This window comes from Coregonus clupeaformis, unplaced genomic scaffold, assembly GCF_020615455.1.
Source record: "Coregonus clupeaformis isolate EN_2021a unplaced genomic scaffold, ASM2061545v1 scaf0025, whole genome shotgun sequence".
NCBI classification, from domain to species: Eukaryota; Metazoa; Chordata; class Actinopteri; order Salmoniformes; family Salmonidae; genus Coregonus; species Coregonus clupeaformis.
In genome coordinates, this window is record NW_025533480.1 from 371,857 (window position 1) to 660,214 (window position 288,358).

General features: G+C 44.5%; 11 protein-coding genes and 1 long non-coding RNA gene across 17 annotated transcripts in view; 5 read left to right on the forward strand and 7 right to left on the reverse strand.

Annotated features, from left to right (window-relative positions):
* Positions 1-22,324, reverse strand: part of LOC121543659 (metabotropic glutamate receptor 8) — a 239,230-nt gene extending 216,906 nt beyond the window's left edge. For 2 of the 3 annotated variants that reach the window (XM_041853701.2, XM_041853702.2), the window contains exons 1-2: positions 22,182-22,324; positions 16,878-17,698 (exon numbers count right to left, since the gene is read on the reverse strand). In XM_041853701.2, the coding sequence (XP_041709635.1) occupies positions 16,878-17,432 (555 nt within the window). In that variant the 5' untranslated portion in view covers positions 17,433-17,698; positions 22,182-22,324. The remainder of the gene's footprint in view (positions 1-16,877; positions 17,699-22,181) is intronic. The other variant, XM_041853703.2, reaches the window with a different exon arrangement.
* Positions 22,325-28,188: 5,864 nt separating this feature from the next.
* LOC121543975 (zinc finger protein 800-like) lies at positions 28,189-46,760 on the reverse strand. Its single transcript, XM_045212571.1, has 9 exons — positions 46,504-46,760; positions 40,919-40,999; positions 39,280-39,466; positions 36,536-36,631; positions 36,082-36,225; positions 34,895-35,154; positions 34,808-34,852; positions 32,983-34,718; positions 28,189-30,804 (listed from the first exon to the last, which is right to left on the reverse strand). Coding segments are annotated over exons 2-9 (2,520 nt in total). The 5' UTR covers positions 40,970-40,999; positions 46,504-46,760; the 3' UTR covers positions 28,189-30,803.
* A 6,991-nt stretch (positions 46,761-53,751) lies between these two features.
* LOC121543660 lies at positions 53,752-55,942 on the reverse strand. Its single transcript, XR_005996040.1, has 2 exons — positions 55,774-55,942; positions 53,752-55,519 (listed from the first exon to the last, which is right to left on the reverse strand). It is a non-coding gene; the product is annotated as an uncharacterized LOC121543660 (long non-coding RNA).
* A 30,096-nt stretch (positions 55,943-86,038) lies between these two features.
* On the reverse strand, positions 86,039-97,083 carry LOC121543661 (synaptophysin-like protein 1). Its single transcript, XM_041853704.1, has 5 exons — positions 96,557-97,083; positions 94,738-94,856; positions 92,845-93,049; positions 87,791-87,982; positions 86,039-87,554 (listed from the first exon to the last, which is right to left on the reverse strand). The coding sequence occupies exons 1-5, from the start codon at positions 96,626-96,628 to the stop codon at positions 87,414-87,416; spliced, it is 729 nt and encodes a 242-aa protein (XP_041709638.1). The 5' UTR covers positions 96,629-97,083; the 3' UTR covers positions 86,039-87,413.
* Positions 97,084-100,553: 3,470 nt separating this feature from the next.
* Positions 100,554-116,505, reverse strand: LOC121543662 (nicotinamide phosphoribosyltransferase). Its single transcript, XM_041853706.2, has 11 exons — positions 116,337-116,505; positions 112,407-112,563; positions 110,470-110,573; positions 107,605-107,733; positions 104,645-104,803; positions 104,421-104,557; positions 103,403-103,628; positions 102,786-102,905; positions 102,567-102,707; positions 100,968-101,102; positions 100,554-100,763 (listed from the first exon to the last, which is right to left on the reverse strand). Exons 1-11 carry the CDS (start codon positions 116,388-116,390, stop codon positions 100,650-100,652), a joined length of 1,476 nt encoding a protein of 491 aa, XP_041709640.1. The 5' UTR covers positions 116,391-116,505; the 3' UTR covers positions 100,554-100,649.
* An 8,440-nt stretch (positions 116,506-124,945) lies between these two features.
* LOC121543663 (phosphatidylinositol 4,5-bisphosphate 3-kinase catalytic subunit gamma isoform-like) lies at positions 124,946-133,738 on the forward strand. Its single transcript, XM_041853707.1, has 16 exons — positions 124,946-125,108; positions 125,734-126,133; positions 126,242-126,504; positions 126,693-127,050; positions 127,257-127,552; positions 127,758-128,284; positions 128,479-128,713; positions 129,474-129,683; positions 130,733-130,814; positions 130,912-131,015; positions 131,180-131,326; positions 131,417-131,507; positions 131,717-131,847; positions 132,414-132,525; positions 132,747-132,904; positions 133,020-133,738. The coding sequence occupies exons 2-16, from the start codon at positions 125,746-125,748 to the stop codon at positions 133,299-133,301; spliced, it is 3,384 nt and encodes a 1,127-aa protein (XP_041709641.1). The 5' UTR covers positions 124,946-125,108; positions 125,734-125,745; the 3' UTR covers positions 133,302-133,738.
* A 49-nt stretch (positions 133,739-133,787) lies between these two features.
* Positions 133,788-137,378, forward strand: LOC121543664 (Bardet-Biedl syndrome 10 protein homolog). 2 transcript variants are annotated; one of them, XM_041853708.1, is made up of 4 exons: positions 133,788-133,860; positions 134,115-134,345; positions 135,347-136,225; positions 136,308-137,378. In XM_041853708.1, the coding sequence occupies exons 2-4, from the start codon at positions 134,146-134,148 to the stop codon at positions 137,059-137,061; spliced, it is 1,833 nt and encodes a 610-aa protein (XP_041709642.1). In that variant the 5' UTR covers positions 133,788-133,860; positions 134,115-134,145; the 3' UTR covers positions 137,062-137,378. The 2 variants fall into 2 exon arrangements, with proteins under 2 accessions (XP_041709642.1, XP_041709643.1); XM_041853709.2 differs by having other exon boundaries at positions 133,810-133,860; positions 134,119-134,345.
* Positions 137,379-137,668: 290 nt separating this feature from the next.
* On the forward strand, positions 137,669-149,151 carry LOC121543665 (cAMP-dependent protein kinase type II-beta regulatory subunit-like). The gene is made up of 11 exons (XM_041853710.2): positions 137,669-138,268; positions 138,869-138,904; positions 139,414-139,463; positions 139,778-139,861; positions 142,763-142,869; positions 143,185-143,338; positions 145,904-146,005; positions 146,434-146,508; positions 146,603-146,671; positions 146,873-147,017; positions 147,305-149,151. Exons 1-11 carry the CDS (start codon positions 137,986-137,988, stop codon positions 147,442-147,444), a joined length of 1,245 nt encoding a protein of 414 aa, XP_041709644.1. The 5' UTR covers positions 137,669-137,985; the 3' UTR covers positions 147,445-149,151.
* A 375-nt stretch (positions 149,152-149,526) lies between these two features.
* LOC121542516 (HMG box-containing protein 1-like) lies at positions 149,527-155,024 on the forward strand. The gene is made up of 11 exons (XM_041851910.1): positions 149,527-149,584; positions 150,614-150,804; positions 151,096-151,303; positions 151,455-151,590; positions 151,824-151,935; positions 152,958-153,070; positions 153,247-153,403; positions 153,521-153,665; positions 153,991-154,254; positions 154,383-154,524; positions 154,637-155,024. Exons 2-11 carry the CDS (start codon positions 150,681-150,683, stop codon positions 154,652-154,654), a joined length of 1,419 nt encoding a protein of 472 aa, XP_041707844.1. The 5' UTR covers positions 149,527-149,584; positions 150,614-150,680; the 3' UTR covers positions 154,655-155,024.
* Positions 155,025-157,581: 2,557 nt separating this feature from the next.
* On the reverse strand, positions 157,582-213,701 carry LOC121543666 (receptor-type tyrosine-protein phosphatase zeta). 3 transcript variants are annotated; one of them, XM_041853711.2, is made up of 29 exons: positions 213,444-213,701; positions 186,229-186,297; positions 179,454-179,633; positions 178,056-178,207; positions 177,752-177,847; positions 177,573-177,639; positions 177,258-177,415; positions 176,239-176,389; positions 174,832-175,016; positions 174,181-174,307; positions 172,935-173,861; positions 170,861-171,008; positions 168,542-168,633; positions 168,273-168,358; positions 167,466-167,486; positions 166,719-166,815; positions 166,575-166,645; positions 166,334-166,468; positions 165,991-166,122; positions 165,731-165,894; positions 165,400-165,535; positions 164,706-164,852; positions 164,355-164,448; positions 164,020-164,096; positions 163,208-163,339; positions 162,938-163,090; positions 161,213-161,355; positions 160,835-160,970; positions 157,582-158,585 (listed from the first exon to the last, which is right to left on the reverse strand). In XM_041853711.2, the coding sequence occupies exons 1-29, from the start codon at positions 213,505-213,507 to the stop codon at positions 158,442-158,444; spliced, it is 4,284 nt and encodes a 1,427-aa protein (XP_041709645.2). In that variant the 5' UTR covers positions 213,508-213,701; the 3' UTR covers positions 157,582-158,441. The 3 variants fall into 3 exon arrangements, with proteins under 3 accessions (XP_041709645.2, XP_041709646.2, XP_041709647.1); XM_041853712.2 differs by lacking the exon at positions 167,466-167,486; XM_041853713.1 differs by lacking the exons at positions 157,582-158,585; positions 160,835-160,970; positions 161,213-161,355 and having other exon boundaries at positions 162,954-163,090; positions 163,204-163,339.
* Positions 213,702-236,194: 22,493 nt separating this feature from the next.
* Positions 236,195-245,632, forward strand: LOC121543667 (cytochrome c oxidase assembly factor 6 homolog). Its single transcript, XM_041853715.1, has 3 exons — positions 236,195-236,332; positions 244,519-244,683; positions 244,929-245,632. Exons 2-3 carry the CDS (start codon positions 244,540-244,542, stop codon positions 245,028-245,030), a joined length of 246 nt encoding a protein of 81 aa, XP_041709649.1. The 5' UTR covers positions 236,195-236,332; positions 244,519-244,539; the 3' UTR covers positions 245,031-245,632.
* Positions 245,633-256,323: 10,691 nt separating this feature from the next.
* Positions 256,324-283,622, reverse strand: LOC121542517 (solute carrier family 13 member 4-like). Its single transcript, XM_041851911.1, has 15 exons — positions 283,006-283,622; positions 279,978-280,106; positions 275,540-275,676; positions 275,281-275,462; positions 273,486-273,540; positions 273,332-273,365; positions 273,139-273,234; positions 269,391-269,575; positions 259,603-259,722; positions 259,376-259,477; positions 259,146-259,247; positions 258,753-258,987; positions 257,949-258,110; positions 257,378-257,515; positions 256,324-256,741 (listed from the first exon to the last, which is right to left on the reverse strand). Exons 1-15 carry the CDS (start codon positions 283,126-283,128, stop codon positions 256,604-256,606), a joined length of 1,938 nt encoding a protein of 645 aa, XP_041707845.1. The 5' UTR covers positions 283,129-283,622; the 3' UTR covers positions 256,324-256,603.
* Between the last annotated feature and the right edge of the window lie 4,736 nt (positions 283,623-288,358).

Here is a 288,358-nt window from a genome sequence, read left to right on the forward strand (position 1 = left end):
GAAATCGTCTCTGTCCTTGGGAGTGTGTCAGGGTGTTGGGGCATGACAAATAATACTAGTCGACTAAGGCATCTCGAGACCCTAAGGGTCTGCATACTTGCAACAGCTTTCCCTCTTAAAACACCATCACAACATTAAAAACACTAATCATATTCATCACTGTCTACAGGGAGGAACCGCTGCAAAGACAAGCCCTTGGTTTTCTCAGAGATCTTTCCAAGAGTAATTGGAGACAGTCCAGATTTTCAGCACAAGATATTTCAATGTATTGTTTTTTTTATTGGGGTGAGAACACATCTTATTGAGAACAAGCTGTGTTATACTCTTGGTGCGGTTCCAAGCCTCTCCAAAACCACATTCTCACGAAACCAATCTGGGCTTAAACCTCTCATATACAGTGGGGTCCGAAATTATTGACACACTTGATAAAGATGAGCAATAATGACTAATTAGAATAAATCATTCAAATATTGAGATATATTGTGAATAATGATGAGTGAGAAAGTTACAGAGGGTCAAAGATCATACCCCCAAGACATGCTAACCTCTCAACATTACCAATAACAGGGGAGGTTGGCATGTCTTGGAGGTATGGTCGTTGACCCTCCTTAACTTTGTCACTCATCATTATTCACAATTCATTCAGGATTATCCGTAATCATGGTAACATCCATGTAACATCTACATTAATGTAGAAGTGTTTAGAAACATGTTCTATCCTTATTTACAATAAAAGTGACTCCAAAATTAAACAATACATTATTTACCATGAATTTCTATTAGGCACAAAATAATTGGAAACATTATTACAGTATGCTAAAAGATAATATAGTATAGGAGCCTGAGTGCCAGTCTGCTTGTGATATCATGCCAACTCCTTGTCAATCATCGTCATTGGGGAATCATGAGGGCCTTCTAGGCCTTCAGAGGTAATAAAAAATACAATTTTGTTTTAATTTCTATTTTATCGTTGAAATAATTTTAATGATCTTCTGATTTCATCTCTTCAGTTGTGTTGGAAAGAGAAGGGTTAATACTGAAGAGAAAAAAATATCCAATCAGGATTTTAGTTGGTAGAAAAATCTAGCTAGCTCAGCCTGCCAGCCATTGGCTAGGCCTTCAGAAGCTGGAAAGAAGGCCTCTGCCACTCAACCATATTAGAGCAGAATTTTTTAGTGACAGTGGAATGAACCAATCACATTTTGACTTGCAACGGCTGGGACCGTTTTTGTTTTTAAAGTGATGGTTCCACACCTCCCTACTGAGAGCGCAAGAGAAAATAATCAGTAGCGCAAGCAGTAGTTTTCCCACGCTAATGCCTCGATCACACCTACAGCATCATTGCGCAAAATGGTACGCAGCATCATCTGAATAATTCACCTCCTGCTACCATTTCTGTCAAGCCATCTACATATACAATTTGATGAATACATTCGATAAATCCAACCTATGCACCACAGAGAACGCACTGCAACTGCCTCTGCAACGCAATGCTGCAAGGCAAACGCAGCATTCCATTGGAAATGAATGTACATCTGGTGTACCAAAACACAATGATGCTGTCGGTGTGATCGAGGCGCTACGCTAGTAAAGTTAGCTAGTGTGTGTTATAGTAATGTGACAATGTTAGCTAGCTTGTGTTGTAGTAGTGTGACAATGGCGACAGCGGCAGCAGAAGCTTTTATCAATTTCAAGGTTGATGTTGTTGCTAATTTGTTAGCATCACCCTTTTCAAGATTAACTTTCAAACTTCTTTCAAACTTTGTTTACATCTGGTGTGGCACTGTTTTTTGTTGCAGATAGCTACAGTGCATTCAAAAAGTATTCAGACCCCTTGACTTTTTCCAAATTTTGTTACGTTACAGCCTTATGCAAAAATGGATTACATATTTAATTTACCCCATAATGACAAAGCAAAAACTGTTTGTTTTATATTTTTGCACACAAAACCCCCCGGAAATATTACATTTACATAAGTATTCAGACCCTTTACTCAGTACTTTGTTGAAGCACCTTTGGCAGTGATTACAGCCTCAAGTATTGCTGGGTATGACGCTACAAGCTTGGCACACCTGTATTTGGGGAGTTTCTCCCATTCTTCTCCCATTCTTCTCTGCAGATCCTCTGAAGTCCGTGCTCTGGCTGGGCCACTCAAGGACATTCAGAGGACTCCTGCGCTGTCTTGGCTGTGTGCTTAGGGTCGTTGTCCTGTTGGATGGTGAACCATCGTCCCAGTCTGAATACTTTCCGATGCACTGTATCTCTTTGAAAATAATGACAGTGAAACATTGTTGCATTTAAACTTTCAATCACATGTTATTGTGATGAACATTTTGGAAATGAAATGGTTGTGCTTTTGTATTGTTATGATTTCATGGGGCCTACTGGAGTGAATGGGCAGCTTATTCTTTAACATTATTTTATGCTGTGTGTGACTGCTGTCTTCTGCCTATCAGCCGTGTCTATGTGTTTGACCAAAATTGGCTCTCCTTCAGAGCCATGGAGTGCACAGGTATTATGGTCGCTGATTACACTGTTGTTGTCGCTATTGGTGATAGTGGTGTTAGGCTACCATAGGTTGTGTAAACAGTGTGCTTTTGTTTTGCTGGTCTCATTATTTTATGCTGTGTGTCCATGCCGGTTCTGTCTATGTGTGTGCTGCAGCCCGAAGCGCAGCCAGGCTTGTTTGATTCATTCATAATGTCATCAAAATTTTCTTGATTTTTTTGTTTGATACAATGTATTGGAAGATTTGTGGTCTCTCTGAAGGCCTAGGTCCTATAGTCACGGTTCAGCACTGATCATTGTCATGTTTGGCTTATCAATGAGCAATAGAGTTGGCAAGAGCAGAAACAGATCTGGGACCAGGCTAAAAGTATGGTACTGTATGTAGGTAATGAGATGGGCATTTTGTGGTGGTATGTAGTTAATTACATGGGCGTGGTGTTGGTTGTACTAACAAGATTTGTCTGCCTCTCCGCTAGACCCTCCCGCTGTATATGTGTTTAATTGAGCGTGTTTAATATTGTTATGGATCTCAGTCTTTCCATTTACTCAGGATTAATAGCTAGAGTCCCTCTCCACTCAGAGTGAAAGGCTTCATCCCAAATGGCACCCTATTCCCTATATAGTAAACTACATTTGACCACGGCCCACAGGGCTCTTGTCAAAAGTAGTGCACTATGTAGGGAATACGGTGCCATTTGGGACTCACCCAAATAATTTACAGCCACAAACAGAAAACCCAAAGTCTATAATATTATTTACATTTTAGTCATTTAGCAGACGCTCTTATCCAGAGCAACTTACAGTTAGTTCATTAAAAAAATTATGTCATACTGGTCCCCCGTGGGAATCAAACCCACAACCCTGGCGTTGCAAATGCCATTCTCTACCATCTGAGCTACATCCCTGCCGGCCATTCCCTCCCCTACCCTGGACAAATTGTGCACCACCCCATGGGTCTCCCGGTCGCGGCCGGCTACAACAGAGCCTGGATTCGAACCAGGATCTCTAATGGCACAGCTTGCACTGCGATACAGTGCCTTAGACCACTGCGCCACTCGGGAGAGATTATATTTCCATATTTACCCCCTGGCTGAAATGATGTAGATTTAGCGCCGGCCTGATTTATGAACAGTTGACTTTTTCAACTAAATAAATTGCTAATGCAGTGCTGCAGGTAATTATATATGACACCTAAAGTAGCCTATTAAAAATAATTCCATCGTTGAAGTGGCACTTGGCAGAGGCAGGGGAGCTGGGAGAGGATGCAGAAAGGGATGCTTTCTGCCCTCTGATGAGTGTGTGAGTGTGTGTGTTTGGTTCAATTAAGGCCACACAGATAATAATGAATGAGTTTTAGCTCTCCTCCGTACATACCTGTGTGTGTGTGTGTGTGTGTGTGTGTGTGTGTGTGTGTGTGTGTGTGTGTGTGTGTGTGTGTGTGTGTGTGTGTGTGTGTGTGTGTGTGTGTGTGTGTGTGTGTGTGTGTGTGTGTGTGTGTGTGTGTGTGGACACTATTTGATTATTTGACATTGCTATGGTACTGGTACTCCCTGCATATGGCTTCATTCTTGTGTATTTTATTCCTCTTGTGTTACATTTTTGTTTTTTTACTCTGCATCGTTGGGAAGGGCTCGTAAGCAAGCATTTCACAGTAAAGTATTCAACCGTTGTTGTCAGCGCATGTGACAAATACGATTTGTTTTGATTTGATATGATTCACGCTTAATAACTTTCACAAACCTTTAAATAATGCTGCTATACTGATATCCAAACTATCAGTATGCATTTTAACATTCAATCAAATCAACTTAAATCATTCACAACAGGAACTGCAGGGTATGACCCAGATATTTAACTAGTTTCTGAAAGCCATAGGGAATAGTGTCCCATTTCTGACACAATGAATGAAATGATTGGAACAGTTGGCTCCCATGTGTAGCCTAATTCCTGAGAGGTGCTGTTGAATTTTAGGGTTTGCGCCCACAGCTCCTCTCTCCTCCTGCTCTACGACATGAGAGAGATGAAGGGATGGAGATTAGAGAGAGAAAAGAGAGGAGAGATGTCACCTCTCTGCTACCCATCAGGCCCTCTGCTGGAGAGATCAAAGGGCCATGATGTCATACCTCTGGGCTCCTGTTGGGGGGGTGTACATTTGGGGGGGGTGTACATTTATTCCATTTGAGATGTGAATATACAATACTGTTTGTGGCCAAAACCGCATGAAAATGGTCCCACATGCAGACCAAGTGTTCTGTATTTCATCAGCAAACAAGTTAAGATCTAGACCTTGATGTCAGAGCAATTTCTACCTGGAGACTTATTCAAGTCTGTGAAAAAGTGGGAAACTTCAGAGGCTGGAGAGGCACAGCACCAATTATTCAGGCAAATACACACCTTCCCCACGGGGGAGAGGGGAGGAGAGGAGAGAGGGGAGCGAGGGAGGGCTGAGAGCAGCTATTGATTAGCACTGCAGTGCCACACACTTTTTCTTATACGCACATACTCTCTCTCTCTCTCTCCCTCTCTCTCTCTTTCTCCTCTCTCACTTTATAATGAAAATCAGAGGGTGGCCGTCACGCTACATAACAAATTATAGAGATTTGAGACCAGTAAACTCCTTCCTTTCCTTTCCTCTCTCTCTACCTATTTCTCTCTACCTCTCCCTCCAAACCTCCCTCCCTTCCTGAGGGTACCCTGGTCTTTGGTAATGTCATCCTTAGTCACACACAGTTTAGAGGCTTTCTCACGTTTTACCATTCTGCTCTCTGGGTCTCACCAGTCTCTCTCTACAGCTACACACACTCAGCCCTGCTCTTAAAGATTGGGTTCTTCATAACTAGCTTTTGTCTCAAAGTAGGTTGAGTAAAGAATGTCAGATTTCTTGTAGTAGATACACCTGCCTGTTACACATTCACTCAGTCTCTGCATATAAATCAGTAAATCCATCCATTGACAGAGGGATACATGATAGAGAGATCATAGAGAAGAAGAAAACAGACATACTCCCTCCGTCTAAACCATCTAAACTGGAACATCCATTTCAGTAATGGGTGCAATAAGTCCAAATAACAGATTGGTATAGTTTTGAAAAATGTATGTTGTTTATATTTGAGTAGCATAAGATTAATTACTCAATCAATGTACATAGATATTGAAACAAACAATTCAAAAAAATCTACCTGCAATACAGCATGCTGGGAAATATGATAATGATGGGCGTTGTTTTGGGTTAACACCGGTTATTATCACCAACACTGGGGTTCTTTTTCACCAATGAGTGTTAATTTAACACATAATTAATTTAACACCTGTATCAACACTAGGTAACAGTGGCCAATTTGCTGTGCTCGCACATACACAAACTCTCTCTCTCTCTCTCTCCCGCTCTCTGTCACATTATAATGGAAATCAGAGGGTGGCCGTCACACTACAAGACAAATTATAGAGATCTGAGACCAGTAAACTCATTCCCTTCCCCCCTCTCTCCCTCCATCCCCCTGTCTCTCCCTCCCTGCCTCATATGGGGATGATTTCTGTATTTTGAAAGCTACATATCTTGAAAACTTGATTGGTGACAAGCAAAACATTTTGGGACTATGTCAACAATGGACTAATGAAACAAATACCAAAATATAGTTTTTGGATGGACTTTTACTTTAAGGGAGTATGCGAACACACTCATTTGGTTCGCCTAGTCGACTTCGGCTAGCCGCCAGCCGAACTGAAGCTTGCTGATGCCTTTAGTCACACACAGGTCCCTAGGTAGCCTGTGGAGGAGGGAGGGATGGAGAGATCAGGGATGGAGGGAGGGATGGAGAGATAGATGAAAGAGGGGTTGCCCCTGAGGCGCAGTGGGGCCCTGCTCTGCCACAAAGGCTATTAAACTCCAACACTTTGTGGCTATTCCTCCTCTCCCTCTATGCATTATTCACACAGATCCAAAAGGACAGCCAGTTAAAAATACATAGACATGGCCAACACAGTTTAGAGGCTTTCTCACCTTTTACCATTCTGCTCTCTGGGTCTCACCAGTCTTTCTCTACAGCTACACACACTCAGCCCTGCTCTTAAAGATTGGGTTCTTCATAACTAGCTTTTGTCTCAAAGTAGGTTGAGTAAAGAATGTCAGATTTCTTGTAGTAGATACACCTGTCTGTTACACATTCACTCAGTCTCTGCATATAAATCAGTAAATCCATCCATTGACAGAGGGATACATGATAGAGAGATCATAGAGAGGAAGAAAATACATATACATCCCGATGACGTCATTCCTGTATTAGTCTGGAAATGGGTTCTGAGAGAACAGGAGAGTGCCGTGCTGCCGACCACCATTTAACCTCTATTTAAGTATTCATAGCCTCCAGAAAATACGTGTTTCCAGCCTATTTTCAGCTCTCTCTCCTCCTCCACTAATGTTGTTTCCATGTTTTCCCACAACCCTTTTATAAATAATGCTGGGGTGCTAATAAAACATAGAAACAGCTCCCTCTGGACAGGAGGCTGGGAAAAGAGAGGAGAGTTCATCTTTCTTCCCTTCTTTTCCCTTCGTTCTCTTCCAACCCTCTTGTTCCCCTCTTTCCCTGTATTCCCGCTTTCTAACAGAGCTCCAGGAGCTAGTGCACAAAACCTGGGTCAAATACAGAATTGGAATATTTTCAAATACTTGTAAAGGACAGAGGTGAGGGTGATTTAGCTTGGGGTTTGCCCTTTGGGACTATTTCATCACTCATCACAACCAAGTGAACCAACCACTGAGTTCCAAACTCCCATTAGTCTCCTTATGTTGTTCAACAACAAAAACAAAGCTGTTGTTCATGCCATGGAACCATCTTGCTTTGACTACCCATAGAGATATACTGCATAATAATAACCAGCCAGTGTCTCTCTCAGGCAAAAGCCATGCATGGGGAGCTGTTTTGCAGTGTGTCACTCTGACAGGCGGTTATAAGAGGCAGCCTTGAGTCATTTTCAGTCAGGCACTAGATTTCACACATCTCCTCCTCAACCCTGGGGGCTTCCTTAGAGGCAAGTCTCAGAGAACAGCCCAAACACACTTCTAACACAAGCAGACCAAGAACAATGCTAAAACACACTTCTTACACAAGCAGACCAAGAACACTGCTAACAGACACTTCTTACACAAGCAGACCAAGAACACTGCTAACACACACTTCTAATACAAGCAGACCAAGAACACTGCTAACGCACACTTCTTACACAAGCAGACCAAGAACACTGCTAACGCACACTTCTTACACAAGCAGACCAAGAACACTGCTAACAGACTGCTACCTAACTGTAAGTCGCTCTGGATAAGAGAGTCTGCTAAATGACTAAAATGTAAAATGTAAATGTAACAGACACTTTTGAAACTCACACATCTTACACACTCAGCCCAAGTACAATCTTCAAACACACTTCCTACTTCCATATACACACTAACACAGACAAACACACCAACCTAACACATACACCCCAAATACACTCCTGACAATCACACACATATTTCATTCACATCCATTACACAATCTCCTCACACACACTCGTTACACACACTCGTGAGTCGTGACACACATAGCCCAAACACACCACTCTCACACCTTATACAACTTCCTTACAGACCTGACCCAAAAACACTTGTTACCCCCATTCTCTTAAAGGGATAGTTGCCCCAAACACACATTCTACCCCCAGGCTCTTCCAGAAGCAGGTTGATTATAAAAAACAAACTCTGATGACCTCGACTCACTCTCAAAGAGCTTGAGGAGGAACTGCTAGACACATCATAACTCACCAAGTAAACAAACTTCACTCAAAAACCTGTGTGTGTGTGTGTGTGTGTGTGTGTGTGTGTGTGTGTGTGTTCATCAGTGTGATGTGTATTGAATGAGTGTGTTGCCAGTGGGGCTTGTTTGATTAATCATCAGTACGTTGCCCTGGCTGAAAATCATTTGAGACGGACAATTAGAGCTCTCCTCGTTAGTGAGGGCCTGGTCTTCGCTCTCTGTGGTGTGGCAGCCATCTTGATTGAGACAGGCAGAGAGAGTCTACGTCTGTGTCCTCCCTGTTCCCTAAGCAGTCCACTACTTTTGACCAGAGCCCTATGGACCCTTGTCCAAAGTAGTGCACTACATAGGGAATAGGGTGCCATTTGGGAAGCAGTCAGTCTCTCCTCTCTAATGAGATCTCCTGGTTGTTGTTGTTGTTGTTGTTGTTGTGATGTGAAGAACGCCTGGCTTCATTATCAGCCGCTTAATTCTCTCATCATTAAGGAAATCAACAGCACAATCATTAGACTCCTGAGAGAGACACTCTCACTATTTCTTGCTGTTGATCTCAATCTCGCTTTCTGTCTCTCTCTTCTGTCAGTCTCTGACTCACTCTCTTCCTGTCTCTCCCTCCTCTCACTCAGTTCACAGTAAAACAGACACATATTAGCACACTTTCTGTCTGGACCTGTCGTCCAATCATATTCTCAGAAGTCTTGCCTTCTGGCCTTCTGGCCGTCTGTAACTCTGCCCTTTAAACTTTTCAATGCAGAGGGCAAAATCATCCTGATGACTTCTATGTGTCATGTATGACTCATGAGTATGTATTTGTTAATTCCATTCCAATCTAATTGTTGTCTTCGGAGTGTAATGGAGCAACACAATTGATTAATAATTCGCTGAGCAGTCCTTGAAATGATCCTCTTTTATCAACGTGTTCTTAGTTCAACTACAGAGTGCATCACGTTCCGCGGGCCTGAAAACATTTGCTCTCGCCAATTTGGTTCTCAGAAAGACTCTGAAATAATACTTTCTTTACACCCCCTCAATCCTCCATCCCTCTTGGCCTGTTGAGGGATCCATGGACAGACTAGGAAATCCAGCTCAGACAACAGAGCAGCGAACTTCTTCTCATCTTCTTTTCTTCTCATCTACTAATCCAAGATGGCGTAGCAGTGCGGTCGCTTTTATTTCATCGTCCTTGTGTAAATATCCCGTTTCTTTTTTTTTTTTTGTCTATTTTGTATACATCTCTCAATTTTTACTTTTCATTCTTTAACTAAATATACTTTCCTGCAACCCGCCTCACCCAACGTGGAAAGGATTCTATTATTTCTTTATAACTTTCATCAAGAACCGTAAGCTGATACTAGTGTAGCCGCAACTAAATGGCTACCTGCTATTAGTCACCGTTAGCGTCTTCACCACTGTCCGTGGCCTACACTATCCACCAGCCAGCTCTAGCTCTAGCCTGGACAATTCGTCGGCCAGTCTGCACAGCGTGCTATCGACCCAGCGTGCTATCGACCCAGAGCTTACTGGACTTTCTGCCGGAATCACTGGACCCTAGCGCCGGATCATCACAACCAGCTAGCTAGCTGCAACCTGTTGTTGGCTGATTACCATTGCCCTATAGCAAGCACCAGTTAGCCTTGAGCTAGCCTCAGGCCCATCTCCCGGCTATCTACCTTTCTGTCAACCGGACGGGACCTCCTAGTGTTGACACTGAGCCCCGCCGATCCAACACGACTGGTTTGCCGACGAAATTGTCTGATGTGGTTTCATCAGGCTTCCAGTTGCGACGACCACGAAGATCCATCTGCCAGCCCCGGCCCGCTAGCACACGCAAACTACAACTGTGCTCCCTGCTAGCTGTGCTGAAGCACCAATTTGAACTGCTCTCGGACTCACATATTGCTGTTCACTGGACCTTACGATCACTCAGCTGCACAGCTGATGCCTGCTGGACTGTTCCTTTACACGGTACCCTGTCCTGTTTATTCTGTTTAGTCTTAGCCCAAACGTTATCGCTATTTCCAGTTGTTGTCTTAGCTCTCTCTAATAACACCTGTGACTGCTTTATGCCTCTCTCCCATGTCAATTATGCCTTGCCTATTACTGTTTGGGTTAGTTCTTATTATACAATTTCACTGTAGAACCCCTAGTCCCTCTCAAACTGCCTCATATAGTTCCTTTGTTCCACCCCCCATACACGCCGAGACCGGCTCAATCGGTGCCTCCAATGACGCTATCTCTTTCATTGTTACCCAACGCTTAGGGTTACCTGAACTGTACTCATATCCTTCCATATCCTTTTCTGTACATAATGCCCTGAATCTTTTCTACAACGCCCGGAGAACTGCCCCCCTTTATTCTATGTACCCAACGCACTAGAAGACCAGTTCTTAAAGCCTTTAGTCGTATCCTTATTCTAGTCCTCCTCTGTTCCTCTGGTGATGTAGAGGCTAACCCAGGCCCTGCAGCCCCCAGTATCACTCCTACTCCCCAGGAGCTATCATTTGTTGACTTCTGTAACCGTAAAAGTCTTGGTTTTCTGCACATAAATATCAGAAGCCTCCTTCCTAAGTTTGAGTTATTCACTGCGTTAGCACACTCCGCCAACCCTGATGTTCTAGCAGTGTCTGAATCCTGGCTTAGGAAGGCCACCAAAAATTCTGAAATTTCCATCCCCAACTATAACATTTTCCGTCTAGATAGAACTGCCAAAGGGGGTGGAGTTGCAATCTACTGTAGAGATAGCCTGCAGAGCTCTATCATACTATCCAGGTCTGTGCCCAAACAGTTTGAGCTTCTACTTCTAAAAATCCACCTTTCCAGAAATAAATCTCTCACTGTTGCCGCTTGCTACAGACCCCCCTCAGCCCCCAGCTGTGCCCTGGACACCATATGTGAATTGATTGCCCCCATCTATCCTCAGAGTTCGTACTGCTTGGTGACCTAAATTGGGATATGCTTAACACCCCGGCCATCCTACAATCTAAACTAGATGCCCTCAATCTCACACAAATTATCAACGAACCTACCAGGTACAACCCTAAATCCGTAAACATGGGTACCCTCATAGATATCATCCTGACTAACTTACCCTCTAAATACACCTCCGCTGTCTTCAACCAGGATCTCAGTGATCACTGCCTTATTGCCTGCGTCCGTAACGGGTCCGCGGTCAAACGACCACCCCTCATCTCTGTCAAACGCTCCCAAAAACACTTCAGCGAGCAGGCCTTCCTAATTGACCTGGCCCAGGTATCCTGGATGGATATAGATCTCATTCCGTCAGTAGAGGATGCCTGGTTGTTCTTTAAAAGTAATTTCCTCTCAATCTTAAATAGACATGCCCCATTCAAAAAATACAGAACTAAGAACAGATATAGCCCCTGGTTCTCCTCAGACTTGACTGCCCTTGACCAGCACAAAAACATCCTGTGGCGTACTGCATTAGCATCAAATAGCCCCCGCGATATGCAACTTTTCAGGGAAGTTAGGAACCAATATACACAAGCAGTTAGGAAAGCAAAGGCTAACTTTTTCAAACAGAAATTTGCATCCTGTAGCACTAACTCCAAAAAGTTTTGGGACACTGTAAAGTCCATGGAAAATAAGAGCACTTCCTCCCAGCTGCCCACTGCACTGAGGCTAGGAAACACTATCACCACCGATAAATCTACAATAATCGAGAATTTCAACAAGCATTTTGCTACGGCTGGCCATGCTTTCCACCTGGCTACCACTACCCCGGCCACCAGCTCTGCACCCTCCGCTGCAACTTGCCCATGCCCCCCCCGCTTCTCCTTCACACAAATCCAGACAGCTGATGTTCTAAAAGAGCTGCAAAATCTGGACCCCTACAAATCATCTGGGCTAGACAATCTGGACCCTTTCTTTCTAAAACTAGCCGCCGAAATTGTCGCAACCCCCTATTACTAGCCTGTTCAACCTCTCTTTCGTAACGTCTGAGATCCCCAGAGATTGGAAAGCTGCCGCGGTCATCCCCCTCTTCAAAGGGGGTGACACTCTAGATCCAAACTGTTACAGACCCATATCCATCCTGCCCTGCCTTTCAAAAGTTTTTGAAAGCCAAGTCAACAAACAGATCACCGACCATTTCGAATCCCACCGTACCTTCTCCGCTATGCAATCCGGTTTCCGAGCTGGTCATGGGTGCACTTCAGCCACGCTCAAGGTCCTAAACGATATTATAACCGCGATCGATAATAGACAGTACTGTGCAGCCGTTTTCATTGACCTGGCCAAGGCTTTCGACTCTGTCAACCACCGCATTCTTATTGGCAGACTAAATAGCCTTGGTTTCTCAAATGACTGCCTCGCCTGGTTCACCAACTACTCAGATAGAGTTCAATGTGTCAAATCGGAGGGCCTGTTGTCTGGACCTATGGCAGTCTCTATGGGGGTGCCACAGGGTTCAATTCTTGGGCCGACTCTTTTCTCTGTGTATATCAATGACGTCGCTCTTGCTGCTGGTGACTCTCAGATCCACCTCTACGCAGACGACACCATTTTGTATACATCTGGCCCTTCATTGGACGCTGTGTTAACAAACCTCCAAACGAGCTTCAATTCCATACAACACTCCTTCAGTAGCCTCCAACTGCTCTTAAACACTAGTAAAACTAAATGCATGCTCTTCAACCGAACGCTGCTTGCACCCGCCCACCCGACTAGAATCACTAGTCTCGACGGGTCTGACCTAGAGTATGTGGACAACTACAAATATCTAGGTGTCTGGTTAGACTGTAAACTCTCCTTCCAGACTCACATTAAGAATCTCCAATCCAAAGTTAAATCTAGAATCGGTTTCCTATTTCGCAACAAAGCCTCCTTCACTCATGCTGCCAAACATGCCCTCGTAAAACTGACTATCCTACCGATCCTTGACTTCGGCGATGTCATTTACAAAATAGCCTCCGACACTCTACTCAGCAAATTGGATGTAGTCTATCACAGTGCCATCCGTTTTGTCTCCAAAGCCCCATATAATACCCACCACTGTGACCTGTACGCTCTTGTTGGCTGGTCCTCACTACATATTCGTCGCCAAACCCACTGGCTCCAGGCCATCTATAAATCACTGCTAGGCAAATCCCCGCCTTATCTTAGCTCATTGGTCACCATAGCAACACCCACCCGTAGTCTGCGCTCCAGCGGGTATATCTCACTGGTCATCCCCAAAGCCAACACCTCCTTTGGCCGCAATTCCTTCCAGTTCTCTGCTGCCAATGACTGGAACAAATTGCAAAAATCTCTGAAGCTGGAGACACTTATCTCCCTCACTAACTTTAAGCATCAGTTGTCAGAGCACCTTACCGATCACTGCACCTGTACACAGCCCATCTGAAATTAGCCCGCCCAACTACCTCATCCCTATATTGTTATTTATTTTGCTCATTTGTACCCCAGTATCTCTATTTGCACATCATCTCTTGCACATCTATCATTCCAGTGTTAATACTAATTGTAATTATTTTGCACTATAGCCTATTTTATTGCCTTACCTCCATAACTTGCTAAATTTGCACACACTGTATATATATGTATTTCTGTTGTATTTTTTTGACTTTGTTTTGTTTTACCCCATATGTAACTCTGTGTTGTTGTTTTTTATCGCACTGCTTTGCTTTATCTTGGCCAGGTCGCGGTTGTAAATGAGAACTTGTTCTCAACTGGTTTACCTGGTTAAATAAAGGTTAAATAAAAAAAAAAAAATTAAAATCCTATCAAACAATAGTAACACAGTAATACAGAGTCTATGGGTAATATCACACATCGCAGCAGATTTTACTCCTCCAGACGCTGCATTGTTGGAGTGTTGCATTATCTATTAAATCTACATGCACTCGCGCACAAACGCACGCATGCACACACAGACACCCTTTATTCCTCCCCAACACAAATGGATTTTGAATAGCATGGTAAATGATGGGAAAGACATCACTAACGTTCCCTTTCTATCTGACCTTCCTTCAATTGAAATGGTTGAAATAGAATGGACCCCGAACCTGTCTACTGGCCACACGTCTCAGTGATCCAGAGTGACCTAGAGTGATCCCATAGTTCTATAATCAACAGTATAATTACCAACCTGGCCCCTCTGGAGCTTCTCAATCAATACCCAAGCAGCCAGGCAGGCAGGACAGTTGTAGGCCTGGTTAACCTGCCTTACAGGGGGCAACGGAGGGAGGAGGTACCCACAGTCTGTGTCCACTACCAGCCCTGCTCTTTAGAGACAGGGGGTGAAACATGGAGCAGCAAGGAGGAAGGGTTACTGGAGGGAAACTGTTGTGTCTGGTTGGGGTATCCAGGGCTGGAAGGTCCATACATCCATCCTCCATCTAATTTCTCCCAGTTTCCACCACCACCATGCTGGTAGTGTCTGCTCAGTGCATCTGGGTTCTCCTCTTGTTTGAGACTATGTCTGTGTCCCCCTATTCCCTAAGCACTACATAGGGAATAGGTCGCCATTTGGGAAGCAGTCAGTCTCTCCTCTCTAATGAGATCTTCTGGTTGCTGTTGTGATGTGAAGAACTCCTGGCTGAGTGGGAGAGTATGTTGTGTCTGAAATATCCAGGGCAGGAACCTCCATCCATCCGACCTCCATCTTGGATCTAATTCCTCACAGTTTCCACCATCACTGGGCTTCCCCATTTGGGTTTACCATGCTGGTGGTGTCTGCTCAGTGCATCTGGGTTCTCCTCTGTGCTGACTAAGGGAGTCTTGGTGCTCCAGTGGGGAGATTAGCTGGCCCATGCCACCCAGTATGTTTATGACATCTTCTCCAACATGCTATTTCCAGACTGCAACACACACTGCATTATTCATGAGACATGAAGCAGCAGATAAAGCATCTACATAGTAATGTGATACAGAGCACAATCCATCCTTCCAGACATACACACACAAACACAAACACACACAGATATGCTACAATGCACACACACATACATACATTGAGTGTACAAAACATTAAGAACACCTGGTCTTTCCATGACATACACTGACCAGGGGAATCCAGGTGAAAGATCCACTTTAACCAGAATCGATGATGGATTGTGTATGTGTGCCATTCAGAGGGAGAATGAGCAAGACAAAAGATCTAAGTGCCTTTGAACTGGATATGGTAGTAGGTGCCAGGCGCAGCGGTTTGTGTCAAGAACTGCAATGCTGCTGGGTTTTTCACGCTCAACAGTTTCCCGTGTGTATCAAGAATGGTCCACCACCCAAAGGACATCCAGCCAACTTGACACAACTGTGGGAAGCATTGGAGTCAACATGGGCCAGCATCCCTGTGGGAGGGAAAACACACACAGATATGCTACAATGCAAACACACACACACCTACCAATCACCTGCTCTAAATCCTATCAGAAAAATGAGAGTGAGGCGCTGCGACCTAAAATCAAGGCCCTGTGTGTGCTGTTTCAATGACAGATTCCTCCCTAAATCATGTTTTGTATTATTATCCACAGGTTAAGAATACAGCACCGCCGCTCACACAGAGCCAGGGCAGTGATATGGGAGAAAAATGATAAATATGAGAGAGAGAGAGAGAGAGAGAGAGAGAGAGAGAGAGAGAGAGAGAGAGAGAGAGAGAGAGAGAGAGAGAGAGAGAGAGAGAGAGAGAACAAAGGTGTATGGTTGAGAATGTCACATGGCTCATTAGGAGATACATATTTCCACATTGTGCTCGCATCAATCAACCTTGTTTGACTAATGACGGCGGCAACACACACACTCTTATACACTCCTCCATTACATCCACTCTACCATTAATTGGCTTTTGTACCCTAGACAGTAATTGATTTCATTGTTTCTCCATGTTCTAGAAAGACCAGTCTAGACCAGTAGCGTAGATCTAATTTTAACAGCAGACTCCCATGCCCAAAGCCCAATACACACACACACACACACACACAAAGTCTCCGGGGCTAGGGGCAGAGTGAAGTGGAGTATTCTTTAATAAGATTGACTGCATTTTAATTGGTTGTCACAATTGAACTTTATCTGCCTGCAGTAGCGAGCAAGCACGTCTGGCTGAAGTAGCGTCTCTGTATGTAATACCAGAGAACCAATGTCAGAAGCAAGGCTGCTTCTAGAACACAATAATTGCTCTGACTGACTGACTGACTGACACAGACACACACACACAGGGTTTAGCACAGGCCAGGGTAATATCCTGCTGGAAGAATAAGCATCCCTCTGAGGAGGAGGAGGAGGAGGAGGAGGAGGAGGAGGAGGAGGAGGATGGGAGATAGACATGATGAAGCCCAGGCCCTGGCAGCCAGCAATATACTCAATTTACTGTAAAGAGACCCACTACACCCAACACACAGTGGCTGGTGTTCAACACCTACACACACAGTGCCATAGTATCAACACAAACACAACACAAAGATCCATGACTCTAACATCAAGGTAAACACAAACCATGACATCACCCACACTGAAACCAGCAGGGTTCTTAACCCAGACCCAGCCTGTCTTACCAAGACCCAACCAAACTCAAGTCAAAATAAACCAGACCCACCCAAACCCAACCCAAACCCGTTCCAGTGTCCTTACCTTGAACAGCCTCAATATATTGGCAACCATGATGGACACGGAGCTGGCCGCTGCCCCGATCACCCCCACGATCTTATCAGGCTTGGCGAAGATGGGCGGGTCGCCGTTAGCACAGCGTACGTCCGAGCCATCCTTCTCGATGAGGGCCTGGACAAAGGTCAGCGACTGCTCCAGGGCGTAGGTGTCTCTGGAGCAGGTGTCTAGGATCCGTGCCCCCAGGGTGATGTTGGGGAGCAGCTCCGTGTCCTTGTTGATCAGGTCGATGGCGAACATCATGGCCTCAAGACGATGGATCCCTTTCTCCTTCTTTAGTTCCCCGCAGGGCACGCCGCCGCCCCCCCGGGAGTGCACCGGGAACAGGCCGCCCAGTATGATGTCGCCTTCCAATCGGATGGAGTGGGCATACTCCTGATTGGGCGCAGTGCCGATGGCGGGGTCCGTGATTCGCTGAGGGGAGGCCAGGGGTAGGAGCCAGGAACATGTGGCAAGGAAGTGGAAAAGGAAATGGCGTGTGGCGAGGAGAAAAGGAGGGCATTGGGGTTCTGACAACGCCATGGTAACAGTTGGGTGGCGGTGGCGATTGTGGGAGGAGTTACTGAGGAGATACCTTGGAGATTGTAGGCGGGATCATGGGTGAAAGGGGGTCAGTCCCCCGGGGAAGGAGTTGGGGGAGGAGTTAGCAGGCCGCTCTAAGATGTCCCAGCCCCATGAGGCATGCATGTCCCAGTAGAGGAGAGACAGAGAGAGAGAGAGAGAGACTCGTAGAGGAGGCGAGTGCCGCTGCAGCGATGGTAATCCTGAACTCACATCTTCAGGAGACCCTGCAAGATACACACACAGAGAACACGAAGCAGTCAGTGCCTCAGTCAGCCATCTACTGGGTAGCACACACAGTCTCTCCCTCCCTCCCTCCCTCCCTCCCTCCCTCACACACACACATAAATCACTGTTCATGCTGCAATGCCTGTCTTCCAGATTCAAGAGCAAGAGACAGATTAGCATTTGCAACACACACAGTACAGCCCCCTCCCCCCTTACACACACACACACCCCCACACACAACCGCCAATCCTATCCCACTGACAAGACCATCCTACCCGCCAGTGCCAAGCCTGTTAAACACAAAGTGCCAAACCTGTCAAACACATCAACAATGCTCCAGAATGCATTATTCATGTGGACATGATGAGCGTTACTCAGTGTGTAATCATTCAGTATGAACTTCTACTGGTTCTACACCTGTTTGACTGACAGCTGCATGGGAATCAACACCTGGAAGGTGTCACCTCCGCTACCTAATAGTTATTATCAGAAACAGTACAGTAATAATGTAGCAAGCCATCCTAGTATGTGAGTCAGTGAGAAGAGGCTTTCGTGGAGCAGGTTTGGTTTAACTTTCATCGTTTTCTTACTGGTCTCGTTCCGCTTTGAATGTCCTTCACGAATTTAAGTGATGTCATTGCTGGCCAATCAGATTAGGCTACTGGGTGCCCTCTTTACCTCAAAATATAATATCCATTGGCGGCCTAGATTATCTGTAGCCCACTAAATAGCTTTTATAATTAATATCATATCACCACTCAATATTCCTCAGACAAAACAAAGGCATGAAGAAAAGACGATCATTGAGACAGATGAAGAGGGCCTTCCTAATAGTGTATTTGATCTGTTATGGATTGACCACACCCACTTCACCAAAATAGTAAAATGTGTGGATATTCTTCTGAGTTAGATAGAAGAGCATATTAATAACATTATAATGTGAAAAAATCAATGAAATTCATTAACATTATAGCTATACTGTACATACGGCAGTATTGGCTAAATAAGTCTAAACTTCCCGCTGCGCGCCATAACCACTTTTGCGTGCGTCTGTGTGCTTTCCAAAAGGCACAGATGCTGCACAGTATGCTTGTGTGGGCTGAACCGGCTGAGCATTTCTGGGATGCTGAGATGCTAGGGGACTTCTGTATCGTTGCATACAAATAGCCTAATGTATATTCTGACATCGTGGCAATATTTCTCCCTCCCCCTCCATGTACCCATATTTGAAAGACGCTCACCTTTCCACACATCCAGCACTTTCACATATATTGAGTGTACAAAACATCAAGAACACCTTCCTAATATTGAGTTGCACCCCCACCCCCCCTTTTAGCCCTCAGAACAGCCTCAATTCAACAGGGCATAGACTTTACAAGATGTCGAAAGCGTTCCACAGGGATGCTAGCCCATGTTGACTCCAATGCTTCCCACAGTTGTCAAGTTGGCTGGATGTCCTTTGGGTGGTGGACCATTCCTAAGGCATTGCGGCTCTTAACACAAACCGGTGCGCCTGGCACCTACTACCATACCCCGTTCAAAGGCATTTAAATGTTTTGTCTTGCCCATTCCCCCTCTAATGACACACATACACATTCCATGTCTCAATTTTCTCAAGGCTTAAAAATCCTTCTTTAACCTGTCTCCTCCACTTCATTTACACTGATTGAAGTGGATTTAACAAGTGACATCAATAAGGGATCATAGCTTTCACCTCGATTCACTTGGTCAGTCTGTCATGGAAAGAGCAGGTGTTCATAATGTTTTGTACACTTAGTGTATAGTGTAACTATACTCTAAAGAAATATATGAATAATTTACCTTGAAAGGATAATGTTACTATAGCACTTTAACAATTTAAAAAATGTTCTAATGCAATTGGGTAACAGTGCACCTTTATGGTTAGGTTATATTCCTAATTGGCTATTCAGGATGTATTCATGCGTATACTCTAAACCCCAATTTGCTGTCATTACTCAAAACTTTTGAGGAAATCTGTTGCGCTTAATATATTTGAGTACAGTTACTTAATGTGATTTTGTAGTCTTAACTCAAAACGATAGTCACTGTGAGCCTGTAGGGGTTCCAGATTTGAGTTGTATCAGCTTTAACATTTTGAGTAATGCACCCACTAAGTCACGCATCCAATATAATTTCCCAGTGTTCCTTGCCTTTCGAGTGAATTGTAGAGTTACCACCCATGACTGTATTGTTAGTGACAGAGACATGGTTGTTGAATTAATTCATTTTCAGTCCTGTGGCCTTCACCAAGTGAATTCCTAGGTGAATATTATAATTATAATTACACTTTTTATGACTATACATTACATAAGGCCTTATTTTGAGGTCAAACTAAATTCCAGTAACTTTTCCAGATTTTCAAAAAATCCTGGTTGAAGGATTTCCAGGAATCTTCCAACTGCAATTTCTGGAAAAACTGGGATTTTTACAAGAACTTTGCAACCCTAACTGTAAGTCACATTATGCTGGCTTGCAAAGTGATGTGTAATTCCTATTGGAATCCAGCCAGAGATAGGATATCCAACAGTTGGAATTCTTATTCACCAACAACCTGCATTCACAATGACTGCAAGGGTTAGGAAAAGTATGTGGAGACTACCTAAGCCATTTAAACTGGAACAACCATTTCAGTAAGGGGTGCAAAAAATCAAACTAAATGATTAGATTAGTTTAGAAAAAAATATGTTATTTATCTTTGTGTAGCATAAGATTTGTCAATCAATCCCTCAATGTACATGCAAAAACACAGATATTAAAAACAATTCCAAAAAATCTACCTGCAGTAGAGCATGTTGGGAAAAAGTTAATTTGTTGTTTTTGTTATAATACCTTTTAAAAATAGAGTTGATGTAACTTCTCATTTAGTTTTGAGTCAGTACCACATAAACATTTTAAGTAATATGACTTTTCATTGACTTTGAGTTCAACTTACTAGAAGTATTTGAGTTAAAAATGCCTTGGGGTTTACAGTGTAAGAATGGATCTTTTAACATATTGTTTTCTTTTACACAATAGTATTTAACTTCTGCAATAAAACGTTATCACTTTCGATCCTGCTCGGGTTGGAACGTTTGAGTCACTAATAAGAGAGAATTGACAGAATGGTAGAAATTCCAGCAGTGTGATCGTTTTTGTTGGCAGTAAGATGAAGGGAGTATTACCCTGCAAGGCAGCGGCTGGGTCATTTCACTTTTTAATTTACACCAATCGCTAGGTGTCATGCTGCACCATCCTCTCTACTGGTCATTATATTAGAAGGTTTCCTCGTGTATAGAGACGTTCTCTGGGGAGCGCAGTGCTCTTTTCACAAAGTGATAGCTTTTCTCTCTTTTTCGCCTCTTTCTTCCTCTGCTATTTTCTCTCACTCCCTCTGCTCGTTTCTCTCCCCCCTCTCCCCGCCCGTTCCTCTCCCTCCTCCTCCTCCTTCGTTTCCCCTCTCTCACCGCACCCGTTTAATATGATATTGTTTTTTTGCTTTCAGATCACAGGCAGGTAAAGCCACCAACCAACGGGAACGAATCAAACACATCCCAAATCCCTCCAACGGTTCCCCCCTAAATTGACTTGTGATCCTCCAATTCCCTTGACCCGTTACAGAATACCTGGTGGAAGTGGTGTGTTAGTATGATTGTGTGGGTTTGTTGCGGGGATAGATAGGGATTAATGCGGGATACACCACCACCACCACCCTCTGATACGCACGACTGATTAAAGCAGTGACATGAAGCAGGCAGCTGCGCTATACAAACCTTGTTTGTGCTCCAAAGAGAAATAACGACCTAATGATATCTTCAAGGTAGTCTACATATAATTAGATAAAAACATTATCAAGCATAATGTTTTTCATTCAAGTTCAATATAACATTTTGCGTCTATAGATTGAGACAGCGTTATGTGTGTGAAATAATGCGTCCCTTTTCAGTGAGCTCTGAAAATCACACTATTGACATCCCAATTATTTTCATCGAATTTTCCAATATTAATTATAATTAATCATATCACAAAATTCGACATTTGGGCTACGGATAAGATCAGATTTATGGATCATTCCTAAATGCCATCAGAGGGGATGCCGTTCCCTGGCGCGCGGAACAGAGCAGAGAGCGCATTCCTTTGGGTCAATATCGGAACTTCATTGCGGAGCTCAGCAGTTTCCTTTCCCAAACCTGAACCCTCTCATTTAGCTACAGGTCACGATTCTGATTAACGATACAGTGGACTGTCAACATCAACTATGCATGTCAATAATGAAAGGATAAATAGTTATTTAAAGGCTAATTTGCAGAACCATCGAGGGTAATTAATTTAACAATGAGGGAGAAAAAAGGCAGATGGATGAAGAGCGATGGATTCTTCAGATAGAGGGAGAGAGAGGGGGAATATGGAAGAATTATGTTTGATGGGACCATCTCAAACATACGAAAACTATTAAACGAAATATGTAATTTTCAAAAATGCTACCTGCTTTTCCGTGACTTGATTGAGGGTTCCTCGCGCCTTCGCAGCCCACTCACAGATGCACGCGCCTCGGGTTTTCGGTGCTGAAAGGGACAGCGCATGCAGCCATCCAGCCAAGCAGCGAGCGCGCGTCTCCGCCAAATGAATCACACAAAAACACCCACCGGCAGCGATTGGTCTCCCAACTCTCTCTCTCTCTCTTTCTCTCTTACTCTCTCTCCGCATATCCCCTTCTCCCTTTTTCAGCATCGACACCATTTATCTGTAGCATAAATTACACAAAAACTGTTTGGAATGCAACATTTAAGCAGTCACATTCTGATGCATCTGCCCAGACAGAGTCCCATTAAATTAATCCGTTATGATTGATATCAATGTCTTAAAACAAGACATCTGACGACATCAATAGGCCTACATCTGCTATCTGCATAATAGCCAACAAAAAACGCAGGCATTGATTCCTCTCTGACGCTCACACCAATATACATGTGTAAATAGGCTATTTCTAATCTAATTGTATTGGTCAGATACATGTGTTTAGCAGACGTTATTGCGGGTGTAGCGCAATGCTTGTGCTTCTAGCTCCGACAGTGCAGTAATATCTAACAAGTACATTTACATTTTAGTCATTTAGCAGAGCGACTTACAGTTAGTGAGTGCATACATTTTTCATACTGGCCCCCCGTGGGAATTGAACCCACAACCCTGGCGTTGCAAACACCATGCTCTACCAACTGAGCTACACGGGGTAATATCTAACAATTAATAATATCTAACAATTAATAAGTAATATCTAACAATTTCACAACATATACCCAATACACACAAATCTAAGTAAGGAATGAATTAAGAATATATACATATATGGACGAGCGATGTCAGAGCGGCATGGACTAAGATACAATAGAATACTATAGAATACAGTATATACATATGAGATGAGTAATGCAATATATGTAAACATTATGTAAATATTAATGGGCTTATTGGTTGCAATGATCAATTTATAACTTGACTTATGCAGATATATTGCAGATAGGCCGATGCTATATATTGGTAATTAACAACGAAAATGAATATGGACGGGGGTACGATCAAATGTCAGGCAGCTGATTCATCAAGAAGAAAGGCTTTCACGTTCAATGATGATGATGTGCGAGACGTGATAAAATTATATCAAGACTTTAGGAGCGAGCGAATCACTAGATAGAGCACTACCGCCATCTAGCGTTACGTAGGCTACAGTAGGTCTATTAACGAAACATTGGTCATGTAAATTCTTGGAAACTATTGATTATAGCTCTTCAGAATTTTTTTTTTAAAGCCCATAGGTTGAATCAACCAAAGTATAATTTTTCAGGGATAGACTATCAATCCGCAAAAACACTTCAAATACACCAAAATTAGGCCTACTTAAATCCGAGCCTCAAGATCCACAGTAGACTAGCCCAGTGGTTCTTAAATAGGGTCCGCGGACGCCTGGGGGTCAGCGTAGGTACTGCAAGGGGTCCGCGACCTGATAGCAAAATACTGTATATATACACCGCCTTTCTTGCCTTCTTTGTATAGCAAGCCACGGCCACGTGACTCACTGTCCGAACGAGCGAACCATTTTCGTCAACGGGGTGGTGTACCTAATAAACTAAAAGGCTAAATAAAAGCCTTAAAAATCCTTCTTCAAATACCCTTAAATCACTGTAGATGAAGGGGAGGCGACAGGTTAAAAAGTGACATCAATAAGGGATCATAGCTTTCACCTTGTCAGTCCACGTCTTGGAAAGAGCAGTTGTTCCTAATGTTCTGTACACTCGGTGTGTATAAAACATTCACATTTCAGTTTTTTATGAATATGGCTAGATTGAACGAATTTTGGGCAAGGGATCAGTGGGAAAAGTTTAGAGGGTGCAACATAACACAATGTAATATTATTCATCCAAATTCAATCTTTACCCTTAGATGCACAGCATGGGCCTGGTTTACACAGATATTGGTAGCCACATTAAAGAAGAGGCTGTTGGGAGGAGCTATAGGAGGACGTGCTCATTGTAATGGCTGCAATAGAATAAATGGAACTGTATCAAACACATCAAACATATGGAAACCACATGTTTGACTCTGTTCCATTAATTCCATTCCAGCCATTACAATGAGCACGTCCTCCTATAGCTCCTCCCACCAGCCTCCTCTGACACCAATGATCAACTCAATTCTTGTATTACCTAAGAATGTTGTTTTGAACATAAATGCACTGCACTGTATTCTCTCTGCCCCATGTAAAGATGTGTAGAATTGCGAAAAATTAGTTTTAAAACTGGCAAATGTTATTTTTGGCCCAAGTCATAACGTGTAGAATTGCATGAAATTAGCTTTAAAACTGCAAAAATGTCTCTATGATGCCAAGTGGGGAGGCCTTTAAAATATTTTCCCCCCAGGGCTCAAGACTTGATTAATCCGGCCATGCACTGCAGAAGTCATAGTAAAACTGCTTGTGTGCTATTTGTATTGCATTCTAAAGCAGGGATTGGAACCAAAATTATTTTCCAATCGTTCCTTTCCGAGCGGGACTCCCTAAAAGCAGTCCACTTCGATACAGCTACGAGTGAAAGTTACTTTTTGTAGCAGGTTAGGAGAGCATTTTTGCTAACCCTAACCCTTTTCCTAACCTTAACCTTAGTCTCCTAACCCGCTACATTAATTATCCTAACGTGCTGAGTAAGTTCTCCTAACCTGCTACATTAATTATCCTAACCTGCTGCGTAAGTTCTTCTAAACTGCTACATTAATTATCCTAACGTGCTGCGTAAGTTCTCCTAACCTGCTACATTAATTATCCTAACGTGCTGTGTAAGTTCTCCTAACCTGCTACATTAATTATCCTAACGTGCTGAGTAAGTTCTCCTAACCTGCTACATTAATTATCCTAACGTGATGAGTAAGTTGTCCTAACCTGCTACATTAGTTCTCCTAACCTGCTACATTAGTTATCCTAACCTGCTACATTCGTTTTCCTAACCTGCTACATTAGTTATCCTAACCTGCTACATTAGTTATCCTAACCTGCTACATTAGTTATCCTAACCTGCTACATTAGTTCTCCTAACCTGCTACATTAGTTATCCTAACCTGCTACATTAGTTATTCTAACCTGCTACATTAGTTCTCCTAACCTGCTACATTAGTTCTCCTAACCTGCTAGGAAAAAGTCACTTCCAGTAGTAGCTGTATCGAAGTGGCGTGTTTTTAGGGATTTAGGGTTTTTATTTCCGGTGTTCTGACCAGAAAATAAAGTTCTGAACCAGCTCAAACCCCCAAAAAGTTACGTGAAAGATCTCCCAAATCAGGTTAGCCATATTCTGTTTAGACAAGTGATGTAATATACTAGCCTAAACAATATACACTCACCAGCCAGTTTATTAGGTACATCACCCCTTTCACGAAAATTGATCGCTCCTACTGACAGTGAGTCACATGGCCGTGGCCTGCTATATAAAGCAGGCAGACAGGCATCAAAGCATTCAGTTACTGTTCGATTGAACCTTAGAATGGGCAAAACGAGTGACCTAAGCGACTTTGAGCATGGTATGATCATCGGTGCCAGGCACGCCGGATCCAGTGTCTCAGAAACAGCCACCCTCCTGGGCTTTTCACGCACGACAGTGTCTAGGGTTTCCCAAGAATGGTGTGATAAACAAAAAACATCCAGTCAGCGACAGTCCTGTGGGCGAAAACAGCTTGTTGATGAGAGGTCAAAGGATCATGGCAAGAATCGTGCAAGCTAACAGGCAAGCTACAAACAGACAAATAATGGCGCAGTACAACAGTGGTGTGCAGAACGGTGTCTCGGAACACACAACTCACCTATCCTTGTTACAGATGGGCTATTGCAGCAGACGACCACAACGGGTTCCACTCCTCATCACCTGGTCCGACAAATCCCGGTTCCTGTTGCATCATGCTGATGGCAGAGTTAGGATTTGAGTCCATGGACCCATCCTGCCTGGTGTCAAAGGTACAGGCTGGTGGCGGTGGTGTACCGCCATCCAATCTGCAGCATCTGCATGATGTCATCGTGTCAGCATGGACCAACATCCCTGTGGAACTTTTCCTACTTGTAGAATCAATTCCCCGAAGAAGATGTTCTGGAGGCAAAGGGGGATCCGACCCGGTACTAGATGGGTGTACCTATTAAACTGGCCAGTGATTGTATACTGACAAAAGGACATACTGTATCACAGCATACTAGGTCTACAGGTCATGGAGAAACCTAAACTTTTGGGGGGGAGAATGAATGTGAAAAGGTAATTTCTGGTGACTTTTTAAAGGACATTCTACTCTAAAAGGAATGAAAATAAAATAATTTCCCCCACCAGAAATTAGTCCAGTAACAGATTGGTCCATATTATCAGGCAGGTGTGCTATTCAGCAATAAGCATTATCACCTGCTGTAGCCCAACTGATGCAGCATAGTGGCTATAAATAAATAGTCTGAGGATTGCACATCTGCATTTACCCCATCAGCTAGATCACAAACTCTAAACATTAGGCTATCTTGTTCCTAGCAACATATTGATGACTTGAATGTCCCCAAAAAACGTTCCACTGGCACTCAGACAAGGATCATGTACTGTGAATATAATGTAGGCCTGTTGCATCTGACTCGTGTTACATTTAGCCCCGGTCTCATTTTACATTTTAGTCATTTAGCAGACGCTCTTATCCAGAGCGATTTACAGTTAGTGAATGCATACGTTTTTTGTGTGTGTTTTTTTTCATACTGGCCCCCCGTGGGAAACGAACCCACATCCCTGCCGGCCAAACCCTCCCCTACCTTGGACGACGCTGGACCAATTGTGCGCCGCCCATGAGTCTCCCGGTTGCGGCCGGCTGCGACAGAGTCTGGTCTCCCCTATGCATCCATGGTTAGTGCTATACGGGATCCTTGGGATGTCCCTACCCTAAACCCTAATCTAACCGTAACTAACGATAACCCTAACCTTAACCCATATCTTAACCATTTAAAATGTCAAGTTCAATGGGTAGGAACATCCCAAGGATCCCAGATTGCATGGACCCATAAACCATGCCACTGCTAAAAACGTCTTAAATGGTGCAGTTCACCATTTTGGGGGATTTGAGAAATAAGTGTAACACTAGAAAGCTGTGTGATCTTCGTCTTTTAAGAGTGGCCATCAAAACTGCTTTCAAAGGAGTGTTTTCCCGCGACTGAATTAAGAATGTTGTAGGCTACAATGACTGGGCATGCATGTTTCTCTCCCTGTTGTGCACCTGCAATTTGAAAGTGCCTCGAGAGGAATATTACTTTTTCGCATAGAATGCGAAAAGCTGACCAATTGAATAGGTAAACTATTCTAATATGGGGTTGTCTGATTTTGCTGTTGTTTACCTGTGTTGTTGGCTGAGGAAAATTAAATGTGGACACAACATTTTCATTAGATAATAACAAATTCCCCATAACCAAAGGTACCGCATCTCAGCTCAGCCTGGCTCTCATTTGGATCATAGGTCCTGGGGAGACCCGTACCAATTTAGCCCCTGGTGGTGACAGCCTACTGATGGTTTCTCAGGAACTGATGGCTTCTACGATTGTGGCTAGATGGAGTTCCGCTATGGACAGAAGTGACATAACCCAATTCTCCTAACCTATGTAAAGTCACTTCTGTCCATAGCTGAACTCCATCTAGCCACAATCGTAGAAGCCATCAGTTCTGAGAAACCATCAGTATCATAACACCAGCATAATTAATGAGGTGTGTGTCTGTGTGTGTAAACCCTGTGACAAGCAATGCTGCATAATAAGGCCTGGGTTTGACAGGGGGAGGCAGGGCTATAACTAGTTCAGATGGAATAACCATAAACAGAATAGTTCATTCACAGCTCTCCTGACAAATGTTGAGGGTTTGATTAACTCGATTCTAGCTGAAATAGTTGGGGAAATATACATTTCACAACAGAATAAAATACAAATACAAGAACACATTTTCCTTTTGGGTTGTTTATTATTGGGGTAACAGTTGATTTCTTCAGGATGGATGTATGGGATACATTATTTTCAAAAGAAAACCTTACTGATCTACTCTTCTCCTTATCCTATGGAGGTGCTTTAGGTTAGCTCTTTTATATCTGAATGTAGACGACAAATAAGGAAAATCAGTCTTGTAACGGAAAATCACTTCATTTCCCTTCTGCTCTGTCACAGATGTTTTAAAGAAAGAAAGAAAACTCTACTTCATTTCACCATCTGGTTTTGACACAGTCATATGAGTGAGAGTCTGAACATAACAGATTCTTCGGTGCATTGAACAAATAGAGAAAAACGAAATATCTCTCTATTTAGAGATATTGGAGATTATGTAACCAACAGTAGGCTATATAATATCTCTACTTTTCAGGGAGATTCAAACAAAAACTATACATCACCTATACATCTGCCAATATATCCCACAGGGGGCCAGTATGAAAAATTTATGCACTCACTAACTGTAAGTCGCTCTGGATAAGAGCGTCTGCTAAATGACTAAAATGTAAATATCTATCGTTTATACCATCTGTATGATGGTTAATATGTACATCAGTCCGAGACTTTGTTGAACAAGCTTTTCAGTTATAAAAATAAAAATTGGTCTGATCCTTTTCTCTTGTGCCATGGCTTTCTGACTGAACAAGACATTGTACATTTGGTCTGTCACTATGGCTGCGTTTATACAGGCAGACAAATTCTGTTTGTTTTTTCTTCACTAGTTGGTCTTTTGACCAATCGCATCTTTTCACATCATGATTTTCATGAAACCATTTTTTAAATGTCTGTAGCAAATTGAGTTACAAAACCATGATGCATCTGCAAAAAGCAACTATCATTCTGAGGACTAAGATGTCTAGTTTTTGGGAAAGTTTCTTATTTTAAATAAATGTTACATTTTCACCTGAATTTTGTACATTTTCACTCCAAATTCTCATTACCGAAATGCGTCCCGATGAAATTCTCGGGTCATTATGAAATGTATTATTTAGAAAACCTAACTTATTTGAATAAAACAAAATATGTTGCTGTCCATAAATCATAAAAATGGTATACTAGTTGAAGTTTACATTAAACTATAATATTTATTACATACAAAATTGTCTGAGGACGTGTCTTATTATCGTAATTACTGAATCGGCTAAAGAGCTCAAATTGGGATGTCTGATTTAATTTTATAATAATTGTATAATTTAGTTTGAAATATTTTAATTTTCAGTGTTATGTTTAACTCAGGCCTTTTCATTAGGGGAGCAATATTAACAAATATTATAAATATTGATTTGTTTATAACTTTTTTAGGCTTCGAAAACTGTTACATAATGAGAGTTTTGTGAAAATGTTGGTAAAATGCATAATATCTGATAAATAAAATAAATAATATTTATGAAATAGATCAATTCAGATCCTAATCTCAGTGATTCAAGAGGAAATTTCGGGGAAAATGACACTTGAAATTATTAGAGCTTTTTCAGAGCTGATCTGATTGGTCAAAAGACCAATTAGTGAAAAAAATATCAGAATTGGGCTGCCTGTTTAAACACAGCCATAGTCACTCATCAATCAACCGTCACCATCTCTTCAATGTGCCAGACAGAGCATCGCTGGTCATCTACCTACACATCTTTCTCCGTCAGTTAACAACCCAAACCATTTCTCTTGGAATGACAGAAAAACTAAAGCCCATCTGGATGAACTGAGTTATTAGTATGGAGTCCTTCCCAGTGGATGGATAGCTTACTATGAGTTTATTGAATCCCAATGGTTACTAAAAGGTCATGGAGTCCCCAGTGGGAAAAGCCTACTACGAGTTGGGGAAATAAACCACTAGTATCACTAGTGCTGGCTCTGGCTGGGCCAACTTCACAGGGGAGGCTCAATCCTTAAAGCAGGTCTCTCCAACCCTGTTCCTGGAGAGCTACCGTCCTTGTAGGTTTTCACACCAACCCTAATCTAGTACACCTGATTCTAATAATTAGCTAGTTGATAAGATTAATCAGGTTAGATACAACTTGGGTTGGAGTGAAAACCTACAGGAGGGTAGCTCTCCAGGAACAGGGTTGGAGAGCCCTGCCTTAAAGTCTGATCCTATAAAGCAGAACTGGAGCATCCTCTACTGGTCAGATATGGGATATATATGGTGTGCTAAGAGCGCTCCCAACCCTGCCCTCTTCTCTCCCCACCCCTAAGATTTATACAGGCTCAGGTCTAGACCAGATCCAGGTGTGTGTGTGTATATATATATATATATATTATATATATGGATCTACATGTACATACAGTGATTGTAACCTACACACAGTAGTGTGATAGCATCAGTGGCTCCTTGAGTGTCCACTGACCCCACTCCTCTGGCGTCACGCTGGCTCCCATCCCTCCTTCTAGTGTTGGATTCCAACAATACTTTTGGTCCCTTAGATGTGAACTCTTCCCTTCTTTCACCGCTTCCTCTCTCTCTCAGTTTCGCTTCCACCACTTTTCCAGTCCAGCCGCTTTCTTCATCATCGTTAGCGGTGCTCTTTCATCCGTTAAGTCTCTCCTCTCAGGATGGAGGCTCCTAAGAACCAGGCGTGAGACGAGACTGGAGATCTGAGAGAGACAGAGAGCGAGACCAACAGCAGTTGTTAGAAGGTGCTCGGCAGTCAATTAGAGCCGGTTTAAACACTGTTACTGTTTTCTCTCCTCTGCTCTGCTGTAACATCACTACCCCAAGGACTAGCCTCCTCCCAGACATAAACACACTTTAATCAGTTGTCTGTCTGGACCTGGATGAGAAAAACACACACTCACTAATCAACTGTCTGTCTGGACACTCTCACACACACAGACACACTTTAATCAGGTGTCTGTGCTCGCTCCCTATGATTGAAACCTCCAGTCGTCCAGGGGAGAAAATAAGTTAAACTCTCTGGAGGAGTAGCGACACCTGAATCAGCCTGTGTGTGTGTGTGTTGAAGCAGACTGAGACCAAAGGGTTTCAATGATGTGTGTGTGTTAAAAGGGAATGTTCTTCCCCTCTCTGTGGTCTCCTGATACTCCACTGTGACTAACACTGTGGACAGAGCTACACACACACAAAACACATAGTGGTGGGGTTAGTTTAATCACAGCTAAAGAGGCTCGTCCTGAGCGGAGACAGACAGACCACACAGAGCCCGGGGGAGAGGAGTAAACCTGGAGGAGCAGGGATTCAGCCTTATTTCCGGGCCTGGCTACAGGATCCATATTTTATTAGACAGAGTGAGTGAAGAGAGGATGAAGCTTGAGGACATCTGTACTCATATGTGATATACGATGGTATCGCCCCCTATAGCCAACCCCCCCCCCCCTCCTCCCTCCCCCTCCTCCCTCCCCCAAAGAATGCTAAAAACCACCGTTGGGCTATAGCGGGAAATCGCATGCTACAACTGGACGAATCATGACGAAAGATAATGTTGTTGAATGCCTGGGCAGAGGCTAAGTGCAGGCAAATATTTTCTAATATAATTTTCTGGTGGAGCTTTTGGCATGGAACAGGTTTGTGTTTGTCTGTGTGGGGCGCACATGACGGAGCAAAGTGACAGTCGACTGATGAGGAACGGGCTGTCTTGCCGTAGGTTAGGTTATAAATCATGAGCTGGATAGAAGCAAAGTCTAGCATCTTCAGAACTGGATAATAATAGCTTTATTTTCCTCACTCTCCTCTCTTAATATTGTTTGTTCTATCTGTCATTAAGCTGTGATTGACAATAGCCTTTGCCTAGGCCTACAGACTACCACTTTCATTCTTGTTCTTTTTGAAACGCGGCAACTTCAACTAACCTTCTTAGGTTATTAGAATATTTGGGAAATAGGCTACGGTTCATAACTTTAACAGTAGGAGGACTGGCCACTTCGCATGGAGTTTTCACATGGAGTGATTTCTCTGCATCACACGGATCATTTCTTTCTTAATAAGCTTAAACTTGATTCAACTTGTCATTCGATTTTTCTATAGGCTATTGCTTGTTCTCTCTCATTATTACCCTGGCTACCTTACGTTTTTAGGCTGTTCAAATATTCATAGCCTATCGAAATGGAGAAGGGAATATAGCAAGATAAGGAGAACCCTGCTCTTTCCCTGACATAGACTGACCAGGTGAATCCATGTGAAAGCTATGATCCCTTATTGATGTCACCTGTTAAATCCACTTCAATCAGTGTAGATTAAGGGGAGGAGACAGGTTAAATAAGTATTTTTAAGCCTTGAGACAAAGGGAGGGGGGAGGTGCAACTCAATATTAAGAAGGTGTTCTTCATGTTTTGTACACTCAGTGTATATATATCAAATGAATAGGTTTAGGTTATAAGGCCCATGCATTTGACAGAGACAGAGCGAGAGAGAGAAACAAACAACATTTTCTGACAGGACATTTTGCGATGCTTTGGTAGAATTCTCTGCTCTATATAACAAATGTATTGAACTAGGCTATAGCAAGAATAGGCTAATTACTCTGAATATCACTGTGCTGCCCTGCTGCGCGCTGCCCAGTCAAGTTCAAATAGTCTAAACCAAGTTCAAATAGGCTGTCAATCATTGTCAATAGACGATACTATCGTAATATCGCCCAATCCTGCTCTCCTGGCTCCATCTCTCTCAGTCCCCCCCCCCCACCCCTCCCTCCCTCTCTCATAACAACCCATTTCACATGTCACTTCCTCTTTCTATCTCTCCCTCTCTTACTTCTCTCTCTCCCTCTTGACAACAAGATATCAACAAAAGATAACCATATGTGTAGTGAGGCTCACCAGAGCAGTGCCTTGGACCGAGTGCTGACTCCCTTAGCCCGGGCGTCGCTGGGCGGTGTGCTGACCGGTGGCGTGATGTTCCGGTGGATCCTCTTGTGGGACTCCAGGTAAAGTTTCTTGGCGAATGCCCGGCCGCACACGTCACACGCGTGGAGGGAGAAGTTCTTGGTGACACGCACCTCTGTGCTACTGCTGCTGCTCTCCTGGTGGGCGTCATGGCGACGGGTGTGGGGGGGCGTCGGGGCGGTGGTGTCGGGTTGTTGTTTGTCGTTCTTACGGGTGACAGGTGACCTGGTTTGAGCCTCCTGCTGCCTCTCCTGGTTACGAGTGACCGGAGTGGAGGAGAGGAGGTCCTGTTTACGTGTGACTGGGTAGGAGGAGGTGGAGATGTTGGAGGAGTTGTTGAGGAGCTCCTGTTTGCGTGTGACGGGGGGCGTAGGGGGAGAGGGGGGCGAGTGGCACCCGTTCACCTCCTCTGTTGTTCCTCCTCTCTTGTTGTTGTTGGAATTGGGGGGAGAGTTGAGGACCACCTCAGCCGGCCGCTTGACCGCACGCGACTCCAGCTTGGGCACGATCTTGGCCAGGTAGCCCGTCGACTTCTTGTGCACCACCGTCACGTGGCGCAGGACGTCGCGCTTGCGGCGGGACTCGTAGCGGCAGAGTGGGCAGCGGTAGAACTTGATGAAGATGTCCGTGCCGTCCGTGTGCAGCTCGATGTGCTTGGTGAGGTTCTGGCGCGAGCTGAACTGACGTTTGCACAGCTTGCAGAACAGCTGCTTGAAGTCGAATCCCACCGAGAGCTTCTGTGGGGTTCTCCCAAGAGTACTACTACCACTACTAGTACCACCGGTACTGTTGATGGAAGTGGAACGAGTCGAGGTCTTGGGGCTGCTGCCACCCTCTTCCTCTTTGATCTTTTGACCTGACTTGGATGCCACGGCGACGCCCTTCCTGTCCGTGTCCTTCCTGTCCGTATCGCCAGGCGACGAGGCGGGGCTGGAGTCAGGGTCGTCACAGGGTTCCACCGCCTTCTCCTTCACACTCAGGTTGTTGCTAGGGGTGCTGTTGCTAGGGGTGCTGTCAGTGTTGGTCGTTGTTTTGCTGGTCGCCGTGGTTGCGGTCGAGGTCGCGGAGACGGAGCTAACGTTCTTGAGATTGTAGATCTTGTGGACGATGCGCATGTGTCTCTTGAGCATCACCTGGGAACTGTACTTCCTCTTGCAGAGCAGACAGCGGCAGGAGGCCAGGTTGTACAGGGCCGACGCCAGGAGAGAAGGGGCGGGTGGCACCGCGGTAGAGGCATTGGGCGGCTGAGGGGTGGTAACACCCGCGGCTCGTCCGCTCTTCGGGGTGTGATCTCTCGTGGGGGAGGAGTTGGCGCTCTTGCGGGGCGGCGTGGCCTCCAGGGACAGCGGCTGGCCGGGGCGCGTGGCGATGTCCGGCGTGATGGTGTCCCGGCGCAGGCCGCGGTGCACCTCGTCAAAATGGCGCCGCACGTTGGCCTTGGTGGCGAAGGACTTGAAGCAGACTGGGCAGGACTTGCCGCTGGGCGTGTGCAAGGTGCGGGGCCGACCTTTGACCATGGAGAGGAGGCTGATGGGAACGGTGCGCGTTTCGGTGAACTTCCGGAGCTCCTCCAGCTTGGTCTGGTGCATCTTGCGACAGTGGCGGCGGATGCTGCGGCGAGAGTTGAAGTCCTTACCACACAGGCAGCATGAGATGGTAACGTCCTCCACCTAGGGAGAGAGAGAGAGACAGAGAGAGTATTATAGTGGGAGTTGGTGAGCATGTGTCTGCTTGCACGCTTTCTTTTGTGTGTACCTACCCCACTCGTAGACCCCTCCTCCTCGGGCTGCGCCACCACCTCTCCTCCCTCCTCCTCCTGGTCACTCCTCCTCCTCTCTTCCCCCTCTCCTGTCTGTCCATTTTCCGGCGTCCCTCCCTGCTCCTCCCAGGGCTCAGGGCTGTGTGTGTGGGTCCCTCCAGGGGTGTGTGGAGCCCGGGGGAAGTGGGCCAGCTCCTCCTCTGAGGACAGGAACTGGAATACAGCATTGTTGGAGGTCTGGATTGGCTCCAGGCGCATCACGTAGTCTGGCCGGTCCTTCCTGGGGTAGATGGACTCCAGGAGGTCCTTCATAGCCACGCTCTGCTTATCACCATTGCCCGCTGGATCTAAGGGGACAGGGAGGAGGAAGAGCGAGGCTTTAGAAAAGGGACATTTTCAATCAGACACCAATATTTGCTCGTAAATGTGATGTGTACTGAGTCTAGTGATGTCACAACACTAAGGAACATTCCGAGAGAAGGACCGTTTTGAAACTTGCCAAAGGGAGAAACAAAAACACACTATTCTTTTCTGTTTCCAAATAAGATATGTAATGAGCACAGTGTGGCAACAGCAACCACGTTTCAACCATATCATTAAATAGCAATTGAACGTATCTTTGTGGTTTTACAGACATTGTCTTCGTTCGGCTGTATGATCACTAGCTTCAATACACATCAGATGAGAGAACAGAGGATTTCCTAGATGACTTGTCTTTCTAGATATAGACAGAAGTCCTAGAGAATGGAAGAGTAGTGGCTAATGAGGCTGGATCAAAGACAGAGGCTGGAGCATGAAAGATAATTCAGTTAGAGTATAGGAGGAGAGGAGAAAAGGGGACAAACTACATTAGAGAGAGAGCGACATGGAGAGAGAGAGAGAGACATGGAGAGAGAGAGAGAGACATGTAGAGAGAGAGAGAGAGAGATATATAGAGAGAGAGAGAGAGAGAGAGAGAGAGACATGTAGAGAGAGAGAGAGAGAGACATGGAGAGAGAGAGAGACATGGAGAGAGAGAGAGACATGGAGCGAGAGAGAGACATGGAGAGAGAGAGAGAGAGAGAGATACATGGAGAGAGAGAGAGACATGGAGAGAGACAGAGAGTGAGTGAGTGTAGACCAACAAAGACTATGAGTGAGTGAGCGAGTGAGTAAAGTGAGTGATAGAAAAAAAGAGACAAGGATAGGCATTACGTGGGCAGAGTGGGAGAAACATCGACAAAGAGAGACAGACAGAGAGAACAAGAGAGTCTTAGAGAGGTGTAGCCACGTACCGTCGGGCTTGGGCAGTCTGGTAAGGCAGTAGTGCTCTTTGTGGGTGATGAGGTTGGGCAGGCCCCGGAACAAGCTGCGACACATCTTACACTCAAAGATGGTGTCCGCCTCATTCAGCAGCATGTGCTTCAGCTGGGCAGTACCTACACAGAGACAACACCAGGGGGCAGTGTTAGTGAGCACTAGCTGATACAGACAGACAGGACCAATAGGACTGGTCCATCAAACTCCTAGAGCCTATACCTCTTTGATGTTTGCAGATCTGAAGGAATATGATAGGTGTAATTAAATATGGTTTGGTGGAGGAGCGATCACCATTTTCCTTCAGATCTGCAAACACTGAAAGAGTAGAGGCTAGGCGTTGCACTTTAATCATGTTTCATAACAAATGTATGTCGTGATACCTAATTAAAAATACATTCTTGCTATCTGAGCAGCCTGACTATACGTTACCTGAGCGGAAGCACTCTATGATCTGCTGGATGCCAGACTTGGAGGTCTGGAGCTGCTGCTGCAACAGAGGAGGGTCCCCTGGCTCCACACAGTACCCTGTAGAGGTCACACACTTCAATACAACACTTCACTCTGTCCCCAGCCATGTAGTGTGTGTGTGTAGAGGGGCTATTTCCTACAGGAAGTGACTGGGATGGGTTTGCTGCCAGAGCCTGGGCATATAAGAATAGAAGTGGTAGCAGCCCCTACACAATGACTGGTGTGTGCAACGTGTGTGTCAATGAGAGTCACTGTGTGTGTGTGTGTGTGTGTGTGTGCAGGCCCCTCCCCCGCCCCTCAGGTTGTGCTGGTCTAATCCGAGGGGCATGTCCCTGACCCCCCCCACAGCCTGGGGTCAGATGGTGACCAATCAGTCACGCCGACACAGCCAGCACCAAACACAGGGGAGTAATCACTACGCCCATTTTGTTGCATTTACATTTACATCATTTAGCAGACGCTCTTATCCAGAGCGACTGACAAATTGTTGCAAAACGTTTTGTCTGTTGCAAACGGAAAACGTAAACGAGACTTTCTATTGGAATAATTAAGGTAGGTTCCTCCCCGTTTTGTTCCGTTTGCATTTGTTTGGTTCTTAACGGTTTCCGTAATGAATACACCCCAGTTCACCCCTTCCTCCCCGCTAGAGCCTGACCACAGGAAATATGTGTGTGTGTGTGTGTGTGACAGGTTTATGCAACAGATATTTCACGTGCGCTACAGTTATTGAGGCCTATATTAAGAGAGTAGGGCCCAATCCCAAATGGACCCCTAAGCAACATGGTGAAACTTCCACCTAACCTATCAGAGGGCAAGGTGGGAGCTATTACCATATTGCTTACACCTGTCAAATCCTCTCAGATCTCCATAAGTGCATAGGGTGTAGGGGTCATTTGGGATTGGGCCCTTGACTGAGGCTTCCCTCTGTCTCCGGCTGCATTTCAATACTCCAGCATGTCTTCCTTTCCTCCTCCCCTTCATCTGCACTGACGTGAAAGATCTGGACAGGCTTCAGCCATATTGCTTTAGGGCATTTCCATGTAAAAGGAGCCATGAGCAACAACGTGAAGTTCATAGGAGCATGTCAAATCTGGTGTCAAATTAAAGCTAAGAGTAAATTAAGGTATATATTTTCTATGCTAAATATTAGGAATAAGCAAGGCTTTGATTTCTGGTCAAACAGAGGGAAAAGGGGTCTTACTAGAAAGTCTTAAAAGGTATTAGAAATATATCAAAACACAATAATGTTACGTCATATGCTCACATGGCCTCTCCTATCATTGCTACGCAGATTAATTCAGTTTCAGATTTTTCTGTAATTCTGGTAACAGACAAATCTGAAACGGAATTACTGTAATTTAATTGGCTACAATGGGAAATCATAGAAGTCACAAACCACAGTTGGGTCACCTGCTACTGTCCTCCCTTCCACTGGCATACTGTTATGTTCAGCTCATAATGGTTTTCTTTCTCTTTCTGTCGTCTGGTGGTCAAGCAAGTGTGAAAACAGTCTGGACAACCCCTCCATCTCTCTCTCTCTCTCTATGCCTCTCTCTCTCCCTCTCTGCCTCTCTCTCTCCAGTTAATGTCACCTCTCCCGGCTCTTACAGGCACCTACCCATGAATCCCTTTCTTTCCATTTACTGTAACCAGCATCCTTAACCACTGAGCACCGACCAACACCGGACATCCATGGACATTGAAAAGTAGTTGAAATTTGGTCAGTCCGCCCTGACCTTGATTTCAATGTCCACAGATGTCATTTTTTGATATAGTCCGGACTGGCCTTGATTCAGCCCAATATACGTCCATGATTGTTCAGATTTGGTCCAGTCCGGACCAAATCTGAACTAATCATAGACGTCCATGTTTCACAAGTTTGGAGAGCACAGTAAAGTTTTAAAAAGTTGAGTATAGTTCAGAACTGTACAGTAGAGAATTCAGTCCAGTGCACAGTAGACCACACTAGAGTTGAGCACACTAATGTACTGTACTGTACTCTACTGAACTATACTCTACGGTACTGAACTCTATTGTACTGTACTGAACTATCCTCTACAGTACTGAACTCTACTGTACTGTCCTCTACTGTTCTGTACTCTAATGTGTTGTACTTTGATGTCCAAACTTGTGAAACATAGTCTATTGGTTCATATTTGGTCCGGTCCAACCAAATTTGACCTTCTTTGGGGCGGAGCTCATTAAAATAATAGCCAGTGTACCCAAATATGCAAAGGAGGATATTGTGTACTTAGGATAAAGGACCATGAAGCATAATTAATAATAATAATAATAATAATAATATGCATAATTGTGTTTTTCTGTGTAGTACAGATCAGGGACCCATGATGAAATTCCGTTACCGCAATTCTGTTACCGGGTGTAAATCTACTTAATTTACTGTAGTTCAATAACCAAAATATATTTCTTAAAAGTCAAGGTGTCATGTCATAGCTGAACCCCATTCTTTCTGCAGACACCTCTCCTCTCCTCAGCCACTCTCCTCTCTGAACTAGTATGTTTGAAGGACTTCCTCAGCCGCTCTCCTCTCCTCAGCCCCTCTTCTCAGTCAGGACAGACTGGCCAACAATGAATTAATAAATACATTGTATCTATTTGCGCCTTTCACTAGTGCTCCACAGTATGTTTGAAGGACTTCAATCAAACTAACGGTAAGTTGGTGTAGACAAGTGTGGCAGTCTTACCTGGTGTCCTGGGGGCTGTGTCAGGGCCAGGGTTAAGGTCAGTCATTGGGTTAGGGCTGCTGGGCTGTGGCTCGTCTGTCTGGCAGCACTGGTCTCTGGTAGCATGGCTCTCAGGCTCAGGTTGGGGCTCGTCCTGGGGTTCAGACTGGAGGATCTCCTCCATCTCCACTTCCATCCTGCTGGAATTCTGATACACAGACAGACAGACACAGAGAGAGACACAGATAGAGAGAGACAGAGAGAGAGAGAGAGAGAGAGAGAGAGACACAGAGAGAGAGAGACAGAGAGAGAGAGAGTGGTGAGGTTTACCTTTTAAACCTCACAGAGGTTATACGATGGACAGGGAAACACTGAGAGAGGGTGTGGGGTGTGGATTTGGGGAAAAAGACACAGGTAACTGCCAGAATAAAGGAAACACTTGAGTAAAGGAGGGATACAAAGTATATTGAAAGCAGATGCTTCAACACAGGTGTGGTTCCTGAGTTAATTAAGCAATTAACATCACATCTTGCTTATGGTCATGTATAAAAATGCCCAGTTGCCCATTATTGTGGCTACCATGGCTAGAAAAAGAGATCTCGTTGACTTTGAAAGAGGGGTCTCAAAGGAGCATAGGGGGTTTAAAGGGTGTGTGTGTGTGTGTCTCAGTCACCAGATCTCAACCTAATTGAACACTTATGGGAGATTCTGGAGTTATAGGAGAACCATATGTATATAGGAGAGCCACAGAAATACTGTATATGGCACTACGGAACCGCTTCTATAGCTGCATAATTGGTCTGAGTAAAGATACCTAATGACTCATTATGCCAAGCACTATATGAGCAGCGGTGCTGTTGCTGATCTAGACACCTGCTGTGTCGTGTGGCATTGTTTGGCTGGGTCTGATAAGGGTGGTTGGTGGTTACACTCCTGGCTGGGTAAGACTCTCTCCTGTCTGTCTGTTTCTCTCTCCAGGGTGATGGAGATGTTTCCCAGCACACCCAGCCAGCCAGCTAACACACCTTCTCTCACACACACACACACACACTAGGCTGTCAGAGATAAGGGACTCTACACTGACCCTTGGCTTCTCTCACTCTTGCCCTCCTCTCGCTCTCTCTCCCACTTGCTTGCTCTTTCCACCTGCCTCTCTTCTCTCCCTCCCCCTCTCCACCCCTCACTCTGTCTCTATCTCTCCACCTCACTCTCTCGCGTCTCCCCATTGCCTTCGGAGAGGGGAAAAAATACCTGAGCCATGGCTCCTCCTACCCTAACCACAGACACACACCTGACAAACTAATGCAGAAGGTCTCTGATGACCTCAGAGGAAATAAGAAATGTGTTTTTTTTGTACCAATCAGTCTCTTGATGATCCAGTGAGAGATTGGCTTCCTGTATGTACAGTGCCTTGAGAAAGTATTGAAACCCCTTTTTGTTGTGTTACTGCCTGAATTTTTTATTGATTAAATTTAGATTTTGTGTATACACTAGAAGCAGGTGTGTGTAGATTGGGAGTTAGGATATAAACATAGTACACTGGGAGTGAGGGGCTATTGTTTAGGAGAGGTGGGTATAGTATATCTTTGGGGTTCTATTGGGACTGTGTACTGGTAGGATATATACTGGGGTTGAGGGAGGAAACTGGTCTTGTCTCTACCTTAGTGTGTTGCTGAGAGGTCTTCCTTGGAGCGGATTTGGCCTTCACCATGCTGCTCTCTCTCTACCCACCTGCAACACACTGGAATGAGCTCATGTTTCAGTGTGTGTGTGTGTTTTCCACCATCACCGAACCATGTTTAGATACTGTCACAGAGGTGAAAATAGAGGTAAACCCCCCCCCCCTCTAGTGGTGGTCCCAGGCTAATGCAGTTTCATCCATCACATTCACCTGCCTGACTGTCAGCACACTTCCAAGTCTTCATGTATTATTCCAAGAAACGAGAGATTGCGTGTGCCTCTATCAGAGAGTGCCCAAACCATATACCCCCCCCACACACACACACAAATTATATTTTCTATACACTGTGAAGTTGAGTAATGGTACTATCTCTGACTGTACCACATATTGACCACCAGATGGTGACAAAGTCCATGTTTTGGAAGTAATGTCAAAGAAGATGCCACAGTACCTATTTTATTCTAGTGCTACCGCCTGAAGAGTCAAACCCCATCCTGACTCAGGTTCCTCTCAAAGTTTCTTCCTTCCAGGTAGTTTTTCCTGGTCACTGTGCTAGTACTTGCTGACTCACTTTAGGTTACTGTAGGGCACTTTGCATACTGTAGGGCACTTTCATATTTCTATTCTTCCAAACCTAGCCTAATTCATTGGGAGGAAGATGGTCATCACAGTTTCAGAGCTGGGAGAAATACAAGAACATGTTCAATGAAGAGTTCAGTGGTAATGCTCTCTGTGTGCATCAGATAGAATGGCCGGGTATAAATGGAGTCAATCCAAAGTCGCGAGGCTCAATCAGAAAACTTGTAGCTATCATCAGATGATGAAGACTTGGCAACACGCTCAGGTGTTTCCATGGAGACAGAGACAGCTGTAGTTGTTCTTACTCAGGTAATATGATGAAGTGTGTATTTATCAGCGGGCCTGTAGAGACAGACACTGCTACCAGAACAAACTCACCAGAGAGTCATTTAAAGGGGAAATCTGTGATTGCTACATCAATTCTTTTAAACTTTTAAATTCATGACATACAACCGTCCCATTGATTCTTGAAGAATATAACTCATAAATGCCTCATGCACATAAGTTAGTTGAATTGTCTTACCCCATCAGAATCCCAAATATAAGCTTGTTTTACTCCTTTGCTAGTAAACAATATTTTGTAGACAAACACTGTATAGCCTCAAAACATGGTTAAAACTTTTTTAAATGTTGTTCTCATGGATGGTCAGTCCTTGCACCCATAGCTCTGTCTATTATTTTAAGAGTGGTTACATTTCTCCAGCCCCATCCCTAAGCTATTTACCAAATCAGTGGCGGGGACGATTGTTATTATTTGAACTGCAGATTGCCCCTTTAACGTCGCCTGATAAGATGTACACTGCTGTGAAAGTACTGAACCCACACCTGCACAAGACTCCTGCTAGGCAGTAGGCAGTGAAAATAATTGAATGAAGAAATGACAGAAAAGTTCACAGCAATTATTTCTGTGTGAAAGGGATGAGTGTATAAGTGCGGGAATAAAGATGTTGTAACCAGTGTGAGACACCATAACCTCACATGAAGACTGGCTGCTGCCCCCATAAACACACCCACAAACACACCCACTAGACAGTCCACAAGCACATCATTAAGCAGGTCTGCCCTTATAGTGAGTGATTCTCAGCTTAATCAATCTAAACCCTATCTAACCATAACAATAGGCTGGGCTTGGATGTTTACATTCAGTTGTTATGCAACCCTCTCCTGGTCATTTTAATTAATCTGAAGAAGAATTAGACCTAAAATATACATAATAATAGCATTATATAGAAATACTTTATCTTGCCCTCCGCTAGTCTTCTTAAAATGGGCTAGAAATCTGTTTCTAAAGTGGGCACTGCTTAGGCCTATACTTTAAAATCATAAACCAACATAACCCAAATATATCACTCATCTCCACATGCTAAATACTGTCAAATTAAAATGCATTCCATATTTATTTTTCATTCAAGTCAATGAGAAAAGAAAAGAAAACGTTTTGTTTGAAAGCAGAAAATCACCCGAGACAAGTGTAACTAACATGCGCAGTGCCCAACAGGGCGCAATAACAAAACCAAGCGTTCAGTTGGATAATAAGCCCCACTCGGGATGAAACCAGAAATGGCACAGCGTTTCCCCCGCTTTAATCAGAAAGGATGCCTTATTTTTATGATTAATTATCTAGTATTTATTGTGTGCGCTATTCGTAAGGGCTTTACGGTCGAACAAAATGTATTGGTACGTTTACCATACAGTGGAAAGATATATCCATATTTTGAGAAGTCGCGAGATATCGACACCAGCGACTCCACAATGGCCACAATGTGTCTCGTCAAACATGAAGGACAACGTGAACTGCCCTCGCTGACAAACAAAAGTCCCTATGAGCCAGCCAGCTACCATCCCCTTACGCATTCCACGCAAGGGAGAAGAAATCTCGCCATTCCGTAAAAGAAAATACCATAAAACGATGCCTACACTGTTCCATAACATCTCCAACTCGTCTCCACTAGCGAGCGCGCATTGATTGTTGGCGTTTGGGTTTATAGTTATCTTTCAACCGGTAGCAGTCTCCATTAGCAACTCCATATCCCATGGGCGTGCGAGGGCCGCGGGCTGTGACGCAAATGCCACTGGTGATTTGCAAATTTGACAATATCTAATTCAGTGTGGCTGGATGACTATTAAACCCGCATTTAAAACTATAACATTCCCCTCCGTGCTGGGAGATGTGACGATGCCAGTAGCCAGCATATTCTGTTAGGATTCGTTGCATAACTCGCCAGCCCAACTTAATAAATTGTGCACCGAGAGCGAACGGGTGCAGTAGCCAGTGTGGATATTGTTACGTTTTGAATATGATGGCCCAATCAACACAATACATTCCCTTCGGCGCGAAATGACACAGCGACTTATACGATGTGTACACAAGACATGGGAAGCGAGTGACCTCGCTAAACATGGATATATGGTAGCCAGCACTTGGCTACGTTCTGCTAGGACGCATGCAGCTTATGATAGAGAGGAGGGCAGGGCAGGGCAGCCAGCGAGTGGAACTTGGGACTGCATTCATACATAGACCATACGGGCGCCCGGATAAAGGGCCGCATGAATACTGTATTGTGTGCTCTTTTCTCCAAGAGTCCCCAAGTATTTACAAAAGGTTCGCCATAAAATATTGTGGCGAAACACAGGTGGTTTCAGCAGCTGCCAATATGTATGGAAGCCCATTCAGGCGACCACATTTTTTAAAAACGTCTACTATCTCCAAATTTCGAGATAGACCTACCTACATCAACATTTTGAGATAGTAGATCATACATATATAGGAAATGTCTCTTCATTTGTAGCATTGTGGCGATTTCCATCTATCCACATTGCAGAGATCAGCACAGCAGGGCCACCAGCAAATGAATGGTGAGCTGGCATTGCCCCACCACTTTTGATTTGGTTTAATAAAAAATATTGAACCAAAAGCATTGAAAAGATCAGACAATGTAGCCTACTGTTGTTTAAACTGATTTGCCTAATGACTTGTCAACTCGTGCACAATTCATCTGTGCTTCAGTCTGATCAACAGTAGCCTACCCACTGGGCACACACTGGTTGAATCCACGTTGTTCCTGTGTCACTTCAATGAAATTAAGTTGAACCAACATGGAATAGACGTTGAATTGACGTCTGTGCCCTGTGGGTACTGATAACAACCACAGCTAACAACCACCACTACAGCACAAATTTGGTTTATATTCAAACTTTGTCTGGCTAGGCTACCTAGACATTTTCAATTCAAAATTATTGACTGGAATTAATCAAATCAACACAGTAGTGATGACATACTGTCTGATTAACTTTTCAATTACAAATGCAAAGGCCTACATGGAACCCTGAATAACGCAAGCTCAGCTCTGTTCATTTTATTGTCCAATTGCAGTTGTTGTCTCTTTGTCTGTGTAAAGGCCTTCCCATTAGTTTATTTTAAAAATATAATTAATATGAACAAGTACAAGGTTGTTGCAGTTTGACAGGGTTTTAATGGTTTCATCCTCCCTAGGGCCAGAGTAAAAAAACAACAACTTATGACAAGATTAGAAAACATCTGGTCCCATCATAGCCCATATAAAACTGTTTTACAGTTGATTTATTGCTATGTCATACCCTACAACTAGGGTCCGGAGTTTTACCTAGTTAGGTTTGCCTACCAGATCAGGAGAAACTCTGTGCTCCTCACTCTGGTGCAGCACATAGCCTAGCGGTTAGAGCATTGGGCCAGTAACTGAAAGGTCGCTGGTTTGAATACCCAAGCCGACAAGGTGAAGAATCTATGTGCCCTTGAGCAAGGCACTTAACCCTAATTGGCTCCAGGGGTGCTGTACTACTATGGCTGACCCTGTAAAACAACACATTTCACTGCACCTATGTGACAGTAAAACTTTTTTTGTTGAAGAAACATATCCTATATAGGTCTAGGGATCTATATCGAAATTTCAATTTAGTATCTCAAAATATTGACTTATGTAGGCCTATCTCAAAATTTCGAATTAGTATCTGAACATTGAGATAACATCTAAAAAATTTGACTTCAATATCTCCATTTAAAAAAATAGTATCTCGAAATGTTGAGATAGTAGGTCTGTTGACATTGTCGGAATGGACTTCCATAGATATGCGCAAAGCAGCACATCGTTGCGCAGCACTGGACTTCTCCAGTTTTGTGCTAACTACGTGATTGTCCAAAGGACCATTTTATTCAGGCTGTCCTCATTGGCAATCTGGGAGCCAGAGCGCAGGGCAGTTTACCGTTCTCATGGCACGATTTGCATTACCCCATTATCCCCGAAAATCTCCTTTACACGGTTATATTGTCAGCCTCAAAACGCCAGTATTTTGAGCAACAAAAGACCAGCTTAACTTGATCAAAGCAGAAGCCAAGTACAAAATGCACCTTTCAAGCCGTAAAAGAGAGGCCCCTTCTACATATTGCAGCATGGCAGGGGAGTGCGGCGTAAAAACGAGCTAACCCAGACAAAATAAATACAAAGAGAACGTACAACACTCCCATAAACACATCCATCACCATCATAGGGATATCCCTAAACCACTCTCAGATACTTGGCTTTGTAAAGACTCTCCCGAGGGGACGATATTACGAATGTAAAACGCTGCGCTTTGCGGCTCTGTGCCACCTTTTCCAAGAAGCAGCTTGGCGCACAGACCGGTGACCCTTCCGGCTTTGCGCGTCTTTATAACGACTAGATTTTACCAACAAATCTAATTTTAACAATGAAATATGAATAAATACATCTAGTTGTAACTATCATCGTATTTGAGGCCCTGGACATATTATTTAAGGGCGAGTTTGAGTCGCCGAAACCAATTCCTCTCCCCTCCATGGACAGGCAGAACAAGAGAACGATGACGCCATTTTCTGCAAAAACAACCACGTTCGGGGAGCCAAGGCGAGGGCTTTTACGCTTCCATAACGCGTTCCAGGTCTTCGATTAGACATTTAGGACGAATATAAATGTGTTAAGAATAGTTCTTACCTGTATAAGTCTTAACCTGACGATGGAATCCGGTTTCACGGAGTAAAACTACGGGCTTGGGCCGGGGAGCTACTTCGAGTCCGCGTCCCTGTCTGTAGCTAGCCGGAGATTGTTTATTACGCCTCTCAGCGCTCGGCTCGCTCTCTCGCGCTGAACAGTTCCTCCAGCAGCTGCCTTTGTGCACTCAGAGGGGACCTTTCAGCTAAAGGCGGCCGCTGCGCAAAGGTGCAGCACTTCTACTTTTCTTTATAAATGCCTGTGTCGTTGGCACTTTGGGGGGTAGTAGAGGAATAGTTGACCCCCCGTGATCGAGGAACACTGTTGCCAAATTCAGGCCGTTTAGTGCTCCATTTACTAAGCGCGCGCACAGGCTTTCCAGAATCCAGGACACACAAATTAAACCGAAACGTTAGCTCGTTTTGTTCTCTTCTGCGCATACTTATCGTGGATACAAGTGCATTATTCCTTGGGAAAGTCGTAAAACGCTAAAGCAGAATGTAAAGAATAAACTGGCGATTTGGAACTGTTGGAAATGTTGCACAATGGCCATTTATAATTTATGTGTTTGGAGTTTATTTAATAATAGGCCAAACACAACATTGCCAACATTTTGGGAAAAAATATATTTATTTCAATAAATCTAAATTATTTATCTTGCCATTAAAACGCAACCTGCAATTGTTCACCTGCGGGTTGAAGTGAACGAGTTGCCTATCGAATGATTAGTTTGTTTCATTAAGGATCAAATAATTTATTAACCGTAACTTTACTTTAATATGTGATAAGATAGGCCTATATTATAATAATGATACATTTCTATATTTCAACATTTCCCTTGATACACAGGAAGACCGCAATCAAATTTCCCCTAAAGAACGCCCTCTTGATAATCATTTTTTTCTTTTTTAAAGTTTAGTCTAGAACATTCCAGTAGCCTATTAGATAAGCCTACATTTTCATATTGCATAAGTAGTCCTATAGCATAGCTACAATTATTCAGTGCAGATTATGAATTGTAGTGATATGTTAATATTGGTTGCAATAATGCATGTCCAACAGCGGCACCAGCCTGGTCTCATAGACTAGACATAACATAGTACATCTAAATCTGGGACACTCAAATTAGTATGACATTTTATGGGATGGTATGGTTACATAAAACAGAAGGTTACTTAAGGCAAAAACAATAGGGTGGTTGGTCGGTCGGGTGGGTGGATGGATGGATGGATGGATGGATGGATGGATGGATGGATGGATGGATGGATGGATGGATGGATGGGTGGGGTTATAACTTGCGTGTTTGAATCTCATCAAGGACAACTTTAGCATTTTAGCTAATTAGCAACTTTGCAACTACTTACTACTTTTTAGGTACTTTTCTACTACTTAGCACATTAGCTAACCCTTCCCCTAACCTTAACCCCTAGCCTAGCTAACATTAGTCGCCTAGCTAACGTTAGCATTAGCTACCTAGCTAATGTTAGCAACAACAAATTGGAATTCGTAACATATCATAAGTTTGCAAATTCGTAACATATTGTATGAATTGCAATTAGTAACATGTTGTACGAAATTGCAATTTGTAACATATCATACAAAAGGGATGATGGACATCCACAAATTATTACTACATACCATATGAAATGCAGTGGAGGCTGGTGGGAGGAGCTATAGGAGGACGGGCTCATTGTAATGGCTGGAATGGAACAGTACCACGTTTGACTCCGTTCCATTGATTCCATTCCAGCCATTACAATGAGCCCGTCCTCCTATAGCTCCTCCCACCAACCTCCACATTTTCACTGATGAAAGGGAACATATCATACTAATTGGAGTGTTTTGGATTTACTTTTACTATGTTATGTCTACCCCTGTGTCCAGGTTGGCACCACACATTCTGTGAATGTTTGTTTTCATGGATAGCCAAGTTTAATTTTGGCATAAAAGCAACCTTGCCAAATAGCTTACCCATATGGATTGATAAAATGTTGCTCAAATTTAATAACGTTTCTACAACAGTTGTGAATTAATTTACGACAATTTAATGAAATGTTCTAGTGTGCTAAATAGTGAAGAGCTAGGATAGGTGGAGATGGGGCTACCCACAGGTTCCATGGAATGCCATGATGATGGCGCCTTCCAATAACTTTATGGTCCTCGCTCGCAAGTGCTGCTTCATTTTGTTGCTATGATACAGCAATCTGGTTTGAGCGCCGAAAGTGTCGCTTAGCTAATCACGTGCTGAATAGAAATGTGGACATGGCAAACAGTGAACTCTAGGCCGAATGTCACGAAGATTGGCGCAAAGATAGTTATTGAATAATAGACTCATAAATATAAATAATATTAGGCTAATCATTCAAACATAGGCCTACAAGTTATGGCTGTAGGCCTGCAATATCTCACCATGTGATGTGTTTTAGACTTTATTTTAGATTCAGTAGAACAGGTATTATAGCCCTACATATTGTTTAGCCTATGTCCACATAATATAGTATTTTTAACCAGTCTAAAAGTAGTTGGAACCAACTTCTTGCATAGCCTACAAATTGGGGTTTCTGACAAATATGGTTGTTGTGGTATTTGAGTAGATCTCGAGTTATAATCCCCTAGACCAGACCCTGTCCTTTAGGCCCAGTGAGAAATACAACAAAAGGTGGCCACTGCTATCGGCCAGACAATTAACCAAAGGACCAGCATTAAACCATTATCATAAGAATGCTGTTTGCAATGGGGGGAAAGCCCTCTGAATTCATTGACATGCTGCATAGTGTTGGAAACATTTTATGTCATCAATTACATGCAAGCTGCCTTTGCCATATTACCTACAGACATCTTTTAGACATTTTGTAGCGCTAGTTGTCTATTTGTGTTGCTATAATAATCACTTTGCAACACACAAATAGGCCTACTTGTGGGTAGTTATGAACTATTCCCTTTTGATTTTAAAAGTGAGTAGAAAAGGCTCTTATGAGGCCTTCCATTACGCCTACCAATTCTGGAGATGAGGCGGCACCTGTTGCTACACAGGCATAGTCTATAAAGCGCAACTTTTTACAGGTGGATGGATAGGCTACTGTGAAGAAAAGGATGAACACAACTCTGTAGTAGCTATCCCTATACACCATGACATGTTGTTCACGCAATATAATTATGAGCGGATGGATGCACCCTGCTCAATACAGCTCAGGTGCCAGTGTTTGTTCACCAACATAATTAATCAGGTCTGGTTCCAAAATGGATTCTTGTTCACCTACTAGACTGTATACCAAGTGATAGTTTGTGGTCAAGTGTACAAGGGGACTCAAAGATATCCTAAACATCAGTACTACACCCACCTTGGCCTTTACTCACAGCTCCAGTCCATATGGCACAATCAATACATTTCATATTAGGTAGGCCTTTAAAGTGCCACCCCTGCAGGAATGAGGGGGATGGACTTTGCAAGTGTACAGAGGACTAATTGAAGTAAATGGAAATGTATGAGTGTCTGTTTTCTTTCAGGTATAATTCATTGTGGACATCTCCCCCCCCCACGGGAAACAAAGAAATCTCAATTGCATACTCCTCGCATCCTCTTCTAAAAACCCATTTGAGGAGAAGGTCAGAGGGGCGGGACCTCTGACTTCTTATCCAATGGGTATTGAGGAGGCAAGGAGAGAGGATGCTAGGAGTATGCAATTGAGATTCTCCCATGGAAATACTATCCTGCTATGCTTTACATTTACATTTTAGTCATTTAGCAGACGCTCTTATCCAGAGCGACTTACAGTTAGTTGAAATTCATTCCAGGTGACTACCTCATGAAGCTGGGTGAGAGAATTCCAAGAGTGTGCAAAGCTGTCATCAAGGCAAAAGGTGGCTATTTGAAGAATCTCAAATATATTTTGATTTGTTTAACACTCCCTGGGTTACTACATGATTCCACATGTGTTATTCATAGTTTTGATGTCTTCACTATTACTCTACAATGTAAAAAATACTAAAAATAAAGAAAAACCCTTGGATGAGTAGGTGTCCAAACTTTTGACTGATAGTGTATGCTGAATCCTCATGCAACTGAGTGGAGTTATTCCAACAAGAAGGGACAGGACAAAACAGCAGGTAAAATAATTATTTTAAATATAATTTTTAAATCCAAAACATGGTCAAACCTGAAAATACACATCTAAATGTGTTGAAAACACCATGGGGACAACAGGATAAAAGAGTCACCCAGGAGTAGAAAGCACATAATGGACGCCGCCACAGACTGATAGGGTGAACCAGTGACTATTTCATAGTAAGACCTTGACAAGGACCTGGTTCTGCTTTATTTACAGTGAATACAAAAATAAGGCCTTACTTACAGAGAGACATCCATGTCCTGGGTGAGTAGTAAGGAGGAGACTGCACTGAACCAATAGTCTACGTCAGAAATGGCACCCAATTCCTTATGGTGCACTACTTAGGCACTGTATTTCCCTATACAGTGCCCTTGTTTTGACCAGGGCACGCATAGACAGTTGAAGTCAGAAGTTTACATACACTTAGGTTGGAGTCATTAAAACTAGTTTTTCAACCACTCCACAAATTTCTTGTTAACAAACTATAGTTTTGGCAAGTCGGTTAGGACATCTACTTTGTGCATGACACAAGTAATTTTTCCAACAATTGTTTACAGACAGATTATTTCACTTATAATTCAGTGTATCACAATTCCAGTGGGTCAGAAGTACACTAAGTTGACTGTGCCTTTAAACAGCTTGGAAAATTCCAGAAAATGATGTTTTACATTTACATTTTACATTTTAGTCATTTAGCAGACGCTCTTATCCAGAGCGACTTACAGGAGCAATTAGGGTTAAGTGCCTTGCTCAAGGGCACATCGACAGATTTTTCACCTAGTCGGCTCGGGGATTAGAACCAGCGACCTTTCGGTTACTGGCACAACGCTCTTACCCACTAAGCTACCTGCCGCCCTGATGTCATGGCTTTAGAAGCTTCTGATAGGCTAATTGACATCATTTGAGTCAATTGGAAGTGTACCTGTGGCTGTATTTCAAGGCCTACCTTCAAACTCAGTGCCTCTTTGCTTGACATCATGGGAAAATCAAAAGAAATCAGCCAAGACCTCCGAAAACAAATTGTAGACCTCCACAAGTCTGGTTCATCCTTGTAAGCAATTTCCAAACACCTGAAGGTACCACGTTCATCTGTACAAACAATAGTACGCAAGTATAAACACCATGGGACCACGCAGCCGTCATACCGCTCAGGAAGGAGACGCGTTGTCTCCTAGAGATGAACGTACTTTGGTGCGAAAAGTGCAAATCAATCCTAGAACAACAGCAAAGGACCTTGTGAAGATGCTGGAGGAAACAGGTACAAAAGTATCCATATCCACAGAAAAACTAGTCCTATATCGACATAACCTGAAAGGCCGCTCAGCAAGGAAGAAGCCACTGCTCCAAAACCGCCATATAAAAGCCATCCCAACCGTGAAGCACGGGGGTGGCAGCATCATGCTGTGGGGGTGCTTTGCTGCAGGAGGGACTGGTGCACTTCACAAAATAGATGGCATCATGAGGAGGAAGGAAAATTGTGGATATATCGAAGCAACATCAAGACATCAGTCAGGAAGTTAAAGCTTGGTCGCAAATGGGTCTTCCAAATGGACAATTATTCCAAGCATACTTCCAAAGTTGTGGCAAAATGGCTTAAGGACAACAAAGTCAAGGTATTGGAGTGGCCATCACAAAGCCCTGACCTCAATCCTTTGGAAAGTTTGTGGGCAGAACTGAAAAAGCGTGTGCGAGCAAGGAGGCCTACAAACCTGACTCAGTTACACCAGCTCTGTCAGGAGGAATGGGCCAAAATTCACCCAACTTATTGTGGGAAGCTTGTTGAAGGCTACCTGACACGTTTGACCCAAGTTAAACAATTTAAAGGCAACGCTACAAAATACTAATTGAATGTATGTAAACTTCTTACCCACTGGGAATGTGATGAAAGAAATAAAAGCTGAAATAAATCAATCATTCTCTCTACTATTATTCTGACATTTCACATTCTTAAAATAAAAGTGGTGATCCTAACTGACCTAAGACAGGGAATTTTTACTAGTATTAAATGTCAGGAATTGTGAAAAACAGAGTTTAAATGTATTTGGCTAAGGTGTATGTAAACTTCCGACTTAAACTGTAGGGCATTGGTCAAAAGTACTGCACTCTAGGGAACATCGTGCCATTTCAGACCAACACGTAGGGAAGATCTCAATTGCATACTCCTCGTGTCCCCTCTCCTGCCAGAAGATGGGCGGGACCTCTGGCTTTCTTATCCAATGGGTTTTAAGAAGGAGACAAGGAGCGAGGACGCGAGTAGTATGCAATTGACATCTTCCCATAGTGTACTACTCCCCATAACCTTGCATCAGCCTCTGAGGCAGTTGAATTAGATGGCATCTTTGCTGTTCCACACTCAGTAAAAATAGCGAGGAGAGGAGAAGCAAAGTTAACATTCAGGAATAATACCTAGTCAGTCACGTGCCGTTTGTTTACCTAAATGACTGGAGAGGGGCATTGGTGGCTCTTGACCTGACCAACCAGTAGAGTAGTGCACACCATTTTCAGTGATCGATCAGTAACTTGTAACTGATATTATGTAGGCCTAATACTATGTTGGGAGAAGTTACAGTATCGACATTGACCACTCGCAGAAAGCGAGCATATTTTAGTAATTGGGAGTGTGTCGGAGAGGTCATCCGAGATGGTGAAAAGAGCCAATACTTTCACCTATGAGCACTTACAGACATATGGAGTGCTGCAGGTGAGGGTCTAAGGACTTGGAAGAGTGTGCACTGCTGCAGAGGCAGGGTCTGAAGACAAACTGCAGGCATAAAAACATTCCCCACTGTACCTACTTTTCCTAGCCCCTCCCCCTGGACCAGGCAGACCTACAGTGTTTGATTTCCCTTAGCCATTCAGTAAAATGGTTTTTAAAAAGCTTGTCTGAGATTCAGATAACCTACACCTTTCAAACTCAACTCTGGACCTCAAAGCCAGTTCCAATGCATTTGTTTAATTGTTCCCTTCTAATCAGGGACTGATTTAGACCTGGGACACCAGGTTTGTGCAATTAATGATCAGGTAGAACAGAAAACCAGCAGGCTCCGGATCTCGTAGGGTAAGAGTTGAATACCCCTGGCCTACACTGTAGCCTACAGCACACTGGTTTATAGAGGGGATTGAAGTCACAAGGAATACAGGCCTAATCTTCATATTTACTGTTGTTGACAAAACACCTTTACAAATATATACACTGCCTAGTGAAAGTCTACACACCCCTTGCACAGTCTTCGCATTTTGCAGCCTTACAATTCAATCTAAAACATTCAATTTTTTCCTACCGATCTACAAAACCTTCGACATTTTCAAAGTGAAAGAAAATGATAGAACATTTTCCAAATTCATTACAAATAAAAAAAACGAAGTTGTCTTGATTGTGCATGTCTTCACACCACAGAGTTCATACTTTGTGGGAAGCAAATATCTATATAAATAGAAGTAGATTAACGATCTGGGCATATGAGAAAAAGTACAAGAGAGGGGATCTTAAAAAGCATTATTCTACATTCAGGCAACCACTGAATAGACTCCCCCATCTATGCAACAGTAGGGGCACTACCACTGTTCTGAAATATGCATCTAAATAATCTAAAGTAACTTCCTATCAAAAGGACTGATCTGAAAATGAAGGTGGAGACGAGGAGAAGAAGCCACTTTAGACTATTGAGATGCAGCCCATGCGGTTACATCACTGACAGAACAGAAGAACACACTGCAGTGGAACCAGCGGTATTAAAGAAGTTGGCTAGTACCATATGTACATTTCTGTAATGTACATATCAATCAAGCAGATATACAGATCTGTCAAAGACCAATGGAAGAGAAATAAGTCATGTTGAAAGGTAGAAACATTGGAAGAAGTGTGAAAAGGGAGAACCACAGGCAAAAAGGACCCTTAAAAATACTAACCATCGTATTAAGAGTGCACTGTACGTGCACATGTCACCTAGTGGGTAAAACACTTTAGCTTTAGTAAGGGGAGATTAATAATGAATACAAAAATAATAAAATATATGTACACATTTTCAACAATAACTCTATGATAATAATAATACTTTTTAAATTGACATACAAATATAATTTTGCTCAACATTTGTAGCTCTACTCTGGTCAGTAAGAAAATTATTAAGAAATTATAAATTATTATACATAAAAAAATCCAACACCATCGTTTTTCCATTTAGGGTGTAGGTCCTGACACACTCTGTGTTGCAACATTTGAGACGAAGAATAAAAACAATCCTCGATAACCTGAATTCTTCCTATTTTGAAAGACATTTCATGAAAAAGTGTCAGTATAAAGTCTTCCCTTGTGTGACAGACAGGTTGTTGTGAAGCCTCTGGAGTCCAGGAGGAGGAGAGTAAGTGCACTTTGAACACAGGCATGCTGGAGAGAAGGGTGTGTGTGGTGAGGAGGGGATGTCTGCTGGGGCTGTCAAGACAGGTCTGTCTGAGGAAGTTTTTGGACATGGGAATTCCTTCCTGGCCACCTGACCACACAGGAACGGGAAGCTACAACAACAAAACCAACTGATTGGTTGATAAATGTCTAAATGCATGAGAGGGCAGTTTGTGATGATGAGTGTCTTGATTTGAGTGTTTCATCCTGTAACCATGGAGACTACATCTGCATCCCATTGGCTAACCAATGTGTGGGCGGGGTTGTGGGAGGAACCACACATCCTAATATGGAATGGGCAGTGTGAGAGGAGGAGCCAAATCATTCTGACCCACCAATAACTCCAAGTCCCAGAACCCCTCCTGGATACAGGTGCAGAGCTGAGTGACATCACTGTTAAGAGGGCAGGGCCCTGTGGTATGACATTGGGTCAAAGGTCACAGATACTAGTCCATGCAGCTGCCCAACATTCTGTCCATGTCTCCTGTTGTTGTCAATGATGCAACTTGGACTGCAAGAGGAAAGAGAGACACAGGGGGAGAGGAAGAACAGAGGGAGAGCAAGAAAGGGAGAGAAAGAAAGATTCAAGTTGACTGTCAAGCTCAACACATATCCTAAGATGACATCAATCTGTATAATCCATGACAATAAAAATAAATATGAGGCAGGCTATTTTTATTTGAGCCAAGCAACTTCAGCTGTCAAGTGAGGTGAATTACCAGTTGGGTTACCATGTGAGTAACCAGGTGAGTTAGGTGTGTTTACCTGTAGAGGTGACTCTGGGCCTGAGGCCAGAAGTCCAGTGCTGTTCCTCCTGAAGAGACCGTCCAGCCCTGCTGCTGCTTTGGCCATCTTACTGGGCTTCCCTCCTCCTCCGTATGCACTGGGGCTCCTCCTCCTTCTCCCCTCCACCCCTCCTCCATAGGCCAGGGGGCTGGGGGGAGGCAGGGGGCTGGGAGGAGGGGGCAAGGGGCTGGGGTGGTCCTTAGTGAGGGGGTAGGGTGTGGTGGTGGTTGGGTCAGGGTTGGAGTACGAGTCCTCAGCCCTGACCCCCACCTCACTGGCACTGTGTCCTAAGGTCTTTCTCCTACCAGAGCTGAGCATGGGGGTGGGAGTCAGAGTGTGGTAGCTGCTGCTGTTCCCCCTAAGAGTGTCAGAACTAGGTGGAAGGGTGGTCCTCCTCTTCTTGGCTGTGCCACCAGTGGCCCCTGGGGGCCTGATGGGTTTGGTGGTAGTGCCGTTACGGGGTTTCCCTAGGGCGGAGACAGGGGCCAGGGGCTGGGAGGGGTCCCTGATGCCAAACAACCCTGCTGCTGATGCATCCTGGGGGAAGATTGTGGAGTAGGACCCAAGGGAGAAGGCTCCATTGGTGGAGGGAGGGAAGGAGGGGGAGGAGAGGCGGGGAAGAGGGGTGAGAGAGCTGGGGGAGGGAGCGCTGATAGGAGGGCTCCCGAGGGAGAGAGGGCTCTCAGCAGCCAGGGGCACCTTTCTGTAACACAGCAAAGGACAGAGACAGGCAGAGGCAGAGCGTTAAGAAAACCAGAGCCATAATGAAATACTGACCCATAGATTTACAGGGGTTCAGAGACATTTCTGTCTAGAATATGAGCTAGCTGCTGATGTCCTATGCCAGAGCCACAGCAGATCCAGGTCATACTAACATCCGCCATTCCCCACCTATTAATAGTGTCTATGAGTTTCTGTGTGTCTTCCCTAGACAGCTGAACTCACTTTCTCCATAGAGCATCTTAAAAGTCTAAAGCTGGATGTAAATACATTAGAGTTGGGCCGAGAGCCCCAGATCCCGACACCTGAATTTTCCCCAACATGGGCTGGCAAATCATTTATACTGGTACAATTAATACATGCACACACTTTCCTCACCTCCACATCTGAGTGTTGACATGTTTCTCCACCATACAGTGTAACGCCAGCCTCATCCTGTCCCACCGCCGGTCAAACACATAGTGACCACGCCCCATCAGCCTGCTGCTGAATGCACAGCACTGAGACACGGAGGGATGGGTTAAAACAGTCAGAAAAAAAGATATCAAATCAGCCTGTATGGACGGCCTCAAGCTAGGGGTGTAACGGTTCACCAAATCCACGGTTCGGCACGTATTGAGGTTTTGGGGTCATGGTTCGGTTCGGTTTCGGGACAGCGGGAAGTTTAAATGCCATTCACAATGTTCAGCATTCACAATGTTCCTGGCATTCTGTTGTGACAGGATTGTTATGTTGGGCCTCAAGTTTCCACTCTGATGCTGCATTTGTAACCATGTGGGAGGTGGGAATTTACCAGCTGTGAAGTCGTAAATACCAGTTGGATGCATTCATGTGATTTGAACTCATTGAGAAACGCAGATTGGCTAATGGCCAACAAGCTGTGTCAACCCTAAACTAAAAGTACAGTTATTATACAGTTAAAAATCACATTAATAGATTGCGTTTTATAAATAATGTTTTGTTGTTGCATTTAACTGCAGAAAATGCTGTTATAGTGGCCATTTCCTTAGTAGGTGACATCAGAGGTCAGTATGTAGGAGAAGTGGGAGCTCAGGATGATAGACGAGTTTCCCACTAGTAATTACCAGTTGGAGGGCCGTTCGAGGGGATTTTTCCCAGTAGTATGTGGTAAATTCCCACTTCCATCTTGGTAATGAACACACCATTACACTGCATCCTTCAGTGCCAGATGCGCACTTGTGACTCTTATAAAGGGGGCGTGTCTGTAGCACAGCACATCTCCCACTCAAATCAAATTGTATTTGTCACATACACTTGTTTAGCAGATGTTATTGCGGGTGTAGCGAAATGCTTGTGCTTCTAGCTCCGACGCAAAGTTTCCTAAGAGCTAGTCCGTCATCCTCGTCGGCGCCAGGTACATTTTCCATCAAATGGAAAATGGGTAATGTGATGGGCTGCCACTTAATTGAAAACTTTGGCTTTGGCTTGCTTATATATAGCGCATTTGGAAAGTATTCAGACCCCTTGACTTCTTCCACATTTTGTTACGTTACAGCCTTATTTTTAAATGAATGAAATTGTTTTTTCCCCTCATCAAATCTACACACAATACCCCATAATGACAAAGCAAAAACAGGTTTAGACATTTTTGCATATGTATAAAATATAAAAAACGGAAATAGAACATTTACGTAAGTATTCAGACCCTTTACTCAGTACTGTGTTGAAGCACCTTTGGCAGTGATTACAGCCTCAAGTCTTCTTGGGTATGAAGCTACAAGCTTGGCACAGCTGTATTTGGGGAGTTTCTTCCATTCTTCTCTGCAAATCCTCTCAAGCTCTGTCAGGTTGAATGGGGAGCGTTGATGCACAGCTATTTTCAGGTCTCTCCGATCAAGTTCAAGTCCGGGCTCTGGCTAGGCCCCTCAAGGACATTCAGAGACTTGTCCCGAAGCCACTCCTGCGTTGTCTTGGCTGTGTGCTTAGGGTCGTTGTCCTGTTGGAAGGTGAACCTTGGCCCCAGTCGGACATCCTGAGCGCTCTGGAGCAGGTTTTCATCAAGGATCTCTCTGTACTTTGCTCCGTTCATCTTTGCCTCGATCCTGACTAGTTTCCCAGTCCCTGCCGCTGAAAAACATCCCCACAGGATGATGCTGCCATCACCATGCTTCACTGTAGGGATGGTGCCAGGTTTCCTCCAGACGTGACTCTTGGCATTCAGGCCAAAGAGTTCAAGCTTGGTTTCATCAGACCAGAGAATCTTGTTTCACATGGTCTGAGAGTCCTTTAGGTGCTTTTTGGCAAACTCCAAGCGGGCTGTCATGTGCTTTTTACTGAAGAGTGGCTTCCGTCTGGCCACTCTACCATAAAGGCCTTTTTGGTGGAGTGCTGCAGAGATGGTTGTCCTTCTGGAAGGTTCTCCCATCTCCACAGAGGAACTCTAGAGCTCTGTCAGAGTGACCACCAACCCGATGGTCACACTTCCCTGACCAAGGCCATTCTTCCCCGATTGCTCAGTTTGGCCGGGCGGCCAGTTCTAGGAAGAGTCTTGGTGGTTCCAAATTTCTTCCATTTAAGAATGATGGAGGCCACTGTGTTTTTGGGGACCTTCAATGCTGCAGACATTTTTTGGTACCATTCCCCAGATCTGTGCCTCGCCACAATCCTATCTCGGAGCTCTACGGACAATTCCTTCGACCTCATGGCTTAGTTTTATGCTCTGACATGCACGGTCAACTGTGGGACCTTATATAGACAGGTGTGCGTGTGCCTTTTCAAATCATGTCCAATCAATTGAATTTACCACAGGTGGACTCCAATCAAGTTGTAGAAACATCTCAAGGATGGTCAATGGAAACAGGATGCACCTGAGCTCAATTTCGAGTCACATAGCAAAGGGTCTGAATACTTATGTAAATTACGTATCTGTTTTTTTTATTTTATAAATTTGCAAACATTTCAAAAAATGTGTTCTCGCTTTGTCATTATGAGGTATTGTGTGTAGATTGCTGAGGATTATTCTTTTTTAAATCCATTTTAGAATAAGGCTGTAACGTAACAAAATGTGGAAAAGTCAAGGGGTCTAATATGGTCCGAAACCACTGTAGAGCGGATACTACCTGTTTGCTGAAATGGGTGCAGGAGGGAAGTTTGTAAGGTGGCTCGAGCACTTTCACAAGGTGCTGCCTGAAACCCCCTATTCTCAACCACCGAGCATAGGCACATATCTGCGGTTATAAACCAAAGACTGTAAAAAATATAACATTTTATCCACAACAAGCCAAAATGTTTCCAAACTGGAGATTTAAAACGATGGAGGAGGATTCTCCAATTCTGGTTTTACGACCCCACCATAGAACTTGATCCCGGCTGCGCCTCACAAAAGGACAGTTTGAAATCGCCAATTAAGATTAGAATTTTGATTAACATGCGCATAGGCTGTTGTTTCAACGCAATAGCCTGAAATATGTTTTAATGCTCCAATTTACTCAAGAGGCAAAAGCCTACAACGCAGTGTAGGCATAGCCTATAGGCCTAGGTTATTTTTTATGTATTCATTCGTGTTCACAGTGCGGACCGAACAGAGGTCTCCGTACCGAACGGTTCAGTACGAATGTGTATCGTTACACCACTACTTCAAGCAGTATGATGACATGGCAATAGCTCCGAAGTCATTACTAAGGCTCTATAACATCATCATTAGGCAGTCCGGCTGAGGTTTCCACCATATTGCTTACACAATCAAATCTCTACAAAGAGTGTGGGGGAAAGGGTTGAGCTGGGCGATATGGACATAAAGTCATATTACGATAAATTGACCCATTTTGTTCGATAACGATAAACACTTTTTTTTTAACTTTCCATTAGCGGCAGGGATCTAGACTGATTTTTCCAGTGCCAAGTAAGACATGAAAGAAGTTAGCTATTTAATCTAATATGTTCAGGGAATGCATGATAGATATTTTGATGTGCAACATGTCAAAATAGGATCCAGAATGATCAGATTTATTTTAGGCTCTTAGAGATTAATTTGCCTGCATCTTTTTTTGTGTGCATATGATACATAAATCTACCACCTGAGGAAGTGGGAACTCAAAACACATGAGCTATATTGCTAACTCTAAATATATGACGTTGTTGCTAGATAGCCATGTAATTGATCTAACAGTAAATGTAATGTCCAACAAAAACTTTCCATTGGTAGGCGTCAATAGACTACTTGATGTATTCACTGCAAATGGCACGTTCCGCCAGCGCATCATCTCAATTACATACTCTGTTTGTAAAGTGGTGTTATATCCTCAAAATTGAAAGTTGCGAAACAAAGAATATGCTCACATAAAGCTGAGAATCACCAATTTTTTTACAACAGTAAAATAAAAAAATTTTAAACGTTGTTTTCCCCCCAATTACATTTAGAAATGTTGCTCAATGGTTGTATGCTTGCGCTTATCAGAATGCATCTGTCCATTCACTTGGTATGCAAAGTGGGGACAGGGAGTGAGACCGGGCAGCGAAACAGGGACAGGGAAGATACTGTACTTTCATTGCAGAAAGCAGGTTAATGCACATTACTGTTGACAAAATAATGGTTTTAGAACAAAAACATCTACAGGAACGTTGTGTAGCATAATAACCGAAAATTACAGATGTAACCAAAATGCTTCGGTAAGAGGGCAATGTCGGTGTCGGTAGTTTTCGGTTCATCTTCTCAGCTCTAGGGAAGGGGCTTAGGGTTGATTTCAGTTTGGGTGTTAGGCTGAGAGATAAGGGAACACTTTATACAGGATTTACAAGTAGTTTATCAACCGTTTATTAGTTTATAAATATTTTAGAAGCAGCTGAAATGTAGTGATTACTTAGAAACCCTTCGTAACAATTATACATATTTTTGCGCATAGCTACCTTAATATTAAGTGTTGGGTAGACAGGTACAGAGACATGTACAAGGCACTTTACCCAAATTGCTCCTGTAAGTCACCCTGGATAAGAGTGTCTGCTAAATGTAAATGTAGATACAGGTACAGTTGAAGTCGGAAGTTTACATACACTTAGGTTGGAGTCATTAAAACTAGTTTTTCAACCACTTCACAAATTTCATGTTAACAAACTATAGTTTTGGCAAGTGGGTTAGGACATCTACTTTGTGCATGACAAGTTTTTTCTAAGAATTGTTTACAGACAGATTATTTCACTTATTACTCACTGTATCACAATTCCAGTGGGTCAGAAGTTTACTGTGCCTTTAAACAGCTTGGAAAATTCCAGAAAATGATGTCATGGCTTTAGAAGCTTCTGAAAGGCTAATTGACATCATTTGAGTCAATTGGAGGTGTACCTGTGGATGTATTTCAAGGCCTACCTTCAAACTCAGTGCCTCTTTGCTTGACATCATGGGAAAATCAAAAGAAATCAGCCAAGACCTCCGAAAACAAATTGTAGACCTCCACAAGTCTAGTTCATCCTTGTAAGCAATTTCCAAACACCTGAAGGTACCACGTTCATCTGTACAAACAATAGTACGCAAGTATAAACACCATGGGACCACGCAGCCGTCATACCGCTCAGGAAGGAGACGCGTTCTGTCTCCTAGAGATGAACGTACTTTGGTGCGAAAAGTGCAAATCAATCCTAGAACAACAGCAAAGGACCTTGTGAAGATGCTGGAGGAAACCGGTACAAAAGTATCTATATCGACATAACATGAAAGGCCGCTCAGCAAGGAAGAAGCCACTGCTCCAAAACCGCCATAAAAAAGCCAGAGTACGGTTTCCAACTGCACATGGGGACAGAGATCGTACTTTTTGGAGAAATGTCCTCTGGTCTGATGAAACAAAAATAGAACTGTTTGGCCATAATGACCATCTTTATGTTTGGAGGAAAAAGAGGAAGGCTTGCAAGCCAAAGAACACCATCCCAAACGTGAAGTACGGGAGTGGCAGCATCATGCTGTGGGGGTGCTTTGCTGCAGGAGTTCCTGGTGCACTTCACAAAATAGATGGCATCATGAGGAAGGAAAATGATGTGGATATATTGAAGCAACATCTCAAGACATCAGTCAGGAAGTTAAAGCTTGGTCGCTAATGGGCCTTCCAAATGGACAATGACCCCAAGCATACTTCCAAAGTTGTGGCAAAATGGCTTAAGGACAACAAAGTCAAGGTATTGGAGTGGCCATCACAAAGCCCTGACCTCAATCCTAGAGAACATTTGTGGGCAGAACTGAAAAAGCGTGTGCGAGCAAGAAGGCCTACAAACCTGACTCAGTTACACCAGCTCTGTCAGGAGGAATGGGCCAAAATTCACCCAACTTATTGTGGGAAGCTTGTGGAAGGCTACATGAAACGGTTGACCCAAGTTAAACAATTTAAAGGCAATGCTACCAAATACTAACTGAGTGTATGTAAACTTCTGACCCACTGGGAATGTGATGAAATAAATAAAAGCTGAAATAAATAATTCTCTCTACTATTATTCTGACATTTCACATTCTTAAAATAAAGTGGTGATCCTAAATGGCCTAAAACAGGGAATTTTTTACTAGGATTAAATGTCAGGAATTGTGAAAAACTGAGTTTAAATGTATTTGGCTAAGGTGTACGTAAACTTCCGACTTCAACTGTACATACCCCCAGTGGTCGAGGGTGGTGAGGGGAGTAGTGGCAGGATGGTCGGTCTCCATCTATGTCTCTGTCAGGGTCCTCTGGTGTTCCTGGGTTGCCCTCATCACTGGACAGACGACCGTCCCTGTCCCCTCCTGCCCTCTGGTCTCCTCCTGCCCTCTGCCAGACAGGGGCTGGGGGGTCCTGGGTTGAGGCTGGGGGGAAGGGGGTGGAGGATAGGACAGCACCACCACCACCACCAGGTACCCTGTACACAGAGGGGGAGAGAGAGAGCGAAAAATACAGAAAGAAAGAGTGAGAGACAGGCAGAAAGAAAGAGGCGAGAAAGTGAAAGGAAGAAAATGTTTAGAACTAGACACTAACATGACCTACAAAACTAACAAGTGTCAAAATCGGTTTGTTTTCACTTTGATTCTGCTATCAACAGTAGTTTACAGCACCCCCTAGTGGTGCAAGTCTGAACTGAGTGATTTCTATAATCAAATCAAATCAAAGTTAATTGGTTGGGTACACAGATTTGCAGGTGTTGTAGCAGGTGCAGCAAAATGCTTATGTTACTAGTTCCAACAGTGCAGTAGAATGTCTTGCAACTATGCAACTTTGGTCTAACTTTGGTCTAATATTACTGAAATCAGATGAGCAGCAAACACAGCATCTTTATTGAACAAATATCATAGCAAGTCTATGATTCCATTGAATGAATAGAAGCTATACATTGACTTTGGCCTCAGTGCTGCCCCCTACCTGGGTATGTGTGCATTGGCCAGCCGCAGTTTGAGTGTGGAGACGGTCCTGCCATTGTGGCAGTGGGGGGGCTTGGTGGAGGGGGTAGTGTTGTTGGCAGGGATGCTCTGACTGCCCCCCTGTGACTCCCTCCTCTGCCCTCCCTCCTTCTCTTTCTCCTTCGCCCCCTCCTTCTCTTTCTCCTTCGCTCGTCCCTTGTGTTCCGCCAGGAGAATATCAAACTCTTTCCGCCTGCCTGGGACGGCCCGTCGGTGGGTCAGGGAGTGAGTCTGGAACAAACACACACACACACACACACACACACACACACACACACACACACACACACACAATTAAATAACAAAAATAAGTGGACACAAGAGGGCAATGAAAACACATTTAAATGAGACTTAAATTAGTTTTCCCTGGTATCAAGGAAATTAAAGCACACAAGGCAAAATAAAGTAATGTGCACTTATGGTCAGAATGAGCTGTGTAGCCAATGAGATGTGAGGTTAGAGGGCAGTGTGTCTCACCTTGCAGGTGAGTGATCGCGTGCAGGACCGCTTGCTTTCTGGGTCCTGGACTCCACAGTGCTTGTTAGGGTCAAACACCCTCCCTGTAAACACCAGACAGACATCAACAATCAAACCAGGTCGTCACAGCTGATTTCAGATTTTTGTCTTCCAGTGTACCATGAAGTAATCTTTTTCCAAGATATCTTGAATGACAGGAGAGACGGGTCTTACAAAGTTGTGTTATAGAATCTACAGTAGACTGTTGTTTGACTGAAACTTCCCAAATTCCACTGAGCAGTTTCCCCTGCGTTAAACACTTAAAATGTCCCTGTAATCTTCCATATGTAAATCTCTTTAATCTAGCTAGGTAGTCTGAGTTATGGGAGTGGTTGGGATTGTGTATGTGTGTTTGGGAGATGAGGAGAGGAGAGTGTGTGTGTGTCTCTCAGAGTATGTGTTTAGGAGATGAGAGTAGATGAGGCCAGTTGGAGTCCCAAGTGGTGGGAAGGTTTTTAAGGAGCAGAAGCCTTGGCAGCAGTAGCTCATGAACTACACTTGTAAATCATAGAGTTGGAGCGACGAACAGCACAGAGACAACAACATATGGAGAAAGGAGAGAGAGAGGGAGAGAGAGAGAGAGACTGGGAAAAGAGAGGGGAGAGAGGAGTAAAGGAAGAGAGGAAAGATAGGAGAAAAGCACGAGAGACGAGAGGAAGAGAGAGAGAGGGAAAAGAGAGAGGGGAAGAATGAAGAGATAGGAGAGTTGGAAAGAGAGGTACGAGGGAAGTCTCCTCCTCCACAGTAGAATTAGCAAGGCCCCAGTGCATAGGATTAGAGTTGAGCAACAGCTTCCACTCGCTCTTCTTTCAAAACAGCCCCCACCCATGCCAAGTTCCTAACCCATCATATGAACCTGTTCATGCTCCATCACTCTCATGACTGAGCAGCTTTCAAAGGTTAGGGGAGTGGCGCAGTGGTCTAAGGAACTGCATCGCAGTGCTAGCTGTGCCACTAGAGATCCTGGTTCGAATCCAGGCTCTGTCGTAGCCGGCCGCGACCGGGAGACCCATAGGGCGGCACACAATTGGCCCAGCGTCGTCCAGGGTAGGGGAGGGAATGGCCGGCAGGGATGTAGCTCAGTTGGTAGAGCATGGCATTTGAGACGCCAGGGTTGTGGGTTCGATTCCCACGGGAGGCCAGTATGAAAAATTAAAAAATAATGTATGCACTCACTAACTGTAAGTCGCTCTGGATAAGAGCGTCTACTAAATGACTAAAATGTAATATGGAGGGGTTTTACACTTAAACATAGGCTTTATATTTATACCATAACCTTTATAGTGCTTAGATATGCACATTACTGGTGGAAGAATTTAAGTAGATGTTACACATTGCCTACCAGATAAAAGTTACATTAATACATAATATGAACCCATGATCCTTGGCGTTGCAAGCACCATTCCACCAACTAAGCCACATAGGACCATGATAATGATTAAAAGTAGGATTGGGGGTAGGGTAAACTGATCCTAGATCTGTGGTTAGACTGTGTTCTCACCTGACAGTCTCCTGTGAGGCCTGGGGGTCTTGGTTCCATTCTGCTGTTTCCTGTCCAGGGGGGAGGTGGGTGCCGGGGTCCGAGGGGAGGGAGAGGGGGAGGGTCTGCGGTGGTCCAGGGGGGAGGGTGAGGGGGTAGAGGAGGGCCGTTTGTCCAGGGGAGAGCGGGCCGGGCTGGGCCGGCGGTCCACCGAAGAGGGGGGTGTGGTGGAGCAAGGGGTGGAGGGGCCGCGACCGTTCACCAGCTTTTCCTGAGACCCCCTGAGGGGAGCTGGGGGGGTCAGGGAGGGTTTGAGGGAGGAGGGAGAGGAGCAGGAGGGTGTGGAAGAAAAGCAGTTGACTCTGATGTGTGTTCCCCCCTCTGCCCGGCCCAGACATGGCATCTTCTCCAGACTCACTACTGGCAACGACACACTGGAGAGAGAGAGAGCGAGCGAGAGAGAGAGAGAGAGAGCGAGGGATAGAGCGACAGATAAAGCAAGAGAGAGTGAGAGGGATGAAAGAGAGGGTGCTAAATGATTGCGTGGAAAGCTATGTGGATTTTTTAAATTCAAAATAAATAACTTTAAAAATAACCATGACAGGGATTCAATGCAGGCAATGTCTGCATGTTCACAAGATTTGGCCTGTGTGTGTTTATCAACATGTTTGTACCCACCATGTCTTGCCGCGGGCACCCTTGGGAGGGTAGACAGCGAGCGGGGCCTTGTTGAAGCGGGAGTGGGGGTAGTCTCTGGGGACCCTGAAGGGCGGAGGGGGAGCAGGACCCGGGGTGGTGGACACTGCCACATTGGGCTTCACAGAGACCACTGGACCCCTGGAGGGACACGGGGAGCCGTGCCGACGCTCTGAAACACACACACATAGTGTCAGGAGTAACAGACTGAACATATACAGCGTGAACACACCTGGTAAACACCCAGTGTCATGAAAACGTCTTAACACTGTAGATCACTGACTAGTCAGTTATTCACACAATGGATCTGTGATGTCTGTAAGTGATCCAGGTCTCCAGACTGTGACCATTTGACTTGGCTGAGAGAGATTCTTTTTTTTTTTTATTGGTCACGTCGGTGCGAGCTGCACCTTCTACATTGTCTCTCACTCAAACCTTCCTCTTTTTTGGGCAGCTAAAACCATGATTTGGTCAAACAGTGAAGTACATTATACTCATGATTCCTGTAATGTAAGTGTCTACTCTGCCCCCTTTTCGCTGGGACCTACTGATGTGATGAGCAAGCCACATTCCTCTCCAGGAGAAAAAAATGTGTTCTGATTGCATAACATTTCAAAATGCAATTGCAGGAAAAACATAGCTTTGGAAGCAACTACTTTTTATAGGTATAATTGTTATTTCTTAACTCTCATTATTAAGATCTGTGGCAACTATTTTACAAACAAGATATTTGATATGGCTTTGAGATACAGAGCAGCGCGTGACATTTTCTTATGTCCTGTTTTACTTATGGAGGGAATACCGCTAACAACTGTGATTACTTTTGTGCAAAGGAAGGAAGTGAATTCTCCTCCCTCGCAAACGGAAATTCTCGGACAAACCACTCCCTTCTGTTAATTTCACCCGTGTTTATAATGGCCAAAAAGCACATTTTTGTTTTCATGAATTTTCACGATACAGACAATTTTGATTTTGTGGCTGTGGAATCTAGTCGAAACCGTTTATCATCCGCACACGGGCTTGAATATCACCGCACCAGTTTAAGCATTGCCTTCGCCCAATCCTGATTCGTCCAAATAATCAACGACGAAAACTAAAAACCAGGAACTACTGCTGCTCGTAATCACATAATTCTACGTGAGCCTTGACAGATTCTTGCCGTTTCATCTGTCCACGAGAGATTACGAGGGCATATAAATCTCATTACCCTACAACTGCATTGTTTTTTTTTAGGACATTCAATTTACTGTTAGATTAATACAAATCAAATCACATTTTATTGGCCACATGCGCCGAATACAACAGGTGCAGACATTACAGTGAAATGCTTACTTACAGCCCTTAACCAACAGTGCATTTATTTTTTTATAAAAAAGTAAAATAAAACAACAATAAAAAAGTGTTGAGAAAAAAAGAGCAGAAGTAAAATAAAATAACAGTAGGGAGGCTATATATACACAGGGGGGTACCGGTGCAGAGTCAATGTGTGGGTGCACCGGCTAGTTGAAGTAATATGTACATGTGGGTAGAGTTAAAGTGACTATGCATAAATAATTAGAGTAGCAGCAGCGTAAAAAGATGGGGTGGGGGGGCAGTGCAAATAGTCCGGGTAGCCATGATTAGCTGTTCAGGAGTCTTATGGCTCGGGGGTAGAAGCTGTTGAGAAGTCTTTTGGACCTAGACTTGGCTCTCCGGTACCGCTTGCCGTGCGGTAGCAGAGAGAACAGTCTATGACTAGGGTGGCTGGAGTCTTTTTTGAGGGCCTTCCTCTGACACCGCCTGGTATAGAGGTCCTGGACGGCAGGAAGCTTGGCCCCAGTGATGTACTGGGTCGTACGCACTACCCTCTGTAGTGCCTTGCGGTCGGAGGCCGAGCAGTTGCCATTCCAGGCGGTGATGCAACCAGTCAGGATGCTCTCGATGGTGCAGCTGTAGAATTTTTTGAGGATCTGAGGACCCATGCCAAATCTTTTCAGTCTCCTGAGGGGGAATAGGCTTTGTCGTGCCCTCTTCACGACTGTCTTGGTGTGTTTGGACCATGATAGTTTGTTGGTGATGTGCACACCAAGGAACTTGAAGCTCTCAACCTGTTCCACTACAGCCCCGTCGATGAGAATGGGGGCGTGCTCAGTCCTCTTATTTCCTGTAGTCCACAATCATCTCCTTTGTCCTGGTCACGTTGAGGGAGAGGTTGTTATCCTGGCACCACACGGCCAGGTCTCTGACCTCCTCCCTATAGGCTGTCTCATCGTTGTCGGTGATCAGGCCTACCACTGTTGTGTCGTTGGCAAACTTAATGATGATGTTGGAGTCGTGCCTGGCCATGCAGTCATGGGTGAACAGGGAGTACAGGAGGGGACTGAGCACGCACCCCTGAGGGGCCCCCGTGTTGAGGATCAGTGTGGCAGATGTGTTGTTACCTACCCTTACCACCTGGGGGCAGCCCGTCAGGAAGTCCAGGATCCAGTTGCAGAGGGAGGTGTTTAGTCCTAGGATCCTTAGCTTAGTGATGAGCTTTGAGGGCACTATGGTGTTGAATGCTGAGCTGTAGTCAATGAATAGCATTCTCACGTTGGTGTTCCTCTTGTCCAGGTGGGAAAGGGCAGTGTGGAGTGCAATAGAGATTGCATCATCTGTGGATCTGTTGGGGCGGTATGCAAATTGGAGTGGGTCTAGGGTTTCTGGGATAATGGTGTTGATGTGAGCCATGACCAGCCTTTCAAAGCACTTCATGACTACAGACATCAGTGCTACGGGTCCGTAGTAATTTAGGCAGGTTATCTTCGTGTCCTTGGGCACGGGGACTATGGTGGTCTGCTTGAAACATGTTGGTATTACAGACTCAGTCAGGGACATGTTGAAAATGTCAGTGAAGACACTTGCCAGTTGGTCAGCACATGCTCGGAGTACACGTCCTGGTAATCCGTCTGGCCCTGCGGCCTTGTGAATGTTGACCTGCTTAAAAGTCTTACATTGGCTACGGAGAGCGTGATCACATAGTCATCCGGAACAGCTGGTGCTCTCATGCATGCTTCAGTGTTGCTTGCCTCGAAGCGAGCATAGAAGTGGTTTAGCTCGTCTGGAAGTCTTGTGTCACTGGGCAGCTCACGGCTGTGCTTCCCTTTGTAGTCTGTAATAGTTTTCAAGCCCTGCCACATCCGACGAGCGTCAGAGCCGGTGTAGTACGATTCAATCTTAGTCCTGTACTGACTCTTTGCCTGTTTGATGGTTCGTCGGAGGGCATAGCGGGATTTCTTATAAGCGTCCGGGTTAGAGTCCCGCTCTACCCTTTAGCTCAGTGCGGATGTTGCCTGTAATCCATGGCTTCTGGTTGGGGTATGTACGTACGGTCACTGTGGGGATGACATCATCAATGCTCTTACTGATGAAGCCAGTGACTGATGTGGTGTACTTCTCAATGCTATCTGAAGAATCCCGGAACATGTTCCAGTCGGTGCTAGCAAAACAGTCCTGTAGCTTAGCATCTGCGTCATCTGACCACTTTTTTATTAACCGAGTCACTGGTGCTTCCTGCTTTAGTTGTTGCTTATAAGCAGGAATCAGGAGGATAGAGTTATGGTTAGATTTGCCAAATGGTGTGCGAGGGAGAGCTTTGTATGCGTCTCTGTGCGTGGAGTAAAGGTGGTCTAGAGTTTTTTCCCCCTCTGGTTGCACATTTAACATGCTGGTAGAAATTAGGTAGAACGGATTTAAGTTTCCCTGCATTAAAGTCCCCGGCCACTAGGAGCGCTGCCTCTGGATGAGCGTTTTCCTGTTCACTTTTGGCCGTATACAGCTCATTCAGTGCAATCTTAATGACAGCATTGGTTTGTGGTGGTAAATAGACAGCTATGTAAAATACATGGCTACTAGCAGTGGGTATTATATTTGGAGTTAGCGATCTAGCTGATGTGTTTTGAGTTTCCACTTCCTCAGGTGTTATGTTGTGTTGAATTAGCTCCAAATTGAATTAGCCTATGATATTAGGGACCGGTTGAAAATTACTGGTGGGAAAGGGGGGTCGAACTCGAGATGTCATAAAAAAGCACCCCCATACCCAATGTTAACAAATTTCACGACCCTCCCCTTGTACGTGAAAAAAATTATAATATCCTTCATTTAATTAACAAAAAATAATGATTACGACCACAGTAACCGTGACAAAGTAGACCTACCTCATTACTACGATCTGGGGCAAATAAATTAAATCAGCTTTATAATAGAGCATTCATTGCACCTTTATAAAAAAAAAGCCTTTTATAAAAGCATTTCATGCAATTCTAGTCATTTTATGGCATTCTTTTTATACCACAGTTTTTCTGAGCTAATAGTCATCGGGCCAGAACATAATATAATAGCAGCCCAATTCATTAGACCTACACTATTTTGAACAAAATGTTTAACACATCTGGTTAGTACATAACCAATTTAATGAAAATAACATAAAAATGTAGATGCAATCAGCAATGTCTCTAGTAAATGAGTTTTGTAGACTGTCTATTTCTCTGTGCGTTAATTGGGGGAAAACAGGTAGCCTACCTTCCTTTTTATTAGCTCAAAACAATCAACTTGCTTGCAAGAGAAAATGTCGCTCGCAAAAAGTCCCAAAAGAAAGGTGGATTTAGAAAATAGAAGTTTCAGGAAAGAATGGACAGAGATATGCATTCCTCTTACCACATTTCTCCAAAGCCAAACCAATGTGTCTTGTTTGCAACAAACTGTCGCCGTTTGCAAATAATTAAATCTGAGATGTCAGATGTGATTCTAAGTATTGTAGCCTACTTTCACAAGTTCTTCCACCCCAGACAGAGGCCTGACGCAGAAAAATATAAGCTTTAACTGCTGGCTCATCTTCTGTGGCTTAACCCAACAAGAAAAGGTCACAAGTAGGATTGGGCGATGTCAACCTTTGTCCCATCGTGAATATGTACTCATAAAACATTGTGATATACGATGGTATCGCCCCCTTTTGGCTACCCACCCCCCAAAAAAAGTGCTACCGGACGGACGAGATAAATCACGACATTGGCAAAATATATTTAGTGGAGACAAATATTTTCTAGTAGCCTGTTCCACTCGGGTGGAGCTGTGGAACGAAAGAGGTGTGTGGGCATGCCTGTGTGTGCCGAAGCGTACAGATGGAGTGAGTGACACAGTCAAAAAGCCTCACTGGCAGTGTGTCGTGTGACAGGTTGTAAATCATCATGGGCTACAGAGCAAGCAACTCTGCTGTCCTCAGAACTGGATAATTATAAACTGATTCACATTTTTGCCTAATCCTACACTCTTATTAAGCCTAGGCTACTATGCGTTGAAGGTAGGTTGCACATTGCTAGATTAATATGGATATAGGCCTAGGCCAACTAGGCTACACATCGTTTTCTTTCATGAGCTTTCCTCAGCTGTAGCCTACGTTTTCTTTAGACTGCTCAATTTCACTTCTTGTGGCATGAAATATTTGTCATTCAAAGTTGTGATTGAGAATAGCATATACTCTGATTTAGATAACTGTTCCCATTTAAAAGCAGCAACTTTAGGACATTAAACACTTTATTCAAATATTTGGGAAATACTTTAATAACATAACTCTAATTTGTAAGGTGTGTTTAAAATTTCTCATTCGATTTTTCTATCTGGCTATTGATTGTTCTACAGCGCCTTCAGAAAGTATTCACACCCCTTGACTTTTTCCACATTTTGTTGTGTTACAGCCTGAATTTAAAATGGATTAAATATATATTTTGTCGTCACTGGCCTACACACAATACCCCATAATGTCAAAGTGGAATAATGTTTTTAGAAATTTGTACAAATTAATTAAAAATGAAAAGCTGAAATGTCTTGAGTCAATAAGTATTTAACCCCTTTGTTATGGCAGGCCTAAATAAGTTCAGAAGTAAAAATAATAATACTTTGCATGGACTCACTCTGTGTGCAATAATAGTGTTTAACATGATTGTTGAATGACTACCTCATCTCTGTACCCCGAACATACAATTATCTGGAAGGTCCCTCAGTCGAGCACTGAATTTCAAACACAGATTCAACCACAAAGACCAGGGAGGTTTTCCAATGCCTGTCAAAAAATGGCACCTATTGGTAGATGGGTAAAAATAAAAAAGCAGACATTGAATATCCCTTTGAGTATGGTGAAGTTATTAATTACACTTTGGACGGTGTATCAATACACCCAGTCACTACAAAGATACAGGCGTCCTTCCTACCTCACTTGCCGGAGGGGAAGGAAACCACTCAGGGATTTCACCATGAGGTCAATGGTGACTTTAAAACAGTTACAGAGTTGAATGGCTGTGATAGGAGAAAACTGAGGATGGATCAACATTGTAGTTACTCCACAATACTAACCAATAATTGGCAGAGTGAAAATAACGAAACCTGTACAGAATACAAATATTCAAAAACATGCATCCTGTTTGCAACAAGGCACTAATGTAATACTGGAAAAAATGTGGCAAAGCAATTAACCTTTTGTCCTGAATACAAAGTTAGGTTCGGGCCAAATCCAATAGAACACATTACTCACCATTTTTTCAAGCATAGTGGTGGCTTCATAATGTTATGGTTATGCTTGTAATCGTTAAGGACTGGGAAGTTTTTCAGGATAAAAAAATTAACGGAATGGAGCTAAGCACAGGCAAAATCCTAGAGGAAAACCTGATTCAGTCTGCTTTCCACCAGACACTTAGAGATGAATTAACCTTTCAGCAGGACAATAACCTAAAACATAAAGCCAAGAAGACAGTGAATGTTCCTGAGTGGCCGAGTTACAGTTTTGACTTATGCTTGAAAATCTATGGCAAGACCTGAAAATGGTTGTTTAGAAATTATCAACAACCAATTTGAAAGCGCTTGAAGAATTGTTTTAAGAATAATGGGCAAACATTGCACAATCCATGTGTGGAAAGCTCTTAGAGACGTACCCAGAAAAACCTCACAGCTGTAATCGCTGCAAAAGGAGATTCTAACATGACTCAGGGGGTTGAATACTTATCAAATCAAGATAGTGTTATACAGTGAGGGGAAAAAGTATTTGATCCCCTGCTGATTTTGTACGTTTGCCCACTGACAAAGAAATGATCAGTCTAGAATTTTAATGGTAGGTTTATTTGAACAGTGAGAGACAGAATAACAACAAAAAAATCCAGAAAAACGCATGTAGAAAATGTTATGAATTGATTTGCATTTTAATGAGGGAAATAAGTATTTGACCCCGTCTCAATCAGGAAGATTTGTCTCCCAGGTGTCTTTTATACAGGGAACGAGCTGAGATTAGGAGCACACTCTTAAAGGGAGTGCTCCTAATCTCAGTTTGTTACCTGTATAAAAGACACCTGTCCACAGAAGCAATCAATCAATCAGATTCCAAACTCTCCACCATGGCCAAGACCAAAGAGCTCTCCAAGGATGTCAGGGACAAGATTGTAGACGTACACAAGGCTGGAATGGGCTACAAGACCATCGCCAAGCAGCTTGGTGAGAAGGTGACAACAGTTGGTGCGATTATTCGCAAATGGAAGAAACACAAAATAACTGTCAATCTCCCTCAGCCTGGGGCTCCATGCAAGATCTCACCTCGTGGAGTTGCAATGATCATGAGAACGGTGAGGAATCAGCCCAGAACTACACGGGAGGATCTTGTCAATGATCTCAAGGCAGCTGGGACCATAGTCACCAAGAAAACAATTGGTAACACACTACGCCATGAAGGACTGAAATCCTGCAGCGCCCGCAAGGTCCCCCTGCTCAAGAAAGCACATATACAGGGCCGTCTGAAGTTTGTCAATGAACATCTGAATGATTCAGAGGAGAACTGGGTGAAAGTGTTGTGGTCAGATGAGACCAAAAATGGAGCTCTTTGGCATCAACTCAACTCGCCATGTTTGGAGGAGGAGGAATGCTGCCTATGACCCCAAGAACACCATCCCCACCGTCAAACATGGAGGTGGAAACATTATGCTTTGGGGGTGTTTTTCTGCTAAGGGGACAGGACAACTTCACTACATCAAAGGGACGATGGACGGGGCCATGTACCGTCAAATCTTGGGTGAGAACCTCCTTCCCTCAAAATGGGTCGTGGATGGGTATTCCAGCATGACAATGACCCAAAACACACGGCCAAGGCAACAAAGGAGTGGCTCAAGAAGAAGCACATTAAGGTCCTGGAGTGGCCTAGCCAGTCTCCAGACCTTAATCCCATAGAAAATCTGTGGAGGGAGCTGAAGGTTCGAGTTGCCAAACGTCAGCCTCTAAACCTTAATGACTTGGAGAAGATCTGCAAAGAGGAGTGGAACAAAATCCCTCCTGAGATGTGTGAAAACCTGGTGGCCAACTACAAGAAACGTCTGACCTCTGTGATTGCCAACAAGGGTTTTGCCACCAAGTACTAAGTCATGTTTTGCAGAGGGGTCAAATACTTATTTCCCTCATTAAAATGCAAATCAATTTATAACATTTTTTACATGCGTTTTTCTGGATTTTTTTTGTTGTTATTCTGTCTCTCACTGTTCAAATAAACCTACCATTAAAATTAGACTGATCATGTCTTTGTCAGTGGGCAAACGTACAAAATCAGCAGGGGATCAGATACTTTTTTCCCTCACTGTATATATATATATTTTTTTACAAATGTTAGAATTTTTCTTCCACTTTGACATAGTATTTGTTGTAGATCGTTGACAAAAAATGACAATTAAATCCATTTCAATCTCACATTTATTAACACAACAAAATGTGGAAAAAGTCAAGGGGTGTGAATACTTTGTGAAGGCACTGTATCCCTCTCATTATTACCTTAGGCCTACCATATTTCTAGGTTATTCAAAAACAACTGTAAACTTTCTGAGATGGCCTAGAACTCCGTTAGATAGATTAATTGTTTGATCATGAAATAGCGTGGCGGGAGAAATCATCCACTATTGGAGAGAGAAAATAATAATAATTCTGACTGGACATTTAGCACTGCTTTGGTGAAACTTAGCCATGACTACATTGTTATCTTGCATTCTTTAAATATAACATATTCATTGAAATAGGCTATAGCAAATAGGAATATAGACAATTTCCTCGGAATATCACCCATGCACTGCCCTGCTGTGCACCACCTGACTCCGCTCTTCTCTTTATTACGCGAGACCAGCCAAGTTGAAATAGGTATCATCTGTCATATAATTATGTCATCACCATAGATGATGGCTGTCAATCATCCTCGATAAACGATACTATCGTAATATCGCCCAACCCTAGTCACAAGTGCATCTCTTAAAGATGCCTGGGTTTAAACATCTCTTTTACAGAAAGCGAATAGCTCAATTGATGGCAATAGAGTTACACATTGTAGGCCTATTAGATTACTTCCCTAGCAAAGTAAATTTTTTGACTTCTCGGCCTTAGTACTTCGTAACTCAGCCTCAATGTCAGAGACAAACCAAAGATATCCCCATATGCATGAGCTCGTTTCTAGCACGGGAGGAAAGCGTCGTTATAGATCAGTTTTAGGTTCTTCAAAATCATTAGCTAACAAGGGGTATGCTTTTTGCCATTTTCTTTAATAAAAAGTAGGCTATGGCTTACGCTCACATAGGCCTTCCCACTCAATCGAGCACTGGTTTTAACTTAACACACCAAGCCCTTCACGGACACAGAGGTATTTAAGGAGTGGTGACACTATTGGAGGAATTGGCCGACAAATCTATTGATAGCCTATAATTGTCTGCCAAACAGCTAGGCCTACCTATTATTTCTTAAATAGGAAGAAATAGGCTCCAACACAAAGCCCCCTTGTTGTTAGTTAGAATTAAAATGAAGAATGTTGAAATGAATTACTTGAAATAGCCTACTTTCAGCACCATGTGCTGTCTTGGAAGTTACTCGACACTGGCTTATTGCGAGGTCAATAACTCTGATAAAAAGCCTCATTATGGACAATGAAACAAGTTGTTTCACGGTCTTTGGAGAGGCAAATATCAAGTGTGACAAATATGAGTCCGGCCCAAAGCAAAGAAAGTTACACCCCCTCCCCCCCAGTAATTTTCTAACTGTCCCTTAGTGCATATAAAGATGTAGGCAAATTCATCTCCATAAAAAATAAAATAAAGAACATCTGGAGCCCTATTTTGACAGTAAAATATAACAGCAATATCATAATTGTCAACCCAAAATGCATGACAATCACTGGATTAGGTTGCACATCAAAATATCTTGAATCATGCATTCCTGCTTGGACATGTTAGATGAAACAACTTATTTCTAGAATGGCATCTCAGTAGCCTATTACACTTCTTAATAAAGCTCTGTAGCTCAGCTGGTAGAGCACGGCGCTTGTAACGCCAAGGTAGTGGGTTCGATCCCCGGGACCACCCATACACAAAAAAATAAAAATAATGTATGCACGCATGACTGTAAGTCGCTTTGGATAAAAGCGTCTGCTAAATGGCATATTATTATTATGATTACTACTAAAAAAAAATATATATATATATTGCATGACAACGTTTTTTTATGGGTGCGACCAAATCATGAACTGGTGCCACCAACTACAAAAGTTAGTCTGGAACTCTGTGATCCATATTGCAGTAGAGTGCATTGGAGAGAGACAGAGAGAGGAGAGAGAAGGAAGGAAGGAAGGAAGGAAGGAAGGAAGGAAGGAAGGAAGGAAGGAAGGAAGGAAGGAAGGAAGGAAGGAAGGAAGGAAGGAGGACTGAAGGAGAGGAGACTTACGGTTCTGGCTATGCATGTCTTTGGGGGGGTGGGGAGGAGGAGGAGGAGGAGGAGGAGGGTGGGGAGGTCCTTTACTCTCTCTGCCTCACTGGGACTCTACTCCCCAGACACCTAGTCGGGACAGAGGGACATGTCAAAAACACACACACAGCCACACGGGCGCTCCCACACACCCCCACCCACCACACACGTCACACGCGCTCTCGCACACACACACCTCATCAACGCTTATTGTAGACCTACTACTCATGCGGACTTTGCACTAAAATTAGTGCGGAAAGCTTGTGAACGAACTGTGCAGTGGGGATAAAATAATGCATTATATCACTGTCAGCAAATAAAACTATTCATGATTATTCATTTTGGAATCAACATCTTTGTTCTGCCCGGGCAGTTTCCTAAATAGACTTGGCCCCGGCACCACAGCCATCCTGCCAACTCTCCTCAGCCAACTACTGTATGACATAGGCTGTATCACCTAAGCCACAGAATCTGTCTCATTGGTCACAGTTTAGTGACTGACAGTGTGAGGAGCCAATAGGATGACAGCGTGTGGGAATGACAGGGAGATTGCCTTACCCTGCCAATGAGTGCTGAAATACCTACAGCTCGTTAGAACAATAGGAATGAATGAGCACACAGATTAAGCAGGCGTCAAGGCGTGTGTGCGTATGTTCCAGGTGTGTGTGTGTGTGTGTGTGTGAGTGTGTAACTGCGTCCGGCGGGCAGGTGTGTGCAGGTGAGTAAATAGGCAAGGTAATGCAGAGGGGCAGCTGTATTGGGAGCTAGGACCAAAGTCCACCTCATTCAGGTATGCAGTAGTAGTAGTAGTAGCAGCAGCAGCAGTAGTTACACAGCAGCCAATTCAGATTCACACACAGATTGGTTACTTACAACTGTAGTTTAGCGTACATCTAACAACGCACTCAAGTCTAAGTCTTGTGCTTCTGCCCTTCCAAGGTACAAGTTACCCCCTAACACAGATCTAGGATCAAAATACCCTATCCTAACCTTAAACATTATTAAGGGGGTTTAAAACCTGACCCTGTATCAGTGGTTAGTGATTATCAGTGGTTAGGGGAAACTTCTACCTAGTCCCTCAAGCCCGTTGTCATGGCATTGCCGAGCGAGCAGAGCGGTGGCTAGTGTGAGAGCCCTGCGAGGCTAGCAGCCACAGGAAGTAGGAAGCTGAGTGTCAGCATCGCTCTGAGAGCTCAGCTGGGTTTGTTTACATCCACACCGCCACCGCTACAGGAAGACACCCACCAGAGAGAGAGCGAGAGAAAAAAAGAGTAGAGAGAGAAAAAGAGTAGAGAGAGAGAGAAGCGCCAAACCCTTCTGCAACAGCCAATACATTTCATAACATGACACACAACGCAGCACATCACTAAACTATTCTACACAAGTCAACACTCACACTACACTAAACCACACTGCAGCTGCTTCAACACAACAACTACCCACACTGGCACCAAAGCAAGCACACAAACAACTAACTGCCTCGCCAACACACTACAATGCAGGGTGTGCCATCCCACACATCAAAGTCAGGACGGAAACGAAACTAAGCTGAGGACAGAGCCTGCAAGGAGCTCAATTAATCCAGGACCTTAAGGGCAGTCACCAGACAACAACACACCCTATGAATAACAGTCTAGTACACACACATTCTCTGAATAACAGACAAAAGCTTTTCCGTTAAACTGCTTATTCAGCCTCTGCCGTCAGCTACAGATGGGCAGAGAGAGAAACTGAGCTGGGTGTCAACTGTCTGTCTGACTCTTGCAGCCTGGCTGGCGGAAAGAGTAGTTCTACACACACACACACACACACACACACACACAAGCTGGAGGAGCATAGCTGAAAGGCATTGACCCCTGAGCAGAGCTGACCTCCTCAGAGCCTGTCAGTGAGCAACTGTTGTGAGAGGAAGCTTTCCTGTTCCCCCTAACCACAGATCTAAGGTCAGATTTACATGCGTTATAACCATTTAAATTAATTAATAATATTAATATTTAGTGGTTAGGACAAAGTCTAGGTCCTGTCTGAGAGGACTGCAGCTGGAGGCAGCAACCTGCAAGGGGCAGGAGAGAGCACTCAATGGGGGCGTGTGTGTGTGTGTGTGTGTGTGTGCATTTGCCTGTCTCTTGGCACAGACAGACTCCTCGCTCTAGATCATGTGCAGCCAGCCAGCAGCAGATGTAAGCGCGCTCCGCTCACTGGGGCTCAACGAGAACGTAAGCAAACGGACAGAAAAGAGCTGGTTTTCCATTATTATTTTTCATCTTTAACTCTGCATTGTTGGAAAAGGACCCGTAAGTAACCATTTCACTGTTAGTCTACGCAGCATGTGACAAATAAAATGTGATTTTGATTTGGTCCAGCACTGACCGATGTTGGGGGTTCTTACTGAAATGGGTTAGAGTTAGGGTTCTTACCATAGTGGGTCTGGGTAATGTGTCAAGGTCAGGGTGGTTTGTACTGTAAGGGTAGTGTCAGAGTTAGGGTGGTATGTAAGGCTAGTGTGTCAGGGTTAGGGTCAGGGTTCTTACTGTAGTGTGTTAGGGTATAGGGTTCTTACCGTAGTGGGTGAGGATGCCCTGGGGTTTGACCACTTGGTTGCAGACATGGCAGACGACGAGACAGAAATCCTCCTGGTTGGGAAACTGGCCAAACACATGCATCTCTACAGGAGACAGAGACAGGGACAGGGGTGAGCCAAGGGACAGGGGCTAAACTAGCAGTAGGATCAGAAAGTTGTTTCCTCCTATGGTTAATGTTTGGGGCGGGGGGGGTTGAGCTGATCCAATCAAAATGTATCTTCCTACTACCAAACAGTCAACTTACAGAGATCTTACTCATCACTATTTGGACTCTGCATCCCAGGGGGATTGGCAGGTTAGCGTTTTTCGTCATCAATCTTGTTCTGGAGGCAGCTCTGTAGAGTGGTCACTAGCTAGCACAGCCACAAAATCATAAAATCAGATTTTAAACTTAACCCTAACCACACTGCAAACTCTAATGCCTACACCTAACCTTAAATTAAGACCAAAAATCAGATGGCCTATCTAAGGGGAAATCGCTTTGTGCTGCCTCTAGGACAAGACTCATGACAATAAACATCAACCTGCAGGGAAAACAGGGAAGATTTGGTTCATCTTCACCTTGACCTGGCAATGCTGGCATGTTCTGTCATCTGGAATAGATAAGTGGCCAGTCATGCTTGGTGGGTATCTAACTGAGGCAGTACTGATGCTGTCCTGGACCGTCGGGAGATCTTCGGCTACGTCCCAATTCTCCACAAGTGTACACTTTGGGGAGAAGTGTGGAGAATCGGGATGCAGCCTCAGAGCCAGTCAAGGTCACAGGGAGGTGAGGACTGAAGCATCACTCTGGCTAACACTAAACATTTAATAATGCCTGCTGATTGATTGTATATCATTGTATTTTAAATTTGTGTGACTGTCCTTGTCTATCAGTGTTTTGTTACTTTGTGTTTTTTGTGGACCCCAGGAAGAGTAGCTGCTGCTTCTGCAAAATAAACAAATCAAATCGCGTGGATGGGAGGAGGTAGAAGTTCCCTTAACTTCTGGTCCAGATAGTTGCTCAGACATAATGGTTAAGGTTAGGGCAACCTTGACCATGGTCTAGCCCCTACACTGTGTGGAGCAGACCACTCCGGTAGACCAGGCGCTCTGCTCCAATTGTTTTTTTTTTTTTTACCAGGGAAGACATATTGAGACCTAGGTCTCTTTTTCAATTGTGCCCTGCACAATACATTTACATCATTTAGCAGACGCTCTTATCCAGAGCGATTTACAAATTGATGCATTCAACTTATGATAGCAAGTGGGACAACCACTTTTTTTTTTTAATGGGGGGGGTAGAAGGATTACTTTTATACTATTCCAGGTATTCCTTAAAGAGGTAGGGTTTCAAGTGTCTCCGGAAGGTGGTCAGTGACTCCGCTGTCCTGGCATCGTGGGGTGGCTTGTTCCACCATTGGGGTGCCAGAGCAGCGAATAGCTTTGACTGGGCTGAGCGGGAACTGTGCTTCCGTAGAGGTAGGGGGGCTAGCAGGCCAGAGGTGGATGAACGTAGTGCCCTCGTTTGGGTGTAGGATCTGATCAGAGCCTGAAGGTAAGGAGGTGCCTTTCCCCTCACAGCTCCGTAGGCAAGCACTATGGTCTTAATAATAATATGCCATTTAGCAGACGCTTTTATCCAAAGCGACTTACAGTCATGCGTGCATACATTTTTGTGTATGGGTGGTCCCGGGGATCGAACCCACTACCTTGGCGTTACAAGCGCCGTGCTCTACCAGCTGAGCTACAGAGGACCACAGTCTTGTAGTAGATGCGAGCCTCAACTGGAAGCCAGTGGAGTGTGCGGAGGAGCGGGGTGACATGAGAGAACTTGGGAAGGTTGAACACCAGACGGGCTGCAGCGTTCTGGATAAGTTGTAGGGGTTTAATGGCACAGGCAGGGAGCCCAGCCAACAGCGAGTTGCAGTAATCCAGACGGGAGATGACAAGTGCCTGGATTAGGACCTGTGCCGCTTTCTGTGTAAGGTAGGGTCGTACTCTGCGAATGTTGTAGAGCATGAACCTGCAGGATCGGGTCACCGCTTTGATGTTAGCGGAGAACGACAGGGTGTTGTCCAGGGTCACGCCAAGGTTCTTTGCACTCTGGGAGGAGGACACAATGGAGTTGTCAACCGGGGATTCGAACCAGCGACCTTTCGGTTACTTGCCCAATGCTTTTAACCGCTAGGCTACCTGCCGCCCTATTTATTAACAATTAAAATGCTTTTTATGAAGTACATTTAATTATCCATGTGACATTGTTAAATACAAGGATGACATTTGAAATGGTTAATTTAATAAAACAACCAACTTTTAAATGTAGTGTTTATGACGTTCGCCACATAAAAAAAGACATACCTGTAGCCATCTATGCCGGTAGCCTACACACGATTCACACTTGTTGATTTTGTCGGCCAATCAAAGCTGCTCTACAGTCAGAGGTTCCATGTGTAGCAAGTGAAGTGAGAGATCTCTAATCAATGCAAAATGGAATTAAAATTACGGTATTAAAAGTTAGCTAAATAAGAAGGAGTGGGCTACAACAAACAACCAACAGGTAGGCTGTTGTTTATTCTGAATCATGGTGTTGCCATTTGTTTACAAGGACAGGGAGTGCAGTAATTCTAGCCTCAATTAGCTAGTTATCTAGCTGGCTAACTTAGCTAGCTAGCTTAGCTATCTTCTTCTCTACATCGATTTGATGCAGTCAAAACAGGTATTGTCATGGGATGATAGATAAGCAGCAGCTAACGTTACAAGTTTGTCTAACTAGCGCGGGCCAGCGTGGCTACTTTCTAGTCTCTCTCTCAGTCTCACAAATACTCACACACACACACTGGCCCCTCCTCCGAGCAGAACCGACAGCGTCTCCCCCTCACGCAGGGGCTCAGATTAAAAACATAAGTTAAAAAAAAAAAAACATGTATTTTGACTATCCGGATATCTGAGGGAAAAAATCCAGATATTATTCTAATAGTGAAATTATTTCAAATGCCCATCCCTAACCAGAAACAACAAGTATAGTACTTATAAAATCACCATTAAAAAAAAAAAAATCTGTCTCTGCCAAGACAAATGAGAACAGTGTGCAGCTTACTGCCGCGCTCGCCTGCCAAAAGGACAGAAACTGCCAAAACAGTGCTGCTAAAACAATCTGTCTTTCGTGAATGAGCGCTACCCAGGCATAGAGAGAAACACACTGTCAGACACCCGCTGAGAAAATAGTTTAAAGCGGGGATAACGTTTTTCTATATTTGTGCATTGTCAAGTCTCACTTATCCTCATAAACAACATTGTCAGATAATGAATTGAATTATAGACTACATCAGCTGTTGACCTATGTAGTGGAGAGAAGGCATAATGCTGAGCTTACCATATAACTATGGGCATAATCGCTGTCTGGCACTAATCTCAGAGACGATTAGGCTATTGGAATGTAATGATGTCACTCAGTCATCTTCAGCACCAGTTAGTTATTAATGTCTGCTTGACACATAGTGTGACCTCATCAGCTGATGGTGTGACTGAGTGTGTGTGTGTGTCTCACAACCTGCCTGACTCTTGGCCGGGCATCAACAACACTGGGAGACTCCATTCTGGCTGAGTGAGTGAGAGGATCTCCTAACCTTAACCATTAGGGGGTCCAGGGGAAACACAACTGGCCTTTGATCAGTGTCTAAAGGGCAAGACAATCTTACTCTGTCTTAGTGTGTTGGCCTGGGATCAGCAGTCAGAGCATGTTGGTGATTCCAGTCTGGCTTTGACTGAGAGGGGCTGCTTTGGCACTCAGTCTGACTGAACTGAAGACTGGGGAGTTAGTACTGAAGTGTACTATACTTGAGTGTAGCTCCTGTCTGTCACTCTGGGTGGCCCTCCAACCTAGTCATCAAATCCCCTCATTTTTAGTGTAGGTGGAGCCAAGAGCCTCTAGGGTACAAACTCTAGGCAAGCAGGAAGGGAAATATACTCATGCACACGTGACATTTCTTGTTTTACCAATATCATGCCACTAGATATCAATCCATTTGTAATTAACAAACGCGTACATTCATTATCATGCATATAACATATTTTATCTTCATAATAAACAGTGTTAGGAAAATTGTATGCTGTGATCGTCCCTTAGCTTTGAAGTTGACAGGCTGTGCCGTGTTGTGTGGCGTTAAAATATACAAGAATGTTGGCAAGAATGCTGGAGTGAGAACTGGAGCGTCATCAGTCAACAAGAACAACAAAAACAAGGCTCAGGTGAGTCATTACAGCACATTTTGATCAACCTTACCTTCTTTGCTGAGTTTAGTTCCTTCCCAGTTGTACAGCTCTTTCAAGCGGTTTTCGACGAGTGAGTCTGTATTAGGAATACGATAGGTTAGTTGGTGCTTGAAAATAACATAAATCTCACGCACCCCACGCGTCATTACGTCTAGCTAGATAGCTAGCTCGCAGCTGTAACGTTAACTGACGAGATGCCTTGATAAATCAAGCAAACTGTCACCAACAAGCAACGAAAGTTATCCTGGCGAGCCAGCAGTAAACTAACCCATGCACATTACGAACATATTGAGAATGCATCAGACAAATGAATACAGAGCATTTGTAAACCTGAGAGATTTATAGATTTGTTATGAATTTGGTAACAAGCTTAATATTTAGTTATCTTTCAGCTTTGACAGATGCATGGAGGACACGGCTGGCTAACTCAATCTCAGTTCAACAACACTGTTCGCACGTGCCATTTTTATACAAATGGATGACAACATTGACGTGCACTTACTGTCAGAATAGTGTAATTTTGCTGCTCTGATAAAAGTTGACCAAGGTTTGCACAGGAACGTATCCGGATTTGGTAGCTGGCGATCCAATGTCGCCATTGCACTTCCTTCTTGTTGCTTGCTTTTTTCCTCTCCTTCGCAGTAAACTAAACGAGACGAGCGGCGCACCTGACGTCATTTTCGGTATGTTCCGTCTTCGCTCGGCCTCTGGCGGCAAGGAGTTGAAAGGTTGCAAAGGGGTGTGTGCGCCTCTGAAGTTCAAACGTTTGTTTTTCTGATACTAAATGACACGTGTGTTGTTTTTCTCAAATTGCAAGTCAGTTAAGAACAAATTCTTATTTACAATGACGGCCTACACCGGCCAAACCCGGACGACGCTGGGCCAATTGTGCGCCGCCCTATGTACTACAGACAAGAATATTCGACACTTTTGTACTACACAAACAAAATACCCTTTGCTGCCCATCCACATTATTATATCAAATGTCACTTTTGCTGATCACAAATTTGCCATAGGAATCATATAAAAATTGGTACAAGAGCACTTCAGCTCCATGGCACAACAACAAAATATGACCCAGCATTGACCTCTTGTGGTTGGAATTGGAAATAGCGTCTCCACTCAATGATGGACTGACAGTAGCCTACTACACACTGCACATTGGTATTGTGATGTCAATGTTTGTGAAAATATCCATACAGTCAGTACCCATACAACATTCAGCAAGTGATTGTTGGAGAAATGTGTGGATGAGTGGTCAAACCTGTGTTATATTTACAGACTGTGTTATAACATTAGTAATAGATCAGTGATATTAGGCTGTTGTGGAACGGGAACCAAAGCCAATAGGGCTCCATGCCTTCTGCATGTGTCACTGTGGCATACCACAGACCATATGACTGAGCATGTAACAGTGGTTCTCTAGCTGCAGGACACCACTGAGAGGAAGACTTGGGCCATGTTCCAATAGGCTACTATAATATTGCATAATTTCATCCTCCCCTTCCGTGAAGTAATTGTTGCTCTCAAAGACAGTCTGGTAGGTCTAAGCAATGATCACATAGATTTCAATTATCCAGTCATGTCAGATGAGTACTTTAAGGAAGGGCGGAATGATGCATTAAGGATGTCTGGGATCAGCTCAGACACACTGGAGCAGCTTCACCAGATAATGTACTGTTTGTTCTCCAGACAAACAGTAAACAGTGAGGTCACAGGACAGACCATGAAACAAAAGCTGTATTATGTCTTCAGGAGTCTTTGGGTCAGAAATCTCCCGCAACCTCCCCAGTATGGCTTGTAAATGAAGTAAATATTACCAGAGAGAGAGATCATTCTACTTTTATATGAAAAAAAAGGAAACACAGACTGTGAAATTCATTGTTTTTTATTCACAAAGAAAGAAGACGTTCATAATTTGCATGTTGTGGAAAGGACAGCTCTGTCTCTCTCCATAACGGGGCAGATACATAAAAATCCTCCATAAAGCTAAAGTTGATCTGATGATTACAAGAGGAAGACAGTAGCATAACCAGTATCTATATCAGACATTACAAACACACATACACACACTCAACGTTGGCCTTCCATACACAAGCACTTCAAGTTACACTTGTATTGTATCAAAGGTAATAACAGAAAATAGATCAGAAATGCAAAGGTAATGACAGGAAATAATAATTGAAAACATTATTTAAGCCATCATAAAAAAACAAGAGATTTCAAAACATAAAGCCAGCACATGCACAGACAGTGCACAATTTCTTAGTGGCTGTGGTTCAACAAACAACATAATACAAAGTACAAAAAACATGGAGCACTAAAGAACATAATAAAAAATCGGTCTTCGCAACAGAAGATGAGATTGAAAGATACAAGATCAAGATTGGAAAGTTCTACTTAATTTCAAGTGACACAAACGTTAAAATTGTTTTAAAAAATACAAATAAAGGGAACGCATAAGGCCAGCGGTACGTTCAGAGATCCTTGTGTAAATGGTGTGAAATGGCTAGTTAGTTAGCGGTGCGCGCTAGTAGCGTTTCAATTGGTGACGTCACTTGCTCTGAGACCTTGAAGTAGTTGTTTCCCTTGCTCTGCAAGGATCGCGGCTTTTGTGGAGCATTAGGTAATGATGCTTCGTGGGAGGCAGTTGTTGATGTGTTCAGAGGATCTCTGGTTCGAGCCCAGGTTGGGGCAAGGAGAGGGACGGAAGCAAGACTGCTACACTTGGCAAAAATAGGCAAGTGAGGACAGTTCATGATTCCTTCTAGGCCATGAGGTGAAAGGACGCATTGTTTAAGAATCTGAACTATCCCAGGTTAGGGTTTGGTAGAAATGCCCAGCACAAAGATAGTTGCAGGTCAAAGTGCACAAATGCTGTCAATGAGTCTGTACCACAGCTTAGGAGAACGTACCAGGGGTTCGTGGGGTTTACTGGTAAGAGAAGGCACCGGTTTAGAGGTTAGAGAAGGCACGAGGAGAGAAAGCATTGGCATGCTAAGGCACAGAAAGGCATGGGCCAATATTGGGACAGGTATTGAAGGCACAGATATATTCGACAAAGCATAGATATTGATAATTAAGGCACAGTGTAGATATGGCCCATTTCTACCCAGACAATCAGCAGGCAAGATGAAGCTGCCTATTACCTTAAATCTTATAGTGTATCTATCCAATCCTCTCAGAGCTACAGGAGTACTTAGGATGTGTATGGGGCTATTTTGGGCATTGGAAGTGGAGTAGACTATTAGATAGCAGCAGGGACTTGTTGTCCACGCCCGGCCCCAGCCCCCTGCTGGGCAGTGTACTTCTGAGAGTGCCAGCGGGTCTCCTTGTACACAAACCAGGTGTTGCCCGCCCACACGATCAGATTCAGGTACCCAAACACCTAGAGAAGAGAGGCAGAGATCGCTTTATTCAGAGTGCGACCATGTGATCAAACAGAAGTGAGCATGGCAAACACAGTATTTCTGTTGGATGTGCAGAAAAACTAAAGGAAAACGTTACATTTGATCTGTTTTTAATCTATGTAATTATCATGTAATTCAAGTGAATGTGAACTTGATTTGTTCTGATTAACAAGCATAATCTATAAGAAGATAAAAGAACGGTTGAGTTACTCACCACAGAGACATTGAGGGTGCGCATGTTGGCGAAGTCAGTGACCTCGCAGGCCACGTCAGTCTCCTTGCAGAGTGCCAGTGTGGAGGTGATGCCCACTGTCCCGGTGGCATCCTTCACGTTCTGCAGCCCCTTGGCCCATGCTGAGGAACACACCAGCCACAGGAAGGCAATCGCTGCTGTCAGACCAAAATCCTGGGGGGAGAGAGGGAACCAAAATAATCATCACTTAGATGGAACCACTTTGTTTCAGCAAGGTTTAAAATGGTTAAGGAAGTACATTCAATTGTAGCCTGATCCCTGATCGGTTTGTGATGTCTTGCTTGGCGTGACAATGACCAGAGGAGTTATCAAGACAGAATAAACAGATGTAGGACCACACCAAATGAATTGTTCACATCCTACTGGAAGATATGCATGAATAACTCAAGACATTGGCTTAAAACGTGTAGGCCTATTTATTTATAGTGTTTTTTTGGACAGGGACGATGTACAACAAAACATACGTCTCAGATCACTGAGAAATAATGTGTTGCACCAGATTTCATTTATCGCTCATTTCCATCTGCAGTCCCCAGGCAGGTGAACATATTAAAATGAAAACATTATATACAAACAGGCAACATACATACATCAGACATAAAATAACAGAGGTCAGGACATAGACACATTTTATTTATGTAAACGGGAGACTTCTGCTATTCAAAACTGATTTGCGGTATATATTCAGGAACAAATTACCATGTGGTATTAACAACATCAAGGACAAGCGTTTTCTGATCCACAAGGAAAAATGGGCAGCTGATATTTGGTTTAAACCTAAACTTAGAACCAGGGGTTGGTACCGGTTCAGGGAACAGAACAGAAAACGGTAAAATAATGACATTTTTTGAGGAACAGAACCAGAACCGAGAACGAAAGTGATCTAATACTGTTCCGGAACAGAACCATTATTTTAAAAGCATGGGAACGTTCTGGGCATTTTTTTTTGTCCCACAAAAAACACAACAAAGTGCCTATGCAAAGCCCTCACTCTGTCACTCAGAAATTCAGTGTCTGCCTGCCTGCCAGCTGGAAATATTTGCCAGTGTGTCACACCCTGGCTCTGGGACTCTATATGTTGAGCCAGGGTGTGTTCATTCTATGTGTTCATTTTCTATGTTGGGTATTCTAGTTTGTTTTATTCTATGTTTGACGATGTGACTCCCAATCAGAGGCAACGAGTGTCAGCTGTTTGCTGGTTGTCTCTGATTGGGAGCCATATTTAAACTGTATGTTTTCCCTTGGGTGTTGTGGGTTTTTGTTCCGTGTCGGTATTGTTAACCGTGGACTTCACGAGTCGTGTTTTGTTTGATACTTTAATTAAATAAAGTCATGTTTGTTTCACACGCTGCGCCTTGGTCCGCTTCCTTAGACGATCGTGACAGAAAAACCCACCGTAAAAGGACCAAGCAGCGTGTCCAGGAGCAGGCAGACTGGACATGGGAGGAAGCGCCAGGAAAGGAGATGGAGAGGCTGGCGATGGCCCAGGTGGGCAAAGTGTGGTCCTGGGAGGACATGCTCGGGGGCAAGGGACCTTGGGGTAGGATCAAGGCCCTGGCGAGAGAGGAGCAGCGGCGTCAGCAGTGCCATCGTCGGACGGACGAGAGGCACCCCCAATAATTTTTAGGGGGGCACACGGCATGGGCGACTGGGCAGCAGGAGGCTGCCACAGGGCGAAATAGGAGACGAGGAGAGAAGGCCACCGGGTTACGGGAGCCATTGGCGAGAGGAGGGAAGGAAGTTGTAGAGGCACGGCGAGAGGTACTGAGGTGTATTGCCAGTCCGGTCCGGCCCGTTCCTGATCCCCGTTTAAAGCCAGTGGTGTGTGTTCCCAGTACGGTCCGGCCTGTTCCTGCTCCACGCACCAAGCCTACGGTGTGCGTCGACAGCCCAGCCCAGCCTGTCCCTGCTCCACGCACCAAGCCTACGGTGTGCGTCGCCAGCCCAGCCCGGCCTGTCCCCGCTCCACGCAACAAGCCTACGGTGTGCGTCGACAGCCCAGCCCGGCCTGTTCCCGCTCCACGCACCAAGCCTACGGTGTGCGTCGCCAGCCCAGCCCGGCCTGTCCCTGCTCCACGCACCAAGCCTACGGTGTGCGTCGCCAGCCCAGCCCGGCCTGTCCCTGCTCCACGCAACAAGCCTACGGTGTGCGTCGACAGCCCAGCCCGGCCTGTTCCCGCTCCACGCACCAAGCCTACGGTGTGCGTCGCCAGCCCAGCCCGGCCTGTCCCTGCTCCACGCACCAAGCCTACGGTGTGCGTCGACAGCCCAGCCCGGCCTGTCCCTGCTCCACGCACCAAGCCTACGGTGTGCGTCGCCAGCCCGGTCCGGCCTGTCCCTGCTCCACGCACCAAGCCTACGGTGTGCGTCGCCAGCCCGGTCCGGCCTGTTCCTGCCACCCGCACCAAGTCTACGGTGTGCGTCGCCAGCCCGGTCCGGCCTGTTCCTGCCACTCGCACCAAACCTACGGTGCGGGTCGCCAGCCCGACCCGGCCTGTTCCTGCCACTCGCACCAAGCCAGGGGTGCGAGTTGTCAGCCTGGTAAGGCCCATTCCTCCTCCACGCACCAGGCCAGGGGTGCGCGTCGTCAGCCTGGTAAGGCCCGTTCCTCCTCCACGCACCAGGCCAGGGGTGCGAGTCGACAGACTGGACCAGGGGCGCATTGGGGGGTGTATTGAAGGGTGCTGGTCAAGGCCGGAGCCAGAACCGCCACCGAGGAGGTAGGCCCGCCCAGCCCTCCCCTGTTTTGTTTAGTTGAGGCGCCTTTAGGGGGGGGTACTGTCACACCCTGGCTCTGGGACTCTATATGTTGAGCCAGGGTGTGTTCATTCTATGTGTTCATTTTCTATGTTGGGTATTCTAGTTTGTTTTATTCTATGTTTGACGATGTGACTCCCAATCAGAGGCAACGAGTGTCAGCTGTTTGCTGGTTGTCTCTGATTGGGAGCCATATTTAAACTGTATGTTTTCCCTTGGGTGTTGTGGGTTTTTGTTCCGTGTCGGTATTGTTAACCGTGGACTTCACGAGTCGTGTTTTGTTTGATACTTTAATTAAATAAAGTCATGTTTGTTTCACACGCTGCGCCTTGGTCCGCTTCCTTAGACGATCGTGACACAGTGTGTGTGTGTAGGCTACCTGCCCCTCCATTCCCTCCAAAGCATAGTCTACTGTAGCTACTGAAGTTACACACGTGATTCAGAAATTAGGGAGAGAGAGATTTTTAATTAGAGAAGAATGGATTAACTTTTTCAATGCTAGTTAAGGATACACGTTTCAAATTGGATTAATTAACCAAAAAAAGGTAAGACGTGTTTTTGATTTAATTCTGGTGCCGCTCTGCGCACACAAGCTTGTTAGCTAGTTAGCTCTGGTCTAGCTCTCAAACACGCTAGGCGGCATTATAATGGAACTGATAGTCATGAATTTATTTTTATTTTTTTTGGTCATTTAGCAGACGCTACAGTGAGTGAGTGCATACATTTTTCATACTGGCCCCCCGTGGGAATCGAACCCACAACCCTGGCGTTGCAAACGCCATGCTCTACCAACTGAGCTACACGAGGCCCAAGGGCTAGCTCTGGTCCAACGTTAGTTAAGCCAACTCTCTGAAGTTCAAAGACATTCATAGTTCCTTCATAGATGCCACTCCTCCTAGGTAGAATTATGTGGGCCTAATTCAGATAATGCATGTCATAACAACAAGATGCCCAGCGCTTTATGCCCAGCGCTCTCCTCACCTGTAAAATTTCAGTCGCATCTCGCACCCTACACTAGACTTGTCTGTCCAATGCATGTACATACTGCAGCTTGCCTGCTCCATAGCAAGCTGCTCTATCCATTGGTGAAATAATTTAATGTCGAGCTAAATATATACAGTATACAAAAAATGATTTCAGAGGTTTAAAAAGGAACAGAAAGGAACGATTTAAACCTTTACTTTTTGGGGGGTTCAAACCGGTTCAGAACTTTATTTTGCTGGTCGGAACAGTGGAACGGAACAAAATAAAAAATGGTTCTGTTCAGAACGAAACGATTGGAAAATAATTTTGGTTCCAACCCCTGCTTAGAACGTAAACTCTCATCAAAGAGAACTACACCCCTGAACCATATGTCCGCCTGAACCTAACAAAAAGCCAAAGGTCCGTTTGTGCACACGTCAGATCCGGCACCCTCCCTCTGGCTATAGAGACAGGTAGATTTAACAGATTGCCTGAAGAAAATAGAATTTGCCTAATGTGTGATCTTGGGGAAATCGAAAACAAAATCCATTTAGTGTTTTATTGCCCTCTGTATAATGATCTCAGACGTTCTTTGATGATCTGAGACATTCTTTTTTGTAACATTTTTGGTGATAACCCTGAAGTATTTTGGTTACGGGACAAGCAGAGGTTTGAATTTTGTTTCAGACAGGGTGTGTTTGAGATTGCTCAGTTTGTTCACAATGCCTAGAGGAGAAGGAGAAATGTACTGTTTGTGTAGTGTAGCTGTACTTAAAATCAAATCACATTTTATTTGTCACATGTGCCGAATACAACAGGTGTAGACCTTACAGTGAAATGCTTACTTACAAGCCCTTAACCAACAATGCAGTTTTAAGAAAAATAAGTGTTAAGTAAAAAATAGATAAGTATGTTAAATAAATAAAAAATTAAAGAGCAGCAGTAAAATAACAGCAGCGAGGCTATATACAGGCTATATACAGGGGGTACCGGTACAGAGTCAATGTGCGGGGGCACAGGTTAGTCGAGGTAATTGAGGTAATATGTACATGTAGGTAGAGTTAATTATGAGTATAATTTGTCAAATGTTATTTTGTTTTGAGCACAAGGAAAATGGTACTGTGTTTAGTAGTGTCTTATAAGCCCATGTGGGCTGGGCACCGGTAGGTGTATGACATTTAAATAAATCATATAAATCAAAATCAAATATTAATTATTATTAATTACATATTAATTTCAAGTCACATATGAGGATCTCAATCTAGGTTTTGTCCTTTTACTTTCCCAGTACTCACAAACATGGGGCCGAAGTCGGAGTCCTTGTACACGTGCATGTAGCCCAGGTAGACCAGCAACGCCACCATAGAGTACAGGAAGCAGATGATGGCCACGCCCACAAAGAACTGGGCCGAGGAGGCGGAGTCTCCCACCAGGTGGGTGACGGGCACAGAGTGGTTACACAGAGTGGTGTTGCCCTCCACTAGAGCAACCAGGTTTAACCTGGGGACACAACACAGCTTTACACTTCAGTGTAAATCTATACTTAACATAGCAGAGTTTTCCAGAGTGTTTCAGTAAGAGATCAGTGTCACACTGTAAATATACTGAACAAAAATATAAATGCAACATGCAACAATTTCAAAGATTTTACTGAGTTACAGTTCATAAGGAAATAAGTCAATTGAAATAAATTCATTAGGCCCCAATCTATGGATTTCACATGACTGAGAATACAGTCACAGATACCTTTAACAAAAGGTAGGGGCTTGGATCAGAAAACCAGACAGTATCTGGTGTGACCACAATTTGCCTCATGCAGTGCTACACATCTCCTTCGCAGACTGTTGATTGTGGCCTGTGGAATGTTGTCCCACTCCTCTCAATGGCTGTGCGAAGTTAATGGATATTGGTGGAAACTGGAACACGCTGTTGTACACGTCAATCCAGAGCATCCCAAACATGCTCAATAGGTGACATGTCTGGTGAGTATGCAGGCCATGGAAAAACTGGGACATTTTCAGTTTCCAAGAATTGTGTACAGATGCTTACGACATGGTGCCCTGCATTATCATGCTGAAACATGAGGTGATGGTGGCGGATGAATGGCACGACAATGGGCCTCAGGATCTTGTCACGGTATCTCTGTGCATTAAAATTGCCATTGATAAAAGGCAATTGTGTTCGTTATCCATAGCTTATGCCTGCCCATACAATAACCCCATCGCCACCATGGGGCACTCCGTTCACAACGTTGACATCAGCAAACCGCTCGCCCACACAACGGCATACACGTGGTCTGCGGTTGTGAGGCCGGTTGGACGTACTGCCAAATTCTGTAAAACGATGTTGGAGGCGGCTAATGGTAGAGAAATTAACATTCAATTCTCTGGCAACAACTCTGGTGGACATTCCTGCAGTCATTATGCCAATTGCACGCTCCCTCAAAACTTGAAACATATGTGGCATTGTGTTGTGTGACAAAACTTCACATTTTAGAGTGGCCTTTTATTGTCCTTAGCACAAGGTGCACCTGTGTAATGATCATGCTGTTTAAATAGCTTATTGATATGCCAAACCTGTCAGGTGGATGGATTGTCTTGGCAAAGGAGAAATGCTCACTAACAGGGATGTAAACAAATTTGTGCACAAACTTTGAGAGAAATAAGCTTTTTGTGCATTGAAAATTTCTGGGATCTTTTATTTCAGCTCATGAAACATGGGACCAACTTATACCCTGGGGATATAGAATGACAATAACAAGAGGATAGATGGAGACTATATATTGTCAACATTTCAGCTGCAAATCTTCCTGGTTGACAATTAAAAAGTATCCATTGTGTCATCTAGTTTAACCTGATACATCTTCACTGTACAGGTTACTTCCTGTTTGTGTGTCATACTACACCTGGAATAAACCCCAGTCATTACACTGCACAAGAAAACACTCATCCAGTTTAATTTAGGAAATAATCAGTTGAGGTCATGGGGTCAAGTTGTTTCCTCCACCATGAACATTCTCCTACAGATGGTATCCATACAACAACTTCCTTCACAGTTCCAGCAGGATATCTGATAACACATCAAGGCATTTCAAATATTTCAAAAGGGGTCTTATTTGCAGTTGGGTCTGATAGTTGTAGGGGTATCAACCACAGTAACACACAGAGAGAGGACTGACAGACACCCACCTGAAGGGATAGCTAAAAGTAGCATTCAGCGTCTCGTTCCTTCCTTCGCTGCAGAAGAGTGACACGATATTCCTGCCAGAATACCCCCCACAGCTCCCAAATGCAAAGATGGCTGTCAGCTGTTTAAAACAGAGAGAGAGATAGATTGAGAGATATATATCATGTAAACAGTTTTACCTGAGCAGGGAGAAGGGGGAAACATTGCTTACATTGGACATACTGTAATATACTGTAGTAGACCAGCTATGGGGGCTGTTTTGATTAATGGAATGAAATAATTGAAGAGCATGCATTCAGCATCACACCCAACAGTAAGCCTGCCAAGAACAAGAAGGATCTAACGGTCTACATAAAGATCTGTTTTGATCCTCTTTTCATTCTCTCTGCTGCAAGCTATGTTGTTCTCTGTTGATGCTCTCTCTCTCTCTCTAGATGTAGGCTAGAGGGATTTAGAGGTTAATAATACATACACACACATCCAGAGGGTTGAGCCCAATAGTCCTCAACTGCACCTTCAGAATGAATCAGTTCCGGGTACAAGTTGCCCCTAAGCCCAGATCTAGGATCAGCTTGACCTTTTATGAATCCAAATGTAACTAATAGGACAAGAAACACATGACTGGCCTTAGATCAGTGTCTAGGGGGAACTTAAAAATACTTAATGGCTGTGCCTCCATTTTGGTTCCGGAGAGGCCCTTCTTTCTCTCCATTCTCCAGATGTTCTCATTTCACAGTGTGTCAACTTCCTGTTGACTGACTACCTCATTGTAGCAACTTGTGCCATCCCACAACAATTAACATCTAGTGAGCACTGAAAATGCACAGACAGAGACAACAGCCTGCTATGTAAAAGTCTATGGTCAGATGACTAGGGTGTTGCTGCCTGTCTGGCCTGCAGCCTGTATCTTGAAGGATTTGCACAGTGAGAGAGAGAGAACAGCTGAATTGTTAACCTAATTTTCTCCTGCATAGCTACACAGGATTCCTTTGACCGAGTTATGCAGACACTACATGTGAGAAGACAGATTTTCGGGATGTCTCATAGCTCGGCCACCTCCCACTGCAGATGGGGACCGCCGACATCGGCGGATGCAGTGGATTGAGACGCAGCCCAGATATCTCTAGTTTAAATGGACTGATTTTGATGGGGAGTTTTTATTATGTTACTTAGATTGAGTCAATAGGGTGCGTCAATATACTCTTATGGATTTTTAAGTTCTGCAAAACCTGTCAGATTGATTGGGTGCAAATAAAATAACATTTTCTTCTAGGTGTCAGATTATGTCAGGAGCACAGTTTCCTGACCCAAAAACTGCAAGTTACCTTCAAGATAATGATTGTATATGCTGGGTAATATTTAAGTGAATTATTACTGAGAGACTAATTAATGTATAACACCTTGTCTTTCATTTGAAGGGCAGGCACAGGGTTTTGTACAGGGACATTTCAAAACCATGCCAGTACAAACTGATCCAGCCCTTAGCCCCTACTGTAGCAGACTGCATGAAATGGAGAGTTGAATGAATGTCATACTGTAGGCTATCATTATTTTGTCATTGCAGAATCAGGAGGAAAGAGACTGACAAAATAAAACAAAACTGTGACACATTAGTTTATGAATAACTGATGAAAGCTTGTATGGTTTGCTCCAACATGCAATATGATTGAAATGCAAAAATGCGTGATATACAGTACATGTCTTTTCTCTTTTATTTTCTCAGGCCACAGCCCCGAACTAGAGTGAAAAATCCCTCGGCTATTAGAACTGTTGAGCTGCAGACTTTCTCCAGTAGGATTCCTGACAGTGTAGCCTACTTACCCATTCAACAAATTTGATGAACCCCAGCGGTTCCTTGAGAGGCGCCAAGTTCAGTCGAAATCCTGTCATCATCTCCCCCGACTCCCCACCTATCTAAATATTATCTGAATGAAGTTTAAGTATATGTTGCTAGAAAGTAACCAAACAAGTTTCAATAAGTTTAACAGAATGACGTGGTACTGCGCGCAATGGCTTTGTGTGCTCCGTTTTGGTGATGCCTGTCCCTCCTACGCAAATAACGGAGGCTACTGTTGAAAAGAACGATGAAAAACGGTCAAAACGTGCCTTTACAGATGAGTTTATACTCTCTCGGTAGATAGTTGCAATTTGAATCAACCAGGATTAGGTCTACTTAACAAATCCTAAATTGGCTAAACAAAGGATAGACCAATGATAGAAAGCAACGGTTCTCTCAACTGCGCGTGTTGAATGTCTTATCCCAAAGACTGCAGATGACTGTCTTGTCTTCCCAATAAGCTGCTGAACCTTCGGTCTCTGTTTGGAAAAATCTTTCGGTCTCTTGTTGCAAGTTTCTGCTGCTCTAGTCATGTGACTTGAAAGAAAATCACCAAACCAAGAATTCTCTAAATTCCTTCACATAATATAGGGCATTGAGCGGTTCAGAAGAAGCATATAGAGTGGTCTATATGTCAAAAGCAGTGAAGTCTGACCTCAATTGTATTGTACAGTATGTACAGTACTACTCAGAGAAAAATATTGGTGCAGATTACTGATCTGACTTTACCAATGACAAACATATTTGAATGAATATATGATGTCTATGGAACTCAATCATGAGGGGCCCATTGGAGGAACCCCGCCAATAAACAGAGAACAGAACACAATAAATTGTTTTTTATTCAAAGATTCACACATAAATTAGTTCTTCAACATGTGAGATCAAAATTATTTAATTACATGCTAGTGCATTGAGGAAACCATATTATAATGATTTGACAGCAGCTAGAGAAGGGTATAGATTCCCTTGTAAATCAAGGGCCTCCTGAGTGGCGCAGTGGTCTAAGGCACTGCATTGCAGTGCTTGAGGTGTCAATACAGACCTGGGTTTGATCCCAGGCTTTACTTGGCTCATTGCGCTCTAGCAGCCAACAAGTGCTCAGCATGCACTTGTTGGCTGCTTTTCCTTCATCCTGCGGTCCAACTCATCCCAAACCATCTCAATTGGGTTGAGGTCGGGTGATTGTGGAGGCCAGATCATCTGATGCAGCACTCCATCACTCTCCTTGGTCAAATAGCCCTTACACAGCCTGGAGGTGTGTTTTGAGTCATTGCCCTGTTGAAAAACAAATGATAGTCCCACTAAGCGCAAACCAGATGGGATGGCGTATCACTGCAGAATGCTGTGGTAGCCATGCTGGTTAAGTGTGCCTTGAATTCTAAATAAATCAGACAGTGTCACCAGCAAAGCACCCCCACACCATCACACCTCCTCCTCCATACTTCACGGTGGGAACCACACATGCGGAGTTAATCCGTTCACCTACACGGCGGTTGGAACCAAAAATCTCAAATTTGGACTCATCAGATCAAAGGACAGATTTCCACCAGTCTAATTGCTCGTGTTTCTTGGCCCAAGCAAGTCTCTTCTTCTTACTGGTGTCCTTTAGTAGTGGTTTCTTTGCAGCAATTCGACCATGAAGGCCTGATTCACACAGTCTCCTCTGAACAGTGCAATATGAGGTGCAGTTAACTCTAATGAACTTATCCTCTGCAGCAGAGGTAACTCTGGGTCTTCCTTTCCTGTGGCGGTCCTCATGAGAGCCAGTTTCATCATAGCGCTTGATGTTTTTTGCGACTGCACTTGAAGAAACGTTCAAAGTTATTGAAATGTTCCAGATTGACTGACTTTCATGTCTTAAAGTAATGATGGACTGTCGTTTCTCTTTGCTTATTTGAGCTGTTCTTGCCATAATATGGACTTGGTCTTTTACCAAATAGGGCTGTCTTCTGTATACCACCCCTACCTTGTCACAAAACAACTGATTGGCTCAAACGCATTAAGGAAAGAAATTCCACAAATTAACTTTTAACAAGGCACACCTGTTAATTGAAATGCATTCCAGGTGACTACCCCATGAAGCTGCTTGAGAGAATGCCATGAGTGTGCAAAGCTGTCATCAAGGCAAAGGGTAGCTACTTTGAAGAATCTCAAATATAAAATATATTTTCATTTGTTTAACACTTTTTTTGGTTACTACATGATTCCATGTGTTATTTCATCGTTTTGATGTCTTCACTTTTATTCTACAATGTAGAAAATAGTAAAAATAAAGAAAAACCCTGGAATGAGTAGGTGTGTCCAAACTTTTGCCTGGTCCTGTATATTAAATCAAACATTTCAATTTGACAGGATGGTGTTTTTAATATGTAGACATTGTAACAGTAATGTTAGTTTAAAATATCAGAAATTCAGTTTTGGGAAACAATTTGGTACAACCAACATAACAAAAATAGAATTCGCAAGTATTATTTTCAATACCGCGTTCACACAACACTCCAGCAGGATTGCAAAATTCCAGTAATCACGAAATCCTGGTTAGAGGATCCGGATTCCCTGCGTATTCCCTCCTGATTCCCGGAATATTTAACTTGATTTCTGGAAAACCTGGGAATTTTGGTAAAATTACCAGAATTTTGCAACACTACTCTACACACAAACAAACATTTGCTAAAAGCTGACATAACACCTGTCTTACAACAAACAAGCAGTGTGGAGGATTCTGTATTGGTAGAAAATGGGAATTAGACAAAAATACTACTAATAATAATAATATCGCTATCTCTCCCTACCCTGCCCTCCCGCAGTATAATTAAGTTGTTATATACATGTGAGAAGACAGTTTGGCCAAGTCCTTTTAAATATGAAGATTTACTGCAAATATTCTGGCAATATTTACCTTTGTCATAAAAACAGTGTGATTTCTGAGGTAAGAACCAACCAAGACGGTATCAAAATAGTCAAATCAAGCTCTACGGAAATGTTCCACATAATTCAATAACAGTGACAAATGCCTCCTTGTTCTCTAAATCAAAGAAAATGTATGTGTAACAAATATATTTGTACTTTTACACAAATAAAAGGTGCCACAAATAGAGAGATTTGACTCTGTGGGAGTCCAAAATGGCACCCTATTCCCTATACAGTGCACTACTTTTTACTAGTCAAAAGAAGTGTACTATAAAGGGAATAGGGTGCCATTTCAGACATGCAGTTCTGTAGATAGTGTTTTAGCAACATGATTAGTTGGTTTCTAGATGGCAACTTGCCCACGTGTGGGTAGTGTCTTGTAAAGAACCAGGGAAAAAAACGTATTTAAAAAAGGCCAACAACTTAAAAGGTAGAGTATGTGTTCCCCTGATCAGCAAATGCATTTGCATAAAGGAATACAACGTTCCTTTAAAGGAGGAAACTGTCAGCACGCACACACAACATCCACACTCAAGAACATTAAACAGACCTCTCAGTTTTAGAACCACACAAAGTTCGGGAACTTTCATGAACACAGTATAAACAGTATCTCCTTTCCTGTGATCAATTAATAGCGACACTTGGTCATATAAACACTGTACCTTAACAGCAGTTTAAAGGATTTATATACCACGATATCATTCCATCCATCACTAAAAGACAATGCTAAGTAGATTATGAATGACTTTAAAACAGCTCTGTACACACAACACAGGGTAGAGTCAGTGTGAATATGTTCGTTTACATCCCTTTCTATCTCTCGTTCGCTCTCATTTATCTCGCTCATCTCCCTCTCTCTTTATTACTTACTTGTTTCACTCACTCACTCACTCACTCACTCCTCTCGCTCACCCTCCCTCACTCTCTTACGCGTCTCATTCACTACTCTCTCTCTATCCCTTGGCCTTCACTCTGGTGTGGGTTTGGACGTGTGTGTGTGTGTGTGGGTCTACTCTCCTCTCCAGTGGAGTACAGTGCTTCTGGGAGGGTGGGATGGTGGGGGGGGGGGGGGGTTGAGGGGAAAGGGGGGGGGCGTCATTAGCAGTGTGCCGCCTCCGGTGGGGTGATGGAGGTCAGGGGTTCTGGGGTCATGGGAGCGGCCCCTCAGTGGAGGAGCTCCTTGAGGTCACTGTCCGTTATCTTGGCATTGTCTCTGACGTCATCGAACGTGTATGTCTTGACAATTTTCCCATTCTGAAACACTGTGTGTAACAGGTCCTGGAGGGAGACAGAGAAGAGAGGGAGGGAGCGAGAGAGAGAGGGAGGGAAAAAAACGAATCAATGTCAGTGAAGTGTCTAATTGACTAACCTCAATAAAAGGTCACATTTTACTAACCTCAATAACTAAAACAACATTTATTTACAAAGGCTATTGGAATGCATTGACGTGGGAGTAAGGTATGATATGTGAACTCAACTTACCACACCATACTCCTCCAGGTCTCCCTTGCCCTCCTCCAGAGTGACAAAGTCCCCGCTCGCTGTCCGGTGCAAAGACAGACGACCTTTCTTTGACCTTTTGTTAGGGTCCGCCACCGGGTCCTTGAACACGTTCACCTGACACCAAATATTAAACAGTTACACTTCTCCTTCCAGTGAGATGCACCCTCCCTGCGCCAGCCAGGTCAATACCGAGCTCCACCCGATATCAGGACAGATCTTTCAAATAATATAAATGTATTTAATTGTTTTTATGACTCCAGAGAAGTATAGGCTATTACCCTTTCCTGTATGAATGGATTTGTCTGCATGTCTATTAAAAATGTGGATAAAAGGAAACCAAGCCATTATTTTCACAAAGCGATGCGGCACACTGTCAACACAAATTGCTTAGAAAAAAATAGTATTCTAAATTAGCCTTCTTACCCAATGAAAGCCTATAGCTGACATACATTAAATATTGTTTCGATAATCAAATAGTTTAATTGAAACTTATAAACAATTCCCAGAATCAAATAGGCTATAGGCTGCAAAAATAGCATGAATTTATTTAGTAGGGTATACTCAAACTTTTACCAGCCGCATAGGTTTAAAATGTATATGGTCTAAATGAAGAAAAGCCTGAATTAATGTAATAATTAACTGATAATTAACTGAATTATACTGGATTGTTTTCATCCAAGAAATGTAAAACGCCTGGAGTTTGCTAAACAGCATTGGCACTTGAATTGTAACCGGTGTTTGGTCAGATGACATGAAAATAGAGCTCTTTGGCCATGCACACCAGTGGTGGGTTTGGTGTCGAAATGAAAATGCATGAGCAGAAAAGAACCCCATTGTAAAATATGGTGGTGGATCTCTAATTTTATAGGGCTATTTTGCTTCCACTGGTCCTGGGGCCCTTGTTAAGGTCAACGGCATCAGGAACTTTACCCACTACAAGGATATTTTAGCCAAAAACCTGGTTGCCTCTGCCAGGAGGCTGAAACTTGGCCACAAGTGGATCTTCCAGCAAGACAATAACCCCAAGCACACACCAAAACCCTAAAATAATTTGTTAATTTGCCACAAATCAACATTTTGCAATGGCCATCTCAGTCTCTGGACTTGAAACACATTGAAAACCTGTGGTTTTAATTTAAAAGGGCAGTCCATAAGCGCAGACTAAGGATAACAAGGATCTGGAAGGATTCTGTACAGAGGAATGGTCTAAGATCCCTCCCAATGTGTTCTCAGTGCCGTTATTCTCGCAAGGTGAGGTATTGAAAACAGAGTGCCAATAATTTGGACCCCTACCTTTTTGAGAAAAAAAGTATTACTTGTTAAACAAAATCTCTTTCTCTGAGCAATTGTATTAGCATAAAATAATTTCCCCATTTTTTTTTAGCATACAATATAGCTCAGTATTTGAATTAATTATTTTATACAGTAATTTCTGCTCATCTTTATCAAGAGTGTCAATAATTTAAGAACCCACTGTAATATAGTATGCAGTATGTGTGTGTGTGTGTGTGTGTGATGGTGTCTGTGTGACGGTGTGTGTGTGACGGTGTGTGTGCATGCGTGTAATGTTCTGCTCACCCCCAGGCCATTGGTGACCACGTAGCTGCATTTGAAGGAGCAGTTGAGCAGATCCCTAGTCAGTTTCTGCAACAGAGCCCCTCCAGAGCCAAAGGCGATGTTCTCAATGCTCCACCTGTGCTGCTTCATCCCCTCCACGATCTACACACACAGATACATGCACTGTTAAAACTGACTGACTGTGTGTGTGTGTGTGTGTGTGTGTGTGTGTATATGTACCTCTTGCAGGGTGTTGATGTCCACTCCATCCCCCTGTATAACTCTGATATAGGGTGGCAGAACCTTGTAGCCTTTGGAGTTCTCCGTAGGGATAAACTTCTTCCCCAGGATCTCCAGCACCTGAGAGGAGGAACCACAAAGATTTTGAATAAGAATACTAAACATCTGTACGGGAGGAACCGACTGGGAGGGCTTCCATAGGGCTCAATCCCAACTACAGAAGCCCGGTCATAGCTCAAAATATCACCCAAATCATGCACCCTCTGTAGCTCATTTGGTAGAGCATTGCGCTTGCAACGCTAGGATCATGGGTTCGATTCCTGGGACCACCTGTACATAAAATGTATGAGTGCATGACTATAAAAGCGTCTGCTAATGGCATATATTATTCTTATTCTACACTTATATCAAATGGCAGATTAACATGGACGTGGAAGTTGTGTGCATCTTTCTCAAATTGGGATCTTACCAATAAATATTCAGGATTGCGTTAGTACTTTCTCAGAGGACCTGATTGGGACATACCTTCAGTACGCTATCTACAGGGTTCCCTAAGTCGGGCGGACAACGAGGGGTTTAGGGGGGTTTAGTTAGGGTCAAGTTAGGCCTAGTGTTACCTTCAGTACGGTATCCAGGGGGTTCCCTGAGTCGGGGCGGACCACCAGTGGGGCGTCAGCGCTGCGGGACTCAATGAGGCTCCTCAGGTCTTCTCCCCAGATCTTCTCACAGGCGTTGTAGATGTCATAGCTGTCACTGACGATAGACACGGGCACATTGGGAAACTGCCTTACGATGTGCTCAAAGGCATCTCGCTCGTGGTCCTTCCCCCACGCTGTGATGGTGCTGGAGAGAAGGACGGAGAACACAACGTTTTCAGATTTACTAAAGACAACAAAACAAATCCCGCTCCCTATGAACTCATTCACATAGAGCTGCACTACCACCACTAGAGGTCATCCTTATTAATGCATTGCAGAGACTGAACTTCCAGAAGCTCATGTCCACTGTAGCTAGCTAGCTAGATATGTCCTTTTAGTTTTTTGCTGAATCTATCTGTGCATTACTCGTCTCAATTACAATTGGATCTTTATTTAATGCTATCAAATCAAGCCTACCTGTATTAGCAAAAAAATTAGGGGTGTATCTCTAAATGCATTGATATCTACCACCTTGGAGAACCCAGAGAGTGAGGCGGATGGTAGAGTACTGTGTGTATCATATGGAGAGGAATGTGACTGTGTCTCTGTAGAATCTCTGGATGATGAAACTAAACAGACCGTCATCATTCCTTAACCACAGTGACCAGGCCAGGCCAGGGCCACTGGAGCCGGACTCCCAGAAACCAACAGGGCAAATTAAATTTTGCAGTGGAGCAGCAGTAAATGGCCTTGTGGCGTGGAACAGTGGTATAGCCCACCCAGCTAGAGATGTACTGTACATCTCCTGTGTGTGTGTGTGTGTGGTGTGAATACACTTATCAATAGCCTATACAAGCAAAGCAGTTGATCTTTGGATATCTCTGCTTGTTCTCTGGGGCTAAGAAGCCCTATACAAATGTATTTTGATTGATTCGGGACCAAGTAAGAGATGTTAGTGTGTTAGCTGTGTAGTCAGTGTGTGTCTTGACTGTATTACCTGTGCTCTGCAGCAGGCACAGAGAAGCCAGGCACAGGGTCCTTGGTGCCGTAGTACTTCTTAATCACGCCGATGCCAGCCACTGTGTCTGTGCCCTTAAAGTTCACCAGGTGGGCAGAGGCTCCGATACCTGCCGTCTAAAATGGGGAAGAGAGAGAGAGATGGTGAGTCAAATGTCACACACCCCTATTTAACCCCCCCCCCCCCACACACAGTTCCTCTACCTCTTGTGAGGAGACTCCCCTGTAGCCGAAGTCATGCAGCTTGTACTCCAGCTTGTCCAGGTTGCCAGAGGTCTCCAGCAGGTACTTGGCCAAAATCTTCTTCTGCTCCCTGGAGTTGGTCGCCACGGTGATGGGGTACCAGACCTGGACAAGGATGGTCTGGAGGGGAGGAGGAAGAGGGGATAAGGGGACAGGGTTAGTAGATGGCAATGCTATTATGGGCCCAAGTTTGGAGCTTTCGAAGCACAACTTTCTGTGCTTTCGAAGCATCTCCCTCTCCCTCATTCCTGTCTCCCTCCATCCATCTTCCCTCCCTCTCCTTCTCTCTTCCCTCCATCCTCCCCCTCTCTCATCCCTCCCGATCCCCTCCATCTTCCTTGAACCGTAGTGTGCCTGTCCATGTGCCTGCCCTGGACCCGGAAAATCCCTCTGACCCCACAACAGCCCCATCCACACCCTCCAGTCACCCCATCACAGTGTAGTGAGCTGGAACATGAACCCAAAACCAACCCTCTTGACAGACCCTTTATCCTGCTATGTGGCTGTTCGGGAGGCTCAGGGGCTAGACCCACATTCCCTTGGAAAGGGACAGGGAGAGGACATCCCCATGTCAACACAGGGTTCGAAGGGGGGATTCCTCGCACGGCAAGCCCAGGACAGAGTTACTTAGCTGTGGCCCGCTGGCAGCTAGAGAAGCCTGGTTCTTTGTCTCAGTCCAGTCATCGTTGAACGGGCGAGTCAATATTATCACGCCGTGTCTGAGTGTGTGTTTAGTCATATTTCTCCCTCTAGGAGCTGTGTCGTGTGTATGTACGTGAGAGTGTGTGTGTGTGTGTACAGGGTCAGCGTACAGGGTCAGTCTACAGGGTCAGAAACACCATGTTAAGGTTATACATGCAGGGTTACCTGATCTCTCACACAACCACAAGATGTTGCTGGCCACAGCTCCATCAACTACACATGAATATGTGAAATTATCATAATAATCTAGAAACAAATGAATCATCTTTAAGGAACTGATGGCATACAGGCCTGCTATATCACCGTTGTCTATAGACGCATGCAGTGATGCTGATGCTGTGGTGATCTACAGCAGTAATGCCAGGTGGAGACTGAGGAGGGTGCCGTAGAGCACCGTAGTGTGGATGGGGCTAACAAAGTCACATGCTTCCAGAGCCAAACCATAATATACTGTATAATTCAGTGGTCACCAACCCTTGAGTCAAAAAGCAAGCCGAGATCTACCGCTCAGAAAAAGAAAAACAAACATGACTTTAAAAAATGTAAGTCTATGCAACATTTACTTGCGAGGCACAGCTGAGCATCAATTGAAATAATTTGCAAATAGTTAGCTTTTTTATTTTACTGGACTGATGGTACCTGCATCTGATGGTCAGTCTCAGCGGAGGGAGGGAGAAACAGGGGATCCACCTCTCACAGTCTCTGCTCCCTCCCTCCGTTGAGACTGACCAGAGAGGGGGGACATAGTTGGCGAAACTCGAGTCGCACCGCATTAGTTCTGCCACATGCACAAATTCATGTTGTTCCTATGACCAGAGAAAGTGAAATATTCCTTGATATTAAAAGACACGATGAGCTGCTAATAATAAAAACGCAGGGCTATCGATATACTTGACTACTCATTAATTGCAGCTGCAGTGCTGGTTGTAGCGCAAGTGGAAGTAGGGAGAAGCGTATTTTATGTTGAATAAAAACCAGTGTTGACAGTGCTGAATAAAAACTAACATGAACTCACTCATAAAAACAGCATCTCTTTGCTGTATTCTTTGAGAGTCTCTCTCTGGTCATGGTTTTAAAAGTGATGAAATCTCATGTAGGCTAGTATCAAACTTTGCTGTGGGGTCATGGAAGCTGTAGGCACAGTGATTTGAGCTATCCAATTGACCAGCACAGTAGGCGCACTTGATTTAGTTCTCCCTTCAGACAAATTAATGGAACACTTTGCTTACCCGCTGCGCAGGGCTTCTGAATCAAATGCACCTACCTCCAACAGCGCAAGACGCAAAAAAAAAAACATAAGGAACACAAGGCTTTATCGTTGGCTTTTCAACAGAAATGTTTGGTGATCGACTAGGAATGCCTTGAAGATCGACCGGTTGGTGACCACTGTTAATATGATCATGTGATGGTGTCAGACCAGCAAGGCTCCGGTCTGCTCTTCAGTGGAACTATTCTGCACGTTCACGGGGATTGGCCTGAGAAAGACGCCGCACAGATTCACTGATCTGGATCGCAAAATGAGTAATTACCCGGGAGGCAAGATGATTTATAGATCAGTGATTCTGCACAGAGTGACTACTGAGAGGTGGAGACGGGGCCTAGCTCACCCTGTCAGACAGCTAAACGTCAGGCATCGTGGTCATTGTGCGAGTACTGTAGACAAAATGACCTTGTCCTCTCACAGTTCATACATTACTCTGTCCTGTTTAAAACGCATAAGAAACACTGTCAATAATATAGGGTGCCTCTCAAATGGCACCTTATTCTCAGGGTTCTGGTCAAAGAATGCACTATATAGGGAATAGGCTGCCATTTGTGATGCAGCACCCATAGAAACCATCCTAGTCAGAGAAGCTAGCTGGTAACACTCCAGGCTAGACAGACAGAGAGACAGGATACGTGAGGAGGTTGTTTACAGATAGAGAGACTGATGGCTCTCATCACAAGTTCATTAAAAAGCGCAGAGTCACTGCGGCCAGGTTGTGTGGTGTGCTCTAGGGGCAGGGCCTTGGTCAGTGAGGAGTGAAGTTAAATAAATATGATAATTTATCTTTGATCAGGCACAGTCTCCGACAGCCTCAATGACTCTAAGGAGTTATTTGGAACAGACAGGAAGGACCCAATCCAGTCACATTGATGGAGAGACCTAACCTACCTCTAACCATATAAATCCAAGCCATTCCAAAATGGCTGCCGCTCCCCCCCCCTCTGACACTCACCTCCACCCAGTTGGTGAGCCAGTAGCATTCTGGGTCGGTGCTCTCCACGGTGAATAGGACGTTACCCCGTGGGATCACACTTCCCTCTGGCACTGCCTTGATCTCTATGGGTAGGTGGCCGTCATACTTCTGCAATACACACACACAACCGTTACAGCAGCCATTGAACACACACCATACAACATTCACCCTAAAGACCATTATTGTAAATAAGAATATAATAGGTTTTTAAACACTTCTACATTAATGTGGATGCTACCATGATTACAGATCGCCCTGAATGAATCATGAATAATGATGAGGTTACAGACGCACAAATATCATACCCCCAAGACATGCTAACCTCTCACCAATACAATAACAGGGGAGGTTAGCACGATTCATTCAGGATTATCCGTAATCATGGTAGCATCCACATTAAATCAAATCAAATTTTATTGGCCACGTGCCGAATACAACAGGTGCAGACATTACAGTGAAATGCTTACTTATAGCCCTTAACCAACAGTGCATTTATTTTTAATAAAAAAGTTAAATAAAACAACAAAACAGTGTTGAGAAAAAAAGAGCAGAAGTAAAATTAAATAACAGTAGGGAGGCTATATATACAGGGGGGTACTGGTGCAGAGTCAATGTGCGGGGGCACCGTCTAGTTGAGGTAGTTGAAGTAATATGTACATGTGGGTAGAGTTAAAGTGACTATGCATAAATAATTAACAGAGTAGCAGCAGCGTAAAAAGATGGGGTGGGGGTGGGGGGGCAGTGCAAATAGTCCAGGTAGCCATGATTAGCTGTTCAGGAGAAAATGTAGAAGTGTTTAGAAACATATTACAGTGAGGGGGAAAAAGTATTTGATCCCCTGCTGATTTTGTACGTTTGCCCACTGACAAAGAAATTATCAGTCTATAATTTTAATGGTAGGTTTATTTGAACAGTGAGAGACAGAATAACAACAACAAAAAATCCAGAAAAACGCATGTCAAAAATGTTATAAATTGATTTGCATTTTAATGAGGGAAATAAGTATTTGACCCCCTCTCAATCAGAAAGATTTCTGGCTCCCAGGTGTCTTTTATACAGGTAATGAGCTGAGATTAGGAGCACACTCTTAAAGGGAGTACTCCTAATCTCAGTTTGTTACCTGTATAAAATACACCTGTCCACAGAAGCAATCAATCAATCAGATTCCAAACTCTCCACCATGGCCAAGACCAAAGAGCTCTCCAAGGATGTCAGGGACAAGATTGTAGACCTACACAAGGCTGGAATGGGCTACAAGACCATCGCCAAGCAGCTTGGTGAGAAGGTGACAACAGTTGGTGCGATTATTCGCAAATGGAAGAAACACAAAATAACTGTCAATCTCCCTCAGCCTGGGGCTCCATGCAAGATCTCACCTCGTGGAGTTGCAATGATCATGAGAACGGTGAGGAATCAGCCCAGAACTACACGGGGGGATCTTGTCAATGATCTCAAGGCAGCTGGGACCATAGTCACCAAGAAAACAATTGGTAACACACTACGCCGTGAAGGACTGAAATCCTGCAGCGCCCGCAAGGTCCCCCTGCTCAAGAAAGCACATATACAGGCCTGTCTGAAGTTTGCCAATGAACATCTGAATGATTCAGAGGAAAACTGGGTGAAAGTGTTGTGGTCAGATGAGACCAAAATCGAGCTCTTTGGCATCAACTCAACTCGCCGTGTTTGGAGGAGGAGGAATGCTGCCTATGACCCCAAGAACACCATCCCCACCGTCAAACATGGAGGTGGAAACATTATGCTTTGGGGGTGTTTTTCTGCTAAGGGGACAGGACAACTTCACCGCATCAAAGGGACGATGGACGGCGCCATGTACCGTCAAATCTCAGCCAGGGCATTGAAAATGGGTCGTGGATGGGTATTCCAGCATGACAATGACCCAAAACACACGGCCAAGGCAACAAAGGAGTGGCTCAAGAAGAAGCACATTAAGGTCCTGGAGTGGCCTAGCCAGTCTCCAGACCTTAATCCCATAGACAATCTGTGGAGGGAGCTGAAGGTTCGAGTTGCCAAACGTCAGGCTCGAAACCTTAATCACTTGGAGAAGATCTGCAAAGAGGAGTGGGACAAAATCCCTCCTGAGATGTGTGCAAACCTGGTGGCCAACTACAAGAAACATCTGACCTCTGTGATTGCCAACAAGGGTTTTGCCACCAAGTACTAAGTCATGTTTTGCAGAGGGGTCAAATATTTATTTCCCTGATTAAAATGCAAATCAATTTATAACATTTTTGACAAGTGTTTTTCTGGATTTCTTTGTTGTTATTCTGTCTCTCACTGTTCAAATAAACCTACCATTAAAACTATAGACTGATCATGTCTTTGTCAGTGGGCAAACGTACAAAATCAGCAGGGGATCAAAAACTTTTTTCCCCTCACTGTATATTCTTATTTACAATAAAAGTGACTCCAAAATGACACAATACATTATTTACCATTCATTTCTATTGGGCACAAAATTATCTGAAACACAACCAAAACAAACAGCAAATGCATCCAACGAGGTCGTAGTCGCAAGCTTGATGTAATCATTGCGTGCTAGGAATATGGGACCAAATACTAAACTTTTGACTACTTTAATACACATAAGTGAATTTGTCCCAATAATTCTGGTCCCCTAAAATGGGGGGACTATGAACATAAAGTGCTGCAATTTCTACACGGTTCACCCGATATGAATGAAAATACCCTCAAATTAAAGCTGACAGTCTGCACTTTAACCTCATAGTCATTGAATCATTTCAAATCTAAAGTGCTAGAGTACAGAGGCAAAACTGTCCCAATACCTTTGGAGCTCACTGTAGTAAAACAAACGTGTATGTGTACCTCCAGTATGTAGTTCCAGCCCTTCTCGTTGAAGACGTCATCCTGGAAGTGTTCCCTGTACACCTCCTTTGCTTCCTGGATCTTCTCTGGAGTCACCACCTTCCCTGGAGGGGGAAGGGAGAGAGGGAAAAGAAAAAAAAGCAAGAGGTTAAATGGTTGAAGCATCAGTGAACAAGTGGAGTGTATAGGATGGAGAGAGATATTAAAGTTTGTGAGAGCAAAAGAGTGAGAGAAGGGGGATGAGAGAGAAGCATTGGAATCCCAAACTCCAGTCCATTCGTGTGCTATTAAATTAGGAGCTTCTCTCTCCCTCTTACAGAGAGGCTTTGTCCTGCTGCAGGACATGCTACAGACTAGCGACACACACAATGTTTACATATCTTGCAGTACCCATCTCATATGTATATACTGTATTCTATACTATCTATTGCATCTTAGCCTATGCCACTCTGATAATGACATTTCTCATCCATATTTTTATATATTCTTATTCCATTCCTTTACTTAGATTTGTGTGTATTAGGTTTTTGTTGTGGAACTGTTAAATATTACTTGCTAGATATTGCTGCACTGTCGGAACTAGAAGCACAAGCACAAGCATTTCGCCACACTCGCAATAACATCTGCTAACCATGTGTATGTGACCAATACATTTGATTTTACACGCACACAAAAACACATACACACAGCACACACACCTACAACTACACACAACCACACCTTAACAGTTACAAACACACACACACCAACGTGTGCTTGATATGACCCCCTGTTGCAATAAAGTAACAAGGCTGGTATTTTAAAAAAAAAGGTTATTTGAGTACAAATAAAAAGTTAAAGTTAAGAAAATTTTATTCTAAGACTACTTCTTGCAAGTAGAACTCTGTATCATTGTAGTGAATCAATGCTAATAGCTGCTAGTGCAGCTGCCCTTTGTGTTACTGGGGCTCAAAGAGCAGATGTTCCTTTGTTTCCAGTCCACGCTAGTCCTGAAGCTCTCTACAGCACCTCGCTCTGCCTCGCCGTGAAATCACTTTGAGTTCCATTCTCTAATGCTGTGTGGAAGAATAAACACAGATCGAGGATCAGCTTAACCTTCTACAAACCCTAACCTTAGGGCAGGCACCATTAGGGTATGGAGTGAGAAACTGAGCTTAGATCAGTGTCTAGGCCGAGGCTGCCCAAGGTTGGACATCCAGCTAAGCCTAAACAGGCTCTCAGCTCCCTTTAAAATAACTGACGGCCAGAGGAGTTCTAGTCTAGGCCCTGTTCAAATACAGTGAAAATAAAAGGCGTCCTCTTTCCTTACTTCCTACTGTGGAGTAATCAGTGACCGGACATGACTGGGAAGTGAAATCCTAACCACTGATGTTAGATCAATCATTACTTCCAAGTGAGGCAGAATGGAAGGATTCCTTTTTTAAAGTATTGGAACGTGATCCTGGGGAGAATCTCAATTGCATTTCCTTGATTCCTAGCGTCCTCTCTTCTCACCTCTTTCTAAAAATCCATTGGATGAAAAGGTCAGAATGGACAGACCTCTGAAGTTCTCATCCAATGGGTTTTGAGAAGTTCAGAGGGGAGGGACCTCTGACCTTCTCATTCAATGGATTTTGAGAATGAGGCGTGGAGAGAGGACGTGAGGAATCAAGGAAATGCAATTTAGATTATCCCCTGCTCAGTCTACATGCTACTGAGTATTACATGCTGCCAGTCCATGCTTTAGAATTAATCTGAGCACCTGTTTAATTATATGCTAGCCTTGATCACACGACAATGATTATTCTGCTGGCAGAGACAGGAAGGATCACTCAGTTCATTTCAACTCTGCAGACTAGTAGCAAGGCCTAGTGGTAGAGTATGTTAACTCAAAGAAGAGCTATTTATATAGGCTTGGATGTCTTCTTTTGCATTGAGGACATCAATACAATCCTTACCTTTTAAGTATTTGTTGGTGATGTACTGCAGGCCGTAGAAGACCGTTGTCTCATACTTGACTTTTCTGTTCTTGGTCGGGTCAGCCCTCTTCTCACGGCACTCGAAGTAGGAGTACACTTTACTGGTGTTGGGAGGGTACTGCTTATAGTGTGTCACCTGGAGCAAAGACAAGATGGAGGAGACAACATGGATAAAATACATCATAACTTCAGGCTATAAAATGACAGCTAAAGAGATTGAACGGTACTTTGGCAACTAGTATATATTTTTTTTACCTCCCGCTTTGGGCTGGAAGTGTCAATATGTGACATTTTCCCCCACGTGCGCCAGCCTAGTAATTCAAGTTTCAGCCAATGAGCTTCAGCTAAGAAAAGGCCTGCCCAGCGTTATCCAATGAGGTTGCAGGGCGGGCCCAAAGTCTCAGTGGACAAGGCAGAGAGAGAGCATGACATGGTGCACATACAGTATCTGCACATATATAATATATAATATAATATATAATATAATATAATATGCCATTTAGCAGGCGCTTTTATCCACATCTGTGATGTAGTACGCATTTTTCAGGGACCACTTTCAGCTCATGAGCCCTACTTTCAAAACTACTGGCTGAAATTATACAAAAGTTTGACAGTACATCTTTAATAACAGTTTAAATAGCCTAACTACAGGATACATCACAGTTCCCGATTGTATAGTTAGTTGCCCTCAGGTATCCTTCCAGAGAAATGATATAGATATGACATTCTCTTGGCAGAGTTTTACTATAATTTTCACAACCGGATATTGCTGGTCGCAGCGTCACAGGCATTTCATATGCAACAGGAAGATGTTGTGTCACAGGTTTTCACAGTAACACCACAGAGACGTGAGAAAGGTTACGCTGCTATTTGTTTCCACAGAAACACTCCAAAATGTGTCCCTGCACTGAGTGGAAGTTCTCTCACTCACACTCAGCTGCTAGATATCAGCCTCCTGACCATGATAAGACATGTCCAGGCCTGTCCCTCTGTCTGTCCGTCTGTACTACACAGGACAGATGGACACGAGACAGATACAGGGATGATTGTTCCCATCCGCTATCCAATTACAGACCACCTCCTCCCAAAGCCCTCTTCAAAGAGTTGTCATCTGACAATTTCCTAACGTGATTTTCACTAGTCACGTCGTTGTAATCTGCTGACCGTTTCTGTTGCACACCCACACAGAGGTGTCTAGGGTTCTAGGCCTACTGAGCCACTAAGAATTAGACTAGACATCGTTGAAGTGATGGATTGATATGATGTATTCATGATCAAATGAACTCCTCTCAGAGTTAGGAAGTATCAACAAAAAGCATTATCTCAAATGACCCACTCTTGGTCAAAGGTTGGCTCTGGTGAAATGTAGTGCATTCGTGTCATTTGGAGGGCTACCAAGTGCTTTCTGCTACGTAACGTGACCATGTCGGTGTATGCCTTTCATACTGTCAAACAGGGCCACTGCTGTGACTGGAGAGACAGAGGTCCCTCTCTGGGGCTTTGGGATGACAGTGACAACAGCTCCCCTCCCTCTCCTCACACAGCTGTTTACGGTGGCCTCCCAGAGGGCTGCAGGGCTACACTTGGGCCCTGGTCTCCTGCGGCCTAGCCATACCTTCCGAGCTCTTCCTCCCAGTCTCAAGCCCACCGAGCCCAAGCCAGCCCCAAGCCAGCCCCCCCAGCTCACTCTTTCTAGGTGCAGCTGGGACACCCAGGTATGTGCAGAGAAGTGGAACAGAAGGAGAGGATGGGCACATTAGGGGCAGTTAAAAAGAGAGTGGGACAAGAGACAGGCTGTGCAGCAGATGGAACAGTAAATAACGCAAAAACAGAGTAATGAGCAAATCTGCCGCCGATGCTTTTATTGATTAGCCACGACAACTATGTACATATAATTACACTGGCCTTTCTACAGCGACATATCTGACTGGCAAAGTCCCGTGTCATTGCCTCTGGGCACTCCCACATACCTCCATCTCTCTCACTCTCCGGGAATTCAGTCAGCTGTAGAACGGTGTTACTTCTGACCCTCTCCCCGTCCTTCCTCTGGGCTTGGGCTGCACTGGCCTTGCACATACAATGAAATAGCCTACACAACAGGTCACTCTGCCTAGGTTATTAACCAATGCTGTCCCATCCTTCACTAGCCCCCCACAAGACCCCACGAACTAACCAGTAACCTAACCAATGAACCAAAGGTCAGTTTTGCATCCCCCCATGGGTTGGCTGATCCTAGAACTGTGCCTACATAGATTGGTGCTGGCCTGGGAATCAGTCCATTATGACCTCTGCTCTGACATTAGAGAGACGAGCCCCCTGAGTGTCACTGGCTGCTGGATGGATTGAGCCAGACAGCTCAGTCTGAATGCACACATATGAGGTTTCCATTATGTCTGTAGGTGTCCACATACACATGACAACAATAACCAACAGAATATTTAATTCTACATTTAGGGACTAAACAGGAGAGAGAAAGAAAAAATTTAATATTTTCATGAAGCACAATGGACCAAGATTAAAGCTAATGTTTGGAGCCGTTTGACTCAATTCTGTTCTGTTCACAAATCTCTATTTTTTTTGTATTTTACCAGACCAGGGGTTGTGAAACGCAAAGACAGAACAGTCTGAGAATCCAATATTACTCCATGGTTTTAGGACAGCGGTTAGGGACTTTATGGCCTACTTTATTACCCTCCATCATGTTATGGTGTATCAGTCACAGTAGCCTGTGCCCTGCCTTTAGTTTCCCACACTCTCTCTCTATCCTAACAGGCCCTCTAGTTCCAGACGCTGACCAGTCACTGAATTGCATTGAGCCCAACGGACAGATGTTTTTTGTGCCACTACACACACCGGTCCAGAAAACAGCATCATCACAGAACTGACCAGGAGGGAGAATGATTGACAGTTGACGCCGGCTCATCAAATATAATAGGATGAATGTGCTTTGTGCAACCTTTATTATTGTCCCTCTGGTAAAGAGTAAACAACATATCAGTTCCACTATGTTTATATAATAGTGTTGTGCCACAATGGTCTAAAATAAGACTATGCAATATTGTGTTGTGACCTGTAAGTGAGAGATTCAGCTGATATGACAGCTTGGATGACAGGACACGGACAAGGGGCCACAAATAAATAAATAAATTTCTCGTAGTATTGTAATTGACAAAAGCAGTCAGTCATAACTATACAATTGCTGCTTGCAAGGTCTATAAATTATACCTATCAGAAGGCAGCTGATATAAAAACAAATTATACACCATTCATCTCTCATTTGATGTACACTGAATGCACTCATTCCACCTCGGTCTTCGACAATATCGTCAAAAAGGATTGCACAAAGACATGGATCGTATCCAAAGGCTTACCAAAGTTTCGCTTTTGTTTCAGGATCTGCCATTGTTTTTTCTTTAGTAGGGAAATGGATAATAGCACAAGACACAGGCCTGTTAGCTACGTCTCTTGCAGAAGCTAGCCTTCCCTCGGTTTGGTAGCAAAATCACCCGCTCCATTCATTGCTTGCTAGCGCTAGCTACCGCCTCTTCAATTAGCTGCTATTGCGTTCCCATTCACAACACATATTTAGCCTATATATCCTCTACTCATTCGTTAGCTGCCTGCCTAGCGAGCGTAGCTAGCTGCGCAAAGATGAGCATCTGCGTAGATTCGCCGGGGGCCATTCTGTCAGTCATCCGGGATGAAAATAAGCAAAAGGATCCTTTCAGAATTTGGTACTCCCTTTTCTACCTGCCCCTCTCTCCTCCCCATTTGGCCTAGCGATCTGACACAGAAAGCGACCAAGGCAAGCGTGATGGCCTTGGAGGATGCAACCACCTTGGCTGATAGAACTCCATTCACTGAACCTACTCAGACAGTCGCACTAACATACCGGTGTCGCCCACTCACCTTATAAGAATCAGTAGCTAACAATATGTTGAAATGAGGGTCTCTGTGCTCCATCTTCCCCTTGGTTTCAGTAAGTCACGGGTGTCAGTATTATTGCTCGGTGCCGGGGACTCACAACTTAACTCCGTCGCTGGGGAAGAGACCGTGAAGAGACCGAGGGGGGCGGGAATAACGCGGGTCGTAAGGAGGCGGGCCTCGCGTCACACAAGCCGAGGGGTAGACGATGACGTAGGTAGGGGGCAAGGCCACAAAGCAGGTTTATCCACCATTATTGTTGTAACATCTCTGAAATCAGAGACGGAAGAGAAGCCAGATATCCCACTATTCTTTACGGTCTATGCATCCCACTCCTTCATTTTTATCTGTTTCAATGGAGGTCTATGGACTTGTTCGACATTGCAGCCGCCTTTCCTGGAATCATTGAAACATAGGTGAAATGAAAACCACCATAACCAGAAGAGAGCGCTATTGCTCAACAAACCCAAACCTCACTGACAGCAGTTGTAACCAATGACGTAAATAACCCTGGATTGCTGATTTTATGTTTTTTATTTTATTGGCTAGTGAGAGGCTTTGAAGCTACCGGTCGGCCATATTGCCCCTCCCCAGTAGGTGCAATCCTCCATAGGAATAAATAAATTTCAATTAAATGTTTAAAGGACAAAATTACATGTATTTAAGTATTTTTTGTTGTTGTAGTGGGGACAGTGACATTAGTAATCTAAAAAAATTATACTTTAGGGAAAATGTTTTTATATACACTATACATATGCAAAAGTATGTGGACACCCCTTCAAATTAGTGGATTCGGCTATTTCAGCCGCACCCGTTGCTGACAGGTGTATAAAATCGAGCACACAGCCAATCTCCATAGACAAACATTGGCAGTAGAATGGCCTTACTGAAGAGCTCAGTGACTTTCAATGTGGCACCATCACAGGATGCTATCTTTTCAACAAGTCAGTTTGTCAAATTTCTGTCCTGCTAGAGCTGCCCCGGTCAACTGTAACTGTATGTGAAGTGGAAACATCTAGGAGCAACAACGGCTTAGCCGCAAAGTGGTAGGCCACACAAGCTCACAGAACGGGACCACTGAGTGCTGAAGCGCGTAGCGCATAAAAATTGTCTGTCCTCGGTTGCAACATTCACTACCGAGTTCCAAAATTGCCTCTGGAAGCAACGTCAGCACAAGAACTGTTTGTCGGAGCTTCATGAAATGGGTTTCCATGGCCGAGCAGTCGCACACAAGTCTAAGATCACCATGCGCAAATCCAAGCGTTGGCTGGAGTGGTGTAAAGCTCGCCGCCATTGGACTCTGGAGCAGTGGAAACACGTTCTCTGGAGTGATGAATCACGCTTCACCATCTGGCAGTCCGATGGATGAATCTGGGTTTGGTAGATGCCAGGAGAACGCTACCTGCCCGAATGCATAGTGCCAACTGTAAAGTTTGGTGGATGAGGAATAATGGTCTGGGGCTGTTTTTCATGGTTCGGGCTAGGCTCATTAGTTCCAGTGAAGGGAAATCTTAATGCTACAGCATACAATTACATTCTAGATGGGGGAAGGCCCTTTCCTGTTTCAACATGACAATGCCCCCGTGCACAAAGCGAGGTCTATACAGAAATGTTTTGTTGAGATTGGTGTGGACTTGACCTCAACCACATCGAACACCTTTGGGATGAATTGGAACATCGCCCAACATCAGTGCCCAACCGCACTAAAGCTCTTGTGGCTGAATAGAAGTAAGTCCCTGCAGCAATGTTCCAACATCTGGTGGAAAGCCTTCCCAGAAGAGTGGAGGCTGTTACAGCAGCAAAGGGGGCACCAACTCCATATTAATGCCCATGATTTTGGAATGAGATGTTCGACGAGCAGTTGTCCACATACTTTTGGTCTTGTAGTGTATTATTATTATTATTTATTTTTTAATTTTAGCTCACATAATATGCTATAATTTAAAAGTATGCATTAAGGTGTCTGTAATAGAATAAACGTGGCAGAGATGAATGTAGACATTTAAACGCATTTATATAGCTTCCAAAATATGTTTTACAATGGTGAGGGAGTCCCAAGTTGGTGGCACGGAGGCTTCAACACAGCGCCCCCTATCAGCCATTTAGTGTAGGCTATATAATATATATATATATATATATATATATATATATATATATATATACAGCTGTGGAAAAAATTAAGAGACCACTGCACATTTTTCTTAAATCACCATCTCTACATGTATGACTACCATTCCATTCCAGTGTCTGCTGAATTCCAACACAGGCACACCTCATTCTACTGAATTAGGTACTGATTAGGTGATCACCTGAACCAAATCTTATTTAACGAGGAAAAGTATAAAACCCACTGCTGTGGTCATCACTATCCTCTTGCAATAGGACCAGCTGAATGGCAAAAACAGTGCTAATAGTACCTCAAAAGTAATATGAATCAAAAAATAACTATTGACCATGCCAAAATAATTGAAAAGGAAAGTTTTGAGTGAGGAAAATAATGGTTCAATTCTGGCTTTACTGGCAGAGGGATACAGTGAGTGTCAGGTTGCTTCCATCCTTAACATTTCAAAGACTGCGGTTCATAAGTACAAGGTCAAGCAGCAGACATTGGGGACAACAAAGCTACAGACCGGCAGAGGGCGAAAATGACTCTCTACTGCCCGGGATGACCGCCAACTCATTTGAATGTCACTCAACAACCGTAGGATGACATCAAGTGACCTACAAAAATAATGGCAAAAGGCAGCTGGGGTGAAGTGCACGGCGAGGATGGTTCGAAACAGGCTCCTAGGGGCAGGGCTGAAGTCGTTCAAAGCTAGAAAAAAGCCCTTCATCAATGAGAAGCAAAGAAGAGCCAGGCTGAGGTTTGCAAAAGACCATAAGGATTGGACCGTAGAGGACTGGAGTAAGGTCATCTTCTCTGATGAGTCCAATTTTCAGCTTTGCCCAACAACACCTGGTCGTCTAATGGTTAGACAGAGACCTGGAGAGGCCTACAAGCCACAGTGTCTCTCACCCACTGTGAAATTTGGTGGAGGATCGGTGATGATCTGGGGGTGCTTCAGCAAGGCTGGAATCGGTCAGATTTGTCTTTGTGAAGGACGCATGAATCAAGCCACGTACAAGGTTGTCCTGGAAGAAAACGTGCTTCCTTTTGATCTGACATTGTTCCCCAACTCTGAGGATTGGTTTTTCCAGCAGAACAATGCGCCATGCCATACAGCCAGGTCAATCAAGGTGTGGATGGAGGACCACCAGATCAACACCCTGTCATGGCCAGCCCAATCTCCAGACCTGAACACCATTGGAAACTTCTGGAATGTGATCAAGAGGAAGATGGATGGTCACAAGCCATCAAACAAAGCCGAGCTGCTTGAATTTTTGCGCCAGGAGTGGCATAAAGTCACCCAACATCAATGTGAAAGACTGGTGGAGAGCATGCCAAGACGCATGAAATCTGTGAATGAAAATCAGGGTTATTCCACCAAATATTGATTTCTGAACTCTTCCTAAGTTAAAACATTAGTGTTGTTTAAAAATGAACATTAACTTATTTTCTTTGCATTATTCGAGGTCGAGAAACACTACATATTTTTTGTTATTTTGACCAGTTGTCATTTTCTGCAAATAAATGCTCTAAATGACAATATTTTTATTTGGAATTTGGGAGAAATGTTGTCAGTAGTTTATAGAATAAAACAAAAATGTTATTTTACCCAAACACATACCTATAAATAGTAAAACCAGAGAAACTGATAATTTTGCAGTGGTCTCTTAATTTTTTCAACAGCTGTATGTATGTATGTACAGTGAGGGAAAAAAGTATTTGATCCCCTGCTGATTTTGTACGTTTGCCCACTGACAAAGACATGATCAGTCTATAATTTTAATGGTAGGTTTATTTGAACAGTGAGAGATAGAATAACAACAAAATCATCCAGAAAAACGCATGTAGAAAATGTTATGAATTGATTTGCATTTTAATGAGGGAAATAAGTATTTGACCCCTCTGCAAAACATGACTTAGTACTTGGTGGCAAAACCCTTGTTGGCAATCACAGAGGTCAGACGTTTCTTGTAGTTGGCCACCAGGTTTGCACACATCTCAGAAAGGATTTTGTCCCACTCCTCTTTGCAGATGTTCTCCAAGTCATTAAGGTTTCGAGGCTGACGTTTGGCAACTCTAACCTTCAGCTCCCTCCACAGATTTTCTATGGGATTAAGGTCTGGAGACTGGCTAGGCCACTCCAGGACCTTAATGTGCTTCTTCTTGAGCCACTCCTTTGTTGCCTTGGCCGTGTGTTTTGGGTCATTGTCATGCTGGAATACCCATCCATGACCCATTTTCAATGCCCTGGCTGAGGGAAGGAGGTTCTCACGCAAGATTTGACGGTACATGGCCCCGTCCATCGTCCCTTTGATGCGGTGAAGTTGTCCTGTCCCCTTAGCAGAAAAACACCCCCAAAGCATAATGTTTCCACCTCCATGTTTGACAGTGGGGATGGTGTTCTTGGGGTCATAGGCAGCATTCCTCCTCCTCCAAACATGGCGAGTTGAGTTGATGCCAAAGAGCTCGATTTTGGTCTCATGTGACCACAACACTTTAACCCAGTTCTCCTCTGAATCATTCAGATGTTCATTGGCAAACTTCAGACAGGCCTGTATATGTGCTTTCTTGAGCAGGGCGACCTTGCGGGCGCTGCAGGATTTCAGTCCTTCACGGCGTAGTGTGTTACCAATTGTTTTCTTGGTGACTATAGTCCCAGCTGCCTTGAGATCATTGACAAGATCCCCCCGTGTAGTTCTGGGCTGATTCCTCACCGTTCTCATGATCATTGCAACTCCACGAGGTGAGAACTTGCATGGAGCCCCAGGCCGAGGGAGATTGACAGTTATTTTGTGTTTCTTCCATTTGCTAATAATCGCACCAGCTGTTGTCACCTTCTCACCAAGCTGCTTGGCGATGGTCTTGTAGCCCATTCCAGCCTTGTGTAGTTCTACAATCTTGTCCCTGACATCCTTGGAGAGCTCTTTGGTATTGGCCATGGTGGAGAGTTTGGAATCTGATTGATTGCTTCTGTGGACAAGTGTCTTTTATACAGGTAACAAACTGAGATTAGGAGCACTCCCTTTAAGAGTGTGCTCCTAATCTCAGCTCGTTACCTGTATAAAAGACACCTGGTAGCCAGAAATCTTTCTGATTGAGAGGGGGTCAAATACTTATTTCCCTCATTGAAATGCAAATCAATTCATAACATTTTTTACATGCGTTTTTCTGGATTTTTTTGTTGTTATTCTGTCTCTCACTGTTCAAATAAACCTACCATTAAAATTATAGACGGATCATTTCTTTGTCAGTGGGCAAACGTACAAAATCAGCAGGGGATCAAAAACTTTTTTCCCTCACTGTATGTGTGTGTGTGTGTGTGTGTGTGTGTGTGTGTGTGTGACCTGATGGTAAGGAGAGCAGAGGAAAACATGAGCTAAACCCAGGTACAGTGGAAATATACAGCCCGCCTACAGCGGGGTGGGATTTTTCCTCTGACGTGTGCATATAAAAATATTGTATGACCATTTTGTTGCAGAGCGCTCTCATTAATAAATATGCTGACCATTGCAGGATTGATTCTTTGTTTAATTTATTTAAACTAAGAGATTTACAACCTTTTGGGAGAGAGAGAGAGAGAGAGAGAGAGTTGAAGTCTGAAGTTTACATACACCTTAGCCAAATACATTTAAACTCAGTTTTTCACAATTCCTGTCATTTAATCCTAGTAAAAATCCCTGTCTTAGGTCAGTTAGGATCACCACTTTATTTTAAGAATGTGAAATGTCAGAATAATAGTAGAGAGAATGATTTATTTCAGCTTTTATTTCTTTCATCACACTCCCAGTGGGTCAGAAGTTTACATACACTCAAATAGTATTTGGTAGCATTGCCTTTAAATTGTTTAACTTGGGTCAAACGTTTCAGGTAGCCTTCCACAATCTTCCCACAATGAGTTGGGTGAATTTTGGCCCATTCCTCCTGACAGAGCTGGTGTAACTGAGTCAGGTTTGTAGGCCTCCTTGCTCGCACACATATTTTCAGTTCTGCCCACACATTTTCTACAGGATTGAGGTCAGGGCTTTGTGATGGCCACTCCAATACCTTGACTTTGTTGTCCTTAAGCCATTTTGCCACAACTTTGAAAGTATGCTTGGGGTCATTGTCCATTTGGAAGACCCATTTGCGACCAAGCTTTAACTTCCTGACTGATGTCTTGAGATGTTGCTTCAATATATCCACATAATTTTCCTTCCTCATGATGCCATCTATTTTGTGAAGTGCACCAGTCCGTCCTGCAGCAAAGCACACCCATAGCATGATGCTGCCACCCCCGGGCTTCACAATTGGGATGGTGTTCTTCTGCTTGCAAGCTACCCCCTTTTTCCTCCAAACATAACGTTGGTCATTATGGCCAAACAGTTCTATTTTTGTTTCATCAGAGCAGAGGACATTTCTCCAAAATGTACGATCTTTGTCCCCATATGGACTTGCAAACCGTAGTCTGGCTTTTTTATGGCGGTTTTGGAGCAGTGGCTTCTTCCTTGCTGAGCGGCATTTCAGGTTATGTCGATATAGGACTCGTTTTACAGTAGATACTTTTGTACCTGTTTCCTCCAGCATCTTCACAAGGTCCTTTGCTATTGTTCTGGGATTGATTTGCACTTTTCGCACCAAAGTATGTTCATATCTAGGAGACAGAACTCCTTCCTGAGCGGTATGATGGCTGCGTGGTCCCATGGTGTTTTAAACTTGTGTACTATTGTATGTACAGATGAACGTGGTACCTTCAGGCATTTGGAAATTGCTCCCAAGGATGAATGAGACTTGTGGAGGTCTACAATTTTTTTTCTGAGGTCTTGGCTGATTTCTTTTGATTTTCCCATGATGTCAAGCAAAGAGGCACTGAGTTTGAAGGTAGGCCTTGAAATACATCCACAGGTACACCTCCAATTGACGCAAATGATGTCAATTAGCCTATCATAAGCTTCTAAAGCCATGACATCATTTTCTGGAATTTTCCAAGCTGTTTAAAGGCACCGTCAACTTAGTGTATGTAAACTTCTGACCCACTGGAATTGTGATACAGTGAATTATAAGTGAAATAATCTGTCTGTAAATAATTGTTGAAAAAATTACTTGTGTCATGCACAAAGTAGATGTCCTAACCGACTTGCCAAAACTATAGTTCGTTAACAAGAAATTTGTGGAGTGGTTGAAAAACGTGTTTTAATGACTCCAACCTAAGTGTATGTAAACTTCGACTTCAACTGTATATATTTAATATATATATATATATATATATATATATATATATATATATATATATATATATATATATATATATATATATATACACACTACATTTCAAAAGTTTGGGGTCACTTAGAAATGTCCTTATTTTTGAAAGAAAAGCTATTTTTTTGCCCATTAAAATAACATCAAATTGATCAGAAATACAGTGTAGACATTGTTAATGTTGTAAATGGCTATTGTAGCTGGAAACGGCTGATTTTTAATGGAATATCTACATAGGCGTACAGAGTCCCATTATCAGCAACCATCAGTCCTGTGTTCAAATGGCACGTTGTGTTTGCTAATCCAAGTTTATCATTTTAAAAGGCTAATTGATCATCAGAAAACCCTTTTGGAATGATGTTAGCACAGCTGAAAAATGTTGTGCTGATTAAAGAAGCAATAAAACTGGCCTTCTTGAGACTAGTTGAGAATCTGGAGCATCAGCAATTGTTGGTTCGATTACAGGCTCAAAATGGCCAGAAACAAATAACTTTCTTCTGAAGCTCATCAGTCTATTCTTGTTCTAAGAAATGAGGGCTATTCCATGCGAGAAATTGCCAAGAAACTGAAGATCTCAAACAGAACAGCGCAAACTGGCTCTAACCAGAATAGAAAGAAGAGTGGGAGGCCCAGGTGCACAACTGAGCAAGAGGACAAATACATTAGAGTGTCTAGTTTGAGAAACAGACGCCTCACAGATCCTCAACTGGCAGCTTCATTAAATAGTACCCGCAAAACACCAGTCTCAATGTCAACAGTGAAGAGGGACTCTGGGATGCTGACCTTATAGGCAGAGTTGCAAAGAAAAAGCCACATCTCAGACTGGCCAATAAAAATAAAAGATTAAGATGGGCACTTCAATAAGAACATTCATCATGCAAAAACTGTATAGCTTAGAATCTTTGCTAGATTTATATAATAGTAGGAAATAATACCATGCCAGAGAAGGACCCATTTTTCTTTGTCTTTTCAGGAGAAAAGTTTTTAGTGAATATGACAATGGAATATTAATATAAATGCATCAATCTAGGCATGGCTACAATAACACACTTATCCCAGTATACAACAGTGACGCTACAAAAATCAGTAATAGCTATGATTATGCAATTAAAGTGCATAATCATAACGGCATTATTAGGCTTTGGGTTTATGTAGTCCAGTTCCCTCAAAACTACAGTTATGGCGCCTCTGAGCGACCAATAAGAGCACAACATGTAGACTTCCGAGGGACTCGGCTTCACACATCACGGGGAGGGGTGAATGGACATTCCGACAGAAAGTTTTAGTACCACTTCTTCAGACTCAACATGAATTAAGGAGAAACTGGGACCATTGTACAATTATTTACAAATGCCTGATGACATACCGTATCATATTTCTGCTGGCGTTAGTGTATTTAGGTCTACTCAGCGGTAAGTTTTCTACAGATGGTTTTCTCTGGCTTTCATAGACTTTCCCTGGCGCCTGTAATCGGCAATACCGTTACTTTCTGTTTTTGAAACCTAACGGCTCTGGATTTGCTCATAGAAACTATCTGTTATCTTATTTTTTATATTTTTTATAATGGATTATTTTATTATATACTGTAGGTTTGTTTTTGTGGGCAGGTGTCATGATGATTCAAGTTGTCATTTAATCATTTTTTGAAATATGTTCTGAAATGACTAAAGTGTAATTTACAATGTTGCCTAATTCTGGTTACTCAATTTTAATGCAACATTTCTCTTCTTTTGATGTGTTGATACCAATGACTGTATGGGGTTGATACATTGTTACCGCTGACAGTGCTTCTCCTTGCTTCCTGCTTTGCAACTTCCTATGCAGAGAAGTTGATCTGAAAGAAGAAGTTGAATAAGCTTCATACGCACCATCATTACATAAAAAAAATATATTATGAGCATAACATATCATTATAGAGTATCTTATTATAGGCTAAGTTTACAAACATGAGATAATTATACATGCTACATTTAACATCCCTTATACATCCATCTATTCTAATCTAAACTGATCTATTCCATTCTTCCTTGATAATAGATAACTTGTGTTATGGAACAGCAAGTGAGCGATGAAGAAGAACCTCAACCTGTAGTCCTTAGAGAAGAGAACCGGAGGAGGAGAAGAAAGATGAAAGCCTTTACCTCCACCTCCTCCGTGGCCATGGACCAGATAGCCGTCGAGTTCATCCTCCCCACCACCACTAAGAGTAGCCGCAGCCCTGACACCTTGCTCCTGGAGGTGGCTGGGAACTGGACGGTGGAGCAGGTGAAAGCCCAGGTGTGGCTGAGGGCAGTAGCCACCAACCTGTGCCCTGAGTTCTATCAGAAGTACTCCCCTGACCACTGTATCCTGCTCTACCAGAAGAAGGGCAACTGGTGTGAGATCTATGACAAGCACCAGGTGTTTCAGACCCTGGACTGCATCCGCTACTGGAAAGGTAGAAGCTTTTAGTCTTAAATCTGTCTTTTATATCCTTGAATTTTTGTATATATTTTATTGTGAGGTGTGTTGAGATGTTTTAATAAAGTTGTATTTGATTCTAAAGCTCTAAAGAAAGATGTGGGGAAGATCCACCTGACGTGCAGGCCTCAGCCTTCCGAGGAGTCCACACAGTACCAGAGGTACCTCAACTACCTGATTGGCTACGACGTCACCGACGTCAGCAACGTGCACGATGACGAGCTGGAGTTCACCCGGAGGAAGCTCCTCACACCCCGCAAGATCGAGCTGTCCGACCGGGACCCCCAAATCTACTCAATGGATCCTTGGATCACATCCAAGCCCCTCCCGGAGTACCTGCTCACCAAGGTATGTAACCCCTAACCTGGCTGCTCCAGGGGTGCAGCTATGCGGGCGACCCTGTGCTGCTTGCCTCCTCCCAGCCTGTTCTATGTTGGGTGATAAAGTATAGCTGGGTACTATGACAGCAAAAAATAGCCAATTTCCGTTGTCTCTGTATCATGGATCAATAAAGATTAAATAATGTTTGATTCTAGGTCACCAACAGCCACATCCTGCTGGTCATTCACAGGAACAAGGCCAGCCAGACCATCAAGGTGTCCATCGACGACACGCCCGTCCAGGTGCTCGAGACCTTCTTTACGAAGATCTCCAATAAGAGGGCTCTGCTGGGAGTTCCTGAGGATGTGTGTGAGGCAGACTACGTCCTGAGGGTGTGTGGCAGGGAAGAGTATATCTATGGGAACCACCCGGTCAGGGACTTCCACTGGGTCCGACAGTGCCTGAAGAACGGGGAGGAGATCCATCTGGTTCTGGAGTCGGCTCCTAATCCGGATCAAGACCTGGTCCAGAGAGAGGATTGGGCACAGGTGGATGACTGTACTGGAGTGGCAGGTAGGCTAGCATCAATATTCCCATAGTAATCATATCAGAATATTTCACCAATAGATTACAATTTACAATAAGCGCTTTTCATAAAGTAAACAAACTCCCCAAGCCCATAGAGTTGTGCCACAATAACCAATATTATAGCACATTATTTGACTGTGGAAAGTATTGCTTTGATGATTAAGATTATTCCTATTACTCTGTTCCAACAGGCACCCATGAGCAGCTGACGATCGACGAGAAAGACCATGAGCGGGTCTTCACCATCTCTCTGTGGGACTGTCACAGGAAGTTCAGAGTTAAAGTCCTGGGCATAGACATCCCGGCCCTGCCGAGGAACCCAGAGCTGATCGTGTTTGTGGAGGCCAGTATCTTCCATGGCCAGCAGCTCCTGGCTCAGGAGAGAACCTCCTCCAAGTCTTTCGCTGAGGAGGTGCTGTGGAACACCTGGCTGGAGTTTAATATACGCATCAGAGATCTGCCCAAGGGGGCTCGCCTCAGCCTACAGGTAAACTGGTGAACTATATAATGGGATTTGTTTAGCCTGGCAGCCATATCTATATTTGCTTTAGCCAACTTCTTTGTTGTGAACATGCTACTATTTCTGGGATTTTTTGTAGAATACCAGTCTATTATTTGGGGAATATAATATGAATCAGAACTTAATTCAATTCATTGCAATTTAACTCTATTCTCTTTTCTCCTCTCCCCAGGTGTCCTGTGGGAAGGCCCAGACCCAGATCTCTAAGGGCACCTCCTCCTACCAGGACAATGGAGGATCCCCAGTTGGAGGTGGCAGCGGCAGCCATGATGGTAATAAGACTAAGAGTCGTCTGCTGTACTACGTCAACCTGCTGCTGGTGGACCACCGCTCGCTGCTGCGCCAGGGAGAGTTCATCCTCCACATGTGGAAGATGCCTGAGAAGACCGAGGACAACAGCAGTGTCAACGCAGACAAGCTGACCTCGGCCACCAACCCAGACAAGGCCTCCTCCATGGCCGTAGCCATCCTGCTGGACAAGTACTGCTACCCAGTGGCCCTGCCCAAGAGCAGGGAGGGCAAGGAGGCTGGGGGGGAGGGTCGGGAGACTGAGGGAGGGGAGAGGGGGCAAAGGGAGATGCCTAACCACTTGAGGAAGCAGTTTGAGGCAATTGTTGAGACCGATCCACTGCACCCTCTCAGCCAAGAAGACAAAGAGCTGTTGTGGCACTTCAGAGAGGAGTGTATGCGTCACCCCAGGTAGGACTGACTGGTATGGTCATCTAATACTATATTACTGAATAACTTTGAGTAATCTGAGTTTATAACAATTCCATCTTTCTTGTTCTCATTTTCTGTAAGAGTATCACTGAGATCTTTCTGTCAATATGATTCAGTGCGATTTTGGGGAGTTTTATTGAAATGTTGTAAAACTCCCTACTGTCTCCTCCAAGGGCGTACCCCAAGCTGCTGGGCTCTGTGCGGTGGGGTAGACAGGAGGCTGTGCTGGCCACCCATAGGCTGTTGGAGAGGAGCTCTGTGTGGGACCGTAGTGTGCTGGATGTGGGCCTGGCCATGCAGCTGTTAGACTGCCACTACTCTGACGCTCACGTCCGCTCCATGGCAGTACGCAAGCTGGAGACCCTGGGGGACGACGACGTCCTGAGATACCTGCTGCAGCTGGTCCAGGTGAGTTAGTCGGACTTGTTGGAACCAAAATTTGGCTGAGAAATGTCTGATGTGTTTCGGTCTTGGTTCTGTCAAGATTCGGTTTGTGCCATAGAGGAACCGAGTTTCGTTACCCAGCCCTAGTCATGCAAGTTGACGTTTATTGTCATGAGTCTTGTCCTGGAGGCAGAACAGAGCAATTTGCTCTTAGATAGGCCAGCTGCAAAGTCAAAATTGGCTATATTGTAAAAATTAAGGTTAGGTTTACGCATTAAGGTTAGCAGTTTGGTTAAGGTTAGGGTTAAAATCAGATTTTATTACTTTGTGGCTGTGCTAGCTAGGGACCACTCTGCAGAGCTGCCTCCAGAACAAGATTCATGACGAGAAAGACTAACCTGCCCTAGTCATAGGTGGTTGGTCTACCTGTCTCTGAGTGTAGAAGCACACATAAAAACAAAGTAGTTGTTTACATTGACTAGAAAAAACACAATAACAACCTTTACAGACAACACTTCCCTTTGGTGTTTTCCCTGTGGGTAGTTTTGCATGTGACATTCGTCAGTGTATAGTTAAATAAACTGTCACTACTGTCAACAATGAGGCCTTGGTTAAACATGCAAAACAGTATGTCTCCTTCTGTCGTTGACAGAGGTACAGCCTTAGTATGAAAAAATCCCCAAACTGGAAGATAGTTTATAATGTTGCATTACAGTTTATTGAAACATTTAGCTTGTATTTATGTTGAGAAAAATGCATATGTGTGCTCTGCTGTGTTTTTCAGGCTGTGAAGTTTGAGCCGTACCATGACAGTGCCCTGGCCAGGTTCCTGCTGAAGAGAGCTCTCAGGAGTAAGAGGATAGGTCATTTCCTGTTCTGGTTCCTGAGGAGTGAGATAGCCCAGTCCATGCACTACCAGCAGAGGTACGCTGTGCTGCTGGAAGCCTATCTCCGAGGCTGTGGAGAGGACATGCTGCAGGACTTCAGACGCCAGGTGGGTGATCGTATAGCCTCGACCCCAGCCGTAAACAAGAGTATGGTGTGATGGGACACAGTAGGAGTGGGTGAGGAGAGTTCATCCTCCTTATAATGTGACTGTAGGGCTTTGACTATTGGAAATATACAGTCGTGATTCATCAGAGAAAATGACTACCCCAGTCCTCAGCAGTCCAATCCCTGTACCTTTTTCAGAATATCAGTCTGTCCCTGATGTTTTTCCTGGAGAGAAGTGGCTTCCTTGCTGCCCTTCTTGACACCAGGCCACCCTCCAAAAGTATTCGCCTCACTGTGCGTGCAGATGCACTCACACCTGCCTGCTGCCATTCCTGAGCAAGCTCTGCACTGGTGGTGCCCCGATCCCGCAGCTGAATCAACTTTAGTAGACGGTCCTGGTGCTTGCTGGACTTTCTTGGGCGCCCTGAAGCCTTCTTCACAACAATTGAACCTCTCTCCTTGAAGTTCTTGATGATCCGATAAATGGTTGATTTAGGTGCAATCTTACTAGCAGCAATATCCTTGCCAGTGAAGCCCTTTTTGTGCAAAGCAATGATGACGGCACGTGTTTCCTTGCAGGTAACCATGGTTAACAGAGGAAGAACAATGATTTCAAGCACCACCCTCCTTTTAAAGCTTCCAGTCTGTTATTCTAATTCAATCAGCATGACAGAGTGATCTCCAGCCTTGTCCTCGTCAACACTCTCACCTGTGTTAATGAGAGAATCACTGACATGATGTCAGCTGGTCCTTTTGTGGCAGGGCTGAAATGCAGTGGAAAAGTTTTTTGGGGATTAAGTTCATTTTCATGGCAAAGAGGGACTTTGCAATTAATTGCAATTCATCTGATCACTCGTCATAACATTCTGGAGTATATGCAAATTGCCATCATAAAAACTGAGGCAGCAGACTGTGAAAATTAATATTTGTGTCATTCTCAAAACGTTTGACCACGACTGTATATATAAATTCCAGGACAACTAGAGGTTGCTAAAGTGTCAGATAACGAGGATATGAATAAAGACTAATCCAATTAATTATCATCAACAGGTGGAGATGACAGAAGCCCTGCAGAAAGTCACCAGGGAGATCAAGGCCATGTCTGCTGAGAAATATGATGTTTCTGCACAAGGTGAGCCTGTCACCATCAAGTCAACGTACCTAGTATAAGAGATCAAGATGAATTCATATATACATGAATATGTAATGAATCCTGGTGGTATGTTCAGTTGTGTTCCAGCTGCGTCAGAAGCTGGAGAACCTGCAGACGTCTGGGCTGCCAGAGAGCTTCAGAGTGCCCTATGACCCGGGTCTACGGGCTGGTGCTCTGGTGGTGAGTGGAATAATACCTATCCATCTCTATTCTACCGCCTCTTATTTTCCTCCATGTCTCCTCTCACCTGTCTCCATCCCTTTCTTTACCATCATTTCCTGTATCCATTCTTACTCCTCCATTCTCTCCTGTGTTTGACTGTAAACATGGGTTCCTCTCTTCAGATAGAGCAGTGTAAGGTGATGGCCTCTAAGAAGAAACCGTTGTGGCTGCAGTTTAAGAGGGCTGACCCCACTACCCTGTCCAGTGACACCATCGGAGTCATCTTTAAGGATGGGGATGACCTCAGGCAGGATATGCTCATTCTACAGGTGTGTGTGCTTGCCTTCTCAATGGGTTAGGCAAACTGTCCGCCATGTTGGCACCAAATGTTCCATGACAGCGACATTCTCCTCCTTTAGATTCTGCTGATCATGGAGTCCATATGGGAGGAAGAGTCTTTGGACCTGTCCTTATTGCCCTATGGGTGTATCTCTACTGGGAATAAAATAGGTATGTCAACTGACTTTACACTGTCATGATGCTTTAATAACATATATATATATATATATATATATATATATATATATATATATATAATATATACTGGATAAATAATAATATATATGCAATTTTTATTAAACAAGCATTGTTCTCTATTCTCTTATTGTATTCTCTCTTTCTCTCTCTCTTTCTCTTCTCTCTCTTCTCTCTCTCTGTAGGGATGATTGAGATAGTGAAGGATGCCACCACTATTGCCAACATCCAGCAGAGCGTTGTGGGAAGCACAGGAGCATTCAAGGACGAGATCCTCAACCAGTGGCTGCGGGACAAGTGTGTGAGCGAGGAAAAGGTAGCTAGCTATAGTTACTCCTACGGTGCTGCAAATGTCTCTCAGCTGTAGAGGATATAACAGCTCCGCAAAGGGGGAAGGAAACAGCCCTGCTGCATTTCCTGTTACCCAGGGCTTTGTCTGCAGCACTATTCATGTAGACTCAGACTATGTAGGCTGAAGCACCTCCACATTTTCAGCTCTGCTATGTCTATTTTTGAATTGGCCTTTTAGAAATATCCCCATGCAGCAGAGTCACCATAGCTTTAGGATGAAGGTATACCACAGAAGATTCCACAGCACTAGCAGATAAATGGAGAAAGATTAAACACGGTTTGAGTCACTGTGTTTGATCTAATGTTGTCTGTGGAAATAATCGAGCAGAGCTGGTTGTATGAAATGGAAGCTCACAAATGCTTTTCATTTCCTACACTTTGTCTCTATGTCTCTGTCTCTGTCTCTCTTTCTGTCTGTCTCTGTCTCTCTCTGTCTCTGTCTCTCTCTGTCTCTCTCTCTCTCTCTCTCTCTCTCTGTCTCTGTCTGTCTCTGTCTCTGTCTCTGTCTCTCTGTCTCTCTCCCCCCTGTAGTTCCAGCAGGCGGTGGAGAGGTTTTTGTTCTCCTGTGGAGGGTACTGTGTGGCCACCTACGTCCTGGGGGTAGGAGACAGACACAACGACAACATCATGATCACTGAATCTGGTACCAGAGCTCATCCTCATCTCCCTATAGCACAAGCATGATACAGTACTTGACTTTAAGTGGTTGCCAAAACATTAGGAATACAATCCACAATATTCTAAATATGTGGGTGAACCCATAGAACGTTATTTGCTGTTCATCTGAATGTAGTAATTTGTTTCTGATGTATTGGATGGTTTATCTATAACATGCTTTTTTCCACTTGATATGTCTGCCCACAGGTAACCTGTTCCACATAGATTTTGGCCACATACTGGGGAACTATAAGAGTTTCCTAGGTATCAGTAAGGAGAGGGTTCCCTTCGTCCTCACCCCAGACTTCCTCTATGTCATGGGCACATCAGGGAAGAAGAGCAGCTCACACTTCCAGAAGTTCCAGGTACTCAAACTAACATGTTGTCTAACCAGTAAAGATACATACACACACACATTTAACTACAGTATTGATCTCCTCTAGGGTACTAACACACCTATAACTACCCCCTCTCTCCCAGGATGTGTGTGTGCGGGCCTACCTGGCTCTGAGGCATCACACCAACCTCCTCGTCATCCTGTTCTCCATGATGCTGATGACGGGCATGCCTCAGCTCACCAGCAAAGAAGACATCGAGTACATCCGTGAGGCGCTGACTGTGGGCCGGCCGCAGGAGGAGGCAGAGCGCCACCTGCTGGACCAGATAGAGATTTGCAGGGACAAGGGCTGGACCGTTCAGTTCAATTGGTTTCTACACTTGGTGCTGGGCATCAAGCAGGGGGTGGAGAAACGCTCGGCTTAGGGGTCTCCCCTTATGGTGCTAATGGCTTAGTGGGCTGACAACACCAGAGTGATGGGATTGAATCCCATATGGGCCACATATGTGATAATTGTAAACCACTTTTGGTAAGATTACTATGTCGATTGGACTCCCAAATAAGGAGAGAGGGAGCTATAGTCACGGATTAAAGTCTGGTTCTAAAGGTTTGTCAACCCTTCCTCAATGATGTTCCGATGCATTACCCATTGACTGTATCATGGACTGTATACAGTACCAGTCTTATTTTTGCACTTTCAAGATCAAAGCCTGATCTTACCATATGTTTATGAGTTATACATAAATATTGACTCCTGTTCGCTTCCTAATGCACTGAATCCGATTGTATCATCTGTTAATATAACATCAGACTTGCATGATTGATGGTGGTAAGGAATACCATAATAAACCTGATCATAGAGGAATATAGTTATATATTACCTCCCATCGCTAGAGGGCGACATGCAGATTTTAAACTGAGTGACACCAAACTCATCAGAGGAAGAGGTCTGTTGGAAACCAAAGGAAGCTTTTCCACAGTACGGTAAGTTCACATAAACAATCAGAATTTCGGTGTTTTATCGTGGATGTAGTCAGTATAGTTTTACCATAAAGTGACCTTTCATTCATCAAGATAGCTAGCTACTTCAATTCATATGAAATGTGTGCAGCACCACCCCATGTCGCCCGCGACGCGTTTATGCGCGAGCCCAGTGCAATCCAATTATTGCCATTCAAGCCAGTGAATCCCAGCAAACCCAATTCGAGCCAACCCAATTGTGTCTGTGTCCTGGTCAGGTAGCCTCTCTCCATCTCTCAGGTCTTGGGGATGGGGATGCGGTTGCAGCCTCAGTGTCTGCAGCTGGACTCCGTACTGCAGACAGTGAGTGTCCTGGAGGCAGTGATCCGGAGAAGCTTTGGTCCTGATGGAGGACAGGTGCTGTTCACACGGGACACAGGACAAACGCTGCTGACACGCCACGGAACACGAATCCTGTCAGCCCTGCGGGTGGAACACCCGCTGGCCAGGTAACACAAACTAGAGTATGTGAGCGGAGTTAAGAGGTCGGAAATCTCGCTCGTCGCTCATGGAGCTTGCTTGCGCACAGCTCTGGTGCTCCACGTCCAGTTAAAACCCGCTCGGCGCTCACAGGAAAATAACTGCAGCTCCAAATTCGCTCCATTCATTAAAATCACAATTTAACCAACACCCATCTATTTTTTTTGACTACCTAGACCTACCATTTGGTTTTGAAGTATTGAAACCAAACCATATAATTTGAATGAAATGTACTTTAATAAACATGAAACGGTGACTGTAAGAAGTGCTCATCATTTCAAATAGGCTACATGTCATATTAAACAGCATATAAACACTCTAAATAGGGCAGCAGCCAGACATGGAGCCTAAGAAGAAATTAAAATGAATTATTTAGGCTATATTAAAATTATTTCAAGGCTATAGCCTAAAAAGAAATACATTGTGAAGCATTTGCGAGTGCAACACACTAGGCAGGTAGGGAGTCAGGGACATGAAGCTTTCAGCATTTAAACAACAGTAGCTAAAGCAAGGGGCTATAGCAGCACACAAGTAGACTACAAATGCATGCTGGGATAGGCATGCCCTGAGCTCGTGAAGTGAGCGCTGCTGGAGTGCTATTGGAGCGAAATTGGAGCGGGCGAGAAGGCCGATGCTCCAGCCTTTGGGAATCTCGCTCTGCACTCCAGTCCACTTGGGCATGCTCCAGCTCTGCTCCGCTCACATACTCTGACACAAACATACATACATATACACCAGGCTGCTGAGGGGAGGACGGCTCATAATAATGGCTGAAACTGAGCAAATGGAATGGCATCAAACACTTGGAAACCATATGTTTGATGTATTTGATACCATTCCACTGATTCTGCTCCAGGCATTACCACGAGCTCGTCCTTCCCAATTAAGGTCCCACCAACCTCCTGTGATATATACACACACGTTCATGCTTACAGTAGTTTGTGAAATCTCAATATCTGTGCGTGTGTAGGATGGTGGTGGAGTGTGTGCGGAGACACAGCTCGGTGACAGGAGACGGCTCCAAGACCTTCGTCCTGCTGCTCGCCTCATTGCTACGGGAGATACAGAAACACACCCGAAAAGCCCCCTGGGAAGGCGCAGGTGCCAAGCGTTTGGCTGAAGCTCTGCTAGTCTTTGGATTGGACGAGCTCAGTGATGTCATCACTGTTGGAGTGGCTCCACATGGCTCATCCCTTTCAGACACACACAACCCAGGACAAACAGACACACACACTCTGTGCCGCCTACTCAGTGCTTTCCTTCACACCCGGATCAGCCCTACTCATGCTGAAATCATCAGCCAACTGACCTGTGAGCTGCTCTCCCATTGGAGCTGCAATGGCGACTTCGTTAACGAACACTTCCCTGCTCTGCACACAGCAGTATCAGGCTTCCCTATTGGCTGTTCCCGTCTGCTGGAGGGCCAGGTCATACATGCAGATTTCTCTACACCCCTCCCACTCCGCGACCATGGACCAATCAGGGCCCTAGTGGTGACGGAACCCCTGGAACCCAGCCTACTGATTGGTGGAACTGTGCTGGAGCTGGGTGGGGCTAATAGAGGGATAGAAAGTGTGTGTGTGAGGTCAGGGCGGGGGTTAGAGAGTGTGTGTGTCATCCTACAGCATCTAGGAGTGTCTCTGCTCCTCTCATCAGTCAGACAGTCGGAGGCCGTCCTGGCTGCAGCGGGGAGGTATGGGGTGTGTGTGTTAGAGTGTGTGTGTGAAGACGACCTCACCTTCTTCTCTCTGCTCAGCGGAGCCCAGCCTGTCTCAGACTGGGCCGTGATTGGACAGGAACATGTTGCTACGGTTACCTTCTGCCGGCCGCTGGTGCTGGGAGCTCACAGGTATGGTAACAGGATAGTTACACGCACACACACACACTCACACACACACACTATTCTTATTATGTGGTTTTCTCTCTCCCAGATATGTCAATGTGGGGTTTCCTAAGCCAGAGGACAGGGGCAGACCCCACAGTCTGGTTGTGTGTGGACTGACAGAGGGCCAGACGGAACAGAGTGTGTGTGCTGTACGAGATGCTCTACACATGCTGCATACTACCTGGGGGACCACACACAGGACTAGAGCTACAGACAGAACCGTTTACACAGACACAGACACACACACAGACACAGACCCAGACGTGATGGAGCCTTGTCGTGTCATTTCCGTGGGCGGGACCTTTGAGTTCCTGTTACACCACACCCTCCTACAGCACACACACGCAAACAAAGACATTCACACTCCATCACACTTGGACACCCCTGCCGTCTCGGGGATGCTAGCGGAGGCTCTACTGATTGTGCCCAGACAGATCTACTCCCACAGTCCTCGGCGCTACCTGGAGGCTCACGCACACACTCTCAGCTGCATACGTAAACATGGTAACTCTCCGGACCCGCCGGAGACGAGTGCTGTTCTGGCAGCGGATGGTTCTAATATGGTTCAGGCTGACACTGGGTCAGGGTCTATGTCTGGGTCAGGATCTGGGTCAGGGGTAAAGGAGGTGTCGGTTGGGTCAAGCTCTGGCTCTAGTTCTGGTGTGGAGTCAGTGTCCTGTAAGTATCAACTGATCCTGGCTGTTCTACAGTGTCTCAGGAGTCTACTGTCTGTGGACACTGTACTACACACTAATACCTCACACACCTGTCAGAGAGAAGAGGAGGAGGATGGCGACTGAGAACTCATACTTGAATTCCTTAGTGTTTTTGTTTCATGGTTCATCCAAATGTTTTGTTTTAACTTCTTGAAAAAGTAATCTATTTGTGTAGTATGTCTATGTATATGAATTTGAATGTTAATAAATCAGATTTTTATTTGATGAAATAGAGGAGTATGGTTATATTACATTGTTACAGCGACTGAACAGACTATGTCCTTCATCGCCTCTCCTTTGCTCCACTGTAGAGGAGAAAACACAATGCCCAACCCACCCTTTTTCTATGTTTCTTATTCATTCACTTCTAAGGAGGTCAGTTGCTGTATTTAGGTATCAATTTAACATTGAATCTCCTTGTGAAATAAAGATTCACAGTGTAGGCCTACATAGGACAATTTTTATGCAAAAAGGCAAGTATTATGCTAGACTGTCAATATGCATTAATAAATATTGGGAATAATGTACTAATGTGAATTTTGAGAATGTTAAAATCACAAGAGTTTCTAAACATTGTGTACTGTTTGGTAAAATGATGCTCTCATGAGATTGAGTGGTGACTGATCTGCTCACTGTTCTATTTCTATGATTCTGCGTGCGGAATCTCTAGATGGGTGGTTGTCATGGATACCTGCGTCACATGCGTGGGTTTCCTGAAGCCAGCAGCAAAATTATGCTAGCTAGGTAGCAAGCATTTTTACAGGCATTTTCATTCAGTTGACATCAAAAGGCGGTAGCTAAGTTAGCAAGCTATAACTAGCTACAGATGAACATAAATTGAGAATGGATATAACGTTAACAACATTTGTAGCAAAACGCTGTGTTTGTGGAATAATTTTTCAAATCAGCGGTCAACCCTTACAAGCCTGAGCTAGAATATAATTTTTTATATTCAGAAAATAGCCACCGGTATTTTTATTTGCCTGACTCTTCAAAGACTGATTAGAAATGAGTATTGAAATCCCAGACGGACTGACAGAGCTGTTGCAAAGCTTTACAGTGGAAGTGTTGAGGAATCAGCCAGGAGACCTTCTGGACTTTGCCTTGCAGTATTTCATCCAACTGAAGGAGAATCAGACAGAAGCCGCCTTTGACAATGCCCGACATTCGGCTAACGGTAGACCTGGTGGTGGTGGCAATGTTAGCAGTGGAAGGGCGGTCAATTTTGCCGAGGAGGCAATGCAAATTGATTCAGAAAATGAAGAAGATGATGATGAGGAGGAATTCGTAGGTAGCTAACCTCACCGTTCTGCTAGAAAAGTCAGTACTGCCTTTGGTGCTGCTAACCTTGATAGCTAGCTAACGACGTTAGCGTAGCAGCCACTGAGACAGTCAAGCTCACTAACGTTATGCTACTAGCTAGTTAGCCAAGCTAACTAACGTTATCTACTGACCATTTGAACAATTAATCTCTCGTGGACAGAGGGAAGTGACAACTTTCGCGAGAATTTTACTTCTGAGTAACAGAGATTATCTGACCATTAATGGGAAAAGGAGGCAGATGCCAGGCTAAGAAAAGGCAAATGAACTCCCATCTCAAAGGGAAATAGCTATCTACTGGTAGCTAGCTACCATCCCAAAACCTTGAGTAACCCCCATTGTTTACCTTGGCCAGTGGAGTGGAAATCATTTTCTGAAAGTGTCTGGTTAGTCACTGTGGCTATCCTGAACTGTGTGAGCATCAGTAACTAGCTAGATTAATTGCCATGTTAGTTAGCTAGCTGAAAACAATCAACAGTGATTATAGGTTAAGCCTGTTAAACCAGAACCTTGTTACATTGTTATATCATAGTAAATACACCTCATCTTCATTTAACTTTTTTTTAATTAGCTCCAGTGATCAACAGATTCTTGAGAAGATCTTCAGGTAAGAAGGTTTGATATTCTAGGTACGTCATCTAGTAATATTGTAGCTAACGAACTCTGGTTTGGTTGTCCTTTGTATTTTGCATCCGTAAAAATACCCACTTTTCCAGTGCTTTCTACAGACAGTGACAGGAAATGACTTCAGAAGTGTGCCTTTGATGGGAATCATGATATCCTCTCTGTTGCTGGGACTATTGATCCAGTCAGAGCAGCAATTGCTGTTGTCATCACTATCACATTTGTTAATAGTACTGCAGGATCACACAACTCTCTGTCAGCTAGCCAGAGGGTTTTCAATGCACACAATACTCAAGTATCAGGAGCAGTCTAGAGTTCAGCTTGTTCACCTATAGAGACATTACAGGCTTAAACAATGCTGGGTGAAATTGATTACACTGCAGATTATGTGACCACCTGGGTTTGGTGTGGTTGGAATCACTCTTAGAATCCTGAGTGAAATCTGAATGAGGCACTCAAGTGTAATGTGATGACTCTTGTTCCTCTCCACAGTGTGTGCTGAAGCATTTAACCCTGAGGAGGAGGAGGACAAAGAGCCCAGGGTAAGATCACTTATCCTTCATCACTTAGGGGTTGACCTCTAACCTTTAACCTCTAGTTAGCTAATGATGTACCTCTAGTTAGCTAATGATGTGATGACACTAGGCCACTGCAAACCATTTGTTGATCACAACTGGTTTAGGTTGAACGTTTGTGTATTTATCAGGAACTAAAGAACATTTCAGCATAAGAAGTCAGATGCTGAGTAAAACAGGGTGGGAAGGAGATTAGATGACTGTCTGCACTCTGTACCTGAACCTGATACAGTAGCTATAATAATACATGCTAATTATGGCTGTGCTCTGCTCTCGTCCAGATCACCCATCCTAAAACCGACGAGCAGAGGCACAGACTACAGGAGGCCTGCAAAGACATTCTGCTGTTCAAAAACCTAGACCCGGTAAAGTGAAGTGGGGTGGAAAGACTGTACAGTGGGGAAAAAAAGTATTTAGTCAGCCACCAATTGTGCAAGTTCTCCCACTTAAAAAGATGAGAGAGGCCTGTAATTTTCATCATAGGTACACGTCAACTATGACAGACAAAATGAGAAAATCACATTGTAGGATTTTTAATGAATTTATTAGCAAATTATGGTGGAAAATAAGTATTTGGTCAGTAACAAAAGTTTCTCAATACTTTGTTATATACCCTTTGTTGGCAATGACACAGGTCAAATGTTTTCTGTAAGTCTTCACAAGGTTTTCACACACTGTTGCTGGTATTTTGGCCCATTCCTCCATGCAGATCTCCTCTAGAGCAGTGATGTTTTGGGGCTGTCGCTGGGCAACACGGACTTTCAACTCCCTCCAAAGATTTTCTATGGGGTTGAGATCTGGAGACTGGCAAGGCCACTCCAGGACCTTGAAATGCTTCTTACGAAGCCACTCCTTCGTTGCCCGAGCGGTGTGTTTGGGATCATTGTCATGCTGAAAGACCCAGCCACGTTTCATCTTCAATGCCCTTGCTGATGGAAGGAGGTTTTCACTCAAAAGCTCACGATACATGGCCCCATTCATTCTTTCCTTTACACGGATCAGTCGTCCTGGTCCCTTTGCAGAAAAACAGCCCCAAAGCATGATGTTTCCACCCCCATGCTTCACAGTAGGTATGGTGTTCTTTGGATGCAACTCAGCATTCTTTGTCCTCCAAACACGACGAGTTGAGTTTTTACCAAAATGTTCTATTTTGGTTTCATCTGACCATATGACATTCTCCCAATCCTCTTCTGGATCATCCAAATGACTCTAGCAAACTTCAGACGGGCCTGGACATGTACTGGCTTAAGCAGGGGGACACGTCTGGCACTGCAGGATTTGAGTCCCTGGCGGCGTAGTGTGTTACTGATGGTAGGCTTTGTTACTTTGGTCCCAGCTCTCTGCAGGTCATTCACTAGGTCCCCCTGTGTGGTTCTGGGATTTTTGCTCACCGTTCTTGTGATCATTTTGACCCCACGTGGTGAGATCTTGCGTGGAGCCCCAGATCGAGGGAGATTATCAGTGGTCTTGTATGTCTTCCATTTCCTAATAATTGCTCCCACAGTTGATTTCTTCAAACCAAGCTGCTTACCTATTGCAGATTCAGTCTTCCCAGCCTGGTGCAGGTCTACAATGTTGTTTCTGGTGTCCTTTGACAGCTCTTTGGTCTTGGCCATAGTGGAGTTTGGAGTGTGACTGTTTGAGGTTGTAGACAGGTGTCTTTTATACTGATAACAAGTTCAAACAGGTGCCATTAATACAGGTAACGAGTGGAGGACAGAGGAGCCTCTTAAAGAAGAAGTTACAGGTCTGTGAGAGCCAGAAATCTTGCTCATTTGTAGGTGACCAAATACTTATTTTCCACCATAATTTGCAAATAAATTCATTAAAAATGTGTCTGTCATAGTTGACGTGTACCTATGATGAAAATTACAGGCCTCTCTCATCTTTTTAAGTGGGAGAACTTGCACAATTGGTGGCTGACTAAATACTTTTTCCCCCACTGTATGTTGAGGGGAACATCGTGAGTAGGAGCATTGCAATATCTCTGGTGTTTTTAAAACGAGCTTGGGGAACCACGTTAATCCAAAAGTCACTCACCAGTGCATCCTTGTGTTGAGCTTTGAGCAAATCAGATGTTCCCATCTCCAAGATTTCCATCTGAAGAGCAGCCTCATCTATGGAAGGCACCAGCTTTTTGGCCTCTGCAGTCCACTGGCCGTCAGCTGACACAGAAAACGGCTGTCTTACGAAGAGAAGGATGTCAGCTGAGAGTTTAGGGGAGCTTTCAAATCTTTCCTTGAAGTTTTCTGCCAGCCTGGACACAAAATCCTTCATTGCTGTATCTTCCTGCATTTTATTCTTCTCACAATGCTCACACAGACGTGGAAAGTGCAACTTTCTCCCATGAATGTCTCTCTCCAGGAGGTGCAGCTTTGATCGGAAAGCTTCAATCGCCTCATACATGTCAGCAACAGTGTGGTTCTTGCCTTGTAGTCGCAGGTTAAGGTGATTTAGATGAGACATGATGTCACACAAAAAAGTAACATCTGATATCACCTTGTTGTCAGTTAAAAAGCTCAAAAAGTCGCTGTTTTTTTGGCTCTGCAGGCTGGATAAAAATGATACAAGTTCATCACGCAGGTCACACACCCTCTCCAACACACAGCCTTTGCTCAGCCAGCGAACGTCATTGCGGAGCAAAAGATTCTTGTGTTCAGCTGACATTTCCTCGAGTAATGCTCTAAAAAGGCGATGCTGCAGACTAGAGCTCTCACGGACAAAGTTAACTAGTCGAGTCACAGTATCCATGGTCTCTTTCATTTTTGAATAATGCAGTGAAATGCCAGGAGTGCTGGGTTAACGGCAGAAAGCCTGCTTACCAAGCCCTGGACAGGTGTCTTTTATACTGATAACAAGTTCAAACAGGTGCCATTAATACAGGTAACGAGTGGAGGACAGAGGAGCCTCTTAAAGAAGAAGTTACAGGTCTGTGAGAGCCAGAAATCTTGCTTGTTTGTAGGTGACCAAATACTTATTTTCCACCATAATTTGCAAATAAATTCATTAAAAATCCTACAATGTGATTTTCTGGATTTTTTTTCTCTCAATTTGTATGTCATAGTTGACGTGTACCTATGATGAAAATTACAGGCCTCTCTCATCTTTTTAAGTGGGAGAACTTGCACAATTGGTGGCTGACTAAATACTTTTTTCCCCCACTGTATATTAAACAAATGCATTGAGGAAAAGTCAACAAATACTATATATGGAGGGATGCTGCTGTGTGCTGTGTCACTGAAATATCGCTTTGTTTGTGTTAACAGGAGCAGATGTCCCAGGTACTGGATGCAATGTTTGAGATGCCAGTGGAGGCTGGCGAACACATTATAGACCAGGATGACGATGGGGACAACTTCTATGTTATCGAAAGGTAGGACAGGTAGACAGTCTATACAGCACTTTTTGAGACCAGGGCCCATATCCACAAAGCATCTCAGAGTAGAAGTGCTGATCTAGGATCAGTTTGGCCTTTTAGATCATAGTGAATATAATTATATGGACAAATCCTTGATTAGCACTCCTACTCTGAGATGCTATACTGGCAATGATGGGTCTGAAATGGCATCCTATTTCCTGTATTATGCGCTACTATTGGCCAGAGTTGGGTGCGATATTAGATTTTCCCATATAATAAATACTTATGCAATTCATTAATTTATCATTATGGTGTTGCCTTCTTTCCCAGAGGGACCTTTGACATCCTGATGAAAGCAGACAGGGTGGAGCGTGTGGTGGGTTCCTATGACAACCAGGGCAGTTTTGGTGAGCTGGCCCTGATGTACAACACCCCCAGGGCTGCCACCATCATCGCCACCTCTGTTGGAGCCCTCTGGTGCATGGTAGGTTTAAGTCTTTAGGGTGAACCAGTGGATTGTACTGTAGCTGAAATGGATGAGAGGATGTGTAGGTAGGCTGTTACATACTGTAGGTTTGAATGGTAGACTATGCCCCCCGGTAGATTGTGGAGTGAATTACAGAAGTGATGCCTAAAGAAAAACATGCCACCATGCCCTGGGTTGTCTGAAGGCATCAGCCTACTCTCTTGAAATCATAATCTTAACCATTACGGGACAAAACGGTAAAACTGACCCTAGATGAGTGTTGAAGCAACATGGTTAACCATGTAATGCAGTGTTTGGTTGAAATGACCCCTACTCACAAGGCAGGCAATACGCTTGACCTCATCTTTACTAGATGCTGTTCTTCTACTAATCTCACTGCAACTCCCCTCCAGCTCCGTGGCTTGATGACTCATTGCGAGCTCACAGAACAGAGCTCCGGGCAGCTGAGCGGAAATGGAAGAAAACTAGACTCCCTGCAGACCTGGCATCTTTTCACTCCCTCCTCTCTACATTTTCTTCATCTGTTTCTGCTGCTAAGGCCACTTTCTACCACTCTAAATTCCAAGCATCCGCCTCTAACCCTAGGAAGCTCTTTGCCACATTCTCCTCCCTGCTGAATCCCCCCCCCCCCCCCTCCTCCCTCTCTGTGGATGACTTCGTCAACCATTTTGAAAAGAAGGTTGACGACATCCGATCCTCGTTTGTTAAGTCAAATGACACTGCTGGTCCTGCTCACACTGCCCTACCCTATGCTTTGACTTCTTTCTCCCCTCTCTCTCCAGATAAAATCTTGCGACTTGTGACGGCAGGCCGCCCAACAACCTGCCCGCTTGACCCTATCCCCTCCACTCTTCTCCAGACCATCTCCGGTGACCTTCTCCCTTACCTCACCTCGCTGATCAACTCATCCTTGACCGCTGGCTATGTCCCTTCCGTCTTCAAGAGAGCGAGAGTTGCACCCCTTCTCAAAAAACCAACACTCGATCCCTCTGATGTCAACAACTACAGACCAGTATCCCTTCTTTCTTTTCTCTCCAAAACTATTGAGCGTGCCGTCTTTAGCCAACTCTCTTGCTATCTCTCTCAGAATGACCTTCTTGATCCAAACCAGTCAGGTTTCAAGACTGGTCATTCAACTGAGACTGCTCTTCTCTGTGTCACAGAGGCTCTCCGCACTGCTAAAGCTAACTCTCTCTCCTCTGCTCTTGTCCTTCTAGACCTGTCTGCTGCCTTTGATACTGTGAACCATCAGATCCTCCTCTCCACCCTCTCCGAGCTGGGCATCTCCGGCGCGGCTCACTCTTGGATTGCGTCCTACCTGACCGGTCGCTCCTACCAAGTGGCGTGGCGAGAAGCTGTCTCCGCACCGCGTGCTCTCACCACTGGTGTCCCCCAGGGCTCAGTTCTAGGCCCTCTCCTATTCTCGCTATACACCAAGTCACTTGGCTCTGTCATATCCTCACATGGCCTCTCCTATCATTGCTACGCTGACGACACACAACTAATCTTCTCCTTTCCCCCTTCTGATAAACAGGTGGCGAATCGCATCTCTGCATGTCTGGCAGACATATCAGTATGGGATGACGGATCACCACCTCAAGCTGAACCTCGACAAGACGGAGCTGCTCTTCCTCCCGGGGAAGGACTGCCCGTTCCATGATCTCGCCATCACGGTTGACAACTCCGTTGTGTCCTCCTCCCAGAGTGCGAAGAGCCTTGGCGTGACCCTGGACAACACCCTGTCGTTCTCCGCTAACATCAAGGCGGTGACCCGATCCTGTAGGTTCATGCTCTACAACATTCGGAGAGTACGACCCTGCCTTACACAGGAAGCGGCACAGGTCCTAATCCAGGCACTTGTCATCTCCCGTCTGGATTACTGCAACTCGCTGTTGGCTGGGCTCCCTGCCTGTGCCATTAAACCCCTACAACTCATCCAGAATGCCGCAGCCCGTCTGGTGTTCAACCTTCCCAAGTTCTCTCACGTCACCCCGCTCCTCCGCACACTCCACTGGCTTCCAGTTGAAGCTCGCATCTGCTACAAGACCATGGTGCTTGCCTACGGAGCTGTGAGGGGAACGGCACCTCCGTACCTTCAGGCTCTGATCAGTCCCTACACCCAAACGAGGGCACTGCGTTCATCCACCTCTGGCCTGCTGGCTTCCCTACCTCTGCGGAAGCATAGTTCCCGCTCAGCCCAGTCAAAACTGTTCGCTGCTCTGGCACCCCAATGGTGGAACAAGCTCCCTCACGACGCCAGGAAAGCGGAGTCACTCACCACCTTCCGGAGACATTTGAAACCCCATCTCTTTAAGGAATACCTGGGATAGGATAAAGTAATCCTTCTACCCCCCCTTTACTCCAACCCACCCCCCCCAAAACATTTTTTTATTTAAAAATAAAATAAAAAATATTTAAAAAATAAAAAATATTTGTAAAGTGGTTATCCCACTGGCTATAAGGTGAATGCACCTATTTGTAAGTCGCTCTGGATAAGAGCGTCTGCTAAATAACGTAAATGTAAATGTAAATCTGAGGCCTGTGATGTTGTATGTACTCCAGGACCGACCGACGTTCAGGAGGATCATAGTAAAGAACAACCACAAGAAGAGGAAGATGTACGAGGCTTTCATCGAGTCACTGCCCCTGCTCACATCCCTACAGGTAACTGTGATCTCTATAGGTTGTTAGCAGTAAACCTCTCAGTAAGGTGCAGAACGTTCGATTTGCCTGCTGGGGGGCAAGGAGACCACCAGCTCTGCTAAAACCATTGACAACTGCGTGCCATTTTCAAGGGATTGTCAAATAAATTACCACTATTTGATTGAAAATAATCAGCTGCTGAAGAACAAGTCAGAACTACTAATTTGGGATTATTCCATGCAAAACTGGAACATCTCGGAGAGTGATGCTGACTGAGTGACGCTCTTGATAATGCATTAATAGCACAGTTCTAACACTTTGCGTTCTATAGTATATACAATGCATAATGATATACACCATAAGCACCTATAACTACAGTACAAGCGTGTTTATCTCCATCTGTAGAGTATTATAACAGCTATCACAACTGTTCTCTCTTGTCCTGACAGGTCTCTGAGAGGATGTGTGTGGTGGATGTTCTATCCTCCAAGACCTACACTGATGGAGAACAGATTATAGCTCAGGTAATTCTCTCTCTTATTAGCCCTGTATTTGGAGAAAGTCCATGTAAAATGTTAGAGGTGCTACTCAAATGACTAACTGTTGCTGTTCTTCCAGGGGGCCACAGCTAACTGTTTCTACATAGTAGAATCTGGTCAAGTACGAATAACAATGAATACGAACAAGGTAAGCCTACTCTATGCTTCTTGATGCTCTACCGTTATTGGAACTGTTGATACGTATTCATGCACATGTTTATACATGTCTGGAGTCAGTGTTGACAGGTTAAAATGAGCTGAAAGCACTGTTACCGAGCATGTCAATGGTACAGTTGGTCCTATGGAAACCACTGTATGTCCTGTATTGTCTGACTGTCTTTCCCCCCAGTTGAAAAAGGAGGACGGAGAAGGGGTGGAAGAGGATGTGGAGATTGCCATGTGCACCAGGGGACAATACTTTGGAGAGCTGGCTCTGGTCACCAACAAGCCCCGGGCTGCTTCAGCGTACGCTGTAGGAAACGTCAAGTGTCTAGGTAAGTAGCTAATGACTGCAATCAGTTGGATGAGCACTGCACTCCAGGAATTGTCTCATGCTCAATACTCATGCTCTCTAGTTTAGATTATATCCAATAGCCTTGCTACACGAGCTGCAGCTGATGTGGTTGTCCTTGTGTGTTTGTGTGTGTGTATGTGTGTTTGTGGGTGTGTGTGTGTGTGTGTGCGTCTGCATCTGTTTGTGTCTGTCTGTGTTTTTGTCTATGTTTGCGTCTGTGTGTGTGTCTGCGTGTGTGTTTGTGTGTGTGGTGTTTGTGTGTTCTAGTGATGGACGTGCAGGCGTTTGAGCGCCTGCTGGGCCCCTGCATGGACATCATGAAGAGGAACATCGTCAACTACGACGAGCAGCTGGCCGCGCTGTTCGGAAGTGACACTGACATTCACAACAACGACACCGCGTCATAGAATACACTCGGCATAGACAGCTGAGACTCTCCTGAGGGGCCAAATACCCCTGGTACTGATCTGCTTTATTATCAGTCTGCTTTAACACATATCACCCACTATGTTAATATTACAGCATTAGCAATCATACCATTTTAGATAGAAAGAGGTTTGTTCATACTGCAAACTCAGACTTCATATGAGATTAATCCCATTTGTATAGTTTTAGTATTTTGTATGATACATGAACATAGTGGTGTTTGTTAATGACCTTCAGATTCATTCCTGGCCTTATATCCAAATGGTACATATTAAGACACACTTTTATCAGGTTTGTCTAATAGATAAACTACGTTATGGCTTTTGATTCAAAATGCAACATTGGGGTCATCTATTGTTCAGCATTTAACCTTCCCTCACAGAAAAACACTTTAAAAAGATGTTGCTATATTGTTTGTTGCCTATAAATGTTACCACAAGCATATGAATTCATAATGAAATAAGATTACATATGTTGTTTCTTATCTCCCAGATGTATTAGCTACTTTTTAGAGTAACATTTTAGTCTGGACAATTTGTGTCATATGAAAACAAAAAAAATTCCAGCACAACAAAGCAACTTAGAGCTGGTAGTAATATATTTCAGTGTACCTTTAATTTGTAGTTGCCAACTTATTTTTGATTAAATTGAACAATGCATATTGTACTTGAAGTTTGTAATTGTGCTATAATCCTGGGTTAAGCATTTATGATCTAGTTGGTAAAGAGCATTTGTAGCCAATCATTTGTTAAACTACCGTATTATATTTGTTAAATCAAATGGGACATTGACACGACTTGGTGCTCAGTAGCAAAGAAAGGCAGTATTTCCTGACAAATCTATATATAAAGTTGGTCTAAACAGAACCAATGAATGAATGGACTGTGATGCTGACTTCATTTCTTTACTAGTTATTGTGTTATAAGCTGTTAATAAGTTGTCAGAGGTTGTTTCTTTGATAGTGTCTTTTCCCATGTGATTTCTGATGTATCAGTGGGCGTTTTGGAGAGCTGATTTTGAGCTGTTCAACGGTTATGATGGAGCTCTTTGGTCTAAGAGCTTCACTGCCTGTATTGTAATGATTCCCTCAATATTTCCAAACAGGTAAAATAGACATAGGGTGTCTTTGTATGGAAATATCAGATAGGGAAATTCTCTTAGCATTTATCATATTGCTGCTAGACTTCGGTACATAGTTTCTTTGGTACAGTCCTTTCAAAAGAAACATATTCTTTGTTTTTGTAATTCAACGCACTGCTCTCCTTAATAGCTTAGGACCGTATTTGCCTTTTTGAACCAGAGATTTCATAAGTGTCATAATTTTAACCTGCCAATACATCGTCAGATAGATGTTCAACCTCCAATGCAAGTAAATCTCTAAACCAGTTTTATCAGTCAACTGAAAGGATTTATCTTGCCTACCTCTGCACATAATTACCTATGCCAACAACAGGTATCTGCCATTCCTTGTTTCATGGTGTTAATGTTAGTGTTCTGTGTGTGAAAACAAGAGTTCAATTTGTTTTAATTAAATATTTTTTTTAAGGGTCCACTCCGGCACTTGCTTTGCAGTTTCCCCTTTTTCTTGTAATGTTGTTTACAATACGCCTAATTTCCTGAGTATTTTCAGTATCTTAACTGTTATTTGAATTTCCATTGCAATAAACTTAGGTTTTGTATAAATAATTGACCATTTGCATCTTTTACTGTTTGAAACCTTTTAAAAACTCATCTGGTGTGTAAATTACACAGGTAAAAGCAAACAGCAAATGCATGCATGTTTACAAACCTTTATCAAAGACAGTCTGCCTTTATTTTGGACAATGTATTTGTCAGTCCCTGAAATTGTAGTCAAAACTGTTAACAAACCTGAAACAGTATAAAAACTACAATTGCTAGTGGCACAGCTGATTGAAGTCGTCCAATTAGAGCCATCTGAGAAATGAGGGACATGGATTACAGCCAAGAGGAACAGCGCAAACAAATATGTGGGTGTATTTACTTAGTGAATAACCAATTAACAAGAGAGAAGCTATAGATTGAAGTCTGAAGCCACCAATAATGTTTGCGAAAAAGAAAAATATTTTACTCTCGCACTTCTCGCTGATGGCGACTGTTTTGGTGAGTTGTAAAGAAAGTTTATTAGAAGTACAGTAGACAAAGCGTTTTAATTCAATGAAATTAAGATATAAATAACAGAATCTTACAGACACAAAGGAAAAAGGCGAATTTGACATTGCCTCCTTCAGTTTCGAATGACATGTCAGATCGCATACAAATGTCATTGTTGGCGTTTAGTTTTTTTACCAGCTTGAGCAAGAGACGAATGTATAGGTTCTTTCATTCTTTCATTTCATTGTATACAAATATTGACATTTGCTCCTCGTGACATGTTTTACTATTTTCTGCATATTGCAGCACAAGGTCCAATACTTGTCGTCGATTTTTAAACTGTGTTTTCTGTCGAGCTCGACACTTCTGTATTTTGACAAAGCCTTCGCCAAACTAGGTTGCGTTTGCCAAATCAATGGGAACGTATATTACTATGTAAGTATTTCGTTGTAAACCAAATCACTCGGCAGTAATAAAGTTTGCTGTCAATGCAGCCGGGTATAACTATTTGTGAGATATTTTAGTGATTTTAAACTTATGCGAGTGAGTTATCGTCCTTTCACGGTATTGAATGAATGAGCTCACATGCGCATGCGCGATGTCCTGAACATTTATAAACAAGGCCTGCATCACATGACGCTGTTGCGAAATCGAGAGGAAAAAGTTATCTCTCTAATTTTACTCATTATGATGGTACGTTGTTTATACAATTATATTAGTTTTTTTTTTTTTAGTTTTTTTTTTACAAATGGCATAGGCGTAATTTGTTCTGCATAAGAACAATCCCCCCAGGCCCCCACCCCTCCTTTCCTCATCTCACCCCTTCTTTTCCCACTTCAACCCTCCTTTCCAATGTTGTACACCAGGGTACACTGTCCCGCGAAAGTCTCGTAAAATCATCCTGTTGTCCCGCATTTGGGTATTTTAAATGTGCTCACCCTAGTAATACATAACAATTGTATTGTGTTCACATTCAATAACTTTGTTAATAAAACGTTAATGGATTAATGGATGGTGTGTGTGTGTGTTTGTGTCCAGTCAGATGACCTAAAGAAGCATTATAACATGGTGTGGGAAGTTAAGTCCTCTGAGCAGCAGCAGTAGTATGTTGGATATCACAGGGCCAGGGCCAGAGGCAGATAGAGACCAGGGCTTGGACCTGCTCCAGTGTGAAGAACACCTGCCCTCCTTCCCCGGATGCCCCACCAGTGACAGCCACATGGAATACGGTAATAATAAGCCAATGTCATGTTTATGATGTGATTATAGATGTGTAATGTAGGCTATACTTTATACAGGTAAATATTATGGTAAATCATTATGATACTTTTAAATTATAAAGCACCTTTTATACATCATTTTGCAGCCAAAGCAGAGTGATACAAATACATAATTCATGATTTACTGTGAAACATCATGCTTTTAGATCTCTGTTCATTCTAGCTATTCTATTTATATATTTAACCCCTTAAAGGAACTCTGATCATTCTAGTTATTATATTTCTATAATCTCCCCTTAGATGACCTTCCGGAGCTGCAGGAGGTGGAGGAGGACCAGACAACCCCCGTCATGTTTCAGGTGGGGGTGGGGGTGTCCCATCAGGAACGTGATGGATACACAAACACTCACACGGCCGGGCCCCCGGACACACACTGGCTCACACAGCTAGCTCACATCGCCACGGGCCCCCAGAGTCCTCTGCTACAGGGCTCCACTCAGGTCGTCAGGTAGGGCTGTTACTGTACCGCACACACACACACACACACACACACACACACACACACACACACACACACACACACACACACACACACACACACACACACACACCTGCTCCCCTTTTAATACTTTATAGCTGTTCATTTCTAACTACCACAGGTCAACTCCTGTCCACGTCTTTGGCACCAGTAGTAACCTCCATTCCTACGCCCGGCCTCCCCACACCCAGCCTCCCCTCATTTCCAGCAGCCTGCCTTCTAGAGGCCAACACAGGGAGCGCAGCAGGCTAGTCAGGGTAAGATCTGTTATGCTACACTACATCCACCAGTTAGCAACACTGGACCAGTGCAGCAAACACAGCACTGCTTTTACTAAGAATATCAAGTCAATTATAAAATTTCAAGTCGATCATCTTTCCCCATGAATTAGGAAATATGGAGTTGTTTGAGAATACAAGTGGAAGTTAGCTAGCTAACTAATTGATCCTACTTTGGTGATAATGCCCTCTGGTCTCTCTCCTCTCTACAGGTCAGTAGTGAGTGTGAGTCTGCTGTGTCCTGTCATTCCTCTGTGTCTGATGACGAGGACATGGGCTGGAGCCACTCCTGGCCCCCTACTGCCTGGCACTGCTTCCTCAAAGGTACATATATAAACATATATATATATATATATATATATATATATATATATATATATATATATATAGGTACGCCACCCCGTTCACAAAAATGGATCGCTCCTACAGACAGTGAATCACGTAGCCGTGGCTTGCTCTATAAAGCAGGCAGACAGGCATCGAGGCATTCAGTTACTGTTCAATGGAATGTTAGAATGGGCAAAACGAGTGACCTAAGTGACTTTGAGTGTGGCATGATCGTCGGTGCCAGGTATGCCGGATCCAGTATCTCAGAAATGGCTGCCCTCCTGGGCTTTTCACGCACAACAGTGTCTAGGGTTTACAGAGAATGGTGCGACAAACACAAAACATCCAGTCAGCGGCAGCCCTGATGGCGAAAACAGCTCATTGATGAGAGAGGTCGAAGGAGAATGGCAAGAATCGTGCAAGCTAACAGGCGGGCCACAAACAGACAAATAATAGCGCAGTACAACAGTGGTGTGCAGAACCTGTATCTCGGAACACACAACTCGTCGATCCTTGTCACAGATGGGCTATTGCAGCAGACGACCACACCAGGTTCCACTCCTATCAGATAAAAACAAGAGGAAGTGGCTCCAGTGGGCACGTGATCACACTGGACAATTGAGGAGTGGCACGACGACTCCCAGTTCCTGTTGTGTCATGCTGATGGCAGAGTCATGATTTGGCGTAAGCAGCATGAGTCCATGGACCCATCCTACCTGGTGTCAACAGTACAGGCTGGGTTGTGTATTGGTGTGGGGAATGTTTTCGTGGTACACGTTAGGTCCCTTGATACCAATTGAGCAATGAATGTTTCCGACACCTTGTAGAACCCATGCCCCGAAGAATTCAGGCTGTTCTGGAGGCAAAGGGGGGGTCCGACCCGGTACTGGATGGGTGTACCTAATAAACTGGCCACTGAGTGTATACGTTTATGTGATCATTTCTGGGACCCGAATGCCTGACCTTGTTGTGTAATGATCATTAATCTATTATCTATATATTTCTTCCTGTGTCCTCAGGCACTCGTCTGCGGTTCCATAAGGGTTCTAGTGTGGAGTGGCAGGATGCTGAGGAACTGGTGTCAGACGAACACTCAGACGATGAGTCAGAGGCTATATCCCACCCCCTGAAGGTACATACTCGTTTAGAGGCAATACCACATCCTCCTAGCTCAGTGGACTAATGCATTCCTGAGGAACACAGATTAACTGAAATTCTTTAATATGTTGCCCTATCATCTCCTATCTCCCTGTGAGCCCCTTGTGAGTACAGTTCCCCATCACTAACTCTGTTGTGTCTTGTCCTCAGGGCTATGGTCGTGAGGGCCTGAGGCTGGTGTCCCACACAGAGAGCCGGGCGTTCGGCCAGTCCGTCTTCAAGCTGACCTTTGACCCAGGTGCCTGTGGGGAGTGGCTTCTGTCCGCTGAGTGTAAGCTGGACCACCCGTTCTACGTCAGAAACAAAGGTAGGAGGCCTGGGTGTGAGTAATGTGTGTGTGATGTGTGTGATGTGTGTGTAACGTATGTATAAGGTGTGTGTGTGTAAGGTGTGTTTTTATAACGTGTGTGTGTTCCTGTGGCAGGCTGGTCATCGTTCTACCCCAGTCTGACCGTGGTGCAGTATGGGATCCCGTGCTATGAGTTGATGGTGGGAGACGTGTGTCTGCCTCCTGGACACAGAGATGCCGTCCACACTGACGACTCCCTGGTGTTCGACACATTCAGGAGGTAAAACCCCTCAGCATTAGTTCAATATCGGTAGTAGTGTCCATTCTGTAGTTTACAACGCATGTGTGACACACTGGATTTGAACCGTGGCTCAAGACTGTGTTAGCCCCCTGAGCTAAATAATAATATGCCATTTAGCAGACGCTTTTATCCAAAGCGACTTACAGTCATGTGCGCATACATTCTTACGTATGGGTGGTCCCGGGGATCGAACCCACTACCCTGGCGTTACAAGCGCCATGCGCTACCAATTGAGCTACAGAGCTAAAGCCTCTCAGGTCTCAGTGTGTGACTCTTCTTTGTGTTCCTATGTTTTTCACATCAGTTATGACTTCACTCCCCTGGACTCGTCGGCGGTGTACGTTCTGAGCAGTATGGCCCGGCAGCGTAGGACCTCCCAGTCCTGCGGGGGCGCCGTCAGCCCCGACCAAGACACACACCGCAACAAGCCAATTAAGAGCCAGCTGGACTTGGGAACAGCCGGCGGGGCTTCGCCCACGAAATGCAAGCGGCCAATGAATGCATTCATGCTATTCGCAAAGAAGTTCAGGTTGGAGTACACCCAGATGTACCCTGGGAAGGACAACAGGTGTGTGTGTGTGTGCGCGTTTGTGTGTACAAACAAATCCTAAAATTCACTGGACTACTCAATCAAGTAAATATAACACATTATTGTGTGTGTGTGTGTGTGTGTGTGTGTGTGTGTGCTACCCTCAGAGCGATCAGTGTGATCCTGGGAGAGAAGTGGAAGAAGATGCGAGGAGAGGAGAGGAGGATGTACACCATGGAGGCCAAGGCTCTGGCTGACGAGCAGAAGAGACTCAACCCTGACTGCTGGAAACGCAAGAGAACCAACTCAGTGAGGAGAGGACACACACACATATCCTATGAAGCCTCTTGCATGGTGTTAATTTCAATATTAGCCCCTAACCTTAACCTTTCCTCTCTCTTTATCTTGTTCTCCCTTACAGGGTTCCCAGGGGAACTAAGAGTCACAGACACACGAGAGGGATGAGGCAGATGACTGGAGAAAAGAGAGGGAGGCGATGGAGGGGAGGACAAACAGAGAAGAGGGGTGTATGGGGGGAGGCAGTACACGCTCAAACCAGCTACCACTCCTGAGCTGAGGAAGATGCATGCGCACGCGCACACACACACACACACACACACACACACACTTTAGAGCCAGCTACGCTTCCTGTGACGTTACTCTACTGTGATTAGGTGTATGCTTGCTTTCTAAACAAATAGAGAATCAAAAAATTTACATATATACACAGGACCAGTCAAAATTTGGACACACCTACTCATTCAAGGGTTTTTCTTTATTTTTACTATTTTCTACATTGTAGAATAATAGTGAAGACATCGAAACTATGAAATAACACATATGGAATCATGTAGTAACGAAAAAAGTGTTAAACAAATCAAAATATATTTTGGTAGCCACCCTCATTCTCTCAGCCAGCTTCATGCGGAATGCTTTTCCAACAGTCTTGAAGGAGTTCCCACATATGCTGAGCACTTGTTGGCTTATTTTCCTTCACTCTGCGGTTCAACTCATCCCAAACCATCTCAATTGGGTTGAGGTCGGGTGATTGTGGAGGCCAGGTCATCTGATGCAGCACTCCATCATCCTTCTTGGTCAAATAGCCCTTACACAGCCTGGAGGTGTGTTTTGGGTCATTGTCCTGTTGAAAAACAAATGATAGTCCCACTAAGCGCAAACCAGATGGGATGGCGTATCGCTGCAGAATGCTGTGGTAGCCATGTTGGTTAAGTGTGCCTTGTGTGCAGTGTCACCAGCAAAGCACCCCCACACCATCACACCTCCTCCTCCATGCTTCATGGTGGGCACCACACATGCGGAAAACAACTGTTCACCTACTCTGCATCTCACAAAGACACGGCGGTTGGAACCAAAAATCTCAAATGTGGACTCATCAGACCAAAGGACACATTTCCACCGGTCTAATGTCCATTGCTCGTGTTTCTTGGCCCAATGAAGTCTCTTCTTCTTATTGGTGTCCTTTAGTAGTGGTTTCTTTGCAGCAATTCGACCATGAAGGCCTGATTCACGCAGTCTCCTCTGAACAGTTGATGTTGAGATGTGTCTGTTACTTGAACACTGTAAAGCATTTATTTGGGCTGCAATTTCTGAGGCTGGTAACTCTAATGAACTTATCCTCTGCAGCAGAGGTAACTCTGGGTCTTCCTTTCCTGTGGCGGTCCTCATGAGAGCCAGTTTCATCATAGCGCTTTATGGTTTTTGCGACTGCACTTGAAAAAACGTTCAAAGTTCTTGAAATGTTGAGTTGTTCTTGCTATAATATGGACTTGGTCTTTTACCAAATAGGGCTATATTCTGTACACCACCCCTACCTTGTAACAACACAACTGATTGGCTCAAACGCATTAAGTCGGAAAGAAATTCCACAAATTAACTTTTAAGAAGGCACACCTGTTAATTGAAATGCATTCCAGGTGACTACCTCATGAAGCTGGTTGAGAGAATGCCAAGAGTGTGCAAAGCTGTCATCATGGAAAATTGTGTCTACTTTGAAGAATCTCAAATATAAAATATATTTTGATTTGTTTAATACTTGTTTTGGTTACTACATGATTCCAGATGTGTTATTTTATAGTTTTGATGTCTTCACTATTATTAAAACCCTGGAATGAGTAGGTGTGTCCAAACTTTTGACTGGTACTGTATATATACAGTATATATACAGTATATATATATATATATATATATATATATATATATAAAATATACTAACTGTGCTTGAATATAATATATATATTTTTAATGTCCGACTTGCCTTAATCTTCCAAAGCAAGAATGTATTATTTTTTAATAATTTTGATTCATTTCAGGTCATTTCATACCTTATAGCTTGAAAAACATGAACCCCTGTGGTGCTGTAGAGTAGGAAAAGGGGTGTTAAAAACTAAATGTCTATTTTACAACCAGAGATCAGTCTACGGAATTTAAATATGCTTCCGATTATTCTTATGCCTATATTTGTATAACTCTGTATATTATTCCACAAAAAAAACTATTTTAACTTTGTACATGCAGAGGGGAACGGAGGGAGGGGTGGGTGGGATATGTGCTTAACCATGACTCTTGCCGTATTTCAAATGGACACCTACCCCTTAGGCACTTAAAAGGAAAACTCCACTCAAAAACTATATTTTTCTATTTGTAACATTAGTCCATTGTTGATACCAAAATGTTTGCATGTCAGCAGTCAAGTTGTCAAGATATTGGACTTTCAAGAAGCAAAGTTTCACTTGCCACATCATAGTTTCCTTTAAAGTAGATCTTATCTAGTCCCCTCATATCTACACTAGCGTCTAAGGGGTAGGGTTATTATTATTATTATTATTATTATTATTATTATTATAGGGGTTGGTTTGGAACTGGGCATATCTTACCCAGGTCAAGTGCACTGGGTGTGTGACAAACGAATAGGCCATATAATAATGATGTGTTATATTATAATGATGTTAACATACCTATAGGACGGACATGCATACTCTCACTGCACTTTGGGGATATGTGTTATGCACTATATACACTTTATTTTCTGTATGACGGATCTGTGTTGTGTACATCAATATTTAACGTATAATTCAAGTATAGCTATACTTTCTAATGCAAGTATAATTTCTGACTCAATCTCAGTTTAACTATCAAGATTGTGAAATTGATTTGATTAGTTTATTTATTTATCTTTATCAATTATGTACAGGTATTCCTGAAACTTGCACACACAATGCTCTTGTATTTTAGTTTAAATAAAAGCATGGATCTAAACTGTTTTTTGAAAGAGTTTCATTGGGGTAAAGGAAAGATTACTGAGACAATGACAAGAGTTTGTTGTGATAGTAAATGACGAGTTTAAGGTGTAGATAACATCTTTACTCATCCTGTTCAAACCCAAATATACAGTGCTGTTTATAGTAATCTTATGACTACTGAAACTCCATGCCTCATTATAATGTTAAAAAAGACCAAAACATTTCAGAAATATTAAAAGCATTATCGACATTTGAACTAAAAAAACGGACAAAAAAAACATAGTAATAACGTTTGTAAATGGATAGAAAGCCAACTCCATAGTAAAATATCAAATCTAGAGGTATAAATACATTTGGCCTTTTGATAGTGGTCAATTATTATTATTTACATAATATGAGATAATATTATATAATTCCACCTTTCAAACTGATCATCTCTTATTCTACATGTTTAACACCAGTATTTACACAAGTCATCCACAAGAGCAAGAAGAAACATATAGTAGATATAATGACATGGGAAGGATATTTATCCCTTTTAAGTAATTACATACAATTAAGACATTTCAAAGGGATAGATAGTTAAATCAAATAACTCCAAAACTTTAAACTTTAAGCAAGACAGTGGTCACCTTTAAAAAAAGAGTAAAGAACATTTGGCATTAGTCACAAAGACATAGTATCAAAAGAGTTTTAAAGTACAACATGAATTACAAAAGGCACATTACACCAGAACCCTAGCAGCCAGATGCAATGTGTGTCATACATGACAAACAGTATGTTTTATTCTGATAATTGGATGCATAATGTCATGTATTTTATAGTGAGCTACGCCTATTAATCACAATTCGCTAGTGGCTAGCTCATGCTGCAAACGACTGGTATAAAAAAAAGGCAATCTCTCTCACAGTGTATCTCCCAGAGTATGTGGTGCTCCTTGTAGTCTGTGTGTGTGTGTGAGAGAGGTTACATTAGGGACTCTAGGCTCTCTGCTGCAGTGGTGGCCCCCAGGGGGATAGAACCGTTGGTCTCAGGGGACTGTAGGGCCCTCTGGTCTTCCTGGCTGTCCACCAGACTCAACACGGCCCTGTACATGAACTGGTACTGCTCCTAGGAGTGGAGCAGTGAAAGACAAGAGTCAGTACAGGATGGGCCAGGTGCAGGGTGCGAATTACGGGAGAGCCGGGGGGGGGGCTCAGCTCCCCTGAATGAGACGTTAGCTCCCCTAAATGCAGCAAAAGTCTCTAAATAATGCACATTTATCCATTCTTCTATTTGTTTAAAATTCAGTGGTAAATATTAAAATAAAAGTTTCCAAATGAAACTAACACCCCCACCGCTCTGTCATGGTTTAAACCATTTCTTTCTATGTGGCTGAGCTATCCACTTAGTAGTGCTGAATTTCGGCCTGAGCTGAGCTCTTTTACGCATCAATTTTCCTTTGTACTAAGTATTTTTGCCATTTATTTGCCATGTGTCCTTGATCAAAAATAGCCTTTATTCCAATGCATTAGATTTATCCATTGGTTTATCATTGTTTGCTTTTGTCAGTCAGCTGTTTAGAGCGCTCATTGCTTTGTTTTTCAGGTGCGTGTTACGTAGGCATAGTTACACATTTTTTCAGAGATCTCCAAGATCCATGATTTGTACAGGGTTTAAGTTCGATGTTCTAATTCAATTGTTAAATGCTTAATAATGACAAATAACACAGCCATAAATGTTATTAATGTAAGGATAGAAAGGTAGTGTTTGTTTTATTTCACACGATCTGTGAAGACTCCAAGCATTCTCTCATGAGTTATGGACAATTGTGAACTAGGGGGTAAAACATGTTTTCACTCAACTATTATATTGAATGTAAGCTACCTGTTCTGCGTATGTTCATGTGTGTAAAACTGCCTTGGCTGAGAGGGTAGGCTACAGCAGTTGTGTAGGCCTAGTGGAGCGTAAACACAAGTTTACCCACCTTTTTCAGAAAAATGCATTGAAAGTATAGGAAGCTGACTTTTTAGGCTACAAAAAAGGTCAATTTGTCAGCAAGACGCATCAATTAATGTAGACCTAATCAATGGCAATCGCTGAATATCAAACGACGAGAGTATACATGCAGTTTGGATGCAGGAATAATTTTTGAGTGGACAAACATGCACAGGTAACCTACTTTTGAAGTGATTTGTTTGACAATCATATGAAAATATCATGACTGGTTGTGTTCATGCCACATTAAAAGGTAAGTCATTTTTACCATTTAAATGACGTCTTTATTATTAGGCCCACACAAGCTCGTGCACTCAATAGAGACCCCACGAATGTCATGGTATAATTCGCACTCTGGCCAGGTGTGTGTGAGAGCGATTTGTGAGCAGTGTGCGAGTGAGCAAACTGTGTATGGTGTGCAGGTGTGTGTGAGAGCTAACATAGTGAGCTATGTGAGCTGTTTTTGTAAGGTGTGCTTGTTTGTGTGTGTGTGTGTGTGCAACCTGGACTCAGGGGTAGGCGTAACATAGTAAATGTAAATCCGTGATGCTCAAATTAATATGATAAGTTCCGTTTGGTATGGTATGTATTCATTTGTGGATGTCCATAAACCATTTCTTATGATATGTTGCAAATTACAATTCGTGTGATATGTTACGAATTATAATTTGGACAATATGTTATGAATTTGCAATACATATGATATGTTACAATTTGTTGTGGCTAATATTAGCATTAGCGAATTACAATTCGTATGATATGTTATGAATTGCAATTCGTACAATATGTTACGAATTTGCAATGTGCATGATATGTTACGAATTACAATTAGTTGTGGCTAACGTTAGCTAGGTGGCTAATGCTTAACGTTAGCTAGGTGGCTAATGTTAGCTAGGCTAGGGGTTAAGGTTAAGGTTAAGGTTAGGGTTAAGATTAGGGTTAGGAGTTAGGTTAAAGGGTTAAGGTTAGTGTTTGGGGAAGGGTTAACTAACATGCTAAGTAGTTGCAAAGTAGCTAAAAAGTAGAAAGTAGTTGCAAAGTTGCTAAAGTTGTCCGTGATGAGATTTGAAAACGCAACCTGGGTTGCTAGACGTTCGCATTATACAACCACCCATCCACCCTGACCAACTCCTGTCCTTTCGTTTTTGCCTTAAGTAATCTTCTGTCTTATGTAACCATACCAAACGTAACATATCATACTCATTTGAATGTCCCGGATTTACGTTTACTATGTTAGGTCTAGTCTATGAGTACAGCCTGGTGTGAGTATGTGTGTGTCTATGTATGAGCTGTGCTATGTTCCCCGAGTTGCTGTGTTGTGTGTGTAACTGTTGTGTGTGTTGTGTGTACGATGTGTGTGTGTGTGCTGTTCCAGGACATACCATGTCGTTGAAGACACCAGGCCTCATGAGGTTGGTCATGCGTGCCACCTGGTACACGTCCACAGAGCCCTGCTGCTCCAGCTGCTGTGCCAGGGTGGTGAGGGCACAGAACAGCCCCGCCATCGAGCCACCCAGGCTAGCACAGACACAGACAGGGGAAAACAACCAAGTCTTTCTCACAAACACAGATTAAGCCAACTACTTCTGGACCAAAAAGCACTTTATGTGGTGAATCAGTGAAACCAGCTCCCTAAGTGAGTTAACACAGTCTTCAATTAAGATTCCTCGCACCCTGACAGCCCTCAGGTGCCCTCCCAGCCACAGAGAACACAGAGGGAACAGAGAAGACCCAATTAACAGAGGGGAAGAGTAACTCACCGGTCATGTACGACTATGGTTCCTTCTCTTCGTCTGCTGTCCTCTGTGATAATGTTGAGCAACTGGAAGGTGCTGCTGACGGGGTTGTCTGGGTTGGGCCAGCTGGGGGACATGTACTGACGCACCTCCAGGACATAGTTATCCTGGGGGAAGAGGGAGAGAGGAGTGTGGGTGTATGTAGGTGTAGTTCTCATTTGTGTGTGGTCCTCATTTGTGTGTGGTCCTCATTTGTGTGTGTGTGTGTGTCTGGTTTGATCTGTGTGTGGTTTGATCTCTCCCAGCTAGCACATTTGGTTCCTTGGAAGTTGTGGGAACGTATGTTTTTGGTTTCACATTGGTTGTGGGAATGAAGCCATACGCTTCCTGACCGGTAAAATTGAACGTTTTTTAAACATTCTGAGAACAGAAGTGAAAATGTAGCCTGTTATGGGAACGTTTATTTTTAGTTCGCAACCAGGGAGGTTCTGAGAACATTTTACTCTGGTTCCTTGAACATTTCACTGGGAGGTTTTATTAACGCTCTGAGAACAGAAAATATAGGTTATTTTGAGGTTTTTTAATAACTACCTTAACAATGTTAACTGAATGTTTCAATAAGACTTAATAACACTGCTAGTTTATTTTGGGTTAAAAAAAAATGTTAAACTCCAAGCACAGATGGAACACATGGAAATTAATTTCCTTAGGCAGTAGCCCTTACCTGCAGTCAAATGACCAAATTGCCCTCTAGTGGGCTCATGGGTGGAATGTTCTTAAAATTTTTCATGATTTCATAATTAATAAATATTATTATTTTTTAAATGCTGAAAATCCGGTGTTTCTATGTCAAACTGTTTTGTTATATTTCAGTCTTCTGTGATGTATATAAAGTGGAATATTGGGATGCAAACTCAAAATGTGACTGACATTCTACAGGTGTCTTCTTTTTTTAAGCCCATAACCACATGTGTGAGGTGTATACTTTTGTTTCAAAGTAGATTTGTTTAAGACTACCAAGAAACACTCTGTATAAACCTGATTTAGTTCACTGCAGTAAAAGGTTTTAATCACACAAACACATTTATGTTTTATTGTGACACAGCATCAGTGAGATTTAAACCTGTAATCTTCTGTTCTCAATCCATGGAATTAGTCCACTGTGCCACCAGGATGAAGCTAGCATTCCATATTGTTCATTTTAGTCTATTAAAGCAGACACCATTTCAAAGGAAACAAGCACTCATTAAGATCAGGTGTGGCCAATTAGTGGGCGTGGCCAACACACCTCAACACACTTAACAAGATAAAGGATAGAGAGAGTTTTGTAGATGCTGAGAATGGAATGTTTAAGTTCTCATTCCCAATGTCAATCTAGTTGGAGAACGTTAATAGAGCATTACCAAAATTGAAATGAAATGTAACCATGTTTGAACTTTTAGGAAATGTTCTGTTAAAGTAATGAAATACCAAGAAAATAACGTTTTTTTTTTTGAAGTTCCTTAAATGTGCCGAGAATGTTCCAAAGGCAAGCAACTATCCTGCACCATTCCCAGAAAGTTGTGGGAAGGTTGTATGCAAAATAACCATAGGACAACCATGCTCTCACCAAGATCTAAGAAACATATGGTTTTCAGAATGTTATGTGCTAGCTGGGCTGTGTGTGTGTGTGGTTGGATCTGTGTGTATGAGTGTGCGAGCGTGCACGTGTGTGTGGTTGGATCTCTGTGTGTTTGTGTGTGTCCTCACCTGTGTGGCCTCCAGTAAGAAGTCGTGGACCACCAGTTTCTCCTCGTTGGCCAGACAGATGTGGTCCTCTCCAGAGAACGACACTATGAAACCCTCACAGCTGATTGGCTGATCCTTACTGGGCCAGTATACACAAGACTCCTCCCCCTCGCACTGATAGGACACAATGGAAACAGCGTTATAGGTGTGATACTGTTGACCAGTGTGTGTGTGTGTGTGTGTGTGTGTGTGTGTGTGTTTGTGTGTGTGTGTGTAGTGCTACCTACCTACCTGTGCTGTGTGTGTGTCAGGCAGGGAGATGATGAGCTGTGAGTTGTGGTCCCAGACCATTCTCCAGAAATCAGAGACAGTGGAGGGGAGAGGAGACTGGGTCAGGATAAACTCCCTGCTCTTGTGGTAACCCTGGAACACAGCACAGACACAGTCAAAATAAACAACATGAATCTGGAACACACATATGACTTCGCTTCTACATGGTTTGTGAAGCATCTACATTGAATGTACAAAACATTAGGAACACCTTCCTACTATTGAGTTGCATCCCCTCAGAACAGCCTCAATTCAACGGGGCATGGACTTTACAAGGTGTCAAAGCGTTCTAAAGGGACAGTTGTGTCAAGTTGGCTGAATGTACAGTACCTTGGTTGGTGGACCATTCTTGATACACACAGGAAACTGTTGAGCGTGAAAAACCCAGCAGCGTTGCAGTTCTTGACACACTCAAACCGTTGCGCCTGGAACCTACTACCATACCTCATTCAAAGGCACATAAATATTCTGTCTTGCCCATTCACACTCTGAATGGCATACATACACAATCCATGTCTCAATTGTCTCAAGGCTTAAAATTCCTTCATTAACCTGATTCCTCCCCTTCATCTACACTGATTGAAGTGGTTTTAACAAGTGACATCAGTAAGGGATCATAGCTTTCACCTGGATTCACCTGGTCAGTCTATGTCATGGAAAGAGAAGTTCCTAATGTTTTGTACACTCAGTGTATGTAGTGTTTATGAAGACCCTGTGAATGCTCTATAAAGCGTTTATAAGGGGCCTTATCAAATGGTCAACCTTACTCTTACCATGATATAGGAAGCGTTGATGTAGTCTGAAGAGTCTCCTTCCACTGGACAGGACAGACACACTCTGGATCTCTCCACTGTAACACACACAGAAACACACAATCTATTATTTTCAAGTGGTCCTAAAGTATTTTATTTATTTATTGAAAGATTTCTGGTTTGCTCAGATAAACTATTCAATTTTTGTATTGCTCTGAATCAAAATGTTATTTTGCCCATTTCTCTTCTCTGCTGGGATAAGACATAGATGGAGGAGAACCTATTCCTAGTATTGACTGAATATCTGTCTCTTACCAACTATATCCTGTTGTGTGTGTTTGGCTACTTCAACTCACCAGGCATGAGAGAGGAGGTCCTGTTTTTGTCAGCGTTTCCTTCTCTCAGGGCAGCGGCGTAGTCAGCCTGTCTGGCTCTACGCTGACTCATCAGCTATAACACCACAGTAGTAAATGTTACCATAACGCTATCAGATTAACCACAATACCAACACATTACCATCATTCCCGCTCCATGGCTTTCACTAATCAAGTCATGCCAGATCAGTCATTACTTCAAAGAAAGGAGGAAGGTAGAGACAATGTATTCTCAAAGTGTTTGAGCAGGTCCCAAGTCAGGGCCCTGAAAGTAGCGCAGTAGGGTATACGGTTCCACTTGGGACAAACCCCCATCTCTGTGTGTGTTCTGACCTTGAACTGTCTCTCCATGCGTGTCCTGCCGGAGGGCCCAGTGGTCAGCAGGTCAGAGACGTAGGAGTGGACCAGGTCAGAGGTCACCAAAGTGTCCCTGCTGACGATGGCCTCCACCAGGGCATCATGGATAAACACATACTGCTCCTGAGGACCAGAGCGACATAACACAGAGAGAGACTTCTCACTCACATCACATACAGCAGGGCTGGGGCCGGTTGCATTTCAATCTCTAGCCCCTTCCCCCTAGCTCCTATATTTTCAAAGTTTGCCTATTGGACAGAGCCTTGTTGCTTTCACCTTTCCAATATTTTCAGATCTGTATATATCAAAGCAGGGCATAAAGGCGTCAGGTAGCCTAGCGGTTAAGAGCGTTGGGCCAGTAACCGAAAGGTTGCTGGTTCGAATCCCCAAGCTAACTAGGTGAAAAATCTGCCGGTGTGCCCTTGAGCAAGGTACTTAACCCTAATTCAGCATTTCCCAAACTTGGTCCTGGGTACCCCAACGGGTACACATTTTGGTTTCTGCCCTAGCACTACACAGCTGATTCAAATAATAAAAGCTTGATGATGAGTTGGTTATTTGAATCAACTGTGCAGTGCTAGGGGAAAAACCAAAATGTGCACCCCTTGGGTACCCCAGGACCGAGTTTGGGAAACGCTGCCCTAATTGCTCCTGCAAGTGTGTGTATTACCTCCGTCTGTACCAGGTAGTTCCTCTGTGTTCTAACGTGTTTGAGGAAGCCCAGTATGTTGACTGTTCCCTGCTCCTGGATCTGTTGCAGCATACTGTCCAGCACGATGTAGGTCCCTGTCCTCCCCACACCAGCACTACACACACAGAACATACTTGTGAGAGAGTCCCACACAACACAATGCTTCCCTTTTCAGAAATGAATACTTGGATATTCACCACCTGCACAAAGCCATTGGATGTGCATACTGTTAATCAAACCTTTCTTACGCAATATTTTCGCCTTTCCCCCTGGTTGTTAACCCCCCCCTTCCCACACACACCCAGCCCACCTGCAGTGTACGAGGACAGGGCCCATGTCCTGAGTCCTGGCCTGGGACGAGGCGCGTACGAAGGAGAGGACAGGCAGGGTGTATTCAGGCACGCCCATGTCAGGCCACTGGGTGTAGTGGTACTGGACCACCGTCCTCTCAGCACAGCACCCCCTCTTGGAAGCCTGCAGGTACAACACACAGTAGGCAGGGTCAAAAAGACTAGATGCTCTGTGCACTGCAGTGCATCTTCTTCAAGGTGTGTGTGTGTGTGTCCAGACCTTTTGTGAGGTGTCTCTGAGGGTAAAGGTCCTCAGGGTATAGTAGGCCAGGGTCTTGGTGTCCTTTAGGGTCACCAGGAAATAACCATACTCCTCCTGGTTCTCCATTGGCCAGTACTGGTCACACTTCCTCTGACATCACAGAGGGAGAGAGCCTCAGTCACACAATGGTAAAAACAGCATATATAAAAGTCATATAAAAACCTTTCCCAGGTTACCTCACAAACATAGTTATGTTCCATTTTTCTTTCCTCTTGAACCAATGTTTTATGTTTAAACTGTGTAACAATACACACATTAACACAGTGCCCCAGCCTGCAGTCTATCTGAGTGACTAACTGACCCGTCCCTTCTCCAACAGGTTGGTGATCATGACGATGACTCCAACATTCTCCTGCCACACCATCCTCCAGAAGTCCTCTGTCCCAGACTTCAGGGGCCCCTGGGCCGCAATGTAGGCTCTCGTACGCTCAAAACCCTGACAGGAACACAAACAGACCAATCAGTCTGTATTTCTATACTAATCCCCTTTACATGTTCAGTATCTGATATGGATATTAATGATTAGGAGAGGAGCTACTTACATCAACAAAGTTAGCATTGATGTAGTCTCCACCTTTTGCCTCTTCCAGCAGTTTGACTCTGCTGTGGTCATCTAGAACAACAAAGAGGGTTAATGCATAGTGTGTATGTGTGTGTGTCTGTGTGTGTGTGAGTGAGTGACGTACAGGCCATGATGTTGATATATCGGTTCTTGTTCTTGTTGTCTGGGTGGTTGGAGCTGTCAGTGGTGATGCCCATCTCCACCGTGCACGCCTGCACCTCCTGAAAGAGAAACACACACTGGTACTCAGTCACACAAATTGAACAATTACCTATTTTTATTTTTTTATTTTACCTTTATTTAACTAGGCAAGTCAGTTAAGAACAAATTCTTATTTACAATGACGGCCTACACCGGCCAAACCCGGACGACGCTGTGCCAATTGTGCGCCGCCCTATGGGACTCCCAATCACTGCCGGTTGTGATACAGCCTGGAATCAAACCAGGGGGTCTGTAGTGACGCCTCAAGCACTGAGATGCAGTGCCTTAGACCGCTGCACCACTCGGGAGCCCGAGTACACACATCTGCACGCACACACACACACTCTGAGCCATTACGAACCAACACACACAACCCGGCCGGAGCCCAACACGCAAGTCCAATTATCAAATAGAAGGTAGCATGCAAGAAGAACACAACAAACAAGAAAACACTAAAATACATGAAAGCAGACAGTACAGCTACTCAGAGATGTGATCCATGCAACAAAGAAAACACTATCAGTCAATTCCAATGATAGGATAAAGAGAAAAGGTCTTCCTGATTCTGAGGTCAAAGGTCAAAGAATCAGGAAGTCCTGATGAATCAGGATAAGATGAGATCACATCTTTGACACTGTGAATATCTAATCTAACACAAAGGGAGTCTTACCTCATAACACTCTGTCACAATCTAATGGGAGGGGGAGGAAGGAGGGGTGAGAATGGGTGGTGGGAGGGTGGAGGGGAGGAGGGGAGGAGTGGGTGAGAATGCAGAAAGCACAGCGATGAGGGGTTGGGAGACACACAGTGACCAGTCAGTGCAGATACACAAACATGAGGAACAGCTCTCTGTGTGTGTATGTGTCTGGAGGTAGTGGGGTCACCTACTGATACACACAGTGTTGCAAACTGTACGCCATGTTGACACCAAACATTCTATTGGAGCGTTGTCTTGGAATGGGTGGTGTGAACATGGCACCCATTAAAATGTCTAAAAGGTTTGCCAAACTCTGTGTGTCTATAGCTATGTTCAGGCTTTACCAGAGTAAGGTTACCTACAGAGACAGTGTAATGTAGTCCCTCACCCTAACATACAGTACACCCTCAACATGCTATCCCACAACCACAACAGTTACACTGAGATAGGGACATCTAAACACATATTAACATCTACAGACAACAACTAAAATGTTTCTCTAACTATTCTCATTGGCCATTAAACAAACGTTTCTGTTTCAGACAGTGCCACCTTTCAGACAGGATGCCTCACTTACCAGTAGTGTTGAGTTCAGTTATACTCTGAACTAACATACACTTTTATTGATTAGAAAGGAATAATGGCAGCTTTAGTAAGCAGTGAGGGTCACATCCCAACCATGACTACAACACTGTGTCTAAGTGATGTTAATACTGCTGGGGAGCATTAAGAGCAGCACGTATAATACATACAGTAGTATCAGGTTGATGTCTCTCTCACCTCAAACTCCTTGGAGAAGGTGTTGTTCTGGTGGAGTTCTGCCACGTGCTTCACAAACTGCTTCACTGACAGTGCCTCGTGCTCTTCTGGAAACACAGACAGGAATGAATGGACAAAGGTGTGTGTGTGTGTGTGTGTGTGTGTGTGTATGTGTGTGTGTGTGTGTGTGTGTGTGTGTGTGTGTGTGTGTGTGTGTGTGTGTGTGTGTGTGTGTGTGTGTGTGTGTGTGTGTGTGTATGTGTGTGAGTGAGTGCGAGTGCGTGTGTTACCTGTGGCGAGCAGCAGAGGTGAAGACAGAGCAGAGATGACTTTGGGTGAGGCGGTGTCTTCAGTGTAGAGTTCAACCGTCTGGAAGCAGTTTCTGTTAAACAAACATTGCAAATTGAAATATAATGAATAGAGCTGACACGACTCCCAATTCTACAGGGCAGACAATCATACCTGCTCTTTACAATACATTTCTGAACACACACTGTAAAACATTTCCTGTAAAATGTACAGAAACTTACTGGCAGCAATTGGCCAGTAAGTTCCTGTAATTTATTTTACAGTACAGCTACTGTAATACATTTTACAGTAATCAATTGTACAGTACCAAAAATGTGACTGTAATCTAATTACAGTATATTATTGGAATTACCCATGCAGTGACATATTACCCAGTGTTCTTTGCAAGTTTTCATTTTCACATTTACATTTTGGTCATTTAGCGGGCGATCTTGTCCTTAGCAACTTACAGTCAGTGTATTCAACCAAGGTTGATAAAAAAAATCACAATCATAGCAAGTAAAAAGCTTCTCCATTACTTGTAATTACAACAAGCTACCTTATGATATATCTCTGGATAGTGCCAATACAATACTGAGATATTTACAGTAACTTGATGACAGAGCAATGAAACACAGTACAATACAGTAAAACTGACTATTAAACTATGTTTTTAAACTACAGTATTTTACTGTAATTACAAGGGATTAGAGCAAGCAGGTTGGCTGTAGGCATTTGCATATTAAGGAATTCTAGGTGTTTCATATCACTTGCACTTCTAGAGGCCTAATCAAAGGCTTCCAAACTGGCCGTGATTACATGGCAAAACAGATCAAATGGACATGGGTAAATATTCAGCCATTAAAAGGTTTAAGACCCGCTTCTACTCTGATTTATTCCCTATATATACTGAACAAAAATATAAAACGCAACATGTAAAGTGTTGGTCCCATGTTTCATGAGCTGAAATAAAAGATCCCAGACATTTTTCATATGCACCAAAAATGTATTTCTCTCCAGTTTTGTGCACAAATTTGTTTACATCCCTGTTAGTGAGCATTTCTCCTTTGCCAAGATAAACCATCCACCTGACATGTGTGGCATATCAAGAATGGTCATTACACAGGTGCATCTTGTGCTGGGGACAATAAAAGGCCACTCTAAAATGTGAAGTTTTGTCACACAACACAATGCCACAGATGGCTCAAGTTTTGAGGGCGCTGTAATTGCTATGCTGACTGCAGGAATGTCCACCAGAGCTGTTTTAGAGAATTTGGCAGTACTTCCAACCGGCCTCACAACCGCAGACCACGTGTATGGTAGGGGCAGGCATAAGCTATGGACAATGAACACAATTGCATTTCATCGATGGCAATTTCAATGCACAGAGAATGCTGTGACAAGATCCTGAGGCCCATTGTCGTGCCATTCATCCGCCGCCATCACCTCATGTTTCAGCATGATAATGCACGGCCCCATGTCGCAAGGATCTGTACACAATTCTTGGAAGCTGAAAATGTCCCAGTTCTTCCATGGCCTGCATACTCACCAGACATGTCACCCATTGAGCGTGTTTGGAATGCTCTGGATCGACATGTACGACAGCGTATTCCAGTTTCCGCCAATATCCAGTAACTTCGCACAGCCATTGAAGAGAAGTCGGACAACATTCCACATGCCACAATCAACAGCCTGATCAACTCTATGTGAAGGAGATGTGTCACGCTGCAGGGGGCAAATGGTGGTCACACCAGATATTGACTGGTTTTCTGATCCACGCCCCTACCTTTTTTAAAAGGTATCTGTGACCAACAGATGCATATCTGTATTCCCAGTCATGTGAAATCCATTAATTAGGGCCTAATTCATTTATTTCAATTGACTGATTTCCTTATATGAACTGTAACTCATCTTTGAAAATCTTTGAAATTGTTGCACGTTGCAGTTATATTTTTGTTCAGTATACATTTAATTGTTAGGGAACTACTACCACATATCACTTAAATTGGTACAGGACTCTCACTAACTGGTGAAACAAATATAGCCAATGCACGCCTTAAAATATGTTATTGAGACAGCGATTCTTTCTCCTCACACAATGTTTCACCACAATGCACCATAATTAATACTGTAAAACACATTTACAGTATTTTACTGTGCATTTGATAGGTTTTGAAATTATAGAAAGGTCTTACAGTGTGCTGTAAAACAAATGTACAGTATTTTACTGTGGATTGTACGGTAATTTACTGTATTCAGTTTATACAGTAAGTTACTGATAAAATTACAAAGCGGCTAACAGTGCGGTGTGCTAATCGTACCTCCAGTAGATGAGGATGCCCACCAGGACCAGTAGACAGATAATGGTGAGGGTGGATACCACAGCCAGAGGGACCACTGTCCTCCTCTCCCTCTCAGCAACACTTCCCACCATTTCTACCCTTGACTCATGGCTGCTGTTACTGATCTCTGGGGGGGAGAAAGAATGGGTTATTATTTACAGCCTTGTATGCACACGCACACACCCTGGATTTAAAAACACATAATTTATTAATTTCAATTAGTAGGAAATCTGTTACCACCTCATTGAGTATAAATGCCATAATCATATTTCCTCTCCTACACAAGGAAATCTCATATCACTCTCTGAATAACACCACCTAACCCGCCACCATGATTGGAGATTCCTAACCCGCCACCATGATGTTACCTTTCCTCAGCTCCTCCACAGCCCTGCTGTCAGGGATGACAGGGACACGTAGATCTATACCAGGGATATGCAGCTCTATACCAGAGTTACCAGCGCTGGGCAGCTCCACTAGGACCTCTCCATCTCCAGACCCACTAGCCTCACCCAGCACCACAGACCCCTGGGGATTGGCCCCTGCTCTGTCCACCTCGGACACACCACTACCAGTCTCACTCTCAAAGTGGAAGCTAGAGGAAAGACCCTCTAAGTCACCGCTGCTCTCTTCCTGTGTCTCTTCCTTTGTTGTGTCCAGGGCTGAGGCCAGTGTGAGTGAACGTAGGTCTGTCCCAAGGGAAAGTGTCGCCCCTCTCGGCCAGTCGTGACCTAGGGTGACCCCGTTCCCGTAGAGGCCAGAGCCTGACCCACTGATGTCCGTCTGTCCAACCTGAGAGGTCACAGTCTGTCTGTCCGACCTGGGGTCCTCTTCAGAGCGGCAGACAGAGGGGGAGAGGGTTGTGTATTTTTTGGAGGGGGTGATAGACGGGTAGAGGGTTGCTGTCTCTTCGGAATGGCTGAGAGAAGGGTGCAAGGTGGTGTAGCCCCCTTGGGAGGGTGTGAGAGTAGGGTGCAGGGTGCTAGAATCCTCTTCAGAGAGGGAGACAGAGGGGTATGGGGCTGGAAAGTTGAGAGGTTCTGTGGGCTGCTGAACCCAAGTCCCCCTCTGAAAGCTGGTACTGACTGGAACAGAGAGGCCTGTCTGGTCAGACTGAGTGTGAAAATAAGCACTAAACTGAATACTTAACAAAGAGACACTACATCAGACCCCCAGAGAACGAAGGATAGAAGAGCAGAGACCTGGAGAAGAGGAGCACAACAACCACAGTCTGAGTGCCTATACAGAGCAGCCACCAGAGGGCAGACTGGAGTCACGGAGGAGCAGCCAGCTCACCCACAGCAAGGCGGGAAAAGAGTCCCAGAAGAAGACATAAGATGTGAATCCTTATGATTCAAGGGAAGGAAGACAGACTGGCATAGGAATACCACCACCACTGGATATTGGTAGAAGACATGGATCTCTGAAGTACCAGTATGTCCCAGTATGAACCACTGGGCAGCCAGAGGATGAGAGAAAAGTTGAAAAAGGTAGATCACCATAGACAGACACCGAGAGCTGGACTGTTACAGCACATCACCACCATAATCACCACCAGCCAGTAGAGCGCCAGTCCCTTCTCCACTATCATTATTAACACCCACCATCACCATTGTAGGTCTAAGCGTCAATATCACCATTATCAACAGCACAGATGTAGAGAGAGGCAGATGAGCAAAGAAGAGAGGTACAGATCACACAATCATCAAACAACCATCACACAACCATCACACAACCATCATACAACCATCAAACAACCATCATAAAACCATCAAACAACCAGCATACAACCATCATACAACCATCATTCAACCATCAAACAACCACCATAAAACCATCAAACAACCAGCATACAACCATCATACAACCATAATTCAACCATCAAACAACCACCACACAACCAAACAATCTAAGAGTGCACTATACAGTAGCAAGCTTTGACAACAGGAGGAGAGGGAAAGGCATAAAGGTTATGTGTAATTTAGTTTATATGCACACACACAGACATTTACAGCATGCATGTAGGGTTGCAGGGTACATATGTGTTTCTTACCGGTAAATATGGGCTGGGTAGTGTTCTGTACGACCTTGACGAGGCCTGAGGTAGTGGAGGAGCCGTAGGCCGTGGAGAGGGAGTTGCTGGGACTTGAAGTCCTAGATCTGATCCAGGGCACAGAGGGGGTTGAGGTTACAGAAACCAGGGTCTGTTGAATAGGGGTGGCCCTTGTCACTGTGCTAACTCTGTTATCAGACAGCATGGTGGTCAAAACCAAGCCCCTGTCCTGTCCTTTCATTGTGACTTTAGGTCTGGCAGTAACAGGACTGAGTGTTTTTTTCAGCGTTGTTTTAGATGGCGTAGTTGCGAACTCTAAGGCAGTGGTGTTTACAACGTCCTCGTAGTAAACATCAGTGACCACCATGCCCCCCGCCGGAGGGGTGTACATATCGCCATCTGGTGGTAGCAGGCTGACACCGGAAACGTCAGGTTTCTGGGCAGCGGAACCACGGTTTTGGTTCTGGCTCTGCTGAGGCGACCACGACAACGAGGCCTCCTCTGTAATTCGCCGGCGGACAGGTGGCGGGCTGGTCGTACGGGAGACGGGAATCAGGAAGCCCGGCTGGTCGGTCACCATGGTGACCCAGATGGCGCTCTTGCCGTTGGAGGCGGCACTGGTGAAGGGGCGATGCGGAAGGATACGTTGCTTCTTCTTGTCCTTCCTGGTCTGGTCCTTCTTGGTCTTGTCCACTCTGGACTGGTTCACAGGGTTCTGGTCGATCCGGTTCTGGTCATCTCTGGTCCCTGGTGGTACTGGCACAGAGATCACCTGGGAGGCAGCAGTGGTGGAGGGCTGGTCAGGGAAAATCTGCTGGCGACCCTCTCTGGTTCTGCTCTCTTCTACTGGGTTCTGGTCTACTGGGATCTGGTCTACTTGTTCCAATATATCCACAGGTTCCCTATTGTCTGGATCAGATTCAATCTCTGGAGAAAAGAGAATGGGTGGTTATAGACAACTGTTATCATGATGAGCACAACTATTTTGATAATTTCATACTTACTTTCAACGTTCAAGTCCGTTAACTGTTATCATGATGAGCACAACTATTTTGATAACTTTTATACTTACTTCAACGTTCAAGTCCGTTAACCTAAGCACTTTACTCTCTCCTATGAATCTCAGTAGTATAGGCTCACGCTGGACACAGATTCCTGGATTAAAAATCCCTTTTAGAAGCTGGTCTAGTCTCTTGTGACAGGTTTAACGTTAAAATGTTTGGTTGTGGATTATAGCTGGTCTCACCCGGGTCCTCCTGGGGCATGTCCACTATAATCTGGTCACTCCAGCGTCCTGTCAGGCCATTGGTGCAGACAGCTACCACCTGGACCACATAGCTGCTGTTGGACAGGAGACTGGGGATGATGGCCCCCTGAGAGAGGGTGATTGATCAATAATACGTCAGCCAATCACACTCGTCAATAAGTCAGCCAATCACAGCAGTGACAGTTAGTTGCTTGTCTCAGCTTTATTCACCCTATTTAACAAATGAGATTGATTTCTGACTAAAATGCAATGCTATCGATTTGTGTAAGAAGGGACATAGGGTCAGATGAATACTAACCATCACACACACAACAAAAACAATCACAGCTGTATTGATATTGTATATTGTAAACCTTTGGCCAGATGGTTTACAGGTATATTTTGGTTATCACTACGACAACAGCCTCCAGGAACAGCACAATATTTACATTTTACAGTTATTCAGAAAATAATCATGAGAGAGAGAACACGAGGGAGAGAGAGAGAAAGCAAGAGAGTGAGAGAGAGCGAGAGAAAGAGAGCGAGGGAGAGATGGAGAGAGTGAGAGAGATGACCCACAGACAGACAAGTAGTCCCTTCCAGCACTGACTGGTATGCAACAGTAGATGGATAAGTAGACAGGTGTATTACCACGTCCTGGTCTCCGTCGGTGCGGTACTCGTGTTTGGGCTGGTTCTGGTCCTGCAGCCGCTGGTAGGTGACAGAGTACCAGTCGATGGTGGTGTCATACACCACACGGGGGCGCTCCCACATCACCATGATAGTAGTGTCATTCTGGGCATCCGCCTGCATGTTCTGAGGTTCGGAGCTGCACACTGGAGAACACAGAAAAATGAGGTTAGATTACGTTAGATTCCAATATAATCTCTGATGATAACATATGTTTGTGTCTGGTTATCAACATTGTCAGATTGGGAATATGTTAATTTTCAACACAGGGAAGACAATGGGAAATTGAGCTTTCCTAAGGAAACATGTAGGTAGACAACGTCTCTCTTAGAGCAACACTGGAAGAAGGTAAATTGTGACATTTTGGGTATAGATATGGAAAGGGGATTGATATCCATGCTTTTTGCATTTTGCATTTCTGAACAGACATATTTCAATAAAAAAAGAGAACATTTCAAATAAATTGCTACACTGAAAGAGGGGGAATTACAAAGTCAGGTTTCCTAGCAACCCAGAGAGCTTATTTGGGGTCTTTTTAAAAGGCAGAGTGAGAGAGAGCGAGAGAGAGAGAGGGCTTTTGATGAGCTGCACTCGTAAGACTTTGGGAGTGGGCTCTAAAACATCACTAAATACTGAGAATATGGGAGAATCTCAATTGCATACTCCTCATGTCCTCGCCTCCTTCTCAAAACCCATTGGAGGAGAAGGTCAGAGGGGTGGGACCTCTGGCTTTCTCATCCAATCGGTTTTGAGACGGAGACGAGCAGAGAGGAAAAAAGATGCGAGGAGTCTGCAATTGAGATCTTCCCTATGTGACTGGTTACAAGATCGGGGGCTTTTGACGCTATTTCCTACTTCACGGTATGGCCTGTTAGTGTTACAGTACAGCTCAGTGTGAGTGTGTCTGAATCATGCTAGGGTTTTACAGAGGTCTAGTATGGGAGAAGAGAGGAGCCAGGAGTAGGGTCAGCATCTGGTCGTTAGGGGGGGTGCTGAGGGTTAGGGGTCAGGTGTTGGGGTCAGCGGGTAGATAAGGGTCAGGGGTCAGGCATTAAAGTAAAACAGGTATATACTATAAATGAGAGCATCCTCGGTCCCTGTGTGAGAAAAAGGTGAAGGCCAGAGTTAGAGTTAGGGGTTAATAGTAAGGGTTTAGAGGTCAGGGGTTATAGGTTAGGGGTACGTACTAGGAGTAAGGTCCTCCTTATTTGCCAGTGTAAGGTGAGGGTAAGGATTAGGGGTCTAGGGTTAGAGGTTAGGGTTCAGGGTATAGCCTACAGGTATGAACTGGGGGTGAGGACCTCAACTGTGCCTGTGTAGAAGGAGTGTGAGGGTCAGGGTTCAGGGTTAAGAGTTATGGATACATACTGGGAGTGAGGACCTCCTCTGTTCCAGTATAGGAGGAGAAGACCTGGCCCAAGAACTGCTGCTGCTGCTCCCTGAAGTTGTTCTGCAAGTAGTCCATCAGCATCACATAGCCTGCTTGCTGCATGGTCATCACCTCACAGAACACCTCCAACTGAGAGGGAGGGAGCGAGGGAGAGAGAAAGAGAGAGAGAGAGAGAGAGAGAGAGAGAGAGAGAGAGAGAGAGAGAGAGAGAGAGAGAGAGAGAGAGAGAGAGAGAGAGAGAGAGAGAAAGAAGAAAGAAAGAAAGAAAGAAAGAAAGAAAGAAAGAAAGAAAGAAAGAAAGAAAGAAAGAAAGAAAGAAAGAAAGAAAGAAAGAAAGAAAGAAAGAAAGAAAGAAAGAAAGAAACAGAGAGACAGGGAGACAGAGAGATGTGAGAGTTGTGCATTCATTTATGTCTTGCGTGCTTCACCAAAGTAGCACAACAACCTTTAAATGTTTCTGCCACTACCTTACGTCTCCCTTCCTAAAACGTTGAAAAAACACTCTCTGTTCTAAAGTGGATGATGGAGAATAGATGAGGCAGGCAGAAACCCTGTGTGAGTTAACTACAGCAGTCCTGCTCCAGGTTGGTTTAAATTGAGATTTAAAGAGCAGGAAGTGGAGGGGAAATGGGAAGGTCCTCCCCTGTGGAGGGGGAGTTGTCTCTGCAGTGTCTGCCTGCTCCTGCTGCTACTGTAGTGAAATATTGATATTGTGTGTGTGTGTGTCATGGCAGAAAGCAGGGAGAGTGCTGCTCTATTTTCGTGGTGTCTTTGAGAGGCTGAGATCTGTGCCCACTGATTATTTATGCCCACGTCACATCGCGCCTTGCCGCCCACACACACTCCTGTTCTCCTGCTCTTCTCTGTTCCTCATACTTGGGAAGCTGTCTCACTGTATGACATCATCATGACACTGCCTCTCACTGTATAACATCATTAAGTGTGTGTGTGTATTTGTGTGCGTGCCCCCATGTTTATGTGTGTGTGTGACACTCACCTGTGTCTCAGAGATGGGCACGGTGTGTTTGAAGACGATCCACTCCACCGTCTCAGCGCAGGGCGGGGAGGTGAGGGAACCGTTGTATGTGTAGTATTTATCAGTAGAGTTAGGGAGCAGGGCCAGCAGAGAGAAGGGCTCAACATTTCCAGTCTTACCTGAATGATAGAGAGTGATAGAGTGATGTGAGTGATAGATACACCTGCTTTTCAGTAGGTCACTGGGTCTCCTGAATCCTCAGAATATAGAAATATAAATAATAGAATGTAAAAATAGAGTAAAATAAATAGAGTCTTATAATGAGCAGCTGCATACCAAATCTTCTGACGCTGTTGACGCCTTCTATGATGGTGTTGTAGTGGTCATTGTTGTCTAGGCTGGTCTGTGGAGCAGAAATCATATTGAGCTGACATACTAACATGCTAGCATACTATCTAGTATGCATAGATTCATGCTAAGTAGTATGCAGTGTGGATATTGGTTCAGAGCCCCACCTCAAACAGGACAGCCAGTGCTGCGATCCTCCCTCCATCCTTCACTGCATCGTCTATAGACTGGTACAGGTCTGACTCATAACAGAAGATCTGCATCTGGATCAGAGAAAGAGAGAGCGAGAGTGAGATAGAGAGTGAGAGAGAGAGAAAGAAAGACAGAGAGAGAGAGAGATTGTTATTCATTGTGGGTTTTGTAATGTCGGTGTAAAGTGATGTGTAGTCATACTGTGTACTGTAGGTGCGGTGTGGCATGATGTGGTGTGTTATTTGCTATGATTTATTCATTGATTGATTGATGTGCTACCTCCAGGGGGAACTTGAGTCCGTTGAGGCTGTGTTCTGATCCATCTGAGGAGGCGTTGCATCGGCCCCAGTGGAACGTCATCCTCCCCACCCTGAACCTGGTGCTCAGACCACCGCCACTCACATAGTACTCCCCATCCAGGCCTAGCACCACTGGAACCACACACACACACACACACACACACACACACACACACAAACACAAACACACACACACGCGCACACGCACACGCACACACACAACCATATTACCCACCCACTAGTCTTGCATGGGCAGCCTTCCAAAGCCTGTCTAGTTCATTCAACTACGTGAGAAGGCTGGGCTTCCGAGGCTTCCCTCCCACCCACCACTGATGTGCTTGGACATAATTTTAATTATGGGTCTATGGCAGAATACATAATGGTACTTACTGTTTCTACATACCACAGCCTAATTTCGAATTACAAATACAGAACATGTTCAGCACATCTACAGTATCAGTCAAAAGTTTGGACACACCTACTCATTCAAGGGTTTTTCTTTATTTACCTCATGAAGCTGGTTGAGAGAATGCCAAGAGTGTGAAAAGCTGTCATCAAAGCAAAGGGTGGCTATTTGAAGAATCTCAAATATAAAATATATTTTGATTTGTTTAACACTTTTTTTGGTTACTACATGATTCCATATGTGTTATTTAATAGTTTTGATGTCTTCACTATTATTCTACAATGTAGAAAATAGTAAAAATAAAGAAAAACCCTTGAATGAGTAGGTGTGTCCAAACTTTTCATTGGTACTGTAAATGTTACAATTACAATAAAAACCATAATGTCTTTGAAGCCATGATATCCTTTTTCCATATGAAACACATCTACATTCCCCCTGAGAAAAAAACATCCCTCCTCCCTCTCCCTGGCCTGATCCCTATCCTCACACAATATAATCATAATAGATGTTTCAAAGAGATTGTCTTATTGTTAAATTGCTTTTCTGTCAGCGTATTGGAACAGAAAGATTAATAATACCCAACAGGCAGCATTTTCATAACACAGCCACAGGGAGACATTTTGGAGAGATGATATCCAAGAGTCATTCAATTTCCTCTGGAAGACAGACCATTATTCTCACCTCTCTCTCTCTGTCTCTTGCTTTCTCCATCTATCTGTCTCTGTCTCTCTCTCAATAAACCCATCACTCATATTGAGTTATATTTCCATAACTATCTCTGTATATGAAGATTAATATGACACTGAAACAATCTGTTCTTACTAATTAATAACCATTTGAAGTTTTGTGCCTACTGAACACGACCCATGATATTACCCTTTTCCCACTATAATGCCGACCCGAACCATGGGTTGGATATTTCATGGCTCAGTAGTATGGAAAGGGTATAAGCAGCATCATGTTGTACAGTACCTGTGTTGCCGTCGTTGTTGATAGTGGTGGTCTCTGGGGTCTTCTTCTCCCAGCCCTCCAGCTGCAGGCCCTGGTACTCCACTCGGACCTGGGTGAACGTCTCATCGATGTCGATGGGTGACTGACGGGCATTGTTACATGCCGGGTATCTCTTACCCCAGATCTTCTGGTTCAACTGGCCTGAGGAGGACAACATAGAGAGGAAGAATCTTTACAATGGATCAGTAATACCAAAGATGGGAATGAGATGGCAAACTGTGATATGGAATTGACTTAACAGCGCAGGCAGCAGGTAGTGTAACTAAACAACTCCCACACAACCCTGCAGGGAGAATGGCTGTAAAGGAAACACTTTATAGAGGTCAGCTACTGCTGAGTATAAACAAGTTTAGCATTTGTTTTCTGCTGCAAAACATAAAAATGTGTCATTTAAATAATCCCTCAATATCCATTGCAATGGCCAATCCTCATAACCCTCAACTGAACTTTAACCCCAACTGCGTTTACAAACAGCACATACAGAATCAGCTCTACTGCATCCCCATCTAGTCCAGCAGATGAGGAGTTAACGGAGCAGATGGCCTGACAGTTGGTCACAAATGACTGGGCAGGTAGCATACAGATTTAGGATCTTAATTTGATCACCCTGTTGCAGGAGACATTTTAAACTTGTAGTGCATTTGATGTTTAAAGTTGCACTATGCAGAAATCGCTCTGCCATTTCCTGGTTGCTAAATCTCTAATAGTTTATGTGACAAAATAAGCTAGCATAGTATAGAGAATCATTGTACCGTCTAAACTAAACTCCCGAGTGGCGCAGTGGTCTAAGGCACTGCATTGCAGTGCTAACTGTGCCACTAGAGATCCTAGTTCGAATCCAGGCTCTGTTGTAGCCAGCCGCGACCGGGAGACCCATGGGGTGGCGCACAATTGGCCCAGCGTTGTCCAGGGTAGGGGAGGGAATGGCCGGCAGGGATGTAGCTCAGTTGGTAGAGCATGGTGTTTGCAATGCCAGGGTTGTGGGTTCGATTCCCATGGGGGGCCAGTATGAAAAAAAATTAATAATAATGTATGCACTCACTAACTGTAAGTCGCTCTGGATAAGAGTGTCTGCTAAATGACTAAAATGTAAACCGCTGTGAAATATATTTTCCATAACCAAAAATATTGCTGTTTGAAGCTGGTGTACATAACCGAAAGTAAAAGATGCAAAAACAAAACTTAAGAACGGAAAACATAGAAATAGCGTGCCTAAAACAGAATGATAGATTTATAACTCACATTTCTATATGAATTTGGTCGGGTCGCCCCAAAAAGTTACATATTGCCACTTTAAAAAGCCTTCTGAAGTTTGTAACTTCCAGTTTGAAATTTCAGACTTGATTTTCCCTTACCATTTTTTGGGGGACAACCGCTACAAAACTGTCCATTAATTATAACTCACATAATAATTCAACATTTCCTGTTGCTGCCAGAATATTTTCCTGCTGTATCAAACTGGCTCAAATTAAGATCCTACATCTGTACATACAGCACATCATATACAGTACAGCACTTACAGTAAGTACATTCATACAGTAAGCCAAATGGCCCATATGTATGCTAGTATACATCCACAATATACTGTACTGTGAGTATTATGATAATCCCTGCTGGGTCTCTGAGAGGCCTCAGCAAGGGGAGCATGTTGCTGTAAAGGAGTAATGAGTCGGTTGTTATTGTCTGAGCTCAGAGACATTAGCATGAGAATGGCAAGGCTGAGAGGGGAGGAGGAAATACTTCATTATCACCTCTCCCTCTCCCCAGTGTCATAATAACTACTGTATCTCTCTCTCTCCCTCCACTCACTCGTAATAACCTACTCTATCTGTCTGTGTGTGTGTGTGAACGAGTGTGAGAGAGAGAGAGAGAGAGAGATAGTGTCTTCCCAGCAGCCTTCTCTCTCTCTCTCTCTCTCTCTCTCTCTCTCTCTCTCTCTCTCTCTCTCTCTCTCTCTCTCTCTCTCTCTCTCTCTCTCTCTCTCTCTCTCTCTCTCTCTCTCTCTCTCTCTCTCTCTCTCTCTCTCTCTGTCCCCCCCTCCCCCCTCCCATTAATAATCTCCTGGCTAATAACCCAGTAGAATGAATACAGTCATCAATGGAGGAGGTCAGGCAGCATGTGCTAAAGACAACAGAGTTTATCAGGCATGACCGACATTCACAGCCATTAATGGGGTCAAATAATTTCCACTCTGAATTCGGCCGCATTGCCATTGTGTGTTTAATGACAGTTTACTGCGTTGGTGACAGACGAGAGTAGCTTCTGGCTGTGCCACTGAAATGGTCTGTGTGACAGCAAGGAGTGTGCCTGTCAATTTGGTGTGCAAGTGTGCATGCGTGTGTGAGTGTGTGTGTGTAGGTTGGTAAAGAGATTGACTCTTTATTTGGTGTTTGTGTGTGTGCATGTCTGCATGTGTGACTGTGTGCCTGAACATGTGTGTGTGTGTGCTTTTCCTATGCTGGCAGCAAAGTGACAGGGGGCTGTCAGGTGGTTCTGGGGGCCTCATCTGGCATAAATGCCATGACACACCACTGCTGCTACGCTCACAAGATGCTACCATGGCAACAAGTAGCTGCAGAGGTTTGGAGGAGAATTAAGTGCCAGAAGCAACATGCTTATGTCAGTTTTACCAGGAACACACACAAAGGATCTGTCTCAAATGTCCCTAATTCCCCATTACATTGTACTACTTTTAAACCGAGCATCAAATGACAGACTATTGACATCCCAGTACACTATGTGGCTCAGGTCAAAAGTAGTGGACTATATGGTGGAGTAGGGTGTCATTTGGGACTTGGCCACACATACAGTATGGTTTAATGGTCTGTCTGACTCACATGTAACGACTGATCTTTTAGAGATTCAGGAGGCGGAGAAAGGAGGAGAAGAAAAGTGGCGTTTCTGATTCTCTGAAAAGGTTGAATGTCCCTGGGGACTAAGACACTCAACTTCTGACTCACACCACACACACACACACAACACAGCACACACACACACACACAGTCTTGCGCAGCTAACCTTGTGGGGACATACAATTCAATCCCATTCAAAATCCTATTTTCCCTAACCCCTAACCCCAAACCTAATGCTAACCCGTACCCGTACCCATACCCTTACCCTAACCCTAACCTTAACCCTAACCCTAGCTCCTAACCCTAACCCTAAACCTAATTCTAACCCTAACACTAATTCTAACCTTAACCCTAAACCCCCTAGAAATAGCATTTGACATTGTGGGGACCAACAAAATGTCCCCAGTTGGTCAACATTTTCTTGGTTTACTATTCTTGTGTTCTGGTCCCCACAAGTATAGTTAAACACGTCCACACACACACACACACACACACACACACACACACACACACACACACACACACACACACACACACACACACACACACACACACACACACACACACACACACACACACACACACACACACACACACACACACACACACACACACACACACACACACACACACACAGCCATTACCGCTCTGACTACAGCCCAAGCACACACTCAGCTACCTGTCTGTCCTCTCAATACAGATATCATCACCACTTACCAGCAGTCATTCACAGTCCTTTAAATGGCTAAAGAAAGAGGATAATCCCCTTGTAATAGGGTTCAGTGGAGCTGCACTAACATTTTGGAGATGCGTGCAACTTGTCAAAATGAATAACAGATCATCACTTAACATATCACTATCAGGCAACTCTCTTTGTTTTCAGTTTTGCAAAGAGCTTTGTAGGATTAAATACATATAATAAGGATAAAAGTACCTGTTATTCATCCTCCAACATCCCACAAACAACATCTGTTATTGGTTGTCTGATAGATCAATCCTACTTTCCTGTCTTGTATTTTGTAGAATACAACATGAACGTTCTTCACTCTAGCTGTTTCCCTTTAATGTCAGAAGACATAGGCAGCAAGGAGAGTGGATTCAAGCAAGTTAATTAATGTATTATGTATGTTAGGATTTGGCTAAGCAAACACACCATACTTGTGTGTGTGTGTGGATGTGTGAGTGTGTGTGTGTGGATGTGTGAGTGTGTGTGTGTGGGTGCGTGAGTGTGTGCGTGTGTGGGTGTGTGAGCATGTGTGTGTGTGTGTGTGTGAGGGGTGGGGGTCCTGTTCCTCCACTGGTCTCCCCCCCCACACATCTGTCAACTCTACTAGAGGGCCTCAGTCAGTGTAACGTGACTAAGTCTCTTCCTGGGTCTCTGAGTCCTATTGCATTATTACCTAAGCCCCAGCTACTACACTATTACCCCAGGGCCGAGCCCGAACCCGAACCCAAGCTCCGGAGAGGGAGAGGGGAGCGGGGGGAACTCAACCCTTACCTCATCCCCAACCTCAGCAGCTCTAGGAGAGGAGGGGGAGAAGACGGCTGGAGACAACTGGAGCAGAAACAACACTAACGATTGCCTGTATGACTAAGTAAGCCGAGCTGGAGTAAGTCAATAAGGTGTTGGTTCACAGCCCATTAGAGCTGTTAGAAGCTGCTGCAGAGGCTGCTGTCTGTACTGAATGTGCATTATGCTGGCCTGTGTGTTTGTGTAAGACTGGGTTCGTCCTGTGTTAGCCTGCTGAGCATTAGCTTGGGGAGCTAACACAAGTCTTCAGGTCTCAGGCAAGGTTACTCATCACGCAAGCCACCTCTGTTACATGTAGATGGAGAAGAGAGTTGGATAATTTATTTTGTCCCTTGTGTTAGAGCCCAGCAAAAGGAGAAAGAGGCAGACAGAGAGTGAGGGTAGTGTAGGGACACACATGCCCTGTAGCCATGAGAAGGAGATCAGAGGGTTTACACATGCAGGAAATGGGCTGCTGTGGTGGCTGGGGATCCTGTCTTGCGTGGCCTACACTGGGGCATGGGGGTTATCAGAGGATGGAGATTACACACACACACACACACACACACACACACACACACACACACACACACACACACACACACACACACACACACACACACACACACACACACACACACACACACACACACTGGCAGATGGAGACAGGGGAGATGGGGGGGGATCACAGGGACCCCCTGGGGAGAGGGGTTAACGTGGGGCTATGGTGGCTTTTTACTGTATCAACTTTGTAAACACAAACAGTAGCAGGGCACGCAAGGAGACAAAGTCTGAAAAACAAGTCTGTGTCCTATTCTATATGCTCAAATATGAACACATAACCTGATATTGCCTATATACAGTCTATAATAATAATAATAATAATAATAATATGCCATTTAGCAGACGCTTTTATCCAAAGCGACTTACAGTCATGCGTGCATACATTTTTTTTTTTTGTGTGTCTATCACCTATGTGATTGGGATAGTCTGCCTGCACAAAGACAGACAGACAGAGGATAAGATACATCCTTTATCTCACACTGTCTGATTGACATTAACATGTTTACAGAGAAATTACTTTTCGTGCTCCAACTCAGGGGAACCCTGATAATCTAATTCATGTTCAGTATAATATGAATCATACAAATGGATCTCAAAAGTAAAGAGCCACTTAATGGGAGTGCAACCTTGAGCCAAAACATTCTGAGCAAATGCTGTTGCATATTCCAAGAGGATTGCATATTCCGTAAAGGCTACCAGCATTAAAGCTTAAAAGCTAGCTACCATATGTTAACGTCCGAGAAGGTCTATCTCCCTTTCTCTCTCTCTCTTTCTCTCTCTCTCTTCCGTCTTTCCCCATTTCTCTCTCTCCATATTGTGCGCTGTGCCTCACAATGAGGTGTGTGCTTTCACATGTTCATTATCTTCCTCACGGCTCAGTACCCCATACTGACAGCAGCCTCACTACTATTATACCACGGGCTGATAAACAACTCTGCCCCACAACACATACTGTACACACAGACAAACACACACACACACCCACACACTCGCAAACATGCACACACACACACACACATGCACGAACAAAGGCATACACACGCAAGCACATATAAAGGCACACACATGCACACATGCACACACACACACACACACACACACACAACACACACTTGAGCCCTGCAGTCTCTCTCCTGTCTCTCTGAGCTAGTTGTGACGGGGTCCTGAACTTTGAGAGCAGCAGAGTGGAAAATGTAAAGTATTATTACCAAACAAGTAGAATTGATTCTTATTTGAATACAAATTGATAGAGAGAGTGTAAGTCAAGCAATTTGGGACGAAGGATGGAAATCAAATATACGACGGTACATGAAAGAAAAGGCCTTTTATGCCTGAAAATATATTTAGCTTTTTAGCGTGACTGGCCCTTAGAGCAATTTAAACACCCTCTCTCAATTTCCCTCAACCAGAACACAGTTAGACTTGACCAAGCAAGACCAGTCAAGTCAGGTCTATCTCACTGATGGAGCAATCACTCCTTGTAAGGGCTTAGGATAACTGAGCTTAATCCCCTATGTCTGTCAGCATGTGGAGAAAAGACTATCAGTGCTGGTTGTGTGGAGCAGGTTGAACATTAGTGCACCAGTCAGGGCTGAGGTAGCGTATGGTGCTATTCCAACCATATGTTCTGCTCTGTCACTGAGAGGCAGAGTAGAGGTAAATGCCCGCAGGGCTTGAATTATACATCAACTCTTGAGGGTGCCCGAAGTCTCTTGGGGGTGACCGACGCTCACATTGGTATTTCAGCCCCCCTGTAATTCGAAACCTGAATACCCCAAGGCATGCATACTGTTAGCGTAACTGTACCAACCTGTGTAGGACCAGTCGATGTCGTCTGTGAATTTCCTCTGGGCCTTGAAGTACGCCTCTGTCACGGCCACTATGCGAGAGACAGAGAGGCAGAGAGGCAGAGAGGCAGAGAGGCAGAGAGAGAGAGAGAGAGAGAGAGAGAGAGAGAGAGAGAGAGAGAGAGAGAGAGAGAGAGAGAGAGAGAGAGAGAGAGAGAGAGAGAGAGAGAGAGGGAAAAATAGAGAGTTAGAATACGCCTGACTGAGAAAAACATACACACTCTGTCACGTGAGACCCCAGAACCTGCTACATGACCTTGTATATGATGACATACTTTTTCTCTCATGTCAAATTATACATCACAACCACTTAGTTTAGCTATAGGAATATGATTGAGCTGCCATTTGTTGAGTGTCTCTCAATACTATTCTCTTCTCAAGGGCAGGAGAGAGAAGGGTACTGTTGAGAGGGGTGAGACACATGAGATAGAGGGGGTGAGGCACAGGAGATAGAGGGGGTGAGACACAGAGATAGAGGGGGTGAGGCACAGGAGATAGAGGGGGTGGGACACAGGAGATAGAGGGGGTGGGACACAGGAGATAGAGGGGGTGGGACACAGGAGATAGAGGGGGTGAGGCACAGGAGATAGAGCGGGTGGGACACAGGAGATAGAGGGGGTGGGACACAGGAGATAGAGGGGGTGAGGCACAGGAGATAGAGGAGGTGGGACACAGGAGATAGAGGGGGTGAGGCACAGGAGATAGAGGGGGTGAGGCACAGGAGATAGAGGGGGTGAGACACAGGAGATAGAGGGGGTGAGACAGAGGCGATAGAGGGGGTGAGGCACAAGAGATAGAGGGGTGAGGAAGGCGATAAAAGTGGTGAGTCACGAGATAGAGGGCACTTCTCTCTCTCTCCTTCTCCCTCTTTCTCTGTTTACAAGCCTTTGGCTGGCGTGACTGATGAGGGTTACTTTCCACCCACTTTCTATGCACATCACAGTGCTGTCTGTTCTAGCCCCTCTCAACCTTTGTTCATCCCTCTCTCATCCAGCAGAGTTCTCTGTAAACAGCTTGGTTAATGGGAACGTGATGAAGAACTGGTCATCTTTATTGACTCACCCAGAGAGATCGTGTTGTTCTCCACATCCACATAGTGATGTAGTGAGCTATCTGCTACAGAGACAGTAGAGGGTAATGGCTATATGGTGATGTGTGGGAACAACACACATACGTGCACTCACACACACAGACACAGACACACACACACACACACACACACACACACACACACACACACACACACACACACACACACACACACACACACACACTGTGGAGGAGATGAGACACTTCAGTAAAGTTCAGAAGGTCCAAAGTAATTACTGGAAAGAGACAACAGTGTTTAGGGAGATGAATGGCTGCTCAATCTGTATGTGTGTGTGTGTGCCTTTGTGTGTGTGTGTGTGTCTGCTACGGCACACAGTATACACACATCTACTGCTCTAATGGATTTCTGCCTCCTCCTCTTTGTATATCTCTTTCTCTTTCCCCTCCAGCTTTCTTCCTCGTTCGCTCTCATTACGTTATCTCTCTCCATATCTCTCTCACACGCACACAGAGAGGCATTATTTTACACTATCAGAGTGTCGCTGTGTAGATCGGATGAAGGATATTAAGCATTAGTGGATTTAATCCCACAGATTTTAACAGGATGGAAACCTAATGATCCGTATCAAAGTCCACTTTAAGAGCACTTTACTATACCTACTGCTGACATTTACACTACTGTTACAATCTTCTTCCTATGCACTCCTCTTAGCACAACTCTAACCTCTCCATTTCAAATAGCTAAGTTACCCAGTGGACACGCTCTTTCTGACCTGGTAATGTCTGAGGATAATAGCGCTTTCTGTGCCATGTAGGAAAGGAAACAGATAGCTGGCAGCCCGGTGTGTGTGTGTGTGGCACTCAGAGAAGGAGCTCCAGAGTATTAGCTGGAATCAGTGTCAGATGGCATCCTCTACTGTACAGGACACCTGCTCTTTCTAACTGCATGGGCTGCTGTTACTGCTCACTGCTGGTCACTAGTGTTACTGGTTACGGCTTATTGATGCCCACTGGTTCAAGTGAAAAAATGAACCAAAATCTGTGTATCTACGGAGCTACTGCCTAGTTACTAACCAACCTGTGTTGTTGTTGTTATGTTAAGTCAGAGGTTAAGGGTCATGATGACCCACTCTGTTTCTTTCCTATATGTTATGGACACGTGGTAGGCCTAATGCTCCATATAATCCTATTGTTTTTACCATACTGTAAAAAACTAAGACGGGGGGTTTCTTCAATGGTCCATTGTCACCATTGAAGAAACAGTCATTGATATTAATAAATACTCTCCATTCTATAGTATACAGGATCTAGGATAGGTCTTTACCATGTTCCGCTGACCTATGTTTTATGTCACAATACTAACTGTATGCTATAACTTCTAGAGGGAAACAGCCCTGGGAAAGGAAAGAGCTGTACTACACACACACACACACACACACACACACACACACACACACATGCTATGTGACAGATCCGTCTGAGCCCCAGTGTCCTGGCCCTGCTCCAGTCTCAGTGTCACAGAGAGAGGCCAGAGGCAAATTAGATTAAAATCCTTCACAGTGTGATCTTAATGAGCCCATTATCAACGCTAGCTACAACCTCTTGGTTCTCTCTCTCCTTCCTTTCTTCTCTCTTTCTCTCCTTCTTTTGGTCCTTATCAGCACTAAAGATGGGGCTCATATATGACTATATCACCAACGAACGCGTCAAACTCAAGCTGGCCTGAAACCTCTCACTCCTTCTCACTCCTTCCTTCCCTCTTTCTTCCATTCGATCCTTCTCTCCATATTCTCTCTGTCCTTATCAGCTCTAATGATGGCGCTCATAAATCTATGTTACAGTCACACTCAAATGTTTATATTTCTCTGGTTAAAGGCCAGTATGGTTTGTAACTATCATAGAGTGAATTAGTTGGCCACGGAGTGTTGACCTCTTCTTTTAACCCCAGATCAGATAGACTGAGTGGGTGCCTGCCTGCCATGGACAGGAACTAGAAGCGTATCTGTTACAATAGAGCCAGTCATTACAGAAAGGTCAAACCTGAACTCTAGTCTAGACTCTAGATAGAACATGGCCTGGCCTTCTACTAATGAGGAAGGAGAGTGTATAACCATGGATGGATGGATGGTGGGAGTGTGTGTGTGTGCGTGTGCATGTGTGTGTGTGACTGTACTATACACTGTGTTGTTGAAGCGGAGTAGAGTCTTACTAGAATGCTAATGAATAGCCGATTAGTGGACCCCTGACAGAGATGAAAGCTGGCTCAGACTGAAACTAAAAGACAGGAAGGATTCACTTTACTCTGGTTTGGCACTGAGCCGCTCAGCCGCCCAGCCCATGTGGTTCACTTCACTGTCCCTAGGGACTCATCGTACGGCCACGGTCACGGTCCGTTAACTGGGTTGTGAAATCACTTATCTGGATCCTAGAACACATCCTCCGTCTGTGAGGGGACAGGAGTAATATGCTACTCACACCACACAAGAGGCACTGAGACAGAAAAACTGGCAACATCTCTGAGTCTGTGCAGTGAGAAGTGCATCTACGATGCCAAATGCCAATAGTCATCCTTATTCTTTCCTTTGATCAATACACTCTGAGAACATTCTAGAGAGCACCTGTTGGACATAAAGTGAGATATACATACCTTCCTGCCACTCCCCATGACCTGTTCATGTCACAGCGCCTGTGACTGACAGCCGTGTGTGAATTAGTGAATTAGTGGTATGTGTTCTCTCTTAGCAGGTTTAACTTGCAGGTCTTCCACTGGAGTCATACAGGGGGAAGATTGAAGAGGGTTAGGCCCAAATTAAACAGGGGATATTGCGTCTGAGCACTGTCAAATGCTGCATTGTTCTAAAGGGACTTAGCGGTATATATAACAACATACATCCATATCATGATGATGTGTCGGTCTTAGAGAGGGCCTATGGGAATGTATCATGGCCCAGCTGTTGCAGTGAGGTCAGAGGACATGTGACATGTGGTAACCGTGGGAACGTGAGGCCTAGAGGCCTCAGGGCCTACTTCTAGAGGTGGTATTATAGGGGAACAGCTGGGAGTTGGAACAACTGTCCAGAACAACTGGACAGTGAAACGACAGTGGAACAAATATCCCTCTAAGGGACAATAAATATTTTTTTTATAGAAATTTCTTCATCCGCCATCAAGTTCACTGCTGCTGCACAACAAATCTGCCAGTGTTGCCTAGTGTTGATTTTTCAGTGTAAAATTTCTAGCTTTTAAAAATACCCCCAGTGTTGATGCAAATAACCAGTGTTAAACCACACCCATCATTATCATATTTCCCAGCATGCTGTATTGCAGGTTGATTATTAAAATTGTTTGTTTCAATATCTATGTTTTTGCATGTAAATTGATTGATTAATTAATCTTATGCTACTCAAATAAAAATATCATCAATTTTCTAAACTAATCCAATCTGTTAAGCGAACTTATTGCACCTGTTACTGAAATGGTTGTTCCAGTTTAGATGGTTTATGTAGTCTCGTATCTTAGTCTTCCCAACCCGGCAGTCATTCTGAATGCAGGTTGTGGGTGAATACAAATTCAAAATGTTGGATTCCAATAGGAATTACACATCACTTTACAAGCAAGCATAATGTAATTTGCAGGCCTGATGTGGCCTGTAAACCATGAGTTTCAGGCCACAGTATTAAACTATGCTTTTGAAAATAAGTATGTGTTGTGGTCTGTTAAAGAATTTAATGATAACATATTTGCTGAGGGTCTCACTTGGTGAAGGCCAAACGACTGAACATGGATGAAAGCAACAACTATGTCTCAACCAAAACCAAGGCTCTACACTCAGCAGTGTGTTAATTTAACACTGAAATGTGTGGACCCATATAGACACTGGACCAGTGTTAAATTTAACACTCTATGGGGTTGATTTAGCATTAGAGAATTTGCTGTGTGGTTTAACTTCACCTTCTGTTGAGAACAACTTGATTTTTAACTAGACCCATAGGCACTAAAATGGCTCTGAGTTTAAGACACTGGACAGAGCTGTTCTGTTCTCAGCAATAGGCCTGTGGATGGTCTGTTCATGCAACATGGGAGTTTGTCTGTGACACTCCATTTTTGTGACAGATTCTGTGCCTCAGTGACTACTCCTCCCCTATTTCTGCTGCATCCATTGACAGAGATGAGTGTGTGCTGTGCATCGCACTCAAGAAGAGCCCATCAATCTCTCCTATGGTCCTGCACTCTGAGAGCTGTGTCATGGTAGCTTTTCTCCAAATTCTGTTTAATGAGATTAAGTTTAATGCAGATGGAGAGGGTTTACTTGTCTCCTCCACAAAACTCTCCATGAAATACAGTATTTGTGAACAAACAACCCATGAAAAAGCCTGTTATTAATGTGAGCCACTAGCCAGGGAGTTTAGGATGGCCTAAAATAATAAACACAAAGTTTCAGCTCCTTCCTCCGAGCTCCTCCCGTCTGAAAATGGGCCGCATCCCAAGAAGAACTCATAAATAAATCAGGCACAGAGAGAGACACCCCAGGGAGGGGAGAGAACACAGAGAGCTGGAGAAAACAGAGGAACAGAGAGCTTCATAACGCAGAGCCAGTATTTTAGAGCCAGGTACAGTCACTGCACTTACTGTAGTCAGCCCCACTGGGGTTGTGTGGTTGATGATGACATAAATGCTCAGTCCCACTTTGAAGTCATGACTGTGTGTACACTGGTAGTGTGTTTATTTGTCTACTTGGGTATGTAGGATTGTGTCCATGTGAGTTAGTGGGGATGGTGTGTGTGTGTTTGTGTGTGCGTGTGTGTGTGTATGCTAGAACCAGTCGGTTCTCCCACTCTGAGTGCAGTGCAATGCACTGTGTCCACCTGCTCAGCATCACAGCACTGAGCTATATAAGCATCTCAATAGTCTAATGTGGCTTCTTGGAGGAAAGGAGACAAGAAGAGGAAGTGACAGACAGTATTGAGATGCATCACAGGTCTTCAGTTCCATCAGCATGCAGGGAGCATCAGCACTGAACTCCTTGACAACCGTAGAATGTCTTGTGGCGTTTGGCCACCCTGATTTCCACACTGACATCCTCTGCTGCCTCTCCCATTGCCATGGACACACACTCCCCCATCTTTCACTGCCCCCCCTCCCAACCACCTTTCACTTGAGGTTCCCCTCCATCTTTCACTGCAGACTGCAGCCCCTCGCCCTGGGTTCCCCCCCAGCCTCAGTCATCTCATTCCCCCAGACCCACCTTTTGGTTTCACTGCCCTCCTCTTCCTCCCTCTCTGTCTCCGCTGTCACTGCTTTCTAAACATTTACACTGCGGATGAGGGGGATTTAGGATGTTCTAAGACAGAGCACGACTTGGGGACTGTCCGCTGCAGCTCTCTTTAGCCAGCCAGTGCCCTATCTGGGATGATTCCACAGAGCAAATTGTCCAGTGTTGATCATTCAGCGTAACATTTCTAGTGTTGATTCAGGAGTTACATTCACTTACATTCACTGTAAGAGTGGAATTAACACTCAGTGGTGTAACTTAACCCCAAGTGTTGGTGTTAATAACCAGAGTTATTGTTTTACACTACAGGTGGTGAGTAAAACAGTCCCATTAAAACTACGCCCATCATTACCATATTTCCCAGCATGCTCTACTGCAGGTAAGAGTTCTTGGGATTGTTTTAAATATTTGTGTTTTTGCATGTACATTGATTGATTAATCTTATGTTAAACAAAGATAAATATCATACATTTTTCTAAACTAATCCAATCAGTTAGTTAGATTTATTGCACATGTTTTACAGCCCTCTAACCAATTGTACTATTATGTGTGTTTTTCCGCGTTATTTGTAATTTATTCTGTACATAATGATTCTGCCATCGTCTCTTATAACCAAAAAGAGCTTCTGGATATCAGGACAGCGATTACTCACCTCGTATTGGAATAAGATTTTTTCTTCAACAAGTCGGACGCGAAGGATATCCTACAGACACCCGACAAGGCCCAAATTCCCGTCATTCGCATGAGAAAGAGACGGAGACATCGTGGACGTAGGTCGGGGTGCCTTGTAAGGATCCGACGGCGAGCAAGTAAACTGCCTCTTCCATCAATCCTATTAGCCAATGTTCAATCATTTGAAAATAAATTAGATTACCGAAGATTACGGTTATCCTACCAACGGGACATTAAAAACTGTAATATATTATGTTTCACCGAGTCGTGGCTGAATGACGACATGGACAACATACAGCTAGCGGGCTATACGCTACACCGGCAGGATAGAACGGGTGACTCCGGTAAGACAAGGGGTGGCGGTCTGTGTATATTTGTAAACAACAGCTGGTGCAAAAAATCAAATACTAAGGAAGTCTCTAGGTTTTGCTCGCCTGAGGTAGAGTATCTCATGATAAGCTGTAGACCACACTATTTACCAAGAGAGTTTTCATCTATATTTTTCATAGCTGTCTATTTACCACCACAAACCAATGCTGGCATTAAGATTGCACTGAATGAGCTGTATAAGGCCATAAGTGAACAGGAAATGCTCATCCAGAGGCAGCGCTCCTAGTGGCCGGGGACTTTAATGCAGAGAAACTGAAATAAAATCAGTTCTACCTAATTTCTACCAGCATGTTAAATGTGCAACCAGAGGAAAAAAAACTCTAGACCACCTTTACTCCACACACAGAGACGCATACAAAGCTCTCCCTCACCCTCCATTTGGCAAATCTGACCATAACTCTATCCTCCTGATTCCTGCTTATAAGCAAAAACTAAAGCAGGAAGCACCAGTGACTCGGTTAATAGAAAAGTGGTCAGATGACGCAGATGCTAAGCTACAGGACTGTTTTGCTAGCACAGACTGGAACATGTTCCGGGATTCTTCAGATAGCATTGAGGAGTACACCACATCAGTCACTGGCTTCATCAATAAGTGCATCGATGACGTCGTCCCCACAATGACCGTACGTACATACCCCAACCAGAAGCCATGGATTACAGGCAACATCCGCACTGAGCTAAAGGGTAGAGCTTCCGCTTTCAAGGAGCGGGACTCTAACCCGGACGCTTATAAGAAATCCCGCTATGCCCTCCGACGAACCATCAAACAGGCAAAGAGTCAGTACAGGACTAAGATTGAATCGTACTACACCAGCTCTGACGCTCGTCGGATGTGGCAGGGATTGAAAACTATTACAGACTACAAAGGGAAGCACAGCCGCGAGCTGCCCAGTGACACAATACTTCCAGCCGAGCTAAACCACTTCTATGCTCGCTTCGAGGCAAGCAACACTGAAGCATGCATGAGAGCACCAGCTGTTCCGGATGACTATGTGATCACGCTCTCCGTAGCCAATGTGAGTAAGATTTTTAAGCAGGTCAACATTCACAAGGCCGCAGGGCCAGACGGATTACCAGGACATGTACTCCGAGCATGTGCTGACCAACTGGCAAGTGTCTTCACTGACATTCAACTTACTGAGTCTGTAATACCAACATGTTTCAAGCAGACCACCATAGTCCCCGTGCCCAAGGACACTAAGATAACCTGCCTAAATGATTACCGACCCGTAGCACTGATGTCTGTAGCCATAAAGTGCTTTGAAAGGCTGGTCATGGCTCACATCAACACCATTATCCCAGAAACCCTAGACCCACTACAATTTGCATACTGCCCCAACAGATGATGCAATCTCTATTGCACTCCACACTGCCCTTTCCCACCTGGACAAGAGGAACACCTACGTGAGACTGCTATTCATTGACTACAGCTCAGCATTCAACACCATAGTGCCCTCACAGCTCATCACTAAGATAAGGATCCTGGGACTAAACACCTCCCTCTGTAACTTGATCCTGGACTTCCTGACGGGCTGCCCCCAGGTGGTAAGGGTAGGTAACAACACATCTGCCACACTGATCCTCAACACAGGGGCCCCTCAGGGGTGCGTGCTCAGTCCCCTCCTGTACTCCCTGTTCACCCATGACTGCATGGCCAGGCACGACTCCAACACCATCATTAAGTTTTCCGACGACACAACAGTGGTAGGCCTGATCACCGACAACGATGAGACAGCCTATAGGGAGGAGGTCAGAGACCTGGCCGTGTGGTGCCAGGACAACAACCTCTCCCTCAACGTGACCAAGACAAATGAGATGATTGTGGACTACAGGAAAAAAAAGAGGACTGAGCACGCCCCCATTCTCATCGACGAGGCTGTAGTGCAGCCAACTCCAATAAGCGGCCCGCGGGCCAGATCCGGCCCGCAAGAGCCAAATGTCTGGCCCACACTGACAGCATTGGCATTCACTTGTTATAATAAACATGAATTTAATATCCGCGGCTCTGCTTTATTTTGAAATTATCCCACACCTTGACCTGTGGCCTTTACCGCGTGCATACGTAAGATGTGCTTCGCGCGCTTTGCGTACTCGTCTCCACTCGACTAGCTACCTAGTGTAGTGTCACACACACACAGTAGCCGCAGCCGCTCGCCAGTTAACCCTCTTTCATCAAAAGGACTGACCACTTCCTCACAAAAAATTATTAAATCCAGTCAAACCAACATGGCATTCGCCAAGATACGCAAGGTAGACCAGGAGAACCGTCAGTTCAAAACTGACTGGACTGAGAGGTAATGCTTTTTTTTACCGGACCACAACAGTGCTAAGCCCACATGCTTAATATGCATGCAGACTGTAGCTGTAATCAAAGCGGACAATCTGAAGTGGCATTTTAACTCTATTCATGCTGCCAGTTTTAATGCAAACTACCCAGAAAAATCTGACCAGCGCAAACCAAAAATTGCAAGCATGTTAACATAATAATAATATGCCATTTAGCAGACGCTTTTATCCAAAGCGACTTACAGTCATGCGTGCATACATTTTTGTGTATGGGTGGTCCCGGGGATCGAACCCACTACCTTGGCGTTACAAGCGCCGTGCTCTACCAGCTGAGCTATAGAGGACCACATCATACAAGCACTCGGTTTTAACTATGTGTAAAACAACATCGGCACAAGAGAGCGCAACAGCTGCCTCATTACACGTTTCTTGGAAGCTTGCAAGAGCTAAGATGCCATTCGCCGATGCAGAGTTAATTAAACAATGTGCAATCGACATGGCTGCCGAAGTTTTAAACCAAGAGGAACCGATAAAAAAATAAGTTGTTGAGCTGTTGAAGCAAGTGCCGCTGTCGGCTAACACGGCAACCAGAAGAGTCGAAGTTTTAGCGGAGGAGTGTTTTTCCAGTCTACTCACAGATTTGAGGAAAACCGAAGCATTCTCACTGGCAATAGATTCTGTCTGTGTTCGCAAGATTTTTTGATGGGAAGACATTCCGGGAGGAGCTGCTGTGTTTGATTTCTCTACCCGGGCGTACAACCGGGGAAATAATATTCAACGAGCTGACACAGTTCTTCGAAAGGAATGGCTTAGATGTGAGTAAAATTGTCTCTGTTGTTACCGACGGGGCTCCGTCAATGGTGGGACACCGCCAGGGCTTGGTAAGCAGGCTTTCTGCCGTTAACCCAGCACTCCTGGCATTTCACTGCATTATTCAAAAATGAAAGAGACCATGGATACTGTGACTCGACTAGTTAACTTTGTCCATGAGAGCTCTAGTCTGCAGCATCGCCTTTTTAGAGCATTACTCGAGGAAATGTCAGCTGAACACAAGAATCTTTTGCTCCACAATGACGTTCGCTGGCTGAGCAAAGGCTGTGTGTTGGAGAGGGTGTGTGACCTGCGTGATGAACTTGTATCATTTTTATCCAGCCTGCAGAGCCAAAAAAACAGCGACTTTTTGAGCTTTTTAACTGACAACAAGGTGATATCAGATGTTACTTTTTTGTGTGACATCATGTCTCATCTAAATCACCTTAACCTGCGACTACAAGGCAAGAACCACACTGTTGCTGACATGTATGAGGCGATTGAAGCTTTCCGATCAAAGCTGCACCTCCTGGAGAGAGACATTCATGGGAGAAAGTTGCACTTTCCACGTCTGCGTGAGCATTGTGAGAAGAATAAAATGCAGGAAGATACAGCAATGAAGGATTTTGTGTCCAGGCTGGCAGAAAACTTCAAGGAAAGATTTGAAAGCTCCCCTAAACTCTCAGCTGACATCCTTCTCTTCGTAAGACAGCCGTTTTCTGTGTCAGCTGACGGCCAGTGGACTGCAGAGGCCAAAAAGCTGGTGCCTTCCATAGATGAGGCTGCTCTTCAGATGGAAATCTTGGAGATGGGAACATCTGATTTGCTCAAAGCTCAACACAAGGATGCACTGGTGAGTGACTTTTGGATTAACGTGGTTCCCCAAGCTCGTTTTAAAAACACCAGAGATATTGCAATGCTCCTACTCACGATGTTCCCCTCAACATACAGTGGGGGGAAAAAGTATTTAGTCAGCCACCAATTGTGCAAGTTCTCCCACTTAAAAAGATGAGAGAGGCCTGTAATTTTCATCATAGGTACACGTCAACTATGACAGACACATTTTTAATGAATTTATTTGCAAATTATGGTGGAAAATAAGTATTTGGTCACCTACAAATGAGCAAGATTTCTGGCTCTCACAGACCTGTAACTTCTTCTTTAAGAGGCTCCTCTGTCCTCCACTCGTTACCTGTATTAATGGCACCTGTTTGAACTTGTTATCAGTATAAAAGACACCTGTCCACAACCTCAAACAGTCACACTCCAAACTCCACTATGGCCAAGACCAAAGAGCTGTCAAAGGACACCAGAAACAACATTGTAGACCTGCACCAGGCTGGGAAGACTGAATCTGCAATAGGTAAGCAGCTTGGTTTGAAGAAATCAACTGTGGGAGCAATTATTAGGAAATGGAAGACATACAAGACCACTGATAATCTCCCTCAATCTGGGGCTCCACGCAAGATCTCACCCCGTGGGGTCAAAATGATCACAAAAAAATCCCAGAACCACACGGGGGGACCTAGTGAATGACCTGCAGAGAGCTGGGACCAAAGTAACAAAGCCTACCATCAGTAACACACTACGCCGCCAGGGACTCAAATCCTGCAGTGCCAGACGTGTCCCCCTGCTTAAGCCAGTACATGTCCAGGCCCGTCTGAAGTTTGCTAGAGTGCATTTGGATGATCCAGAAGAGGATTGGGAGAATGTCATATGGTCAGATGAAACCAAAATAGAACTTTTTGGTAAAAACTCAACTCGTCGTGTTTGGAGGACAAAGAATGCTGAGTTGCATCCAAAGAACACCATACCTACTGTGAAGCATGGGGGTGGAAACATCATGCTTTGGGGCTGTTTTTCTGCAAAGGGACCAGGACGACTGATCCGTGTAAAGGAAAGAATGAATGGGGCCATGTATCGTGAGATTTTGAGTGAAAACCTCCTTCCATCAGCAAGGGCATTGAAGATGAAACGTGGCTGGGTCTTTCAGCATGACAATGATCCCAAACACACCGCCCGGGCAACGAAGGAGTGGCTTCGTAAGAAGCATTTCAAGGTCCTGGAGTGGTCTAGCCAGTCTCCAGATCTCAACCACATAGAAAATCTTTGGAGGGAGTTGAAAGTCCGTGTTGCCCAGCGACAGCCCCAAAACATCACTGCTCTAGAGGAGATCTGCATGGAGGAATGGGCCAAAATACCAGCAACAGTGTGTGAAAACCTTGTGAAGACTTACAGAAAACGTTTGACCTGTGTCATTGCCAACAAAGGGTATGTAACAAAGTATTGAGAAACTTTTGTTATTGACCAAATACTTATTTTCCACCATAATTTGCAAATAAATTCATTAAAAATCCTACAATGTGATTTCCTAGATTTTTTTTTCTCATTTTGTCTGTCATAGTTGACGTGTACCTATGATGACAATTACAGGCCTCTCTCATCTTTTTAAGTGGGAGAACTTGCACAATTGGTGGCTGACTAAATACTTTTTTTCCCCACTCTACATCTGTGAATCAGCATTTTCTTCAATGAATGCTATCAAGAGCCAGGACAGAAACAGACTCTCAGATTCACATCTTGGACAGTGCCTCAGGATTGCCACAACAGAATACAAGCCTGACATCAGAAAGGTTGCCTCATACCGTCGCTCTCACTTCTCTCTCTGATTGGTGAGTGAACCAGATCCAATTATTTTTTTGCTATTTTTCAATCTTCTTGTGGTATAATAATTATTACAATGAAATAACCATTTCATATTTAATAGCATGTTTCCTACTAAATATGCTACACAGCTTAAATAAAAGTGCAGTCGTCATGTCCCCTTTGCAGAAAAGCATCCCCAAAGAATGATGTTTCCACCTCCATGCTTCACGGTTGGGATGGTGTTCTTGGGGTTGTACTCATCCTTCTTCTTCCTCCAAACACGACGAGTGGAGTTTAGACCAAAAAGCTCTATTTTTGTCTCATCAGACCACATGACCTTCTCCCATTCCTCCTCTGGATCATCAAGATGGTCATTGGCAAACTTCAGACGGGCCTGGACATGCGCTGGCTTGAGCAGGGGGACCTTGCGTGCACTGCAGGATTTTAACCAATGACGGCATAGTGTGTTTCTAATGGTTTTCTTTGAGACTGTGGTCCCAGCTTTCTTCAGGTCATTGACCAGGTCCTGCCGTGTAGTTCTGGGCTGATCCCTCACCTTCCTCATGATCATTGATGCCCCACGAGGTGAGATCTTGCATGGAGCCCCAGACCGAGGGTGATTGACCGTCATCTTGAACTTCTTCAATTTTCTAATAATTGCGCCAACAGTTGTTGCCTTCTCACCAAGCTGCTTGCCTATTGTCCTGTAGCCCATCCCAGCCTTGTGCAGGTCTACAATTTTATCCCTGATGTCCTTACACAGCTCTCTGGTCTTGGCCATTGTGGAGAGGTTGGAGTCTGTTTGATTGAGTGTGTGGACAGGTGTCTTTTATACAGGTAACGAGTTCAAACAGGTGCAGTTATACAGGTAATGAGTGGAGAACAGGAGGGCTTCTTAAAGAAAAACTAACAGGTCTGTGAGAGCCGGAATTATTACTGGTTGGTAGGTGATCAAATACATATGTCATGCAATAAAATGCAAATTAATTACTTAAAAATCATACAATGTGATTTTCTGGATTTTTGTTTTAGATTCCGTCTCTCACAGTTGAAGTGTACCTATGATAAAAATTACAGACCTCTACATGCTTTGTAAGTAGGAAAACCTGCAAAATCGGCAGTGTATCAAATACTTGTTCTCCCCACTGTACATATCCTTTAAAAAAATGTATATTTTCCTTATTACTTTCCAACCCCACCACCCCTCCCCTAATTGGAGTAAACTAGTGAACAACAACGCTTAGGCCTCTACTTCCAGCTTATACATACTATATGCATTTTATGGACACAGTCAATTTTACAATAGTTCTATTTTGTTTCCTAATCTTGACAGTCATTCTGAATGCAGGTTGCTGGTGAATAAAAATTCCAACAGTTTGATATCCTAACTATGTCTGGATTCGAATAGAAATTACACATCACTTTGCAAGCCAGCATAATGTGACTTGCAGGGCTGATGTGGCCTGTAACACTACAGCTGTTCATTTCTTACACTGAGAAAGCGTAACAGCATTATCACTAAGCAAAGTGAGCCCAGTTTACTCTAAATCAAGTGTTATGTTTTACACTGTAGGTGTTGCATATTACTCTACAGTTGAGTTCTGCAAACACCACAATCGAGTTCCTTTGAACACTTTAAGAGTTAAATGTACACCATTGATTTTGCTGTGCATTGTCACGATCGTCGAAAGGAGCAGACCAAAGCGCAGCGCGTTGAGTGAACATGACTTTATTAAGAATAAAGTACACTAACCAAAACAATAAACACTGACGAAACGTGAAGTCCAACAGTACACGACTGAACCAGGAACAAAAACCCACAAACACACAGTGAAACACAACAGTTTAAATATGGCTCCCAATCAGAGATAACGAGCCGACAGCTGACACTCGTTACCTCCGATTGGGAGTCAATGACCAAACATAGAGACCAACCCAACAGAAAAGCAAACATAGAAATACACCCAACAGAAAAATAACAACCCTGGCTCAAAATAAAAGTCCATAGAGCCAGAGTGTCACATGCATGTTAACATTATGGGTACGGTGAATAATAGGGTAGTAATCCATGGACTGGTACTGGCATGGTGCTATAGACATGATTCATTAATTGTTTCCATTATTGATTTCTCTTGGGCTATAACAGGGTATACTGAGAACCATATGGCATAGTAATGCTAAATTGGCCAGTGTTACCTAGTGTTGATTTTTCAGTGTAACATTTCTAGTGTTGATTCAGGTGTTAAATTAACTTTGTAAGTGCTAAATTAACACTTATTAGTGTAAACGAACCCCAGTGTTGGTGTTTATAACCAGTGTTGAGTGTGAGAGTGTGATTGTGTCAGTTTTACTCTGAGGAGAGTAAAACGTTCCCATCAAAACCACGCCCCTCATTATCATATTTCCCAGCATGCTCTACTGCAGCTACATTTATTAGGATTGTTTTTCATATTTGTGCTACACAAAGATAAATAACATACATTTTTCTAAACTAATCCAATTAGTTAGATAGATGTATTGCCCCCATTACTGAAATGGTTGTTCCAGTTTAAATGGTTTAGGTAGTCTCCTTTATCAATATTCCTAACAGTTATTTTGAATGCAGGTTGCAGGTGAATAAAAATTCCAACTGTTGGATGTCCTAACTCTGGCTGAATTCCAATAGAAATCATACATCACTTCGCAAGCCAACATAATGTGACTTGCAGGCCTGATGTGCCCTGTATACCTGAGGGTTCCTAAAAACACTTTGTTACAGTAAAACTTGGCTATCAGAGTTAAACCTTATAATATATGTGAAGTGTTGTCATTAACAGTTTAATTTTAATGATAACATTGCCTATAGTACAAACTCACTTGGTGAAGTCCACAAGACTGAAAATGAACTAATTCAACAACCATGTCTCTGTCACTAACAAATACAGTCATGGGTGGTAAGTCTACAATTCACTCGAAAAGGCAAGGCACACTGGGAAATTATACTGGAATTGTGGCTTAGTGGGGGCGTGGCTTTCAATTAGTTATTGTTGGCCACTGGTGAGTGGAAGTGTTGCATCAGTTTAAGTGGTCTATGGTTATGTTAACTAATGTTTGAGCATGTCTGCTGCCAGTTCTGGAGTCTTTGGATATGCTTAATTAAGAGTTTTGGCAATAAAGACTATATACACTTCCTAGTGTTAAAAATACTATCTGAGGTGTTATTGCATAACACAAAGTGTTCATTCCCTAATACTGACAACATGTAACAGCGTCAGCACTAAGCACAGTGTTAACTTAACACTCAAAAGTGTGGACCTGTATAGACACTGGCCCAGTGTTAAATTTAACACAGTCAGTGTTGATTTAATGCTGGAGAATTTGCTGTGTAGGGAACTTCAACTCGCAGTAAGACCAAGTATGCTGCAATCAAAGTCATGACTGGGACGGAGCTAGCTCTAATAACTGTGACTACATTCCTTAGAGAGTCAATAAGTGGATTAGTGGTATAGGCTAAGTATGCTTATTAATAAATTAAATTACAGTTGACTAGGAATGTCATGCTGATAAAATACATTTACTGAAAATATAGAAAATAAAGGGTTTAAATAAAGCATAGGCAATAATTCAATAATACTGCTGTTTCAGATACATCAAAAGAAGTTGTAATCAAAATGAGCGCTTATATCCAAATAGGAGTCTAACTTCTCTTCGTGGTAAGATAAGCCATAAAGCCAATGATAATAAGAAGGCTTTAGAAAATCTTTGTTGTGCTGGGACAGAGGTACAGAGCGGCTCTGTTCTGAGCTGCAGTGTAAAGGTCCGTCCGGTTCTACAGTTCTAATCTCATCTTACACATGGAGCGCTATGGAACACTACACAGACCAGCTCTCAACAGTGGTGTGTGTGTGTTTCTCTGTGTGTGTTTGTGTGTGTGCATATGTGCGTCCTTGCGTCCGTGTTTGAGAGATACATGGAGGGGAGACAGATGCGATGCCAATGATGTGGACAAATCATATGTTCCAAATCAGCTCTAACTCTTCTGTTCTTCTTACAGGGCTGGATCTTAACTTGAGATATGTGTGCCTAGTGCGTACTGCGTAGCTAACTCTAATTCCCATCCATACATTAGACTGAACATAATCACGCTGTCTGGGGAGCAATCAGTTCCCTCAGATCCTTTTGTTCTAGTAATTTACCATATTACATGTTACCATGGCTACTGTTTCAGATTTCTGTCTTTCGGATGTGTAACCTTAGTGATTTTGACATCATCTATTAGATTCATAGTCTGATAAAACACCCTGTACCGGTGAATCATAATGACAAAAAAGCAGAAGAGAGAGTGAACATGAAGAGAGACGAGAGACTCAGCATGAACACTTGGGGATGTAATGTTCTCAATGGATTCTTTCACAGAAGAAAGGCCTGCTTACAGAAACATGGTACGAGAAGTGAGATCCTGCCTGTGTTTGTTGCCATGAACACCCACACACCCACTCACACTCCCGTCTCTGGAGACAGATACACAAGGCTAAACAGATAGCTACTAACAGCAGATAAACCAGACATACATTAATCTGTCTCTCTCCTCTAATCCAAACTGTAGACATTAAAATAAGAAGAGGAGGCAAACCATATCTGTGATCCTTTGACATTTAACTCTAGTCTAAACTCATTTAACATTTAAAAGCAATGACCGAAATAGCAAACATTTCTAATTTGATGGAAAGAGACAAACGTTAGAGACATCGATAATTTGATTGTCCAGAGGGAGAGGGGACTCTCTCTCTCTCCTCATTAAGTAGCATTAGGATGACATAACTACATGTGGGACTAATGACCAGATATTGTAGATCACAGGACATCATAAGCACCCAGGGGTAAATCAGTCAAACCTGATGGCTAATAGATAGCTTCTCTGTTATGCATCATCTGCTTGTATCACAGGTCTCTTTAGGTGATGTTGCTTTGATAAGGAAAATGATTTATAGAGTTAGAAAAAAAGAGTTCTAAAAGGGTTCTGGGTTCTAAATGGCACCTTTCATTGGAAGAAGCCCTTTTGGTTCTATAGCATCAGGTGTATCATCTGCTTCTATCACAGTTCTAAAGAGGTCACGTTGCTTTACTAAGGCAAATTGCTCAGATTATAAATGGTATCATTTACACAGTCAATAACGTTTTTATAAGCAGTAATTATTCATAAGCATGATTGAATGTAATTGATCCTAACCCAGGTTGCAGTTGAATTGGTTACTGGTTTGACCCAGACACATTTGCGTCCGTGTCACGCCCTGGCCTTGAGAGGCCGGTTGTTTTTAGTTGGTTTGGTCAGGGCGTGAGAATCTATGCTGGAAATTCTGTTTCTGATCTAGGTATTGTATTTCTATGTTTGGCCGGGTGTGATTCCCAATCAGAGACAGCTGTCGCTCGTTGTCTCTGATTGGGGATCATACTTAAGTAGCCTGTTTGCCTACCTTAGTTGTGGGATCTTGTTCCTGTGTTAGGCTTGTATTGTGTATAGGCTTGGACTTCACATCACGTTGGTTTGTTTTGTGTTTATTATTTAATAAACATGTTCGCATACCATGCTGCACCTTGGTCTGACCCATCTCTCAACGATCGTGACAGTCCGCAACACTAGCAGAAGGTGTCTATTCAGTAGAAGCCTCCTATTCTATTTGTAGGAATCCTTCTGGCATTTCATTATGTTTCATTATCTAGTGCTCTGGTCTAGGGCTTTGTTTGCTTTATTCCATGTACATTCTGTCAAGGTTCAAAGGAAACTGCAGTGGACATGCTGCCAAATACCAATTAACTATACGCTGTTGTCAGCTTCCTGCCTCCTGTTTGTCTCCGGGCCTCTAGAGGTCATCTGTGTTCCCCTCTGCCTTAGTTCTTCCTCGTGTGTGTCAGCTTCCTGCCTCCTGTTTGTCTCCGGGCCTCTAGAGGTCATCTGTGTTCCCCTCTGCCTTAGTTCTTCCTCATGTGTCCTAATTAGCTTGATCCAGGTCACCTGTGCCTTGTTTCCCCTTGTGTATTTTAGCTGTGTGTTTTCCCCTTGTTTCTCACTTGGTTATTGCGTCCTGACTATGTGTCTCCTGCTTTGTCCCACCGTGTCTGTCCTAGTAAGTTGTTCAAAGTTATCTTTAGTTTGTTTTTCTCCCCTCGTGGAGTTGTTTTGTTTTGCCTCCTGTTTTGGAACATTAAATCTACTTGCCTGGAGTATTGCCTTGGGTGTTTCATTTGGGTCCTACAACACCTCCTCTGTGGCTAAGGGGTAGTACCCCCAGCTCTCCACATCTGAGACCGGAGTTTCTAGCCCGGCTTGTGACAGACTGTCCTGGCTATTCCAGCCACTCTGTCCTGGGGGGGCCACCAGCATCGGGTCCAGGCTATGATCGATTCCGGTGCCGCAGGTGATTTCCTGGATGTAACCTTGGCTAAGGAACTTAAGATCCCTACCCAACTACTTCCTCAACCCCAGGCAGTTACAGCCTTAGATGGCAGACCTCTGGAACCAGGAAAGGTTACCGAGGCGACTCAGTCCCTGCGACTTACCATCTCTCAACACCAGCAGGAGGAGACCTTCTATCTCATTGACTCTCCCGAGTATCCTATTATCCTGGGTCACCCCTTGGCTATGCAGACATAATCCCCAGATCGACTGGCCTACGGGCACCATTCTAAGCTGGGGTCCCGCCTGCCAACTCACCTGCATGCTACAGAGTCCCTCAGCCCCTAGTACCCAGTTTCAAGAGTCTGTTGACGTCTCCCGAGTCCCCAGTGTTTACCATCGGTTCAAGGCAGTGTTCAGCAAGGCCCGGGCTACTTCCTTACCGCCTCATCGCACGTATGACTGTGCCATTGATCTACTCCCCTGGGTGCTGCCCTCCTAGAGGTCGGATCTTTTCCTTGTCCTCCCCGAGCACGCAGCTATGGACACCTACATTAAGGAGTCCTTGGCAGCCGGCCTCATCTATGCCTCTACTTCCCCGGCTGGGGCGGGCTTCTTTTGTTGAAAAGAAAGACGGGGGTCTTAGGCCTTGTATTGATTACGGGGACTCAACAAGATCACGGTTCGAATCGATACCCCCTTCCTCTCATGGCCACTGCTTTTGAGCTGCTTCAAGGGGCTTCCATTTTTACTAAGCTGGATCTCCGCAATGCTTACCATCTCGTGCGGATCCGGCAAGGAGACGAATGGAAGACGGCGTTTCAACACGCCACGGGGCACTATGAATATCGGGTGATGCCGTTCGGGCTCACCAATGCCCCCGCAGTATTCCAAGCCCTGATTAATGATGTTCTCCGGGATATGCTTAATCTGTTCGTGCTTCGTGTACCTGGACGATATCCTCATCTTCTCGAGGTCACTGAAGGAGCATGAGGGGCATGTTAGCAGGGTTCTCCAGAGGCTCCCTTGACAATCACCTCTACGTTAAGCCTGAGAAGTGTGAATTTCATGTTTCTCAGACTCAGTTTCTCGGGTTTATTGTCACTCCCGGGCACCTAGAGATGGATCCCAAGAAGGTCAAGGCGGTCCACGATTGGCCCACACCTGCCACGGTCAAGGAGGTTCAACGGTTCATTGGCTTTTCTAACTTCTATCGGAAGTTCATTAAGAATTTCAGCTCGGTGGTAGCCCCCTTGACGACGCTTACCAAGGGAGGAGGGACCAAGATTCACTGGGGTCCCGGAAGCAGCAGGGGCCTTCGAGGATCTCAAGCGCGCTTCACGTCTGCTCCGATTCTGGTGACCCCTGACCCAGAGAGACCTTTCATGGTGGAGGTGGACGCCTCAGAGGTGGGGGTGGGAGCCGTCCTGTCACAGAGGGGTGCGGATGGGGAGATTACACCCTTGTGCCTTCATGTCTCGCTCGCCTGTCTGAGGCCGAGCGCAACTACCACGTGGGGGGATCTAGAGTTGCTTGCGGTAAAACTGGCATTGGAAGAGTGGCGCCATTGGCTTGAGGGGGCTCAGCACCCTTTCCAGGTTCTCACAGACCACAAGAACCTGGAATATCTCCAACAGGCTAAAGCGGATGAACCCTCGGCAAGCACGATGGTCCCTTTTCTTTAATCGATTCCAGTTCCTCCTGACTTACCGACCTGGCACCAAGAACGTCAAGCCGGATGCTCTGTCTCGAGTCTATTCTCCCGAGTTACAAGAGAAGCCCTTGGCATCGATTATTCCGAGGTCTAGGATCGTCGCACCTCTTCAGTGGGAACTAGAAAGAGGAGTGCGAGAAGCTCTTGTCCAGGAGCCCGATCCAGGCGGTGGTCCTGCCGGTCGCCTGCTCGTTCCTCTCTCTGTTCGGGGCCGCGTCTTGCAGTGGGGTCATGAGTCGCCCTTGACATGCCATCCAGGCAGTGCTCGCACACTGGAGTTCCTCCGACGGCGGTTTTGGTGGCCGTCCATCAAGAAGGACGTGCAGGTCTATGTTGAGGCCTGCCCTGTGTGCAACCAGGGAAAGTCGACACGCCAGCGACCCCAGGGACTGCTCCATCCCTTACCTGTTCCTCGAAGGCCATGGTCACACCTTTCTCTGGACTTTGTTACGGGACTTCCTCTATCCCAGGGCAACACCGTCATCCTAGTGGTGGTAGACCGGTTCTCTAAGGCTGCCGGTTTATTCCCCTGCCCAAGCTGCCCTCGGCTAAGGAGACTGCTGAGCTCCTCATGAACTATGTCTTCCGGATATTTGGTATTCCCCTGGACGTGGTCTCTGACCGAGGTCCCCAATCTCGTCCCGGTTTTGGGGGGCCTTCTGCAGGCTTGTTGGGGCCACAGCCAGCCTATCGTCGGGGTTCCATCCAGAGTCTAATGGCCAAACGAAGCGGATTAATCAGGATCTGGAGACCACCCCCTGCGGTGTATGGCGGCCAGTAATCCCACGTCTTGGGCCACCTATATCATTTGGGCTGAATATGCCCCACAACACCCTCAGTCCTCAGCCACCGGATTGTCCCCCTTCGAATGCCAGTTCGGTTACAACCCTCCATTGTTTCCAGAGGAGGAGGCGCAAGTTGGTGTTCCCTCGGCCCAGCACTTTGTCCAACGCTGTAGGCGGACCTGGAAGAAGGCCAGGCGTGCCCTCCTTCGGACCTCCCAGAGATACCAAAGTCAGGCTAATCGCCACCGGCTGGACGGCCCTAGTTTCCGAGCTGGTCAGAGAGTTTGGTTGGCCACTAAGAACCTGCCCCTCCGGGTGAATCCAGGAAGCTTTCCCAGAGATACATCGGGCCTTTCCGCATTGCTAGAAAGGTTAACCCTGTGTCGTATCGTTTGGTTCTCCCTCGCTCCCTTAGAGTTAACCCCACTTTCCATGTTTCACTCCTTAAACCTGTCTTGTCTTCTCCCTTTGCCCCCCCACGCAGACCCCCGCCACCTCCCAGGATCATTGACGGCCAGCCAGCCTACACAGTCCGCCGGATACTGGACTCCCCGGAGGGTCCAGAACTCTCTGCAGTATCTGGTGGACTGGGAGGGCTACGGGCCGGAGGAGCGCTCCTGGGTTCCAGCCAGGGACATCCTGGACCCAGGTTTGATCCGAGATTTTCGCACCCTGGGGCCAGGGTGTTCTGGAAGGAACGTCAGGAGTCGTTCCTAGAGGAGGGGGTCCTGTCAGCTTCCTGCCTCCTGTTTGTCTCCGGGCCTCTAGAGGTCATCTGTGTTCCCCCTCTGCCTTAGTTCTTCCTCGTGTGTGTCAGCTTCCTGCCTCCTGTTTGTCTCCGGGCCTCTAGAGGTCATCTGTGTTCCCCTCTGCCTTAGTTCTTCCTCATGTGTCCTAATTAGCTTGATCCAGGTCACCTGTGCCTTGTTTCCCCCTTGTGTATTTTAGCTGTGTGTTTTCCCCTTGTTTCTCACTTGGTTATTGCGTCCTGACTATGTGTCTCCTGCTTTGTCCCACCGTGTCTGTCCTAGTAGTTGTTCAAAGTTATCTTTAGTTTGTTTTTTCTCCCCCTCGTGGAGTTGTTTTGTTTTGCCTCCTGTTTTGGAACATTAAATCTACTTGCCTGGAGTATTGCCTTGGGTGTTTCATTTGGGTCCTACAACACCTCCTCTGTGGCTAAGGGGTAGTACCCCCAGCTCTCCACATCTGAGACCGGAGTTTCTAGCCCGGCTTGTGACAGCTGTGGGGTTAGAGCAGAGTAATCTACCCTAATTAATGATGCTGGATCCCATAAAAGTACTCAGCAGGCTCACCCAGGCTCACCCACCATCACCACATCCACATAGAGTAGTTACACTTCAACTCTTACAGTCTCACACAGGTTGCTGCTGCTACAGCTCATAAAAGAGAGCATCAACCATCTGTTAATGTGTGCCAAGAGATACTCGATTGTATTATATTCCAAAAGGGTTCTTCAGCTGTTCCCATAGGAGAATAGGGATAGGGGGAAAAACTTTTTACAGTAGAGTATCGTGATATTATCTTTGACTATATTATATTGATTCTATGACTTATTTATTTGTTGCTAGGTAGTTAACATTAGCTAGCGCTAGCAGGCTGTACCAGCACCAAAACATCGGTATTTCTTCTTCTATAGCTTGGCCTCAATTTTCTTTTTAAATGGTGAGCCAACATGTTTTCATCTCTATTATATCCATAACTGATCAAAACTCGTTTTTATTATGGCTCTCTCTTGCACCTCAGTAGCAATATGTTTGCAACATTGAATCGCAATAAAATCACAGTATCAAATCGCAATTCATAGAATTGTGATATATCGTGATACATATCGTATCGGCCCGTAAGTATCGTGATAATATCGTATTGTGAGGTCCCTGGCAATTCCCAGCCCTATAGGAAAACTATTTTTGGTTCTAGGTAGAAGTATTTTTGGTTGCAGGTAGAAACCTTTTGGGTTCCATGTAGAACCCTCTGTGGAAAGGGTTCTACTTGGAACCAAAAGGGTTCTACCTGAAACCAAAAAGGGTTCTTCAAAGGGTTCTCATATGGGGACAGCCAGATAACCCTTGTAGGTTCTAGATAGCACCTTTTTTTCTAAGAGTGCACGATAGCGTGCTGTTACTTCATACATCCCAATCACACCCATGGAGAGAACAGTGTGGAAGATCAATTCTTCACATTCATTCAATAACACTCTAGGGTCATTCCATGTAATTTCAGCAAGCCATGACACCCACCATGTCAGATTGTTCTGATATCGTTTCTGTAGCTAGAAACCGAAAAGATGAGCATTCCTTCAACATCATTTTGTTGAAATATTATTTGATCTCTGAGAAATTAAGCTAATTGAGTGCACCCAAATTGGCCATTTTCATTTATAGGATTCATATAATATTCAATACATATAGTACCTAATATTCGATTTAGACCAAACCTTTTTCAAACATTGAGTAAGACATGAGACATTCAAAGAAATTGTCAAAAGCCACCCACAGACCCCCACACCCCACGCCAATCCCTCTCCAATGAGTATACAGTATCCGTTCTCTATGTCTGACAAGTAGTATGCGGTTTGGAGTACTGTTTCTTCATCCTATGTAATGTATTCTCAGTGAATTTGGTGATGTTTATTTTTTTTCCTGTTCAGAGAAATTAGTCATTGAAGTTGTTAGGTTTATGTCTCATCATACATCCTGATATTACCAGGTTCTGACCACTAGATGGTGATGTTTCAAATGCAAACTTTTTAGCATTTGTGGCACAAATCCAATGCAAGTCAATGGTATCTATATTAGCATTTTCGCGCTTCATATCCAAATCATCTAGAAGTAACATCGTTGAGCTACAAAATACATTTTTAGTTACTTTAGCATGATTTGCTAATATAGATACCATTGACTTCCATTGAATTTGTGCCACAAATGCTACAAATTCAGCATTTGAAACAGTGGACAACAAAACCAAAGCATGGTTGCTGTCATACTGTACCTTCTCAATAGACTGCTTACAGGGTAAGGAAACCAATATGTAATTTTGTAATTGTCATTTTGTAATCTGAAAATAACAAAATCGCCTAAAAGCAGGAACAGCACCATCTAGTGGTCAGAACATGGTAATACCAGGATGTAGGATGGGACATAAACCTAACAACTTCGATGACTAATTTTTCTAAACAGGTGGAAAAAAACATCACCAAATTCACTGGGAATACATTAAATAGGATGAAGAAACAATTCTCTGAGCCGCAGCTCCATACTACTTGTCAGACATAGAGAACTGATAGTATATATTTGTTGTTGGGGTGTGATTGGCGTGGGGTGTGAGTGGTCTGTGGGTAGCTTTTGACAAGTTCTTTGGATTACTCATGTCTAACTCATTGTTCGAAAAAAGTTGGGTCCAAATCAGATGTTAGGTACTATATTTATTGAATATTATATGAATCCTATACATTTAAATGGCCAATTTGTATGCAATCAATTAGCTTAATTTCTCAGAGATCAAATTATATTTCAACAAAATAATGTAGCAGGAATGCTAATCTTATCTGTTTCTAACTACAGAAACAATTTCAGAACAATCTGACATGGTGGTTGTTAAAATTCTCTTTCTTGTGCTTTTTGAGGTAGAACAACACTCTTGCCCTGCCCATCGATGGTGTTACAACCAGCTCATTTAGGGTTGGAGTCAGATCTGTTTTCAATTCAGTCAATCGTCCATTGTTTCCTATGAGGATTTTTCCACTTTCTGAACATTTACATTTTAGTCATTTAGCAGACGCTCTTATCCAGAGCGACATACAGTTAGTGAGTGCATACATTTTTCATACTGGCCCCCCGTGGGAATCGAACCCACAACCCTGGCGTTGCAAGCGCCATGCTCTACCAACTGAGCTACAGGAGGGCCAACTGAATTGAAAACTGAACCCTGAAAACATGACCCTAACCCTAGCCATGCCCACTAACCGTGCCCAAAACTTGATCCTAACCGTATTCATGCACTCCCCCTCTGCCAGCTCTGCCAGCTGAGGCACTGGCACACACCACAGCTGAAGTTACTTTACAATGAGTTCCTAATGTACTGTTCTGCACTGTTCATATCTAGGCTAATTACCATAATGTAGTCTACAGTTTAAAAAAAAAACATATGGCATGGTGGGAATGTGTTGATTGTATCCAAACAGTCAAATTGGTGATAATATTGCATGCAGATGGATGTGTCTATTTGCGAGACACAGTATGAGTGCCGTATGCAGTGTGTGTATGTGTGTGTGTGTGTGTGTGTGTGTGTGTGTGTGTGTGTGTGTGTGTGTGTGTGTGTGTGTGCGGTGTGTGTGTGTGTGTGTGTGTGTGCGTGGGTAGCCTACTTCTGTATGGTGGCCTGGCATATTGAGGAACAGATGGCTTAGAGATGTGCGCCCTCCTTCATTTCCCTCCAAAGAATTTTCCCAATAATTCCCAATTCCCATAAAACCTCCCAGAAAAACTGTTCATCTCTTAGATCAGCCAAGGGATTAGAAGAAACGGAAAATGCAGATGGCAGATCTCAAATCTCTCAAAAGCACTTGCTCTTTCTTTTCCATCTATTCTTTGACCAGAAAAACATCCATGAAACCAACCCTATTGTCAGTGTTCATGTCATGTTTCAATGGCTTCACCAGGGAAACAGCAGAAAGACAAGACAACCTTATAAAGGATCAATACTTAGGCTTTCAACATCAAGTTAAAGGCTCTCTCAATGGCATGTCCAAATCAGAAACACTGTTAACAGCCTACAAATAAATCCGCTTGAAATATCAAGTGAAATGCTTCTATCAAAATGAAGAAGTTCTCCAAATGTGAAAAGTCTCTTCATGATAAAAAATCATATAGGGCCTACCTTAGAATCAACAGTGTAATTTATCCAAATACACAGACCTGAGACCTGTCAGGTGGAGTGGCATTTGGCATGTACCTTTTAAATTCACCATGGTCCCTGTCTTTATTTGTTTGCCAGTGTCAAATATGGCATCGTTGAGTGAATGCACTATAACATCAAATATAGAGTCTACAGTAGCCAGTTACAGACATGCGCTGTGCACACTCCAGTAAAAACCGCTGATAATGCGTATCACACATAAATCATTGCACTTATCAAAATCTATCAATATTCTTCTTCCTTACCTATATGGCAGAAAACCAGGAGCTGCGCAATGGAAATCAGCACTCTGGATACAGTCACTTCCATAGTCTCCGATTCAGCACCAAAACTGAATTTTAAAAGCAAAAACAATAATTGTTGCAAAAAAATCTGAAATTCTGGCGCGGGCGCTAAGATGCTACGCTCGCTTCATACCGACGATGTCGGCGCTCCGGTGCTCCTGCCTCTCTTACCTCCCTGTCTTTCGATCTCTGCTTGGAGGAAACGGAGTGGCTCCACTCTCTCACGTACAACACTGGCTGGGTATGGGATTGGGTATGCGCGCCGCCCACTACTCACACAGGCGCAGCGGGAGGGGCAAAAAACAGATTGTTGAACATACTCTCTGAATGGTGATATGAAAGGGCTACTGACTGGCCAGTGATAAAAGCGAAACGTGCATATTCAGAAGGCTAAACAGAAGGCAAAACTTTTATTTTTGTGAGCTCACAATGACAAATTGCCAATTTAGTGCCTAATGCAACTACACTAAGTTGTGATCTAAATGAAAATAGAGCCAATCAGTATAATTGCATGATGGAGAAGTAAAGACAGGATATTGTCTAGGGGCCTACTATAACAGCTGGGAGATCAGTAGGGCCCTTCCATCATTTACCAATAATAAGGGCCTACGACTGTGCTACTATTCATCTGAATGAAACACTTCAATATTCCTATAGCAATCCAGATCTCAAGTCTCATTCTCTTTCTCCTATGCAGAGTAGGAAGCTGGGAGTTGGATGTTGGTTTGGCCCCATATGAGACCTCTAGGACTGTTGTTCTTATTATATGGTGCTGGGCAACAGGATCTTATAGTCACAAAGAAGGCTCACATTCTCCTTGGCCGACGTGAGTAAGACATTTAAGCATGTTAACCCTCGCAAGGCTTCCGGTCCAGACGGCATCCCAAGCCGCGTCCTCAGAGCATGTACAGACCAGCTGGCTGGAGTGTTTACGGATATATTCAATCTCTCTCTATCCCAGTCTGTTGTTCCCACTTGCTTCAAGATGTTCACCATTGTTCCTGGACCCAAGAAAGCAAAGGTAACTTAACTAAATGACTATTGCCCCGTAGCACTCACTTCTGTCATCATGAAGTGCTTTGAGTGGCTAGTTAAGGATCATATCACCTCCACCTTACCCGACACCCTAGATCCACTACAATTTGCGTACTGCCTCCTCACACTGCACACTGTCCTATCCCATCTGGACAAGAGGAATACCTATGTAAGAATACTGTTAATCGACTACAGCTCAGCCTTCAACACCATAGTGCCCTCCAAGGTCATCACTAAGCTCGGGGCCCTGGGTCCTAACCCCGCCCTGTGCAACTGGGTCCTGGACTTCCTGACGGGCCGACCCCAGGTGGTGAATGTAGGCAACAAGACTTCCACCATGCTGATTCTCAACACGGGGGGCCCAACAAGGGTGGGTGGTCAGCCCCCTCCTGTACACTCTGTTCACCCATGACTGTGTGGCCACAAACGTCTCCAACACAATCATCAAGTTTGCTGACAACACAACAGTGGTAGGCCTGATTACCAACAATGAGGAGACAGTCTACAGCAGGGTTCCCCAACTGGCGGCCGAATTTGGTCCGCGGGTGGTTTTATTCCCCCAAGTTTTGTGAGCAAACATTTTTTTTTTTGTTGAATAGACTGTAAAAACACCAGGAAATCAGCTCCAAGTGATTTTAATTTAAGAAACATGTTTCCAAGTATTCCCACGCATAATAGAGAGACACGTGATGGTATACAAATGTAAGCAAGGTTTGAAATGATTACAATATATCTGTTTGGGCTTCTTGTGGTCAATTTTCAGTCTACAAAATGTTTGTAATTATGTTCGGTCCCCCCAACCATCCGCTCAAGAAAAAATAGGCTTGCGGTTAAATCTAGTTGATGATCCCTGGCCTACAGGGAGGAGGTGAGGGCCCTGGCGGAGTGGTGCCAGGAAAATAACCTCTCCCTCAACATCAACAACATGAAGGAGGCCGCAGTGGAGAGGGTTTAAGAAGGCGCAACAGCGCCACAGTGGAGAGGGTGAAAAGCTTAATGTTCCTCGGCGTGCACATCACTGACAACCTGAAATGGTCCATTTACACAGACAGTGTGGTGAAGAAGGCGCATCAGCGGCAATTGCACTGTCCGCAACCGCAGGGCTCTCTAGAGGGTGGTGCGGTCAGCCCAACGCATCACTGGGGGCACACTGCCTGCACTGCATGATATCTACAGCACCCAGTGACACAGGAAGGCCAAGAAGATCATCAAGGACCTCAGCCACCCGAGCCACGGCCTGTTCACCATCGAGACAGTACAGGTGCATCAAAGCTGGGACCGAGAGACTGAAAAACAGCTTTTATCTCCAGGCCATCAGACTGTTATACAGTCACCACTAGCCGGCTTCCGCCCAGTACCCTGCCCTGAACCTTAGTCACTGTTACTAGCTGGCTACTACCTGGTACTCTACTCTTGTCTCTCGAGTGGCGCGGTGGTCTAAGAGATCCTGGTTCGAATCCAGGCTCTGTCGTAGCCGGCCGCAACCGGGAGACCCATGGGGCGGCGCACAATTGGCCCAGCGTCGTCCAGGGTAGGGGAGGGAATGGCCGGCAGGGATGTAGCTCAGTTGGTAGAGCATGGTGTTTGCGACGCCAGGGTTGTGGGTTCGATTCCCACGGAGGGCCAGTGTGAAAAAAATAAAAAATAAAATATGTATGCACTCACTAACTGTAAGTCGCTCTGGATAAGAGCGTCCGCTAAATGACCAAAAATGTAAAATGCACCCTAGAGACTGCTGCCCTATATACAGTTGAAGTCGGAAGTTTACATACACCTTAACCAAATACATTTAAACTCAGTTTTTCACAATTACTGACATTTAATCCTAGTAAACATTCCCTGTCTTAGGTCAGTTAGGATCACCACTTTATTTTACGAATGTGAAATGTCAGAATAATAGTAGAGAGAAATATTTATTTCAGCTTTTATTTCTTTCATCACATTCCCAGAGGGTCAGAAGTTTACATACACTAAATTAGTATTTGGTAGCATTGCCTTTAAAAACTTGGGTCAAACGTTTCGGGTAGCCTTCCACAATAAGTTGGGTGAATTTTGGCCCATTCCTCCTGACAGAGCTAGTGTAACTGAGTCAGGTTTGTAGTCCACCTTGCTCGCACACGATTTTTCAGTTCTGCCCACAAATTTTCTATAGGATTGAGGTCAGTGTCACGAGTTACAAAGCCAGAACCCAGAAGCAGACCAGGACAAGGTAAGTTGAAACGAAGGTGAGTGTTTATTTACAAATTCAAGAGTGATGCTGAATAATCCAGGGAACAGAGCGGGCGGCGTTGATTAGTTGTTGGGGGTGCAGTGGTTGATCCAATCATGGCTCGGCAGCCGCCGACCACCAGGCAGAGGTTGGATGAAGGTTCCGGACGAGTGACTGCAGATGGAACAAAACGGAGGTAAGTAAACAACAAACCAACAAGGTGCAAAACAACAAAACTAACGCTAGACGCTCTAAGACTGATACTCTGATAAACCTACTGTTCATGGCTAACGATCCGGCAGGGGAATGGATGTTAGGCCAGAGCCTAAGAAGGGTGATGATCAGGACCAGGTGTGCAGATTGCTGATGGGATGCAGGTGCGGAAATCAAGAGAGCTTCCCGGAGCGTTCCAGAACCCTCGGGAAACTGGAGATCCCGAGCAGAAAAACTAGTCCACAGACAGGACCCGACTCAGACTGCCGGGATCGTTACAGTACCCCCTCCGGCCGAACGCCACCGGGCGGACTCCCGGAGCGCCAGGATGGAGGCGGTAGAAGTCACGGATGAGGTCAGCATCTAGGATCTGTCGCCGCGGAATCCAACTCCTCTCTTCAGGACCATACCCCTCCCAGTCCACGAGATACTGGAAACCCCGGCCCCGCCGTCTGGAATCCATGATGCGTCGCACCGTGTAGGCAGGACCACCTCCGATCATCCGAGGAGGAGGAGGAGGAGGCGGAGGAGGCAACAGAGGACTGAGGAGAACAGGCTTGAGGCAGGAGACATGAAAGGTGGGATGGACTCTGAGCGTCCTCGGGAGTTTGAGTCGAACTGCCACCGGATTGATCACCTTCTCCACCACAAACGGACCAATGAACTCGGTAACAACTTCCTAGACTCAGTCCGTAAAGGAAGATCCCGTGTGGCCAACCAGACCCTATCTCCGATGGTGTAGGTGGGAGCGGGGATCCGGCGACGATTCGCCTGGAGCTGATACCGGTCCGAAACTCTAAGGAGTGCCTTTCTGGCCCGATGCCAGGTCCGGTGGCAGCACGAATATGGGCCTGAACAGAAGGCACTGAGAGCTCCTTCTCCTGAGAAGGGAACAAGGGGAGGTTGGTAGCCATACAGGCACTGGAAGGGAGACATCCCAGTGGCAGATGTAGGGAGAGTATTGTGGGCATACTCAACCCAAGGCAACTGAGAGACCCAGGAGGTGGGGTTGGAAGAGGCCAGGCAGCGAGCGTGGATTCCATCTTCTGGTTGGCTCTCTCCGCCTGACCATTAGATTGGGGGTGAAAACCAGATGTGAGACTGACTGTAGCTCCAATGGCCAAACAGAAGGACTTCCAGACAGCAGAGGTAAACTGAGGGCCACGGTCGGAAACGATATCACTGGGCAACCCGTGGACCCTGAAAACCTCCCTAACCAGGATCTCGGACGTCTCCGAGGCAGAGGGAAGCTTGACAATTGGCACAAAGTGGGCGAACTTGCTGAATCTGTCCACGATAGTCAGAACGCCCGTGTTCCCCTCAGAAGCGGGCAACCCAGTGACAAAGTCCAGGGCCAGATGCGACCATGGTCGCCGGGGAATAGGAAGGGGGTGAAGTAGTCCAGAGCTGGGCCGATTGGTACTCTTATTCTGCGCACACACTGGACAGGCAGCAACATAACCCCGAGTATCCTCGGCCATGGCAGGCCACCAAAAACGTCTGCGAAGAAACGCCATCGTCCGAGCCACGCCAGGGTGACAAGCCATCTTGCTGGCGTGGGACCATTTGAGACCGCAGGACGAACCCGACTCAGGCACAAACAACCGACCGGGTGGACCGTTACCGGGACCGGGCTGCGTCCGAAGAGCCGCCATCACCTCCTCCTCAATCTTCCACCTAACAGCTCCCACGACGCAGTTCCGGGGGAGAATTGTCTCGGTCTTGGACCCACTCTCCTCCGTCTTGGAGAACATCCGAGACAAGGCGTCCGCCTTGCCGTTCTTAGATCCAGGTCGGAACGTCAGGGAAAAAATTGAATCGTCCGAAAAACAACGACCACCTGGCCTGACGGGAGTTGAGACGTCTAGCCGATTGCACGTAAGCAAGATTCTTGTGGTCAGTCCAGACAATAAACGGCTGCTCCGCCCCCTCCAACCAGTGGCGCCACTCCTCCAAGGCAAGTTTCACCGCGAGAAGCTCCCGGTTACCCACATCGTAATTCCTCTCCGCAGGCGAAAGCGGCGACGAGAGTAGTAGGCGCAGGGATGGAGTTTACTGTCCGTGGAGCATCGCTGCGACAGGATGGCGCCAACTCCCACATCAGACGCGTCCACTTCAACGACGAACTGACGGGCCGTGTCCGGTTGAGAGAGAATCGGTGCGTTGGTGAATCGCCTCTTCAAATCCAGAAACGCTCGATCCGCCTCCGGATTCCACTTGAAGCTCCTGATACTGGAAGTCAAGGCCGTTAACGGAGCGGCCACACGGCTGTAATCCCGGATGAATCTGCGGTAGAAATTCGCAAACCCCAAAAATCTCTGGAGCTGCAATCTCGTACCGGGCTGGGCCCATTCCAGAACCGCTCTAACCTTCTCCTGGTCCATCCTAATCTCTCCCCTGGAGATGATGTACCCGAGAAAGGATGTCGTGTGGGCGTGAAACTCGCACTTCTCGGCCTTCACGAACAGGCGATTCTCCAACAACCGCTGCAGAACCTGCCGGACATGCTGGACGTGGTCGGAAGGTTCCTTCGAGAAGATCAGAATGTCATCCAGGTAAACAAACACAAAGAGACCGATCATATCTCTCAGGACGTCGTTCACCATACTCTGGAATACCGCTGGAGCATTGGTCAGTCCAAACCGGCATCACCTGATACTCGAAGTGACCCATCGGTGTATTGAAACCCGTCAACCACTCGTCTCCCTCTCTGATCCGGACCATGTGATACGCATTGCGTAGGTCTAGCTTGGTGAACACCGTAGCACCCTGTAAGGAGTCGAAGGCAGAACTCATCAAGGGCAGGGGATACTTGTTCTTGACCGTGATGTCATTCAACCCCGATAATCAATACACGGTCGAAGAGAGCCATCCTTCTTACCCACAAAGAAGAATCCTGCCCCCAGGGGTGATGACGAGGGACCGAACGAGACCAGCAGCTAGGGACTCCTTGATGTAGGTCTCCAAAGCCTCACGTTCAGGCGGGAGATACTGTATAACCTTCCCTTGGGGTAGACAGCTCCAGGGAACAGGTTGATGGCACAATCATATGGTCGGTGGGGAGGGAGTGACAGAGCCTTCTGCTTACTGAACACTTCCCCCAAATCGTGATATGTCTCGGGAACCAGGGACAAATCTGGGGGTTTAGCCTCAATCACCTGGCTGGGAACCGAATGGGGACAGGCAGTCCTGAGACAGTTAGCATGACAATCAAGGCTCCAACTCGTTACCTTGCCCGTCACCCAATCGAACGTGGGATTGTGTTCCTTCAGCCAGGGGTATCCAAGGACCAGAGGAACATGGGAAGACGGCAGAATGAAGAATGAAATCATCTCCGAATGATTCCCCGACAACAGCATCTTAACCGGTTCAGTCCTCATCGTGATACGTGCCAGACTACTGCCGTTCAGAGTGGTCGCTTCAATGGCTTCCGGCAATTGCTCCTTGGAAAGCCCCAGCTGTTCCACCAACTTCGGCATCAAGAAAGCTTCCATCGGCACCTGAATCGATAAAGCGTTAATCGCTAAGCTCTGATTCCTGTTCACAAGGGTAGCCGGGGAAACGGGGTCTGACAGAGGTACTGAGAGGTTGAAACTGGCTCGCTAAAAGTCCTCCCAACTTTAGCGAGCCGGGCAGTTTGACGACCGCCGGGAACAAGTGGAGATGTAATGTCCCGAGCTACCACAGTAGAGGCAGCAGTTGGTCTTACGTCTATGTTGACGCTCCTCCTTGGTTAACCCGTGCCGCCCCACTTGCATGGGTTCAGAATCGGGAGAGAGGACCTCTCCACTAATCCTTTGTGGTGGAGAATGATCGACGTGTTCTGGTCCACCACCCGACCCGACTGGGAACTGAGAAGCTGATCGATTGGACGGACCCCATTGCTTCTCCCTCCTTCGCTCTCGGACTCGATTATCCACCCGAATAGACAAGGCTACCAAGCTGTCCAGGTCACTAGGCTCCGGATAGGAGATCAACTCATCCTTGAGCTGCTCCGACAGACCCTGGTAAAGGCCGCTTGCAGAGACTCCTCATTCCACCCACTCTCCACAGCCAACGTCTTGAACTCGATCACGAAGTCGGCCACGCTGCGAGTTCCTTGGTGAAGCGAAAACAGGCGCCTAGCTGCGTCCCTCCCTCGGACGGAATGGTCGAAGAGCTTCCTCATCTCGGCCGTGAACCCCTGGTATGAAGCCATGCAGGGGGTCTTGTCGTTCCCAAACGGCTGAAGCCCACTCCAGCGCTCGACCACGCAGGAACTCAATCACAAAGGCTATCCTAGCCTTGTCTGTGGCATAAGAGTAGGGCTGTAGATCGAACACTAACCCACACTGCATAAGGAAAGAAACGGCATCTTCCCAGCTCCCCCTCATATTTATCCGGCGTCGGAACCTTGGGCTCACGGAAGGACACAGCTTCAGACGCGGCAGGCGAGATGGGTGAAACCGGTAGTGGATCCTCCACCGGAAACTTGCGCTGGTTCTGGACCTCCGTCAGACCGGTAGAAAGGTTCCGAACTGACAACGCTATCTCCTGTAGTGCCGTGCTATGTTGTCCCAACATCTTCTCCTGATGGGAAATGGCATGGCGAACAGAGTCCAGGTCCGCTGGGTTCATTACTGGCCGGATCGTTCTGTCACGAGTTACAAAGCCAGAACCCAGAAGCAGACCAGGACAAGGTAAGTTGAAACGAAGGTGAGTGTTTATTTACAAATTCAAGAGTGATGCTGAATAATCCAGGGAACAGAGCGGGCGGCGTTGATTAGTTGTTGAGGGTGCAGTGGTTGATCCAATCATGGCTCGGCAGCCGCCGACCACCAGGCAGAGGTTGGATGAAGGTTCCGGACGAGTGACTGCAGATGGAACAAAACGGAGGTAAGTAAACAACAAACCAACAAGGTGCAAAACAACAAAACTAACGCTAGACGCTCTAAGACTGATACTCTGATAAACCTACTGTTCATGGCTAACGATCCGGCAGGGAATGGATGTTAGGCCAGAGCCTAAGAAGGGTGATGATCAGGACCAGGTGTGCAGATTGCTGATGGGATGCAGGTGCGGAAATCAAGAGAGCTTCCCGGAGCGTTCCAGAACCCTCGGGAAACTGGAGATCCCGAGCAGAAAAACTAGTCCACAGACAGGACCCGACTCAGACTGCCGGGATCGTTACAGTCAGGGCTTTGTGATGGCCACTCCAATACATTGACTTTGTTGTCCTTAAGCCATTTTGCCACAACTTTGGAAGTATTCTTGGGGTCATTGTCCATTTGGAAGACCCATTTGCAACCAAGCTTTAACTTCCTGACTGATGTCTTGAGATGTTACTTCAATATATCCACATAATTTTCCTTCCTCATGATGCCATCTATTTTGTGAAGTGCACCAGTCCCTCCTGCAGCAAAGCACCCCCACAACATGATGCTGCCACCCCCGTGCTTCACGGTTGGGATGGTGTTCTTCGGCTTGCAAGCCTTCCCCTTTTTCCTCCAAACATAACGATGGTCATTATGGCCAAACAGTTCTATTTTTGTTTCATCAGACCAGAGGACATTTCTCCAAAAAGTACGATATGTGCAGTTATGCCTATGTGCAGTTGCAAACCGTAGTCTGGATTTTTTATGGCGGTTTTAGAGCAGTGGCTTCTTCCTTGCTGAGCGGCCTTTCAGGTTATGCCGATATAGGACTCATTTTACTGTGGATATAGATACTTCTGTACCTGTTTCCACCAGCATCTTTAGGAGACAGAATGCGTCTCCTTCCTTTGCGGTATGACGGCTGCATGGTCCCATGGTGTTTATACTTGCGTACTATTGTTTGTACAGATGAACGTGGTACCTTCAGGCATTTGGAAATTGCTCCCAAGGATGAACCAGACTTGTGGAGGTCTACAATAATTTTTCTGAGGTCTTGGCTGATTTCTTTTCATTTTCCCATGATGTCAAGCAAAGAGGCCCTGAGTTTGAAGGTAGGCCTTGAAATGCATCCACAGGTGCACCTCCAATTGACTCAAATTATGTCAATTAGCCTATCAGAAGCTTCTAAAGCCATGACATCATTTTCTGGAATTTTCGAAGCTGTTTAAAGGCACTGTCAACTTAGTGTATGTAAACTTCTGACCCACTGGAATTGTGATACAGTGAATTATAAGTAAAATAATCTGTCTGTAAACAATTGTTGGAAAAATTACTTGTGTCATGCACAAAGTAGATATCCTAACCAACTTGCCAAAACTATAGTTTGTTAACAAGACATTTGTGGAGTGGTTGAATTTAATTGGTTTAATGATTCCAACCTAAGTGTATGTAAACTTCCGACTTCAACTGTACATAGTCATTGAACACTGGTCATTTTAATAATGTTTACATACCTGTTTTACACACTTCATATGTATATACTGTATTCTAGTCAAGGCTCATCCTATACAGCGAGGGAAAAAAGTATTTGATCCCCTGCTGATTTTGTACATTTGCCCACTGACAAAGAAATTATCAGTCTATAATTTTAATGGTAGGTTTATTTGAACAGTGAGAGACAGAATAACATCAAAAAAATCCAGAAAAACGCATGTCAAAAATGTTATAAATTGATTTGCATTTTAATGAGGGAAATAAGTATTTGACCCCCTCTCAATCAGAAAGATTACTGGCTCCCAGGTGTCTTTTATACAGGTAACGAGCTGAGATTAGGAGCACACTCTTAAAGGGAGTGCTCCTAATCTCAGCTTGTTACCTGTATAAAATACACCTGTCCACAGAAGCAATCAATCAATCAGATTCCAAACTCTCCACCATGGCCAAGACTAAAGAGCTCTCCAAGGATGTCAGGGACAAGATTGTAGACCTACACAAGGCTGGAATGGGCTACAAGACCATCGCCAAGCAGCTTGGTGAGAAGGTGACAACAGTTGGTGCGATTATTGGCAAATGGAAGAAACACAAAATAACTGTCAATAACTGTCCATGCAAGATCTCACCTCGTGGAGTTGCAATGATCATGAGAACGGTGAGGAATCAGCCCAGAACTACACGGGAGGATCTTGTCAATGATCTCAAGGCAGCTGGGACCATAGTCACCAAGAAAACAATTGGTAACACACTACGCCGTGAAGGACTGAAATCCTGCAGCGCCCGCAAGGTCCCCCTGCTCAAGAAAGCACATATACAGGGCTGTCTGAAGTTTGCCAATGAACATCTGAATGATTCAGAGGAGAACTGGGTGAAAGTGTTGTGGTCAGATGAGACCAAAATGGAGCTCTTTGGCATCAACTCAACTCGCCGTGTTTGGAAGAGGAGGAATGCTGCCTATGACCCCAAGAACACCATCCTCACCGTCAAACATGGAGGTGGAAACATTATGCTTTGGGGGTGTTTTTCTGCTAAGGGGACAGGACAACTTCACCGCATCAAAGGGACGATGGACGGGGCCATGTACCGTCAAATCTTGGGTGAGAACCTCCTTCCCTCAGCCAGGGCATTGAAAATGGGTCGTGGATGGGTATTCCAGCATGACAATGACCCAAAACACACGGCCAACGCAACAAAGGAGTGGCTCAAGAAGAAGCACATTAAGGTCCTGGAGCAGCCAGTCTCCAGACCTTAATCCCATAGAAAATCTGTGGAGGGAGCTGAAGGTTCGAGTTGCCAAATGTCAGCCTAGAAACCTTAATGACTTGGAGAAGATCTGCAAAGAGGAGTGGAACAAAATCCCTCCTGAGATGTGTGCAAACCTGGTGGCCAACTACAAGAAACGTCTGACCTCTGTGATTGCCAACAAGGGTTTTGCCACCAAGTACTAAGTCATGTTTTGCAGAAGGGTCAAATACTTATTTCCCTCATTAAAATGCAAATCAAATTATAACATTTTTGACATGCGTTTTTCTGGATTTTTTTGTTGTTATTCTGTCTCTCACTGTTCAAATAAACCTACCATTAAAATTATAGACTGATCATGTCTTTGTCAGTGGGCAAACATACAAACTCAGCACTGTATAACTACTGCTGTACACACCTTTTCTATTCATATGCTGTCCATACTGTCTATATATTTATATTCCGGACTCAACATTGCTGTCACGGTTCAGACAGACGACAAGAGGACCACAATTGCGTCACACCAGAAAGTTTATTTAAACTTAAGGGGAAAGGGATGTAGGGAGTGAGTGAAGGCTCCAGGGGTTATCCCGTCCGATGTGCTGGGTCTGTGCCTCCCCCCAGTGGCAGCGATGCGTCCGATGACGCCGGTGGTTGGTGGTCCAGAAGTCCTGGGGGGGGGAGGAAACACAGACACAACGGGGCGGATGAAAACAGGCAGAAGTACAGTTCAAGGGAAATCCAAAATACGTAGTAGCAAGGCAGAAGGCTGGTCAGAGTTACCGGGATTGAAGAGTAGTCAGGAGTCGTAATGGCAGAAGCAGGTCTGGATCTCCTGAGGCAGAAGAGTATCCAAAAAACAGGCAGGTCCGGGGGTCACAAAACCAGGGTGAGCCAGAAGCGCGAGCAAACAGGTTCGGGTGTGAGCTTTGCAGACGATCTGACACCGGAGAGCTGAAAGACAGGGCCTTAAATACTGGGAGAGGTTAGTGGGTAATGCAGCGCAGCTGGCAGAGTAATTAGAGCCGAGCAGAGCAGGGACAGGTGGAGCTAGTTAGGCTGAGTAGAGAGAGGGAGGTGAGCAGAGTGGAAGATAGTGGAAACCAATTAAGGTGGTAACCCGGTGGAGTGAGAGGGCTCATGACAGAACCCCCCAAGGGGACGGCCCCAGAAGTCCCAAGAGCAACACCACGCCGGGCGGGAGGAGGGGAGCCGGAGGAGGGCTAGAACTCCTCCGAACGGTCCGAGTGAACGTCCTCAACCTCGGAGGAAGCCGGAGGGCCGTGGTCGGGGAGATGGGACAGGTCCCGAGACAGGATCAGGCACAGGACAGGAAGCCGACGGGCCGGACGGTTAGGGACCCCTCTGGGGCGGCCCCTACGGATTGCAGGTTGATCAGGATGCCGTTGGTGGAAAGCGGTGATGAGAGTCCCATCCACAATCCGACTAGCTGGCACCCAGGTCCTTTCCTCAGGTCCATAGCCCTCCCAGTCAATGAGGTACTGGAGACCCCTACCCCTCCGTCTGGACCGAAGCAGGCGGCGGACGGTGTAAACCAGACCACCATCGACGAGCCGTGGAGGAGGAGGACAAGGCGCAGCAGGGACCAGCGGACTCCTGGGCACAGGCAGGGGCTGCAGCAATCCAGCTGGGGGCTGGCAGAACGACTTGTGTTGGTTGCAGATGGGGCAGGCTTGGACGAATTCCCGTACATCCTTCCTCAGAGAGGGCCACCAGAACCTCTGGGCGAGCAGGTTGTAAGTGCGGGTGGAGCCAGGGTGACAAGCTAGGCGGGAGTCATGTCCCCACTGAACGACCTGGGACCTCAGGTCTTCGGGGACAAAAAGGCGGTCAGCTGGGCAAGTGCTGGGACCTGGCTGGTTACGGAGAGCCTCCAGCACCTGTTCCTCAACAGCCCAGGTCAGAGCTGCAACGATGCAGGGACTTGGCAGAATCGACACAGGGTCCTTGGAGGGGGTCAGGAGCGGAGTTAGTAGGTACTGGCCGAGGGTGAGTGGGCGGCAAGCAGGCAGGTTCGGTGGCAGTCCTCTCCCCACTCCCTGATCACCCCGGTCACCCAGTCGAGCTGAGGGTTGTGCCGGCGGAGCCATGGGTAACCCAGGATGAGGGGTTGGCCTGGAGAGGGGGAGCAGGTGAAACTGGATAGTTTCTTGATGGTTTCCGGACAGACCCATCGAGACCGGGGCCGTGACATGAGTGACCGATCCGAGTAAGTGTCCGTCCAGTGCCCGGGCAGGAATAGGAGGTGTCAAACGGAGGTTCTCCAGTCCCAGTTGGCGTGCCAGCTTGATGTCCATTATGTTGGCTTCGGGCGCCAGAATCCACCAGAGCAGCCAGGGTGTGAGTTGAGTCAGGGAGGCGGAGGTGAACTTGCAGCAGGGGTTTGCGGTCGGAGGACTGGATGGTCATTGAACTCAACCGGACTCCCCCTATGCCCGGTGAGCTTCGGCCCTTTAAAGGGCAGGTTCCCACCACGATGTCCATCACCTCCACAATAGAGGCAGAGGTTTGAGGTGAAGCGTCGCTGGCGCTCTGCAGGAGTGAGAGAGGCTCGCCCAATCTCCATAGGCTCAGACTGATCAAGCTGACCTGGGTGAGTGGCAGTAGATGACAGGGGCCCAGTCGGATCTCCGAATGCCGGTAGTAGGTGGACCTTGGCGCCCCCTCCCACGACGACGGGTCTGTATCCTACTGTCGATCCTGACAGTCAGTGCGATGGCTTCATCAAGAGTGGAAGGCAGTTCATGGGAGACCAACTCGTCCTTGATATAGTCAGCCAAACTATGGAAGAACGCGTCCACCAACGATGGTGTGTTCCAAGAACTTCGTCTAGCCAGGGTTCGGAAGTCGATGGAATGGTCTGCGACTGTACGTCTGCCTTGTCGAATACTGAACAGTTCACGAGACGCCTCTGCGGTTGGGGAATCCAGGTCAAACACCTTCAGCATCTCCTCAGCAAACAGGTCGAAGGTTGCACATGCGGGGGTTTGACGTTCGAACTCTGCTGTTCCCCAGAGTCGAGCTCGGCCCGTCAGGTGAGTGATGGCATACCCAACTTTAGCCCCCTCCGTGGCGAAGGTCCTTGGCTGCAAGGAGAACTGAAGTCGGCAGCTAGTCAGGAATGGCCGGACCTGGGTAGAATCGCCGTTGAACCGCTCGGGGTTTCCAATCTTGGGTTCGGAGCAGCGGCTGCAATGACCGGGGCAGGTAACTCGGGGGGCAGGGCTGGTGGGCAGACTGGCTGGGGTCAGGTTGGTGAGGAGTTGAATGATCATGGCGAGTTGTTGTTGCTGCTGCTGGGACTGCTGCTGGTGCTGCTGGAACTGCTGATGCTGTTGGTAGCCGGCCTGAAGCAGAGAGGTGATGTCGCCGCTCATGCGGCCTAGCTCTCTCTCAGTGTGTTCCAGGCGTAGCATGGCGGTGGGTTGCTCAGGTTCTTCGGTTTCCATGTCGGGGGAAGTGTGCGCTGAGTCCATGATGGTCAGATCGTACTGTCACGGTTCAGACAGACGACAAGAGGACCACAATTGCGTCACACCAGAAAGTTTATTTAAACTTAAGGGGAAAGGGATGTAGGGGAGTGAGTGAAGGCTCCAGGGGTTATCCCGTCCGATGTGCTGGGTCTGTGCCTCCCCCAGTGGCAGCGATGCGTCCGATGACGCCGGTGGTTGGTGGTCCAGAAGTCCTGGGGGGAGGAAACACAGACACAACGGGGCGGATGAAAACAGGCAGAAGTACAGTTCAAGGGAAATCCAAAATACGTAGTAGCAAGGCAGAAGGCTGGTCAGAGTTACCGGGATTGAAGAGTAGTCAGGAGTCGTAATGGCAGAAGCAGGTCTGGATCTCCTGAGGCAGAAGAGTATCCAAAAACAGGCAGGTCCGGGGTCACAAAACCAGGGGTGAGCCAGAAGCGCGAGCAAACAGGTTCGGGTGTGAGCTTTGCAGACGATCTGACACCGGAGAGCTGAAAGACAGGGCCTTAAATACTGGGAGAGGTTAGTGGGTAATGCAGCGCAGCTGGCAGAGTAATTAGAGCCGAGCAGAGCAGGGACAGGTGGAGCTAGTTAGGCTGAGTAGAGAGAGGGAGGTGAGCAGAGTGGAAGATAGTGGAAACCAATTAAGGTGGTAACCCGGTGGAGTGAGAGGGCTCATGACAATTGCTCGTTCTGATATTTCTTAATTTGTGTGTATTGTTTCATATTGTTAGGTATTATGGCACTGTTGGAGCTAGAAACATAAGCATTTTGCTGCACCTGCGATAACAGCGGCAAAATATAAGTACATCAAATCAAATCAAATTTTATTGGTCACATGCGCCGAATACAACAGGTGCAGACATTACAGTGAAATGCTTACTTACAGCCCTTAACCAACAGTGCATTTATTTTTAACAAAAAGTAAAAATAAAACAACAACAAAAAAAGTGTTGAGAAAAAAAAGAGCAGAAGTAAAATAAAATAACAGTAGGGAGGCTATATATACAGGGGGGTACCGTTGCAGAGTCAATGTGCGGGGGCACCGGCTAGTTGAGGTAGTTGAGGTAAGATGTACATGTGGGTAGAGTTAAAGTGACTATGCATAAATAATTAACAGAGTAGCAGCAGCGTAAAAAGGATGGGGTGGGGGGGCAGTGCAAATAGTCCGGGTAGCCATGATTAGCTGTTCAGGAGTCTTATGGCTTGGGGGTAGAAGCTGTTGAGAAGTCTTTTGGACCTAGACTTGGCACTCCGGTACCGCTTGCCGTGCGGTAGCAGAGAGAACAGTCTATGACTAGGGTGGCTGGAGTCTTTGACAATTTTGAGGGCCTTCCTCTGACACCGCCTGGTATAGAGGTCCTGGATGGCAGGAAGCTTGGCCCCAGTGATGTACTGGGCCGTACGCACTACCCTCTGTAGTGCCTTGCGGTCGGAGGCCAAGCAGTTGCCATACCAGGCGGTGATGCAACCAGTCAGGATGCTCTCGATGGTGCAGCTGTATAATTTTTTGAGGATCTGAGGACCCATGCCAAATCTTTTCAGTCATGACCTATAAAATTAGATTCGATTTGATTTAGATTTTTGTGGAGGTTTGGCTGAGAGCCTGTTCTCACAATGTGCACCCTTGGATACTTCCACTCTGAAACACACAACAACATGCTACTCCACTGCCCCCCCCCTGTTATCCCCTTGCATAAATTAACATAATTTAACAGGGGATTAGCTTTAATTTATGCAGGAAGGATCTGCATTTCACTTGTTGGACCACAACTTTTCAGGTTGCTCAATACAATGTTGTTTTGCTTCTCAAGTTCCGCTGCTCTGTTGGTGTGTGTGTGTGTGTGTGTGTGTGTGTGTGTGTGTGTGTGTGTGTGTGTGCTTGGCTTGTGACTGAACCTGTGGCTTAGTGGAAGCAACCTGTTGCTAGTGAAGACCTTCCGCTTGGCAGAGAGGAGAGTAGAGGAACAGGGCTAGCTTCCAGGCAGGTCAGTAAAAAGACAACATTCTGTTTTGATGGAGAATAAAGTTGTATTGTATTGTATATGAGACCCACTTACCATTCCCTCACAGACACTGGTGCTACAGCGATAGGGAGTAAAACCCTAGACCCGTATAAAACACATGAGATAGATCACATCCTGGATCCCTATCAACCAAGTACGATAGGTATGCTATATCTGGATGGCAGTATTGTGTCGGATTGTCAACAGAAGCCGTTACTACAAAAATGAAGATAGGGCGGAGAGGACCAGAGCTATTGGTCAATGTATAGTCTCTCCCCATTAGCCCTTCGTGGGCTGGCCTGCAAGTGAGGCTAATCAATTTAAGATAACACATAAAGGGCTTAGTAGAAGTGCATCAATAAAGGGAGTGGATGTGGGATAAGAACCCATTACTGTGTAAATCTTTGGCTACTGGTAAACACCGCATTGTTACAACCAGAGAAAGCTCTAGTTCGCTGCTAGGTGTTCGGTTACTTTGGAGGGAGTCTTTGAATGTGGTGGCTGGAGTCTGGGTGAGAAGGGCCCTGGGATGGGCTCAGTTACTGAGGGAATATAAAACACACAGGCCAGTGTTAGAGAGAGGACAATGGTAGAACACTGCTATCTCCCTAGCTGACCTCACCACACCTGAGATACAGTTACATGTGTTAAATAAACCATGGGAGAGAAAGAGGGACACAAACAGCCAGACTAACATAAGACTGTTTGTCAATGAAGATGAATCCCCCTGGATTTGACCAGCCTAGGCGTCAGCTGTTTCTTGTTTAGCTACGAACAGTATTCTGCTAATCAATGCCAAGCCTTCAGGAAAGCGCAGCATCATCTCTACCCTACTGTATGCATTCAGTGCTTCTTCCTGTTACACGCATAGTAGCACTATTGAGTGCAAGTTAGTAGTAACAGTCAGGTACCCAGACTAGAATTTGACACGGTCCTGTTGGGTCTTTTTAGTCTGTAACAATGTTGTCTTCCTCTCTTCGTCTGCCTTCTTGGCCTCTAAGAAAACCTGAATCTTCTCGCTCCCTGCTGATGTGTCTTCCTCAACTGCCTCAGCCCTGTTTCCATGACACCCTGGTAGGTTGTAGCCGAATGTCAACATTATTGACAGCCAACTGTCGTGCCTGAAGTTCAATATTCCGGACACCCCGTTGCATAACCCCAACGGATCAATGCCTGTCTCAGCCACTCACAGCTAGGCGTGCATGCTAGCAGGCAACAGCACACACCCCTCACTGTCAACTCAGTGTATGTGGCTGCACACACACACATACACACACACACCCCTCGCTGTCAGTCTTCTCTGTCTGTGGCTGTGCTGCTCACTGGCTGGCTGCACACGGCAACATCCTCTCAGGCGATGCAGTTTTTTATCGAGTTATGTAACTAAATAGCGTGATCACTCTTTTAAACTATGGGATAAGTCAATATAGCTTTTATGCTGTACTCCATCAACGCTCTAACTAAAGGAGGCAGAAGGGAGCACTACATCTGTACAAAACCCTCTCAAAGCCCCCACAGACTCAGTCAAGCAGTCTGTTTCCTGTGATGGGCCTCAACCAGCCTTCAGTCAGTCATGTACCAGAGAGATGTCTGACTGAGAAGGGACATTTACCTCACAGTGACACTCCAGTCCCTCTGTGTGGGTCTTTGTCCACCTCTACAGCTCCCTCAGTGGAACAGAGAGCTAACAGAGGGCTGAGACAACAGCAGTGGGACAGGAAGCCATAGAGACAGCATCCAGAGTGGAGCAATCGTCTGTGAATCAACAGCAGCAGAAGCAACAGCAACACAGAGCTCCTTCAGTCATTCTCAATGGCCCTCATGTGGCATTCCAGCCAGTCCCTCTCATGTGACATCAGGCTTCCCTGAGCCCAGAGAGAGGAGAGCGGTGTGTGGCAGGGTTTTCATCTGGACCACAGAACTAGAGAGTCAAAGAGTAGCAAGTCAGTGCCAGTCTACCCTCCTGTCTCCACCTCCCTCTAGGGATAAAACAAAGACCGGGGACAACCAGAACCCTGGTCCACTACACAGAAAGAACACACACACACACATGCACGTATGCATACACACATTTACACATAAAACTGAGAGAGGAGCCAAGCCTGTGGTGTTCTTTATCAAGAAGTAGCAGTAGATGCATAGGGCTCTCATATGATGAGCTATCAATCATATTTCCCTGCTCTGCTGGTGAGAAAGAGCCTGGTAAGAACTTTAACCTTTCAGCTTTACATGTTCAGTGATATGCATATGGATTTACTCTAGTGTAGGCTAAGTCCTAATGCTGTACGACAGCTAGTAGTAAATCAGCTGGAGGTCCATGGTTTCCTAGCAACGGGCTAATAGAAGGTTAAAGGCCATTTAAAACCAGTATGACCCTCACACAGCTGGAGAAGAGGCAAAATCACTGCAATATTCCTCAACAATTTACTGAAGAGCCAGACTGACACACAAAGCCTGAATTTTGACATGAAAGATATTGTAATGAGAAGGAATACATAACCTTTCTATAATCTTAATTCTTCTTAATTCCTAGGACATTAAAGCCATTCTGCTCTCGTGCCATGCGCTATTAATGGCAAACTGTAATAATCAGCTATTCTCTTTTCTAAAGCAGCTCTCCTTTTTTCTTCAGGTGTCACATCTCACAAAGGACTTCCTGGGAACTCAGAGTGAGCGTCCTGGTGGGGGGGCTGCTGGGAATCCAAGTGCCATTTGGCCTTGCTTGCCATTTTGCATGCCTTATTCCTTGGATGTTTACAGTTCTTACGGTTACTTCTCCAGAGAGAATGCAGAACTGCAGAATAAATATTCTGCAGGAATTAGATGTTTCGCTGCTGGGTGATTCTGCAATCACATTGTGGTCTCGAATGTGTTTTGAGAATTTTTGTGAGAATCCAACTCCAGTGAGTTGAGCATTTACTTCAGTGTGTGGGTTTGCAGCCTCCCTTAGTCTGTAACCCTGAAATGGATGGTTGCTGGGCTCCATGGAAACAAGGCACCAGGCAGGCCTATTATATCCACTCTCAGAACAGGGGCAGTGTTCCGTAAAAGCACCCGTGTGCCTCCTCCTTCCTCCCCTCATCCTTTATTCTGTCAGTTCACATCCATGAAAGACTGACCAACTGCACCTTGCCCTAAATTAATTGTTTTGCATATAACCTGCAGTAGCCCCCAGTGTTGTCTTTGATTTGACAATACTGTAGAATCTGGAGGGCCAATGTAACATTAGGCACAGAATCAATCAATCAAATGCATTTTTATAATGCCCTTTTTACATCAGCAGATACTCAGCCTAAAACCCCAAAGAGCAAACAATGCAGAGGCAGAAGCACAGTGAAAAAACTCTGTAGAGGGCAGGAACGTAGGAAGAAACCTAGAGAGGAACTAGGCTCTGAGGGGTGGCCAGTCCTCTGGCTGTGCCAGGTAGAGATTTAAGAGTTCAGTGCCTTCAGAAAGTATTCACACCCCTTTACTTTTTCAAATTTTGTCAACGATCGAAACAAAATATTCCGTAATGTCAAAGCGGAAGAATAATTCTAACATTTGTAAAAAATTACAAATTAAACGCTAATATATCTTGATTAGATAAGTATTTAACCCCTTGAGTCAATACATGTTAGCGATTACAGCTGTGAGTCTTTCTGGGTAAGTCTCTAAGAGCTTTCCACACCACATTGTGCAACATTTGCCCATTATTATTTTCAAAATTCTTCAAGCTCTGTGAAATTGGTTGTTGATCATTGTAAGACAACCATTTTCAGGTCTTGCCATAGATTTTCAAGCAGATTTAAGTCAAAACTGTAACTCGGCCACTCAAGAACATTCACTGTCTTCTTGGTAAGCAACTGCAGTGTAGATTTGGCCTTGTGTTTTAGGTTATTGACCTGCTGAAAGTTGAATTAATCTCCCAGTATCTGGTGGAAAGCAGACTGAACCAGGTTTTCCTCTATGATTTTGCCTGTACTCAGCTTATTTTTTATCCTGAAAAACTCCCCAGTCCTTAACGATTACAAGCATACCCATAACATGACGCAGCCACCACCTGGATATGGAGAGTGGTACTCAGTAATGTGGCTCCTGAGTTGCGCAGCGGTCTAAGGCACTGCATCTCAGTGCCAGAGGTGGCACTACAGACCCTGGTTCGATCCCGGGCTGTATCACATCTGGCCGTGATTGGGAGTACCGTAGGGCGGTGCACAATTGTCCCAGCGTCTTCCGGGTTAGGGGAGAGTTTGGCTGGGGTAGGCTGTCATTGTAAATAAGAATTTGTTCTTAACTGACTTGCCCTGTTAAATAAAAATGTGATTTACCCCAAACTTAACACTTTGTATTCAGGACAAAAAGTTAATTGCTTTGTCACAGTTGTAGCGGAATGGAAGTTGAAGAAGTTTTATTATGAAAACTTGTTTTGTCTCCCTTCTTGCTAGTTGCATCACATGAGAAACTTACGTTTTGTCAAACATCTTTCTTAGACCTGTTTCTGTGAGAACATGAGATTACTGTGTGAAGTGTGCCACCTAGCGGCATCTCAATGCACTAACCCAAAATGAGTGAAAAAACATAGAGATGGATAGAGGACTCATCTTTGAATCTGTGCCATTATAGAGCTCGCCAGCTTGTAGTGTAGTCCTAAAAACCGGAAATGAGTTACCTCTGGTTCGTTCAGCCATTCATATGGGGAAAATGAATAGAGAAAGAATAGGGTTTTGGGATAAACACAGAAAATAAGGTCTGAGGTTAACACAGGCTTAAGAGAGCTTACACGTTTTGTTCTATGAGATAATATTAGTCAGTTAACATGACCTTTTTGAATTAAGAAGCCATTATGTGCTTTATGTGCTTTTTAAAATTACATAAAGGCTTCAAAATTCACAAAAAGTGACTTTAGCTGATGAAGATTATCTCATAGAACAAAACGTAAAAGATCTCCTAAGCCTTTGTTTACCACAGACCTTCTTTTTGGCGTTTATCCAAAACCCCTAGAAAAACTCCAGTCATTTCCCCATAAGCTATACCTAGCGAACCATGGCGGAGTTAGTGCCTACAAAAAAAACTGCCATTCCTATTGCTGTCTATATCATCTGTGACAGCATGGGCATCTCCATTTTGAAGTAGTCCATTTTCCTCTTCACGATTGGCTGATCACTCCTGATGACCCGGTTGGACACGACTGCAACAGGGTCACCAGGAAGGATCAGCCAATGAAGTTATGCTGTCCCACCCAGTTGACTACATTAAAATGGTGGAAGCCCTCAATGGTGCTGCCCATGCTAATATCAAAGACAGTACAATATGAAGATAGGCTAAAACTGCTTCTCCAATAGAAATCCCTGCTCACACTTGTAGGCGATGTCATGGCGACGTTGGCTAGCTAAGCTTATGAGTAAACACGTCATTGGGTCTAACGCATTTGCAGGCTGTCAAATCAAAGGCACTCCTTCGTTATAAAGTTGTATTTGACGAAAATGAAAAGGTGTCAGTTTGTCACTTTCATGAAGTTGGAGTAATAACATGTTCAACTACTTATACGTTCGAATATAGGTTGTGCCTTTAGATTTCGAGAAAAATAACAGTTAAGGAATGTTTTTAGTGTATTTTAACCCCAATTTCAATCGTGTCTCATCGCTGCAACTCCCCAACGTGCTCGTGAGGAGAAGGTCAAGTCATGCGTCCTCCGAAACATGACCCGCCAAACCGCGCTTCTTAGCACCTGCCCGCTTAACCCGGAAGCCAGCAACACCAATGTGTCGGAGGAAACACCGTTCAACTAACGACCAAGGTCAGCCTGCAGGTGTAACCGGTGTGAAATGGCTAGCTAGTTAGCGGTGCGCACTAGTAGCGTTTCAATCGGTAAGGTCACTCGCTCTGAAACCTTGAAGTAGTTGTTTCCCTTGCTCTGCGAGGGCCGCGGCTTTTGTGGAGCGACGGGTAACGGTGCTTCGAGGGTGACTGTTGTCGATGTGTGCAGACTGTCCCTGGTTCAAGCCCAGGTAGGGGCGAGGAGAGGGACGGAAGCAACACTGTTACACAGGCACCTGGCCCGACACAAGGAGTCGCTAGACCGCGATGAGCCAAGTAATATGGCTAATATAGCCTTCTGGCCACTAGAGGCCTCTATCATTCTCCATGGTGAAAAATGAACTCTTGCATCATTGAGATGCGACGGAAGTCCTCACGCCACAAGCAGCTGTCCTTGAATGCACAGTGGAAACATGTTACAGAACTGAAAATTACATAATTTAACTGCTCTTTTGGCATTGTTGAACAAACTATTCATACCGGAGTAGTGATATAAACCTTCATGGTGAGTTGTCAAGATTATAACGTGGTATCATTAGTAGCTATCTTATTTGATAAGTGTTGCTTAGGTTTGGAAACAGATTAGCTAGCTAAACACTTTTTATTCTCGATGAATAAAACGTGTAAATCAGCTAGCTGAAAGCCTTTATAGTATTTCCTTACCTCTGTCGGGAGACTGTAGGATATGAGGACTGTAGGCTAAGAGGAATATGTGCTTTGGTTTTTGCATCACTGATTATAATAGAGCTAGCCAGTTTGTTACTTAGTTACAGTTCGTACAAGGAAATCAGGCAATTTAAATAAATTCATTACGTCGTAATCTATAGATTTCACATGACTGGGAATACAGATATGCATCTGGTTACAAATACTTTTAAAAAATAAAATAAAAGTAGGAGCGTGGATAACAACCAGTCAGTATCTGATGTGACCCATTTGCCTCATGCAGCGCGACACATCACTTTTGCATAGAGTTGATCAGGCTGTTGATTGTGGCCTGAGGAATGTTGTCCCACTCCTATTCAATGGCTGTGCGAAGTTGCTGGATATTGGCGGGAACTGGAACACACTGTGGTACACCTTGATCCAGATAATCCTAAACATGCTCAATGGGTGACATGTCTGGTGAGTATGCAGGCCATGGAAGAACTGGGACATTTTCAGCTTCCAGGAATAGTCTACAGAACCATGCGTCATGGGGCCGTGTATTATCATGCTGAAACATGAGGTGATGGCGGCAGATGAATGGCACGACAATGGGCCTCAGGATCTAGTTACGGTATCTCTGTGCATTCAAATTGCCATCGACAAAATGTGATTGTGTTCGTTGTCCGTAGCTTATGCCTGCCCATACCATAACCCCACCGCCACCATAGGACACTGTGTTCACAACGTTGACATCAGTAAACCGCTCGCCCACACGACGCCATACACGTGGTCTGTGGTTGAGGCCTGTTGGACGTACTGCCAAATTCTCTAAAACGATGTTGGAGGCGGCTTATGGTAGAGAACCATCCCACTCCTTTTGTCACAGTCCAAATCACATCCCTAAACAGGCTCAGGTGGCTATGAGGACGGCACATTCATTGACAGGATTTCGTGTAATGCCTCTGCTGTAAAATCCCTGGTCCCCAAAAATCGCTCAGGCGCACTCACAACGATGCCTTTTTTCTCTGATTTCCTTTCTGTTTGCGCTGTGCTGTTGATAACCAATGCAATAAATGAACCAATGCAATAAACGAATCCTGACATGCAACCCTCTGTTGACAAGGAATATTATCAGCTATGTCCTCCGGTGCCATTCTCAAAAGGGAGAGACTCTTCATCAAAAACAATAGAATGGATGGAGTGGGTTCCTCACTCCATACATTTAAATTTTAGTCATTTAGCAGACGCTCTTATCCAGAGCGACTTACAGTTAGTGAGTACATACATTATTTATTTTTATTTTTCATACTGGCCCCCTGTGGGAATCGAACCCACAACCCTGGCGTTGCAAACGCCATGCTCTACCAACTGAGCTACCTGCCGGCCATTCCCTACCCTGGACGACGCTGGGCCAATTGTGCGCCGCCCCATGGGTCTCCCGGTCGGCCGGCTACGACAGAGCCTGGATTCGAACCAGGATCTCTAGTGGCACAGCTAGCACTGCGATGCAGTGCCTTAGACCGCAGTGCTTTAGACCACTGCGCCACTCGGGAGACTATGCAGGTGCATCCACCATGCAGGTCAGTCGGTGTGCACCAACCACTTGACCCAATTCTTCACATACAGTGCATTTGGGAAGTATTCAGACCCCTTAACTTTTTCCACATTATGTTACGTTACAGCCTTATTCTAAAATGTGTGTGTATATATATATATATATATATATATATATATATATATATATATATACATACATACATACATACATACAGTGGGGAGAACAAGTATTTGATACACTGCCGATTTTGCAGGTTTTACTACTTACAAAGCATGTAGAGGTCTGTAATTTTTATCATAGGTACACTTCAACTGTGAGAGATGGAATCTAAAACAAAAATCCAGAAAATCACATTGTATGATTTTTAAGTAATTAATTTGCATTTTATTGCATGACATAAGTATTTGATACATCAGAAAAGCAGAACTTAATATTTGGTACAGAAACCTTTGTTTGCAATTACAGAGATCATACGTTTCCTGTAGGTCTTGACCAGGTTTGTACACACTGCAGCAGGGATTTTGGCCCACTCTTCCATATAGACCTTCTCCAGATCCTTCAGGTTTCGGGGCTGTCGCTGGGCAATACGGACTTTCAGCTCCCTCCAAAGATTTTCTATTGGGTTCAGGTCTGGAGACTGGCTAGGCCACTCCAGGACCTTGAGATGCTTCTTACGGAGCCACTCCTTAGTTGCCCTGGCTGTGTGTTTCGGGTCGTTGTCATGCTGGAAGACCCAGCCACGACCCATCTTCAATGCTCTTACTGAGGGGAGGAGGTTGTTGGCCAAGATCTCGCGATACATGGCCCCATCCATCCTCCCCTCAATACGGTGCAGTCGTCCTGTCCCCTTTGCAGAAAAGCATCCCCAAAGAATGATGTTTCCACCTCCATGCTTCACGGTTGGGATAGTGTTCTTGGGGTTGTACTCATCCTTCTTCTTCCTCCAAACACGGCAAGTGGAGTTTAGACCAAAAAGCTATATTTCTGTCTCATCAGACCACATGACCTTCTCCCATTCCTCCTCTGGATCATCCAGATGGTCATTGGCAAACTTCAGACGGGCCTGGACATGCGCTGGCTTGAGCAGGGGGACCTTGCGTGCGCTGCAGGATTTTAATCCATGACGGCGTAGTGTGTTACTAATGGTTTTCTTTGAGACTGTGGTCCCAGCTCTCTTCAGGTCATTGACCAGGTCCTGCCGTGTAGTTCTGGGCTGATCCCTCACCTTCCTCATGATCATTGATGCCCCACGAGGTGAGATCTTGCATGGAGCCCCAGACCGAGGGTGATTGACCGTCATCTTGAACTTCTTCCATTTTCTAATAATTGCACCAACAGTTGTTGCCTTCTCACCAATCTGCTTGCCTATTGTCCTGTAGCCCATCCCAGCCTTGTGCAGGTCTACAATTGTATCCCTGATGTCCTTACACAGCTCTCTGGTCTTGGCCATTGTGGAGAGGTTGGAGTCTGTTTGAGTGTGTGGACAGGTGTCTTTTATACAGGTAACGAGTTCAAACAGGTGCAGTTAATACAGGTAATGAGTGGAGAACAGGAGGGCTTCTTAAAGAAAAACTAACAGGTCTGTGAGAGCTGGAATTCTTACTGGTTGGTAGGTGATCAAATACTTATGTCATGCAATAAAATGCAAATTAATTACTTAAAAATCATACAATGTGATTTTCTGGATTTTTGTTTTAGATTCTGTCTCTCACAGTTGAAGTGTACCTATGATAAAAATTACAGACCTCTACATGCTTTGTAAGTAGGAAAACCTGCAAAATCGGCAGTGTATCAAATACTTGTTCTCCCCACTGTGTGTGTGTGTGTGTGTGTGTATATATATATATATATATATATAAATCCTCATCAATCTAAACACAATACCTCATAATGACAAAGCAAAAACAGATTTTTTGAAAATGTTGCAAAAAACCCCCACCTGAAATATCACATTTACATAAGTATTCAGACCTTTTGCTCAGTACTTTGTTGAAGCACCTTTGGCAGCGATTACAGCCTTGAGTCTTCTTGGGTATGACGCTACAAGCTTGGCACACCTGTATTTGGGGAGTTTCTCCTATTCTTCTCTTCAGATCCTCTCAAGCTCTGTCAGGTTGGATGGAGAGCGTGTCGCTGCACAGCTATTTTCAGGTCTCCAGAGATGTTCAATCGGGTTCAAGTCCGGGCTCTGGCTAGGCCACTCAAGGACATTGAGACTTGTCCTGAAGCCACTCGTGCATTGTCTTGGCTGTGTGCTTAGGGTCGTTGTCCTGTTGGAAGGTGAACCTTCGCCCCAGTCTGAGGTCCTGAGCGCTCTGGAGCAGGTTTTCATCAAGGATCTCTGTACTTTTCGCTGTTCATCTTTCCCTCGATCCTAACTAGTCTCCCAGTCCCTGCCGCTGAAAAACATCCCCACAGCATGATGCAGCCACCACCATGCTTCACCGTAAGGATGGTGCCAGGTTTCCTCCAGACGTGACGCTTGGCATTCAGGCCAAAGAGTTCAATGTTGGTTTCATCAGACCAGAGAATCTTGTTTCTCATGGTCTGAGAGTCCTTTAGGTGCCTTTTGGCAAACTCCAAGCGGGCTGTCGTGCCTTTTACTGAGGAGTGGCTTCCTTCTGGAAGGTTCTCCCATCTCCACAGAGGAACTCTGGAGCTCTGTCAGAGTGACCATCGGGTTCTTGGTCACCTCCCTGACCTAGGCCCTTCTCTCCCGATTGCTCAGCTTAGCCAGGCGGCCAGCTCTGGGAAGAGTCTTGGTGGTTCCAAACTTCTTCCATTTTAAGAATGATGGAGGTCACTGTGTTCTTGAGGACATTCAATGCTGTAGACATTTTTTGATACCCTTCCCCAGTTTGCCTTGACTCAATCCTGTCCCGGAGCTCTAGGACAATTCCTTCGACCTCATGGCTTAGTTTCTGCTCTGACATGCACTGTCAACTGTGGGACCTTATATAGACAGGTGTGTGCCTTTCCAAATCATGTCCAATCAATTGAATTTACCACAGGTGGACTCCAATCAAGTGGTAGAAACATCTCAAGGATGTTTTCGCTTTGACATTATGGTGTATTGTGTGTAGATTGATGAGGGGGGAAAAATAATTTAAGCCATTTTAGAATAAGGCTGTAACGTAAAAAAAATGTGGAAAAAGTCAAGGGGTCTGAATACTTTCCGAATGCATGTCCTTTGCATTTACTTCTAGCGCAACCCCAGAAATCAAATCAAATCAATTTTTATTGGCCACATGCGCCGAATACAACAGGTGCAGACATTACAGTGAAATGCTTACTTACAGCCCTTAACCAACAGTGCATTTATTTTTAATAAAAAAAAAAAAGTAGAATAAAACAACAAAAAAGTGTTGAGAAAAAAAGAGCAGAAATAAAATAACAATAGGGAGGCTATATATACAGGGGGGTACCGGTGCAGAGTCAATGTGCGGGGGCACCGGCTAGTTGAGGTAGTTTAAGTAATATGTACATGTGGGTAGAGTTAAAGTGACTATGCATAAATAATTAACAGAGTAGCAGCAGCGTAAAAGGATGGGGTGGTGGGGCAGTGCAAATAGTCCGGGTAGCCATGATTAGCTGTTCAGGAGTCTTATGGCTTGGGGGTAGAAGCTGTTGAGAAGTCTTTTGGACCTAGACTTGGCACTCCGGTACCGCTTGCCGTGCGGTAGCAGAGAGAACAGTCTATGACTAGGGTGGCTGGAGTCTTTGACAATTTTGAGGGCCTTCCTCTGACACCGCCTGGTATAGAGGTCCTGGATGGCAGGAAGCTTGGCCCCAGTGATGTACTGGGCCGTACGCACTACCCTCTGTAGTGCCTTGCGGTCGGAGGCCAAGCAGTTGCCATACCAGGCGGTGATGCAACCAGTCAGGATGCTCTCGATGGTGCAGCTGTATAATTTTTTGAGGACCCATGCCAAATCTTTTCAGTCTCCTGAGGGGGAATAGGCTTTGTCGTGCCCTCTTCACGACTGTCTTGGTGTGTTTGGACCATGATAGTTCGTTGGTGATGTGGACATCAACTTGAAGCTCTCAACCTGTTCCACTACAGCCCTGTCGATGAGAATGGGGGTGTGCTCAGTCCTCTTTTTTTTTCCTGTAGTTCACAATCATCTCCTTTGTCTTGGTCACGTTGAGGGAGAGGTTGTTATCCTGGCACCACACGGCCAGGTCTCTGACCTCCTCCCTATAGGCTGTCTCATCGTTATCGGTGATCAAAACTATTGATAGGCGCCCTGCTTCGAACGTCCACACATGACACATTCCAATCCAATATCTGCTTGAGGCACAGAGCACGCTCCTTCTGTTCCATAGATACACAAAAAAACTAAATAAGCCCACTTCTCATTACTCTCATCGACGCCACCTTATCCAACGCATCCGCAATTGTTATAGAGCCTTCAAACGGATCTCCCAGGTAACAACATCGATCCAAAACCCTTACTCCAACCAAAAAATTATCAGAACTAGGTGTGGATTTACTACACTTCACTACCACTTTACTTCTCTTATTTCCTTTTGCATTCTCTACTGTAATCCAATTCTTCTCACTCTCATCTCCACTCGACACGCCATCTGATTTAAACATAACATCCGCTTCCGCCATTTTCCTCCTCCTCTGGCCCTATCCGGGATCCTTGGGACGACCCTACCCGAAACCCTAAACTTAACTCCTAACCATAACCCTTACCTAACCATTTTAAATGACAACTTCAATGGGGTAGGGACGTCATAAGGATCCCGGATAGCGAAGACCATTACTATTGCTCTCTATTTAATTGACGATTCGCAGGGGTGCGCCTACACCTGGGCCGCGTTCAGCAGGACACAATGTTTTGGAACGTTAAGATAGAAATATGTAATATAGAACAAATATGCGCCTCCGACATGTAGACCAAGGAATCATATTATTATTATTATTTTTTTTTTTTCATGTTGGCTTTATTCCTGGCATTTCTATCTAAAACGTTTGACAACGTGGCCTTGGCATTTTTAGAATTTTGGTAGGGGAGGGGTTAATTTGACCCATAGATGGTGAGAGGATTTCAAAATAAAGGGTGTGCCCAAAAATCACAGGGGTGAACGACTGTCCCCTCTCATTGAAGCCACAAGGTTCAAGGCCGACCGCGGTACTGCAGGCATTGTTTGCAGAAAACAAAATCCACCATTATAGTGAATGGCAGTCTTCGTGTAAATAAATTACAAAATTCAAAGACAATCATGGTACCAATAATTGCATGTATTACACCAGATGAGTGAGAAAGTTACAGATGCACAAATATCATACCCCCAAGACATGCTAACCTCTCACCATTACAATAACAAGGGAGGTTAGCATTTTTGGTGTGTATGTTGCTTGTGCATCTAATTTTCTCACTCATCATTATTCACAATTCATTCAGGATGATCCATAATCATGGTAGCTTCCACATTAATGTAGAAGTGTTTAGAAACATATTCTATTCTTATTTACAATAAAAGTGACTCCAAAATGACACTACACATTATTTACCATTCATTTCTATTGGGAACTAAATCATCTGAAACACAACCAAAACAAACAGCAAATGCATCCAACAAATGTGTAGAGTCACACGTTTGATGTAGTCATTGCGTGCTAGGAATATGGGAACAAATACTTCACTTTTTACTACTTTAATACACATATAAGTGAATTTGTCCCAATACTTTTGCTCCCCTAAAATGGGGGGACTATGTACAAAAAGTGCTGCAATTTCTAAACGGTTCACCCGATATGGATGGAAATACCCCAATTAAAGCTGACAGTCTGCACTTTAACCTCAGTCATTGTTTGATTTAAAATCCAAACTTTTGGAATATAGAGCCGAAAGAAGAAAAAAGGCTTCACTGTCCCAATAATTACGGAGGGCACTGTATGTCCTTGAACCGATTATTTTAAAATTGCACACAGAAGAAGTTATGGGGATCATTTAGTTGCTAATGGAAGCCTACAGTACCCAGGCTGGCCTTCAACTTGAGATACTCAATGAGAGGGGGTAGCTCTGAGCTGGCCTGCAACGTCACTTCCTGGAGTAGCTCAAACTGCTCATGTTATGAGATGCCATCTTAACCGACTTCCTTGGCTTCAAATGCGCTATTGAGTCTTCACTTAGGAATGAATTGTGTCACCTGATTGATGACTTTGTACATTCATATTCAGTCATTGTAAACATCTCACCTCTGCCCCTGAACCAAATCCATTAATTCAAGATTTGGTTCTGGGCTACAAATGTTTACAAATGTATAGCTTCAAAATATATTATAAAACTAAAGCATATCATGATGATCTCATTGACTACCAGTACTTGCATGAATAACTGAATGTGTAAGAGGGGTTATATTTCCCCAGCCCCATCCCTTACCTTACCAAACAAAGTGGCAGGGTCAGGCTGTTGGAATTGCAGATTTTTCCATGTAGTTGACGGAACCAGTTTTTCCTCTTGTTATTTTAGTAAGTTTTCCCTAGCCCAGTGATGTCAGCCCCTAACTCAAACCAGAGAAAAGCATGCTGGGGTGCTAGGGACGAGCTGTGGAAGTGCCTTGATGATAACCATGACAATGCCTCCTCCTGTGAGAAGTTCCAGAAAGAGTTTGAGGCGAGCTGTCCTGCTCAGTGGGTGAGTCTCCCTGTCTGGCCTTAGTCTAGCTATAACCTATCTGTTACTCTGTTGACAATGACAGTCTATCATAGAGGAAGCCAGAGAGATCGTCTAGATCTACAATGTTTGTATATAAAGACCTGCTTCTATTCATGGTCTAATGTTCTTATCACTGACTTTGATGTAGCTACAGTAGTAAACTCAATGTGGTCACCAACCCTGGTCCTGCTCAAATACGTCCTATCTCACATTGATCCTGACAGGTGAAATACTTCACCAAGAGGAGAGACTTCTTGAAGTATAAGGAGAAGATGCAGACGGAGGGCTTTGAGCCTGCTGACGGGCCTAAACAGTCACAGTCCTAGCCAGTAGCCACTGGTCAGAAGACGGAGAGGAGGACTTCCTGGGGCCTCCTGGTTAAGGATGGACAGCAGTGGACTGTCACTGGACACTAGAGCACAATCCTGCTATGCCTCCCAAAGACGACAGATGCTGGAGGTCAGTGACGTCACACCTGGACCTGGACACTCTGGTTAGATGTCACCTACAGGCCACAGTCAGATTCTCAAGCTTCTCCCCAAGTGTGCACTTGTCTTGTTCATTCCTTGCCTCAGACTAGTGACCATACCTATGTCACACATGGCCAGGTGTGTGGTGATGTAACCACGGTGACTGCTGTGGAAAGTGCACCCAACGCACTCACGGTTCTACAGGCTTCCTCTGTATCCCTCTCTGCTCTCTCAATACAACATCAAGTGGTTGTATGTGGTGTGACAATGCTTTTATTTGACATATAACTGAACAAATCAACTGCTTCGTGACTGTTAGTCTAACCACTGAATCATTTATTATTTATGCTATTGTCAAAGATAGATGCAGATATTGTTCTTTATTCATGAATAGACAGTGTGACATATTATATGCATGTGATTTGTTGTGATTGATAAATAAAGATGACTCAATGGTTCAGTGTTATTTTATTATTTTATAACAATTGTGTTACGTTTCCATGAATCTAGGCCTATTCTATGAGTAAGTTGAATGAGTGTAACAACTACATTAATGTTATTCATGAATGTTACAGTTCATTGGATTGGTTTGACAGTACAAGGCACATTTCTTTTATATTACAAGTAGGCATGTATTTACAAAGGTTCTATATCCGTCTTCTAAAACAACACCAAAGTATGAAAACTTGTGCAACATCAAATAAATTATAAACAGAGATGTAGGATTTAGATTGCATAATGTGCCTACATTCTGTATAGGCCGACATTCTCATGATGACAGTGAATAAAGTACAAAAAGGCACACAATTACATTTGAATTTGTTCAAAAATATAAAGCATTTTATAAAAGTCATATGGTGTACAACAATGTACACTCAGCTCTGTAGTCATAGCGACAGACAGCTCTCATGATTTGGCTGTTGATTGGAGAGGCACTTTACTTTGCAGTTTTCTCTCTGGTCTCTATTGTGTCTGACATGACACCCTATTCCCTATGGCTCTGATCAAAAGTAGTGCACTATATAGGGAATTTCAGCACACTGACAGTAGGGACCCAGTATGTAACACCATGAAGACTGTATACTACTGTAAATATAGAGTATAATTCTAATAAGTGTCACATGCATAGAAATAGTGTTTTTGTGGTTATTGTGCTAGCTAAACCTATAGGAATATTTTGTATGACATATAGTATTCTGTGTCTCGTTGTAATAATGTGTAAACCCATCTGCGAATCAATGTTTTTTTTGTGGGCTATGGGGTGGAGAGATTAGAAAACATAATCTATAAAAGTAACATTTACGGCAACATACAGTAATATGAAGTAAAAGGCAATATGATCCATTGACTTGAGTCAGTCCATTCCATTCACCTCATACAGTGTAGGCTACTATGGCTGCGTTTACACAGGCAGCCCAATTCTGATATTTCGTGCAATTATTGGCAAAATATCCGATCTGATTGATGAAAATACCAATTAGTGGTAAAAAAAAATCTGAATTGGGCCGCCTATGAAAACGCAGCCTCTGCGTTTCCTCCCTTGTGGTGCTTGTCGTAGTAAATATATATAATGTTATAGCTTGGTCTGACTAAAATCTTGTGCATGACCCATCTTGTGTTGGGCCTTTGTATTTAATACAATGCACAAAGACTTCTATCTTGTCGGCCTTATCAGCAGGTGGCTATGGACAACACCCACGCCATAGGTCTCTCAGTTCTCCCAACTCACGACTTCTTGCTCTGAGGACATACACACACACACCCACACACACACACACATATACACACACACACACACACACATCATCATTGTTAAACATACACACACATACACACACACACACACACACACACACACACACATACACACGCACACACACACACACATCATCATTGTTAAACATACACACACATACACACACACACACACACACACACACATACGCACACACACACACACACACATCATCATTGTTAAGCACACACACACACAAAAAACCCCTTCTCTTAGGCTGAACATCTGAAGACAGAGAACCCGACTCAGAGCCAATGCAATGGAGGTGACCTCGACCAACTCATCAGGACCAATCAGAAGATCAGAACTACTAGAATCAACCTACTTTATTTTATTGTATAAAATGTCAGCACACAATGTTTAGGGGCTCTCTCTCAGATATCTCCCTCACGAGATTGACGAACGGGTCCGTGCACGCTATTCTCAGATATCTTTACCTCTGAATAAACTGCCTTATATTATACAATTATCCACCTTGTCCAAAAGTCTCTACTTGGTCTCCGTTCTCCAGTAAACTTGTTTTATCAACAAAACTTGGTAGCAGAGGATGGTTTTCTAACTCTGAATTCGGTCCATAAAAGTTGATAGAGACAGGAGACAAGTAAGAGACGGATCTGAAAGGACGGGTGACCTGTCCGCAGGAGCAGCCGGGAATCCAGCTCGCCTCAGGAAACTGATCTAGACGGCCGTCAATACAAAGGTAAGCAGAACCTGTTAAAACAAAATCTGCATATTGTATTGTAGGATAAACTAAATTATGATCAGTAAGTACTGGGCGTGAGTATGGATTACTGTAAAATTTATAACATATCTATTATGACTCAAAAGGCACATATGTAAAGATATCTGAATTCTTTAGGTTTTTACTGTTGAAATGTGACTCTCTAGGGGAGGAGTCTAGTTACAGAGGTTGTGGTTCACGAGAGACGGACCCTTTTATTTTTTACTGTTGATATCTGAAATCTTAGGTTTTTACTGTTGAAATGTGACTCTAAGAGAAGAAGTCTAGTTACAGTGGTTTTATTTTCTGTTGAAATGCGGCTTTCTAGTGAGGAGCCTATTACAGAGGTTTTGGTCCACAAGCGATGGACCCCTTTATTTGATCCACAAGAGAAGGATCTGGTGACTTGATAAAAAGATTCAGATAGTCGGGTTGAGTTAATTCCGTGAGAATCCAAGTCCAGAAAAGGTTCTCCCGACTAGACGCCAGTTGAATGGTTTAAACGACTGGGAGTCTCCTTGAGGAGAATCAAAAAAAAAAAAAAAAAAAATACAAGTTCAGATAGTCGGGCAATTGGTTGACGTGGCACTCAACTATATGTACTGTGAGGAACTTAAACTGAATTCGTGTGTTGCTTAGGTTTTTACTGTTGAAATGTGACTCTAAGAGAAGAAGTCTAGTTACAGTGGTTTTATTTTCTGTTGAAATGCGGCTTTCTAGTGAGGAGCCTATTACAGAGGTTTTGGTCCACAAGCGATGGACCCCTTTTATTTGATCCACAAGAGAAGGATCTGGTGACTTGATAAAAAGATTCAGATAGTCGGGTTGAGTTAATTCCGTGAGAATCCAAGTCCAGAAAAGGTTCTCCCGACTAGACGCCAGTTGAATGGTTTAAACGACTGGGAGTCTCCTTGAGGAGAATCAAAAAAAAAAAAAAAAAAATACAAGTTCAGATAGTCGGGCAATTGGTTGACGTGGCACTCAACTATATGTACTGTGAGGAACTTAAACTGAATTCGTGTGTTGATGCTGATATGTAATGAAAATGTAATTGTTGAAATGATAACCTGAATGTTGTGTAAGATTGGCCGTTTCATGAGACTAACTAGTGGATAACTTTTAAGAGGACCACCGAGTCCTATTTTGCCTGTTATGTAGCCGCTGCGCTAAAAGCTGACTTGAACTTTTTCCCTCTTGTGGTGTTGGTATTTTCATAATTCCTAAAATTAGATTGATAATTATTTTGGAAGCGCTCGAGTTTGTTAATATATTGTTCCAAAAGGGCGATTCTGATACCTTTTGGGAAAATATATAATAACTCGAATAACTGAAAAACAATAATAACTTTTGCTAAATAATTCCTAAAATTAAATTGATAATTATTTTAGGAGCGCTCGAGTTTGCTAATATATTCTTCCAAAAGGGCGATTCTGATACCTTTTGGGAAAATATATAATAACTCGAATACCTGAAAAACAATAATAACTTTTGCTAAATAATTCCTAAAATTAAATTGATAATTATTTTGGGAGCGCTTGAGTTTGTTAATATATTGTTCCAAAAGGGCGGTTCTGATACCTTTTGGGAAAATATATAATAATTCGAATAATTGAAAAACAATAATACCTTTTGCAAAATAATTCCTAATAATAAAGTATTGAACATTTTTTGTGTACGAGGGTGGGACATCAGAGATAAATCTCAGTCAGCGCCAAGAATACATTGCTGGATTCGGCCAGTGACGGGCTAAGAGCACCAAGATAGTCTAATAAACTGTATAACCATGGCAACCACTACCGTCCCAAAACTCAAGTTTAATGAATATCTAGATCAAAAAATACAGGATAGAGCGGGAGTGGTGCCGAATGGTTTTTTAATTCGATCTAAAAGTTGGTGCGAGAGGAAAAGGCAAATCATCGATCTAAAAACAGACGGAAGAGTGACCTGAAAATCCTGGAGAAATCAACTATTCGTCTTGGCTCAGGAAACCTGATCAGAGCGCGCTCTTCTAAAAAGGTATGCAGAGCCTGTTAAAACGAAATATTGCATATTGTATTATAGACCAATACCAAATTATGATCAGTAGTACTGAGCGTGAGTATGAATACTTGTTAAATAATTTTCCATCCTAATGAATTAAGGCATACATGAGATATCTGGTACTGTGTTTTATACTAAGGAATTAAGGAATAAGGAATAAAGATAAACGTATCCAGAATGTGTCGAACTACGGATTGACGCATTGGTGGATAAGATTTGACCCACAACTAGATTCCTAAAGGGACCCAGTTTGAACTGAGACCTTTTGCATAAATCCTATTAGGGGAGGTCCTACCCTATAGGTTGCGAGGAGGTAGAAGTTTAACTGTGGCAGAGTTCTAGACATTAGGTGGAGGGAGAGGTATGGTTTTGAGGGACGTCTGGACGCAGATAAACTCGAATCCATGCTTAAAACAGATACATAAGGTGTGTAAAGGAGAAATGAGCAGTGAGAGAGAAAGAGAGAGTTGCGAGGGGAGGGGCTGGAGAGAGCGAAAGTGTGGCTTTTGGAGCGAGGAAAGACTGGAGTTGGCTGGGAACACCACGGGGTGATTATTTGAGAGGTGCCTGTGGGTTTCTGACGAGGGATGAGATGGGTGAGAAAGTAGAGAATATTTACATTTGCATTTTTGGTGATTTGGCAGACGCTCTTGTCCAGAGCGACTTGCAGGAGCGATTGGGGTTGAGTGCCTTGCTCGAGGGCACATCGGCAGATTTTTCGCCTGGTCGGCTCGGGGATTGGAACCGGCGACCTCTCGGTTCTTGGCGCCGGGCGCTACTGATCACTAAGCTGCCTGCCGCCCCATATGAGTTTAAGGTTGTGGCGTTGTTTGATCATGTGATAAGGTTTAATTTGTAATCGGACCATAACTAAAGTGGTTGTAGAAGTAATGTATAGGTAGGGGAGAGCCAATAGGGGGCTCCATTGAACTATTATGGTTTATTTGGCATTTCAATGGCATAAGGTGAAATCTGTATGCATGAGGGGAATTCGATTATGTATTATTATAGTATTATGGACACTCCGTAATAAATAAACTGAACCAAACAAGACGTTACTACAGCAATAGAGAATAGTTAATGTTGTTACGTTAGTTCTTAAACCCGATGATAGAGGAAAATGCAGAACGCTGTTAGAGTGTGTTTTATTTAGGCTACTAGGGTGTTTGAGACGGAAGGGCTGGCTAGACGGGGGTGATGACGTGGCTGGATGTGCGACGTGAAAGTATTTACTTTGTGAGAATCGTAGATGGTGTGGAGTGACTGGCGATGTCCCTGGTTCGAACACAGGTAGGGACAGTAGACAAAGCTTTCGCAGTGGGGCTATATACCTAGATTACTATGTGGATGTGAAAGGTTGAATTAGATAGCTTAAATAGAAGTATTCTAGAAAAGTCTATGAAAATATGTTATAAGGTTACCATGCGCTCTCCCCGAAGGAGCAAGGGGAGGGTGAGAGACAGTACAGTTCAGATGGTAGGAACATTATTAAATGTATGCTAATCAACGATAGCAAGTATTTGTTTTATTAATTAGGGCATAATCAGAGAGAACAGTTAAATAAATTGAATAGCGAACTGAAATGGTTTAGCGGGAAAATATAAATGTTTGGTACATGTAGCAGAGTTAGGGTAATCAATTAAATAATAATTGTATACGCGAGGAATTTTGAGTGGTTTTATAGATTAGTTATGAGGAATTAGATTGATACAAACAATTATTGATGGGTTAAGACTGGGGATAACCAGGAGAAAGAGATTAGCTCATCTCGTTGGAATGTTGCCAAGGGCTAGGGGAGCAGTAGTGAAGTTAGGCCGTATTTAGGTCATGAAAGTGAGCTACCAAATTAAGGCCTGGCTATTTGTGGTTGTTTTTCAAATTGGGTTTTCAAATAAAAAACAACACACCTAGTATGATGTTTATAAAGCCTTGTTTCAATTTTTGGGGGGTTTTCAGCAGGTCAAGGGTTATAGGTCTTAAAGGTGCACACAGTGAATTTTATGGATTTTTTAGGTTTTGGCTGAGTTTGGGGTATATATGATTTCTTATGAGAATGAATGTCATGAGGACTTAATGAACACTTGGGATAACTAACATTTATGAAATATTTAGAATAATGGTAATTGTTTAGTATACTATGGGATTAAACAGTTCGTTAAATGATTTCAATGGCTTCTGAACTCTGTTTTAACATTCTGGTGTTAATTAATCATCCACACTAGTACATTCTAAAGGCATGAGAGGAAGACTTTAAGATAGTTTATTTTACTAAGTTGAGGGTAATTTATAGTACTGTGAAAATTGTGAAGAAGATTATAATTTGGTAATAATATATTTGATTTGAACCATAAATAACAGAAGAGAGAGTGGAGGAATGGCAATTGGATAATGAAATACCAATATTAACTAAAGTGATTGTTTAGGTAGGTGGTAATATTGACACATGGCCAAATCATGTGTCAAAGAGGGGGATGGTTGGATTAAATATTAAATATATACGAAGGAGAGGACAAAATACTTTATTAAATATATACGAAGGAGAGGACAAAATACTTAAAAAAAAAAAAAAAAAAAAAAACATGTATGATAGTTTATTAACCACACCTGTATGTCAGAGGTTTTGTGCCCCACAGGTGAACTAAAGGAGAAGGTGACCCACTCTATCTAACCAGGAGACTGAATCAGGCCTGGCGGGAAGGGCCCTACCAAGTACTGCCTTTGCCAGCAGAATAGCTGAGAGATCCATCTGGGTGCATGTCACACACTGTACAAAACCAGCTACACCTGACGAACAAACACAGAGTTAGGAGAAAGATCCGATCACCACTATGGTTCGGGGGTTGCCTCCTTAACGAAGATTCCCTTACCCTGTCTGATCATCCCTGTGTGAGTTCGATAGAAGGTAAAGCAATGGGTTGGCCTCTGGCATCTGACATGTTCTCAGGGCAAGGGTGGGGATTCACAGGTCTCCCGACGGTAGGTAGCTGTCTGATTGTGGGGGCCATATTCCTAACACACACGGACCCTCCTGTTTCAGCCAGAAGTGGTAGTTAACCTAACACAAGTTGAAAAGGCATAGGAGACAGCTAGACGTAGGGAAAGGGGAAATTCTAGAGTAAACCTCTCTGAGGGAGGTAGTGAGACCGGGGCTGTGATAAAGATAGTGCAAAACTATGGACCTGGAGGAAGTAGTACAGGTGGAAACGGGGTATAGAAATCTTAACCTGTGGTTGGAATGGATTCAGTATACGGAAAAAAAACTATGTCTAAAGAGGACTGTTTTGCCTGTAGGACAGCCAAACCAGGGATAACAACTACTCCGTTCCCCTTGACAGGCTTTAACTCTCTGTCAGGTTTTTCCTCCATGCAAGCCACCTGGGAATGTGGTGAAAGAGTCTTATGGTAACTTGCACTATCTGTTTCCCCCGATAACAAAGTCATCCCGACCTGGGTTGCCTCAGTTTGAAGTCACAGGGGATTCTTATTATTGTTTTTCTAGGACTAGTAAGGATAGGATACAGGGTAGGGCATCTTAGCTCCTGCTCCCACACAGAGAATGTCACACCTAAAGAGACCATGACTAAATCTCTCCTCTTTGTTGCAGCAAGAGGATTATAGGAGCCAAAACCAGGCCCGTGCTGACATCTGATGGATGTGTGGTGATAACTGATTGTGAACTCACCTACATACGCAAACAATCAAACGTGTCAGAGATTGGTGAGTTGTCACATAGAAAGTAGGACCTCCTCCCGGGATCCTTTGATGAAAGGATATATATTGATGGGATCCACAATCAGATCGCAGCTGGGTTTGAATCAAGTATTTTCTGGTGGTCAAACAATTAATAAAAATGTAGATTGGATAAATTATATTTAATATAACCAGCAAAAGATTTATTAACCACACTCGTGATGCAATAAAGGGATTAGCTGAGCAGACAGCGGCAACTAGCTTAATGACATGGCAGAATAGAATAGCTTTAGATATGCTTTTGGCTGAGCGGGACGGGGTTTGTGTTCTGTTTGGATATATGTGCTGTACTTTCATCTCCAACAATATAGCACCGGACGGGCCCGTGACCAAAGCGCTTGAGTGACCATCACCACGCTGGCGAACGAACTGGTTGAGAACTCTGGTATTGATAGCTCCATAAACGGTTGGTTTGATAACGTATTTGGTAAATGGAAAACTATTGTTGTGACTATTCTGGGTGAAGTTATGGCCTCTATGGGTATACTTGTTCTTTGTGGATGTTGCCTTATTTCCTGGCTGAGTGACTGGTTTGGTGAGTACTCTTCTATGGTGGTTACTGGATTTCTGACCCTAGTAATTGTGTTTTTGCTGTTAATGTGTTGTGCTGCTTGCATCGTCCCCTGTCTCAGGAGGTCAGTGGTAGGAGTGGTGCAGGCGTCAGGTATGATGCTGTTGTTACCGGCCCAGGATGATGCAGGTGACTCTGCTACTGACTCTGAGACCAAGCTGGATGATCCATGTTTTGCCTAGTAAAATACATACACGCATTTATTTTCAGTTCTTGCTCATTTATTACCTTACGTTTTTACTAACCACTGTGATTGTTTATTCTTCCTGATGTGAAGGTAAAGGATTCCTGGGTGGCTGGTAGCCAACTCAGTACATGTTAGGTGTAGGGGAGGAATAGAGGGTTAAAATTATTATTTTTATTTTCTATTAACATTAAATGTTGTGATTTAATTTCCATATCCTGTTATTCTTAAGGGTGATTATACTCTGTTTAGAGTGACACCATAAAATTGTTGGGTTTTATTTTTGGATCTGTATGTGATGAATAGCTTGGAAGGAATGCATTAATGAGGAGCACTATACTGATATGGATTGTTTCACATAACAGGCTGATAAGAACACTCTCTCTTTGTTGTCTGTGAAACTGTCCTTGAACATGGGTACATGGAGTACAGTTTTTGGGGGGCTCGTCCTTTTGGGTGCTGACTGTTGTACTATTAATAAAAACGTCGATAGAATTAACTGCATACATTAATGTTAAAATTAGGCAATTGGACACAACAAGGTTTTGAGGCGGTGCATGGCCAGTTGGCTGCAACCTCTCTCATGGCTTTCCAAAATCGTATTGCTGTCGACATGCTCCTGGCTGAAAAAGGAGGAGTATGTGCTATGTTTGGTGAACAATGTTGTACCTTTATTCCCAACAATACAGCCACAGATGGCAGTTTGATAATTGCCCTGGAAGGGTTACGAACTCTTAATGGTAAGATGAAGAGCCACTCAGGGGTGGACACTTCAATGTGGGACTCTTGGATGGATGCGTTTGGTAAATATAAAACGCTTGTTTCTTCTATACTTGTATCCATCTCAATTTTGCTGCAATTCTAGTGCTTTGTGGATGCTGTTGCATTCCATGCATACGGACGCTGACAACCAGGATTATAACCACCGCTATTGATCCACATCCTGCAGATAACGGTCAGATGTTTCCTTTGCTTGCTATTGACGATGCTGACCAAGGATATCTGGATGATGAATAGCATTTAAGCTTTTTGTCACGTCTCTTGTGAGACGTGAAGAGGGGAATGTAAAACTTTATCTTCTGATAAAGTTTTCCCTATTTTGCCAATTGCAGCATTTAAGCTTTTTGTCACGTCTCTTGTGAGACGTGAAGAGGGGGAATTAAAACTTTATCTTCTGATAAAGTTTTCCCTATTTTGCCAAATTGCAGCATTTCAGCTTTATGTCACGTCTCTTGTGAGACGTGAGGAGGGGAATCAAAACTTTATCTTCTGATAAAGTTTTCCCTATTTTGCCAATTACACTGTTAGCTTGTGTCACGTCTTAAGTTTTCCTTCTTTACTGTTACTTGGTCACGTCTCTGGGGAGACGTGAAGAGAGGGATTTGTCGTAGTAAATATATATAATGTTATAGCTTGGTCTGACTAAAATCTTGTGCATGACCCATCTTGTGTTGGGCCTTTGTATTTAATACAATGCACAAAGACTTCTATCTTGTCGGCCTTATCAGCAGGTGGCTATGGACAACACCCACGCCATAGGTCTCTCAGTTCTCCCAACTCACGACTTCTTGCTCTGAGGACATACACACACACACCCACACACACACACACATATACACACACACACACACACACATCATCATTGTTAAACATACACACACATACACACACACACACACACACACACACATACACACGCACACACACACACACATCATCATTGTTAAACATACACACACATACACACACACACACACACACACACACATACGCACACACACACACACACACATCATCATTGTTAAGCACACACACACACAAAAACCCCCTTCTCTTAGGCTGAACATCTGAAGACAGAGAACCCGACTCAGAGCCAATGCAATGGAGGTGACCTCGACCAACTCATCAGGACCAATCAGAAGATCAGAACTACTAGAATCAACCTACTTTATTTTATTGTATAAAATGTCAGCACACAATGTTTAGGGGCTCTCTCTCAGATATCTCCCTACGAGATTGACGAACGGGTCCGTGCACGCTATTCTCAGATATCTTTACCTCTGAATAAACTGCCTTATATTATACAATTATCCACCTTGTCCAAAAGTCTCTACTTGGTCTCCGTTCTCCAGTAAACTTGTTTTATCAACATGCTTCTTTCCTTCCACTTTCCTTCCCCAACCTGCCCGATTCTCAGACGTTACCAGCCAGGTTGAAGGAATAAGCCTCAGTCCCTTTCAATTTGGCATTTACAGTAAAAGAGACGGCGAGTGGGTCTCTGTTTTGAGACCTCTTCAGCATTCTTCCGCTCTCTGCCTCTCTCTCTCTCTCTGCGTGACTGTCTGCACTCTCTCGCACCCCCGCGTGGTTATAAGCTGCCAGTGACGTTCCTGGCGATGGCCCAGTCTGGGAACTCAGTCAGGTTGAAGAGGGGCACGCCCCAGGTCATTATGGCCAGCATCACCACTAGAACCCCAATCAGATTCACCCCAAAACCTGCCTTCACCTGAGACAGACAACAACAACACTGGGTAAGAAAGATGTACTTGTTCTCTCACTTATCATTAAAGAGCTACAGTATGTAGTTTAGCCTGGGTGTTATATTTAGGGCCCTGTGTTTTGTGCAATCATGTGACATAGCAAGTTATCTTATTTCTCATGCTTTATTATATATATTTGTATTAGTTATACTATTTTGATATTGATTACTGCACTGTTGGGTAGCGCTTGCAAGTTAAGCATTTCACTGTAGTTGTGCATGTGACAATAAAACTTGAAACTTGCATTTATCCAGAAATGAGAATTACACCAAACATGAAAGCAATTGTCTGAGTATGGTACTGGACCATCTGACAATCAAAAGGAAAGGGAACACTGATGAAAAAGCTTTAAATAAAAGGTTAAAATCCAGGCATGTCACATGATTGCGCAAAACACAGGGCTCTAGTTATAGTGACTGATTGCTGCTCATTAAAAGGTATTACGACTATTAAATAAATCTGTTATAATCTTGTATAATAGGACTGTTACATAAAAATGTCATAATTGAGTGTTTTTGCAACAACAGCCTTTGATTCTGCTTGGCACTGTGCTGTCCCGTCCCAGTGGGGTTTGTGCTTATGTGTTTGTGTTTGTGTCTCACCATGTCGCTGATCTGCACGTGTCCGTAACTGAACACTATGGCGTTGGGGGGGTTCCCGACGGGCAGCATGACCCCAAATGACACACACATGGTGGCGGGGATGAGTGTGTGGAGGGGGTTGATCTGCAGGGTCTCCGACTGAGCGAGAAAGAGAACAGAGGTCACCATTACTGAGTGTCAAAGGAACAGGGTGTCTCTCTGACTGCTTTCAATAATATTGACAGTGGCACAGAGGGAGGAGTCGAGCAGATGGCTGTGTTGATGGTGAGAGAGGAGAGTAGAAGTGTGTAGGCTATTTGAGGACACTAAGAATCAAGTGGAGAAATTGAAGGATGGGGCTTAGGTTCTTCTTCATGGGCTCTCAGGGTTAGAGGGGATAGTTAGGGAAGAGAGAATAGACAACGAATGTGGTTCTCTCTGGAGCAGAGTGTATAAACACAGTGTGGTTCTTACCAGAGACGATCGAGAGGATAGGTAGAGAAGACTGACAGAGAATGACTGTTGTTATTCTTACCAGTGCAGAGAGGATAGGTAGAGAAGACTGACAGAGAATGACTGTTGTTATTCTTACCAGTGCAGACAGGATAGGTAGGAACACGGTGAGAGTGGCGGGGTTGCTGGCGAACTCTGTAACCGCAGAGACGAGCAGGCAGGCCAGCAGCGTGACCATCCACGGGGGGAGACCACTCATCGGCTCCAGCTGTCTGCCTATCCACACACTCAGCCCCGAAACCTGAACACACACACACACACACGACCAGACACACACACACCACATGATCAGACACCACGCTGAGTTGTCTTTGATGTATGTAATATAGATTGTGTCACGATTTCCGCCGAGGCTGCCCCCCCTCCTGGTTCGGGCAGGCTTCGGCGTTCGTCGTCACCGGAGTACTAGCTACTGCTGATCCCATTCTCATCACTCCACTTGTCATGTCTTGTCAATCACACACATCTAGTGCTCATTCCCCTAATTAGTATGTGTATAAGTGTTCCCTCTGTTCCCCTTGTCTTTGTGAGTGATTGTTTTGTTGTGAGAGCGTGTAGCTCGGTTGAGCTACATTTCACTGTGTTATTGCCAAGATGGATGTTTTCCCTAGTACAGTTTTGTTTGACGCTTGAGGCGTTTGATTTATGCAAATAGTGTGTGATTATAGATGTATTCTCATAACTCACATACCCAGGGCCTACTTTGGGTCCCGAACTATAGTTTAAGAAACCCTGGTAGTGTATATAGCCTATTATCCATTTCAGAGCTCTTGTATGTCACCTTGAATTAGGCTGTTTGAGAAGGTTTTAATCCTAAGAAATCTGCCCTGTGGTGAGTAGCCTACATGTTGTTTGTACAGTAGTACAGTATATAACCTGCTACCTTGCAGCCAGCAGCCAAGGCGTAGCCCCCTCCCACCAGGATGACGATCTCCCAGGGCATGAGATTCTGGAAGTCCTTCCAGGTGATCATGGGGGCCAGGGGGTCTGGGTCTCTCTCTGCGGAACCTTCCCCTGCGGGGGTGCTGGGGGCCCGAGAGAAGGGCCGACGGGCCGGGATGAGGAAGAGCAGGAAGCCCAACAGCACAGAGACAGTGGCGTCGGTCCTGTAGCCTTTCCTGCGGGAACAAAACACAACATTAAACAACACCGTTTTTTAAATCTAACATTCATTATTCAAGGTTAGTCTCAATGAGATAGACTGCATTTAAAATAGCACCCTATAGTGTGCCATTTCCCCCCTTTTATAGTGCACTACCAAAAGGTAGCTACGTACTTCTCGAACAGCGACGTCCACCCGGGTACGAAGCCTGGTTCTCTGGTGAACCACAGCAGAGTCATCAGTATGAAGAACACTCCTGTCACCACCTCTGGATAGCTACAGCACAGGAGAAACAACACACAGGTCAGTTTTATTGTTTTCATTCAGCTTTTGGGCCATCAATTAGTCCTCAAATATGATTATACAGCTAGTCTCTTGTCCTGGAAAACGAGTCTAAAAATCACCTGATAGGCCCAAGCTTTATGTACTCGTCGTGGATCCTCCTCTCTGACAGCATCTCTCTCCTTGTCTTACGCTTTTTACTCAACGAGCATGTCTCCCTGAAACTGGACACATAACAACACAGTAAGGTCATATCACAGAGATACCTCCACAATGTGTGTGTGTGTCTCTGTGTGTGTGTTCCTGTGTGCGTGTCTTCCTCCATTTCACATGCATGCGAGGTGCTTACTTGCAGCCAAGGAAGAGGAAGTGCAGCCAGACCCAGGTCAGCAGCAGCATGATGATAGCGATGGGGAAACTGAAGATGAACCAGGTCCCAAAGTTGATCACCTTCGCATCCGGGTAGCGACTGCAAGGGGGAAAGAGAGAGAGAGAATAGTTAGTGATGGGAGGACATACAGAGAGCATGGTTAACGTTAAACCAAATGCACCACACAATCTGTAAGGGTATTGTCCTCATAGTATAACACCAGCCATCTCGACCAAGAGGCTCAGAATCTGACCTTTTGGTGTCATGTCTATGGTGTTGGACTACTAGTTGCAGGGTAATCTCTCATGGACAGACTAAATGGATGCGACGGCTATAGAGCAACAGTAGTTCTGGTTTTCCGTCACTGGTTATTTAGACGTATCAGGGTTGGGTGAAGGTTGTGCTTAAAGTGCAGGCTTGGATTTCAAGCAGAACATTTTTGGAAGGAGAGGGGCTTTGGCTTAGAGTTTCCATTTAGAGGGGTGGAGACTTCACTAGTCTTTTTAGCATTTTATCTCATACATCTCCCCCAGAACTAGGGCTGTGGCAGTCACAACATTTCGTCAGCTGGTGATTGTCAAGCAAATAACTGCCGGTCTCACGGTAATTGACCGTTAATTAACATAAACACATTTAGCATCTCCTGGCTTCCACACATAGCCTACAAGCCACTGATGCAGACCTTTGGAACATCCATGTAATATAGCCTACACCTTCACAATAAATCCATTATTTATTTTAGACAGGTCTAATGAAACATGATATGAAGAAAATGTAGTCTATTTCAGAAGAACAGAATAGCATACTCTGAGTTGTCCTTATGTTAGGCCCTGATCTGGCTATGCCAAATGGCTGTGGGCTACGCTACTTCATTTAGCAGACAAGATTTGCTTAGAATTCCGTGGCATTATCCAACTGCGTGTGTCCTTATCCAATTCCGTGGTGCATATTGAAGATATTAGAAGAACTGTCCACATTTACATTTCATCAGCCAACAAGATGAGTAGGCCTAACGAACAGCAAAAGCACTAGCCTATGTCAATCTACTGTTCCCCATAGTACAAAAGTTGACCTATTGTATTCTGTGCAATAAATAAATATTCCAAACATAGTCTGGGACAGTTGTGGGATGCGATAGATCCCAAATTAATAAAATATTAGGCTATTTCTTCACATTATAAGCGCAGAAATGCACACACGGCAGTAGGCTATAAGCGTGAATGTTCCATTAGCCGGAAAACACCATTATCAAAAGTGACCGCAAATGCGATTATGCATGTAATGCTTTTATTATAAAGGTGCATTTTTATGGTGAAAATTATCTTCCCCAAACTCACGCGCTGCTTATGTATGCCAGTTAGGCTCTACACCCCTTGTAAAGCAGATTAATGTGCTTAATTTTAAGAAGTTAGTTGGTCACTTTAGTTGTGATACAAACATTAACAAAACATATAGGCCTATGAGGTGTGCAACTATGATTAGAAAAAGTTGCCAAAAAAACACATTGTTTCTTGCTTTATGCTGGGCATCATGCAGGTCATTGACCACACAATGAATAAGGTCAGGTCAGGCCTATGTTCTGCCTCCATGGCCTATGTGGAAGGATATCTAGTAATTGTCAATACTGGGCAGTGATATGGCAATATCGCTGTTTGCTGAAAGACAAGCTGACTCGCTGCTTCTTCTTCGTATACTTGCTCTGCTGTTCGATATCTGCCCACTAAAAGGCTGAACACATGCATATTCTGACAGTTCCTACAGATAACACTGTTGAGTCAATCAATCAATAGAACCGTTGCGGTTCCATCCACTCAGTCAGCAATGTGAAGGGTCTATGCAAAAACACCTTGTTAGTGGGATTTTCCATAGCAGGGATTATATCATATCAAAATGAATCTTAGATATGATTGCAATGTTTCCTGACATTGCACCTGTGTAAGGGTCACTGGGACCAGGGGTGTCTAATGAACTCCCCTCCCCCTGGGTAGGTTTACCCCCCCCACTGTCTGAGGTCAAGGTTTAGTGAGGGCTTTCATTCCTTTTTCCATGTGGAAGTACCGAGCAAGATCCTGTTTGCGCACGCACACATACATACACACACACACACATGAATAGCATGTGTCATTTGTTGTGATTTATAAAAATAACGAGTCGCCCATTCACGAACACAAATACTCGCTTTCGGTTGGTTTCACCCAATGATGTACATACAGCGCAGTCTGAAAGTTTTCAGACCCCTTGACTTTTTCCACGTTATGTTACAGAATTTTTTGCACATTTATAAAAAATGCTAAATATATAATTTACATAAGTATTCAGACCCTTTACTCAGTACTTTGTTGAAGCACCTTTGGCAGCGATTACAGCCTCAAGTCTTCTTGGGTATGACGCTACAAGCTTGGCACACCTGTATTTGAAGAGTTTCTCCCATTCTTCTCTGCAGGTCTTCTCAAGCTCTGTCAGGTTGGATGGGGAGCGTCGCTATTTTCAGGTCACTCCAGAGATATTTGATTGGGTTCTTTGTCCGGGCTCTGGCTGGGCCACTCAAGGACATTCAGAGACTTGTCCCGAAGCCACTCCTGCGTTGTCTTGGTTGTGTGCTTAGGGTCGTTGTCCTGTTGGAAGGTGAACCTTCGCCCCAGTCAGAGGTCCTGAGCGCTCTAGACCAGGTTTTCATCAAGGATCTCTCTGTACTTTGCTCTATTCATCTTTCCCTCGATCCTGACTAGTCTCCCAGTCCCTGCCGCTGAACAACATCCCCACAGCATGATACTGCCACCACCATGCTTCACCGTAGGGATGGTGCCAGGTTTCCTCCAGACGTGACGCTTGGCATTCAGGCCAAAGAGTTCAATCTTGGTTTCATCAGACCAGAGAATCTTGTTTCTCATGGTCTGAGAGTCCTTTAGGTGCTTTTTGGCAAACTCCAAGCGCGCTGTCATGTGCCTTTTTACTGAGAAGTGGCTTCCGTCTGGCCACTCTACCATAAAGGCCTGATTGGTGGAGTGCTGCACCGATGGTTGTCCTTCTGGAAGGTTCTCCCATCTCCACAGAGGAACTTTGGAGCTCTGTCAGAGTGACCATCGGGTTCTTGCTCACCTCCCTGACCAAGGCCTTTCTCCCCCGATTGCTCAGATTGGCCAGAGGGCCAGCTCTAGCAAGAGTCTGGGTGGTTCCAAACTTCTTCCATTTAAGAATGATGGAGGCCACTGTGTTCTTGGGGACCTTCAATGCTGCAGAATTTTTTTGGTACCCTTCTCCAGATCTGTGCCTCGAAACAATCCTGTTTCGGAACTCTACGGACAATTCCTTCGACCTCATGGCTTGGTTTTTGCTTTGACATGCACTGTCAACTGTGGGACCTTATATAGACAGGTGTGTGCCATTCCAAATCATGTCCAATCAATTGACAATCAATTGAATTTACCATAGGTGGACTTCAATCAAGTTGTAGAAACATCTCAAGGGTGATCAATGGAAACAGGATGCACCTGAGCTCAATTTCGAGTCTCATAGCAAAGGGTCTGAATACTTATGTAAATAAGGTATTTCTAAAACATTTGCAAAAATGTCTAAAAACCTGTTTTCACTTTGTCATTATGGGGTATTGTGTGTAGATTGATGAGGATTTTATTTATTTAATCAATTTTAGAATAAGGCTGTAACGTAACAAAATGTGGAATAAGTCAAGGGGTCTGAATACTTTTCAAATGCACTGTACATACACACACTATAGTCTGGCTGGAGGTTACAGTACACTTACTTTAAGGAGCCTCTCAGCTGTCCAACTTTATGACACCATTAAATGATTTATCATTATGTCACTTAAAGGGATACTTCAGGATTTTGGCAATGAAGCCCTTTATCTACTTCCCCAGAGTAAGATGAACTTGTGGATATCAATTTTATGTCTCTGCGTGCAGACATAAAAATTTTATCCATGAGTTCATCTTACTCTGGGGAAGTAGATAAAGGGCTTCATTGCCAAAATCCTAAAGTATCCCTTTAATGACTATTGATGTTGAAGGAATCTTTTGGAATCTGGTCTCATTGTATATTAGATGCAAGGGAGATTATATTGAGTATCATTAATTACTTGTATTATCACCATTGACTATCAATATAATATAATACAGTAATATGTGCCATTTCGCAGACTATTGACTGCTTTGACAAATCTGCATACCAGTGTTTAGATGATGGGTCTGGTCTGGTGTTGTTGTGAACATTGCTCACTGTTGGAACTCCCTGTTCCCGCAGTAGCAGGATACAAATGCCTACTGGTTTCATTCGTGTGGACCTGTTATAGCTCCTCAGACAATAAATCATATTTTGGAGATCACCAGCAAACCCCCTGACTCACAGAGCTGTCCTTCACCAATCTGAGCCCCAGTTTGACAGAGCTATATGTGAAGGAGTTACTTAATACTGACTCACATATTATACTTGCACTGGGGAGGGAGGGATGGAGGAAAGGAGGGGGATAGACGGGGGAGAAGGAAGTCTGATATATACACAGTCAGCGTTACCTTTGTCCAACAAACTTTTAGATGAAAAGAGGCGATTTTCCCTGGTTTAGCCTAGCTGGTTTATTATGGTGCCCAGGAAATCCGCTTTGTGGGATTGTTGAGAGGGTTTACACCAATCCATCAATCCCAGGCCTCTTTGTTCTTTTGTTTCCTCTGGTCCCTGACACCCTCGGTCACTGAGTTAAACATGACATATCGTATCATTCAATGTTCCCTCTAAACTGCGCACTTCCTCCAGGACTGCGGAGCAGAAGAAATGCCATGCGGCGCAGAGACGCAAGAGATTGAAATTAAACTGATTTCGCCCCATTAATTTGCACTATATAGATAACGTTTTTTCTGTGATCGAATCAACATTATAATCAGGCCCTTTTCAATGCAACAAACCAAAACAAATCTAACTTTGCAAGATTGAGTCTGTGATTTTGTTGTAGGCAGAGGCATAATTCAACGGAGTAGAATTTATATTGGCGTGGGTAGCCCACGAGCAATCTTTCAATCACTCGCGCTTTTCAGATCAGAGTGCAGAGCCCGCGCGTGTGCACATTTGTTGATATTCTTTGCTAGTTAGCGAGTTATTAGCCCAGTTATAGATTAGTATAGGTCAGCAATGGGGAGTTACCGCATCCTACAAGAGCACAAAACGTGTAGGCTACATTTCAAGCGCTTCCTACAAGAGCACAAAACGTGTAGGCTACATTTCAAACGGTCTTTAAAAAGCCAGTCAGGTAAAAATGGTATGTCTTAATTGAAGGGGCAGTGTTGTATTTTGAGACAGGCTTGAATATGCAAATAAGCCAATCGGCAGAGGGGTTGTGTCACGATCGTCGGAAGGAGCGGACCAATACGCAGCGCGTGGAGTGAACATGATGACTTTATTTATAAAGCAACCACGTAAAAACAACAAAAGACGATAGTGAAGTCCTAACGTAACAATACACTGAACTTGGAACAATAACCCACAAAACAAAGGTGAAAACTGACAGTTTAAATATGGCTCCCAATCAGAGATAACGAGCCGACAGCTGACACTCGTTACCTCCGATTGGGAGTCATTGACTACAACATACAACACCTAGAAAACCAACCCACAGACCTGCAAACATAGAAATACACCCGACAGAACTACCAACATAGAAAAACACCCAAATCCCCAACAAAACAACATACACTCTAGCTCACATACAAAAGTCCTAGAGCCAGAGTGTCACAGTACCCCCCCCTAAAGGTGCGCACTCCGGGCGCACCAGCATACGCTCTAGGGGAGGGTCTGGGTGGGCGTCTGTCCACGGTGGTGGCTCTGGCCCCGGTCGTGATCCCCACCCCACCACAGTCACAAACTGTTTAGTAGGCAGTACCGGACTAAGGGACAGCACCTGACTAAGGGGCAGCACCGGACTAAGTGGCAGCACCGGACTAAGGGGCAGCACCGGACCAAGGGGCAGCACCGGGCCAAGGGGCAGCACCTGACTAAAGGGCAGCACCGGACTGAGGGGCAGATCCTGGCTGGCTGGCTCAGGCGGATCCTGGCTGGACGGCTCTGGCGGATCCTGGCTGGCGGAAGGCTCTGGCTGATCCTGTCTGGCAGAAGGCTCTGGCTGATCCTGTCTGGCAGAAGGCTCTGGCTGATCCTGTCTGGCAGAAGGCTCTGGCTGATCCTGTCTGGCAGAAGGCTCTGGCTGATCCTGTCTGGCAGAAGGCTCTGGCTGATCCTGTCTGGCGGAAGGCTCTGGCTGATCCTGTCTGGCGGAAGGCTCTGGCTGATCCTGTCTGGCGGAAGGCTCTGGCTGATCCTGTCTGGCAGAAGGCTCTGGCTGATCCTGTCTGGCGGAAGGCTCTGGCTGATCCTGTCTGGCGGAAGGCTCTGGCTGATCCTGTCTGGCAGAAGGCTCTGGCTGATCCTGTCTGGCGGAAGGCTCTGACGGCGTTGGGCAGACGGGCAGTTCAGACGGCGTTGGGCAGACGGACAGTTCAGGCCCCGTTGGGCAGACGGACAGTTCAGGCCCCGTTGGGCAGACGGACAGTTCAGGCGGCGTTGGGCAGACGGACAGTTCAGGCCCCGTTGGGCAGACGGACAGTTCAGGCCCCGTTGGGCAGACCGGACAGTTCAGGCCCCGTTGGGCAGACGGCAGACTCTGACCGTCTGAGGCGCATCGTAGGCCTGGTGCGTGGTGCCGGAACAGGAGGTACCGGGCTGAGGACACGCATCTCAGGGCTGAGTGCGGAGAGAAGCAACAGGGCTTGCTGGACCCTGGGAACGCACACATGACGCCTAGTGCGGGGAGCCGGAACAGGGCATGCTGGACCCTGGGGACTCCCATAACGCCTAGTGCGGGGAGCCGGAACAGGGCATGCTGGACCCTGGGGACTCCCATAACGCCCTAGTGCGGAGAGCAGGAACAGGCCGGGCGGGGCTGGCGACGCGCACCGTATCCCTGGTGCGTGGAGTAGGAACAGGCCGGGCTGGGCTGGCGACGCGCACCGTATCCCTGGTGCGAGTGGCCGGAACAGGCCGGGCCGGGCTGGCGGCGCACCGTATCCCTGGTGCGTGGAGTAGGAACAGGCCGGGCTGGGCTGGCGACGCGCACCGTATCCCTGGTGCGAGTGGCCGGAACAGGCCGGGCCGGGGTTGGCGGCGCACCGTATCCCTGGTGCGAGTGGCCGGAACAGGCCGGGCCGGGCTGGCGGCGCACCGTATCCCTGGTGCGTGGAGTAGGAACAGGCCGGGCTGGGCTGGCGACGCGCACCGTATCCCTGGTGCGAGTGGCCGGAACAGGCCGGGCCGGGTTGGCGAAGCGCACCGTATCCCTGGTGCGAGGAGTAGGAACAGGCCGGGCTGGGCTGGCGACGCGCACCGTATCCCTGGTGCGAGTGGCCGGAACAGGCCGGGCCGGGTTGGCGGCGCACCGTATCCCTGGTGCGAGGAGTAGGAACAGGCCGGGCTGGGCTGGCGACGCGCACCGTATCCTTAGTGCGAGGGACCGGAACAGGCCGTACCGTACGGGAACACACACTACTGGCTGCACCACGGGACTAGGAACGGGCCGGACCGAACTGGTTACACACCCCAGTACCTCACGCCGTGCCTCAACACTTTCCTTCCCTGCTTTACCCAGTTGCCCCCTTGACCTGGTAGCCCACTGAATCCGTCCCTTCTCTGCCTCCGTCAGCCCCCTTAACCTGGCAGCCCTCTGACTCTGCCTTGTGGCAGCCTCCTGCTGCTCCGTCGCCCAAGCCATGTGCCCCCCCCCAAAAATTTCTAGGGGTTGCCTCTCGTCCTTCCGACGATGATGGCCCTGCTGATGCCGTTGCTCCTCTCGCCGTCGCCTCTCCACCGTCTCGTTCCATGGTCGGCGATCCATACCATCTAGGATCTCCTCCCAAGTCCAGGACCCTTTACCTTCCACCAGTTCCTTCCATGTCCAGACCCTTTGTTCCTGGACGCGCTGCTTGGTTCCTTTACGGTGGGTTATTCTGTCACGATCGTCGGAAGGAGCGGACCAATACGCAGCGCGTGGAGTGAACATGATGACTTTATTTATAAAGCAACCACGTAAAAACAACAAAAGACGATAGTGAAGTCCTAACGTAACAATACACTGAACTTGGAACAATAACCCACAAAACAAAGGTGAAAACTGACAGTTTAAATATGGCTCCCAATCAGAGATAACGAGCCGACAGCTGACACTCGTTACCTCCGATTGGGAGTCATTGACTACAACATACAACACCTAGAAAACCAACCCACAGACCTGCAAACATAGAAATACACCCGACAGAACTACCAACATAGAAAAACACCCAAATCCCCAACAAAACAACATACACTCTAGCTCACATACAAAAGTCCTAGAGCCAGAGTGTCACAGGTTGCCTACATTGTCTAATTCTCTGTATGGTAATAATAATTCATTTTATTTTGAAAAGTGGTTTCTTGCATCATACAACACAATACAATGCAATTTACAGTCAGCTATTTGGCCCATGGTGTTACAGACCAAGTGAAAAAGCATTAATTAATTTAAGCCCTTCATAATGTAAAAACGTTTTTAAAAGTCTCATGCAATGTAGGTCAGCATTGAACAACACATATAGGCTACTGTAGGCTATATCATTTAAATCCAAAGCTATTTCCATGTGAAAATGTTATGGGATTTGCTCCATTGGTTTTGTTGGTAGGCCTACATTATGCTCAAATAGCCACAACAGCCTATTGGCTACTGTCTAAAACTGTAAGGGTACAGCCTCAGTGTTCACTGTAAACGTACGACGGACGTTGCACAACATTCTCACAATGTTCAAGTTGCCGCTCACAAGACCTAAAAGTTGCTCAGTGCCCCCAAGATTTTGAGGGAACATTGGTATCATTCATCTAATCAACCATCTTTATCGATCCATTAAACGTTTCACTGAGACAGAAATGACAGATTGTTATTTGGCTGATATTGACACGGTATGGGGTATTTGTCAGGTATTGTATCTAGTAGTGAGCAATGTGTGGTACTCTATTTTGTTGATATCAATAGACTGTGTAACCAGTGTGAAATGGCTAGCTAGTTAGCGGTGCACACTGGTAGCGTTTCAATTGGTGACATCACTTGCTCTGAGACCTAGGTGTTTCCCTTGGCTTCCCGTGGCTTTTGTGGAGAGATAGGTAACAATGCTTCATTGGTGTCTGTTGTCGATGTGTTCAGAGGGTCACTGGTTCGAGCCCAGGTTGAGGCAAGGAGAGGGAAGGAAGCAATACTGTTACATTGGTGCCGTGACCCGGATAACTCAGTTGGGCTCTCCCCAGCTGCTGGAGTTGCTGCAGAGAAGGAGGTCAAAGAGGGATGACTGTAACTGGTGTGAAATGGCTAGCTAGTTAGCGGTGCACACTAGTAGTGTTTCAATTGGTGACGTCATTTTCTCAGAGACCTTGAAGTAGTTGTTTCTCTTGCTCTGCAAGGGCCGTGGCTTTTGTGGAGCGATAGGTAACGATGCTTTGTGGGTGCCTGTTGTCGATGTGTTCAGAAGGTCCATGGTTTGAGCCCAGGTTGGCAATACTGTTACACATGGGATATTTGTCTGATAGTGTATTGATAGGCCATACATTTACATTTACATTTACGTCATTTAGCAGACGCTCTTATCCAGAGCGACTTACAAATTGGACCTATTGAACTGCATTGGGGTAGTGTATGGTATTGTACCTATTGAACTGCATTCAATGCAGTGTATGGTAATGTAGCTTACTTGTTGAACTGTTCAGCGAAGATAAGGTTGGTGGAGGTGCCGGTGATGGTGATGAGGCCTCCGATGGTGGCGGCGTACGTGATGCTGAGAGACAGACATTTACAGATCATATGATCTCTCTTGGTGGGGTAGCGAGAGTCCTTGCTCTCCTTCTCCTTCTTAGGCTCTGGGATGCTGATTGCTGTCTGGAACAGAGAGAGGAACAAGTATAGTGAGTCACTGTTTGTGAAATGAAGAAATATATAAACATGTATATACATAAATATTGCTCCCAGCGTTGGTCAAAGCTCAGAATGCTTATATTCTTGATCTGACTGAGTTCTAATTGAGCCTGCCTCTTTGCGAACGAGTGGAATCATGAATAGTGGTTTGTTAGTTATGTTCACATGCGTCCCCCGGATTTGCCTCCTGGATTTGCCTTTTTAGCAGCACATTTACCACTTTCTCAAACGGCTAACTCCGTCCTCTCGCGGCACAGGCCGAGGGCATGAGATGTGAAACGAACTTCCCCAGAGTCGGCTCACTAGAGAAGTAGGCAAAACTGTAGAGGCTGCTGACAGTGTGTTTGCAATTTTAAAACCGTCCTGCGACTCCTGCCGTGTCTACAGACATCCCCAAAGAAACAAAAAATGTATTTCTGAGAATGAGTGCACAACTGGTAGTCGCTTATAGATATGTGTGGCTATGTAGATCAGTGGAGGCTGCTGAGGGGAGGACGGCTCATAGTAATGGCTGGAACGGAGCAAATGGAATGGCATCAAACACATGGAAACCACTGGCTCTGACGCACATCTGATGTGGCAGGGCTTGCAAACTATTACGGACTACAAAGGGAAACCCAGCCGCGATCTGCCCAGTGACGCGAGGCTACCAGACGAGCTGAATGCCTTTTAGGCTCGCTTCGAGGCATGCAACACTGAAGCATGCATGAGAGCACCAGCTGTTCTGGACAACTGTGTGATCACGGTCTCCGTAGCCGATGTGAGCAAGACCTTTAAACAGGTCAACATTCACAAGGCCGCAGGGCCAGACGGATTACCAGGGCGTGTACTCAGAGCATGCACGGACCAACTGGCAAGTGTCTTCACTGACATTTTCAACCTCTCCCTGACAGAGTCTGTAATACCTACATGTTTCAAGCAGACCACCATAGTCCCTGTGCCCAAGAATGCGAAGGTAACCTGCCTAAATGACTACCGCCCTGTAGCACTCACGTCGGTAGCCATGAAGTGCTTTGAAAGGCTGGTCATGGCTCACATCAACACAATCATCCCAGAAACCCTAGACCCACTCCAATTCGCATACCGCCCCAACAGATCCACAGATGACGCAATCTCAATCGCACTCCACACTGCCCTTTCCCACCTGGATAAAAGGAACACCTATGTGAGAATGCTGTTCATTCACTACAGCTCAGCGTTCAACACCATAGTGCCCACAAAGCTCATCACTAAGCTAAGGTCCCTGGGATTAAACACCTCCCTCACTGGATCCTGGACTTCCTGACGGGCCGCCCGCAGGTGGTAAGGGTAGGCAACAACACATCTGCCACTCTGATCCTCAACACCTGGGCCCCTCAGGGGTGCGTGCTTAGTCCCCTCCTGTACTCCCTGTTCACCCACGACTGTGTGGCCAAGCACGACTCCAACAACATCATTTAGTTTGCTGACGACACAACAGTGGTAGGCCTGATCACCGACAACGATGAGACAGCCTGTAGGGAGGAGGTCAGAGACCTGGCAGTGTGGTGCCAGGACAACAACCTCTCCCTCAATGTGAGCAAGACAAAGGAGATGATTGTGGACTACAGGAAAAGGAGGGCCAAACAGGCCGCCATTAACATCGACGGGGCTGAAGTGGAGCGGGTCGAGAGTTTCAAGTTCATTGGTGTCCACATCACCAACAAACTTTTATGGTCCAAACACACCAAGACAGTCGTGAAGAGGGCACGACAACACCTTTTCCCCCTCAGGAGACTGAAAAGATTTAGCATGGGTCCCCAGATCCTCAAAAAGTTATACAGCTCCACCATCGAGAGTATCCTGACTGGTTGCATCACCGCCTGGTATGGCAACTGCTCGGCATCCAACCGTAAGGCGCTACAGAGGGTAGTGCGTATGGCCCAATACATCACTGAGGCCAAGTTTCCTGCCATCCAGGACCTATATACTAGGCGGTGTCAGAGGAAGGCCCAAAAAATTGTCAAAGACTCCAGTCACCCAAGTCATAGACTGTTCTCTCTGCTACCGCACGGCAAACGGTACCGGAGCGCCAAGACTAGGTCCAAAAGGCTCCTTAACAGCTTCTACCACCAAGCTATAAAATTGCTGAACAATTAATAAAATGGCCACCCGGACTACTTACATTGACACCCCCAGTTTTATCTATGTATAGTCACTTTACCCCTACCTACATGTTCAAATACCTCGACTAACCTGTACCCCCGCACATTGACTTGGTACTGGTTACTGTATATAGCCTCGTTATTGTTATGTAATTTTATTGTGTTACTTTTTATTTTATTTTTTACTTTTGTTTATTTAGTAAATATTTCTTGAACTGCACTGTTGGTTAAGTAAGCATTTCACGGTAAGGTCTACACCGGTTGTATTCGGCGCATGTGACAAATACATGTTTTTTTTTAAATGTATTTGATGTATTTGATAACATTCCACTAATTCTGCTCCAACCATTACCACGAGCCCGTACTCCCCAATTAAGGTGCCACCAACCTCCTGTGATATAGATTTGTCAGTCAGGTGGCTAGCTGCCGGCAGTAACATTGAAGGGCTCTGGCTAGTATTAATTAGCCAGCTATGAAGTAAGAAGTTAACGTTAAGATTTTAGTCATTTAGCAGACGCTCTTATCCAGAGCGACTTACAGTTAGTGAGTGCATAAATGTTTCAAACTGCCCCCCCCGTGGGAATCGAACCCACAACCCTGGCGTTGCAAGCGCCATGCTCTACCAATTGAGCTACAGGAGGTCTAACGTTAAAATATTGCCATTGCTATCTGGGATCTTTGGTACGTCCCTACCCTAACCTTAACTCTAACCAAAACCCCTACCTAACCCTAACCTTAACCCTTACCATAACCATTTAAATATCATCTTCAATGGGGTAGGGATGTCCCAAGGATCCCGGATAGCACGGACCAGCAAAAAATATGCTACTAAGTTCTCATAAAAACTTTGCTTTACAGAGAGTAGGCTACTAAGAGTGGTGAGGCTGAGGCAAGCCGCAATACATGCAGAGGGAACCATAGGAGACAGAAAGAGAGAGAGGAAGCAAACAGAGAGAGAGGTTAGAACAGTGGTTCCCAAACTTGTGGTCGATGCCCCATGTGGGGTCCCTGAGAAAATCATTACCAATCTTATCAAACAAGTTAGGATTGATGTCTGTTTGATTAGGAATACAAATGTAAACGCTATGTCATTTCAGAAAATAGATATCTATGTGAAGATGATTTTATGCAATTCATCATTACAACTGACTGAACAGTCGCTGATGCTACGTGTCAGTGTGAATCATTTCTCATATTTCCCCCCTTTCAGGGGTATGTGTTTGTAGATCGACTGAGGTGAATTAACCTACAGCAGCCAAGGTGATAATGGCTGGGGGTTATTTTTGCTTGTTTTTGCTGTTTTCCAAATAGCAATAAATGGGGGGTTCAAGACCCCTCTTTCCGGACCTCACTAAAACTCAAACCCTGGTTATGGCCCTGTGTGTGGAGTGTGTGTCTACTGACCGATGGCAGGTGTCCATTGGTCTGCTTGAGGGACAACTGGCCCAGACTAGCGTTACTGGCCTTCCTACCAGTCCCGTTAGACTCCACAGTCGGCAACTGAGAGAACAAAACACGCAATGGAGAATTATCGTTGATGTAAAAGAATGGAACAACAGATATTCTTACACAGATTTACAAAGGTTTATATCCTCACCTCAGTCAGAGTGCAGAGCTCCTGCTTCATACAGCTGTGGATAAAACACAACATGTTCATAATTTTAACACTGGAGTTGTTTTCATGATGTGGACTGCAAGACTATATTGTATGTGATTCTTCAGTGATTGTCTCAAATCTCCTCAGGTCTTACCTGTCTCTGCGATACAGACGCTCTAGTTGGTTCTTTTCCAGATTCTCTTCCTTGTCTGCAAAGAAGCAAAACAAAACCATTTAACGATTATAGTTACAGTTGAAGTCGGAAGTTTACATACACTTAGGTTGGAGTCATTAAAACTCGTTTTTCAACCACTCCACAAATTTCTTTTTAACAAACTATAGTTTTGGCAAGTCGGTTAGGACATCTACTTTGTGCATGACACAAGTAATTTTTCCAACAATTGTTTACAGACAGATTATTTCACTTATAATTCACTGTATCACAATTCCAGTGGGGTCAGAAGTTTACATACACTAAGTTGACTGTGCCTTTAAACAGCTTGGAAAATTCCAGAAAATGATGTCATGGCTTTAGAAGCTTCTGATAGGCTAATTGACATAATTTGAGTCAATTGGAGGTGTACCTGTGGATGTATTTCAAGGCCTACCTTCAAACTCAGTGCCTATTTGCTTGACATCATGGGAAAATCAAAAGAATCAGCCAAGACCTCCGAAAAAAAATTGTAGACCTCCACAAGTCTGGTTCATCCTTGGGAGCAATTTCCAAAAGCCTGAAGGTACCACGTTCATCTGTACAAACAATAGTACGCAAGTATAAAACACCATGGGACCACGCAGCCGTCATACCGCTCAGGAAGGAGACGCGTTCTGTCTCCTAGAGATGAACGTACTTTGGTGGGAAAAGTGCAAATCAATCCCAGAACAACAGCAAAGGACCTTGTGAAGATGCTGGAGGAAACAGGTACAAAAATATCTATATCCACAGTAAAACGAGTCCTATATCGACATAACCTGAAAGGCCGCTCAGCAAGGAAGAAGCCACTGCTCCAAAACCGCCATAAAAAAGCCAGACTACGGTTTGCAACTGCACATGGGGACAAAGATCGTACTTTTTGGAGAAATGTCTTCTGGTCTGATGAAACAAAAATAGATCTGTTTGGCCATAATGACCATCGTTATGTTTGGAGGAAAAAGGGGGACGCTTGCAAGCCGAATAACACCATCCCAACCGTGAAGCACGGGGGTGGCAGCATCATGCAGTGGGGGTGCTTTGCTGCCGGAGGGACTGGTGCACTTCACAAAATAGATGGCATCATGAGGAAGGAAAATTATATGGATATATTGAAGCAACATCTCAAGACATCAGTCAGGAAGTTAAAGCTTGGTCGCAAATGGTCTTCCAAATGGACAATGACCACAAGCATACTTCCAAAGTTGTGGCAAAATGGCTTAAGGACAACAAAGTCAAGGTATTGGAGAGGCCATCACAAAGCCCTGACCTCAATCCTATAGAAGATTTGTGGGCAGAACTGAAAAAGCGTGTGCGAGCAAGGAGGCCTACGAACCTGACTCAGTTACACCAGCTCTGTCAGGAGGAATGGGCCAAAATTCACCCAACTTATTGTGGGAAGCTTGTGGAAGGCTACCCGAAACGTTTGACCCAAGTTAAACAATTTAAAGGCAATGCTACCAAATACTAACTGAGTGTATGTAAACTTCTGACCCACTGGGAATGTGATGAAATAAATAAAAGCTGAAATAAATCATTCTCTCTACTATTATTTTGACATTTCACATTCTTAAAATAAAGTGGTGATCCTAACTGACCTAAGACAGGGACTTTTTACTAGGATTAAATGTCAGGAATTGTGAAAAACTGAGTTTAAATGTATTTGGCTAAGGTGTATGTAAACCTCCGACTTCAACTGTATGTACAATTTATCATATCACTGAGATGTTTACTGCAGGCAGTGAGGGGGCAGCCATACCGCTGAGGCAGTTGTCCTCGGTGGCCTCGACAGTTTCGGAGTCTTCCTGGGTGTCGGCCACGCCGGTGCAGATGAGCTGCTGCAGGACGGCCTCAGCGATAGGCATCACCATGGCAGTGGTGGAGGTGTTACTAAGCCACATGGACAGGAAGACTGTACAGCACATGAAACCCAGCACCAACCTGAGAATACACACAGGATATTTATATATGCTAGTGTGCACATGCACGTGTGTGTGTTATGGTAGCTGCGTCCTTACATGCCAGGCTTGGCTCCAGCGATCATGACCATGCGTAGAGCGATGCGTTTGTGGAGGTTCCATTTCTCTATGGAGGCCGCCAGACAGATTACCCCCATCAGCAGCAGAGTGGTGTCCTTACAGTACTCTGCAGCTACCTGTACCAAAGACAACCACACAGTATTTATAGCACTCTATACGCACATATACACTCAATCCTTACATGGGGCTCACACGAACACACACCTGGATTCAGTCAAATGTTTTTTTTTTGTTTGTTTTTTTACTTTGACCTCTTCTGTGTTCATGTTTTCTGAAAAGAAATCAGTATTTGCAGTTTCTCCCCCCAAGTTAATCTGAGCTGTTTCTGCCATGGTCACTGTAGCTCAATTGGTAGAGCATGGCGCTTGTAACGCCAGGGTAGTGGGTTCGATCCCCGGGACCACCCATACGTAAAAATGTATGCACACATGACTGTAAGTCGCTTTGGATAAAAGTGTCTGCTAAATGGCATATTATTATAATTTTTTATTATGTCACTGGTCAGTATACTGTTGTATACCACCACAGGTCATGACCTCTAACTACAGAGAATTGACCTTTTATTATAATAGGAACTAGACCATCATGACTGCTCTCCAGTCTTTGTCCAGTTCTCATCTTTAGTCAGAACCCCTCTGTTGAGTTCTGAGAAGCACATACTGCACTCCAGGATGGGCTCAGTCAACACAGATGGATCAGTTGGATCAACACGTCTGAGCTTTGCTCCTTTCCAAACATTTATGATTGAAGACATGTGAACTAAAATGTGACCCAAAAACCGAGGCACGGCATGTGAGAGGGCAGGGGGGAAGGTGTTACGCGTAACACCTTCCTGTTTGTGCCAGGATAAAACTGAGGTAAAGCAATCCTATTGGTGAGGCAAGGTGAGGTGTGAGAGGGCAGCACTCAGTACAGTACACAAGTGTAGTCATCAGAGCAAAGAGTTGCATAAAAACATGCATATTTACCAAACACGATTACAAGAGCTTATAATAACACTAACAGCCTGCTTTGGCAGGTTTTGTCCATGCGATCGGATCACATGAGCAACTCAGTGGTTCTTTTTTATGTAACACTGATATAGTGAGGAGAGGGATAGATTAATGGTGGTCATTGGGGCCACTTGGGGCTGGTTTAATGACAGACTATTTCCTGTCCAGCAGGGGTTAATGGGTTACTCGGATCATGTATTTATATGTATGTACATTACCTTTCAAAAATGTGGGGTCACTTAGAAATGTCCTTGTTTTCAAAAGAAAAGCAATTTTTTTGTCCATTAAAATAACATCAAATTGATCAGAAATACAGTGTAGACATTGTTAATGTTGTAAATGGCTATTGTAGCTGGAAATGGCTGATTTTTAATGGAATATCTACATAGGCGTACAGAGGCCCATTATCAGCAACCATCAGTCCTGTGTTCCAATGGCACGTTGTGTTTGCTAATCCAAGTTTATCATTTTACGTACTTATTAAATAGTACCCGCAAAACACCAGTCTCAACGTCAACAGTGAAGAGGCGACTCCGGGATTCTGACCTTCTAGGCAGAGTTGCAAAGAAAAAGTCCAGTGATACGGTTTCCCCTTGTGGATTTTCATGTGGACTTTAACGTGACTCTGTTCATAAAAGCTCTTCCCACACTCTTGGCAGGAGTATGGCTTTACATCACGGTGAGTGTGGGTCCTGTGCAGGGTCAGAGAACCTGAACAGATAAACCGGCTGTGGCATTCAGAACATTCAAATGGCCTTTCCCCAGTGTGAAAGCGCTTGTGTTTGGCCAGATCTCCAGACTGAGTGAAGCGTTTACCGCACTCGGTGCAGGTGTATGGTTTCTCACCTGTGTGAGTGAGATGATGGTTCTTCAGGTGTGAGAGTCTAAAAAACGTATTGTCGCACACTGTGCAGTGGTAGGGCCTCTCCCCGGTGTGTGAGCGCATGTGTAACTTCAACAACCCAAGCCTTATGAACTTCCGCCCACAAACCCCACAATGGTAGTTTTTCTGGTTGTTGTGTATAATCAGGTGTGTTTTCAGATAACATTTGTCAGCAAAGTCTTTACCACACACCGTACATTTGAAAGGTCTCTCCCCTGAGTGTACGTGCAGGTGAAGCTCCAGACTACCCCTGTATGCATACCACTTGTCACATTGGGAGCAGGATAACTTTCTCTCACCAGAGTGAACAGTCATGTGATTCCTGAGAAGGTTTGCCTGGGCGAAAGCCTTCCCACAATCCTGGCATTTGAATTATTTGACCCCCTTGTGTATTAGCAGGTGTTTGCCTTAACTGCTGTTGTTCGAGAATCTTTTGCCGCACTCTTTGCATTCGTAAGGCTTCTCTCCGGTGTGGATGCGCATGTGAGTGTTCAGGCTTGTAGGAGTAGTGAGGATCTTGCCACATTCGGAGCAATGGAAGTAGACTTCCAGACAGATCACAGGCTTAGTGTCCTTAGGTTTAGTGCCCTCTGGTTCGTGACACCGGTGAGGCCCCAGTCCCCAGCAATTCTCAAAGCTCTTCCCACAGTCAGCGCATGTATGTGCATGTATGTACACTACCAGTCAAAAGTTTGGACACACCTACTCATTGAAGGGTTTTTCTTTATTTTTACTATTTTTTACATTGTAGAATAATAGTGAACACATCAAAACTATGAAATAACACATATGGAATCATGTAGTAACCGAAAAAGTGTTAAACAAATCTAAATATATTTTATATTTGAGATTCTTCAAATAGCCATGATGACAGCTTTGCACACTCTTGGCATCCTCTCAACCAGCTTCATGAGGTAGTTACCAGGAATGCATTTCAATTAACAGGTGTGCCTTCTTAAAAGTTAATTTGTGGAATTTCTTTCCTTCTTAATGCATTTGAGACAATAAGTTGTGTTGTGACAAGGTAGGGGGGGTATACAGATGATAGCCCTATTTGGTAAAAGACCAAGTCAATATTATGGCAAGAACAGCTCAAATAAGCAAAGAGAAATGACAGTCCACCATTACTTTAAGACATGAAGGTCAGTCAATACGGAAACTTTCAAGCACTTTGAAAGTTTCTTCAAGTGCAGTCGCAAAAACCATCAAGCGCTATGATGAAACTGGCTCTCATGAGGACCACCACAAGAATGGAATACCCAGAGTTACCTCTGCTGCAGAGGATAAGTTCAGTAGAGTTACCAGCCTCAGAAATTGCACCCCAAATAAATGCTTCACAGAGTTCAAGTAACAGACACATCTCAACATCAACTGTTCAAAAGGGACTGTGTGAATCAGGCCTTCATTGTCGAATTGCTGCAAAGAAACTACTACTAAAGGACACCAATAATAAGAAGAGACCTGCTTGGGCCAAGAAACAATTGCAATGGACATTAGACCGGTGGAAATGTGTTCTTTGGTCTGGAGTCCAAATTTGAGATTTTTGGTTCCAACCGCTGTGTCTTTGTGAGATGTGGTGTTGGTGAACGGATGATCTCCACATGTGTATTTCCCACCGTAAAGCATGGAGGACCAGGTGTTATGGTGTGCTTTGCTGGACCAGGTGTTATGATGTGCTTTGCTGGTGACCCTGTCTGTGATTTATTTAGAATTCAAGGCACACTTAACCAGCATGGCTACCAGAGCATTCTGCAGCGATACGCCATCCCATCTGGTTTGGGCTTAGTGGGATTATCATTTGTTATTCAACAGGACAATGACCCAACACACCTCCAGGCTGTGTACGGGCTATTTTACCAAGAAGGAGAGTGATGGAGTGCTGCATCAGATGACCTGGCCTCCACAATCCCCCGACCTCAACCCAATTGAGATGGTTTGGGATGAGTCAGACGGCAGAGTGAAAGGAAAGCAGCCAACAAGTGCTCAGCATATGTGGGAACTCCTTCAAGACTGTTGGAAAAGCATTCCAGGTGAAACTGGTTGAGAGAATGCCAAGAGTGTGCAAAGCTGTCATCAAGGCAAAGGGTGTCTATTTGAAGAATCTCAAATATAAAATATATTTTGATTTGTTTAACACTTTTTTGGTTACTACATGATTCCATATGTGTTATTTCATAGTGTTGATGTCTTCACTACTATTCTACGATGTAGAAAATAGTACAAATAAAGAAAAACCATTGAATGAGTAGGTGTGTCCAAACTTTTGACTAGTACTGTATATGTATATATATATATTTGCGGGAAAATATGGTGGATTGGAAGTGATGCAGACAATTACATTGATGGAAGTTACAATCCATCTGCAATATTAAAGCTGATCTACCCCTCTAAAAAAAAAAAACGTTTTTGTTTAGTGTATGTGTTTTGAGAGGCATGTGTATATTTGTGTGTGTGTGTATGTGTGTGTGCGCACTCCTGGTCCTCAGTGCCCTTAGCAGAGAGTGAGAGAAAGAGAGAGTAGAGTGAGTGATAGTTTACTGACCTCGCTGGACTTGAGCACTCCGAACAGTGGGTATAGGAAGGCTGGTACGAGGGCAGCGGCTCCCAGGGGTACAGCTTCTGATACCCAGTACACTGCTGTCACTATCAACACATATGCACAGCAGGCCTCCTACAGGGTACAGAGACACAGGGGGTGAGATATAGGGAAGAGACAATTGGGCTTTTATGCAACAATGCAGTTTGCCAAGGGCCAAACATTATGCATTTCTGCCTGTATCGTATTGTAACGTTTCTTATCATAAAAGCGACGGCTAGTCTTACTGGGGTCCGACATATAACGAAAAATACATTACAGACAAAATACTTTTCAATTTACAGACATTTAAAAACATTAACATGTAGTGTGTGTGCATCTATCAGTTACAAAGCTACGGTGAGACCAAACCGCTGTGTTCGTTATTCACATTTCAACACCATTTATTTGCCATGGAAACAATGGAGAATGTTCTCAGTTTGTGAAAGAGCCAATCCAAATTCCAATCTAATAGCTTAATCAAAATGGGATTTGTTAAGTCATTCATTTAAACATACCTGTTTAACATTTTTGTTTTCTTGAAACATGAGGCAGCTTTTCATCAAAATAGATGAATAACTGGATCATTTTTAGAGAGTAGTTCACAGAGCTTGTCAAGTCAATGAATATCTTGGACCTTCTCTATTAGTGAGCTGTGCATATCTATCTCACCACATTGAATGATCCTTTGTTACCCATAGGTATAGGTAGAGGGGTAACGTACAGTACACGGTCACATTGTACAGTAAACCAGCGGTAGTGAGGAAGTCTTAAAACTCTCCCTTCCCATTAAATGTGTCATACACGTGATATGTGTCAGGCACTTGTCTGACCAGTGCTGCATGTAACTCCCGGTGGAGTAGAGGTTGTCTAGAGAGAGAGGTGAGGGGTCTGGCAGTGTATCAGCTACACACAAACACACACGCACACACACACACACTGGTAGTGTAACCACTCATTGAAAACAATGTTGAATATTGTTGTATATCACGCAGAGATTTAAGACATTTGGCCTCTCCATGGTGCCTTTGAGGCATCAGCCACCAACCCTGGCCACTAGCACCTGCCTGGGCACATTCTCCACTAGCACCCTACTGGACATGCCCAGTCCTGACCACACCACCCCAGTCCTGACCACACCACCCCCTTCCTGTGATCTAGATAAATATATAGGCTGTTATACATTAATAATCTACTTTGGCCACATTGAAAGTGTCCCCAGGTTTTGCCCCAGGAAACTGAGGTGATCTGACTATCTCCCAGTAGTTAGTGTTTGTCAGATACTGGATGTGAAGTCAGATCTCTGTCATTCAGGAGACTGGGGATAGAGACAATCAGTGGTCCTAAGAGATTATTGATCAGAGGTTGTCACACAGAAGAGAACTGTCATGCAATGAATGGACTTTCAATTAATCAATAAACTCACTCAGAATCTCATCATTTTTTCAGTTTCATCAGATAACTGGGTTACTGAGGCAATCATGGGTTATCTCTTACTTACTGACAGGTTTCATTCAGATAGATAGTAGGGAAATAAGTTTCTAAATGGTAAATTGCTCAATTTGTTTCTCCAATCTGGCATGTGTATGGATGGACTGTATGATTTTCACTGCAATGAGCAAGCACTTGTCAAGATATCAAAGGTGACTTAGCAGAAAGTTTCTATCCACCTCTGGAGGTAGCATGGGCATGTGAGTTCTTAGAATGAGAATTTGGAGGAAAGTTCACTTCACCTTTCAGACGATGACTCAACATGACCCTTAAGTGAGTGATGTGATCAATAAAATAAACTGGCTTTCAGGCATTAAAGCTCAGTTGGTAGAGCATGGCGCTTGCAACTCCAGGGTTGTGGGTTCGATTCCCACGGGGGGCCAGTATGAAAAATAAAAAAATGACTAAAATGTAAATGTAAAATGTAATGTTATCTCTTCATAAAGGCCAAATGCTTTTATAAAGATAATCCATCTGGATAACCGTTCATCAGTGTTGATTTTCAGATGATTACAGTAAGAATGGATTCACTCATTAGTTAAATTCCTCTTATCTTCCTCTGGAGAAACAATGATGATTAAATGGAAACACGGTTTGCATTTCCTCATATGATCTCTACTGATAATCTCTGAACACAGTTAGGCCAGTTAATCTGCTCTTTAGACAAACATTATGGCTCCTGACTCAAACCCCAAGGAGCTGAGTTCATCCTACTATCAGAAATAAGGAGGATCCCTAACCTTGCCTGAGACCAGGGCCAGTATTTATAAAGCGTCTCAGACTAGGAGTGCTGATCTAGGATCAGTTTAGAGATTTAGATCTTAATGAATAAGGACCCTGAAGACTAGGCTTTAGTTCAGTGGGCTAACACAGTCCTGGAGTAAGAAACCTGGGTTTGAACCCAGAGAGGCACATTAGTACAATTCTCTCAGGCTGACACAGGAGAACAGAGCATGAGGGGTTTTGTAGCTGCAGCTGGCCACATGCTCCATTGTTCTGACCCTCTCTGAACTTGACAAATTCTGTAATTGGTGAGAGGGCATTCTGGAACCGCAGGTGGTTCTACGCAAACAGAACGACCAGATCCTTCCCCGCATAGCTGAGCTGAGTTATATAACCTAATAGCTTGGCACAGATTCCCTTTCTCCCTGCCGCCTGTGGTGCTGCCTGTGGTGCCAACCGCTGTACAACAATGCACCCTACTGTGATGTATAAACACGCGGGATGGTGCAATTTACGCACAGACGCCGAGTGCATAAAACAATGCGTAAAACAAGTCACCATTAGCAAAGCATTATTGGAATATGATGTAAATCGAAATATTTGTACTGTGGTTATGTATTATGGCTAAATATAATAATAAAGACACTGACAGCTGTTCTCATCCCCAATTGTATTATGCTTCATATACTGTAGGCTAAATCGGAAGAACAATGCAGATAGGCTACCCATGGGCAATATTTTTTCATGCTAGTGACATGGTATGATGAAGTCGGGTACTCACGCTGGTGGGGTGGATGAGGGGCAGCGGCAGCAGCGACAGCGGGATCAGCACCACCAGGATCAGCTTGCGTGCTCTCCATAGCTTCTTGATAAGGTCCATCCTTGCGGCGGCCTCCAGCCTCATCGGGGACTGCTCGCCTGGGTTCGGTCTCAGCGCAGAGAAGCTGGCTTGTTGGTCCCTTTTAACTGGTTATTTGGCGTGACATGAAGTCTTAATGAAAGTAAAATAAAAATCCCTTTAAATGTCTCCTTCTGGAGTGAAAACTGGAGTTTCTATTTGCAGTTGGTTGGTCCTTGCAGGTTCTGTTTGTTTGGTTCTGGGGGCTATGCACTGCAGTCTACAGCGCACAGTCCTCCGTCTGAAATAACTGCTCTGTGGACAATCTCACCTCCGTACTTGACCTGCAGACAACCCCCACCTTTGAGTGCAGCTACGAGGTCTAAAAGTGCAACAAATAGTTTCCTGACTTCTTTTTCAATGTTGTCTACCTATTCTTATCTGAAAACCAGATAAGTTCGCTTTTGCAGGGCTCCCTTGCAAAATAGACCTTGATCTCAATGGGACTCCCTGCTCAAATAAAGTTTAAATAAAATGTTGTAAAATGCTAATTTTTTAGATAGACCAGGCGGCACATCTGTATATAGGCTACTGTGAGTGCAATAAATGTCTATATAAAGGGGTTCTCAGCACGAATACTTTTCATAACTTGTCACATTTATGACCCTCCAGTATGCTAATTTTCTCAACCTCATCCTTCACTCCGCCTCACTGGTCTCTAAACCAATCAGCGTTTAGTAATTACTTGTCATGAGTTTCGAGCATGTTATGCAGAAGAGTCGTAGGCCTTATGTTGTTTCAATGCGTGGAATGTGTAATAATATTGCAGACATGTACCATTGGTAATCAAGTTCCCAATAACTGATCTTATAATCTAACATTTGCTACCAGGACAATTTACATTGACCCCCTTTATAATTTATGTATTTATCTTAATTGTTTTGCACTGACTCCCTTGCACTGTCTCTATGCACACTCACTAGACTCTACCCACACACTCACACATACTACACTGAAACTCCAACACACACACACAAACACATGCACACAAACACTAACACATAGACACACTTTCACATAAGCTGCTGCTACTCTGTTTTTAACTGTCCTGATTGCCTAGTCACGTTTACCCTTACCCACATGTACATACTATATTACATTTGATTTCATTTGATTTGTAAAGAACAAATGCATAGTTTTGAGTGCTATGTAAGTGCTGGTATTAGCAGATTCTTTAATGTAATAGCTCGTTGTTCCATATGCACCAATTATGGTCCATACCAATTTTGATCCATACACAGTGCGTCTTTGGTCCCAAGGTGCCAAGGACTCACACCCCACCAGTCAGAGTGAAGCGCAGTCCGAGCCTGCCCTCAGGTGAAATTTGTCTGTAAGTGCTAAATCGAAGTTCCCACATTTGAGTGGAGGGCTGTGGAATTGAGGAGCCAGAAGATCTTTACACGTCTATCTCTCCTTATCTATTCATACACAGCTTTCCTCTGTTCTGTGGATGTGTGAATATGTCAATATTCAGCTAGTTGTCACATTTATCATTATATTATACAACTGAATAGCCTGGCTGTTTAAAAAGTTAGGAAATAGCTATATATAGGCTATGTCATGGTCATTTAAGGGTTTAACATGAAAGCTACATAAATAAGTGTATTTTAAACTTTGCTGAGCGGCTAACTAATGTCACATGACAGACTTCTAACTCATAATCAGCATAATCCAACCAAACAACAAACAGTTTCAGTCAGTTCCTCCAGCTTTCCCATTGAATAGCGTTCCTATTCTCCGAACCCATTTTATAATATGCTTTCATTCTCTCCTATTTATAACTGAAATACCAGACACTTAATCGCCATGAAACACCTTTGCGTGACAGAGAGAGGTTTACTGATGACTTGCATCTGAAAGTATTTTGCTTTGGCTGTATTTACCTGTTCATTGCATGCCAATAAAGTAAAAGTGAGAGAGAGAGAGAGAGAAAATGCGGAAGGCGATGGTTACAGTACAGTGACCTCACTGATCTACACAGATAGTCAAACACAGGTAATGTACAGAGCAGCCTTATCACAGCCTCATCACAGCCTTATCACAGCCTCATCACAGCCTTATCCTAGCCTTATTACAGCCTTATGCCACTCTTACACAACAGGAAGTGATACTACATTTACATTTATATTTTAGTCATTTAGCAGACGCTCTTATCCAGAGCGACTTACAGTTAGTGAGTGCATACATTTTCATACTGGCCCCCCGTGGGAATCGAACCCACAACCCTGGCGTTGCAAACGCCATTCTCTACCAACACTACAGCTGTCTACATTGATATCTATGAGTCAGGCCAAATTGACATTAGCCTGTATAGATCCACTGGCCCTTGATCTGCCTTGACTGATAGAATGTGTGCAGTCATGCATGTGTGAGTATGTATATGCATTTGTGTGTGTGTGTGTGTGTGTGTGTGTGTGTGCAGAGAGGATACTAGGCCAGGTGTTGTATAACCCAATCAATGTTGCCTAATTCCTCCTAACCCTCTTTACATTGTAACAGGGATCAACTTAGTCAATGGTGCTCAAAGCCCAAACACAGATTTCCCAGTCACTGCTGAACAATGTGTGTGTGTGCGTTTGCATAAGTGTGTTTTCTTTTCTTGTTGTTGTGGTGCGGATCAGGAGATCATTGCCTTCTAGTATGGACAAGTAACACTAGAAAAAGGCGGGTTGGATTAACTGGCATGGAGCCGATCATCAGATTAGGTCTGGGACTGGTTGGTTCTGTGTCAGGGTAAAAACCCAGGGGTAAGAGTCAGGTTAAAAGACTCATTAGTACCATAGAGCTCCCAGCTCACTGAAACTGTGTCAAAGGTGTGTGTCACGCCCTGGCTCTGGGGACTCTTAGATGTTGAGCCAGGGTGTGGATTTTCCTTGTTTTGTTTTTTCTTTTTTAGTTTTTTCGTTCTAGATCGTGTATTTCTATGTTGGCCAGGGTGGTTCCCAATCAGAGACAGCTGTAGCTCGTTGTCTCTGATTGGGGACCATACTTAGGCAGCCTGTTGGCATGTTACGTTGTGGGATCTTGTTCCGAAAGGTTTGTGTTATTTAACCTAGGACTTCACGTATCGTTTGTTGTTTTTGTTCGTGAGTGTACTTAATAAAGTATGTACGCCTATCACGCTGCGCCTTGGTCCGCTTCATCTAACAACGATCGTGACAGTGTGTGTGTGGTTAGTTTGGTACAGAGCCATACATATGAGGTACAGATGTAGGATCTTAATTTGACCTATACTGTCTCAACAAAATAATCCTGCAGCAACAGGATTTGAACGTTTAGCCCACATTGTTGCTTGATCGGTGGTTAGACTATTAGCTGGCCAAAAGTAGGCTACATGAAAAGTGCAATACTGTTAAAATAACCGTGTGTTAGTTTTGGTTTTCAGCGAATTTATGTAAAACACGAAGCTCATCTGCATTTCCTGCGGTGCAGGAAAATTCTCATCAACGAAAGAGTGATTCATTTAAGATCCTACATCTGTAGATTGTGCTGTGTCAGGTATTCAGGTTCATCAGCTACAGTGGGGAAAAAAAGTATTTAGTCAGCCACCAATTGTGCAAGTTCTCCCACTTAAAAAGATGAGAGAGGCCTGTAATTTTCATCATAGGTACACGTCAACTATGACAGACAAAATCAGAAAAAAAATCCAGATAATCACATTGTAGGATTTTTTATGAATTTATTTGCAAATTATGGTGGAAAATAAGTATTTGGTCAATAACAAAAGTTTCTCAATACTTTGTTATATACCCTTTGTTGGCAATGACACAGGTCAAACGTTTTCTGTAAGTCTTCACAAGGTTTTCACACACTGTTGCTGGTATTTTGGCCCATTCCTCCATGCAGATCTCCTCTAGAGCAGTGATGTTTTGGGGCTGTCGCTGGGCAACACAGACTTTCAACTCCCTCCAAAGATTTTCTATGGGGTTGAGATCTGGAGACTGGCTAGGCCACTCCAGGACCTTGAAATGCTTCTTACGAAGCCACTCCTTCGTTGCCCGGGCGGTGTATTTGGGATCATTGTCATGCTGAAAGACCCAGCCACGTTTCACCTTCAATGCCCTTGCTGATGGAAGGAGGTTTTCACTCAAAATTTCACGATACATGGCCCCATTCATTCTTTCCTTTACACGGATCAGTCATCCTGGTCCCTTTGCAGAAAAACAGGCCCAAAGCATGATGTTTCCACCCCCATGCTTCACAGTAGGTATGGTGTTCTTTGGATGCAACTCAGCATTCTTTGTCCTCCAAACACGACGAGTTGAGTTTTTACCAAAAAGTTCTATTTTGGTTTCATCTGACCATATGAAATTCCCCCAATCCTCTTCTGGATCATCCAAATGCACTCTAGCAAACTTCAGACGGGCCTGGACATGTACTGGCTTAAGCAGGGGGACACGTCTGGCACTGCAGGATTTGAGTCCCTGGCGGCGTAGTGTGTTACTGATGGTATGCTTTGTTACTTTGGTCCCAGCTCTCTGCAGGTCATTCACTAGGTCCCCCCGTGTGGTTCTGGGATTTTTGCTCACCGTTCTTGTGATCATTTTGACCCCAAGGGGTGAGATCTTGCGTGGAGCCCCCAGATCGAGGGAGATTATCAGTGGTCTTGTATGTCTTCCATTTCCTAATAATTGCTCCCACAGTTGATTTCTTCAAACCAAGCTGCTTACCTATTGCAGATTCAGTCTTCCCAGCCTGGTACAGGTCTACAATTTTGTTTCTGGTGTCCTTTGACAGCTCTTTGGTCTTGGCCATAGTGGAGTTTGGAGTGTGACTGTTTGAGGTTGTGGACAGGTGTCTTTTATACTGATAACAAGTTCAAACAGGTGCCATTAATACAGGTAACGAGTGGAGGACAGAGGAGCCTCTTAAAGAAGAAGTTACAGGTCTGTGAGAGCCAGAAATCTTGCTTGTTTGTAGGTGACCAAATACTTATTTTCCACCATAATTTGCAAATAAATTCATAAAAAATCCTACAATGTGATTTTCTGGATTTTTTTTCTCTCAATTTGTCTGTCATAGTTGATGTGTACCTATGATGAACATTACAGGCCTCTCTCATCTTTTTAAGTGGGAGAACTTGCACAATTGGTGGCTGACTAAATACTTTTCTTCCCCACTGTATGTACGTGAGAGGCTATAGATGCCTAGCACGCTTGGAGACTCAGTGACTGAAGTTGGACTGGACTGTCTGAGCCAACTATAGAATTAGTAACCAGATATAATTAGAACTTGA

What these genes read in the sequence shown, in the direction of transcription:
- LOC121543975 (XM_045212571.1), bottom strand. Translation starts at nt 40,969, where the DNA reads ATGGTGAAGGCCAAATCCGCTCCAAGGAAGACCTCTCAGCAACACACT. An exon ending in CCTCTCAGCAACACACTAAG is followed by an intron (nt 39,467 to 40,918) that starts GTAGAGACAAGA and finishes TCTGTGTATCAG; the next exon opens with AATTCCAGCAGGATGGAAGT. An exon ending in CGGAAAATGGACAGACAGGA is followed by an intron (nt 34,853 to 34,894) that starts GAGGGGGAAGAG and finishes GAGGAGGAGGGA; the next exon opens with GGAGAGGTGGTGGCGCAGCC.
- LOC121543661 (XM_041853704.1), bottom strand. Translation starts at nt 96,628, where the DNA reads ATGATGACAGGATTTCGACTGAACTTGGCGCCTCTCAAGGAACCGCTG. An exon ending in ACTTTTAGCTATCCCTTCAG is followed by an intron (nt 93,050 to 94,737) that starts GTGGGTGTCTGT and finishes TTGTGTCCCCAG; the next exon opens with GTTAAACCTGGTTGCTCTAG. An exon ending in CCGACTTCGGCCCCATGTTT is followed by an intron (nt 87,983 to 92,844) that starts GTGAGTACTGGG and finishes CTCTCCCCCCAG; the next exon opens with GATTTTGGTCTGACAGCAGC.
- LOC121543662 (XM_041853706.2), bottom strand. Translation starts at nt 116,390, where the DNA reads ATGGAGCACAGAGACCCTCATTTCAACATATTGTTAGCTACTGATTCT. An exon ending in CACCAACAAATACTTAAAAG is followed by an intron (nt 110,574 to 112,406) that starts GTAAGGATTGTA and finishes TTCCCCCTCCAG; the next exon opens with GGAAGGTGGTGACTCCAGAG. An exon ending in GCTGGAACTACATACTGGAG is followed by an intron (nt 107,734 to 110,469) that starts GTACACATACAC and finishes TGTGTATTGCAG; the next exon opens with AAGTATGACGGCCACCTACC.
- LOC121543663 (XM_041853707.1), top strand. Translation starts at nt 125,746, where the DNA reads ATGGAACAGCAAGTGAGCGATGAAGAAGAACCTCAACCTGTAGTCCTT. An exon ending in CTGCATCCGCTACTGGAAAG is followed by an intron (nt 126,134 to 126,241) that starts GTAGAAGCTTTT and finishes TTGATTCTAAAG; the next exon opens with CTCTAAAGAAAGATGTGGGG. An exon ending in TGACTGTACTGGAGTGGCAG is followed by an intron (nt 127,051 to 127,256) that starts GTAGGCTAGCAT and finishes CTGTTCCAACAG; the next exon opens with GCACCCATGAGCAGCTGACG.
- LOC121543664 (XM_041853708.1), top strand. Translation starts at nt 134,146, where the DNA reads ATGGGGATGCGGTTGCAGCCTCAGTGTCTGCAGCTGGACTCCGTACTG. An exon ending in GTGGAACACCCGCTGGCCAG is followed by an intron (nt 134,346 to 135,346) that starts GTAACACAAACT and finishes GTGCGTGTGTAG; the next exon opens with GATGGTGGTGGAGTGTGTGC. An exon ending in CTGGTGCTGGGAGCTCACAG is followed by an intron (nt 136,226 to 136,307) that starts GTATGGTAACAG and finishes TCTCTCTCCCAG; the next exon opens with ATATGTCAATGTGGGGTTTC.
- LOC121543665 (XM_041853710.2), top strand. Translation starts at nt 137,986, where the DNA reads ATGAGTATTGAAATCCCAGACGGACTGACAGAGCTGTTGCAAAGCTTT. An exon ending in CCCTGCTCACATCCCTACAG is followed by an intron (nt 146,006 to 146,433) that starts GTAACTGTGATC and finishes TTGTCCTGACAG; the next exon opens with GTCTCTGAGAGGATGTGTGT. An exon ending in TAACAATGAATACGAACAAG is followed by an intron (nt 146,672 to 146,872) that starts GTAAGCCTACTC and finishes CTTTCCCCCCAG; the next exon opens with TTGAAAAAGGAGGACGGAGA.
- LOC121542516 (XM_041851910.1), top strand. Translation starts at nt 150,681, where the DNA reads ATGTTGGATATCACAGGGCCAGGGCCAGAGGCAGATAGAGACCAGGGC. An exon ending in TGACAGCCACATGGAATACG is followed by an intron (nt 150,805 to 151,095) that starts GTAATAATAAGC and finishes ATCTCCCCTTAG; the next exon opens with ATGACCTTCCGGAGCTGCAG. An exon ending in GTTCTACGTCAGAAACAAAG is followed by an intron (nt 153,404 to 153,520) that starts GTAGGAGGCCTG and finishes TTCCTGTGGCAG; the next exon opens with GCTGGTCATCGTTCTACCCC.
- LOC121543666 (XM_041853711.2), bottom strand. Translation starts at nt 213,507, where the DNA reads ATGGAAGTGACTGTATCCAGAGTGCTGATTTCCATTGCGCAGCTCCTG. An exon ending in GACTCAAGTTCCCCCTGGAG is followed by an intron (nt 177,848 to 178,055) that starts GTAGCACATCAA and finishes TCTCTGATCCAG; the next exon opens with ATGCAGATCTTCTGTTATGA. An exon ending in TCTTACTGGAGGCCACACAG is followed by an intron (nt 161,356 to 162,937) that starts GTGAGGACACAC and finishes CTCTTCCCCCAG; the next exon opens with GATAACTATGTCCTGGAGGT.
- LOC121543667 (XM_041853715.1), top strand. Translation starts at nt 244,540, where the DNA reads ATGTCAGCCCCTAACTCAAACCAGAGAAAAGCATGCTGGGGTGCTAGG. An exon ending in CGAGCTGTCCTGCTCAGTGG is followed by an intron (nt 244,684 to 244,928) that starts GTGAGTCTCCCT and finishes TGATCCTGACAG; the next exon opens with GTGAAATACTTCACCAAGAG.
- LOC121542517 (XM_041851911.1), bottom strand. Translation starts at nt 283,128, where the DNA reads ATGAGGCTGGAGGCCGCCGCAAGGATGGACCTTATCAAGAAGCTATGG. An exon ending in TTCGCTGAACAGTTCAACAA is followed by an intron (nt 259,723 to 269,390) that starts GTAAGCTACATT and finishes TCCCCCTTGCAG; the next exon opens with TCGCTACCCGGATGCGAAGG. An exon ending in TACCTATCCTGTCTGCACTG is followed by an intron (nt 257,516 to 257,948) that starts GTAAGAATAACA and finishes TTTCTCGCTCAG; the next exon opens with TCGGAGACCCTGCAGATCAA.